The 288,358-nt window shown below is 27.7% G+C and overlaps 20 protein-coding genes across 40 annotated transcripts; 11 read left to right on the top strand and 9 right to left on the bottom strand.

Annotated features, from left to right (window-relative positions):
• The first annotated feature begins 5,254 nt into the window (after positions 1-5,254).
• On the top strand, positions 5,255-11,673 carry Hiscl1 (Histamine-gated chloride channel subunit 1). 2 transcript variants are annotated; one of them, XM_074239033.1, is made up of 8 exons: positions 5,255-5,325; positions 5,621-5,752; positions 7,611-7,788; positions 8,246-8,472; positions 8,732-8,814; positions 9,487-9,798; positions 11,020-11,225; positions 11,500-11,673. In XM_074239033.1, the coding sequence occupies exons 1-8, from the start codon at positions 5,255-5,257 to the stop codon at positions 11,671-11,673; spliced, it is 1,383 nt and encodes a 460-aa protein (XP_074095134.1). The 2 variants fall into 2 exon arrangements, with proteins under 2 accessions (XP_074095134.1, XP_074095136.1); XM_074239035.1 differs by lacking the exon at positions 5,621-5,752.
• An 8,373-nt stretch (positions 11,674-20,046) lies between these two features.
• Positions 20,047-117,831, bottom strand: Shal (potassium voltage-gated channel protein Shal). Of its 2 annotated transcripts, XM_074239031.1 has the most exons (7): positions 115,148-117,831; positions 75,109-75,271; positions 46,572-46,760; positions 41,568-41,720; positions 29,954-30,037; positions 26,786-27,084; positions 20,047-21,760 (listed from the first exon to the last, which is right to left on the bottom strand). In XM_074239031.1, the coding sequence occupies exons 1-6, from the start codon at positions 116,260-116,262 to the stop codon at positions 26,902-26,904; spliced, it is 1,887 nt and encodes a 628-aa protein (XP_074095132.1). In that variant the 5' UTR covers positions 116,263-117,831; the 3' UTR covers positions 20,047-21,760; positions 26,786-26,901. The 2 variants fall into 2 exon arrangements, with proteins under 2 accessions (XP_074095132.1, XP_074095131.1); XM_074239030.1 differs by lacking the exon at positions 20,047-21,760 and having other exon boundaries at positions 26,956-27,084; positions 29,954-31,010.
• LOC141524878 (E3 SUMO-protein ligase PIAS2-like) lies at positions 54,974-57,559 on the bottom strand. Of its 2 annotated transcripts, none has more exons than XM_074239023.1 (2): positions 57,379-57,559; positions 54,974-56,983 (listed from the first exon to the last, which is right to left on the bottom strand). In XM_074239023.1, exon 2 carries the CDS (start codon positions 56,935-56,937, stop codon positions 55,129-55,131), a length of 1,809 nt encoding a protein of 602 aa, XP_074095124.1. In that variant the 5' UTR covers positions 56,938-56,983; positions 57,379-57,559; the 3' UTR covers positions 54,974-55,128. The 2 variants fall into 2 exon arrangements, with proteins under 2 accessions (XP_074095124.1, XP_074095125.1); XM_074239024.1 differs by having other exon boundaries at positions 54,974-56,858; positions 57,379-57,558.
• An 11,287-nt stretch (positions 117,832-129,118) lies between the features above and the next one.
• Positions 129,119-148,450, bottom strand: Rhogapp190 (Rho GTPase-activating protein 190). 5 transcript variants are annotated; one of them, XM_074238845.1, is made up of 22 exons: positions 147,885-148,447; positions 145,663-145,904; positions 145,102-145,580; positions 140,508-141,418; positions 140,115-140,324; positions 139,594-139,780; positions 139,403-139,518; positions 139,134-139,286; positions 138,402-138,640; positions 137,829-138,201; positions 137,480-137,731; positions 137,129-137,307; positions 136,838-137,021; positions 136,117-136,325; positions 135,601-136,008; positions 134,717-134,950; positions 134,241-134,423; positions 133,973-134,025; positions 133,493-133,889; positions 132,327-132,458; positions 131,940-132,087; positions 129,119-131,856 (listed from the first exon to the last, which is right to left on the bottom strand). In XM_074238845.1, the coding sequence occupies exons 3-22, from the start codon at positions 145,282-145,284 to the stop codon at positions 131,658-131,660; spliced, it is 4,950 nt and encodes a 1,649-aa protein (XP_074094946.1). In that variant the 5' UTR covers positions 145,285-145,580; positions 145,663-145,904; positions 147,885-148,447; the 3' UTR covers positions 129,119-131,657. The 5 variants fall into 5 exon arrangements, with proteins under 5 accessions (XP_074094946.1, XP_074094950.1, XP_074094948.1 ...); XM_074238849.1 differs by having other exon boundaries at positions 135,868-136,008; positions 145,102-145,904; positions 147,885-148,450; XM_074238847.1 differs by having other exon boundaries at positions 136,117-136,307; positions 145,102-145,904; positions 147,885-148,446.
• A 532-nt stretch (positions 148,451-148,982) lies between these two features.
• Taf12 (TATA-box binding protein associated factor 12) lies at positions 148,983-154,048 on the top strand. Of its 2 annotated transcripts, XM_074238868.1 has the most exons (5): positions 148,983-149,374; positions 149,460-149,582; positions 149,691-149,883; positions 150,015-150,142; positions 154,030-154,048. In XM_074238868.1, exons 2-4 carry the CDS (start codon positions 149,499-149,501, stop codon positions 150,140-150,142), a joined length of 405 nt encoding a protein of 134 aa, XP_074094969.1. In that variant the 5' UTR covers positions 148,983-149,374; positions 149,460-149,498; the 3' UTR covers positions 154,030-154,048. The 2 variants fall into 2 exon arrangements, with proteins under 2 accessions (XP_074094969.1, XP_074094968.1); XM_074238867.1 differs by lacking the exon at positions 154,030-154,048 and having other exon boundaries at positions 148,984-149,374; positions 150,015-150,266.
• On the bottom strand, positions 153,031-157,927 carry LOC141524789 (DNA damage-regulated autophagy modulator protein 2). 4 transcript variants are annotated; one of them, XM_074238864.1, is made up of 8 exons: positions 157,794-157,927; positions 156,654-157,029; positions 156,382-156,542; positions 155,594-155,715; positions 155,063-155,289; positions 154,372-154,510; positions 154,025-154,176; positions 153,031-153,170 (listed from the first exon to the last, which is right to left on the bottom strand). In XM_074238864.1, exons 3-8 carry the CDS (start codon positions 156,462-156,464, stop codon positions 153,084-153,086), a joined length of 810 nt encoding a protein of 269 aa, XP_074094965.1. In that variant the 5' UTR covers positions 156,465-156,542; positions 156,654-157,029; positions 157,794-157,927; the 3' UTR covers positions 153,031-153,083. The 4 variants fall into 4 exon arrangements, with proteins under 4 accessions (XP_074094965.1, XP_074094963.1, XP_074094964.1 ...); XM_074238862.1 differs by having other exon boundaries at positions 156,382-157,029; XM_074238863.1 differs by having other exon boundaries at positions 156,382-157,029; positions 157,813-157,865.
• A 14-nt stretch (positions 157,928-157,941) lies between these two features.
• Positions 157,942-161,362, top strand: Mrps29 (mitochondrial ribosomal protein S29). The gene is made up of 7 exons (XM_074238861.1): positions 157,942-158,080; positions 158,777-158,960; positions 159,126-159,455; positions 159,579-159,671; positions 160,265-160,401; positions 160,515-160,862; positions 160,962-161,362. The coding sequence occupies exons 2-7, from the start codon at positions 158,948-158,950 to the stop codon at positions 161,202-161,204; spliced, it is 1,164 nt and encodes a 387-aa protein (XP_074094962.1). The 5' UTR covers positions 157,942-158,080; positions 158,777-158,947; the 3' UTR covers positions 161,205-161,362.
• Positions 161,363-161,391: 29 nt separating this feature from the next.
• Positions 161,392-163,674, bottom strand: Ref(2)p (refractory to sigma P). The gene is made up of 3 exons (XM_074238860.1): positions 163,378-163,674; positions 161,835-162,919; positions 161,392-161,755 (listed from the first exon to the last, which is right to left on the bottom strand). Exons 1-3 carry the CDS (start codon positions 163,550-163,552, stop codon positions 161,498-161,500), a joined length of 1,518 nt encoding a protein of 505 aa, XP_074094961.1. The 5' UTR covers positions 163,553-163,674; the 3' UTR covers positions 161,392-161,497.
• A 138-nt stretch (positions 163,675-163,812) lies between these two features.
• Positions 163,813-173,115, top strand: LOC141524784 (putative glutamate receptor). Of its 3 annotated transcripts, none has more exons than XM_074238853.1 (9): positions 163,813-164,020; positions 164,837-166,798; positions 169,849-170,348; positions 170,549-170,851; positions 171,177-171,339; positions 171,434-171,642; positions 171,978-172,067; positions 172,344-172,504; positions 172,601-173,115. In XM_074238853.1, the coding sequence occupies exons 2-9, from the start codon at positions 166,621-166,623 to the stop codon at positions 172,959-172,961; spliced, it is 1,965 nt and encodes a 654-aa protein (XP_074094954.1). In that variant the 5' UTR covers positions 163,813-164,020; positions 164,837-166,620; the 3' UTR covers positions 172,962-173,115. The 3 variants fall into 3 exon arrangements, with proteins under 3 accessions (XP_074094954.1, XP_074094952.1, XP_074094955.1); XM_074238851.1 differs by having other exon boundaries at positions 170,531-170,851; XM_074238854.1 differs by having other exon boundaries at positions 170,531-170,851; positions 172,438-172,504; positions 172,601-172,820.
• Positions 173,116-179,271: 6,156 nt separating this feature from the next.
• Positions 179,272-198,860, top strand: LOC141524783 (uncharacterized). The gene is made up of 5 exons (XM_074238850.1): positions 179,272-179,531; positions 180,824-181,852; positions 192,808-193,044; positions 195,008-196,318; positions 197,065-198,860. Exons 2-5 carry the CDS (start codon positions 180,862-180,864, stop codon positions 197,280-197,282), a joined length of 2,757 nt encoding a protein of 918 aa, XP_074094951.1. The 5' UTR covers positions 179,272-179,531; positions 180,824-180,861; the 3' UTR covers positions 197,283-198,860.
• Positions 195,274-208,738, top strand: LOC141524785 (uncharacterized). 5 transcript variants are annotated; one of them, XM_074238857.1, is made up of 6 exons: positions 195,274-195,293; positions 205,238-205,332; positions 205,435-205,629; positions 206,372-206,461; positions 206,547-206,715; positions 207,192-208,738. In XM_074238857.1, exons 2-6 carry the CDS (start codon positions 205,257-205,259, stop codon positions 208,480-208,482), a joined length of 1,821 nt encoding a protein of 606 aa, XP_074094958.1. In that variant the 5' UTR covers positions 195,274-195,293; positions 205,238-205,256; the 3' UTR covers positions 208,483-208,738. The 5 variants fall into 5 exon arrangements, with proteins under 5 accessions (XP_074094958.1, XP_074094959.1, XP_074094960.1 ...); XM_074238858.1 differs by lacking the exon at positions 195,274-195,293 and adding an exon at positions 202,981-203,678; XM_074238859.1 differs by lacking the exon at positions 195,274-195,293 and adding an exon at positions 203,891-204,360.
• On the bottom strand, positions 197,858-202,605 carry LOC141524791 (uncharacterized). Its single transcript, XM_074238869.1, has 4 exons — positions 201,498-202,605; positions 201,135-201,362; positions 200,817-201,030; positions 197,858-200,516 (listed from the first exon to the last, which is right to left on the bottom strand). The coding sequence occupies exons 1-4, from the start codon at positions 201,562-201,564 to the stop codon at positions 199,982-199,984; spliced, it is 1,044 nt and encodes a 347-aa protein (XP_074094970.1). The 5' UTR covers positions 201,565-202,605; the 3' UTR covers positions 197,858-199,981.
• Positions 208,739-209,303: 565 nt separating the features above from the next.
• LOC141524961 (uncharacterized) lies at positions 209,304-211,001 on the top strand. The gene is made up of 3 exons (XM_074239153.1): positions 209,304-209,788; positions 209,860-210,150; positions 210,622-211,001. Exons 1-3 carry the CDS (start codon positions 209,656-209,658, stop codon positions 210,999-211,001), a joined length of 804 nt encoding a protein of 267 aa, XP_074095254.1. The 5' UTR covers positions 209,304-209,655.
• Positions 211,002-211,299: 298 nt separating this feature from the next.
• On the top strand, positions 211,300-213,172 carry LOC141524871 (uncharacterized). Its single transcript, XM_074239007.1, has 3 exons — positions 211,300-211,937; positions 212,497-212,718; positions 212,892-213,172. The coding sequence occupies exons 1-2, from the start codon at positions 211,395-211,397 to the stop codon at positions 212,716-212,718; spliced, it is 765 nt and encodes a 254-aa protein (XP_074095108.1). The 5' UTR covers positions 211,300-211,394; the 3' UTR covers positions 212,892-213,172.
• A 550-nt stretch (positions 213,173-213,722) lies between these two features.
• On the top strand, positions 213,723-214,981 carry LOC141524959 (uncharacterized). The gene is made up of 3 exons (XM_074239152.1): positions 213,723-213,735; positions 213,790-213,876; positions 214,231-214,981. The coding sequence occupies exons 1-3, from the start codon at positions 213,723-213,725 to the stop codon at positions 214,836-214,838; spliced, it is 708 nt and encodes a 235-aa protein (XP_074095253.1). The 3' UTR covers positions 214,839-214,981.
• Positions 214,982-215,289: 308 nt separating this feature from the next.
• LOC141525063 (putative U3 small nucleolar RNA-associated protein 11) lies at positions 215,290-216,793 on the bottom strand. Of its 2 annotated transcripts, none has more exons than XM_074239362.1 (2): positions 216,542-216,793; positions 215,290-216,117 (listed from the first exon to the last, which is right to left on the bottom strand). In XM_074239362.1, exon 2 carries the CDS (start codon positions 216,101-216,103, stop codon positions 215,342-215,344), a length of 762 nt encoding a protein of 253 aa, XP_074095463.1. In that variant the 5' UTR covers positions 216,104-216,117; positions 216,542-216,793; the 3' UTR covers positions 215,290-215,341. The 2 variants fall into 2 exon arrangements, with proteins under 2 accessions (XP_074095463.1, XP_074095464.1); XM_074239363.1 differs by lacking the exon at positions 216,542-216,793 and adding an exon at positions 216,376-216,514.
• A 249-nt stretch (positions 216,794-217,042) lies between these two features.
• Positions 217,043-243,536, bottom strand: Zip (myosin heavy chain 10). Of its 2 annotated transcripts, XM_074239360.1 has the most exons (9): positions 243,007-243,536; positions 242,232-242,909; positions 228,130-228,286; positions 226,758-226,876; positions 225,380-225,403; positions 225,142-225,171; positions 224,618-224,710; positions 219,476-224,511; positions 217,043-219,290 (listed from the first exon to the last, which is right to left on the bottom strand). In XM_074239360.1, exons 2-9 carry the CDS (start codon positions 242,586-242,588, stop codon positions 219,158-219,160), a joined length of 5,949 nt encoding a protein of 1,982 aa, XP_074095461.1. In that variant the 5' UTR covers positions 242,589-242,909; positions 243,007-243,536; the 3' UTR covers positions 217,043-219,157. The 2 variants fall into 2 exon arrangements, with proteins under 2 accessions (XP_074095461.1, XP_074095462.1); XM_074239361.1 differs by lacking the exon at positions 225,142-225,171 and having other exon boundaries at positions 243,007-243,535.
• A 1,484-nt stretch (positions 243,537-245,020) lies between these two features.
• Positions 245,021-246,974, top strand: LOC141524768 (uncharacterized). The gene is made up of 5 exons (XM_074238833.1): positions 245,021-245,264; positions 245,404-245,442; positions 245,651-245,768; positions 245,848-245,931; positions 246,006-246,974. Exons 2-5 carry the CDS (start codon positions 245,410-245,412, stop codon positions 246,890-246,892), a joined length of 1,122 nt encoding a protein of 373 aa, XP_074094934.1. The 5' UTR covers positions 245,021-245,264; positions 245,404-245,409; the 3' UTR covers positions 246,893-246,974.
• A 676-nt stretch (positions 246,975-247,650) lies between these two features.
• LOC141524734 (uncharacterized) lies at positions 247,651-251,437 on the top strand. The gene is made up of 3 exons (XM_074238750.1): positions 247,651-247,810; positions 248,159-250,105; positions 250,480-251,437. The coding sequence occupies exons 1-3, from the start codon at positions 247,719-247,721 to the stop codon at positions 250,550-250,552; spliced, it is 2,112 nt and encodes a 703-aa protein (XP_074094851.1). The 5' UTR covers positions 247,651-247,718; the 3' UTR covers positions 250,553-251,437.
• Positions 251,438-253,707: 2,270 nt separating this feature from the next.
• Positions 253,708-285,153, bottom strand: LOC141524868 (uncharacterized). Of its 2 annotated transcripts, none has more exons than XM_074239004.1 (2): positions 284,893-285,153; positions 253,708-255,596 (listed from the first exon to the last, which is right to left on the bottom strand). In XM_074239004.1, exon 2 carries the CDS (start codon positions 255,549-255,551, stop codon positions 253,842-253,844), a length of 1,710 nt encoding a protein of 569 aa, XP_074095105.1. In that variant the 5' UTR covers positions 255,552-255,596; positions 284,893-285,153; the 3' UTR covers positions 253,708-253,841. The 2 variants fall into 2 exon arrangements, with proteins under 2 accessions (XP_074095105.1, XP_074095104.1); XM_074239003.1 differs by lacking the exon at positions 284,893-285,153 and adding an exon at positions 271,164-271,429.
• Between the last annotated feature and the right edge of the window lie 3,205 nt (positions 285,154-288,358).

Below are 288,358 nucleotides of genomic sequence, written 5' to 3'. Positions count from 1 at the left end.
CAATACTTCTTTTTATTTTTTCCACGAATTTTTTTCACTGAAAAAAAAAAAAAAAATAAATAAATAAATAAATTGAATTGCTCCAAAAAAAAAAATTCTTGAACTAAATTAATAAATTTTGTCTCGATTCAAGAAGATGAAACTCGTCAAGATAATTTTCTATCTCAAAATAATTTTTCTTAAATCAAGTAGATTTTTTTCTCACAATAAAAAAATTTTGCAGCTCAATTTTTTCCACGTACTCTCTAGCAATTACGAATTTTTTGTACTGTTGAAAATTAATTAACTTAGTAAATTTTTCGAAAAATATTTGTTGAAAATTTTTGAAATTAATTATTGTTGGAATATTTAAAAATAATAAAAAACAATTTTATGAAGTTGAGGTTAAAATTTTTAATAACAATACACACGCTAGTTTTTCGAACGAATAAAATTCAATTTTTTAATCAAACGAGCATAGATCGATGAACTCAACATTTAATTAATAAAAAATGCACCCTTTAAATTTTTCATTAGAAAAAATCTATTAAAGTTTAATTAAATATGATTAAATAAGTTATCTCTATTTTTATACAATATTAAAAAATAATTTAGAGCAAAATTTTTAAATAAATCACAGCTCAAAGTTCCCAGAAAAATTTGAAATTAATTACCTTATCTCAAAATAATCTCGTTTATCAAACAATCTCCGTAATTTCGTACTTCTACTCTAGTAAAATAATAACTGAAGGATATGATACTAGAGGTGTGCAGTGAATATCACGAATCATGACTATGTGTAGAGAAATAAATAATTAAAGACCTCTGTTACAATTTTATCAACTGTATCAAACAATTCACACGCAAATGGAAAATCGAGTTGAATAAAAAAAAAAAAAAAAAAGCAAACTGAATAAATAAATAACTACAATGTATGCATGTACACAGAAAATTGTTTTGATCCAATTATGACTTCAAAATCTCTCAACTCTCAGCTAAAACATGGCCTATTTTTAAAATTGATTGTATTTGCACATCTCGGTGTAAATAAAATGCTTGCTACGAATACACATACGCTAAAATAACCAACTAAATAAAATTTCACAAGCTGACATAGAAACAAAAAATATTACTACGTTGAAACATATGTCAACCGTCCGATACCGCGTGAGTCAACAAAGGAGCCCATAAGCAAACTAAAAAAAAAATAAAAATGAAAATATCGAGGAAAAATAACTGGACGTATTGGCTAGCTGTATATTTAGTTATCGTAAGAATAGTTAATTTTCATGTCCCCGATTATTATCGTAGAAAGAAAAAATAAACGGCTCAGCAAATAAAATAAAACAAATACTACGGTACAACAACAATTGGGGACTGGTGGTACATGGTGATAAATGAAAAATTACTCACATGCACAAATATGCTGCTGAAAGAAATAATGATATAACCGCACGGTTGTTACAATTTAACATATCAAGACTCTCTCTAACGAGAAGTCAGCCAATTACACTTGTTTATACATATATTATATCGTATTATTATGTATTATATTATATTATATATACATTGTTTAAGGTAGATTCAGTTTTTTCTATGTGTTATTGTACTAATATAAAAATTGAATATTGAATTTTAAAAATAAAAAATACAATCGTAATGCCACGTTCGGAAGAAATAAAATAGTTAAGTTCGTTGTAATTGTTTGGTTTAAATTTTGATATTTTATTTTGAACGAACGTGTTGTTTACCAACAATGTGGCAGAGGTCTGAGATTTATAAGTATTATTGTAGCGCTGAGGAATGTTGTAATTATTTATATTTTTTATTTATTATTTGTGATTGTTAATTGTAATAATGATACAGAAAGTAGAAGATCCAGAAAATTATTGTGTTGATACAAATATTTTTTTTAAGAAATATTTTTCTTAAAAATATTTTTTTATGTAAATATTTTAAGCAACAATTCTCAAAGTTTAATTTTATGCAAAAATAATTTACTGTTAGGTAATTATTATATTTATTTTATTAAATACTACAATTATATATTTTTCATTATAATCTTTATCAAAATTTTTTTTATTGCCTGAATTTTGGTCGTAAAAAATTCCATAAAATTAAATTAAATTTTTTTTTGTATTCATAAATTTTTGTAGAGAAAATTTTCTTCATAAATTAATTGTAAAATTATATTTGTTTCAAATTATGAATTTAAAAATCATAAAATTTTTTTTTGCACAAAGTTGGATATAATTTGAATAAAATTATTAGATATTTAAATTTAAAAACCATCAAATTTTTTATTTTTTATCAAAATGAATTTTTAAAAATAGGCATAATTTTTTTTTTTTTTTGTAAATTTAAAAACATAACAATGTAAAAAAATATGTAAAACGTCTACTACTTTCTGTATCAATATTTCCTTTACTGTATTTAATAATTATAAATTTTTTATGATAATTGTAAATAATTGTATTGAAATATCTGTTACTAGTAAGAGAGAAAAAAAAAAATAAATGCTAGTATACCAAATCTCTACCTTACTGACAAAAGCTCCGAGCTTTTTTCGCCAGTTGTCTTCTAACTTACCGTCACTGGGTATTACCTAAAAGAAACAATAAAATTCTGTAATTTATACATTACTAATTGAAAAGAAAGTCGGTACTAAAATCATGGAGCTCAAATTAATAAATAAAAAAATTTCATAAACGCTCTATATATACTCATTAATCGCGCATTCGTCATTTGAGGTAATTATGTGTAAAGATATACATAAATATATTTTTTATTGCATATCGATCTGACCTCTGCCATATGAGTTTTAACTGTAAGACAATTATCAATTAATAATAACAATTATAATTATTATAATTGTAATTATTGAAAAAAAAAAAAATGTAGAGTGATGCTAAAAATGCTTTCCTCGAGTAGTATTTTCAAAGAAATTATAGTACGAGGTTGTAATATAATGAACATAGTTCCAAAAATTTTCTGATTATGAATTGATGTTTAAATTTTTGGAATTAATGATTTAAATAAATATCCAAGCTCAGGGTGTTTTTGGGTTATAGATTTGACGTAACTCGAATCGTTGACTTAAGACATCGACTCCATTCCTAACTATTAAATGTAACTTGTATGTAAATAAATAAATGAATGAATAATAAACAGAGGAATAAAGTTATCGAATATAAAATAAGTAGCAAATGTCATGATGACGGTATAGAAATATTATTGCAGCCTTTGGAGGCTGTAGCTAAAAATTATATCTAATGCTGACTATTGTGGGTTTTTTAAAACTCAAAGATCACGTCTGGTGATTATGTATATTATATTATATATGTAAGGGAAAGAGTGAGGTGGTGAATAAATAAATTGTTATAAGTTATTATAAAGACTATTTGCCGGAATGTTGGTAAATAAATTGAGATTAACATACTGTCTCTTAATTATTGTCGTCTTTTTTACTTAATAACCTATATGAAAATCCTTACACTTCCTTGGGATTGTAGTTTGGGTGGTTTTTTGCGGAATTAATTTTTAAATGTCAATATTTGATCAAATTTACAAGAAATCATCACTTATGGGGCTTTTTGTTTTTTTATATAGGGTAGATTGATTAATTAAGAGTCTGAAAATCTTCTGTAAAGTGTAACCTATTATTTCCATGAGTTTTTAGCAGATTTAACTATTGCATCGGTCCTCATGACGGAATAAACCAGATGGACCTACCCTAAACATGGTCGAAAGATAGCCGAAATATTTAACGTTGCAAAAGTCAATAATTAATTTTTTTTTTGCATCGCTACAGGTTGCTAAAGCTTCAGAGTAAGCTAATGAGTAATCACTGAATATCTATCAGTCATAAAATCAGTCATTTTGACCCCCAGCCGGACGGATCTGCCCCAAAAATGGTCAAAATATTTTTTCTCGTAAAATATTTGGACTATTTTTCGACCATTGCAATAATAAATGATAAAGAAAAGACCAGAGAGGTCAGTCGGTTTTCTTGGTGCCGAAATCTCATTAAAAACCAGTGCTTTAGTAGGTGTTAGGTAAACACTACTAGCCTACATACTAATAACTATGTATGCAGTAAATAACGTGGCTTGACATGTAGAACTCTTGTACAATATTTTTTATCCTTTTTCGCTCTTCATTTAAAGTTAAACCACAATATTTTTTAGCTGTGGGGTTGCGTCTGTCTCTGTTGTCACTGCTGGCGTAATAGACGAGGGAGGTCGTGAGGGAAGTAAGCGCACCAGCACAACCACCAGGAGAAGCATAACTAGTAAGCAATAGGCACAAGCACCACGATGAGTATAATAGAAATAGCAAGAGCTTAATCAGTTAGTCGATAGACAAATTGGGTTAGCGTTTGCGACCATGGGTGGCAGCTTTAGTGAAACCTCGAGGAAGAAGAGTCAAGTGGCGACTGTCGTGATTTAAATAACTTTAGATTATTATATTTAATATCGTAGAAAGAATAAATCATCTGAATAGACGAAGATAATAGATAGAGACAGACAGACATACTAAGAAACAAATAAATAACAATAACAGTTTACTGCCGGCATTTATATTCAACGTTTAACTCTATTTTCTTCGTTTTAATTTTATTTATATTATTCACTGTACTTTTATTTCTTAAATATTTATAAGTATCAGTCTGGCGCGATCCAGCTATTTTTTTATCACGTCTGGATACTTTAAGCAATTGAAGTTTTTCAAGTGGAGAATGAAAATTAAACGACCCAGATGAAACGGACGTGTCATTATTATTATTATTATCGTTATTGTCATTTTCCAAAAACTTTTTTTTCCTGTTACAAAGTTTACAGTTTTTCTATCTTATATTGTTTTGCTATTGTTGGCTGATTTATTGAGGCGACCTTCTCGCTGTGGTTACATTATTTATTCGTATGTGTCAACGAAGCCGGGACCCTGTGGTCGACGATTTGGAAAGTCTATTGGGGTAAGGGGTTCTTTTCAAAAGTACTCTTTTTATAGAGGTTGTTTATCTAGTCAAGTTATATAAATAGTTTTTAATTATTAATTGTTTACAATTTTATATTTGATATATTTAAAATATTTTTTTTTATTTTCACTTTTCAAAATTAGTTACAAAAAAAATTAGTTAGAAAATTATTTTTAGATTTGATTAAAATTATTTTTTAACAAGTGTTTAATGGAAAAATATTTTGACGAAAGATTACTTTGTGTTTAAATTAAAAAAATATTAATAAACTAAAAAAATAAAATATTTATTAAAGGTATGACGAGGTACTACCTGATGATAATATGCTGTCTCTACACCCTCGTCGATATGGGATCTCTACATTTTTCGTGAGTACACAAATCCCGTAAAAATAAAAATCGATTATCGCCGATAATACAACCCGATTTTTCTTATTAATTTAAATAGAAATTGCTAAATATCTTTTTTTCACAATTACATTATTTATTTGCGAAAAATCAACAGATACAAAAGTCATATTCATATTGTACGTTATAATTTATACCAGTAAAAATTGGTAGAGGAAAACCGCGATAAAAGATAAAATCGTCGATTATCGATCTTAGAATTTACAAAAAAAAAACTCCGTAGTCCCGTCATACTCCTCAACTGTTGGAGTTTCAGCGAGAAAATATGCGAACCGGTACTTTCAACGGAGGTAGAGGGCTGGCATATTAAAGTCAATAGTCTAACGTCTCGCACGATTCGACTGTCCGCAAGAAAACGCGGGTATAGATTTTTTCCCAAGAGCCAAAGGTAATAATCACTCACACACTGACAAACAACAAACGACTCTCTTGTATTACCTGTACTCTTTTATTTTATTGATTCTATTAATAATTACAATTACAATTTCAACTAAACTTTACACTTGTTGCTACACGGAGAAAAATGAGACATAATCAGACTTATTTATATATTAATCACTGTTATTAATTGTACCACTAGCTTTGAAGTAATTATCAATTAAATTAGAAGTAAATATCGACAAAATTGGTTTTTTTAATTATTCTATTTTCGATGTGTAACATGAAAAAAAATATTACAAGATTTAGAAATTATCTCAAATCTGAAAATTTTTATAAAATTGAACTTCTTAAAAATTAAATTCATATTTAACAGTAATACAAAATTTTATCTAATTTAATTGAACTTTTATTACTGTCGAGAGTAATGATCAATCCATCGAGCTGTTAATTTTCCCCTTCAACACTGGGATGCAATCTGTCGACTAATTTAAAAATTTATCAGTATTTTAATCTAATACTTTTCTGACTCGTACCATAACCAATTATAATTATCCAGAAAATTCAATTTAGAATTTAAAATTATCGCTCCACCCCACAAAAATTATTATTTATCTAAAAATACAATTTTTGAAAAATGTAATGATTTATCATCAATTGTATTGACAGATTAGTCTATTTTCGGTGAGATTTACATCATCATTAATTTAATGACTGCTTTTCTCCGTGTACATCAAACCAAAACCATAAACATTCACAATACTTACTACCTTACATCTCCTACTAACTCACAATAATATAATAATTAATGAATGATGTTTTGTTGAATAAAAAACCGACTTATAAATCCCATTAATAAAAATCTCAAAATGATATTTCATTGTCTGATATCTCAATTAACTATCACCTATCACTATGACTTTATTTTACATCACGTGTCAATATATATTTACTAGCTGCAAGCTCCATCGTGGAACTTACTCAGGGGTATTTAAAATTTTTACGGCTTCAATGATACTGCATGAATTGATCGAGAATCTCAAATTATTATAACAATATTAATAAATAGGCTGACCTAATAGGCTAAGTAATAGAATTTATCATTGAGGTTTTCCCTTTTTTCTCTTTCTTTTCTTAAGCTTACTTCTACTTAGAATCTCAATTGAACGTCAATTTATTATTAACATCATTATAAGTCCAAAATCAAAAAACTTCCCAGTTAGCACAAGTTGACAATCAACTAATTGATGTTCAATGGTTTAGGTCAACTTTACGTCAACTTTTGAATTTGCAAAAGTTTCCCAGAACTTGACTTTAACTTACGCATCAAGTTAGCGTAAAGTTTACGTCAAATTCTGGCAGCAGGTTTACGTGAACTTCGTTTCATTTGTGCTAACTGGGTAAAATTTTCAATAAAAAATCATCATGTTGATGTTTTCGACGACAGATAAATTAATAATGAAATGAATGACCTTCGAAGGTCTACAAAGACTGTCAACATTACCATCAGCTGATTATACGGGCAGTGATATCGTGAAAGCTCGAGCTTCAGATCTGATTCGGGTTACCAGGAAAAAAACTCTAACGTCTTACCATTCGTTGAATTTTACACCGACTCATGTATCGTGTATCATACCATGATTATTTATGCATATATATATGGAAGAAAATATATATATATATATATATATATATATATATATATATATATATATATATATATATATATATGTATAGATAAATATGGACGCACAATACTCCCTATTTTCTTATCTCCAACACGATAACTTTGTAATACATAATAAGGGAAAGAGAGAGGGAGAATATTCCTGGGTTTTGTTGTTGGTTATTCGATTGTGGCGTCGCAGGGGAGTGGAAGTAGAAGACTACGGCAGAAAAGAGGCCTCCCTATCGCTCAGAGACATTCTTCCTTTGAATCCAAAGCAATATGACAAGCACAGGGCGCCAAAGTTCTATGGGCAACCCACCATGGTCTACTTTCACGTCACTGTTCTCAGTCTCGATTCAATAAATGAAGAATCGATGGTATGTATTGTTTCTCTCATGACAATGCTCACTTTTTATTTATATTTTTCATCCCCGTATCTTCTGCTAGCAGCAAATGTCTGGAGCTTGTGCCCAATGATATTCATTTTAATTTTTTTACTATTTTTACTATTTTTAATGGTTCAAAAATTATTTCATTTAAATAACAATTTTTACTTACATTTATAAAAAATTTATCTTGACTTAAGAGAAAAAAATCTCAAGACAAATATACCTTTTTGAAGAAAATAATTTTTTTGAGTCAGACAGAAGTTATTATTGGTTAAAAATTTTACCTCTGGAGTTAATTTTTTCATCAGTGTCGAAATAAAATTGACTGTCATCTTTTTTTAAATATAGCATATGGACAAAAGTATCGATTCTAGAAATTTTAAATTGAAGAAAAGACATGACAAGTGAAACGTATGGTAATAATAGTGATACTTTTTTTTCTCAGACATATGTAGCAGACATATTCCTAGCTCAAAGCTGGCGCGATTCAAGGCTAAGGTTACCGGAGAATATGTCCGAAGAATACAGGATACTGGACGTCGATTGGCTCCACAACATATGGCGTCCTGACTGCTTCTTCAAAAACGCAAAAAAAGTTACTTTTCACGAGATGTCGATTCCAAATCACTATCTCTGGCTTTATCATGACAAGACTTTGCTCTACATGTCCAAGTAATTTTTTTCTCTTTGTTCGTTTAAGCTTCAGCTTCTCTGGAAGTTGTGACTTTTGAAGAAGAGTAAATGAAAAAAGCAGTAGCTTGCTGAAAATTTTTCATATTACGTATAAATTCTTATTTCAACTGTCAAGAGTAAATTTAATTTATAACATAAGTTAGAATATGAAGACATTTTCTTGTGTACTTTTGTCACAGTTGCAAATTTAAGTGGATTTTCAGCTTGGATACTTGGATTTAATAAACATTTTTTTCAGGCTAACACTGGTTCTCTCATGCGCAATGAAATTTGAATCTTATCCTCATGACACTCAGATTTGTTCGATGATGATAGAGAGCCGTATGTACTTTTTATTATATTTTTATTTTACAAACAAAAAATTATTTTTTCATAATTAATGATGAAGATATTAATCATATAAAAGTACTTAGAATTAATTTTACAAATTTTATCGACTTAATAAATTTAAAATCATATAAATAAAAGATATCTGACAATTTTTAGATTTTTTTCTTTTAAATTTTTTTAATTTTCTTAATAAATTCAATTTTTTCAATTTTTTACTACAATATTAGTATTTAAATCTTTTATTCCGTAGAAGATCTCAACGAAGCTTATAATTATTGCAAAGAGATAAAATTTGAAAGATATTTAGGACAGTAAGAATTTAATAAAGCAATATACATAAAAACGCGGTATTTTAGGGTCCGGAGAACAAACCTTTATTCAAAGTGTAACTGAATGTGTCGTGAGTCATTAATAACCGGGAATTTTAATTAAAGGATCCATTAGTATCTCTCAATGTCTTATCTTTTCATTAATATTCCGAACCACACAAGTCACATCCAATAGCGTCGCATCAATTAATCTTACTCCGGTCCATACAATTGTTGTTAGCGTTGCTCGTTAAGGCCTCTATTAATTAACCCTTAAAAAGGCAATAATAATGACAAAGATTTATAATTTTCGACAAAAATGCAAATTAATAATAGAATTTTTAATTTTGTTCAGTATCGCACACGACGCAGGATTTAGTTTTCATCTGGAACATGACAGATCCACTGGTTGTGAATCCTGACATAGAACTGCCGCAATTGGACATTTCAAATAATTATACAACCGACTGCACAATCGAATATTCAACCGGCAATTTTACTTGCATTCAAATAGTATTCAATCTGCGACGTAGACTTGGTTATCATCTATTCCACACGTACATACCCTCTGCGCTAATTGTGGTCATGTCCTGGATCGCCTTCTGGATAAAGCCTGAAGCCATTCCTGCGAGGGTTACTCTAGGAGTTACCTCCCTTCTCACTTTAGGTAACATTACATTTACATATTCTCCAGAGCTCTATGTTTATCGATACCATCGATCTGCTTATAATCAGGCATGGATATCTTACAATTGACAGGAGTACGTGCCGTTAATTTTACATGCTAATTTTATCCAAGCCCGAGTGATAAATAGATACTTACATTTTTTTTTTTTTTCAATTTTTTATTCTTAACTTCTTTAATAATAATAATTCAACAGTGACTTTTTTCAAAATTGTGTCGAATATCTAGGCCAGTGTCAATAACTAAGTCTTTTAACTTATATGATTTTTTTTAATTGAAATTTAGATTTTTTTTTTTTTCAAATTTTCAAAATTTAAAATTTTGATCAAAAATTAGTTTTTTTTAACAACTTTTAAGCTTAGTCTGATTGTAGTGTGTATTTAACAATATTGTGAGTTGTTTTCCCATAATTATATCAAACATACACCCAGGAGTATCAAATTTATGTGACGTAATGACGGACAATATTTTACAATGAAAAATTCTGATCAAAAGTCATAAAACTCAAAAGAATATTTTTCTTCGTAAGTAAAAAAATGTCACAGCAAAGTGACAGAAAAATCCATAAATGCTGATACGCAGTATTTTTCTACCATTATATTTTCCGCTGACCTGAAAGAATCGTATAATAATAAAAAATCAAAATGACCGTAAGCTGTCACAACTTTAACCTCAGATGTATTTATATACACACTTCTATAAATTTTATACGCATATGAATTGCCAGTAGAGCCGTTTCATCCCAATGAATTCTTGTTATATTACACCTGGTCTTCAATTCATTGCAATGTTGACACTTTTATATATTTTTATTCATAGAATACTTTTGATCAACTCTTTTGTTGTTAAAAATCAAGTGCGTAGTCAATGTGACACTTATATATTTTTTTTCTGTTGTGAAATTATGCATTATATTATCAATTCTAATAATTTAGCGAGAAAACTTTTAATTAACTTTGAAATAATTATCCGACAGACTATTCTCAAATTAAAACTACAAGTTACTTAACTTGATTCTCGGTAAATTTAATTACATTTAATTTTAACCGTTCAAGGAACTAAATCGCGAATGATCCTTCAAGACAAAATAATGAAAAGTTTAAACTTTAAAACTTGTTAATCCTTTTATTATAATAAAAATATTAATATTTAATTTTATTAAAAAAAATTATAAAAAAAAATATTTTTGTCTGTTGTTAAAAGCAACTCAAAATACGCAGTCCCAACAATCATTGCCACCAGTCTCATACGTAAAAGCCATCGATATATGGATGTCATCATGCAGCGTCTTCGTATTTCTCTCTTTGATGGAATTCGCTGTCGTAAATAATTACATGGGTCCCGTTGCTACCAAAGCAATGAAAGGATACTCTGATGAAGACCTTAGAGAATCAATAGATGAATTTAAGGTAACCTAGTTAACTACACACCTAGTTACATACATTACTCAGGGCTCTTTAGTCCTTAACCGAGCATTTATTTCATTTAAATATTATATTATTCTCTTTAAAATTAAATTCTACCCAAAAATAATTTTTTTTAAATTTACAATTAAAAAAAAAAATTTTTTTTCACTCTAAAATTTAATAAAATTAATTTTGGAAAAATCACTGAAAAAAAAAAAGATATTTTATCCCAAAATTTATTACATAATATAAATTACTGTTATAAAAAATATTGCAGACTCCAATGAGGCCAGAATCGAGAAATCGGAGTCCAGTGAGGCCACTTAGCGTCCAGTACGACACTTGCTGTCACGGAAGAGCAACAGCCATCCTAATAGATAAATTTTCCCGATTTTTTTTCCCCTTTTCCTTCGCCATTCTCAACATTGTCTACTGGAGTACTTTCCTCTAACTGTTTTTCTTTATTAATTCCTCATTATTCATAATAAAAAAACATCTCTCCGTACAGGTGTTTTATAAGTACAATAAATTACTCTCATGAGTTTTATAGATCATCACATTAAAAATAATAATTTATTTGAATAATAAATAATAATAAATAAATTGTATTACTGACATTTAACACGTAGAAAAATAAATGTTGTTTTAAACAGCATATTTAATTATCTAATTATTAATTAATTAAAATTTCTTACCTTTGTCAAGCTCAAAAATGACACCTTAAAAAAAAAAAATGGGTAGGTAATTTTTGAATAAATATAAAACAACAATAACGTGAATAAAGACAGCACTTTATTTATTTTGTCCATATATTTTCTTTGTTTTATCGGTTCACATATCTTAATAAATATATTTATATTTTCATTGTTATTATTATTATTATTATTATTATTATTATTATTATTAATAATTAAAGTGGTTCTTTGCGTGCGCCCGTAGCTTCAGAGCTCCCAATAAATGATCGATCTACGACCGATTTCAGGTTTCGTGCTACGCACTAAAAATTATGAAATCAATTAAAAATAATATTTATTACATTTTATTATTTATCATTTATTATTAATAATAATAATTGTTCTGTCGATTATCTTTGATCTTTACATATTTATTTAGTCTAATCTCGTCGCTTTATTTTTGAGACCATTTTTATTATCTTTCTAGTCGATTTTTAATTATTTTAACTCGTTAATTAAAATTAAATCCAATTCAACAAGAAGGAGTTACTCCCACGGCAAAACAAGTGGGAGTAAGTCGCATGCCGAAGGCTAACAAAATTCGAAACGTCTTATACATTATAAATAAATAATATATGTATGTATTTTTTTATTTATTTATTTTATTCTAGCCCCGAGAGCTTTACCATAAACTTCAGTCAATTTACTATTCTATATTTATTATTGTTTTTATTATTATAATTATTTTTTTTTAAATATACATTGAATACAAAAAGAAAAATTTCATATATAGTTATTTTCATTTTTAAAGAATTTTTAATACGAAATTTATTTAAAGTTTTTTATTAATTTTCGTAGGGAAGAATCGAGATTGTTCGTCTGCTTCAATCACGGTATTAATTATCAATTGTGTTTAGATATTAATTTGAATTAACATTTAAATAAATGTCGCTTACACGGGTCGTTTGTGTTTAAAATTTAAATGCGGACGTAATTTAATTTAATATGTAATGTATGTACAATTTTTTATTATTCCATTTACGCTCACTGTTTTTTGTTATCATTATTCCTGGGGATGGAGATGCTCTGATAATATTCTCCGCTGGACAATTAACGTTAAATAAACTTGAGTTTATTAGTGAAGACTGGTTTTAATAAAAGAGAAAAAATTATTTTCTTATGGTTAGTTTTTTACTGCTCGAAAGTGTGGAAAGGGTAGAAGAATTTTCCTTAATTGGATACCAAAAACAATCCAATGTTCTTAATTGTCATTCAATAATACAATGTTTTGTCGATATTATTCTGAAGTTATTAAGTATTTTTTTAACAAAAAACAAACATGAATTAATATAATTTGTAATTAATCTAAATACAAATACATTAAGACTATGTATTTCTTGTATTCAAGGTATTTCAAAGTAATTTTAACTTGTAATTTATGATGACTTTTATACATCACCGTTCTAATTACCAAATTGTTTAACACTACATTTGTTAGGAGGTCATTCTTTGACATTTTTAGACAGAAAAATTTCAAATTTATATTATTTGGGTTACCTAAACAAAAATTTTATACATATAGTAAATTTTGAGTTGATTTTTAGATAAAAAAAATCTTTTTTTTTGTCACAAAAATACTTGATGATTTCAGAAAATTAGTCGTAACATTGTATCATTAAATAATAAGTAAAAATATATTTTTTTCTGGTCTTAAAACCCTGAATTTTATTAGAAAATTCAATCAGTCGGCCGTTTTTCTGTTTATTAATTCCTCATTGTCTTTCATTTAATTAAAATAAAAATTAAAATTAAACAAACGGATTTAATGGTTGAATAATTGCTTAATTCTCTTTCTTAAAAAATAGAAACACATTAACTAATTTTTTTTTTTTAATAGAAAATTTGTTAAAATTGATTTTTGTCAATTAAATTCGATTAAAAAATATTGACATCTAGAAAATTGATTTATGTTGTTTCTTAATTTAACTGAATAAACTAGAGTGCTAAATTTACCCTTAAGGGATGATAGATCTATTGAAAAATTCAGATTAAATTATAAAAAAAAAAATAAGTCAATGATTAAAATAAATAAAAATTGAATTAACCCAAAATAATATCTGATAAACAGATAATAATTAAAAGAAGTTGTGCTTGAGCGTTAATTAATTATCTACGGTCTATTGGCCGGGTCTTGTGTGCCTCTATATAGATATTACACATCTCGTTTTATTTTGGTACAGAACCTTTGCATTTAATATTAAAGAGCTTTCAACCATGTCAAGACGAAGGACAGCGTAAAGGTATATCTTTATTTATCAGCGATTACTTATTTATAATCCAATAACTAGTTAACTAGTAACTATATAAATATATATTTAATATCGAATGATTTTTGAAAATTTTCTAATCAGTAATAAAAAAATTAGATAGTGTAATAAAAAATTTCTGGCATTTTTGGCAAATATTCAAGTGGCAAAAAACTCTTGTTTTAGACTCTTGCCAACATTTCTTTATTTAAGTACCATCAAATTTTAAACTATTCCATTAACCTTTTTTATTACTTTCTTCATTCAGTTACTGTTCATAAAAATGTCAATGACATTAAAATAATAAGCCAGATCTAGCCTCAGATGACTTTATCTTGACTAATTTGAATTAATAATCAAAGGTATTTAATATTAAATTAAAAAAGCATTTATTTTATTTTCGTGAGTTTTTTAAGTCCATTTTACCCACCCATTACCGTACCATTCTCTTAAAAGTTGACAATAGTCGCAATATAAATAAAAACGACAATAAAATGGTTGATTGCGACGGAGAAAAATGCCGAGCGTGGATTGGCTCGCAAGTCGTTAGAGCAGTGCTGCCAACTTACGAGTATCGAACTCAGTGCATACAATAGATTCGACATCTAATGGAAAGAAAGCACATTACATCTTTTGTCGAAGAAAAAGGGCTAACGTAACGTATATAGATGTATATACACTGGACTTGAAAGTAACATTGTCGTTGCTGGAAACAATTGATCATTTGTCTTTTTGTCGGGTCGTAAACAATAAATAATAGTATATTACACACCGAGGGAAGTAAAGTAAGAAATGTCTCAGATCACATGTAATTGTTGGCCGAGGCGAAGCTGAGGTTAACAAACATGTGATCTGAGGCTTTCTTATTTACTTCCCGAGGAGTGTATGCTATTTTTTTTGCTCGACAAAGGCAGAAAGTGGCAACTTCGTTTAGCGCAGCGGGCCGAAAGTTGACGCTTTCTGCCCGTCGAGCAAAAAAAGCTATACGTGTAAATCAATCTTAATAACTTTAAAGTAAATGTTTATTTTTTATTCTGTGGGTCAATGACTGAATAAAATATATTTCCGACAGTATTTTTTATTTTTATTCATTATTAAAGGGTCTTTTTACCAAAAGATTGTTAATATAGTAAATTTTGTTATTTTAGATTGCAATTTTTTTTTCTATTATGATTTTGAGGAAAAAAGATCTTAAGTCACGAAAATTTGAAATATACTGACAATAATCCTGGATATCGTCAGATTATGAGCTTAACTCCTTGTCATTCGTTCAATCATCAAGGTAGAGCTTTTTTTTATAGTTTTTTTTCTCATATTTCTGGTCATAAATAGGGTTTAAAAAATTTCAATGCTTCAATTAGACATTTCAAAAAATTTTCATGTACCGCGAATTAAAAAAAAAATTTGTTTAATTGAAAATAAGCTCAACAATTCTTCTAATTGACTATAAAATAATATTTACTCAACCAAAAAACGCGTTAAAATATATAAATGCTTGTAGACTGAAAGAATTATTAGATTATTATTTTTATACTGTTACTTGTGGATAAAAGAGTTGATTTAATTAGATTCAAAATTTCAATTTACTTTCAAGTGCAAAATATAAAGTTTTTTAATCCCGTTAAAACTGAATGCAGTTTCACTTCAATACAAGCTAAATATTAATTTTCGTACTTCAGTATGAACATGCGGTTAACTATACAGAAAATTTAAGATCGCCAAGGGTTCTTAACGAGAAATAGCGGTTTCCAGTTTTCATTAATTTAATGTCAAGTTTATAGTAACTTAAGCCTTCTCAACTTTTGACTAGAATATAAATCCAACAACAAACTTTCGTTGATGGAAATTTATTGGCGACACTTGATAGAAAGGGTTGCTTTAAATTAACCCCAAAGTTCCTGAGCTCAAAAGTTTCGGGCATTAGAGGAAAATGCTTAAGCTGAATTTGGACCTTGAATCAAACTGTTTAAGTTCGCTAATTACGTTCAAATTGATTTAAAACTTAAACTTAAGCTGAAGTTTCGATGTCAATTTTTAAGTCTGTCCAGATTTTTTAATTAATATACGTACAGTGATTCACAATAGAACAAAAATAAAATACATATAATAAACATAATAAGTGTTCTTATCTCCAGCAGACGAGAATCAAAATAGCATGAGATCGAGTACGGTTCAGTGAATAAGTTATTCAGAGAGTAGCCTCTAGAAATGATTCTATATAAATATTTAAAGGCTAAAATCAATATTTTTAACCGTACCGTAGATAAGAATAATAAAAATGTATAATGTATAATAAAAGACTTGAATAGTGAAACAAAAAGTACTTGGCAATAATTAATCATTTTAATAATAGAATAATTGAATATGAGTATCTTGAACAAGCCAATTGACTTTTTATTTAAATAATGCTACCTAGTGGAGAAAATATCCAACACAAATAGACGAAGCCATGTCGACTCCTTTTTTTCACTTCAATTTATTTAATCATAGCTTTTCTTGAGAGTAAAACATCGGATCTCGAATAAAATAAAAAAAAATATATATTTCTGCCCGTAGAAATGATAAAATAAAATTGACATTAAAAATATTTTTTTTTAGTTTATTTATAAATTTTCGTGTAAAAAAGCGAATAAAATTTTTTTACAATGTTGAAAAAAATTTTTTTTCGATATCGATCAATGGATATTGAAAATATTCTTTTGGTGATAAATTTAATCCAAAGTCCTCGAATTTACGGCAGTTCGCACTTGATCCATAGCAGAAAATATCTCGAAGAACGTTTTTTAGCAATAATTCTTTATTCGTTTCTTTTGTTGAATCGGTCGTTATTGATTTGGGTTTGGGTGAGTCAGTAGGTACGTATACGGGTGAGCGACGCGGCCTGATAATTTCCTGTAGTGTGGAAGAAAGGAGCCAAAAAGGACAGCGATATAAATCTAAAATAACGAATGCAATTTTCACGTGTTTCATAGATTTTAAATTGGTGTAAGCTACAGTAGCGCTTTACTTTACTTGTGTGGGATTTAATTCTCTATACTTTCCTCTCCTGTACTGAGATTTTATTATTAAACAGGTTACTATTTGCGGTGCACAGTATTTACGGGTCAACTGGTCACCTTTTACACCCTATATAGAAAAACGATAATAACTATTGTTTATTTATAATTTTTATATTAACATTATAGATTTTTATTTTTTTTACTTGTTTGTATTTTTTATCGTTTTTATCTTTAGAAATATTATTTTCTTTTTATTTAATTTCAAAATTCATTATTATTATTATTTATTGAAACAATAATAAGATTTAAAAAAAGTAAAATAAATATTTGTGACTGTAAAAAAAAAAAAATCAGAATAATGTGAAAAGAAAAAAAATTGTAAAAATATTTTTAATTATTATTCGACAGTCTCAAATAGTTTGCGATTAAATTCTTAATTAAAAAAATTTTTTTACTCACAATTACAATTACAAATAATTATTTCGTCTGATTGAGAAGTTTGAATCGAAGAAAATAATTAAAGGAGCGCATGCGTATGCGCGACTTTGCTTAACATCTTAAAGGCCGCGAGTTCAATCTCAACATACATTGAAATTTATTTATAGTAATTATTTTCTGTAAAAATTGATGCCCAAAATTCAACAATAAATTACAGTCGCTCCGGAAATTAATTAATAAACTAATGCCTTGATGACATTTATAAATAATTGATAAAAAAATAGTTAAGCTGTCTCTTTATTAAGTAAATAATGAAGCGCATATATGGCTGACCAATGTAAATGAATAATTCTGTGAACTATTGATTGAACTGATAGTTGGAAATAAACTCTGTCGTAGAGTTAAATTATTTACATATTTAAAAAGACAAAATATCCAGCATTAAAATGTAACTTTTTTAGTTCAATTAAAATTAATCTACAAAAAGACTGGGTCACGACCGATCAATACAAGACAACTGAGATGTTTTGGGGTTAATTCGGTTTAATTTCACGATCAGAAACAATTTTTGAAAATTCAAAACATTACAAAAAAAATTATCCTAGTTTGTTTACAGAAATTATAAGAAAATTGTATTTCATAATTTATTTTTATACTTTAATCGCGGATTGCAGATTATATGGAAGTTTTCTACAAATGAAACCAATGAGGCGAATAAAATTTTGCGGTAAAAATAGACGATTATGAAACATTGATATGTGAGAAGTTTTAAATGAGCACAGATAAATGGTATTCGTGAACCCAGTTTTTGACTATGAAATATTTAAAAATGGCTGGATAAAACTTTAATAGAACCTGAATCCGCATTTGTCTTCTAAAAAATATTTCTAAAATTCGGCTTATTTTTTTCTGCATTTTTATACGAAAATTAGGATGATATTATGTTAAATTTATTATAAAAATTTATTTGTTTTATAATCTGAAAATTTTTTGGCTGAAAAAATTAATATTATAGACAATTTTATCGGTAATAAATACCATAAGAATCAATATTTGTTTAAGAATTTAAATTTATAATCCCGATTCAACCCTCGTATGCATTACAACACTTAAAGTCCTATTTAAATGTGCTGTAAATTTAAGAGAGCAAAAAATACGATTCAGTAAATTAGTTATTTATTTCTCATTTTTTAATTTACATTTTCAATGAACAAGAGTAACAGGTTTAGTTTAAACGGTTCTGACAATTTGCGAAAAATTCAAATCAATTATATATTTATCGGCGAGTCAACGTCGTAGATTTTTTTTTTTTTAATCTAATAAATTTAATAATTAATCAATAAAATGATTATTTAAATTCAAAATACAAGTTAAGTGTCAGAAAAAATTGGCAGTACGGTAGTAAATTGAAAGACTTGTTATGTAATTTATTTCTGATGCACCAAAGACCGACTTTGTCTGTCTCAGCTTTTATTTAATTATATTTAAATTTAAATTTTAATAATTTAGAGATTTATCATTTATTTTATTTTGTACAGACAGTCATTCACAAATTTATTCGTGTTATTATTTTATTTATAATAATTAATAATTAATCTAGTATTTATTTATAATTTGTAATTTGTAATTTATAATTTATAATTTTTCTAATTATTATTTTACAGACGACTAGTCACAACACTGAAGAAATTTAGCTAACTTACTTTGTAAAGTATTTTATTTGTTGTTTTACTCTTTCGTTACTTATTAATTAATATTTAATATTCTTTACTGTAATTATAATTTATAATTATCTTTTTTAATTACTATAATTATACGAAATCTGCCAGCAGCTCGATAGCATTAATTACAAAACCCTCATCTTCCTCATTCTCATTTTCTCATTACGTGGAATGTAGCGAAGCATTTAATTGCCCTATTATTTATTTGTAATTTTTATTTCAGGAAAAATAATAATTGGTTACTTTTTTTTTTTTTTTTTTTTTTTTTAATTATCACAATTATTTAGATTCACTAATTTTATGACAGTTTTTATTTGGTAATTATGCTAGTCGGTCATAAAAATGTAATTGTTGATTTTTTTATAATTTAATTTTTCTGCTGGAAAATTGAAATAAATAGAAAATTTTTTTATTTTTTAAATGTATTTTTTTTATGAATATGTAGAATAAAAATTATTTTAATTTGATTTGAAAAAATAAAAATTTCAGTAGTTAAAATTTTTTTTATTAGCTTGCAAAAATAAAAATTTTCTAAGAAATTAAATTTCAAAAAATTAAATATTTACTGATAATTGCAGCTTTGAAAAAGTATTTTTTAAAAATGTACAATTTTGTGCAAATTGAGATAAAAAATTGAATTTTATCAAATTTGAAATTTAATACGATTATATTATTATTAGGTGCACTTTAATTAGTTTTATCTTTCGATAATTGAATTTTAGGTAATTCAAGCGTAAGAAATTAATCATCAACAGATATTAATATAAAAATTTTAATATCAGGTAAAATGACACAAATCTTAATTGAATTTTACAAAATTGAAATAATATTGATTTAAATTTTTCAAAAAAAAATTTTAATCACAAAAATCTAGTAACAACCCAAAAAATCAAAAATTACATTTTTATCCAAGATTTAAAGTCCATAAGTATTACCATTTAAAAAATCTTTTGTCAAAAATTAGATTATTTGCGTAAATTCAAAAACGTCCAATAAATCGTGAAAAAAGAATCTGCAACCAAAAATTAAAGTAATAAATAATAACATCTTTGTACATAAATAATTACATCTATCACCCTCCAATTGTCATCACTTCACTTCCAATCATCAAAATCAAAATTACAAACATAAAAACATCAAAAACCTGCAATAGTTTCAAAATATTTCTAATTAAAAAAAAAAAAAAAAAAAAAAGAAAGAAAAAAAAACCTGTGACAATATACATCTCCGAACAGTATTAAAGAAACTAAAAATGAATAATTGAAAATGTATTTATAATAGAAATATTGGAATAAGCAACAGGTTGTTGATAAAGAGGGTGATTATGAGTGCAAAAGCTTGCTTGTCCCTCGCCGATCTTACGCTCGCATATCGGCTTTGTCTCGATTTTATCGCAAGGTACTATCAGCACTTGTATATAATACATAATATATATCAATATTATGCATATATATATTTATAATATATAATATGTATTTAATATTTATAATTTATACTTAAACAACTACAACATTTATAATAATAAATCTTCTATTAACATAGACAATTCTGATTTTTACACTCAATACACACGGACTCAAGCACTTAATTAATTAACAATGTCATAAAGTCCAAATTTTAATCACGCTACTTTTGAATTCCAACGTCTATAATTTTATTCTTACTTTTACTTTTATATATTTAAATATAATATATTTATCTCATCATTTCAATCAATATCGTCAAACATTTATACACTTTCAAAATCTAGACATGTCTTAGGTTTTTTTATTTTAATTACTTTGCCCACTTTACTCTATAATTTTCTACTTAATTATTGGAATTTTTTAGAATTTTTGTTATTGCAAGATTTGGACTACAATAAATTCTCAATACTTCCAATTAATTATATTATTTTAATATTAATAATTATTAAATTATTTATTCATTAAAAAGAAACAACAGAGTAACTTTATTTATATATTAATTCTCTTAATAAATTCGAGATAAATATTTACAATAAATTATTTCTTAATATGATTATTATTATTAATATTAATCATTAAATCATTATTGAGTTTGTAGTCCCGGTAAATTACACCCGGAAGCAACAATTGATCGCGTGAAAGAACGAGGGCGTAGTAATTTTTTGTTTTCTGACCGACTTGAGTACAAAGATACAAAGGGAGTGTCGGTCTAACAAATTCTACCTTTTATTATATATATAAAAAAAAAGAAAATTTTTTATTATTATCAATTATTATTATTAATATTATTATTGTTATTTTGTTTTTATTATTAATATTAAATATTATTGTAACTTTTTTTTTTTATTATTGTTGTTGCAGTAATTATTAAAAATCGTGCAATATTTTATTGTAAGCATCCCTCCGTTGGACCCTCCAGTGACCGTAAATTTTACTGTAAATAAAAATCTCATTTACTTTAATAATAATAAAAACAAATAGACAGGCTGTTTAGTTTCAATGTTGACTGATGAGACTGCTATTTATTTTTTATCTTATCTTTGCTGGGAATATTTAACCAAGCATTGTTGAGTGTGGATCGTACCAAAGTAATGCTATATAATATAATATAATAGTTGCTGGTACGTTATTGAGTTTAGATACAAGTTATAAGTTGTTGTCGTTGTGAGAAAATTTATCAGTTTGATGTCCTAGAGTAATAGTTATAATAGTTATAATAATATTGCTATTGTTATTGTTATAAAAGCGGCAAAATGGAGACCGTTAAATAAAGAAGCATTCGAGAAAAGCGATCTGAGATAAAGAACAATGCGTACTTTGTTGGCGAACATCATATTGTGATAGCGTGGCAAATGTTGTTGATGCTGTGTTACTTTGTATATGTTTTAGATCTTTTAGCGTAAATGCTTTGTGGCAATATCATTATTTATAAAATGAATATTGTGATTTTATTTTCTTGGTTTAGAAATTTTTAGATTTAAATTTTCGTATCTTTAGTCGATAAAATCAAATTCTTCGATCGGGAAAATTGTTTCTCTACCATTCAATGTCTAAATATGTAATTTTTTCTCTGATTGCTTTAAAATAAAAAAAAAAAAAAAAAAAAAAAAAAAAAAAAAGAACATTTTCTGAATTCTAATATAAAAAATGGTATAGAGCTTATTTGAAAAAATTGCTACACTACATGAAAAATAAAAAAAAGTGTAAAGTAGTACAGTAATATGTACTCTAGATTTTCTCCTCCGTCCAACTAGACTTATGCGATTTTTATTTAACTTTTTCTTGTAGAGAGTGAAGGAAAAAATATGTAAATGGAGTTTCAAGAACTAGAGGATTTAAAATAAGTGCTTTCAAAGTAATCCTTTCGTTGGCTAGTTACATAAATGATTTTATGCATGCCGATTTATGAAATACATTCGCTTAGTTTTTATATTTTACATAAAAAACAATTTTTTTTTTTTGACCTATGCTAATTTTTACAACGCTCAATTGAAATTCTAGTTCCTTCGACAACAAACTTTTGAAAGCAAAAAATCAAAGCAATCAATTTCTTAGCTCCTGCTAAAAGGCGATTGAAAAAAAAAGACAATGCCTTTAGGTATTAGAGACTTGACTCGGCTGAGGAGTTGAGTAAGTTATCCGTAAGTTAAGATCTTAGGCTTGATTTTCCGCGGGAGTTGTAAAAGTTTAAAGGGCTGGTGAATGTGAGAATGACAATGCCAAAGAGGTAATAGAGACAACACCCAATTCTCTCGACAGTTACTTCACTAGCGTAGTAACTATAGGCTGTACAGCTTCTGTTCCAAGGAGGCGGACGACGAGGAGGAGGAGGAGGAAAGAAAACGATGTAGACTAACGTCAGCGTTGTCTTTCTCTTCCTCTGGTTCCTCATCCCTCAGCGATTGTTACGGGCATCCTTCCTGCTCTCTCTTGTTTTAACTTGCAGATCGATATCTCAACCACATTGTTCTACAATGACTATATATACGTCCCAAGGGAGTCAGTACTCTCGCTCAATTCCACTTTTATTCCACCTTTATCTTTCTCTCTTTCTCTTTTTCATTTTCTCCGTAGTACACATCCGCTGTACCTGAAATCTCGCTTGATAATGGTGGCACTTCCTCTTTGATGCTGTCCTACACTTTTTACAGCTGAAAAGTCTCACCAGATATTTTTATTTTATTCCTTCAAAAAAATTTACTGTCAATAGAAAAAAAAAAAAAAAAAAGCTTGAGCTTGAATTTTCACCAAGGCGGAGGCTTGATTTTAATTTAAAATTTATTACGGTAATCTAAGTCAGCAACTTCATTTTCAATAGCGACTTCTCCATGTAATGCTTTTGGGTACACACATCAATTTATTCAATCCACGGAATAGGAAGAGAGAAGACGGAGTTGGGGTTTATTTTCATTCATTCCTTTATAGTCTTTGGATATAAGGCCTGATCGACTTTTAATATGCAGTATACTTTTATTACTTTTTGTAGAGTCTGTGAACCGCAGAAAATGTAATATTACCGTGAGATGATTAAAAAGTGAATGATTAAATTACTTCAAGTTGATTGAATTTTTTTATCCAAAGTTCAATGTTTTGACTTTAGTTTTTTTTTAGTTTGCTGCGTTTTAGCGAGATTATTAGAGGAAACTTTCATTTCCATGGTAATTTATTCAATAGAATTTTTTTATTTTTTAATATAGAAAAATAACAATTTTTTAACGTGCGGAGAAAGCTACTTGTTGCAATATTTAGTGATAGAAAAGATTTTAAAAACAAAATAATGTAATCCAATCGTCTTATTTTCCAAGGGTGTCCTTTGTGGCATGTTTAGATCACTTTTCATTTTTTTTTTTTTATTTAAAACTTCTAATGCTATATTTAAGCTTTAAAAAATTTTAATGAATTTTACAATAGACTTTTTTCATCGTTAACGTTAAAAAAATCTTAAAAATTTTACGCTTTTAAATTTAAAAAAAAAAAAAAAATGAATAACTTCAATTAACTTGTGAACCGTGAGTGATCGTGAAAAATTCCACCAGTAAAATCTTCGAACAATAAAATGTGAAACCGAACCACAATTTACAACCTCTCAAACTTTACAACCTGCTAAACACCGAAATTTATCGACATATTAACGTTGACGTCTGACCATTAAATTCTTTACTACTAGAACGGTCTTTTTACAACTTTGTAACACTCAGCATTCAAAGTAACAAACTTGCCTTTACTTCGCAATATGTAACAAATCTTCTTATGCAGCCGACACTTTAGAAACTATAGCTATAGCTATAACCTGACGTAAGTCTGTACCTGCTGTCTAAACTTTATTGATCAGCTTCGAAAATTAGAATTTGCATTGATACATTTGATGATGCAGCAACGCGAACTTGATCTTTCATTAAATAACTTGTAGGATGTTTGAGGAAGTTCTCTTGAATAGAAACTCTATCACACTCAAACCGAGAACACCGGCAACATGCACTTCGGTATAGATGCACCAACTAATTCTCATTTGACCTAAATTTTCATTCAACATCCCACCGTTTCGATGGAAAACACATTTAGTTTACTTTTCATTTTCACCCTTCAAGAAAACTCATTCATTTATTTTATTCTACCTTCTTATTCAATTCTTTATTCTTCTTTTTGTTTTTTTTTCTTTCCTTACTTAATTATCTTCGGATTTCTATTTTTAGTTTTCGAGTAAGTGCATATTAAATGTCTACGGGGATAACTCGGTTTAATATCGGAAATTGTACTGTTATAAATTTTTTTATAAAAATTTAACACAAAAATTTTTAACACAAAATTTTTTGACGCATTGACACAAAATTTTTAAAAAAATCATACACGACTAATTTTTCCCGGCAATTTTCAGCACAACAAGACTTCAAAATTAATGAAACATTTTAAAAAAAAAACCGCAAATTTTCATCCGTTGGTTATCTTAAATAATTACAGCTTCACGTTAACAATAAGATTCCTCATTAAAAAATGTTTGGTTTATTTTTCGGACACAAAGACCTTATCCTTTATAAACGACATTCTTATAAAAAATTTTCGAGAGTCTGAGTCTTGTTATCCAAAATATTAATTATTATTTTTTATTAAAAATGTACCTTTCAACTAAAGCTCCATTTTTTTTAAAACTTTAAGCTTCTATTGTTAAAAAACTTTCATTAACACTTAACATCACTTTTATAAGAATCGGAACTATTACTGTCGAGATTTAGCAAGAAATGTCCAAGTAAAGGAATAAAAAATGTCTCTACTTAATGAATGTAATTTTTATTGTCTCGCTTGTAATTAAATTCATTTATCGTTGGTGTCATGAGTAATTAATCTATCAATTTATTAAATTATGTAAGACGGAAAAGGACATTTTATAATTAAAGCTGTTAAAAATTAATTAAGTTAAAATATGATATTTACGTACGTTACATGCAATAAAGCAATATAGAGTTTTTGACAGTTTATCGATATATACCGAGTTACTAGCAACTTGTATCATCTTAAATTTCAATCACCTAGAGCTGAAAAACCACAAGAGACATGCTCAGAAACATGATCATTATTATAAGCCAGTAATGATTAAAGATCACCAAGGTGCCGCGGATATTTAATATAATATCGGTTTCAAAAATTTAAATAATAATTTGAGCCTGTTATTGTCAATTAATAAAATCATTCAAGTCATCGAATTAAAAATAGTAAATAATATATTCAAAATTATACAGTGTAGTAGCATTGCAAGCATCCAACATATCCAAAAGAATCTCTAGTTCCAAGAAAATAAAATCATATCAAATATTAAATACCAAATACCATGCATAGAAAAATTAATGCAAGTCTTAGTGATAAACTGAATTATTTTATTAATTCGAGATCTAGATGTTCAAGCGTTTCCGTTCCTCAAAATTGATCCTCTATTTAATTCAACTCTTTCTTCCTTCATCTATTATATTCTGGCGGATATTTTTTGCTGGTCTGTCGGCTGCCAATGCACATAGAAATGGCAGTACTTCCATCCGTCTTGATTCAATTCGGCTCATAGGCAGCAAAAAATATATTAAAAACTAACAAAAGAGAAGAGAAGCGACTAAAAATTTAATCAAGGACCCGGACTCGAACCCGGGAAAAACCAAGTGAACAGAAAGTCTATACCGGTGCAGTGTAATGTCGGAAACAGATCGCTTGTCCGAGAATCAGAAGCTCTCATTGATTTACATCTCTCTGATTAAAGTTTGTACTGAAAATTTATGTCATTTTCATTATTATTACAACTATTATAATTACTGATAAATATCGACAACAGACAACAACAACAACAACAACCACAACAAAAATAATAATAATGATTAAAAAAATAGCAAAGTCTCGACAGTAATTTGAATAAAGACAAACGGAGGACAATAATGTGTTATGTTGTTTATTTTATGCTGAGAAATTAATAGAGGCTCACCGTTAAATTCGGGCAGACAGGGACACGGCCATGTGATCACTGACATACTGATCGAGCAGATACTTTCTTGATCATCGGCGAGATGTAGATCAACAACGCGTACTCGATCATCGGACTCAAGCGGTCTCCGATACCCGAAGCGGTGGCTGCCTTAAGGTAGAAGAAGTCATGGCAGACGTAGTAGTAGTAGAAGTAGTATTGGTGGTGGTGGTGGTGGTGTTGGTGATGGTGATGGGGACCGGAAGTGACTGTAGGGCCTGCATGTCGCAGGTGTGGTGGGAACCGCGCTTCTTAAGGTCCTGGAACAATTTTTTTCATTTCGGACATAGTTCAACAATTTTTTTCTTTTTCGCCCCCAATCGGCTACTTTTTTTTTTTTTTATCATTTCCTCTCTCCTTTGGGGTGGTTTTTTGTATGTTAGCTTTTTTTTGACATACTTGCCCCGGAATTTTAGATATATAACAGATGTTGACAATTTTTTAGGATTTTTTCTTTTATTTAAAAAAAATAATTTTTTGCGTGAGTGCTTTTTTTTTTTAATTATTTCTTTAACACGATATAATTGCAAAAAAAATAGATAGAATAGAAAATTTTTCAAGCTGTAAGTGCAAATTTAAAAAAAATTTTTTTTACGCCAATGAGCAATTTTTTTTTTTATTTTATTTATTAAAAAAATCTTCTTATTATTTATTTAAAAATTTATTTGCTTATAAAATTTAAATTTGTATGCTTTTTTTGAGAATAAAAATTATTTGAAAAATTACACTTAGTAATTTATTTTCTTGAAATGGTTAAAAAAAAAGAAGACCAAAAAAATTGTCAAATATCCGCTATTTCATGACAGATAATTTCAATGATAAAAAAATTAATTACTTAATTGTAAAGCAAATTAAAGACAGGAGAGAGAAAAGACAAGATGCCGAATATAAAAATATATGATTGCGTTATAGAAAATATGTAATTAACTTTAAATATAAATAATAACGTTTAAAATAAAGTGAAAGAAACAAAAAGTTTGGATCTAATTGACCTAATTATTTTAAAATAAAAGGCAGTCTAAAGAGTTACGGTAAATAAAAAAAAATACTAAAGATAAGAAAAACAGTGAAGTTAATATTAAAATGGCAACTACATAACTAAAGCTAATACAATATACAATATACAATTATATAGTTTAAGTACAAATGCATGTTTAAGTATAAGTGGAAGTTGTGGTTGTGGGTATGCCAATCATGGAAACTACGACATTGCTAATTAAATATTTACAATAGTGCTGTGCAATGCAAATATGGTTCGTGCAAGTGAAACTGTAGTCTGACGCTACGACAACATACTGACAATATATACATTTATATTTTAGTATATGTATTTACTAAGGTATATAATTTAAGGGTTTGTTTAATTATTCAAGTTTTTGTATAACCTTCATAAGTTTTTTCCTTATTATTTTAGATTAATTCATCAGTCATGGAAGTTATAAAATAGGAAACTATTTTTTTTATTTAAAAAAAAAAAATGAATTAAGCTTGAGCCGAACTGTCAGAGGCTTTGAGTTTAGTCGATTAATTGCAGTCAATGCTAATTAACAAGAAATAACTATTTCAATATTAATTAAGACAAAGAGCTGTGGGTTTACGAGTCATTTGGCTTTTAATACGCATCACTATGTAATCAGAGGTAACATTATGGGCGTGCTTCAAACTTAGGCTAAACGAGTAAGTTGTTTGTCGGTATATATTATTAACTGAATGTGGAATTGACTCGTTCAAAATTTAATGTCCGTTTACAAGTAGACTGTCGGGTATTTAAATTTATTTTTTTTATTTTTAGGAGACCCTTTATTTTGTTTCAATGATTTTTTGTCGCTCACTAATTTTTTAATCACGACTAATAATTATTAAAAATTAAAAAATTTACAATTATGGTGAAAATTAAAAAATTTTATGAAATTATTAATTTATTAAAATTTTCAAACGTAAAATTCAACGAAAATTTGGAGAAAAAAATTTTTAATTTTCTTTCTTAATTTTTACTTATAAATTTACTTTAATTTTTACTTATAAATGTTTATAAAAATTAAAAAAAAAATTTTTTTAATGTCTTATAAATTGAAGTTATTGAAGTAATTAAAATGTCTGTATCGAGAAGCCGTCAATTACGTCAAGTTTTAGCTTCTCAAGTCTGAAGACGACTAAAATAACTTAATTATAAGTTATATTATCCTAACACATTTAAAGGATCTCCAATAAAGATTAAACGGCAATAAAATAAGTGTATTAAAGTGCTTAAAGAAGACGAGGGTAAAGATAAATATAAATATATAAATCTAAAGACAAAAATCGTGCAGATTTATAAAGTTTTTAAACATTGGCTATTGCAAACATAATTACAATAATTATAATAATAATAATCATAGTCACATTCAAAGATATAAAATGTGCAGTAAGTGCGATGCATTTGCGTAAAAATGTGTTACCTTATTACGTACGAACATACACTGACATCACACACAGAAGCCTTATGCTTATGGGTAACAATAAATAAAATTGTAGCAAGTTGAAGAAAATGAAAAAAAAATGCAGTCTCGACTCGCTAAATGGAGCCGTCCTCAATTTTAAGTTTGCCCTCATATTGGTATCAGTCACTTAAATATTCTCATGCGTTATAGTTATGATTAATATAAGACATAAGACATAAGATCCTGGCAGCGGCAGCCGTTCCATTCTACACAGCAATAAATATTTTTAATATGGTGTACTGACGGCTTAACTGACACCGAAACAAACAAAACAAAGCTTTGTATTTAGTGGAACAATAAAAGTGGTATTGCAATCGGCAGTCATTCGGCTAAGGCAAGCCAAAACGTTGAACGAAGCACAAAGCCAAAGCTCAACACATAATGTGAAAGAATATAATATATCATAATCATTGCATCTTTTTTTTTTTTTATGTTATTATTATCATCGTTAAACATACACGTCGAATCTAACAATGAAGAGTCGTAAGATTCTTCATTGTTTGCCGGATAATTACAGATCCTTAGAGATCGATAAATAATTGAGAAAAACTAAATTAGCCCTCAAATTTCTGTTTTTTTTTTTTTTTTTTGTTATAAATTTTACATTTAATAAAATCCGGGCATTATTGGCTTAGCTGAGGTTCTTTACCTTTTTGCGTACTTGAATACGGTCGCTGTAAACCAACACCACTCTATCCTTGTTCTCGTTGGAGGTTAGCTGATACGATAAGCTCTACAGTGGTTTAACACGTGTTTCAAACAATCCATCGTTCATTATAATTTTTTTCGTTACAATTTTTCATTTATAAATTTCCGTTCAATCGTTCATTTCATCAGAAAATCATAAATCATTAATCGTTATTGATTATCAACAGTAAGATCATTGGCATGAGCATTGAGATGCGCGCCGTAATGTTTTACAGTAGGTAAAGTAGAATGATATTTTTTTTTTTTTGGATACATAATTTGTTTCGTTTTATAAATATTTATAGGATAAGTCGTTGATAGAAACACATCAGCACACGTTAATATTGCATGTGTGCGGGTATATAACACGTGAAAGAGAGAGAGAGCGAGTACGAGAGACAAATAGTCCGTAGATATGTGTAGAATCCCAGAGTTGAGAGTTTTAGTTTAGAGTTGAGATTAGTTTTGTGAAGAGCAGATCAGTAGAGTTAAGTAGGGTTGGATCCGGTTGATGGATGTTGATAGTAGATAGACGTCGACAGTCAGTAATCATACCAGTGATATAACCACAACCCAGTCGGTGATGAAGGCGGTGATGATGATGATGATGATGATGTTCGGTCGCCAATATTGTCGGCATGCCACGAAAATAGGGAAACAATTTCATTGGTTTATATTTTTTTCAAATTTTTTTTTTTTTTAAGTCATTGTAGAACATTTTACACAACTCGCATCTCTTTTAATTAAACCATTTAATTACTCTCTGTCAAATCAAAATAATTCATTTCTTCATAGTCATGCAGTATAATATAGTATCAATATTTAATATATATTTATCTATTTTTATATTTATTGCGTCTCTCAAATTTGTTAAACAAAGGGGCAGTTTTTTGTTAATGAAAATTTGCTGTTCAAAACGACTCTTCAACGAGATAAGTGTTATCCACGGTGCCCGTCTGTCCGGCTGTACTCCCCGAGGTTTGGGCTCTCGTTGCTGGGATGTACTGACTGTACGCCTGCTGAAATTTACACGACAAACACACACTACATTGTTGCACCCCAGTCACGCCTAACTCTAACGATCTCCTTTTTTATTTATTTATTTTCACCTAATTATTTCGATTCATTTTTATTTTTTATTTCAGAGGTCAGTAAATAAATAAATAAATAAAAGTTAGTTTTGCTAGGTATTCGTTATTTATAACTAGTTAGGTTTGTTTATATTAAGAAATAATTAATGAGGTTAATGTATGGAACGAATTTTGCTGAGAAAGTTTCGTTTACTTTTTCAGCTTAAGTTGTATTACAGACGAAGTTCGGTTAATTAATGCGTTTGTTACTTTGTAAACTTTATTTTAATTATTGATCTACTTTATTTATTACTGCGCATATCGCCGAAAAAATAAGGAGGCAAAATATTCTGTTTTCTTTTTATGTGAACTAAAGAGAATTTATTTTTCAATATTAACATTATTTTTTACTAGAAAGAAGTACATTGTTAATATTTTCCATTTATTTGATCATGAAAATCAAAATAAAATTTTTTTTTAATAATGGGAAATTAAGTTTTACATTTATTATGATATTTTTTTATAAATGTGTAAAAAAAATGATTTTTACTTTAAAATTTAACTCTCTTGTGAGAAGATTCAGCGATCATACGACACCTGTCGGATTTTCTCAACACTACTTTAGTCAAAAAATTATATATGGACATATATGACTTTATCAAGACATTTAAGGGCATATAAAAGTGTCTGAACATATCAGTTCACATCAAAAAATTTTTTAACAGGTAAATACTTGATTTATAATTTACTAATTAAAAAAAAATATTTATGTTTTGCCTCCTCTTTTTTCTGAATGATAACAATTTACATTATTTTACGGCGTTACGGGTATTACGTGTTGTCCCTAAACACGAGCATAGATTTACGTGGAATGATAATAACGTATTGGTAAGACAATAATGTACGCAACGTGAATTTAAAATGCTAAATGGAGATATATGATATTGTGGCGTGTAGTGTTGTTATTTTTGTGATTATTATTATCATTATTATTAGTATTATTTTTGCGATTATTATACATAAGTCGGAGATACCAGACACGTAAATTGAACATGAAAAGAATGTAGCTATATTTAGAAGCTAATGTCGTTTCAAATAATTCATGTACTATATAATTGCGTTTTATACTCCATGTTGTTTTTATTCATTGATTTTAACGATCATGCAAGTAGACATTTAACAAATGAAGTCAAAAAAATATTCCTGGATATTTAAGTATCGATTAATTTAAGGACAGTCGTGAAAATCCCGAAAGACAGAAATATACTATAACAAAATTTTCAAAAAAAAAAAAAAGATCGGAATTTTTTTTTTATTGTACTTGTGAATACATATATAGAACTTGAGTGCGATTTGCATAAAGTCAACTTTTTCCGGTTATTTAAAAAGCTCTTTTTCTCTCGATGTTTGCATAGGATTTGTTATACCTCTCTAGACGTAGACGTGAATGAAAAACAGGAAATGACGTTAAATGTCCGTATTTTAGTGAAGATTTTTAAACGTTTTTGTATTCAAAACTTTTTTATCGCACCCAAATGTCTGTCATGCTGGGTTCTGCTGTCACATTTATTGTTATCGTGTTTTGAAGATCGGAAAAAGTAAAATAAAAACAATGAAACAGGGAATAATTTCATTCCTTTTTATAACACGAATTTATTGAATAATATTTATGGTAATGGTAATGGTAAATATAAAATTTTTTTTCTACTGTATTTACACTACTATACTGTTAAAGTAAATCCGAAGTGACACCAATTACTGAATTGACTAACAATTAATAAAATAAACAATTTATTTTATTTAAACAATTATCTAATGATTTATATATTTATATCGAAACATTTAGAGATAAGTCCAATTAAAATATCTACAGGAATTTAAGTAATTGTAAGAGTAACAATTATTTTATAAATTTAGTGACATTAATTAGTGTAATATACAAAAGGAAGAAGGCATAAATTGGCAGCAAATATATAATATATAATAAAGAGATTGATAGTGACGGGAAGTAATATAACAAGAAAAAAAATTAAAATAAAAGTAAAAAATTTTAAAAAAGAGTAAAGTGTAAGGAGGCATTAAGTAGCATCTGCTCGTTAGCAAAAGAGTAATGATGATAAAGGGGTTGACGGAGCATTTTAGGCTGATACTCAAGATTCAATTTCATCTTGCCTGGCTCATCTGAAGTGGATGCTGCTCCACCAATACGGTCTCTCGCTCTTCCTTCCTCTATGCATTATTCATAAAAGCAACTCGTGTTACATTAATGTACTGTATGTTGATTGGTTTGTGTAACGCGGTATTATATATTGGTACGTATTGAACTATTTTTTTCATTTTTTACTACTCAACTGTATGCAAATTATGACCCTTTTATTGGTCAATTCTTGATAAAGAAAAAATTATGTTAAATCGCTTTTGAGGTGATAAGATGAATATTGTAACTATTGTGAAAAATATACGGCCAGTTTATTTTATTATATGAAAAAAAATGACTATATACACGGAAAAAAAAAAATTTCAGTATGTAATGTCACGTGGCACATCGTATTACATTGTAGAATGTAATATTTATATTGAAAGCTCTGAAAATTAACATTTAAAATTTGAATTTAAAAAAATGTTATTTCGAATTGTAATTTTTTGAGTTTTCTTTTTTTCATGTACTAATTTTTGAGCATATTTCGACATATATGATCATATAAACAATAAAAAATTATTAAGTACATAAATCTTTTAAATAAATTAATTATTGTGATAATTAAGAGGATCATCATTGAGTAAGTTATTAGTTTTGTGTATGAATTAGAAATTACGAGTTCTGTTAACCATACATGTCAAAATATAACTACCATATGCTGTGTACAGCTTCATATGTCACCTCTAAACATACATAGCCATGTATGACTAGTTTTTTCCGGAAAGTAATAAATTGATTTTCGATAAATAACGTATCCTAAATCATCTCCAACACATTTTCAACTCGGAATAATAAATCAAGAGATAAAAATAAATTCTCTATACGAATTTTCCTCGCAATTCCTTTTAATCTTTCACCGAAAATCATATATTTAAAAACTTTTCAACCCTAGCCATTAAATTTGAGAATTCAGTCACGACTTTATAGAACCGAAATATATTTCAATGCGGGTTTTCATCCTCCTATTTTCTACATATGTTAGCAACTCGATAAAATGAACACTCTGCTTCCGACTTACGAGCGTGTAATGCTTGTATACCAAGTACTAGTGATTGATTGCGCGGTGAAAAATATATATATTCAAACTTTTACCACACAACTAACTACATATCTAACTACTTATAGCCGTGCAGCTATATTTTATACCTTCAACGTGCAAATCGACTAATTTCCTTTAAGTTTCCTAGCAACAACCGGAAATAGTCGCCTTTTCCTAAAGTTATTTCTTGTATACCTATATATCATTTCTTTTTTTACGTTTACCGATACACTTTTCAATCCTACGAGCGTACTCTCAAAAAAAAAAATAATAAAAAAAAAAAATAAAATAAAATAAAATACTCAACCCAAGAAATTTTCTAGGTCTCAGTGTCTGACACTTTTAAATCTAGGATCTATTTCACAGATAATTCTCTTTATTTTTCAACCCCACCTTCACTTTAAAATCACCTATTGTCTCTTTTTATATTTATTTTTATCTTTTTCGACCAGTATTGTTTAAGTTCATTGCTTTAGAAAAATTTCATTTATCAAATTCACAATTTTTTTTATTCCTATATTTACAATTAAATTGCATTCTTGTTTAACGTGAGAATTTATTCGCTTCCAATCAATTTGCTCTTAAATCTTTCCTGCGACATTGAAATAAATAAAATCAATCAAAAATTCTAGCCAATTCTTTGCCAAAATAAAAAATCCAATAATTTTAGTACAACTCCGCTGTCCCCACTACTGCACCTCTCTAGATAGACGCAAGTTAAAAGTCTTCATCCTTTAGAACTTTCGAAAGTTAAACGAGTTAAAATAAATTAAAAACTGCAAAGCTTTTCAAATGAAAACTTTTTTCACACGATAATAATGTTCCGGTTAATAAAGTGAGAAGATTGCAGCGACATGCTCCTAATTCCGATATAATTAATGCAGCTCCAACGAAGGGGGAGGGTCTGTACAGAATGTGACCCTTTAAGAAATCAGGATTTTAATTTAAGTTTCAACGGGCACAACTAAAGCCTCTAATTTGCTATATACTATCGCCGGAAAAACGCGAGAACAATAAGATTGAGAAAAGTCGACAATACATCTGCCCCTAAAGAATTCTTTATTATTATTATTATTATTATTATTATTATTATTATTATTATTGTTAATAGCAGTATTATTATTATATAATTATAAATATTTATTCCACTTAATAAGGCGATAGCCGTTTTGATAGTTAGTAAAATAATAAGTTTGTAAAAGAGCCATTGCTCGTATTTTTGAGCGCTTATTATTATTACGTCCGCATTTAAAAATTCGTCGACTTACTTTTTTATACGTTAGGCCTTCGATCATAAATATATTGTTTTTATTTTGTTATTAATATTATTATTATTATATAAGACGTTTCGTTTATTGTTGGAATGTTTCAAGTATAATTCACTAATTTTTGTTAATTTTTTAGCAGAATTAGATTGAAAAATATCGCGATTTATTTTATTTTCTCAAAAGATTTTTAAAATTTTAATTTGGAACAGTTCTCTTATAAAGTCGAGAATTTACGAAATGAGATAATATTTAAAAGGTTTAAAGGGATCGATAACTTATGTAACATAAATATTTAAATGGATCAAAAATTACTAGAATAAAATTTTAAAATTTAAATAAATACAAATTTGAACAATTAAGGAAGACAAAAAAAGTGAAAGAAAATTTTTTTTTCTTTAAAATTTTCTTTAAAATCGAAAAAAAAAAAAAAAAGTCAATTAATCATATAGTTAACGACCCCTTTAAGAAAATTTGAAGATTATAACCGTAGAGTAAAATACAATAAAAAAGTATATTCAAGGAAGAGTTGAATGAATATAATAAAGATATAGACTAAGGGCGACATTATAATTATCACGATCGCTGTGTATTACGTATACCGAAGTCGAGACTTATCTGTATCTGTGTCACGATACCTTCAGGACAAAATTAAATGTAATTCTACTTGGCTCATGTCACATGTATCGTCGTCACTGTCCGTCATTTAAAATAGTTACACATAAACCGTCTAGTCCGCCAAAAAAACACTTTATATTTGAATTCACTTTACATATACATAAATTCATTATTCATTACTCTACAATAATCCTTTTCTTACTCCCTTAATCCTTTAATTAAATATATATTTATATAATTTATAAACACTAACCCGCAAAGTCTCCTTACAGGATTTATTATTTTAAAATAATAATCAATTATTTTATCAATAACTATAATTGCAATAATAATTTTATAATAATCAATATTTTTATAACGATCGAATCGTTAACACGCGACTCGTAGGCCTGACTATCGATTTAAAGTATTTTTTTTATTATTATTTAACCTACTTATGATTGTTTAGTTTTTTATTACTGTATTTTTTTCTAGGCGCGAGACAAGTCCTTTGACTTAACATTTTTATTCATTTATTTATTTATTTATTAATCAGTAGTATTTTTTCTGAGTTAATTCTTTAATTGATAAACTTACAACTAATTTTTAGTCTTGTTTCCATCGTTCATATTATCATCTATTATTTATTTATTTATATATATTTATATATTTAAACGAGACGATCTCAACGCGACTCAATAGTCAATAGTAATAAATATTTTATTTATACAATAACAATTTTTTGTTAAACTGATACTATTCGACGTGCAATTTTCTTCACTGATGTTCGTTTCAAAAGTTATGTACACATACAATTTTTTATGTACAACAATTTAACAGTTTCTTATTTCAAATTTCAGAGATCTAGTTAATGAATAATTTTATGTATTCTATTTTTTTTTACAACACAATTAAATTACGAAGAGCGGTTATAAATTTTTATGAAGAGTAAAATGAACCAGAATTTTTTAAAAATTATCGAGGAATAAAATAATCTTCAGTAATTATTTTTTTATTGAAGAAAAAAATATCAATTCTTTTTTTTTTTTTATATTGAGATACATTTCGACATTATTTCGGTGTCGGACTGGATTTTTTTTAATTCTTTAATCAAATTTAAAAGTTTAAATACTATTTCAAAGATCATAGTTCTTGATATTGATGAAAAATAGGCCAGAAATTTAATAAAATTTTTTTTATTAACAATTTTTTGGATAAAAGTGTATTGACGCAACTTTTTTATTCTAAATAAATATTTAGAAGAGTTGACGAATAATTCATAAATCATTATGAAAATAAAAATAAATAAAATCACAGTTAACTTTTTGCAGCCGGATTATTTTACCCTTTTTTTAGAACATAATAGTGTTAATAAAAATAAAAGTCACGGATAACGAGTTAAAAATAATTTCCTTTTCTCAACAAACGTTGTGCACGAAAATGAAGAATAAAAATAATTTTATTATGGAAATAAGGGCGCAATAATTAAATTTATGGTTACGAGTGTGCGGGGTGGAAACGAGTGAGAGTAAAAATGAGAAAAATGAGAATAAGTAGATGTATTTGTACAAAATATAATAAATACGGAGTCAGAATATTATAAAGGAACTTATCAAAGGAGAAAAATGAAGATATAATAAATATTTTGAAGTCATTACATTTTATTGAATAGAATATTTAAGAATAGTTCTTTCAATATTATGGAAAAATAGAAAAAATAGTAAGTGAATAAATAGAATAAGTTGAATAACAAAATGATTATTGTGATGCGCTTAAACTTGTAAGGTTGGCACAAGCTCAGGCTTTCAATAGATGTTTAGATTATTATGGAAGACGTGGGAAAAGGTTCACACTGACTTTAAGTGCAAATATCACGAATACTTTCGAGGAAGAGATAGAGATGTAGAAAATTCTAATGCTGAGAAGGATCGTGGTAAAGGTGGAGGTGGAAATGGAGATGATGGTCCTTGTTGAAAGTATTTAGAATAAGAGAGTGAGATATTAAGTGCAATGGCGAAATAGTTCTTCAGGAGGTGAAGGGACAAGGGCGAGTAAGAAGGCTTCGGAATTCCCATGGAAGACATCGCAACGCCATTTACCAGCGGAGATTCTTAATCGGATACTATGCTATTATATATGCTAACTGTACTATTTTTTCAAGAATAAGACTAAGTTTTTTTTTTATTTATTTGTACTACTATTTTATTCATTTTTAATTTTTTGATTGTTTGTTCTTTTTTTTTACTCCAGAATTATACACTGATTTTAGTTTTTTATTTATTTCTAAGAGGATATACTTTCGATATCTACTTTTGTTCCCTACAGTTGAAAATGAGAGTTTTATCATTTTTTAATTTTAATTTAGAAGAATATTTTATTTAAGGACTGAATTATATTAATTTATATATTTTATTTTTTTTTTTTAATAATTTTTGTTATGAAATTTTTAAGGATAGTTTTGTAAAAAATGAAGAACGTCTAATACGAATACTAACTTGATTAAAGAGAAGAATAATAGCGATATTTTTTAAAGTGAAAAAAATTTATTAATCGTTAATAAATGTACTTTTTAAAAAAAAATATTTATTAAGACTCAAAAAAAAATGTTCATACTTGTATAAATAAATAAAATAAATAAATAAATGAATTTATCAAGAATTAATAATAAAATCTTCCGTCAGTGAATCAACAAAATTTTTTTAGTGTACGAAATGTAACGACTAGAATATAATTCGGGCGAAAATGAAATAAAAAACTAAATCGCTTAATAAAACCTTATTAATTAAAAAAGAAAAAGAGGATAGTAAATTATGAGGGACAATATCAAGTTAAATAACAGCGAGTTAACTAGATATAGGAGCCCGTATTATTTGAATTTTCTTCTCGGACTACGCCGTATACCTTTATATGCAATGTCCATCTACATATGAGAACACATATATGTCAAATACATATATGTAGTAACACCTATTCTCATCCCGAGTATCATTATAACGATGACCATGATATCGTCCCATAGTAATTACACTAGAGGGTAAAGATAAATTTATACGAACACTTTCAGTGAAATTGCACGCCAGATATAGTTTCAGACTTGCCGATTATACACATTTGATATGTTTTTAATGAAAGTAAAAACGATCCATAACTATCCGAAACAGCTGTCACATTCGAAATTATTTTTATCTTCGACCCTAGATTAATTACACTGAAAAAAATAATTTTATTTATTATTTTTAACATTATTTTTCACAGCGTAACAGTATAAACATTAACCAACATTAACCAAGCGCATTTATTTTTTATATTTTTATAAATAGAGATAAGAACGTTGATTTAAAATTTATGATATGTCGCGCGTTAATCGTCTATTGGCACACTTAGTGATTGATAATCACTTGAACCTTTACAGTTTGTATCAAATTATTCACGCAAATCGCTTTTATCATTAATCATTACTAATTATAAAAGGGCGATAATTATTTATATTATATGCAGTACAATTTTATACGCCATTTTAATACTAGTAATGAAAAATTTACTTCCATTTAATACTGAATTTATTTTACTTTGAGTATTAAGTAATGTTATTACTGTACTGATTATAAGAGCTATTGGCGCACATTTTAAATAATTATGTGCTTACGCAAGATAAATTTTATTTATCCCATTTTTTTTTATCTACATCCTAAATACTTTTTTACAAGTTTAAAATCGTCATATTAAAATTTTAAAAAATTTACTATTTTACAAATTAAAAAAAAATTTTTTTTATCAAGTCGATGTAAAATAACATCAGTCCATTATTTTCAAAAATTCTGCAATTAAATTTTTTATTTTTATTGCAATATCAATATTTGATATTTCAAGGATTAATACTTGTTCTGCAAAAGTAACATAATATTATACTATTTACTCAAAAATTGCTGAAATTTTTTTAAAGAAAATTGAGACGATTCATATAAAAATTTTGAAATAATGAAAGTTAATATATCAGCGATATATGGAATTTTCAAATAAAAATGTCGAATATTCACCGTAAAATTACTAACGCAAACTTTTATGATACTGACCATAATATCCGTGACGCAAATTTTTTACAGTCTGGTTTTATATTTTTTTAACAATTTATGGAACCGTAATATTTTTACTAATACTATTTTTTTTATAATACACTTTTTTCCATAATAATAAAAACTGTAAATTTTTATTTTTTCATTATATGATCATTGTGAGTAATGAAAAATATCCATGATTAAACCACTCTTCCAAATTTGTCATAAATATTAATATACAAAAATATGGATCTAAATATTCGAATATTTGTAATTAAATTTTAATATTGGGAAGAACAAAATTAAACAGCAAATTTAAAAATAATATTCCAATGAAGCGACATGATCATTCAAATAAACTAACAAATTAATTTTTCTTATAATTTTTAGTATAGAAAGCTCATAATATAATTAAGATTATTAAAATTTACTGTGATTAAAAATGGACTGATGTAAAAATTTACACCGACTTTACCTTAAAATTCAGTTATTTTGATCATAATTTTTATGACGATATTATAAATTAACTAAAGAGAAAACATTATTTATTTTCAATGATATAAATAAATTAAAAACTCAAGAATATTTAATTAAAACACGTCAGTTCAGTCGTTGACGTTAAAAATATGAAACCGTTCAATTATTATTATGCATGATAATAATAATTGAAAATAACAATAATATTAATATTTAATATAATAACAAACAATTATATATAAAATTTATAATACATAATATATAAAACAATATCGTCAACAACCGTCACATCAAAAAAAAAAAAAAAAAAAAAATTAGTGCCGGCTGGCGGACACTTGATGAAGCGACCTATATCAAATCGAATCGTATTTATTATATGCAATTTATCGAATACCCTGTCATGTGTGCACGTAAAATTATCATTATTAATTTATTTTTAATATTTATCATTATTTAAGTAATAATAATAGTTATTATTATTATTATTTTTATAGTTTGATATTTAACAGTAGTATATTGATATTCACGTAATCGACTTAAATTATACTCGACGGCATACTCGAGTGTGTAAATATTAGTAATGATGGTAAATATTAATTACAGTAGCGATTGTAAGTAAAAGTATGAAAAAATTTAGACCCGGGTCTCGTTGTAAGGACTGTCGGGAGCGCCAGTGTTAAAGCGACGGCGATCGGCGTCACCGGGAATGTTAAATGCGACGCTGGGGACCACGGTAGGATCCGCGTAACGCGTAGAATGAGATGGATGTGAGTGCGATTGCGATTGCGATTGAGGTTGCGATTGCGATGATAAGGACGGCGGACCCTGATCGCTGATTGATGTCCTGGAGACGAGGATGCCCCGACCGCGTACCTGATAACGCTGAGGATAGCAACGCCCGCAGCATGACTGCAGCAGTCCACCACGCGACGCTGTGCTGTGGGCCGGCGATGTCAAAGGCGATGGCGAACCTGGCCTCTTTGGCGCTCCATTGAATGGTACGTCCATCTCCACGAATTCCCGATCCTTTAAAACAAAATTTTATTTTTTAATTATTATTCAGGCACTGAAAAAAAAAATTCTTGACTGGAGTGTAAATTTTCTTGGCTCAAGAAAATATCAAGGAAGATTAAAAATTTCTTGAATTAAGTCAAAGTCTCTTGAGACAAAATAAATTTTTTAAGCCAAAAAAATTTCTTCTTTAGTTTTATTTTTATTTTTTAGAAAATTTTGATTAAAAATATGAAAATTTTTATTTTTCTCACTTTTACAATTATTATGAGAATTATTAGTTGTTAAAATAAAAAAATTTTTTTAAATCTGTTAGAAAACACATTTAGAGAAATAGAACCATGATAAATTGTTTTAAGAGCAAAACCCCGCCGGAAGATCAATGATCGATGAAGCAAAATGAAAGATAATATTTTCACAGCAGAATTTTTTTTACGTACAAGCTTACTATTTATGTCTGACCCATTCTATTAGATCATAATCAATCAATGATAATTTAATCATGTGCAATACTTGAAATTTTATATAACTAATCGACTCCGACATTATTTGCTCATCTCTATATCAAATATTGGAGGAAAATTTAGAAGCATCTGAAATATCTAGCAAAAACATCGTATGACATGATATGAGCTATAAGTCAACGTTATGAGGAACATCAATCTTAATCATACCACCCTTTATGGGCAAGGAAAGAAAATTATTCTCAATATTGTCAATAATTTTGGACTAATACACTTTTATTCATAAAATAAAGTTATTAAAATATAATATTTAAAAATGCTATTTTTTCTTGATTTAAAATAATAAAATTATAAAATACACCATGATTTTGTCAGACAATTTTTTTATCGTTTGTCAAAAGTTAGTACATATTAAATTTTTTCCAACCTCAATTTATCCATTGCAAATTACGAATTAACCTTTCATTCTCTAAATGTAAGTTAAAGTCAAGCGAACATTTTAAATTACAAAATAAAAAATCTCAAACCAAATTCTATTGTTCAATTATATCTTTAAGGACCTCTCGAGCACGCTCCTAATACCAAGTTCCCTTAACAGTCCATTGTGCAGTTAAAATAATCCCAGACAATTATTTCGACCAGTAAATGTGATTTTACGCAATTCGTGCAATAATAAAGACACGGATTGAGGTAATTTTTAAGCAAGTAAAATAAAATCCTTTTATAGTCTTTCCTAAAAATTTTTATTCTTCCAGCAACTAGTTAATTTTTTCAGAAACATACTCGGAACAATCAACCGGAATTCATGGGCGCTCGTAGAAAATAAAGTACTAAGCTAAGTATAGGAGAAAAGTATATCGTTGTATCTTATAGCCATTACCTGACCTGGGTTACGAATACAGAAAAAAAACTAGAGAACATCCAATATCATCAGAGGTTTATTGGAGCAACAAAACTACGCTGACCGTCGCTAACTTTTCCTATAGCCGTCAATCACTTTGCCGTGTAGCGTACAATGATCCAATACAACTACGATATTTTTTTTTTTAATTTATTTTAGACAGACTTTTTGCTAACGGCTCGCTGAAATGTTCCAGTTGAAGAATCCAGAATTTTTATTACATGAAACGAAATTTACCCTCGAGCTGAGAAGCATTTCAGTGTACGATACACCAATGGGAAAAATCCTCCAAACTAAGAAAAGAAAATTTTAAATCACCTACCAAATGCTTTGTGCTGGAAGTTTTCTTTTTTTTGCCTCAAGTAAGAAACAGGAAGACTTGCTTTATATACTTATTCGTTTCTTTTATTTTTTTTTTTTTTGGATTAAAGGCCTCGAAATGTGAATCAGAATTTATGTAAACTTGACTAAATGCAACAGAGTGTGCTCCTAGACGGTGATAAGTTAAAGTTGCGGAATATAAAATAAAATAGAAGCATCGGAATAGACAGAGAAAGCAACTAGATGCTCAAAGCATAACTTGAACTCATACTTCATACTTAATCTTATCTTTCACGTTCATGCTCATACGTTTTCCTGTTTTCCATTCCCATGAGGGATTCGGAAGAATCGATATCATCCTATCACGTCTCATCTGGATGCTACCGGGAACGCAACGAACCACCAACTTCCAATGAGAATTTACTTTCTACAAGTATGTAACGAACTAAAACGGCTGCAGGCGTCGACTATATATCTATAGATTGGCAAATATAAGTCAGTAATTTTTGTTACAACCCTCGTGTTTTAGATCTACAGCTTCAAGTCTCTACTTTTGGGTTTAATCATTTGATTTGTGATTGAAAGTTTAAGTTCCTTGGAAAATAACAATTCAAGCATGGAGAATTTGTAAAGTTTTTTTAATCTAAAGTCTGGGAAGCTTTTAAAGGATTCTGAGCTGTCCTAGTGGACGTTAAGAAAAAGTATGAGATTAAAAGAAAATTTTCTTCAAGTTTTTTGGAGAAAAATAATTTTCGGTATCATATTTTCTGATGAAAAAAAAAAAGTTTATGACGGAGATGGATATTGAGTGAAGATTTTTCTAGTTAAACATGAAAAGAGTCTCTGGGAGGCAGCGGAAAAAATCTGTGGAAATATTCAATACAGCAATCCATCATTTTGCCATTAGAGGAAAGTTAAATATTATCTGTTACTGACGTGTACGCTTTTAACTTTATTTGGTTAACCCAGAAATCAGAAAAATGTATATTTTTCGGATTTTAAATTTATACATTTTATTATATGTTTTTAAAAGTTATTTTAAAGAGTAAAAAAATGAAACAAAGCTTTAAATCCAATAGAACATGGAATTTCGAATTGATATTGGAGGAAATCGATAGGGCTTTTCCACTCAAAGAAAATTCCATCCAGGCTCATACACTCGTATTGGAAAAAATATCCTGTTCTTATTATATTGTCCTGCGAGCAAGGGGAAGATGCAGATAACGATCTAAAAGGATTTTTGTAACAAGTCACGTCTTGCACTTTTATCGGCAAAATGAGAATAGAAATTCTGGTATTGAGGATTTTAAAAGTAATAACAACGATAACAATATCGAACTGAAAATTTTCACGTCGACACTATTGCTGTTTAATCCATATGTATTATGGTTATTGTAATGGCCGAAGAGGTGCTTAAATTGTAAACCGAGTAATTATTGGTATTATGTGATTTAATTTTTTGAAAATCTACTTATCGCTTCCCATGAAAAAATTTTCTGATATTAATAAAAAATCTTTAAAGTTTTTTACAGTGTTGTAAATAAAACTGAATGAATTGCCAGACTGTATAATACGAGAGAGCAATAATTACGTGACATTAAACTGGAATCCTTACATTTATTCTATTTACGGCGTTGAATATTCAAATGATGCCATAACTACAGATGATTTAATCTTAATTGCATTGTTCGTAAATGTCACCTGAGGCATGGTAAACATTGCAATAAGAGTAGTTCTCGTAACATGTACACAGCAATATACCGAGTGCTCTAATACCAGCATTTACTTAATACAACTATTATATGTACAGTTCGCTGACTCATCTTCACCGGTACGATTCATACTCAGTACACACGCGGGCATTATTGCTTTTCTTCACTCACTTCATTTAGATATTTATACACGACAGGACAAGAAGAACAAAAGAGGATGACAACCAAGCGACTTGTAGTGAATGAACTCTACGACTAAAGTGCTTCCGGGGAATTCGGATGTTAAGCGAAATATATAATATATGCATTGCTTCCTTGTGTTACAAGGAAAAAAAGATAACAAACAGCACTTCACTATTTATTTACACCAAAGAATATTTTTTTTTTTTTTCATTTTTTATTAGTTGAAAATTATTTATTTTTTTTTTCTTTTTATTGTCATGTTAGAATATTTGTTTTGGCTAGGAGTTTTTGTTGGAAAACAATACAGAGTAACAAAAACATCCTACTTTATATATAATTATTAATTTTTGCTAAAATACGTCGTTTGGATTTTTTTTTGATTGAAAAACATTTTCATTTATCAATATAATTTTTAATAGGAAAAGTTTTATCAATTCACAAGCTATTAAATGAGATTTTTATTTTTGGATTTTCACTGAGGCATTAAAAAGTTTTATTAGATTTTTTTGCAATTTGTTACCGAAAGGAAAAAAAATAATGATCCACACTTATGAGGAAAAATGTGTCAATAATTGAAACTTTAAATTTTTTGTGGCGTAAAAAATAATTATATTTTATGATGATATAAAAATATTGTGTCAATTTTGATGTTCGGTTAAGTTATGATAAAAATTAAATTAAACGTATTACAAAAAATTGTGCAAGATTATAAAACCTTTTTTGGGTACTCCAAGTTAAGTGGGAAATAAAAAAAAAATTAATGGTATAAATTGTGACATTATTTTGGAAATTGATAGGCCATAAAAACGAATTAAATAGGACTTGATATGGTCAGCCTAGGTGTATCAGAAGATCAAAAGTCTTTAAATATTTTACGAGCATTTTATGAGCCCTCAGCTTAGCCACAAAAGTCAGATGTGGCGAAGAAAGATAGTTAAGCTGGCGAAAAATCATCTTAGGGCTCACTGACCGATGAAATTGGGGAGCGAAATACACTTATATCACTCGGTAAAAAGTCTTGCTGGATATCAACAGGAAATTGACGGCTTGAAAAAATAACTATATTTGATCCTTTAATTTTTGTGATTTATGAGATGGAATTTAAGAAAAAAAAAATTTTTTTTACTGTTTATATTTATTTGATGAAAATGAAGGAAGTTAAATGATGGAAATGCTAAAATTAAATTTCAAGTTCATGTCAGTCCCGGGAGAGGCAGAGCGTTGAACGAATAAACAAAGTGAGCTCGTATACCGTGAGAAAAAAGTAATGTAACTATTTACTCACCGTGGTCTTCTCTAAACATCGAAGAAGATGATGATGCTGAAGCTCAAATATATCCTCCTCTCTCCAAGTTTCATCCGTCTGTAATCCACTTTCCAGGGCAGCGATTCTCGCCTCAGCAGCTTTCTTTTTGCTGACAAATGCCGCCCCACTTGACGCCTTTGCGATTCTGATACGTGCCAGCCTCGCTTTCTGAAATGTCAAACAAAACAAAAATTAGTCGGGTTTTATCAACCAAAATTAACCAATTAACGGTTCCCAGAAAATTATAATAATTTACGAATTTTCGTTCTTGAAGGCTCATAAGTTTAATTGTTGCAGCTTGAGTAGCAACACGGTTAGTACGTGGCTGCAATTGAAATTCTACAAGTTTTATTGCTCGTAATTTTCGGTCACAGAGCAATTTAAGTCCGCTAGTTTCAATAGTTATACAGTTAAACTTTAGAAAGCTTTTTGTTCTCTGCTCATTCTCTCAATTCAACCTCTGTCCTTATACGCAGTCGCTTTTGCGGTTAATTAACCTATTAAATAGTTATTCTATTGTACTAAGGACAATATTATCGATATAAATACTCTATTAGCGTTCCTATTATCTTTGTACACTCTGATTCATTAGTTTATCAATATTCATGATAACAATAATGATAATAATAATAGTATTGTATGGATTTAGATGCCTTAAAGAAATTAAAAAATTATTTAATTATTTAATTAAAAATAATAATGAAAGTTTTTATTTGTTGCCAAAAAAATACTTTTGTTTTTTTTTTAACAAAATACTTCGAAACTGTAGGTTACATCGATACCAAAACATTATTTTTCGACGAACTATGAATTTAAAAAAAAAAAAAAAAAAAACTATTATTTTTCAGAATAAAAAGTTACCAATTTAAAAAAAATTCCATTAAGCTTTTTGAACGATAGGGCTGAAAACAATTTTCATTCAAATAAAGTAAAAAGCTACCGTTATTGAAGGATGTGAAATTATAAAAGGGTTTTATTAAAAAAATTTTTATGTGTTGACATCGCATAAAAACACACTGCTCGAAATGTGTATGGTAAATGGTCTATTGAAGGTATACTTTGGGTTTTATGCTTAAAATTAGTTACTTTTCATTTCAGTTGATTAATTGATGACCGCAGGAAAATGTTTTTGAAATAGTTAGTTTTTATTAATTAAAATAATTGTAATGTTCCGTGAAAGTTTAGCTGTAGAACAATGCAGACACTCGTACAGCCAATTAGTTGCTGATAACTAGACACTTTAAACGATTTTATTGGTTGCAAGTATTGATTTTAGTCCAAAAAAAGTATTGGATTTAATTAGTGGCGTAGTAACGTAAAGAAATTGGGTTAGTAGATAAGGGATGAAGGTTATTTGGAGACTAAAATATTCTGCTGTCGGGGATTCAGTGAAATACTGTCCACTTTTTGGGGTAATGTTTAAGGACATTCTCTTAATGAATAAGTTAAATTAGACTTTGCATTTAAATAACTTTTCTTTAAACAAAAAGTTAAAAAAAAATTCTACTTGATCAATAATTCATTTTGTTAAGCAGTATATGTTAAATTTATACATTAAAAAAATGTCATGTTTACGAAAAATAAACTATTAAATTTACGGGAATAAATTATTTTTTAAATAAGAATTTTGGCCGTATATTATGTTATAGAATTTAAAAAAAATGCATTTTTTTAATGCTAAATTTACAAATTTGTTAATACTAAATTTAAATTTTCTTTAATGTAAATTTTACATTTATTTCCATGTAAAATTTATATCAAGAAAATGTAAATCTAATATTTTTAAATTGATAGTTTTATAATGAAAAAGTTGCATTTCTGAAAATTTGTCCAATTTTTATTTAGTTTTAGGTATGGAGGGTAGAGGTAAGTTGTTGAAATTTTAAATAATTGACTACTCTAGTCGACAATGATTTTACATTTTTCAACTCGGCATACTTCAAATTCATCTACAATTGCTACATTCATACCATAGCCTTTGTGTAAACCAGCGCGATTGTGGAAGAATTTTGAACTGTTATTTATAGCATACAGCTGGACACTTTTTGAACTTTTCTCCCATATGAGATGATTCTCCTTACCTCTACCCTCCATAGTTTTAGGAAAACCTGTTTTTCGTACTTCCTGTTTCTACCGCAGCGCTGCTAAAAACAAATTTCTAGATTTGGATCATGACGTCACTGCAGCTCAATACCGCCAAAATATGTCATAAGCTTACAGAAGTAATTCACTAACTACGAAAATAAATGAATAATTCTCCACGAGTCAATATTATGCATATAGTAGGCATATTCCTTTATTGACGTACAAATATTCATAAAGCAAACATAGAAATTCGGCATACATGCCAAGATAGGTAAATTTACTAGTTGCCCTGTCGGAATAAACTGATGAAAATTAGTGAACATCTATGTCTATGACCACGTAGTGAATGATGTTCACTAATTTGTAATGCAAAGTACAAATACACATCCTGTAGCTACAGAGTATAGAGAATATTTTCGGTTTTCGAGAGCGTAAGCTTGTTCAATTCAAGAAATAAAAATCATCATGGCAACTACAGCAGATGGAGCTGTAGAATTCACTAAAATTCTCAATTTAACTCAAGGAAACACAACAACTTGTAGTAACCTTAATAGCAATTTATAGTTATACTAACTGCAGTCGATTTGTACTACAGGTTTACCAACATTGTTCATGGTGTACAAATAACTTGATAATTTCGTTTGGTTATGTTTTAAATTTCAGTATTGCTTTTTTTTTTAATTTGGTAAATTAAAAAAATTTTTAATTTCTGAAAAAATAATAAACTAATCAACTATTTGGCCTCAAAACCTTATAGGGAATGCAAAAACGAATCGATTCTTATATAACAATCATTGGAAATAAATTTATTGGCACTTAATTTGGATATATTGAAATTAATTCCTATTTTAGTTACGGAATGATGTATTTTCTTTGCTGAAAGCGTATTTTGTTTCTTTCAGAATGAAAATTAATATCATTGAGGTTCTAACACATAACTTCTCTGAGCAATTAGTAAATAGACCTGTACATTTTAATAAATTTCTTTTCTTGTTTCAAAGTAATTAACAATCGCCTCTGACGTATTTTAAATGCGACATTAAAATTGCAGAATTAGAAAAAAAAAAGAAGTTGTGGGAATAAAATTACACTTGAAGCAAAGTGCATTAATCATCGTTATGAAAAAATATGAAATAATGCCAAGTATATTTTTAAATTTCACGAACTAACTTTTCTCGACGATACGTCACAATAAATTAAAATTTCATCAACTAATTATTCATCTCTAATTTCTAAAATGTGACAAGATTTCTTTTTTTTTTCCTTTTTATTAAAAACTGTTAAAAAATACACAAAATTTCAAAAAACAAAAAACCCAAAAAAAGCACTCTAATATTTTGATAGCGAACTATAAAAAAAAGTCGGACACAAAATTAAATCATTCATAGAATCGGCAAGTTCAGTGAAACAGCGTATCGGTGTATAACGTTGCACAAACAAAATAAATAAGTAACAAGAGGGCGAAACATGATCCCGGTTCTGTTCTGTATATATTTCCAGCGACTGGCTCTAGGGTAGAAATTTCTATTTCCAGCGAACTCGTTGATTATTCTTTCACTATCATATAAAATATAAAAAGAGCAGAAACAAAATGTAAACACGTTTTAGCTGCAACGAGAACTGGAATAATATACCTGAAGTTCAAGGCGAGAAACAGCTTTATATTTTTCATATTTTCTCAAGACATTGTTTCCATATTTTTATCTTTATACTTATTTCTATTATTTATTTCTTTTGTGTCTACTTCTTTTCTCGGTATGTGTCTTTATTCTTATTCTATCTCGATCCCCGTATAGCGTATTTTTCAAAACCCCGTTTTTCAGTCAGCCGTAAAAAAATTTTCAAACCCAAGTCATTCTTTTTATTTCTGTCTTTTATTGTTGTTTATTTATTTTCATTGCGATTATCTAAGTAATAATCGTCCGCAGTATTTTAAATTAAAGCGAAACAAACTTTTCACGATAAAAGACAACGTCTTTTATTTTCTTTGGTTTTATTCGCGTGAAGAAATAAATAAAATGTAATTTATATTTGAGGTTTGCGGGGCAAACCTCAAGATAAAATTTATCTAAATACTTTGTAGGTTCACTTCTTTTTTTTTTTTTTCCGACTGTAGAGTGAAAATTTTTAGTAAAATTGTTTTATAAGTACTTTTCGGATTTATTTAAATAAGTGTAGCTCCAAAATCTCAATAAAAATTCTGTGAACAAAAAAATTAATTTAAATAGACAACCTTTAAACGAGTTGGTATTTTTTTAATTAATGCTAATGCCTGAACAGTTTGCAAAATTTAAATTAATTTCCTCCAAACAAATCACTTATTTTTAAATTTAAATAAACATAATTATCTTTTCAAATTTATTACACTTTAAATTAAATAAAATAAAATTCAATTTTTTATTTTAAAAATCCGAATGACACTTGCATCAAAAATATTTAGCCATCGTTGGTCTTTTCAGTTCTCTATAAAATAATACTGATAAGCCAACACTAAAAAAAATGTGTATATATTAAAAATGATTGTTATCTTTTCTACAAACAAAAATTGACTGCGAAATAAAGTAAAAAAAAAAAAAACGAGTTATAATTTAATCTTAAAAATTATTGCAGCAAAAAATTTTATCAGATTTTAATCCCTTGACTGAGAATATAGATTTATTTATATGTTTAGTGTACGTCAGAATCGCCCTTGCAATAGCCAGAATTGTTTGTTTATTTATTTAACTAATCAAAGCGGCAGAGTTTGATATATCGGTACGATACGGAATTCCATGGTATATGTGTATATTAAATGTCTACAAGAATCAATAAAGAACGCAATGCTCTGCGTTAGTTTATACGTTAAATATTTCGGTATCTTGGTTTGGTGCATCTGCAAATTGTCTGCATGACTTTGATTGTTGAGCCTGCATAAACTCGCTTTTTATTCAACCGCAGTTATTAAAATATTTTTTTAACTTCTGAGTTATGAAAATATTCGAGGCTGCTTTCAATTCAAAGGTTATCTAAATATTTTATTTTTTAACAGTTGCGACACTGGAACTAAAACATAAATTGCTAAAAGCACACAGTTATTTTATAATACTATTTCGTTATTATTTAAAAAGGCAGAACTCTTTTTATATAAAAAATGTGACAGCTTGTCAGTGATACTGCAATATCAGGGCATCTCGTTTTGTATTATACTGTAATGTCATATTGCAATACCGCGAATTGTTGAAAAATTTTACGAGAATAATAAAAAAAATTTAATATTTTTAAAACTGGTGAAATTCGGACATTGAATTTTTTTTATTTTTATTTTAATTAAGTAGAACAATTTGTAGATTGCAAAAATAAAAATTCATTTTTTATAAGAATGGTTTTAATTAACTTTTTGTCTTCATTAATTTTTTAAGCAAAATTTAAGGAATTAAAATTATTGACAAATTGTTTGATCGTTGAAGGATGTTAGTCCATACATGTTTGTAAATTAAAATAAAATTAATTTAATAAAAAAATTAATTTAAAAAAAATAGTATATTACACACCGAGGGAAGTAAAGTAAGAAATGTCTCAGATCACATGTAATTGTTGGCCGAGGCGAAGCCGAGGTCAACAAACATGTGATCTGAGACATTTCTTACTTTACTTCCCGAGGAGTGTATACTATTTTTTTCCCTGACGAAGGTGTAAAGCGGAAACTTTGTTTAGCGCAGCGGGGCTAAAGTTGACGCTTTACACCCGGAGGGGAAAAAAATTGATTTAATAAAAAAATTTTTTAAACAAGTATAATCATATAAAAAAAAAAAAAAAAAAAAACAACTGTTTGCAAAAGTTTCAATAAAAATTCTGAGTTAAATATTAGATAAAAATACGAAAAAATTGTACTTAACACTTTTTGAAAGAAATTCAATTTTTTATGAGCAAGATTCTTATTAAATTTGACATTTTGAAAGAATTTTAAATTAAAACTCGCTTTAAAAAATTCTAAAACGACACACTTAAAATATTTTTGAATATTTTTTCATCAAAAAATTTTTAAGCATGTTCAAAAAATTATTTTTGAGAAAAATGCATTTAACTTTAAACTGTTTAAATCTAAAAATGTCAAAAAAAAATTTTTTTATCAACTCAAAAAAAAAATGCACAATATTCCGTCAATAAGCGCAAAATATATATCGTGCTTATTATTAATAACTCGATAAAATAATAAATAATTCGAGACATATCATTAAATGAAATTGATAGAAATAAACAGTGAGATCATAACGGCAATAAATTACAAAAAAGATAAACAATAAATTACCAGTATATTATAAAATCTATAATAGACTATGTAAATAGTATGTAGGATTAAATTAAATGTCGATTGTGTATTTCTTTGGTCAATATAATTGGACAAACGATCCGGAAGACTAAACAAAATGTACAATTAAAATTTATTGTATGTATATCGCATATATAATCCTCCATATACTCTTATAGGCGTGCAAGTATGAGTTTGTGAGTTTTGCATGTTTGTACATGCATGTGTATTACTTGTGGAATATATTCGGGCATATAGAGACATAACATTCTATAAAGAGAAGAGAAACAGAGCTGACGGACATATATATTGGCCGATTATTTGGATTCGCGAGAGAACGAACACATGGCATAATTACCTCGCCGATTAATTAGAGGTAGCCGCGGTATAGAATAGCAGTCACTCGCGCGAGTAGAGGAAGGCTTGGTGCATAATAATTTACCGAAAATAATGAGTCACGTAGAGTTTGTCGTGTACCGGATTTCTCGTTGCCATGTGCTGCAATGCTGAAATCGTGCATAACAACCTGTGTTCTCTTCTATTCTACCTACTGCAACTCTACACCTGAGTAGAGTATCGATCTTGTCTCTTTTCCTACGCTCTACTCTTTATTGTCCAAATTCATATAAAAATAATTGAGTTAAATGCGCCTTTATTTTCTGAGCTGTTCACGGAATTTTTATGTTACCCGAGATTTTTTGGTAATCAAACCTCTTTAATTATCTTACCTGAGGGCTTATTTTAATAAAATTTTTATTTAATTAAAAATGGTTTATTTTCAATAATTTTAGTTCATTAAAAAAATTGTTTAGTATTGATTTATTTATTCATTAAATTTTTTTGGATAAAAAAAATTTTTTTTAACTATTTTTTTTTATTGGCGTATTTTTCTACATTCAAAAAATTTTACAACTAAAATCTGATTTTTTATGACTAATTTTCAAATATAAATTCACATTTAAAAAAGTAAATAAAATAAAGAATTACAGCAAAAATTTTAATATTTAAATCAAGACTTAATAATATAAATTAATATTTATTAATTAACAGTAAGTTTTTGCATAAAAAAAAAACTAATTCGCTTTGTATCACGAATTATAGTGATAAATTACTGTTACGGATTGTTGGAATGTAATCCAGCAGGACAAAAGATGAAATAAACAATTGCTGGGGGAAATTAACAATAGATTCATTTCGAGTTTTGAGATACAATGCACTTAGTATGATATCATATTTTACTCTTGTTGAAATTTTAAGCAGTCGTTTTTGTTCTAGGTATTGTAATTACTAATTACATATGAAATTGTATTTTACTTACCTTAGTGTAATTATAACAGTAGATTAATTAGCGGTTCCGAATGTGGTTAATGGTGTTCCTGACCTGGCGTTATTACTTCAGGTTTATGAGTTATATGGATCCATTTACGGACGTACTTGATTTTATTTGCGTAGATTACACACGCGTTTTCTTATCGTAAATTAAAATTTTGCAAATAGATTGTAAAATCTTTAAAGCCTTGTTTGAATTTTTTTTTTTTATATTTTGGAAGCAAAATTATTTTCACAAAAATAAAATTTGGAGTAAAAAATTTTTTTGTTAAAAATAAATGGAAGAAATTTTCAGTAAAAAATTTATAATAAATTTTTATTTTTAACTTGTGATTAATTGAATAAAATTATTTTATTTTTGAGAAATTTTTTACTCCAAAAAACTTTTAAACTTTTTCTGGAAAAATTGTTATAAAAAAAATTTTTTTTTAAATTTTTTGAGTAAATTTAAACTACATAAATTTGTAAGATAGAATTTATAAGTTAAATTTTTAAATATTTGTTGAATTTTATCATTTTTATAATTTTAATGCTTCAAAAAATTGACAGTGACAATTGGAATACTCTTAAATACTTTATAAAATAAATATAATTTTTGTCTTACCTTAAATTAAAATAAAATAAAAATACATAATAAATTAGAAATTTCAATTCTTAAGTAATTAATAAAAATAAGGAGTAATTTTTTACTTAAATATTTATTTACACAAAATTAAATCCACTGAATGAAAAATACAAATTTTATCATCACAATAAATTTCTTATAAATTAACCTTAATACTTAAACAATATTAAATATAAAAATATTAAAGCCTAAAAAAGTTTATAAATTTCTTAAAAATAATAATTGCTACCATTAGGCACAGTCTTATCAATAGTACAAATATGATTGGCCATGTATTTATCATATGGACTATAAGGTTCCAGTTTAAAAATACTCTTTTGACGGATTCCTTCATCTTCTTCATCAGAAACCAAATCAATCACCGGAACATCGTCAGAACAATCATCTGATACCACATTAATAACTTCCTCTCCAGCCTTATCCTCCTTCTTGACCAACTTTTCCCGCGAGACAAAATTATCCCAGGATCCATCTCTGCGGAGCTTAACCTCATTGGTTTCCGGCTTGAGCTTACTGGACCTCAAAATGTCATAAAAGTACCCGTCGATGACAATATCCTCATAGAAAGTAGGTTTGTTACAAATCGGGCAGTTCCAAACCGGTTTGTGTTCGTTCATTTGCAAAAAATTCGACAAGTCAAAGCACTGCAAATGCATGCACTGAGAACCACGACAAGGCGTGCTCATCCTTATCATTCCTAGAGGACAAGTCAGCGACACACACAAATCAGTCATCGCAATTTCTGCCCCATTTTCGCTGAGCTTATTCATGACAACATTCTTCGCAAAATCGTAATCCTTGCGATCCAAAACCTTGAGCCGGTTCAACAGATCAGAGCAGGTATTTTTCTGCGCTAAATAAATTCCTACGACATACTCGCGGTTCCTTCTTCGTTCTTCAGTCCAACCGATCACTATCTTGTTCGTTCTGTAAGGCTTGAGCTTTACCGAAAAGCTGATGTCAATAGGTCCCTGTTTTTGGGCTTTGGAGTCCTCATCAACATACTCGTTCAGAACCACCGCGTCTCCGTTCACTGTAACGGATAAACCCGGCGGCAATTTGTCTTCCAGCACAGTATTTTTATCCAGCGCAAACCTGATCAGCACCTTGTTCTTGTACTCCCACTTTCCGTTGACCAGATGCTCAGTTCCCCTGAGGGTGTTTAATTCCCTGTCATTCAGCTTGAAATAGAACTCTTTTTGTTGGTAGAACCCCTCAAAAGCTTCCAATTTCTTCGGACTCATCAGCTCGCTTATAAAATCGTAGAACGGTAGCTTTTTGAACTCTTTTGGAGGCGGCTTGTCAACTTTTGGTGAAACACACAAGTTCAGAGGCTCATCGCACGGAAAAGGTTCGTACTTTCTGTTTCCATGCGAAAGACCGGATACTTCTTCGCTTTCGCTTGATGAAGAATACTGGATGTAATTTTCCGGATATCTGGGGACCGGTCTCTTCGGATACCGATTGTAACTTTTGGATTTGTAAGCCGAGAATGCTGAATTAACACCTGGCGTTTCGTATTTTACTAACGAGTCACGTCTAGTGGGATAATCTCTGTACCTTACGTATGAAGAGTCATAACTATATCTGTCATATGTAGGAGCACAAGATGAACTTGAACATGGAAATCCGTTTCCTGGTGTGGTAATTGGATTTCGGTCAGACGGCACTTCATTCTCCGGTCTATGGCGGCCTGATCTTTCACGATATGATGAAGATGAGGAACGATGATCTGAAGCTCGTGATAAATCACGAAGATGTGACAAAATTGTCGAAGAATCTGCACTACCAGTCGTTCTGATATCTGAAGGCGGATAATAGATAACCTGACTTGAACTCATGCCTGGATATCGATATATTGATATTTTGGCTGGTTGTAATTCAGTAGTTTCTGTCGCGGATGATTGATTACTTGCGGGATATTCTTGTTGCACATTTCCTGTAATGTAAATGGAGATACAGCTGGAGATTGCTGATTTTGAGGGCTCATAAAATACAGTTTCTAGTGGGCTATTCATTTTTGAGTGGCAATTTATTTGCTGGGCTTCTATTTCAACGGGTAGTCTGTGGAGAAAATAGAAAACTTTAAAAAAATGTTCTTTGGGGATTCCGGGGGGTAATTTGTCTATTTTGTAGAAATTTCTTCATTTATAACAAAGAAGACTATTAATGATTTTATTATTTAAGCTATTTTAATTAAAATCAATTAGTTATTTATTATATATCAATTTTAACACAAGACAATATTCAAAATCTCAAAAACTCAATGATCAAAAATTAAAAATTGACTTTTAGATAACAAAAATTTGAATACTGAAGTAAGCTATCAATAATTGTAACAAAAAAAATTTTTTACATGCAAAAAACAGTTTAAAAAACTCTAAATATTAAGAATTAATTTCCGGATCTCTAAAAATCAACGTCCATTTTTTTTTTTAATTAAAATTTGTTGAATTTACCTATTTATAATCCTGTTGTCCAAAATCTACTATGTTCACTTATTAACTCACGTATTAATTCACACTACGTTCATCGTAATGTATTTAATTTAATAAATAATATTAATAAATTAATTAAATTTATTCAAACACAGTTAAAGAATTTTGATGTCGTACTGAGTTAAGTTTAGGTTAAAATGACTACACATTGTGCAGTGTGGCCAGATGGTGCGATTTTTTTACCCCCACTTTGTACCGCTTTCAGATGAGAGTGTCCTACAAAGTGGGGGTAAGAAAAGAGCACAATCTGGCCGCACTGCTACACATTAAATATTAATTAGCAGGTTATCAGATAAGTTTCTGCTTTACCGATCCTCAAAATTGATGATGCCGTAAATATCGACTGTCGCGTCATATTATTTATAACTTTTGGCGGGTAATAGGTACTTTTTTAAAAAAAATTTATACTTTCTTAGATTTTTCACGGTCGACTGAGCAATAGGTACGGGTATTTCTGAGATTTAACGAATTGGCATTAAGATATCGCATATAAATCTTTAGCTCTCGGGCAATCGAGTTTCCACGCGAGCAACCATGTACCAGATGCTCGGGTTTAGATTTTAGATGAGAAAAAGATAAATATAAGTCGTAAATAAAAAAACTTCTGGCGCTTTAAAGGGATTTTTTTAGCGATGTAAATTTTTTTGGATTTATTTTAATCAGTCATTTATTTATTTGTTTAGATAATGTCAAATTTGGTAAAAATTTGAAAACAATATCAAAAATTGAAGATTTTATTGTAATTATATGTATTTATTTTTTTATTTTGAAAAAAATTTGAAAATTAAATAAAAATGAAGAATATTTTTAATAAGATAGTTTTAAAAACTTTCAGTTGACTACAGTTGTAGGAGACAATAGAGAAGTTGATTTATCAGGTAGTATAAAATGTTACGTCTTACAAAGCGGAAATTTAAAACACTGAGTTGTGTAATAAAAAATAATAATAACAATAAAGAGAATGTAAAACCAGCGGACTTTTATAGTATCTATTTTTTTATTTTTTCAGAAGCCTTGAAGCCTCCAAGCGACTTTTCACCCCCGACAAAGTAGAGTGTGAGAAATAAAAACGCTTGTAGTAATGCTGAGAGTTTCGTTTGCGAAAATAGAACATAGATAAAACAAAGGGAACCAAGTTGAGAGAACCCGTGTTCGTGTATATGTACCAAAGTACCGGCTATGAGCCATATGAAAAATTTCAAATTATTATTATTAACTTCTGACACTTTTATGCCTTTTACTGGCTTTCTATTTAGCGCGTCATTAAACTAATTATTTTTTACTCTGCAAATACTTTGAAAAAAATATATATCTGCGGTCTTCCTTTACTATCTGAATCTAGAACATCAATGTTTATTCAATAAATTAGAATTTTTCTTTAATACAATTTTTTAAATTTTAATTAAAAATTTTTTTAATTGATTTAAAAATATAAAATTTTCCAATTTATGAAAATAAATAAATTAGAAAAAAATTTTATGTTAAAAATTTTTCATACTCAAATTAAATCAATAAAGTTCTTGAAAATTATTTTCTTGATTCTAGTTCATATTTTATTTTTGTTCACACTACTAAGTTTACAAAATAAGCGACCAGCAATTGACTGAAAATCACATGATGCGGATTTCCATCTGAAATTTATGTGTTAAATATGAAAGGCTAAACCCGGGTGAGAAATAACCCGCGAAAGTTGTTAACATCAATCATCAGTAGATGACTACTGAATCCGGCATTAATATAAATCATACATATAAACTTTAAATAAACATATATAGATCTAAACTGAAATATACATACATCGTATTTCATACTCTGTACTTCATACTGTTCGTAACGAGAGTACCGACTAAATATAACAGCGATAACTTAATAATTCAAACAAACAGTCGAACAAAAAGCGAATAATATAAAGCATTCTTAACGCGCTTGTCTAATAAACGCCGGCGAAATAACGCATCAAAAATTTATAAATAACATTGCAACACTTGATAACATTTCCGACACAACACTAGAATTTAATTCCATCCATCCATCCACAAACACACACAAACACACACACACACACATACTCACACAAAAAAAATTAAATAACTGCGACCTAAATAGAATTAATCGTCATTTATCGCTCATCTGCCCTCAGAAATGTTAATTACGGACTTATCAAAAAAGCACAACTAATTATAAAATAGTATGTATGTGTATTTATTATTTTAATCTTCTATTTTTATTTTACCTGCCCGGCATTAACGTAGTGACAAATATTTGAACTGGTTAAATTAATTGAAATGGCGGTGCAGTGGAACAACTTGCGGAACTGAAACTGGAACTGGGAACGAGAATGAGAATGCGAATGGAAATGAATATTGACGAACGACTGAAATATATGTACATAGTTTTCAGCCTATAATGGCGACTAGAGAGAGGTTAGCTGATATGGGAGGAAACCTCCACTCCGCATATCCCATCAATGAGTATTCAAATGGAAGCTGGTAAGCTGCTTACTCATTCGTTGAACCTCCAGACGAGAGATATCAAATGCAAATTCACAAGTCAACAGAGTCGAGATTCATAGTTACGTTTTGCGTGGACTATACTACTACACGTTAGGGCACAATTCAAGAATAGCCGAGCGTTAAATTATCATTTTCGCCTCGTCGAATTATTTATTTATGCTTCGAAGCAACTCAGGATTTTTGTCACCTCGTTTGACGCATCCATATTTTTTTTATTTCTATGGAAATTTATGAGGGAGTTTTTTTATGTATGGTTATATTGAGCCAAAAGTTGGTTAAACGAAAATTGAAATTGTATGGGAAAAAATGATATGAACATTTGTTGAAATTTGATAATTAAAATTAAATTTTAATTATTATTTTCTGAAGAATAAAATTAATTTTTTTTTATAGATAACTTCAATCCTGTTCATCGAAGTAAGCTTTTTGTAACAGAGTAGTTTTTACACTGTTTTAGTACCCTATAAAAATGTAAATACTATTTCAAGAGGATTGTGCTTGGAGTCTGCAAATAAATCGATGCTTTTTTATTGTATTTGTAATGGAATATATTTGCAATAAAATTCAAATCTCTTTCAATTATTTAACGATTATAATAATATTTCTCTTAATGATTAAATCTAATTCTTTTATATAACCAAAAAATACTTGTATTAAATTTGACAATTTTCTCTAAATATTAAAAACAAAATTAAATTGATATTTTAAAAAATTTATCTTTTACTTACATTCATTTTTTTTTATTTCGATTTTTTAACAACTTCTGCATTTAATAAAAAAAAAAAAAATGAAATAGAACATTTGAATATAAGGACATTTCTATATTAGCGTACTTAGTACATCAAATCTGTAAAAGCTGTGAGATGTATCAAGAAAATGTACCCTGTTAAATTTACTCAGCTATAATAGTGCACCGATCGCTTCACGCTTGAGTATGCAAATGTAAAGAAAAGAAATATATTAGAGTACAGAAATAGGTAGATCCTTTAAAAAGTAGCACGTCGTCGTCGTCATAGTGATGGCTGCTCTCGAGATCTCTTTTCCATCTCAGTCTGTTTTTCATTCTCTTTACTATACCGTTTACACGGGAATTTCGTTAACCCTGTTTCTCAACGCAAAGTCGAAAATGTCCATGCTTTTCATTCTTGGGAAATAGTTACTTTAGTATGTATAGTTTAAGCAATTGAGAAATAAATAAAAAAAATTTAATAAAACCCGAGATACTATTTCAGATATAAATGCGTTCATATTAAATATTTTTTGCTGTATATTTTTTATTTTGGATCAAAAATATTTTGAAGTGATAAAAATTGTTTGCTTCAATTAAAACAATTGCTTTTGAACAGGAGATCAAACTCATGTATGTTGAGACATAATTATTTATCTACTTAGATGTACTTAAGTCTGCTTACACCAGAAGTTATAATTCATCTAAAGAGGTTCAGAAAAATAAGTCTTCTTAGTTAAAGTTCAACGGGGGAAAAATTGAGCCTGTTTATTTTGTTCTTTATCAAAATAAATATCATGAAAGTTGTTTCAAGTATTTTTTAGTAATTTTGTGCTAATGAATTATTATTTTTTGATCATTTTTATCTTTATTAAATTTTTAGAAAACATAAATTTTTGGAATTCAAGTAAATCATTCGTTTTACTATTGTAAAAATATAATTAGGAAATATTTCTTCAAAAATATGTTCAAAATCTTTCAAGAACAGAAATATTATAAAATTTATTCAAAACACCGTAAAGTAAATGTATATTTAAATTCTAAACTAACAAATTTATACTTGTTCACAATTTAAAAATCGCATTTAAATAAGTACTGATAAATAGATTGTAATTTATGCAGACAAATTTCCGATGGCAGAAATTTATTTAGGTTTTTTCGAGTAAACCACATACATATGGATTACCGTTTTTTTTTTTGTTCAAGTGTAGTCTACGTTGTTTGTTAGTTTGAGGTGAACATTTGTTACGTGGTAAAGTACTTTAATTCAATTGAATTTCCAGCAAAGTACTTTGTTTGATTTTCTTGCCCACGTTAATTTCCATCTCTCGATTCAAGTTATTTTTGCATATGAGTTCCCAATTAATGTTTGTAAAAAATTTACAATTTCTTCATCTATATTCTATTTAATTCGTGCTTGAATTTAATCAATAGCTTTGAATATTTTAAAAGTAACAAAACTTTCATGTCCGTATAAATTACGAATTATTGTAAAAAAATTCTTTTGATTAAATAACTTTTTTAAGTGCTTTTAAGTTTCTCTTTACTTCCTATCTTTAGAAAATAAATTACGAGGTCTCGATTGTTGGCTAACAATCTTTCCCTTCCATTAATAATTAAAAGCTTTAAAAAATTCATTTAAATTAAATTAATTTTTTACTCAAACCAAATAACAAAATTTAATAGAAATATTTTTCATTTTTCTTATCGGAATAAAAATTTAATATACAATGCATCACTATTTGAAAAATGATACTCTCCAGAAATGCATATTGTGAAGTATATGAATTTTATTATTTTGTCAAGAGAGATGAGAATAAACGCAAGATAAATCAAAAATATACAGAGTAACTATAAGAAAAAATATTGAAAGAATAGCGAGTTATTAAAAAATATTTCAATACTTTAATAATACTTCTTCAGACTTTCATAACACCGTCGAATTGACAGCTAGTAAATAAAACGCTGTAAAAAAAAGTCATGAAACAAACGTAGAAATTTTTAATGTCAAAAACATCCATTTGCTGCTTTTAATCTCCATTACAAATGCCAACGATACACATGTTATTTTTTTATACTATAAATATCTGTAAGCTCTATTTATAAGTCAAGCAATCAATTTTCAATGGATCGATACCAAGCCGAATTTATTTAACCGCTTAAGGAGTTAATTAAAAATCACTAATAATAAATAAAGTTCGTCAGCGTTTCATCGAAATAAAAGGAGTAAAATTTAAAAAAAAAAAAAAATTCAATTTGCATAAATGAAAGATGAACATTTTTAATTGAATAGCCGTCCGACATAAGTATTAATGAATCATAATTTCCTAAATTAATTCAGAACGTTAAATTATTCCATTGACTTAATTATTATTTGAAAAGTTCTTCCACATGATTTTAGTTTTAAAATTCAGATCTTCGGGTCTATTAGCACACATGATTATTCCATAAATTAACGTGAAAACAATATTATGTGATAAATAATTTGTTTTTGTTTTTTTGTAAAAATAAAACGATACAACATTGGTGACGTAAAGAAATTATTAATAATCTTAAGTTTGTAAGAGTAAATATTAACTCACGCGATCAAAGTCACGCGATAAAATAAATTTATGTGCTACTAAGTTTTCTTAATGGGCATATGTTTACGTTAAGTACCTCGACGATTTGCTGGTGGCCAAATTAATTTTTGAACGTCGCTTTACTATTATAATAATATTATTAATAATGAAAGCCGTTTGTGTCTAATCGATACCCGAATTTAGAGTACGGTTAGGATAGGTCAGATATAGATATTGGCCCATGAATAAATATTTAAGAGACACTCGGTGATAGATTCCATCGATAAACGGTAAATGATTGTGATTATCGATCATGAAAAGGTGGGTAAGGAATAGTGTTTAAAGTAATATCACGTGAGGTTTAGGTATCAGCTGTTTATCGGATAGCAATTTACAATAGCACTTTACAAGCCGTAAATTTTAAAAGGTTAAACCGATTTAGTTGATGCAAAAAGGTCACGCGATAACGGTATCTCACTTTTGTCTACTGTTTTATCTTAACTTAACCCTGAAATGTTATGGTAATTTTTGGTTATATTTACACATATACATACGAATATTTCATTTTATTTCATTAACCCTTCAGTGCCCCAGGGTATGAGAATTTTACTCATGTCTTCTTTGATCTCAATTATTTTTAAAATTCAAATGGAAAGGCTACTTTCCACAATTTTATATTCTTTCTGACAGTAAAATAAAAAATTATCTCTTCCATTTCTAAAAATTCTAAAAATTCGACACTTTAACAATATTAAAAAAAGTTATTTAATTTTGTGCACGATATGACATTATTACAAAAATTACCGAGTAGGAAGTCTATATAAAATCTCATAAGTCACGAATAGCTTGGTAATCATGGGCAAACTCGTTCATGTCTAATTTCCTTGACTATTAATGCATCAACTAAACACACATTTCTGAATCGCGATACTGTTTAATTATTATAATTTGTAATTACCGAGTGCCCGATAATTATGAGCAGATAATCTACTTATCGTCAAAGTATACTTGATAAATTGTCTAGTTAATTAATTATGATCATTAAATGACTAATAATTTTTATTCAAGTGCTTTATTAAGTAAATCCATTAAAGATGATTTTAATTTAAAACAATTTCGGAAGGGTTTAATTACTATCGTAAATTATTCTGATAATTGTGCGTTGGAAGAGGAAATTAATTTAGTAATGTGATAACAGACGGTCAGTTTTGTTATAATTTTAACTTACAGAGACAAGTGTTGTTCAAATTAAATTTATTTTGTAATTAATAGAGCATTATCCCGTGAAAATGATAAATATTATGGATCATGAACGCAATGTAATTTTGTGTTGATGGAAATTTTTTAATATTCCTATTTGAAGGAACACCAAAATTTATGTTGACAATCGCGGATAAATTATTTAACAATTAATTAATATTAATTGTGATTCAAAATTATAACATTTATTTATTTCATTGAATCTATAATTGTTTTTCTATCAATATATTTACTTTTGTTGATATACGGAGTAGGGGGAGGCAAATTATACCGTACAACGAAACTATATCTCATCTCTCTCAGCGACCATAATTTTCTACACGTGATTACGGCGCACATGCAAAGTATTTTTATATTATTAGCAGGCGGAAATTCCGCTCGTATTTCATTTCATTAATCCCAGCAATTCTCTTAAATTAAACTGTACAATAATTTTCATGTTGATTTTTTTATTTCTTTTTCTGATTACTAATTCGATTATTGAGATTGTGCAAATTTATTCAAATGTGAAGTAAATGAATTGAATTGTGAAAAAGGAAATGAAAAATTTTCATTTTGAGAACATTCGAGCCGTGAAGTAATATACTTCGCAGCTGTTGCAAATGAAGTAAAATTGTCGTCATTTGGCAAAGATTAGGTCACACGTGTGAAGGTTAAATGATATTTAAATATTTTCAAATTAAATTATTATTATTACTAATAAAAAATACGGGTGAAAAATCAAAGAATCACAAAAAAGTCAATTTTAAATTAGCAAATATTCCTATTTTAAACTGAAAAAATAAATTATCTAAAACTGTATAAAACTATATATATCCAAAACTTTTATTATATAATAGTATAATATTTCCGTGCTTTTTATGGAACATAATGATGCGCAATAATTCGAATAAATTGGATCATTGAATGAAAAATACTTGATTTTAGAATACTTATTCAAGTTAAAAAATTGTTTTAATAACCGAATGATTAATGTTCAGTTAAAAAATAATAAATTGAACGTGTAAATGGTTAGCAAGTTGCGCTACTGTATCAAAATGTCAAATAAACTTCTCACTGTCGATTTGATCGAACACCGCAGTATAACACTTGAATAAAACAGAAATCGATATAGGACGACATAAAAAATGTAAAACTAGGCAACCGGCAATTGAAAATAGTGGTTCCTCGTGTGATTGGCATAGATGGTATTTTTGCGTGGAAAACAAAATCTGATTGAGTGTTTTGGGACGTGGATAGCTACGAAATAAAATTAAAAGCTAACTAGAAAAAAAAAATAGTTTTAAATTAAACCTGGTGAATTTTTGCAAACGATCAGTAAATTTACAATTCGTGAATTTTTTATGGCTACTGTTGTAGAATTGATCCAGAAATTGTATATTCCAAAAATTTTACCGATTTAACTATTGCTCTTGAGTCGTTACAGAGTGATTTATGTATATATGTATACATAAAATTTTTTTTGGTGTCGAGGTATAGTGTAGAAGTCTATTATAAGCGAGCTTAACGAACCTGCTGCACCATTGTCGATCGAGTATTCACGTGAGACTCAAAGTGTCGAGTTATAGTTTTATAGCAACATTCACCAAATTATCTGGACGCTAGAGAAAACTCTCGTTGATTTTTTTTATCTCTCCGTAGTTATTGTGATTATTATTATTATCATTATCAATATTTATTTTTGTTTGTTCACATTTTTTGGACTATCTTCACTTCGTTAACGTCAAGTTCATTCCAATTGACATTATACCCAAATAAACGCAACAAAACTCCGTCTACACCGATGCGGAAAAAAAATTCATTAATTGAAATTGAAATTTTTTTCACTATTGGCAAATAAAAAAGATTCGAAAATTCCACCAGTGCGCACCTGAAATACTCATGTTAAAATTAAATTCTCTATTTATAGATTTCACTAAATTAGAGATATATTTTCATCAACACAGATTCTATTGTTCACTATTTCAAATCACAACTGGTGTTTTATTGATACTTTATTAAACCCTTAACTATGGCCAGAAATTTTTTTTCATTTTGAAATCATTTAAATTTAATCTTTGAAGTCAGAATAATTTTTGGGGAAATTCAGACAATGTTTAATTATTTGTTTTAAGTTTAATTATTAAAAGAATAAACTGAAGATAAATGGAAGCTAATTATTTTGATTATAGGTCTACGGTGTATAAAAAAAAAAACAATACCAGTCTTGGTCACGCATCCGTACCCACTTAGACCTTATAATGCCGTCATAGAAACAATGTACAATAATAAGGAAGTAATATCAGTCTTGGTTACGAGATTGTACCCATTTGGACCTGACCCATCATCGTAGAAATAATGTATGGTTATAAAATAATACCATAAAAAAAAATTCGAACCAAAAAAAATTTTTCTCTAAAATATTTTTTAAGCTAAAAATTTTTTTTTTTTAATACAAAAACTTTTTAATCGAAAACTTGATTGCCGTTTGATTTATCTAATGTCAAAGATTTTAACCATTATAAAAATAATTATAAATAAAATGAATTGGGTTGAAAAAAAAAATAATGTTTAGCAATTTACGTGAGGTTGGTATCTATTTAAAATTTTCTGAGATTTAGTGAGTTAATAAGAAACTAAAAATAAGGGTATAAAAAGAAAATGCGAACAACATGAAAGTAAAGAAAGAAATTAATCGTACTACAAAATGAAACAGAGACTTCCATTAGTTGGCACGGCGAGAAGAAAAAAAAAAGGAGAAAACTCTATTAACCCTATAGTTTAACAGAGTTTATTCTGAGAATAGAAGTGTGGGTATATAGCTTGTGGACCTCACAACCATACTCGGGAGAATTTCCACGGGCGAGTGCTCTTCAGACTCGAGAGTTCAACCCAGTCGATTTGTTCGAGTAACTCGAGTAGTAACTCTCCAACTCTTGAAATAAGGCCTGAGCTTACTATATTCTCATGTATACCCTGCCCTAGTGTAGTTGAGGGTAGTTATAGATTGACAATGAGCATAGGTATACTCTACAGGATTAAACACTCCCAATGATAGCGAGATACCGATTTATGGGAGCCACTATATTCAAATCCACTTGTAAAGACACTCTGATCACTGATCAAAAAGTTATTTAAATGGTAATTTTCTCAGTGCAAACATCCTAAATCTGAGTACCACTGATTTCGAGTGCTCATATATGGAACAGATCGCTTGTATTGTATTTAGTTTGGTTGTAAAGATTATTAACAATTTTTTTTATTATTTTTGAATCACGGGTTGAAATTGTAAGCTTCAACAATATGTAGGTCATTTCACAAATTAAAATTATTTGTGAAAGTGTTATTTATATTGAAAGATACATTCCCTTAAAATAATAACCCTCGATATCAAGTAAGTCCAAAATATAGTTTTGCACACCTCAAAACGCAAACGACAAAATTTAATCAAATATTTATTGAGCGTTATAAAATTTTCATAAAAATACCAAAACTTTTTCTAAGTAAAAAATTCTCAATTTTTTTTATGAAGCTATCTACGTTTAATAATAAATTATTCAAAACCTTCAAAAACAGTAGAGTATAGATAAAAAAAATTGGTCCAAAGTTTTAATTAAAATTTTGAACATTTCTCAGAACTGTCCACCATAAATTTCTAAAAAAAAATTACATTTAGTAGAATTTTTTACCACCTAGAAATATTTTTGTCGACTTTTATCTGTGGTGCAATTGTCGCTGATACTGCAATATTGAACTTTACGATACCGCATAAATTCAATAATAGAAAGGAAGATTTAACGCTTATACTATTTCTAATTCATTTCTTTTTTTATTTTATGGTGATGCAGTTTTCACTGTTTGCACGAAAAAAAAAAAAAAAGTACTTGATTAAAAATAATGATCAATAAATTTATTAGTATTGATTCTTAAAAAAATTTTTTTATAAAATTTAGAGCAATAATAACAAATAAAATTATTTATACCGTGTATTATTTATGCAAGTGCTGAAGTTTGCAGACACCCAAGCAGCATAAAGAGCCCTTGTGTGTGATACAAAATGATGCGTGCATGTTACCGATAAACTAACTGGAGTAAGCCATCAGTTGATCGTGATTTGAAACGGAACACCTTCCGAAACAATGATGCTTTCAGGTCATGTAGACGAGTATTTATTATATCTATTCTGCATGGTATGTACTACGATTGTTTGTACATCTGTAGTAGGTAAATCAATTTGCGACAACTTGCGTCATTGTCAGGGAATGAGATGCTTTTTTTATCTCCACGCTTTCGCTGAACTTTCATTAAACGCTCACTAATCACATGCCACTTGATATATCTGCTAGCGCATCGCTATTTTTTGACAAAACGATCGAAGCTTTGATTTTAAATAAAAAAAAAAAAAAAAAATACCATTTCAAAATTTCAGCACGAGCTAATTTTAATTTTTTTAAGCTGTAGCTTCAATCTAATTCAAGAGTTGTATTTTGTCACAAGTATAAAAAAAAGTGTAAAAGAGCTTTTGTTTTCGTTTGTCTACTAGATTTTAATTCTATTAGATTTTATAATAATGACATTATTTATTTGCGGAGAATAATGATAATTAAGTAAAGATATAGCCAGACAGTGTTTCTGGCAGTTGTCCAAAATAAACAGCTCGCTGTCTGAATCCTCAGATGTGAACTGACTAATATACTAGACTAGTCTGCTGCACTGTGTACAAATTCGTACACAATACTTCTATTCTAAATGCTTAAACCTCGAATATTTATGATATTTATACATATATGTATACATTTGAAAGTTCTGGATCAAATCAGGCAGAATTGTAAGCCTTTCTTTTTTAGAGTTAAAAAAATTTTGGTATCAAAAAATGTTTTGATTTTTTTTAAACATTTTTTTTTATCAAAAAATTTGCATTTTTCATTTAAATCATCCAATTCTTTTTCATATCAATTATCATTCAATTTTCACCACAAAAATGTTTGTTGAAAATGTAATATCGTTATTTGATTGAAAATTTTTCCATGCTTAATAAAAAAAAACAAATTTCCAATTACTAAAATTTTGTAAACAATTTTTATCAACATTGAAAAATTGGAATTATTATTTGTAAATTATTTTTCATTTTACCAAATTGAAACATAAAATATCACTGTATGATATATCAGAAATAAGTACGATTTTGATTTCCTATAGCGGTGATTCAATCGACCCCAGTTTTTTTTCCTGACATAAATTTGAATAGGATATGATTATGAATATATATGTATACATCAATGATAACAGAATAAATACCAAATAGCTTTTTATAATAATTTTATTTTCCCCGAGGAAATTAATCTATACTTCTGTTGAGTAGGGTCCTTCATTTATGCATATATATTTTTACATAATCCAGTCCATCATATCACTTTCGGGTTATTATATAATAAGGTTATTTGGCAAAAAAGGTCAATTACACGATCGCTATGCAGCCAATCGATAGTACATAAGAGATAAAAATAACGAACTATAAAAATACTAGATAATAATGCGATACAAGGTAATTCCATGGGAAGTGCCAAAAATACTTGAGACGATAGTAAACATTGAATTTTACGAGTTTATTTATTGACTTGTCGATACGATCAATGTATCTGCACTGCTTGATCGTTTGTACTGATACCTAGTGTAATATAGTGTGTGTAACTCCTAGAAAAGATAACAAAATTATTGAAGCAAAAATGTATCACAGATTTTACGCTCCCTCTTGAATACAAATTTTTTTCCCTCTAAGCCTTTTGACGGCATTAAGAATATTTATTGTGGTATGAATTGATACTACTTTTTCTGTAGATTTTACATCTGTACTTTTATTTATTGTAGTTGCAGAGACTAAAAAAAGTCAATCTAATATTTTTTCTACTGTCATTTTCTAATAAAAACTTTTTTTCTCATTTTTATTCTATTTTATTTATTTAAGTTATTAAAAAAAAGTTTTAAATCCTCAAGACGGTTCATCATTAAAATTCAATGCCTCCCTACTTTATATTTTTCGGATTAAAGTTTAAAATAAACCATAAAACTACGACAATAACGTTTCTACTTAGATTTAACTGATCCTTATTCAAATTTTCATGCAAATAAAAATTAAATTAAACAAAACTTCTTCTTTTCGACAAAATAAGAATTCACATCTAATCTTTTAACTTCTTAAATATTTAAAAAGCTTACTCAATTTATAAAAAATGAATTTTAATATCCAGAAGCTTCTGGGTCTTCATAAAAATTCCAAAATAGTCTAAAAGTATTGAATAAAAAACAAGCGACTCAATTAACTTATTCAATCATCCTTTGAAAATAGTTGACTAACAAGTAATTCAAACTTTCTCATAAAACGTCAGAAGCTTTTTTCGCTACCCAGCCCACCCGATCGATCATCGTGAAAGCCAATATGATTACCCTGTCATCATTCTCTTAAAGAATCCCAAACTCAAGAGTCGAGAAATTGTCAATCGTCAGTCTTGCATCACCTAATATCTATATAACTCCAATTCTACTTCCTTACGTTTTTTTTGCATAGCTGTGTTAAAGTCCAACCAGTAATTCAAGTTTGATTAAATTATTCAATAAAAAATAATTATTGGGGAACTGGCTATTATATTATGTAACGCTATTATCATAAATCGATATAAAAAGACTGTAACTCACTTATTATATAAAATAAAATTATATTATATTATATGGTGGAGTATATACTTTATATTATATGGACTATGAACTATGGACAATAAAATATCCCACAAAATAGTAGACTACGAATGTGTATAGATATAAGTGCATACCAATATAAGGCTTATTGCCCATTAACTTTATCGTTAACCATTTAAAACGGTTTATCAACGATCCCCACACATGAATTGTATAATAATATAATTTTAATTATCGATTTATTTCTTGTAAAAAATAAATCGGAAAATTAATTTTGTTTAGTTGATAATTTTTTATTTTAAATAGGATAAATTTAATTTCTTTTTAATTAGACGAAAAAAAAAACTTTACGAGTGATTGATAAACGTCGACAGGGAGTAAACCTTCTTAATAAATAAATAAATAGCAATGTCAATAAATTTTCAGCGTTGACCTTTTGTAAATGGCTTTAAAGCTCCTTCGGTTTAACAGTTAGATATTGTTGAAACGTCAGTTCAGCGAACCGTACGTAAACTACTGCTGGACATTACTGGATAGAACGGATATAAATTCAAGTGGTCGACCTACAACAACTCTATACTACTATATACTGGTGTACTTCACTGTTACGGTGGATGTTAGAACGTCTATGTGTTGCGTTACGTATTACTTCTATTCGTGAAAACACCAGAGGGAGGTCACGCTATCAAAGAAATTACTTGCCCGTTGAATGTTTAAAAATAAATTGAGAAGCTTTAAATATACTTGCCTTTTTATTTTTATAGACTTTGCTCACTTTAATGTTATTATTGTTATTAATATAAGAGTTTACTTTTACTTAAGACATTAGAGCTTCTTTTGGTTTATACTTAACTTATTTTTACTAAGTTTAAAATTTCTTTAAAAGATTTCAACAATACTTGATATGCATTGTCCATCTAAAAAAGAACTCTAGCCAGGATAGCATAAGGAAAAAAAAACTAATGACGAAAAGATAAGTAAAAAGGTGTGTAAGACCTTGATTAAACATACACTTTTAAATTGAACTCGTGGTTTCTTCGTTATTTTTTTTTTTTTTTTTTTTTTTTTAAGCTAGCCATTACTCGTCTGACCTTTTGCTTGTAATATTACTATCGCAAGTATTCATCGCGTTGTAAAATATGCCCTATCCTCTTTGCATGCTTTTTTTTAATACCTACACTTATTTTTAACTCTAGACTAAATGTTAATACACACGTACCAGGTATCTTTTTCGTTTATTTTCAGTTTCAGTTTGACTGTGAACTTGTATTTTCAGTAACCCGTACTTGTACCGTCACTTTTTCTCCCTCCAGTTCACCTTGCAGCATCTCCGGGGAAAACTTCCCTGCCCCAGGGTTACTCAGTGTACGGCAATTAAACGGAAAGATGTTCCCATTTCCTACCCTCTATATTTTACAGTCACCTCATTTAACTTTAAAGTTTAAACCATTTTCTGTTCTTCATATTCAAATTTATTAATCCCCACTTTTTACTTTTTATTTAACCTTCACGGAGTCCTGCTTAATTATTGTTTTAATAATTCCTACAATTATTATTTCCAAAAGTTCGAAACTTTATTATGACAATTGCTGCTTTAATATTGAGGGTACATTTAAAATATTTTGGCTCAAACTTTAATTAGTTGTAACGAAGTACAAATTTACTGGATGAATAAGTTTCAACCTGTTTCATTAAATTTTCCAATTTTTTATTTTTTTTTTTCATAATAATTCATTGGGTTAACTTAAAAAAAAAAAATTCAAGAAATAGGTCATTTTACTATCGTAAAATTATGAAAAAAAAAAAATTTAGGGAAATAGCATAGTCTAGTAATAAATTAAAAATACATTTAAGAAATATAAGATGAAAAATATGTTAAACATACTCAAAGGTCCTTTCACATACACCAGTGATATAGAACCGTCTCTTGAGTTTACAGAGCGTGACCACGTTTATCTCTCTGTGGAATAATGGCAATAAGGTGTGGGAAGGATATTGCGGGTGCCTTGTGGCTATATAACTTTATATATATATATATATATATATATATATATATATATATATATATATATATATAACATTACATAGATGTACCGTATATGTATAGACAGATATAGTAAAACGCGTGAGACCCGTGAGTTCAAGTAATTTCCAAGTGTTGGCTTGTGCTTTAGCATTTCTCTAGAGACTCACAGATGCTAGATGCTGGATGCTATAGCGCTCGGTGTGTAAAACATTTCGAGAATAGCTGGTAATGGATGTGCCACCGTTGCACTTTGCTAAGCAAAATCGTTTTCTCCTGGTCTTTATTTAAAATTATGCTAAACAGATGTTGCCTTCTTTTACATCCGACGGTTCTATTTATTTAATTGTTGACGCTATTTTTTTTTTTTACAATTATTTTCTTTAAAAGCAATGAATTAAAATTTTATTTCTTGGAAGTTTGTGACTCAATTTGTTTTATTGTAACATTTCCGAAATGTTGATACGTATGTCTTGTTTAATAATCACTTTTTCACGCCTCTGATAACACAAAGACCCTCAAATCCGTTCGAAGATTTATGGACAAAGATCTCATGGGTGATAGCATAGATAGAGATAACTTTTTTTTTTCTCTGAACCGAAATAATTTAATAACTACCGGACATATTGACCTAGACCTTTGACCATCCATATCATCTGTATCATCGCTAGTAAAAGGTTTCAGGCTATTTGATGTAAAAAATTTCTACTTGTTAGCATGTGTGTCATGTTTTTTTTTTTCCTTTTTTTAATAAAGTGATGAATATTGATTTATACTCGTCAAGTTAAGTCATTAAATATTCATAACATTTGGTATTTTTTCTATGAATAGTTTTATTTACGTGTAAAAATTTTTATAATAAAATATTTGTTGATATGATAGAAATTTAATTTTCAAAAAAAAAAGTTTTTTATGCTACTAAAATAATTTTAATTAAAAAAAAAAAAAACAATTTTGAAAAGTTTTATCGCTTGGAAAAAGATGTAAAATTCTTGACTCAAATGAAATTTACTAAAACTAAAAAAATTTTTAAATTATTAATATTTTTATTTATAAATTCATTTTTTTTTCTTAGCATAAAACACTTATTATTAAGAGCTAAATGTGAGCATTTGAAATATAAGAAGTGAAACAAGTATTAGGATAGTCAGACATTAAGTGTAAGTAGAGATTGAAGGTAGTTATAGGCGATCTTATTACTTATTGGATTACTATTGAAACGGAAATGACGCTTTAGACAGTGGAGCCGAGGACATGGGTTGGCTGAGGAGAGCAAGAGAGAAGAGCTAAAATCGGTCTCCCATCTCCCATCACAAGCCAATTGTCGTTGGTCGAGGCGTAGAACGACAGAATAGATTACGGAAGGAATTGAGGTTAAAACGGTTTATCGGATTGCTGAAGAATGGAACTAGGAACGGAGACAATGTATGCACTATTGACGTATCCGATCAGAGATTTTTATAATTATACTCTCTTATTATTATGTACTCAAGTGTATATTTACTTGATGCAGTCGAGCTTTCATTTTATTGAACTGTATCTCCTTCTGCGGAGATAATTATAAACTCTACTCAATCCTTCTATCACTTTCTGTTTTATTTGATATTCCATTCTTTTTTCTCTTTCATTCAAGTCTCTCATTATTTTATTCTATCAAATATTTTTGAATGTGATAACACTTTGAATGGTAATTAATCAAAGATCGGGCTTAATAAATACAATTGTCGATAAAAAATTTTTTTTAATATAAATTTGATATTTTAATTATAAATTATCTTTGATAAGCTTTTATGCAATAATTTTTTTAAATTCTAGTAGCAATAATTTAAGTCATGAGAGACCAACAAGTTTATTGTTATTTATAAACAATAATAAAATTTTCCGAAAATTTTTACCTCCTACAAAAGTTAATAATAATATGAAGAGCAAACTTACCTTCTGAGCTTTCCTCTTATCTGCCCGTTGGTTCTGGTGATAAATTCTACTGAAGTTACTGACGATTACAGGCACTGGCAAAGCTATGACAAGCACTCCGCTCAACGAGCACACTCCACCCACTATTTTTCCCAACGGTTCTTGAGGCACCATGTCGCCGTAACTGTAACAGAAAATTACATTTTATGTTTTAATTAGTCAAGTAGTTTTATAAAATTCCAAGAATACCAACTCTTTAAAAATTAATTCATTGTACCTTGTGGTACCAACGGTTCTTTCAATTCTAAGAAATTTTGATTACTCTTGTTCTTAAAGAACAAAATTACTAGTGAAAAAATTTTATTTGACTATGTATGGCTTCGTACAGTCATTTATGGCCATATCAAATTATATAAGTGAGTAATATAAGGTTTAATGCAGACATTTCAAGTGATATCCAGCTAAATACAAGTCCATATGTGATCTAAGACGGCCTATTTCTTTTTTAGATCTTATATGTTCATATTAGGACATTAAAAAAAAAATTATTTATGATCGTAATTCATTATATCAAGCCATACTCGGATTTTTTAAATTAAAATTTCCGTCAAAGTTGTAAAAATCGCTATTTAAAATTTAATTTATTAAAATATTATTTTCAATTTTTAAATAATCATTTAACATCCTAAAAATAAACCAAGAGTATAAACATAAAAAGCTTCTAGTAATTGGACCTTGATTTTCAGCCTCCTTTCATCCAGAATCAACCTTTATAAAAAGTAAAACCAGGCAATCATAAATCCTCAATTCATCCACAATAATGCAAGGAAGGAATTAAAAGCACTCACATTAGCGTAAAAAGTTCGCTAACTAATATGCATATTTAATAATATTGGTAAGTGTACATGACCATAGTGGATCAATAAAAATTCGCACATGCTGTGGTATGTCTACCATCGTAGTCACGTATTACCAAAACTGCCTTTTCGACAACGTAAACGGTGACCGATGCGACAGCACGTTCCAGGGAGTTCCTGAATATTTAATTTAATTACATTAATAATTTTTCCTCTTTCTTTAGTTTCTTTGACGTTAATGACACTCCTCCTTTTCCTCTTTCCTTCTCCTAATTCACATATTATATGCCTATGGAAAGCAATGTTAACTGCAGGAGATAACTAGACGGCTAATTCTCTTTTCTGACCCCGGTCCCATTCAGGATAAGGAATAGAAGCATCTTTTTATTCGTTCTTTTTTATACCAAGAGGACGGATCCAGTGTACGAGTTCCATAGGGTTAAACCCGGGATAAAATGACCCGGTTGCAATATTCATCTGGCGTGACACACTCCAAGGACGAGTTGTTGGAAAAATACGTTTCCTGAAAGCGTAATCGACGTGTGAATTTTTATTTCATATCTATTTTTATTTTTTTTTTTTTATATTTATAATTCTGCTTAGCGCATTACTTGGCAACTTTATAATATCTTGATACGAGTTCTATTTAGTGTATATATTTTTTTATTTATTTATATTTTAATCATTCCACCACTGGCCCAGTGAAGTCTCTTCCGGCAAATTTAATGTTTCGAACGTGTGAGGTCGCGGGGGCGAAATATATTTCAGAGACCAGATGAGAGTGAAAACCATCAGTGACGTCGACTTCTCGTGCGGAAATATACACACGCTTCATTTTCTCTATATCTATACCTGCTATACAATTCGTGTGAGTGTGTGTGTATGTGTTACCGCTTGAAATTATTTTTTTTATCGCCAACCATATTTTTACTTTCTATTTTTTGCTACTACTCGCTCGATGTTATTCAACATACGGTGAATACAAAAAAATATAATTTTTTTATTAGCTTTATTATTATATCCACTAAATTCATCGTAGCGTTAAAAATTTATTTCCACTGAAAAATTATTCCTTTTTGAATAACTAAAACTCAATTTAAAAGAATAATAATATTTCATTTAGAATACTACGGAGGCTAAATTATGATTTTAGTAAATAGAACATTTTTTTTAATATCATAAAGCAAAAGTTTTGTGTTATACGTGAAAAATAGAGTTTTGTTGAAAGTGAAATAAAAAAAAATATTCATAAAATATTATTTAAACCAATCCGAGTCAAAATATTAAACTAAGAAGTCAATTTATTAGAATTAAATTTGCAATTACTCAAAACTAAAATTATTTGATTATTTTTTTTTGTTTAAATTTTTTAATTTTACAAAAGAAAGTCGTTGAAAAAAATTGAAATTTTTATTTTAATATTAGAGAAGATTTTAATAATTAAATATTTAAATTTTTAATTGAAAAAATTACAGTGAATTGAACTAATAAATTTAGACTTAATCAATATGGAAATATTGCAATTGAAATTAAAAACATATTATTATGATTTCTTAATTCCATAAAAGTTTTTAATCAGAACTTTGAACTATCTCGTAAGCTCGTTTTCAAAGTGGGTCAGAAGTTTTGCATCTAATGAAATTATTTTCAGCAGTTGAGGTTTAAATCTTCAATTATAGATAATTAAAAGGCGTCACCGGGTATAATTTTATCGAATTACTCGCGTTAATTACAGATGGCTTTAATATCAATACTCTGAGCCCGGACTTAATATAATATATAAACTCTTCATTTGCATCCGATATTTATTTCCTCAACTTACAATCGTCCTCATAATTTAATACTTCGACTTTTAATCACTTAATTCAATGTCGCTGGAGCCACTCGATAAATAAGTGAAAAGTACTTCAATTTAAAAAAGTTTTATTGAGTGCTACGAAGTATGAAGTTAAAAATTTTTGCATTTTACATTTAAAAAAAATATTTGCAAAATTAAGTATAAAAAATTTTCGTCGCTATTTGCAAACTACTCATCCTGCAATTTAAATATTTACTCAGTGCTTGAGATGAATAAAAAATTATTTACATGCATATACATTACATAATTAACTTTTAAATATGATTATTTTATTATTTATAATTCATTGTAATGTCATCACAGTTAATTAAAACGCTTTAATATTACTAATTAGTTCAACTTTTATAAATTATATAAATGTGTAGGTAGAACTTTAAACTTAATTGAAAATTTTTTCTCTACCTACTCACTGTATTTGCATAAAAAAAGAATAAAAATTTTTTATAATTTAGATTTTTAACGCAAACTTACTTTACACCCTTTCAGAAAAAGAATCGTAAAGGCGTATTATTTGTACGCCCTAAAAGCATTTGTAATGAAATTTGTCACGGACAAAAGTGACAAAAACATAAAATTTTTTTTCTTTTCTATTATTAATGTCTTTTAATTAATCTTTTCTCTTCAGTAATAAAGTTTGGTGCTTGTCTAAGATTAATGATTTCTTTAACATTTTTTAAGAAAAAAATTAATGTTTCTGGACCTAAATTATTTTTGGCGGGTATAAATAATTATAAAAAAAATTAGTAAAAAAAAAAAAACTGATCACTTGTTTTTTGTAACAAGCTGGAATTCTTTATAGAGATGTGATCAAGTTATCAATATTATAAAACAATTTGCAATTAAATTGTCCTTTCACTTGTCTGTTTATTAAATTTCAAAAAAATACAATTTGATACTCTTTAAAAATAAAAAAATAAAATTGTAAATAATTTCTAGTTCGGAAATGAACTTGAAATTGAACGGAGCGTGAAATTAACTGTATTACTATCCATTAACTTGTCGACTCCAAGTTAAAGTTTAGAGTCAAATGTATACACAACAATAATAATGCATAGAATATATCTGTACAATATACTACATAAGTTAACTATCAATCTCAAATTCAAATTTGTGTAAGAGCCTCCGTAGCGTAATAATACATAGCACGTATAGTAGATAGACTCTTGTACCTGTACGAATACATTATATACGTGTCTGAGAGATAGAGACGATTTTATAGTCAGTTGACTTTACCCTGACCAAAGTAAGGTCCCGGAAATAGTGCAACGATACCTTGAAATTTCACGAGACGCATCGATCCACTCATGACGCGGTTCTGCGATCTATAAAACTCACACACACTACAGACAAGACTACACTGTGTACTGTATACATACTCGCACTTAATTAGTACACAAAACAAAGTAAAAGATAGAGGAGCAAAAGGCTCGGGGTGCTTTGATAACAGGTACGATGACTAAAAAACATACACCGGCTGAGGTAGAGAAAATGGATAAACTACGGATCGTTTTAACTGAATCTCGAAAGCGCTGCCATCACTTTTAAACACACACTCTCATTTTCCCTTTGGAACTTGAATGAAAAATCTCTGGATAGCTATAAGAGTAAAAAAAGTTCTTTTGGAAAATTTAAATCTTTGTGATAATAAATCTTCAAACACTCGTTGTAATTTATAGTCCTAAGCTGAATAAATTTACTTGAAAAATTTACTGACAGAGAAATTTTTTAGATCATCTATCAGAGGGTAAAATTTTTTAGGGTGAATTTTTTAATTAATTTCTAATGGAGAATTTTTAAATTTAAATTTTGGCGAAAAAACAAGAGATAGGATGAAAATTATAACGATTTTTTACAAAAAAGGTTTTGACTAAACTTTTACCCATTATTGTTGCAAGAAAAAAATTTTAATGACTCCTAAATTAATTTATGAAAAATTTTTTTTTAAATTTAATTTTTTTTTTTGACATTATAATTTATTTGTGGGACACAAAATTGTGGCTCATTTGTGTTTACGCGAATATTTATATAAATTTGACGTAAATATTTTAACCTGCGTTATTTCTCAAGTGTACAAGCCAAATCAAACATAATTTTGTAAAACTTTTTTAATTTTACTGATTATATAGTAATCGGATAAATATGACGGGAAATTAATGGGACGGACAATAAATAACTTCATAAAGTCTATACTCAAAGAATAAATAATTCAAGCAGGGGAGTAGACAATCATTTAATCACGAATGCACCCGCGATACCTAGAATTAGTGTGCGGGATGGTAAATTCCCCAGAGACGTGAGATGCTCGTGGTTCCATTCCCCGGTGGGGTCGTAGTATAGCGTCGCGACTTAATTCGATAAGCGGGGTGGTTTCCAGACGAGAATTACAAGCGCGACGGAGATGGAAATCGAGATCCAGGGCAGAAGGGACTGAGGAAGGGCTATAGGAACTAAGAGAGAGGATGACGAGATAGGAGGTCGGTATTTGGAGGTCGCGCAGGTTATGCAGAATGAGCTTTTGGACCGTGATTGCTCCCCATTCCTATCCATGTGAATATTCGTCAATTCTCCATACATGTGCGGGATACGATAAGTAAATCTAATGATAGGATATCATAAAGCTGACGGCTTATCCTCGTTCAATGCGATGACGTTGGTTAGTCACGATGTAAATCACTCCGCTCCCATCCTTAGATTTTAATCTCAACTATTTTTCATCTTTCGTAAGTTCTAATTATCATTATCACTAATTTTTGGAGTGAGAAAATTATTTTTTGATTTATAGATTAAACCTCTAGGTTTCATTACAATTGGTAATTTTACAGGAGTATTTTAAAATAGAATCGAAAAGTCAAACGTGAATAGACAGACAGATAATCAAACATCGACTATTTTTCAGTCATAAATGATTCAGTTAATTCACTTTTTTTTTCTATAATAAGAAATCTCAAAACATTTATTTTTAGCCCCTATTCTTGAAAAAGTTGAGATAAAAATAATTTTTTTTATACTATTGTTCCAGTTGACGTGAATTGACGTTTTTTTTGTGAGGGTTCACCTTAAAAAAATACTTCCGACATTTATAGACGACCTCTTCGACGTATATTTTACAGCTGGTTTATATCTTTTACTGATCAATATTTTTTAAAAAATAAAAATACACACAAATACGTAGTAAGAGGATATAAAATAAACAACACTTTAATGCGCTTAATTTAAATATTTCTAATATAGATAATTGTAAAAAAATTGTGAAGTGCAGAGTTTTAATTACATTAATTTTTTTAAATTGAAAATTTTAAAAGAAATAACAATTTATAATTTTTATTTAGATTTTTAAATTTAGATTTTTTTTTAAAGCATTCCAATTTAAAAAAATTATAAAAATGTACAGTTCTTCAGACAATTATAAAAATTCTCACTTGCTACAAATATAAATCACCATCGAAAAAAAAAAAATAAATTTCTATTGTGCCAAACTACACAAAAATTTATAACTCTAATACTTTAATACGATTTATAGGATAAATACCGAATAAAATATTCGCTTATCAAAACAATGATAAAAATATAAATAGAGTAAAATAAATGTATGTGCTTTTGTTTTGTTAAAACTCAGTGACTAAATACTACTGCGCATTTATGACTGAATACACAAAGAACCACACATAAAAGCACTCTAATATATATTTATATTTATAATATATGAAAAGCTTAGCAATGCAGCGTGGTAAGAAGAAATAAACGAACCCGCAAGACATAAATTTTTCCTCATTACCACTTTTTCCGCGCGCCTCAAGTTATTAATTACTGGCGTACTCATTAAGCATCGCATTGGATTTATGTTTTACTGCTACTTCCTCTTTACTTTTTCCTCTACTGTATGTATTCACGCATATATAATGTACAATATATTACAGAACATGTGTATATGAACCAAAAGATTCATAGCAGAGAAATCCTCGGAGGAGTGTGCAGCAGAAAGAGATAAATTTTCATCGTTTTAGTTGAAAGAGTTTCGTAAAAGCCAGCTTTGAAAACTTCCTTTCAATAAAATCCGTTTCCGCTCTCATCAACTGTGAATCTCATTATGTTAGATTCATATTAAGTTAACATTTATATTATTATGCACTTATTTAGTCCAGTTATATTAATATAGCAATAATAATGACATCATTGAGAACGTGCCAGGTAAATTATCCACGCAAGACCTCGTAAAGATACTGTTCCTTTGTTTCTTTACGCTGTCTATGTATTTTAAACACGCGAGAACTTGACTACTGAGAGACAAGGGCACCACATTTTATTTACCATCTAACACTTTTCAAGGCCATTTTTGTGGTACTTATTTTTATACTCTATAGTCTCCATAGTCATGGTCTTAGACTCATGTCGGTAAATCTAGTCTGTACTGAGCGAAAAAAAAAGGAATGATTACAGGATAAAATTTTAGTATATGCATATGAAATTGAAAATCAGAAAAGTTAAAATACATTTTGTAATTTTGATATCTTACACAAAAATTGTTCCAATTTAAGCTGCAAATTTCTAAATTTGAAAATGTAAATTTTCTTTCTTTAAAAATTATTTATTTTTTTTAGAAACTGTATTATCAATAACCCGCAATTTGTAAGTTAAAATACTGAATAATAATTTGTTAAATTGTTCAGTGAAAATTACAGAGTCGGCTATTAATTGTGAATTATATAGTAAAAACTTTAGCAACAACTTACACAATTTAAAATGTAAATTAAAGCTCGATTCAGTAATATATTTGACATGCGTGGTGATCTTTCGTATAAATTAAACTTGGCCAGTTTTATGATTTTTTAATAATTATTATAAATGAATTGCTATAAAAAAATTTTTTTAAAAATCGATTTGTAAAAATAATACAGAAGTGTATTTTTTTTTTAACTGTAATTTATTTTTTAAACCCCAAAATTGGCCAGATGTCAGTTGATTTCTGTATTTATAATATAATAATTAATAATTATTAACTTACTCTCGAAATATTTAGTTTAAAAACCCGAAATCTTGACCGTCTGTCAAGTCACAAACGATGGTAAAATTTTTTTCGTAAATTAAAAATATACAATCGGTTAAAACCATTTTAATTAAACGCTCGTGTTGAATTAAACGGATGAATTTCACGGTGTTACTGATGAGTTTTGCAGGAAGCAAGATAAACAGAGCTTTATGTTTACTAAAATTAGTGTCACCCTGAGCTTATAGAGTAGCATAATATTACTTTTAATAAGATTACATGATACTTTTATTTCAATGTTCTGTTGACATTTTCTTCAGCTTTTTTTTTTTTTCTTACACAAGACAAGAAGTAAGTACGATAAATAAATTAAATTTGAACTTATAAGTAGAGAATAATAATCTTGTTTATTTTAAAAATAAATAAACATATGAAAAAAATTATTACTTGCTTTAAAAATAATAATAACTATAGAATAATTAACAATCATGATGATTATAATCAATTGAAGAACTTTGTGATAAAAATTGACGAGTCAGATTAAATATCGACGTATTTCGGCGAAAGAATTGTGAAGTGACCTCGTCTATTTTTATCGAAAAAAAATACACATATATTTTTTTTCTACAGAGCTTTTTCGCATCTCTCTCTCTAACCATGTGGCAAAACTGATATAAAAAAAGTGTTTTAGCTTTCTAACTTTTGTTGTTTCTGCGTCAAACAACTGGAAACTATATAAACGAAATTTATTTTTATGATTGTGTATTTCATGCCGTTTCTATGGAGGTCTTATGAGCTTTTTATTGTATTGATTTAGTGTGAGGTGGAAAAAATTATTTCAGTTTGATAAAAGGGAGCAAGCCTGAGAAAATCATACACTTTTTTAGTGCGAAAAGTTTCACTTTTTACTTGTTTTTGTGTCAGTAATATATATATATCAATAAAAAAAAGTTTCTGTTAATATTGAAAAAAATAACACAATAAAGAAAGTGAGACGAAAAATCAATTACGTTTATTATTTTTTGTGACTTTTCATCTTATATTTCTTCTGTCTGAGATATCAGAAAAAATTAATAGTAAATATTTCACTTTAAACTCAGTGTTTTGGAGTTTTAATAAGATTAAATAAAACTTTGTAAAAAATAGAGACAATTATGTGTAAAAAAAAATTATTAAAATTTTTTAAAATAAAAAAATTGAAATTTTGAAACAAAATAAAATTTTTTATTAATCCGATTTTGTTTTTTATGCAAAAGTTTATTTTTATCTATCTATTTTATAAAAAATAAACAATACTCAATTTTCATCAAATTTAAAATTTCCTATTAAATATTTTCACAAACATTTAATTTATTTTTTTTAAATTGTATTTTTAGCATTGCGCAATTGCACAGTATGCAATTTTTAGTTACACAGTATTGCAATAATATCGATATATTATTTTACCTCTATACCGAATCGCATTTAAAAATAAATTAACATTTTGTTTTTATTTCCAGTTAAAAAAATACAGTATGATAAAAATAATCTAATATCATACGAGCAAAGTAATCATAAATGTCCGGCAAAAAAAACACGAATAAGGTGCAATGAATAGTCCATAAAAATCTTTACCTTTTTCAAGCAACGAATGTTCAAAATAGGCAATTATAATATAATATTATACTCAAATATTATACTCAATAAAAGTCGTGCAATTACTTAAAAAATAGTTAAATTTCTAATTCAGCAATTAAGCACAATAAAAACCTGAAAAATTTGTGTGCAATTGTGTGCCTTATACACAAGCTGGTTATCAATTGAACGCAAAATAAAGTAAACATCTGTACGGTAAATTAACGTGAACCTCAACAACCTCGAGAGATAAAAAACAAAAAGTTCTTTGTAGTACATCTGGGCTACCTTGATCGCATCGCTGAGCACAATAAAAACTAGGTGCACTAATGTGCGAGGAAAGCCGAGAGATAAAAGATTGTGAAAGGCGCGAAAAAAACAGTGAAAAATTAGAAGCACACGAGAGAACAGTAATCCCGAGACCCAGGCCCACGCCAAAAGCCGCTTACTGTCGATTATTAAAGCTCAGTTAAACTTTTAGTGTTTTTATTAAATATTTATCTCTGTTTCCTTGAATCACATATCATTGTTATTTAATATGTGTGACTATTGCGAATGTTTGTTTACTTTATACTCGACGTTGATACTGTTGTTTATCATTATGCTAATTTCTCACAACCTTGCTCATCAATAGAGCTATTGTGAGCCTGGAAAAGTTCCGGGAAAATTTTACTGATATGATCAGAGGTACCCATCTGGGTTACAAGGTATTTAATTAAAAAACTTTGAACTTTTTATTTAAATTAAAATTAATTGTTATAATTCATTCAATCATCCCCTTCTTTTAGAATAATAATTTAATTTATTATCATTATCAATTTTTGAAAATGGATCGATAAAAATTTTTTAGAAAATGCCTAAAAAAAAATTTTTTTTTAATTATTAATTATTTGAAAAATTGATTATGTAAAAAATTTAATAAATACATTTTTTATAAAATTAATAATTGAATTAAAAATAAAAATATTCAATTATTTTATTCATAAAATTTTTTAATTGAAAAAGTTCAATAAAATAAAAAAAAATATGTAAAATAATTTTTTGAACAGTTAAGCCAGAGCAAGAAATTATAAAATAACATATTTATAATAAATTATTGTTTTATCATCATACATGGCCTAATATGGTCATATTAAATAAGTTTTCTGCAGGGTATCTAATTCTAGAAAAATTAAATTTTGAAGAAAAGAGGTAGAAATTAAAAATCAGGAAAAAAAGAGTAGTGGCTCGAAGATGAATGGAGGTTTGTAAAATATATCAAGAAAGTATATAAAATTTAAAAGAAACCCTATGGCTTCCCTACGCGGTGCAAGTGATGCAAGCGATGTAGAAGTATTATACAATCGAGATAAAATTTTTCCACGGTTTACTCCGACTCCAAGAAAGCTTGCAGCGAAGTGAGAGCTCAAAAGGTACGTCGTATTAGGCGGGTATATTTAGAAAAGCATTGCTTCGTGTACTCTACAAACTCTTATTTACAAATATAACTACACCTATGCTTACGCTGTACGGCAGTATATTATATATTATATATAGAGCGTGTGTTATGTACAGTGATGGAGTGCGGGTACATGACTAGTTCTCTAATAGGATTGTGCTTGTGTTGTAGATGTATTGTGTGTAGACATGTCCCGGCTTTTTGTGCTTTACTTAGTCGTCGAATATGTTGTGTGTCATGTGTAGACATTACGTACATGCGTGTCAGTCACAGTCGAGAGAAATACCTCACCCGCAGAATGCTATTGTTTTTATCGTCTTCCTTATGTCTATCGTAAATTTCAATATTATTGTTAACGCTAAATTGTTTGATCGTGTTGTTTACTTTGCTTTGTGCTCTGATTTTAACTTCTGAGGAAAGCTCCGAAATTCTTGGTTGAATTTTTTTTACATAAAAATTTTAATTATTATTTTAATCAATTATTTTAAGGGTAAATATTTTGATTTTTTCAACAATAAATTTTTTTTTTTTTTTTTAAATTCAATTTGCATATATTAATAATCAAATAATGTAAACATGTACTTTAAATTTATAAAATAAATTGTGTTAGTAAAAAAAATTAATTATCTTCCAAAGTATCTCTGAGTAAATTCAATTAAATTCAACCAATTTCATTCTGAAGAAAATGTAAAAGAAAGAGGAAAAAATATTCAAAAGTACAACGTTATCTAGACTGTATAATTTACATGTCGAGTACATATCATAATGTAAAGACAAGACTATTATAATTTTTTTTTCTATTCAAACGAAACAGACAGATTTTCATTAAATTATTTTAATTTCTGAAACTTACCCTTCAGAGCAAGGAAAGATTTTTATTATAAAAAAAAAAAAAAAAAAATTGTTTTTATTCAATCTATTGTGAATGCAAGATGCAAGTTCGAGCGAGTTAAAATTACCTCGGAAAGTTTAGCGGGAAACACAAAAAGGTTCAGTAAGGAGCTTAAAGTCTTGTAGAATTCACAATAGAAAATTCTGTGTAATCGTAATAATATAAAGTAACTGTAGTACTGAGTAAATACTAGCTATAAAGTATAATGTTGTTATGGTTATATATATATATATATATATATATATATATATATATATATATATATATATATATATATATATATATATATATATATATATACGAGAGTATAAAAGACTATTCTCTTCATACATTGACATAATATCATGTAGAGTGTACAACAGAGTATTCATGTACATGTATAAAATAATATAGTCGTATAAATATATGGATCACAGAGTACACATATCTTTTAGATATTCCTAAAATTTATTTTATTCCTTTTTTTTTTTTTGCAGTGTTCAAAAACCTAATTAAAATTATTGTGATTCAATTTTAGAATGTAAAAATACTGATAAAAAAATTCGCTTGATTAAAAAGAAAAAATTGTTTTCAATTATGTTCTTAAATCAAAGAATTTTATTTTTTTGATGAATTTTTTGAACAAAGCTGGTTAATTTCAGCCAAGCAATGGAAGATCAATCGAGCTACTAAAATCATTACAATCAATCAACTAACGCGAAAATATAATGAAAATAACTGGCACATAATTTTTCCCAAAAATAATAAAATTACAGAATTATTGGAATGAAGTGTACTGATGAAATTGTTTTTGGTTGAAACAATAGTTTCGATTGAGTATGTAATATTCATTGTTATTGATATTGCATTGTAATTGCCATTGATAACTGAATCAACATCAACATTATTACTGACAACAATGAAAATCGAACATATTTGCGTACAAGTAAATTACAACTTTTAATACGAGTTGTAATTGTTAAATTATATTATCAATGATTTAAAAATCTACATAAGAATCAAAATATAATTAATTTGAGGGTAAATTGGTACTTATTTTATAAGAAATTATTTAAAAGAGTTAATGATAGTAAACGATAAAAATTACGGAACTAAAAAACAAAATAATTGAGGAAAAAAATTTATATCATTAAAGAAATGAAATTATGAAAAGTTAATAAAAGTGTAAATAAAAAAAAATATGATAAATAGGCGGAAAAGTTTGATAAGTTAAAAAGATACAAATATATATAGGAAGGATTATCAAATGTCTAGCATTTATCACAGGTAAAAATTACAAATCTAAGATTAAAAGTGGTAAAAAATTGAGAGAAAGAGAGAGGAAGAAACGAGTTGCATTACGAGCTATTAAAAGCTCGCCATGTCTTTAGCGTTTCTTCTCTTATTTTATCTCACTCTATTACTGCTTAAGTTTGTGGATATATAATATACCAAGTAAAGACCAGGTCGACGGTGTGCCACTTGTCTGTGTATGTAACTGTCTACATATCAACAAATTTACTCAGTAATATACTCTACTATTATTCTATTTATATTTCATGTATTTTATTGCGTGGGAGGCCCGAGATTTGTGAATAAGAATTAGTATTCATTACCATCGATTCAGCTCGATCTATTTTAGTTTTTCAATAAATTTACCAAAGCCTTGAGCCTTTGACTGGAGCATCTACTAATTGATTTAATCTGAATAAATGTAAATTACTTTTCTGAATTTATCTCAATTTTATAACTACTATTTACATTTTTGTGTGATAGTATGTGTGGAAAATTTTTAGATACGAATGAATAAATTAAATAGGTATTTATATTCGTTAAAATAGTTTTTTGAACTTTTAGAGTCTGTCTGTAGCGTATTTACAGTCTGTTAATTCAAGTGGAGCATCGGAAGAATGTCAAATGAAGAGTCATTAAATTTCACTGTCTTTCAGAGGTTAAATTATTTGTTATTAGTTTAAAATATATGTAACTTCTTTTTCTTAAATGTGTATTTTATTATAGTATCAATATTAAACATTGAAGTTGTATTTTTGAAATTTATGCAGTAGAACAATAACTACTTAATTTAAAAAAAATTTTACTCTTGCTTCGAGATATTCAAGAATTTTATGAATTCAACAAAGTACTTTACTATTTTTAAGCAAGATAACATATATTTCACTCAACAATTTCTTTCTTAAGGATTAAAACACGCGGAAAATTTGTTTTTTCTTTCTTCAAATTTTTTTTGTATGTATATTTAATGAAGAAACTTATTTTTAAACTAAAAATCTAAAATTCTTAAAAGACAATTAATTATTTTTAGTTTAAATCAAAAATATTTCTCTTTTAAGTTATTTTTTTTTTTTTAATTCTTTGGTTAAATAATAATGACATTCTTTCCAAAAATCATTTGGATTATTAATTATCTTCATAAAAAAATTAACTTGATTTAAAAAAAAAAGAATCTTTAACCAAAAACATCATTTTAAAAAATTTTATTTCCTTGAATCGAGCAATTTATGAATTAAGAGATTTTTTATGTTTTAATAAAAAATTAAAAAATACAATTCTTCTTAATTTTGGATAAACAATTTTTTAAAATCTCTAAAATTAATTTAGCGTAATTTTAAATAAATATTTTCTTTACTAAATATAAATTAGTCATATCTCCTTGAAAAGTGCATAATGTTATTCATAAAAATTACTTTTAATTGTTACAAAAATTTCGATGATATGAGCAGTGTAAGATTAGCAAGTAAATTACTTAATTACATGAATGAACAACTCCATTATCATGTAAAATATAATAGACATAAAGGAAAAAGAGAGAGGGAGGAAAAGTAGTGTTTCCCGGGAGCGAGTGAGAAAAAGTTTGCTCGGAAGGTAGAGACTGAGCAAAGTGCGGTGTATAGTAACGAAGAAGAAGATGATATAAGCGAAGAGACAAGCGACTTTCGGTGCGCTTTCAAAGTTTACTGAATGAACTATATGAGCGAGAGAGAAAAGTATCGAGAGTGAAGAACCCGCACATTGACGTCGGTAGTAAATGCGCAGCCTTGTTGAGAAGTGACCCAATTTCCCAGGCCATTCTCTATATCATCCCCCATTTCAGCATTACCGCCACCATCCAATAGCAGCGACTCCCCTCAACAAGGAAGACGTTGATTATAAAATGTTGCTATCGACATTAAAACACCGACCTAACCTGCTCAATAATGTCAATCAATCATTTTATATTTTATAAATCTAAATTCCAGAATTTCGAATAAATTTATTATCACCCATCTGCGTTTTATTAAAACTTTCAACCATTTTCATTTTCATTCATTACTTATCTCGATTTTGGACATCATTTCATTTGATAGATGTGTTTACTTCGTAAATTTAAAATAAAATTATTCTAAAATAATATACGTCTGACCGGATGTAAATTTCATCTAAAATGTTTGATATTATTTTGCGTTCAAGACAGGTGGGCATTATATTTTAGAACCACCTAGACATAAAAGATTTGTAAGTAGCAAAAATAGTTTACTTGAACGAATATAAGTGCCCGTGCCAAATTAAAATGTGCTGAATTAATCCTCAACATCGTATATCGTGTTTTTACAATTGCGCTGAATTAATGAACTAATTTTTTTTTTACTTTCAAATTTTCATCATCAATATTAATTTATGCTAATTAGAAATTTGATTAGTGATTTAACATGTCAATTTTGTTTGATATATTTAAGAATCATGCTGACGATCATAATTTTCATATGATTTAACGGAGCTCTTTGAATGTTAAATTTTCGGAGGTATATGCGAACTATAAAACGGTTATGCTAATTTAGCGTTTGACGCTCCGTCAATTTGCTTTGACGTTTTATGGTATATTAACATTACTGTTTTATGGTCCACGTACTTGGGAACATTACATACATCATTATTAGTGTTATCGACACGCACTCAAAATTTTTATGTTTTACAAACTTTCTTCTAAACCTTTTCAATTTAATACATTCCAAAATTTATACTATCTAATCTATTTTTGGGTGAAAATTTTTTTAGAGTCAATTTAGCCGTAGAAAAAAATTTTAACGTCAAAATTTTTTTGAAATGTTCAAATTTTACGCCTATAAATGATTTCTCAAAATTTAATAAAGTAACAATATTTTAATTAAAGCAATTGGAGTTTTACAAAAAATTTATCATCATAAATAAATTTTTTACAAGTAGATTTTACTCAAAAAATGTACTGTCAAAATTTAACAGTTCATATTTTGAAGAAAAAAATTATTGAAAGTCAAAATAAAATATTAATCAATTTTCAACGTTCAAAACTGATTTAAAAAAAAAAATAAAAGCCATTTAAAAATAAAATAATAATGCATTTAATTAAAAAAAGCATATAATTATACAATAATTAGTCGGGTGAGCAATTATTCATAGAATAAATTGGTAAATTATCCTTAGAATATGATAATTTATGAGACTATTATCTTTTCCTTACATAAATTTTCCATTCTCACTATTATTACCATCGTTAATTAATAAACATTGTTCTAATTGTAAATATTAAGACTATTATGATCATTATTTAAATAAATTTTTACAAAAAAAAAAGGAACACTCAAAACTTTTTTTTCTTCAGTAAAATAATCGGTGGTGAGAAAAGCATTTTAAAATAGCAAGTAATTGTCCGGATTAAAATGTGAAAAACGTTGGTAATGTAATTTAAATATGGATTTAAAATAATTCAGTACTTGATGCAAAATAGTGGGTGATGGTTCAGCAAATTTAATGACTTCCGCAGCTTTTAGAGCGTCGAGAGTAAGTGCGGAGCGGAGAGATGAGTATAAGAATGGACGTAAGCACAGCGTGTGCATAAAAGGGCTTAAAACGGATGCGAACAAGGCTCAGGCCATGTTCCTATTGCTCAGTATACTAGAGAATATATTATACTGTGGATGCTGCTGTGCTGTACTATAGTTAGCGACTCGAGACTAGAAGCCAGAGACTGGAGACTGGAGAAAATAATTCAGAGATTCAGTCAGGGAGTTGATGAAGGCGTGGCTTTAAATTGCTCTTCTGTGACACAGTAACGACTTATCGACTAATCGTCAACTGTATATATATAGCTTGCTCCTTATTTTGAATTTTAATGCCTACGCTTGCTGGATAAATTACAAATCTGGAGGATAGTCCCCGAGGATTTAAGATTGTTATTACAAACCTTTGAGAATTAATTCGTAAGTTATGTTTTCTATGCAGCTTTATTCATATTTTTTCCGATATTTTTTTCATCTTGGATAAAGATAAATTGTTGACTTGAGATAGTAGTAACCTATTCAAAGTTTGTCGCTAAAGCCAATAAATTTAATTTTTGTTGTATTCTATACTTGAAAAAAAAAAAAAAAAAACAAAAAACATTATAAAAAATAACAATTTATAAAAAAATAATAAATTAATCAAAATTAAAATTTTAAATCATTAAAAAATTATTGATGTACTTTAAAACTATCTTTAAGACCCCAATAAATTTTTTTATTAAAACTTAGTATTCATTTGACTCTAGCGTAGCGCATAAACGTCCTTAAAATATCTTTTTTATCAACTTATAATTTTTTTCTAACAGTGTAACTATTTTCGCTCAAAAAATGTTGAACGAAGAATATTTAACCTTTCATTACATGTACATGCATATAAAAAATTTCTTTCCAAGTTTTCATTTTAAACTTTTCACACTAAACGCAGTGTGTAATGTAAAACTTAAAAGAACACTACCAAAAATTTCAACATCATAAATCCTTATATATTTACTTGCGTTTGAAGCTATCACAACTATAACTCTATCTTAGTCTTTATCTTGCTAACAATATTTCTCGACACGTATAAAATTACATCGACCGGCAATAGAGGTATCATTTAATTCGCATCGTTAAACTTCACTGTAATAACTTACGAAAGAACGAACTAAGTGCTGAGGCTTAAGCTCGAGAAAAAAAAGTGTAAAAAAAAAATAGCAAAGTCAAACGGGAGCAAAAAAATGTCTATTATTAACCTTCGATAAGATAAAAAAGTTTTAATTGATATTTTTTTATTAATAAAGACAGAGGAGGAAATAATTAATAGTATATTAGGTATCGGCATTTTTGTGTAAATAAAAATTTCCTTTTATTCTTTTACAGTCATCCTTATTATTCTATTCGGCATCTGTTAATATACCGACCAGAGGAGAGAAACGAGCTCTAATCTCAGGATAAATTAAATAGATGAAAAGGGTCGGAAATAAAATAAGCATTGATAAAAAGTGATAAAAGATGAGAAACTATGGTAGCTTTTTTCTGTAAATATAAAGATGAAAAAAAAAAGAAACAAAAGTATTGAATTAATCTCGATAAAAGTGTAATTAATTAAACAGGCATGTTCACGGTAGGACAATCAAAGTAAATGCTTTCTCGTGCGGATAAATGCTGCAATATTTCTCACCTCAGTTAGTTCCCCTCGCACGTGCTAAAGTACTATTCTATTACATTGAAACGTAACCGCTGGAAAAAAGCTAAAAATTAAGGGATTTGTGTGCGATATAAGTCGTTGATGTCAGTGTGTGAGCTGATATCATTCAGCTGGAGGCGCTCTCGAGTGTGTGTATGTGCTTGAGTCATTAAGCTCCTTGTCGTGACGCTGAAACTTGTGCCGTGCAAATAATAATGCGGGTCGTGGATGTATGTTAAGAAGATTCCGTCGAAAATACTACAGGAAATCGGATATCCTTTAGTGCTGATGGGCTTTTTGTTTTGTTATTAATTATTACAGTAATATACAATTTTCTCGCCATTATTTAAATATAACATAATTTATTTAAAGCTTTAAGCCTGACAACGGAGTATGAAGGTTTACGTTGCCTGAGTTTATAAGCATATGTTCATGCTCGTAACTTGCTCATGTGAAGTTGGTTACAACCTTTTGTGGGTAACTAGTTACATACTTGGCAACTAATTACAACTAGTTGGTAACATATGGTGGTCACTAATTTAATAAATTCCATTTTAATAAAAATAATATCCCCGTGTAATTTTTTTATGTGTCCTTATGTATCCTAATATGCCCTGGCATGAAAATTATTCAGATTAGAATCTATTATTTAAATCAAGATATATGTGGTCATATTAAAAAATCATATAGACGCCTTTCGTGACATATAAATTATCTATGGAAATATCCGTGAAAAAATTGATGAATATGGCCTTTTATGTGGCATGATATGCTCATATATCATTTCTCAACCTAAGGTAGTAGAGTATTAAGAATATTAAGAATCTCCGACATAAAGCGCATGATCGCTCTGTCGCTTTATTAGAAAGATATGATTGAAGTATTAATTTCTAAAATAACAATCATTTTTTTAACTCCCTGAAAAATATATTTGTCTAAAATGATACTTTTGCACTACTAGATATTATATTTTATCTTACTCATAATACTTGATCCAAAAATGAATAGTAAAATTATTACAACAATAAAAACTGAATTTGAGCATTGAAATCAAAAATTTGATTTGACAAGTAAATTAATCACAACGAATCAGATGTATGACCGAGGATGAGTAACATAGGATCCACTACACTCTCAGTATATATACATATTAAATGGTAATATGTATAGTATTGGAAGAATGCCAGAGAAACATCACCCGTCGGTCGTAATTGACGGACGTGCTTACTAACCCTACAACTACAAATCAGGGTTACAGTTATTTATCAAAAAGACATTAGGCATCAATAACCATTTCTATGCTCGTAAATGGCAACGAAACAAACCACTCTGCTTCCACGTTCTTTTAGGCCGTCATTAATTTTATATAATGTTACTAACAATCGCACTGATTGTGTGTGGACTTAAATTAACATAGTAAAAAAAAAACAATCTGTAAAAAATTTTTTTTTAATTTTATATTACTTAAAAAAAAAATTCAAAATTTTTTTTAATTTATTTTCGTCAGTATAAAAAAATTCAAATTAAAAAAAAAATGCTTGATAATTTTTTTTGGTATGAAAAAATCCGAATTTTAATAAAATTTTTTTTTTTGCAATATTATATGAAGATTGACCATGTCTAGCCATTTTTCCTGGAAAATTATCTCTGCCAGAATATAATGTTTCTGGACATTAACTTTAAATCATCAATTATTTTTCCTCATATTATTTTTGGTCAAGCAGAGAGCTTCCTATGAAGATTATAAGTCATTGTCGCGATAAAAATATATAATACTTAGAGACAGAAAAGAATAAGGGCAGCCGGTGCAATTCCAGTAACGAGCTTCCGCTTCAATCCACCTACCAGGAAGAACGATTGAATCCTCAGATATAGATGAAAGGAATAAAAAGTTTTAAAATGGAGGAAGAGATGAGATAAAGGAGACTGTCGACCATCAATTGGCAAACTTTAACCAAGCACTTGGCGCGACGGACTGGAGAAAAATTCTTTGTTCGGTTCGTTTAGGTAAGATAGTTCTGTATATCAGTATCCAGAAAAATACACGGCTGTCTGAAAATTGTTCGATAAATTTAAGAAGAAACCGACTGGGCTTTTACTTTACACTCTAAATTGCTGGTAAATTTTTTAAAGTTCTGTCCTAGGATTTCGAGCTTAGTATGAATTTTTAATGAGAATAAGAGTTGAGAAATAAGTTCCCACAGAAGGTAAAACAGTTGTAATTGTTGTTATTATATAAGAAAGAACCTACTTTGAATTTTCTTTACAACTTTCATATTTTCTCAAGATTTATAAATTTTCTTCTCTAAAAAATATAAATTGTATAAAAGTATATAATTTATTTGTTTAAAAAAATTTTGAAAATTGTGAATTCCATTAATATTAATATTATTAGTACTTTCCAACGATAACATAAATGATTTAGGATGAGCGTGCTCTGTTTCTTATTTTTCAAAAATAAAATAAAATGTAGAGTTGTAAAATTAGACTGTAATTTATTTTTTTTAGTTTTATGATCAGTGTAGAGTTTTCACTTTTGTAACCAAGGGTTTAGGGTATCGTAAATTATAAGATTTAAGTAAGTACGTCGAACATGCTGTTTGCAGATGTTTTGACAGATAGGTAAGATTGTTGTAAGTAAAAGTGTGAGAGTGAATTTTAAAAGTATTTTGGAAATGCGTGGGAACTTATTGTTATAAGTTTAAGTTAGTTTGCGCATTGTAAAAGTATGACATTGTAAAAGTATGAGTGGGATGAGAGGCCCAAGTAGTAGGTAGAGTAATTAAGAAAAAGGACTTGAGAAGACAGTCCTGAAGAACTATTCATTGTAGACAGACCTTTGTATTATTTCTTAATAAACACAACACTTAAATTATCTGACCTGTGATATCCTTTTTAGATATTAAAAACATCAATATCCTATCCAGTATTTCTGATACTACAAAAATATAGCCTCTTTGAAACGCGTAATTTGCAGTATAATAAACTTCACAAGGTACGTAATAAATTTCAGCAAATAGGAAAGTAAATTTTAGTAAATTTTACAATATTTCAATGGAATCAAACAAAATTAAAATATTTTCATAATAATTTATATTCTATGTTAAAGTTTCATGTTAAAGTTTCATATAAATTTTAATTGTTCACAACAAAGAAATTTTCCATACAAAAGCATTAGCTGAATCTTTTGATCTTTTTGTGCAAAAACATATTTTTTACTTATTTAATTTAACATACGGATTATTTCGAGTAGTCAGCAGCGATGTTATTTTTATACCGCTTACTCTTTTTACTTGTGATAAAAAAGTAATGTAATTAGTAGTAGTATTAAAACAGAAATATAAAATAAATATGGATGTGCGTAATGAAAGCTTATTTATATAATAAAAATAATTAACAATTATATCTATAAATATAATCATTACTTATTTTTGATTAATTAAAATGTCAATACACTGTAAAATGAAATTTAAATTAGAATAAATTAAAAGATTACAATATTCCTTAAATCTTTTTTTGGTTTTGTAAATTCTAAAAGTAATTAAATTTTAGAAAATACTTTAACAACAATCCAAGATTTTAAAAATTTCTGCTGCGTGGTAAAAAATGTTTAAACTACTTTAAATCTTAGCGCTGGTAAAAAATAATAATAATAATTGCTCAAATTCTTTATAAATTTTTGAACAATTTGAAAATTCTAAAATTCACAAGAACATTCTTCAAAATTTCTAAATTATTAAAGAAAAAATAATTTTTTTTATCCGACTCGCAATTTTGATTTTTCAATCAAATTTTTAAATAAAAAATCTTTTTATCTTTTGCTCTTTTTTAAGTTCAAAACCCATCAAAAAAATTCAATGCCGACGAAAACTAAAGAAAATTAAACAAATATAACATATTGATTTTCTTAAAATAATTTTCCGGAAGGTAATAAATTACAACAATCTAAATTTTCTCAAAAGGAGCGCAGATTTTTAGAGAAACTTAATCATAAATTTTGTTATTATATAATACATAACATATATTTCGTTATCGCAAACGTGGAATGACGCATAATATTTTATAAAACCATTTATTTAGGTTATTATAAAAGTTTGGGGTTGAATAAAGAGTAGTTGTTATCAAGGCATCACCTGTAGCATCCCTGAGGCCTTCTCTAATCTTATTTCAACATCTTATAGACGTATGAAATTTATATTTATCATCCAGTTATAACTTATAACTTATAACTAACAATAGACGGCTCTATCGAAGTTAGAGCTAGAAATCTTGTTTGTCTTTGTTTTAAATACATTTATTCATCATAACTCTGTTATTAATTGCGTCTGCCAGACCGTATGTATACATTTGCCCTCACCACTGGCCTTGCTAGTAAAACTTGTTCGAGTAAATGTGTACGTAGTAATACAACAACAATAATAAGAATAGTAATAGTATTTATATTGAGGCGAGGGAGAAAAATCGATGAAAATAAAGGTTAGTAAAGCTCATGAATATTCCGGGCATTGCGTTGCTAGTATAGCACAGGAGTAAAGCGTTATCAATGTAGAATGTAGAATGTGTTATATCGAACAGCATAGAAACGTTATGGAGAAACTAAACTCAAGGGACGCCTCCATAACCCTATAGCAACCCTCCAGAAATTATATTATAAATGTATGCTTCTCGAAATTTCAATACCAACACATGTTTTCATGTCCTATTTTTACCTAATCGAAAACATGCTTGCATCATACTACTGTTTCGTTTACAACTTACTTTTATGAATATTTCAAATTGTTTAATACTCACAATACAATGAAATAACAGTTGGTACAAACAATGTTCGTGATATGGAATATTTTGAGGAAGCATGACTAAAGTTCCCTCAATCCCGACAGTTCGTAATACAATAAAAACACACTAACTATTTTGATTTCTGTTTACTTATCGTAGTTGTCTAATTTTTTATGAATAACTTTTTATTTATTTATAGACTATTTTTAGTTATCGACCAACAAGTTGTTCATTAGTGTTAAGAATGTGGACCTTGAGGATGGTAAGCCCCGAAACTTTTCACTGTCATCGAGTTTAGCCGTCGATTTTTCAAGTAATAGCCGACAACAATTTTTACAGATTATTGTAATAAATTTAGCTTCGAAAATTTTTAATAGAATTGATATTTTGCAAAAATAAAAATTATTTTATTTTCAAAAATTTTAAGTTGACATTAATGATATAATCGGTACGCAAAAAATTAATCAAAATTAATTAAATTATAAATTTTAAACAATTGCTAAATTAATAAATTGTAATCATTAATTTTATTTTAAATTAAAAATGCAATTAATTGAGATGAACAAATATAGTAAAAACTATTGTTTCTATATTTGGCCGTACGTTCATGGTTTTACAGTAACAAATTGTCGTAAAACTAGCAAAGTTCTCACATAAATAATTCTGTTCTTTTTCAATCAATAAAACTTATAATTTATACCCCTATAGGACAAGGTAAACTTGTTTCAAGTTTGAGGTCAATTAAAATCAATATGTTTTGTTTTGTATCGAAAAAATTGAAACAAGTTTAAAAAAAAAAATAAGAGATACTTTGAATTAAAATTAAGAGCTCGAATTTTCAGGGAATTTTTTTTTAATATACAGAATACCATTTCGCTGTGGAAGTAAAAAAAAATATTCGGCCAAAACGAGTCACCCTGATGCATCACATATGGAAATCATATTTGTTTTTTTATATATACGTAGGATATATTTGTTCATTTACGACAAACAAAAAACATAAAAAACTGCTGTCAAAAGCCAAGTGAAACTAACAAGTTAACAGTTTGAATAAGCCATTTACCTCTTCTCAATTTTTAAAAATTTCAGTTTTTTTCATGTAAAAAAAAATTATTTCCATGAATGATGCAAATAAAAAATTATTCATATATAAAATAAATATATATGGAGATGCTAATTTTTTAATGTTGCCTATATTTTCACATTTATCTTACAAGTAATATAAAATAAATTTTTTTGAATAATTTTGTTTTTACCTTGTAAAATACTAAATGTAAAAAATTATACAAATAAAACTAAATCATTTTTTTTTGTGGAGCTGATGCAAGTATTGATTTTTTTATCTTCCAAATTTTTGGATTAAGATCTCAGTACACGATCGGTAATTATCGTGACGATGCAAAAGTATAATCTCCAATCAAACAATTTTTCTTTCAGCGCATTAAAGTATCAATATTTACTATCAAAGCTTATAATACCACCGACATCATAAAATACAGAATCTTATAAAAGTGAACCGTAAAGAGAATAATAAATTAAAAGCAATGCCGGGTGTTATAGTTATTAATAAAATAGTTATCGTCTACTTAAAATAATTATATAGTCTCCTCGACAGTTATAAAATCATTATTAAATAATTAATTTATTCCAACTAGTGATAACAAATGAAGTTTATGTAATTTATGCAAAAGACTTGCCAATAAAATCGATCCAAGGCTGGCGAGTTTTTTCCCAAGACACATCGCCCTCAGTAGCTATACTATTATTATATACATATATACTACATCTATATATAATAAAACTTTCTGCTCGGGTGAATTAATGAGCTTCGTAAGTTAAAATAACTCAGGACAGCTAATACAACTTGGCTAACACAAAGGCTGAGTAAAGGTAAATACCAAAACACAGAAAAAGGGTAAAGGTAAGATGGAGAAAAAACAAATGTCTGAAACAACGCAAGCTGAAGCGTAAAATCCTGAAAAAAATTCGTATTAGTAGATTTTATAGAAATTTAACTATTGTATTGGTCCTTATGACGGAAATTTTGAAAAATTTTGCTCAATTCTATATAGATCTCAATAAAACGTGACATATTTATTTTTAAGACAATTTCTGAGCTTAAATTCTAAGATGAGACAAATCTGCTGATTAGTTGAGAAATAAGAGCAATTTAAAAATTTTCAATAATCGCAAAAAATTTTTACTTTTATTGTATTTTCGTACAATAATAATTTAACGCGATGTCCTATCGGATTTCTGTAAATTGGATCTGAAAGATTATTTAATAAGCTTTAATTTGCATACTTATTTATTTTTCCAAATTAAATAGTTTAGGAATAACAGCAATTCAAAAATTTTCACTTTCACCGTATTTTCGTGCAACAATAATTGAACTTCCATTTCGGCAGCCGAATCACCTTTTTAATAATAATAATGACAATGATGATGATGATGATGATAATTATGATAGTAATATATAACGAAGAAAATAAGCATGAACCGTGGAAGCCACATGTTAAATACAAATACTTTTATAACATATCCAATAAAAGTTTTCTTAAGATGCACGATATCATGTCACGGCAGGTTTACTATTATATCAATTGACCTATTTGATGAAAAACGATACGTGCTTATAGCTCTTTTTCAACAGGTTGCTACGGTCTCCTCCATAACTATAGGCACACATACATCACGCATGACATAATATATTCATTATCAAATATTAAGAGCATTATTGCTAATTCAATCGAGTAATTAAGCTATAGTCGGTGTAGTTTTAAATAATTTCCTGCACGTATGCTGCGAAAACTGAGACTTAATAATATGATTATGATGTTAGAAATGAACTGTGAATTTGAATTCTATTAGCGATGACATGAATCTGTCATAGGTACTCGGCCTGGTACATAACGGATTGCTGGTATGATAATCCAAACTACTCCTCTCTAGTAGACCATAAATTAATCCCGGTATAATATTATAACCAATGCTGGAACAATATCGGTTCGATATAAACCGCTTACTGTTGTGTATTGACTATATTATTATTGTCAATATTAGGAGCTGGATTTTGAAACCGATGGGATAACAGCGAATGTCGCGTTTGTATTGGAAAAAAATTAGAGTTCAAAAAAGTAAAAAATTTTTTTCACAAAAATTTTTTTTATTAGAATCTTGACGTATTTTTGGTAGGTAACACAGTAATCCGATTGTCAAAATTCATTGGAAGAGGGAGGGGGCTTCCATTGGCCAATAGGCTTGTTTGTATTTAAATGTTGTTCTTGGTATTAGTGTTGGCGTATCAAAAATATAAATCTAAAATCTTTTACCTTGTACCGGAAATCGATTTGTGCCGGATGCAATAAATTTTAAAGTCAATTCATCCGGTAATGCCGCGATAGTAGAATCTGCGTACGTTTGCAAAAGATCATTCGTTTTCTGGTTCACACAGATTCGTTTATTGATTGGCCTATTCAATGTAATCCGAGTGTTTCTCCGTTGTGTGTTTATTTTCAGAGAGGAAAAGTTTTAAGATTTTATCTTCCAGTGGCTATCGCTGCGAATTTTAATGATTCATTTTTCGAGCTATTTATGTTTCATTCGAAAAATTTTCCTGATAGTCTTATCAAAAATGAGATCATTTTTTTATCGAAAAAATATTTTCATTAAAAATTTATTTTTCATCACTTTAGACCAAAATAAAAAATATTATTATTGAATGAAACTTTTGGTGACATAACAGAAAATGTGTGGAAACACGCTTTAGTAACTAATTAAATTTTAACGAAAAAATGACACTTTCAAGTCCGTCTGTTTATTTCGTAATTCCCAGCTAGAAAACTAAAAATACTTTTAGTTAATTGATCTTTGGGTTAAAAAAAAGCATTCATAGCAGCATTGAAAAAGTTCAAGGTCTTCAATGTGGTGTAAATGATAAGGTGTGAAAATTTTAACATCATCGATGAAAGTAACACTGCGCAGAGTTTTATTTTTGTAAGTATAAATAACAATTTACTTCATTTGTTATTTTAAATTGCCGCGATTACAAACCAGCATCGAATATCTTCCTAAATCTTTTAATACTGCAGATTAATTGGATAATTAATAACAAAAAAAAAGTTTTTCTATTTCTTTATTGAATGTGTAAATTTTTAAATTTATTTTAAGAACAGAAAATCGAAAAATATTGCGCCATTGAACTACTTTAGTTTGAAACAAATTTTAGGTGATGATTTCATTTAATTTATCAAGCTTTTAAAGTTAAAAATCAAAAGTTGATAAAGACTTTTTTTGCAAAAAATTGAAATTTTTTTGTAACTCTTATATTTTATTCAAAATTTGATTACAAAGTTTTATAAATATTTTTAAATCATCAAACTTTTGAAGTGTTACAATTAATTAACTGACTTTTAAAAAAAAAAAAAATATTTTTCAATATAGAAATTTAAATTAGTGTATGTTAAGTTTGAAATTTAGAACTTTTAATGAAATTGTTTTAATAATTTATTAAAAATAAAATTTCAAACTTGTTTACGAATTAATTTTCAAAGTAAAAAGAAAAATTGTAAAATATGTGTTTTCAAAATAAGTTATGTATATTATACATGCTAATATATTTATTGTAAACAAAAAGATATATTCATAGATGTAAGTCGAGAACATTTCTCTATCGACTCTGAAGCTTTAACTTCTATCCCAGATCTTTTCTCTATTTTTCCCTTCGAACTAAATAGAGTTTACCAGTTACCGGTTTCTTTATACTTATAACTTTCTTCGGTGGTATGTTTGATACTTTTTGTGAATTTATTTCAATCCTCCTACGAGCAGTAACTTTGTCACACATTGCTTAGCCCCAGACTCAGATATAAACACCGAGAAAAACAAACAAATTTTTGAGTTTTCAAGAAAATAAACTATTAATAACACAAATCAAAGTTTCTTTTTACGAGCCACAAAATACTGAGATACAAAAGACATATATCTTTACTTGGAAAATCCTAGGGGTGAAAGAATTGTACGTCAAAAGTCGGGGATAACTCGTACACAATCCACATAAAAAAAATTTTATTCTTCGTTGGTTTATATATATATATATATATATATATATATATATATATATATATATATATATATATATATATGGATATTTACAGAATAAGGAGCTTGGGTTTTATAGATATGGATTTGCCGGCCCGTATTATCAGCCTGAGAAATTGGATTTTGATAAAAAAATTTTATACTTTTAAATAATTTTATTTTTTCTAAAAATAAATTTTGTAAATAAGAAAATTTATAAAAATTATTTTTTACTTTAAATTTCTAGAATTTTAATAATTTTTACTAATTAATTAATCCAACAATAAAAAAATAAAAAATCCTGCAAACATTTTATTCATCTTTTTGGACGCAATAAAACCAGATTTTTTTTTATCCTAAACACTTTAATAATTTAAATTTTGTGCGACGGGAATCAATGAAATGAACGCACCCATAGGTGATTAATTCAATATAATAAATGACCGGAATTTGTTGTAGAATAAAATTATAAATAAAACCTTGACAATATTTAATATAAAATCACCTGACCATAAAACAAACTTCAACAGATTACATTTTAATTGTAAAAATAATAGTCTATTGAAAACAATGTCACCGCGGAAATATATACTCCCAGAAATATATAAAACAAACGAAGTTAATAAATAAAATAAATCAGACAATAATTCACATCAGGAACGGGTATTAATTATCACTGTTAAAAAAATTAAAAAAAAAAAAATTCCATGTTAAATAAAAGTTTGAGCTAATTTTGGTATTATTTTTGTAAAATATTAAGACAGATTGAAAAATTACGAGACAACAGTGAGTCTTTTATTCTTCGCTAACCAAGTAAAGTTTTAGGTGAAGTAAGAAGGATGCTGAGGGAGTAGAGGCCGGATTGAGAAAAAATGTAGCCCGAGTAGTCCCGAGTCTTGGGGATGTTTTATCGGTTTTTGTAAAAGACAAGCTTATACTCTCTTCCAGTAGTCCCTATACTACTTCTCTTCTTTCTACACTCATTCTCATCCGCCTCATCCTCCAATCTCCAACTCCTCTTTCTTCTCGACCCGGTTGTCCCTGTCGAGTTGACGGAAAATCGATAGTTAACGAGAACGGTAAATACTAAAATGTTTCGTTTTTCTATCAAACACCCGACACACCTCATTTAATATTAATTGACAGGATATTTTTTATATTTTCCGACCACTATTATTAGACTCATTTACTTTTAAATTACTCGTTCGATTCATTGCACGTATACCGCAGTCCGTCCACACATTAATTAATTTTTTTTTTTTTTAATCAATTTAAATATTTCATTGCTTCGGTAAATTATAGATTTAATTTAAGCCACGTTAATTAATCGTTACTCGTTACTGATTATAATAGAAATCTAATTACGCAAGGAATAGAATAATTAAATTTCGTATCGATTTATTTACTCTGACGCCGGATGAATAAATATTTAACAATTGTTTAACGGGAGAAAAAAGTTTTTGTCTATTTTGTTGAGAACTTTGCTTTTTTTGGAGGAAAAAAAAAAATAAAGAAAAATAAAAGTAAATCCATTAAAAGTAAGTGTAAACTTTTTAAACAAAATGTGAAAAAAATTTTCTTATGCAAAAGATCATTAAAAACTTAATAACTACATTCACGCGCTATCACCCGGAGCTTGTAATGAATGGAAAACTTTTTAAAATATCACAATAAGAAAAATCAAAAAAAAATTTTTTTTTAATTAATAATAATAATAATAATAATAATAATAATAATAATAATAATAATAATAATAAAAAGGCTGTAATTATAATTGAGGTCAATACACAAATTAAACATGCTAACGATTAGACGATATTGCAGCGCACATATACAGTTTGTCCTCATGAGCTATCAATTATCTTCGATGCGAGTGCACAGAGAAGCTTTTGTGATGATCCTATCGGTTTTATCCAAACTGTTAGATCGACAATACGAGGAGCTAATCGATAACTAGAGAATCGATTTGCCAGATTATCACAACGACACAATAATTAGAAATTTCTTTCCAGATAGTGTGTCATCGTTGTTCAGATATACCGTGACAAATTACGTTTTACAATTTCACACTAACACTCATCGAAAATAAATCAATGGTGGTATATACTAATACACTATTACAACAAACTAGTAGCTGTGGGTTGTTGTATAATAAATAGTGGTAATTTATAATGGAGATAATGGAGAAGATGGAGATAAAGATAATAACGAGAAAGGAGGAAAAATATAACCCAGATTAAAGGGCTTCCAAGTGAAATCAGAGCATCAGATTATGTTGCCTAATTGAAGGGACAAGATAATTTGAGGGATGCGTAAATTGTCTAAAGAGTAGCAAGAGGTCATCCAAAAGATATATTTTTAGGCAAAGCTGGCTGCCAGCCAATCCCTAAAGGATTTGTTGCGCCTCTAAGCGTCTCTCTTTCCAACTGGATTACACTTGTTGGGGATGAGGAAGAATATTAAGATATTTAAGTCATAAAAAAATGAACGAATTTGTTATCTATTTATGTCTTTGGTTTTCACTGAATTTGATGCTATAAAATCTTGACCTACAAAAATAAGGAACACGCGCATCCACCATTTTATAAAGCAGACTCCATTTTAGTGCTTGGAATATTTATTTTTTATTCATTTCTTCAATGAATTATCGATAAATAATTTTTTTTTTGTAAAATTGAACTTTTTTGATTTCTAAATTAGAAAAAAAAATAGTTGTAATTTTTATTGATAAAAAATTTTTACTTAATTTATGTTATTTATCTTAAGACTTTATCGTAATAAGTGATCAAAACACCGCAAAAATATGAATAAAATAATCGGAAAATGTAAGTATCGCTGTATCATGTAATCGAAAGTCTGATCTTCCATAATATCACTCTCACTATCAAGGTATGATTAATCGACGAGGCTTGTCATTATTAGTTTGCTTATTTGACTAATCTCCAATGGCTTTGTCGTTTTAGTAAACCCTTGACACGAGAATACATCGATAACGATATATACCATTACCGATCAGTTAAATACCAAATTAAACCGCTCGAAATTCCCTCTGCTTTGATGACTGAAATATCTCGTTCAAGGACATGATACCGAGTGATTAAATAATGACCTGAGAAACGAAATTGTAGATAGGAAATTTGGGAACGTACAACTGAATAAGGACGAGTATTTTCGACTTTATATAAATTCATATCAACATACAGCCGGATAAATGACGTTTTTTAAATAGAACACTGTTGTTATTAATTATTTCGCGCAAACATTTCCGTCTTCTATATAGAAAATGGTTTTTTCCTTTTTACTCTGTTTTACCTGAAGCTATTTTCAAAATCCTTGACCACGTCACTTCATTTATAGTCCACAAATTTAAACTTTAATAAAACTTAAAATTGGATGCAATATGGTTTAACTTTATGTGTGCATGATGTGTGAATACTGAGAAACACATTCGCTATTAATCGCTAGCTGGAATTATTATTTAAGTACTTTGATCAAACATTCAAAAGTTACCATATGATACTAACTCTGCATAATATATGACATAATACACCCCAGTAAATACGGCATATATATTTTAGATATAACAACTGTAGGTGTAGCTTATTATTATACGAAATATTTCATGATGCATATGAACATAATTCTATAGAAAGAGACAAAAATACAAGGGGAGTTGTGTGTCAGTTGTGTTAAGATACAACGCATATCTGTGATATAAATGTGAATTTTCATTGTTCAACTTCTTGATTTTGATATAATTTTTTTTAATATTCGATAATTTATGTAATTATGCTTATATATAATTAAAAAAATAATCAAAATTTTATCTCCAGCGTGTTCATATGATCTGATGCATTTTTTAAGATATTTACTTAATTTAATATGATTGAAGAAATTTTGACTTGAATTTGCGCCTTTTTAAAATATTTTAGCGATAGTTAATTTATTATTTATTTATTTTTTTTGATTTTATTATTTATTATTTATTTTAGAATTTATTATTTATTTGGATTTTTTTGACCTATAAAAATTTTATATGAAATTTATCAACAAATATATATTGCAAAAACGGCACACAAGGCTACTTAAATTAAAACAAAAATAAAATCGGTTTAAATGAGAGTGCCTCAATTTAAAATCGTCTTAAATGTGAAAGTTCACAACGAGCAGTTTCTTGGCGCATTTTTATAATGAATATATTTTGCTCACAAAAAAAAAAAATACGGAGATAAATCCGCTGGGTCTTTACGGAAGAAAAATATAAATAGTATAAAGCATAAAAAAATGAATTATTATTATTATTATGATTCAAGTGGTGAAGTTGAAAAATGGTGGTTTTATGAGTAGAATAAATTTGCTACACGTGTGGTGGAATATTGATAAAATTATTTATTTACTCATGTGACTTGAGTATAAGTTCAAGTGAATACGTAACTACACTCGTAAAGTGTTACTTATTTCGCACATATGTCACTGACTACACTTGTAGAATAAGTTTGAAATTTTAATATTTAAGACTTAGTAGTCATAATTATAAGCAAAAGTTTCTTCTGATTAATTATTTAGGGAAAAATTGTAAAAATTTTATTTTATGAATATATAGAAAATAATTATCAAACTTAAAACCATTTCATAAAATTTTTTTAGTGGATTCATTTTTATAAATCCAAATCTCTTGAGATTGCATAATTTATTTTTTAATTAAAAATATTATTATCTTTCCTTTGAAACTTTAATTAATCTGACTATACCTAGATAATTGGAATTTTCCCAAGATCTTACCGAGCGTTTGGAACAATAAACTCAGAAGCTTGTTCACTTGTTGCAATAATAGGATTATCCTTACACTATTGAATTATATAGAAAAATAATGTAAAAGATTATTTTATCATTGATAAGTTATAAGAAATAGATTATTTTTAGAGGGTAAATAAAAATGTTCGGAATATAATGGTTGACGTAAATTTAATTATATTTGATCGATTATAGTTTTTCGAAGTGCGTAATGTAAAAGTGTAGCTGCAATAACATTGTGTGTAAAATTAAGTATAAAAAAAATTTTATTTTTCATTTAAAAATTAATAAAAAAATTTAATGTAAATGATTAAGCTTTTTAACGCAATGTTCTATAAAAATAATGTATAAATAATTTTTCTATAGAAAAATAATTCAAGCATTAAACTTACTGCGTGTTTTTGAATACTTTTATAGGTATGAAAATGAAGTTAGCCGACATTTCAAAATTCTTAGAAATTTTTTATTGAAAAAATTTCAATTAAACAATTTAAAAAAAAATTTCACTTGTAAAAAAATATAAGTACAATTTTTTAAAAATATCTTTTTAGTTGTAATTTAATTAATAAAAAAAATCAAAAATTTTTAGCCGAATTTTAAATAAAATATTCCATTAAAATAATTAAAATTGTCCAAATTTTAATGAATTCGTATTTTATTGATAAAATATTTGGCAAAGCGCGATATCACACGAACTTCTCTGTAGCATTAAAATTAAAATCAAATTATTAATAATGAATAACAAAGTGATACACATTAATGCAGAGAGATAATTAATGACGACATTCGATATTTTACTGCACACTGGTGGTTTAGTGGAAAAAATCGAACAAACAAAAAAAAGGAATACTGTTTCGTTTGCTATTTGACTAAAAAAAAATTTAATCATAGAAATTAAAAGTGACAAAAAAATGAAATGAAATTGTTGGTGAAAAATTGAAGCTTAAATGGATCGTTAATCTTACTTAAAGAGTAAGCAAGCTGGAGAGTAAAAAATGCCATAATCTTTTTAGAGTGTACCTTATTTTTTTTTTTTTTTATTTATTTTAGTTTTTTGTGGAGTCATCTTGTATAAATACATAAAAAAATAAAAGGGGGAAAATAGAGTTGTTTTTAAAAGAAACGGAGGGATGACAAATAAAAATGAAAGCATAAAAAGTTTGAAAAATAGAGTGTGAAACGGGAAAACAGTAGAACACGTCCAGAGTAGACAGAAAGATTTCGGAATTCCAAGAGCAGACAATGAAAAATAGTTGTAATAATTTATATCTTGAAGCAGTCTACTGTATACATATTGTGTATACCAAGAGACTAAACCTTATATTTCACGTCTTAAATATCCGTCTTATTCATTTCTCAGTCGCTGTAATAACCAATGCAATTGCAACCATGAATATCATAAATAAAACCGCTATAAACAAGCATTAAACCTTTTTAAATCTCTGACTTTCCGGTTAGACTAGAATTTTTTTCTTTTTTTTTGTATTTCATAAAAAGCGCGATCGAAAAGGTCACAATGATAAATTTCTGGAATCGGCACTGTCGGATTAAGGCAGTTACAAATTTACATGTCGCTGAATTCAGGTGGCAATGCATATTCTATCATTATAAAGAAATATGAAAGAGCTTACTTGCATGGATTTTCGTTAAATCATCGGAAAAATGCAATTTTTTCAAATTTATATTATTTGCATTCATAGCTTCCTTAAAAGTACAAAATTTACGACCAATGTATCAAAAAAAATTTCAGATTAGAACATTCCTAGCGGTAGTATCAAAAAATTTTCTATCCCGCAGTTTGTTTTAATTTAAAAGCCGCACTTATACTATTTATATTTTTTTCTATCGCAATTTCATAACACTGCAGAAAGTAAACACTAACTGCGTTATATATATATTTATAAATATTTAAACCGATAAATTTAACCAGTGAAAATAAATAAATAACTTAGAAAGCAAAAAAAATTATTTTTTTTTTTTATTATTATTCAAAAGCTCTTAGATAAAAAAAAAATTTTTATTAGAGTTTTTTAACGACGTTAAAATAAATATTTAAATAACCTTTCTATTGAATTTTTAATTCTTAACTCTGCGGAAAAATAAAAGCGTAATTTTTAATTGAATTTATACGTGTAAGTGTGTAAATATAGTTATATCAAAGATGTGATATAAATATTGCCGTTCAAATATTTACTTATATTATATTTCGTAGTTAATTTATTTTTTTTTTTATTACAACTACAGTAATTTTATGTTATTGCGATATTTAAAAATACGAATAAAAAATACCGATAAATTTTTATACTCCATTACGTTTGTTTTAAAAATAAACTGTTAATTAATTTAATAAATATTAAACAAAATAGAATAAAAAAAAATATATATATTTTGATAAAACATAAATTATTACCTTGAGCTGCTTTAAAAAACAGTCAAAGTATTTTTTAAATAATAGTAAATAGAAGTGAGTAATTAACAAAAATACTTTTACGAAAATAACTAGACAAAAAATATCTCAATGATATGAATGTGACGATATAAAAATAAAAAATAGACATTTTAAATGACACGGGTATAAAAGTATAATATAATAGTCGTGGTAATATAAAATGTGTAATCTGCATATACATAGTTTTAAAAAATAAAATAAAATAAAAAATAAAATAAAAAATAAAAAATAAAAGTTTAGTTTAAAAAAAAAAGGCGTTTCTTAGCTAAGAGGATGGCGAGCCAAATGGGCAGAGTGGATGAGTAAAGCTGCGAGTAAACCGAGTAAAGACTTACTTATACTACGTTTAAAGAGAGAAGATATAAAAGAGAAGAGAGAAGAGTAGAAGGTTTAGTTATTACGAGCTGGGGTATGTGACTAACCCAGTGACCGCAATGCCGTAGCCTTCCTTATAGGTCACCAGTATAAGCATTACCAGCGTGTACACCTGTCGAGTAAGCACGTCAGCACACCCCGGCAGATAAGTTTATACCTCTCATTTCGACATGACACAAGTGTATACAACATAAACATATATATAGACAGTTGGACAGACATTGAATTAACACGTAAGGTGTGATGAACCAAACAACCAATACACACATCGACCACTAACATCATATTGTATAGGTTTATGTAATTTACTCGATACTTAATAGTCAATTACTATCTACTATGTGCCGTCATTGATGTTTTTTTTGTCACAATTTTTTTTTTCTATGAAATCAATGAAAAATCCCCGGAAAAAATTTTTTGATACAGCCAATTTTTATACATTTGAGCCGATAGAAGTTGTTAAAATCGATGCAGACACTCTTCATTTATTGAATGAAAGTAAGGATATATAAGGACAAGAATTATTAATGGTTGTTGATACACTGTGAATAAATAGTGAGCCTTATGCGCACCGACACACTGAAAAAGTCGATATCGAGCGTATACTACTGCAGACGTGCAAATGAAAACACTCTGGAAGGCATAATGTTAAGCGATGAATAAATAATTTTTTTTTTGGAAGCTTCTATGGAAATCTACACATTTGTTATCATGGAATAATTTTAAAAGAATATATTTTCAACATAATGTCTACAATTTTTATCGGATCTTTATCTTAAATTATATTCATTAAATAAAATTATTTCAAAGATATTATCAGGATATTATTCGTAAATAAAGGCTAGTCATAACGGAATTAATTGCAATTTAGTAATTATTTAAAATTTGGATACAAATTTTAGTTACGAAAATATTCAATCATAATTAATTACAGATTGTACTAATTTTTTTTCTATTTGGCTATCTTACAGGAATTTTCTGTCTCGGTAATTTTTTCTGAAACTATGTAAAAGTATAAAGTAAGTTTTTTCTATTCAGCGAGAATATAAACCTTTAATGTCAAAAAACTTGGAGCTCTGAGACTTAGACGCATTTTAAAATTCTTATCAGAGGCTGGGACGCAAAAATAGTGTTTCTCTTTACTGAGTTACTTTGAATAGCAAAATCGTAAGTATGGAAAAAAAATCCCGGAAAATGACAGTCTAATGTTTATATATCCATACATTTTAATAAATGCATAACATAATGTATGCAAAAAGGGTTGTGCTGCTTAGGTAAAACATAATAATACAAGAGCTGGTTATAAAGTATGTATTATGCGCCAGTAGACACCGGAAATGCCTGTTGGGCTTATAATATTTATATTCCAGTCGGGAGGTATTATATTATCATTATTATTGTTTATGTTTATATTATTATTATTATAAAAATATGATTAGCATAAACATGAATAAAAATTGATAATTGTATTGCGATAATACTGGAAATAAATATAAATAAATGTTGAAATAAAAGGAGATTAGAGGTCGAACACGCAGATTTATAAATTTCCCAAAGTGGATGTTCACCGGAATTTAGTAGAGTGCTTTCTACTTTGTGTAAGAAGATCTAGTAAGCAGAATGTTGATGTAAAGCGGGGATGGTTGTTGGAGCTTCGGTCGGAGTTGGGTCTGGCAAATCGATGCTTAAATTTATGTCTCTGTTGTTGTGTGAATAATAGGAATTACGTGAATGTTTTGCAAAACTTTATTTTAGGTTTATTTTTACGATTTGCCGGGTAAATTTTATACACGGGGATTTTTAAAATATTTTAGTGGATTTTGGCGTCGAGAGAGAAAAGGGAAAGGGGGTGAAGAGATTGAAAAGACACGACTAGACAACCACTAGAGGGAACACACCCTAGCACCTGTTGATCCTGCGATTAAAGTTTGAAGGAAGAGTGACCGTCCCTCGCTAATTTTAACAGTCGAGGAGTGATTATTTCCTGTATTAATTATTTGCTATTGTTATTTTTATTAATTTGGATGTGACATACTAAAAAAAAATTAGCTTGATTAAAGTGAAAAATTATTCAACCAAAATAATTATTTTAAAAAATTTTATTTTATAAATTATAATTTATTTTAATTGATGGTAAGTCCACAGATTTTTGCGAAATATCTTTGAAAATAATAATCATCTAATTAGAACCTTTTACTTGCAGTTATGATCCAACTTTACAAAATATCAAGCTCAAAAAGGCATTAATATAAGATTTTATTTGTTTTTTGATCATTTGTCAGTGCAGTAAAGCTCAAAATAATGTTTTTGTTGTGCAAAATATGTTACAAGCTCACAGAAAATAGAGAAAAGCACGTGACTGCTTCCGACTATCATTAAGATTTATATTATTTTAATCTTTGCTTTGCCAGTGATGGCCACTGAGGAGAATTATATTTGAATATTCATAATTATAAATTCTAAGTCCGTTATTAAGGTGAGAAATTAACAGACATGTCTACTGAGTTACTCCTGGTCTTTTGCTACAAGCCCAAAACAAAAATATATTGACAAGAAAACATTTTTATATCACAACTGTTTGTAATAAATGTAGCCATTTGAAAGTTGAATTAATTAAAATTCCGAGTAAGATAAAATCGATGATAAATAAAATTTGAAAAGTAATTAAAAACTGTTTCACATTGTAGAGAGATTGAAGAGCAATCTGTCAGCGGCTGATGCAAAAATAGTTTCAAATACCGATGACAGTCAAAAGCTTTAAAAATAGCCCGCAAATTTATAAATATCCGACATATTGAAACATTTTTCATTAATTTATACCTGTTATAAAATCCGATTGACCTGAAATCAGGTCCAGAGATTTTGACCCTTACAACAAAATTAAATGAATATTTTTTTTACACTGACTTGGCGATCCATGTAATGATTGTTGAATTTTTTTTACATAAACCTCGAAGGACGACATAAAATTGCTGTAAAACGAGCTTTTAGAAAGCATTTCAAAACGGTAAAGTGCTCCAGTCGTACTCTAAAGAAAACTAACGTTAGTATTATACGATTCGAGCGTCATCCTGAACATCAAGTACTTATTTATTTTATGTGACACATTAAATTACTCGATGCATCGAATATATACAATGTAATGAAAGAATAAAAGCACATGGAAAAATTTTATTCATATTTTAACAAAAACAATAATAAAAGATTTTAAATTTCATTTTTTCTTCAAATAATATTTTGTAAATTAAAATTAAAATTATTCATCAGTTTACTTTTATAAATGCGTATAATTCAAATCATAAAAAGCTAAGCTTGATTGTTTTTTTTACAAATATTTACTAATTAAAATTTTTATTTTCCCTTAATGTAAAAGTAAAATTTAATACGTGAAAAAAATTCCCATCTTGAATAGTAATTTCTTGTTTTATGTTTACTAGGATGGTGGTCCCTATCTAGGGTCTTTCTTAATTTGTTCCTGGCTTCTGGATCGATTCCGAGTCCAGAAAAAAAATTCTATTAATATTAACGCGTTTTTAACGACCATTCAATTTTTTTTATGAGCTTTCTTCTATTTTCGTTTATAAAAATGTTTCGATAGAGATATCAGATTTTTTTTTATTTTATATAACTAATGAAGAGAATGTATAACGATAATCTGAAAAAATTTTTTATGAAAATGATGAATTTTTTATTTTTTATTAAAATTGACCTAATTATTTTTTATTTCAACTGAAATGTATAAAATAAAGTATTCATGTTCATTTTAATGAGAAAAAAAAATTTGGCAATCATTATAAGTTTGAAGCCAAAAAAAAAAAAAAACTTTTTATAATGTGAGTTTTCGATTACAATTTTATTTTATTTGCATCAATCAAATAGAAAAATGAATCAATTGAGTATTCAGGCTGGAATGTTTTTATTATATATAGAAAAATTTCAATACAAATTTGGCATTATTTTGGTAAAAATTTCTATCAAAGTTATTATGAATTACTTTTCTTGTTGCATTAATGTCTGTTTACTGAATTCAGTTAACTGTTTTTTTTCTATACATTTCTGAAAGAATTAAAAGATTTTTGTGATGAACTCATTTCAAAGTCACATTTGTTTCGAAATATCGAGACCCCCGTTCTTAGATGTCGTAATCTACAAAACTTGACAATTTTTTTTGTCATTCAACTCAAGTTAAAATTTTTCAGATTAAATCGTTGAGTAACTTTTTTAAAATAAATTTTATAATCTGTAAAATCCCATTTAGAAACATTATCAATATTTAATAATATTTTATAATAATAATATTATATTACGAAATTTTAAGACATTATCAAAATGACTTTAAGGGACAATTTTAAGATGAAATAAAATTTATTTGAAATGAGGTAGCTATGAATTTTTTCTCCAATTTAATATTTTTCTTTAATTTTCTCGAATTAAAACTTTTAACCGATAAAAAATGTAGAGTTGTAAAAAACAACTGTAACTTACCCAAGCGTGGTCATAGTGACAATAGTGTACCAGAAAGCAGCAGGTATTGAGGTGAAATTAGTGCCCTCGACATTCTTCTCGGCATAAAACATAACGGTGGCAAAAATAATGATGGCCATGGCAAGAGAGAATACGAGGAACCCAAGTTCGGAGGCGCACGACTTAAGCGTGTATCCAAGAATCCTCAGCCCTTGGGAGTGCCGAGAGAACTTGAAGATCCGAAAAACTCGGAAGACTCGCAAAGTAACAAATGCACCGGATACGTCATCGTTGTCGGTGATACCAAGGCCAATGTAGTACGGCAGAATGGCCACCACGTCGATAATCGACATCACTGACCTCGCAAACTTGCACCTGCTGGGTGCCGCGAACAACCTCAGAAGGTACTCCGCGGTGAAGATCATGACACAGGCCGTGTCCAGGCAGAAGAATACAATCTTGTACCTCTCTCCACAAGAAAGAGTCCCGGCTCTTCCAGGCCTCGACCCGCAGGGGACCGTTTCCACGACGTTCGCGAGGACACTCACCGCGATAAAGAATCCAGTGACGTAGTAAAATACCAGAGCTGCGGTGGAGATGTGGGGGTTCTCGAACGCCCGCCACATTTTCTGTCTGATGTCCGTCAGCTGCTGGAGGTTCTGCTCCCCGTTTTCGCTGAGTTTGTCGTCCATCAGTCTCTCGGCATTTTCGCGCTTGCGGTCGCGGTAGTCCTCGTAACAACAGTCCCCAATAACGTCAGGGAGGATGCCGAAAAACGCGAGCTCCTCGTCATAGCTAGTCAGACACTCGTGCTTCGGGTAGTGGAGCTTTCCCGTTCTGTAATAATTTAATATATGTCGAAATATATCCGGGTCCCTGTCGAAGAAGTACTCTTTGCTGTCCTCGTCATAGAAGAACTCTCGTTCATTCGAACCGAGGAGAGTGTCGGGATACTTCTCGAGGGTGTTGCGCCACGTCTCGAAACGACGACCACTGACATTTATAAGGAGCTTCTCGTCATCAGCTTTTCGTCTGTCTTTGGGGATCGGCGGTGGTGGTAGTGGGTGGGTGGCTATCGGCACCCATCCTATCGCCGCCGCGCGAGCAAACGGCAGCCAGGCTGCCACCGAGGCCATGTTTGACGGTGGAATTATTTATTCTACGTTTTTGTTTTTAATTTTTTCGTCCACTCTTTGTTTGAGTGGTTAATTTGTTTCTTTCTCTCTTTCTTTTTTTTTTTTTTTTTTTTTAATATTAACAATTATTATTATTATTATTATTTGTGACTAACAGTTAAGCAAGTTGAGGTTAGTCATGGTTTTTAATTTTTTAAAAATAATTATTAATGAATTACTTAAATTTTATTTGTAAAATAATTTAATTAAAAAAAAATTTTTTTATAACTTTTTATAAATAATGAAATGTTATATTTCCATTGTTATATTCTTCCGCGCTTGATAAAATCTAAATAAATATAGACAAAACCTCGCGAATTCAACAAGAGTTTAATTGTCTTGACTACAATATTTCAAAGTACCCGTGATCTGAATTATATTGTATTATATCTGAAGACGATCTCATTATTATTATCATCATTAAAATGGAGTCACTAACACCACGTCACAGTCACTCTTGATCACTTTATTTTAACACACCGAGCACTGATCTTAACAATAACTTTTGGCAAAATATCTTCAACTACTTGTTCAATTAATTGTAAAACATCGGATGGATATTATTGTAATAATTAATTTTAGTCGAGTGATAGTATGATGCCGACGCCGACGAGGGCGGGCAGAAATCCTTGAGCCGCGGCCCGGCATCCTCCGAAGAAATGATTCTTCCCTTTTCTTCTTCAGTGAAAACCCGACTGCACTCACGAGGCTGTCGACAACCTCGAGTAGAAACGTGACAGGAACAGCCGCACACGCGGCATTTTCACCGCCGGGCGATCACGCCTTGGCAACGTGCCCTCCATCGTCATCATCGGCATCCTCTTCCTCTTGGGTGACCTCGTCATCGCGCTACCACCGATCACTATCGTACAAAAAATCCAGTCGAATTCAGATCTGATTCAGTACACCAACAAAGTTCACAAATATTTGACAGTAAAACCTATCGCTTATCAGTTCCTTCTTTGCTTATTAATTATAAATATCTGGCTTTAGATTCTTTGCTGTACATTTTTACTTATTATATAAAAAAAATTTTTATCTGGACACATGAGCTTGGCACACGGTTTCATTCTCGGTCAGCATGTCTGCCCATTTGCCACTTGCCACTTGTTTTTCTCTAGGCCTGCCAAAATTAGCTGGTACACAAACCCACCTGATATATATTTATTTATATCTATATATACGATATACGACCAGTCATAAGAAGACTTTACTTAAAATTCACTAAATTTATATCAATTTAATTTAAATTAATTATTTAAACTAATTAAAATAAAAGGACTGAAGTTTTACAAATCACAAATGACGAAGCTGTCGCCCGGATCTAGCCTTGACCGAGGCATGATTAACCTGGAGTCCACCTTCGTCCTGGCAAATCAGCCTCTCGAATCAACAATCAACTCCCGTGTCTCGTAAACCAGGACAATAAATTGTCTATGATTTGATAAAATAAAAAAAAATTAAGAGTATAAATAAAGCGGCTTCGTACTCTCGAGACAGAGCTTTCGACTCACGGTGCTTTCGCCAGCCCGTGGGAGATCTTACTGACGCAGAGCCGGGTAGGAAAGACGAGCGCGCGCGTAAAAGACCCGAGCTTCTCACTTTTCTGCGCCTCCTCCTCCGCGGGTCTTCTTCACCACCACCACCGAGCTACACTACTTCCACTACGGTCTACGCTGCTTGCGCTGGTGCTGGTACCGCTGCCACCTCTACTGCAAGCTCTAGCTCCGGCTCTTATCTGACTTCATCCTGGTCGCTCCTCCAGCTTTTTCACAACCAAATTCTACTTCGGTTCATGGACTCGTAAATAAATTATTTGCATATGAATAATTTAAATCACGTGATTAAATTTTTAAAATTTATTGTCTTTTTTTTAAAAAGTTTTTTTCTAATTATATTATTCTTAAAATAGAAATTTATTAAAATTTTTTTTTTTAATAATTAAAAGCTGATGATTATAAATAGAAGCCCAGGCTTATTGTATCGGTAATAAAGCAGTGGCAGTACGGAGTGAAAAAGTACGCTGGCAACCTCATAGAACACGTTCCCGTGGCGAACCAAAGCGCCGCTGAACACAACTTTCAGCTGTACCTAGCCAAACTCCAAATTGATTTTTACGAGCCGGGGGCGCAGTGGCGACGCACCGCGTCTCGACGCCGCAACGATTCCGTTACCTGGGCAACACGAGGCACTGAGTGACGTCATGCGCCGCCACCCGGTTTTACACATCATCCGGTACTCTACTCATCCTATCCTCTGTGCTTTGTCTCTCTCCTTTTGCTTCTGCTTTATCCTCCTACTCGATGGTATGGTACACATATTCGGATCCGTTTAAGATGAAAGCTTTTGCCTGATTCTGATATGAGCTTTATTACATCCCATTGCATTATATTCCAGGACTAAAGATCAGCCTGATCTACTCTGATCTTTATGTTCCATCGAAAATCTTTACCGAGCCAATATGGTAATTCATTAGCACACGGAAAAAATTAAATGATTTCTGTTATTGCTTGGAATTTTATTTAAAAAAATTTTACTATGGTAATTGTTGCTATCACGATAGTAATAGTTACTATTACAATAGTAATAGCTACTATCTCGATAATAGTCCTGGCCATCATCCTTAGAATTTTAGAATTAAAAATTCATTTGTATTGTTTGATCGATTCGTTTTTTAACACACAAAAATTTTATTCGATTTTTAAGAACATTGTTAAAAATTTTCGTAGATTTTATAATTTTTTAGTACATAAAAATATTTTTAAAATAAATATCAAGTCTATGAAAAAAAAATTAATCATTTATGCATGATAATATTAAGATCGGTGCGCAGTAGCCTATTGGATCCATCAAAGCCTTGGACCACGTTCGAGCCCGGCGTACATCAATAAATATTTTCAATATTTAAATGTATTATTTTGCTCAGCACAAAAAAAAATTTTTTCTTTGATAAAATTTTTGTAATTTTAATACATTCGCGCAATTTTATGAGATATAATGAGATTTTATTACTTCTAACACAGATCAGTATTATTTTACATTTACACACGAATTGTGTTGAATTATTAACTAAGTTAAAGTAAAAAAAGTCGAAACAAAATTTTTTTTACTGTGTTTGATAATTGTAACTTTTACTATAATAACATATCAGCCAATATTATTCTAAAGCTAGTAACTCACAAAAGTACGATAATTACAATAATTTAATTTTCTCCGAGCATGATTACAGTTAGTTTGGTCTCATAATTATTGCATAAGACCCCATTGAAGCTCTGTTCATCTTCAATGCTTAACTTTTGTGATCTCGGTCTCCTTTGAATTCCTCTACGCTGTTATAATTAACGATGGTATTACAAAGTGGATAACATATTTGACTGGTTTAACATAAATGTAATGCAAACATTGATCTTTGTAGTATTATATTTATAATATAAATTTTATATACTTTTTTTTTGTTCCAGCATACTTGGCTGCTCTATTTAATAACAAAGTAACTGAAATATATCTAAGATTTTTTCAAATTTGACTTATAACAAAAATATTTACATTTTAAATTGATGAATAATTTAAATTAGAGATACCTATACTACGAAAATATTTAAAAAAGAAAAAACATCAGATTATTTACTTGAAATAAAAAAAAATTATACTAGTAACAATATTAGAAAAAAAACGGGTCTAAGAATTTTGCAGAGTTAAGCAAAACTCAACAGATACGAAGAGATCTGAGGAACTTAAGTGAAAGATTAATAGATATGCTCATGTCTACTTAAATCTGCATGCCCCGATGTCGAGATATAATTACTTTTCAACGATTCTTAGTAAAAAAGTTTGTCGACATAATTGTATCTAAGCAGATGAGAAATGGAACACTAATAATAGGAAAAGAACACCAGGAAAATAAACACTGACAACAGAAAAAGGAACAGGAAAAAGAAAATTGAATAGCAATAGAAGAATAAAAGGAAAAGCAAAAGTAAAAATAATAAAAGGAACACTAATTATAGGAAAACTGACACTTACAAAAGGAAAAAGAACACTAACAATAAAAAATTGGAACAAAAAGATTGACCTGGAGGCCATCCCGGGAACTTGCCGCTTTTTTCGAACTTGAACCGCTTGAAAATCTTTCAATCAGTTTATTTTTAGGCTCTTTGAGTTAAAAAATCTGAGGGTTATTTCAGATCAACATTTTTTGGAGATTTTCAAGTAGCAATGTTTTTTAACGCCCAGTTAATTTATTCTGAAGATATCGTAAGTCAAAATTTTATTTACTTATACATACTCTATTATTTTAGCGAATTATTAATTTCGGTTTGATTTTGAAATAATAATCTTTGGAGAAAAAAATATGACTTCTTCTCAGGTCTGACGTTTTCTAGCTAGCAATAATTTGATGATATTTGAACAACTATTATCCACATTCTACAGAAGTTATTGGTAATATGACGGTCGATCATTTTCCTTTCACGTTCACGGGGGTGCACGTAGCGGGAATAGTATAAAAAAAAAAGAAAAAAAGGAAACTATGATAAAAGAATAAAAAAAGAAACGTCATCGTAAAAAGAATAAGACCCTTCAGAATATTCTCAGTTACTCTTCGGTTCAAATCCCTAATGACTTGCCTCTTTTTCATCAGCATCTCCCTCTCTGTTTATGCTTCCCTCGCTTTCTTTTACCGAGTTCAACTCTAGGTATTTTTTATATCGGTTGTTATATATCTCTGACATTCAGTGAACCCTGACAGAAATTTTTTTACTGGTTAAATTATATATATATATATATATATATATATATATATATATATATATATATATATATTTTTTTTTTTGTCGAGTTATTGATGAGTCATTTTTTGTGCTGGTATCATTTACATTGTAATAGGTATCAATTGAAAGAGATTAATTCGTCGGGTTGTGCTTATATCAGCTACTGGGCTTTTGTGGTGGATCCCAGATATTTCGGAATTGGAATCGCGGTGATGATGCGCTTCTTTGAGGAAAATAAGTGAGTAAATAATAAAAATAAAAGATACTTAGACCGCTAATGAACACCGCTGGTACAAACTCCCCGACTACGAGTGGGTTTTCATCCTGGCTGCAATACCTGCTAGAGGGTCACGAGGCACTGGCTCAAACACCACTTTAAGCTCCACCACTTGCAAAGCTCCGAATTATACGAGGACTTTTTTCTTTGTTATTTACTTTTTAATACAGGGTGTATTTTACTGCTTGTGCTAAAGGTCTTTGCTGTTTTTGGGTGTTTTTAGAGATGAACCACATTTTTTTTAATAATTATTTTATTAGATAATTAAAAATTCATCTTTTAGATTGAAAATTATAATATTAAAATTTTTAAAAACAGATAAAAAAATTTTAGTTTTAAAAAATTAAAGAACACATTTCAATTAATCAAACAAAAATGAAAAATAATAATGAGCGATTTTCAATGAGTTTAAAATAAAAATAGAATGGTTAAAAAAAATAAATTAATATTCAGGAATTTTTTATTTAGGGAAAAAGAAAAAAAAAGTCCTATGTAATGTTTCTAACTAGAAAAAAATATCAACGACACATATATTCCCATAAATTGCGTTTCTGAGTGCGAAAAACCTGCGCGCTCTAGCGGCGACAATCAAACTAATATCTCTTTTTTAATAATTTTTATTTTTCTCTGTCTTTAAAATGTTTTTTAATCTCCTTTTCAGTCATTTTAACAACAATAAAATTTTAATAAGCCCTTCCAGAGAAACTAAATGAAAACGCATTGTAATTACAAGAGAGTAATTAATTAAATTTTCAAAGACATTTATTCACCCATGAATTAAATGAAATATACAGTAAACATTAGCTTGTAATTATTTGAGCTTACACTTATATATTAATTAATTATTCGGTGCAGCAACTAACTATTTATTAAGAAATTGTTCTGGTAAATAAAGTTTATTATCATAAAGTTTATGGCGTGTATTTATAATATCAGTAAAGGGAGAAAATCTATTCAGCCGAGTCTTTTGAATTTACGCGACAGAGTGTAAGGGGGAATTTCCGTAGCTGTGTACTGATATGAAATAAAGAAGAAAGTAGAGAAGAGAATGAAGAAAATAAAACAAACAGTTGTACCAATGACGAGACGAGCGGTTGTGCGAACTGGGTTAACAACTTGAAGATTTAAGAGCACGGCATTGTCCCCTGTCTTGTCATCGAGACGCTAAAAAAATATGGGAACACAAGGAGAATACCCAGTTGAAGTGGTTGTGAGTGAAATGTTGTGTTGGACTGTCATTAATTTTGCGAGAATAACATTTCGATGTACAGTTCTTCGTTGTACTGCTTACATGTTCTTCTTACATGTTCGTACCTTCCAATTTTATTCTTACGTGCTCCGTATCATCAAAACGCTCAGTAAGCAGTAGAAAAACTCAAAACAGTGACGACAATCCGCAAAAATAATATAAAATGATAAATACCAAGCAGATTTTTTTCTTCAGCAGTAATTTCGTATTCTTCCACGAGGAAAAACACAGGCTGGTGTTTTAATTTCCGGACGAACAGGCGCTGAAAATGTTGTTGTAAAATTTTCCATCGTAAAACTTATACTTTAATCCACTGGATTTATAACAAAGGCACAAAATAATACCTTATATTATATTATATAATATATACTTTAGCTTAGTTTACTAGAGGTTTTTTTTTTTTTAATATTTTTACAGGGAAATCTCATTAATCCGAGTAATAAAAAAGTTAATAAAGTAGTTAAACGATTGAATACGGCTCACGGCATATTTTTTTTATCGTTTTAATTTTAAATGCTAAATTGTAAGCTGTGAAATCGGTTATTTAAAATAAAAATATCAATTTTATTAACCATTTTTGATAACGAGCTATTGTTGAATTATTAGTTTTATTTAAATTTATAATTCTTAACTTTCTGGTGTATAATTCAAGTTCATTTTACCGAATAACGGGTAACTTGTACTATTTGACTTTTATTTTTTTAAGTATATATACTATAAAGTGATGGTAAAGTTAACTTTCCAGTTGACAACTTTTCAAAAAATTTACCGCTCATTATTTTCAACCATGAAACTTTTTTTAAACAACTTTCTTCTTTAATTAATTCTATTTAATTAAAGTGCATTTAATCTTTAAAATGTCTTCTCGTACTTCAAATGGGAGGGAACGGTCTTCAAAATTTTTTTTATTTATATCCAGAAAATTTATCGATTTAAAATTAATTTTATCATGAAAAATTATTCAATTAATTTTTTCGGTAAAATTAACTGCAGGAAAAAATTCATTTAATAATTATTTTCTCTGAAAATTAATTAAAAAAAAAAAAAATAGAGTAAATTAATGATTTTTAATTGATTCATAAACATTTCGAAGTGTATTAATTTAATGCAATTATGATAATAACTTTTATTACATTAAAAATTTTATAATCAAATTTTTTAATAAAAATTTTATAAAAATTTTATTAAAAAATTTTATAAAAAGCGCAAAAGTTATAATGAAGTGAAAATAAATACTTTAAGTATTTTTCCATCAGCTCTAATGATTTTTCCGCAGCAATGAAAACTGGATTTTTTTTCAATTCAAAAAGTATAAAAAAAAATTCCTCATTAATATGATGAAATCGAAAAACGTACAAGCACATTTTTAATAATTTGTGTTAGTGTATTACTCCGCGGATCAATATTTAATAATTGTCTGTTCAAAAGGAGATTATAACTTCAAACATTTGTACCGTATCACTTTTGGCACGCTTCACGGTATGAATTGATAGTCATTGCCTGCCTGAATGACATGTACCAATCCTTCCAGTTAATGAACTGTCATTGTACTCACTCGAAACTTTCTTTTTGAAATTAATGTTGTTATCATTTCATTCAATTTTTTTTTGTGTCTAATGCTAAATAATTGACGAGATTACGTGTTCATTTTACCGTTGAGCTTCAAGTGGATTCTTGGTTGCTAATTTATAAATTTAATAAATTTATAAATGTGTTTATTTTATTTATTTTTAAAACAGGGAAAGACTGAAAATAATTATTTTTAACTCAGAATTAGATTAAGAGAGTGATTTTTTAACATTTTGGTGTAGCAATATTCTAATTATAAATTATTTGAATGATCCAAACCAAAATTTAATACCTCTATTAAATATTAAATAATTTTTTTAAGTGATAATAAATTTTGAACCAATTTTTTTTTTTCGTAAAAATGTAAAATTCTCTAAAATAGAGTTAGAAAATTTGCTAATTAGATTTTATTTGCGTCGACTTGTAGATGATCCCTTAAAATAAAAAAATTTTACTTCAATAATACTCAGAGTAATTGCTGACCTTTAAGAAGGACAGTATCAATATAAAATATGAAAAATTATTAAACTTTTAATATTGAGATCAATCTTCCGAAACGGCAAATACAACCATCAATCTAACTTTTTTAAGCCTTCAATTTTTAACAGCAAACATCCGAGCGATATAAAAGTAATGATTCGGTTAAATCTAGTGTAAACATTTTTAGTTCTTAATAATACTAATAATAAATTTAAGAAGGATGGTTTTCTTGGGTACTTTTTATCTGGCAAAATATCAACTAAAAGTGTACTAGATTTCGATCATAGCTCCGAGCTTTTGTCGATGTCTTCCAAGCTGCACTTTCTTCTTTCTACATTTCTCTTCTTATTATATATCTACGATATTACTCCAAGACCAGAGAGCTGAGAATAAAAGAGAGATAATAAAAAGAGGTCTACTGAGCGCTAATAAAAAGAGAAATAAAATGACAGCTCTGTAGTGTACTATTATATACACCGCAAGTCTTGTCTGTCTCAACATACTTTTATCTACTGGAATAACTAATGTTTTACGGAGTTTGCTATAACAATCACACTATAATTACAAAAAATTTTTAGAAATTTAATTTAATTTAATGGCTTTCATTAAAACTCTAAAATATTTTCGGAAAATTCAATTAATTTTTTTTTACAATTATACATTTTTTTCTAAATAACTTTTTAATTGATAAATTTATTTTAGTATTATTGATTTGGAAAAAAATTTTTTTAATGTCAATTTTTCAATTTTTTAATTTTTTTTTTTCAAGACAAAAGCTTACCAATTTTCAAATTAAATAAATAAATAAAATTTTCAATTACAAAGTAGAATAAATTTTTTATGACCCGACATATTTTTCATTCTTGTGGCTGAGTATTAGTTCTGTTTATTTATTTATTTATATTTCAAGTTGGAAAGCTTCGGTTAAATTTACGTGAAAACTGTAAAGTGTTGATCGGAAATGAAGGCTGCTTCGGAATAGTTTAACTATATAGATATCTTTTGATGTGTCCCAGTATGTTTGATAGTTTGGATGTGTGTATGAAAGTATACAAGTCACCACTTGTCAATTCATTGCTCAAGGGCCACCCGATTTACTCAGCCACTTGACTCAACTTGTTCATTGAAGCTTCAAAGAGACCTGGAATCTTTTGGAAGAGAGGAGTAAAGGAGGTCTTCGGTCTGGCTTTATCGCTCCTGTAAATATACCAAGGACTGGAAGGACGAGAGTATCCAGACCGAAGAACAACTTTTTTTTTTTTATTTTTCAATCTAGTTTTTCAAAAAAATTAAGAAAAATACTTGAAGCTCCTTTTTATTTTTTATCTTAATTTTTGGAAAAAAAAAAAAATTAATTTTTTCGAAGATTTTTTTTTTTTAATTTAGAAATTTTCTTCGGGCTCATAAAAATTTTCAAAAATGGTGTTATGAAAAAAAAAAGCCAAAAATTTTTTTCAATTGAAAAAAAAAAATAAAAATCGAAAAAACATCACTTCAAAAAAAATTTGAGGATTTGCAAAAAATGTCAAAGTTTCACATGATAAAAAAAAATTTTTAAATGGTAAAAATTATATAAATAAATAAATAAGTACTCGAATAAATTTGAAATTGTACATAAAGACGATTTTTATTTACTTTTCTTTTAAATACTTCTTGGACATCGATACTTTAGTGTGTTTTTAGTTACTTGTTTTGTATTAAAGTATTAATTTAAATTATACATAATTAAAATCCATCATTCATATCAGTTTATTTATCAACTTATTTAATATTAAACTTTACTCTCGATTGTAAGCATTTATTATAAATCAATAAAATTCAATAAATGCACACAATAGGCCCTATATTTCTTTTCATTATCTTCATCATCATATTTATTATTAATATTAATAATTAATACTAATATTATAATTATTATTTTCACTTTGATTTAAATTACTTAAGAGAGTTGATTAAAATGTATTAATAAACTCTTAACTTAAGAGCTCAAATAGCCTTGCTCGACTATTAATAATTTGATTAATAAAACACATACCCCAAGCGATAATAAATTATTTAATTCAGTAGTAATAGTAATCACTAAATAATTATAATTATAGATTATTAATTATCAATTATATTTATAAAAATTAATTTCCTCTCATATATTTTTTTAAATTTATTATTGTTATTAAAACTTGGCATATCCAGTGGACATTTTAACGACGAAAATAACGTTTATGACGTTTGATCAATTGATAATTTATTGTTAAACATTTATTAATTTACCAAATATAAATTGAAAAAAAAAAAATTTACTCTGTTATTCATTAAATGTAAAATATCATTCCGAGGGAAAATAACTAAAGTGTAATTTAGTTAAATTGCGATTAAATAACTGTCACGGAAATAGACTTTACTCAGCACTCCATCATCAATAATAATAAATAAATTGCATTACTATTTATAATAAATATACTTATACTCATATTTATTTATAAATATCTCTCATTAAATTCCTTTGTTATTTTTTTTATTAATAATAATAGAAGGAATAATGAAAAAAAAAATTTTTAATTTTAAATTTTAAAACTCGCTAAATATTTTACTATAAACTTTTGACAAGACTCAACTTTTTATCTTTATTAGAAGATGTTAATTATTTGCGCTATTGAATTACTCGTACTCTATTTGTATCCAAATAAATTATTTTAAAATTCACGCAATTTAAAAAAAAAAATTATAAAATAAAAAAATAATAATAATAAATTGATTAAATTTAATGATTTTTATGAAATTAAAATTAATTAAAAAAAAATACAAATACATATAAAAACATTTTTAAAAACAAAAAAAAAATTATAAATTAAAATAATTTTTAAATAAAATTAACGATGGAGTTTAAAGTATTTTTTACCTTTTCTTCACTCCAAATACTTTCGTCTTTAATTACTTGCCTGTATTATACCCTTAACGTTAAATACAAACTTATATATAATTATAATTATAATTATATAATAATATCAATGACAATAAAATATTGGCTTTAGCTACAGTATATACATTTTTATAAAGTATTAATTAATGAATAAAAATGGCCAATTTTTTTTTTTTTTTTTTCATAAATTGATAGTAAATTTTGTGCATTTGAATTGACAAATAATAATTATAATTAAAATTCATATAATGCTAAATAATAAATATAAAATTATAAAAAGCCATTAATACTTTGTACAATAATTATTATTTACTGTAGCATAATTATTTGTACAATTGAAAAAAATATATTTGTTAAAATCTGAGATCAAGCGTCAGTAAACGTTGAGTTAAGCAATCAAATAAATTGCTGATTTATATAAATATAAATAATTTATTAATAAACTAATTAAATTTATTATTAAATAAATTATATATATATATTCAAGTAAATACTGTATTTATTTTTAACTTAAATTATTAAAAAACTTTCATTCGTGCAATATTTAATAATAATCATTCATATATCAATACAATTAAATATCTTCTGTTAATAAATATCAATTAATAATTAATCTTTCATCAACATTCCATCCAATTTTCAATTAATTCTATTTATAATAAGTCATTTATTTCGTTAATAATTAATCAGTTAATCAGGATAATTTGTTTTGCTTTTTTTTTTCATTATTTTAGCATTTGTTTTTATTATTTTTTTTTTTATTTATCGAGTAGGCTCATTATCGATCACTTGAATAAATTCATGGTAAAAAAAACCGGTTCATTTTGTTTTAATTATTATTTTAGTATTATTAAGTAATGATTCAATTAATAATTATAGTTATTGTGGTAATTATTTATTATTTACTGTAGGTCCCTGGTAATTAATAATTTATTGGGGTTTTATATGTAAAAAGAAGAGGCCAATGATGTGATAAAACTGCCAGAACATTGTTAGGCATTGATATTTAGAGTTATTATAATTATAAAAATCCACTTGCGCAAAAAATAAATTCCTTTCATCATTAATTTAAATTTTAATTTTATTGTGAAATTTTATTTTTTATACGAATATATTTATCACAAATTTGTCTTAGAAGATATTATTTTTCAACATTAATTAGCAAAATTTAATGTTTTTTTTACACAAACTAGATTTTAATTTTTAAAATTTAATTAATAAGATATGAGTTTATTTTTATTTCAACTTTGTCATTTTTTCTTTTGTAAAGATAAAAAAAATTCGCAACCTTCAAGACCAATTTACGATTAAATTATAATCGGAATCAAAAATAGAATTTCCGGATAAAATTCAACTTCAAATTTATAACGAAAGAAATTTTTTTGCTCGGGAATTAATAACGAAGATAGAAATTTGTTTTTTTTTTTTTCTTTTTATAAGATTCATGAGAATTACAACGAGACAATAGTCAATAAACTTAGACAATAGATGCTTCAAGTACACAGTGAGGAAAAAATAAGTCAACGATCGCTCATCATTTTTTCATTTGCATCGGATTTGTTTAATTATAAAACTTCAAACGCGACACACATTTATCACTTAATATTTTTTTTTTCATTTTTTCAAGTTTTTTTTTCTATTACACTGTTACATGTTATATTATGTATGTACGAATGTATAAAACCTCGATACTACTAAATTGGAACAATTACAAATCACTGAGTATTCATCAAGTACTCAATGGTATTCTTAGAAATATTACATTACAATTTTTTTATTAATTTTTTTTTTTTTTTTTTTCCCGTATTTTAGTATAAATTTAACACTGATCAAGCTTCCAAGCGTCTATGCAAATCCTCGAAGACGTAATATTTAACTTTTGCATTTGATTATTCATATAACTATCAGATGTTAATTTTTTGTGAGTCTTTAACTTAAAATTAAAATTTTTTCAACCAAAAATTTAATATCAATATAAATTACTAAAATTAAAATTAAAAAAAAAAATTAACTAAATATATATATACAGATTCACAGAAAAAAAAATATGTATGTGTACCAGAGTACACAGGTAAGAAGTGAAACTTCTCTATGACGTATCATTTTCCTACTAGTTACTACTTCAAAGAAATTAGGTAAATACGGCTTAAAAAAAATTTTTTTCTATTTTCAATTTTTAAAATTATATTACAAACTTTAATATTTTATTTTATTTTTAAATTATTATTTAATTTATTTTTTTAATTGTTTTTAGAATTAATAATGTTTTCTAGATTTATTCTTTACGTCGCTATACTGAATTTTGATAAAAAAAAAAAAAAAATAATAACATTGCTAGAAAATTTCTCTTATACGTCAGTAAAAAAATTTCACTTAAAAAATATAAACAAATGTATATTAATTACAATTAAAATTTGCAACAAATTTTTTTCCTAAAAAAAAAAATATAAATGTTTAACATCTGATAATTGAAACAAAAAAATTAGATAAAAAAAATAATCTTACACAAAAAGCATGACATAACATTAAACATCCGTCTTCAAAGCAACAAAAAAAATTTCTCGAGCATCACGCGATAAATATTCCCACAAAAACTTAAAAAAAAAAATATTTTTAAATTCTAGTCAAAAATTTAACTCTAGCTCCAAAATTCGTTAAAAAATTTCTTCACTCATTAAATTCTTCATCTTGGGTTTAATCCTTTTTAATATTTTTATTCTCATCATTGTCTTCATAACAATAATAATAATAATAATAATAATAATAATAATAATAATAATAATAATAATAATAATCATCATCATCATCATTATTATTAATCTTTATTTTATTTAAAGGACAATAAATTGCCTAAACACATTTGCATTGTTACGATACTTGGAGGCAGTTATTATGCGTCATTATTTAAAGACCAGCATTACTATAAAAAATTTTTTTTAATCTCAAATGTGGTCAGACATCAAATCACCAAAAAGGGCAATTGACTATTCATTTTCACAATACCAATTTGTATAAATGGCACATATAATGATAACTATTGTCCACATTTGCTTGACCGAAGCATTTCGTCAGACTAAGTACTCGAATTATTATTATTATTGTTATCATTTATTATTTTGTTTAATAATAACCTTGACGACTTTCAATATCAAACCATCGACAGCTAATCACTTTAGTCTACTTTATTATTTTATTTTTTAATTTATTATTTCGGGACAAACGTTCTATGCCTGAGTCTGCTTTTTTTTTTTCTTTATTTACAAGAATTTCAGATGCACTGACATGTTTCTTTTTTGCTATGGATTGTCCATAAAATTGGTTTATGAGTAAAAAGTACTCTTGGTTTGGTTTACTTAATCACTCAATCATTATAATTATTAATATCATTATTAAAATTATAAAACGATTTACATTAATATTAAAATCGTTTTATTTACTTAATCGTCATTTATAATTATCATTTTTCTTAATTAGACGGAATGGTATAAGCAAATAGATTATATATCACCGCCGTGCATCGATATCTACTTCTATTAAAAAACCAGATACGATTGGCATGGCACAACCTAAAACATGTCTTTTTATTATTTTTATCAAATAACTTTACTATTGATTTAATATAGTTAATTTACAAATTTTACCTTTTGTTTTTATTTCTATTACTTATCAACTTTAATGCTGATGTATGCATTTTTTTTTTAATTTTTTTAGTGTAAATAAATTGCAAAAAAAAAATTTTAGACGCTAAAAAATTATTCGCAACTTACATACTAAAAATTAGTATTTTAAATAAATTAATAAAACCGTCAATAATATTTTAGTATTTTATATGACACCATGATTGACTCGTTGTTATAACTCGACCGTTGATAATTAATTTAAAAAATTTTTGACGCTTCAAATTATGACCGATTTTTTAACCCAGTACAATTGGACTAGTGCAAATTTATTTGCTTTGTATATTTTAATGATTATTATTAGTATTAGTATTAGTATTATTATTAAAAGAGGATTAAGACCTCTCTGATTTAAAAATGTACTTTTTTCATTAATATAGATCCTAATTTGTTGTATATTGATAGTGATAGTCCATTACTAAACCATGACGATAGCTTCTTTGTCACAGAAAAGAAAGGGATACTGATCGATCATCGTTTGAACAACGTCCTCCAAATAAGGTCTCATGGCTTCAAATCTACCCAAGTCGTTAAATTCTATTGGCAATAACGTCGGCCACCAACAAATTGCCAAATTTTTACTATCCATGCTATTTAACTTACAGTTCTCAGCCACCCTGTAAACATTTTTTTTTAATTAATTTCATTAAATATAACAATTAAAAATAACAATAAAAAAAAAAAAATAAAGAATAATTACTTTACGAAATGTTGAAATATAAATTTCAAAACATCAAAATTAACTGGATTTAATTGATTAAGCATTGATCGTAAGGCGAGTAATCTACAGCTAGGATCTTCCATATTCATACCCGTTGCAGACATTGGCTTACTTGTACCCCTTGCACCTAATTAAAAAAAAAAAAAAAAAAAAAAGAAATTATTTTTATTATTTGATTCTTCAGAAATTTGTTAATTTTTTTTATAACTAAAATATTACATATTATATTTTTGATTTCATTTTATTTCTAATGATGTCAGAATAAAACTGACCAAACGTCACTTGTTAAAATAAATTAAATAAAAAACATAACATTATTTTGGTCTACAACATCCTGATTTAGATTAATTATAAAATAATACATACCAGAGATATTTTCTAATTCAATCATACGTTCCTTGTCAATAAGTGGTGGTAATCGCTTTGAAAAGAAGTCCTTGAGTGCTGTTGCAACTGCGTTTACCGGAATGTCCAATAGATGTATGTCAACATTACCATCTGAAACAATAGAATTGGGATCATATGAATTAATTTATTTATTTTAGAATGTTCAACTTCAGCTTTGTAACAACATTATACATAATCTTTAATGACATTGAGGGATTTACTAGACCAAATACTTTGAAACTAAACATCTAAAGGTTTATTATTCGACTTCCTATTGTACAATTCATGAATTTAATCTTTGGAATTAATTGTGTCGAAAAATACTAAAATTTGTTTCTCCAAAGCCCTTTTACTCTATTCAATTATTGTTTCAGGTAAAACTTACAAAAGAAAAAATAGCATAAAGGTTTTAACATTTAATTATAATAATTAAAACTATATACATAAAGATCGTGGTTAATTATTCCTACTTTCCGTAAAACGCTATATAAACATCAAAGGTCTCAGTTCATTTAATAATAAAAAGTAAATTATAATTATTAATTAAATACTTTTACTGTAAATTGTAAAGAAAAGTCTTTTGTAATTTTTTATATCGAGTAATAATTTAGTTTGATTTAAAATTCTAAATATATTATGCCATAAAATAAGTAAAAATCAATACTGAGAAATTTTTAAACAGTTAAAAAACAATAAATCATTTGAAAATAAGTGTTATATCTTGCAAATTATTCTATGTATTATTTTTAGATTGTTTGCTGTCATTATTGCACTTCGCGGTTATAAACAAAAACAGTTGTAATTTATTTAATCGTAAAACGTTGCCAAACTTTATTTCAAAACAGAATACGGAAGTGAATTTAATAAAACACCACAGGGTTCTACCTACAAACTTTAATATCTTTTTTATCTGTCCAGTAACCTACTTTTTTTATAGTATCATCAAATGAATTTTCCATTAGTTTAGATATGAATTATTCGATTGAAATTTTATTTACATTCTTTTTAGAATTTTCTATATAATTTTTCAGTTCTTATTGTTTACGCAGATTTCGTAAAAATGTAGATGAAATTTCCTTTAATTTTACCAATAAAAAATTTACTCCACAAGTTATTGGAAAAAAAAATAAAAATAAAAAAATTACCTTCTTCGAATTTCTGGAAAAGTAACTCAACATGAGCCCGATTTCCAGGAACCCTGTAAATTCCCTCAGAATCCAACCCCTCTTCTTCAATAAACCGCACGCATTTTTCCAAAAATAAAGGTATCCGGTTAGTTTCACTCTGTGCGAAATCTTCAATGAGTGACAATTGACTTTGGCCCGTTAAAGAGACACCAGCGCCTCCAGTACCACCAGGTCCTTTGGTTTGTTTAATTTTCTCCTGCTTCTTCTTCTCGCGCTCTCGTTCTTTTTCAGCATGTTTTTTGAGCTTCTCCTCTTTCTGCCTTCGCTTTTCCAACTTCTCGTCCTCTTTAGCCTTTTGCTTGTCCTTCTTGCGCGTCAGCTTGTCACAGTCCTTACCCTTCGTTAATATTCCAAACTGTAATTTTAACACTCTCATTTTACGCTCTAACTTTACGCATTAATTATCCAACAAAGATACCAAAATAATAAAATACTTACACTGGGTGAATTAATTTCCCGAGGTGAAGAGACGTCCAGACTGGATTCATCATCTGCAATAAAATTTACAATTATTAGGATAAATTTATAAATAATTAATTCATGCAGAGATGCAATTTACAAGGGAACAAAAATAATAATAATATTAATAGTAATTAATAACAATAAAATATTAATATTAAAATAATAAAAATTGAATTTTTTTTTTTTTGTCACTAATGATTACAATTCAATTGAATTTTTATTTTAATTTTATTTTGGGACTCACAGGACACACTGAACATATCCTGAGTCACATGTTTTAGGTTGAAGGGATGCTGCAGCGTAGCCGCTGAATTTCCAAATCTCTTTCTCACACTAACCGCACCGGCGTGTTTATTTGGTTTTAATCTTGATCTTGTACCGTGCTCTGGTTCACTTGACTCAGAACTATCTGGTGTTTCACTTGATACTATTGAATATATAATAATAATAATAGATTGACTATACTATCTTGGGTAACTTTATGTCATTCAAGCAACACATAGATAGTCATAGATATTTACATTAATACATAACATTTATACTCTGTTATATACACAGTAATAGCATTCATTTACAATAACTATTTATATATTATTATATATATATATATATATATATATATATATATATATATATATATATATATATCGTATATTATGTATGCATAATGTTATTTAATATAATGTATACTATAATACAAGAGGTAGCTAATTATCTTACCGCGTTCAGTTGGATCGATGCGCCAATTCTTGTCGTCCTTGGTGAAATTGATACCAATGCTACCATCACCACTGACCATACTAGCTAGAGAAGGTACTTTTGGAGTTGCCACCGGTATTGCGGTACGTTTCTTACGTGTCCGCTTGTAACTCGAGGGTTTTTTATTCGTCTTGCTGAGAGCGTCTGCCCGCTGACGCTCTAGTGAACTCCACTCCGAGTCGGAATCGCTGTATGCTGTTGACAAACAAATAAAAATTTACCATATTTGCATAATAAAATTATATCGCATCTAGATTTATAAAAAATTGCTGGATAATTCATCTTTAAAGAATTAATATCAGAAATAATGAGCTTTCAGATAAAATTACTACATAAAGATAAAAAAAAATTTTCATTTTTTTTTTTTTTTTTGTTAATAATTTATTTAAATCAGTCAGTTTTATTCTGACATCATCAGAAATTAAATGAAATAAAAAATATATCATTTTGCCTGCAACATCCTGATTTAAATTAATTATTATAGAATTTAGACCTGATTAGAGCAATAATAATTGTTTTTTTTTTAATGCTTAAAGCTCGTTATTTCAGTTTCAATTTTTTACGTCATCTATTGGGAAAAGGATAAAAAAAATGTCAGCTGTGAAAATTCATACAAAGGTCGTGGAATGCCTAAATTATTTAAAATCTATAGTTGAAAACTTTGAAATATAACTTATTGAATAGTGATATTGGAAAATAGACTGAAGCAATATTGAAAAATTTTTATATGACGATTAAAAATAAAATGAGATAACAGCCTTTTTAGTAACTGCAAAACTAAAATCGATGGACGAATTATCAACAATTTTATCTATTGATTAACTTTTCAAATAAAAGAAACTTACAAGGTTGACCTTTTTCACGTCTATGCCGTAATTTAGATTTATTATTCGAAATAGAATCCTGTACAAGAGCGTACGCATACTCTCCCTCGTAAGCCGGATAAAGATTAGTCACAACGTCTTTGGGATGAGCGTACTCAAGATCTACTAGTTCCGGAGTAGCTAGCGGCGCATGGCCCATCATTTTCGAACCATGCTCCATTTTTTCTCCAACACTCATACGTGCTATCGCATCCGTCACGTTAGAAAAGTCTTTTAAATTTATTTTACCCGGTTGTTTTAACGTTTGGCTGTTGCCTTTCGGTCGTGACTTTGTCTGCGAGATGTTTCTACGGCCTGTAGTAAATGCTCGGTGCGAGTACGTGTTTGATACTCCATCGTGATGCATATTGAATGTATCTTTCACCCATCCTATTCAAAAATAAATAAATTACGATTTAAATAAATAAAAAGCCCAAGTTTACATTAAATATAACTATTTCTTTTTATATTATTAAACAAATAAATAAACAAACAAACCTGTTAACTTATTAGCAAAGTCCCCGCCTTTGAGTAACTCACGTTCTCTTTCTTCCCGATGAAAATCAACTTGACTGTAAATATCACTGTCATCGCTAGGTGTGGCCCGATGATCATTAAATTGTTCATTCAATACTGTATCACCGAGTTCACCATCAGGCGTCAATTGCTCGTACGACTCCGATCCACTTCTGAAAGTTACAGACATACTGCTTTTCATTAGATTTTTAGATTACAATAAATCAGTTATTTTTAATAATTAATAACTAGCACCCTTGCAGTCACTATAAAAATTAAAATTGTGCTTTATTAAATAATGACTTTTGTTAAATTGCACTGTACTTTCTTAAATGTTGACATTTTTAAAGATATAAGCTCATTCCGATGTTACACTCATCAAGAGCTTTCATTTGAGTACCCACATGCATTTTTTATATATTTTTCATATATACATTTATATAATATATATAAATATATAAAATATATGAAAAATTGATATGGGTACTTAAATGAAAAGTCTCAATGAGTATAATGTCAGGATGAGCTTCTAAATCTAAGCTCATATTTTTTTTTTAATAAATTTAACCCACAAAAGTTCAAAATTGGAACAAACTGTATCTTTCAAGGGTTAAAAAAAAGCAATAAAAAATTAATTTCAACAAACTTAAATAAATTATAACTACCTTCAATAAATAAATAAAATTATTTGTAGATGCCTTACCCATCGTCTGGAGTCTGAAGATGATAACTCTCATGCCTTGGTGGCGGCATCGGATGTAATGCTGAGTATTCCAAAGTACCTTCACCACTGTCATTTAAATTACCGGGTTCTTCCATATTAAACGCTTGCTCGATTTCGGGTTTTTTTTCCCAAACTTCCTTGAAGAATGGCGTATAAAATGCCGCTGTAAATAATTGATTAATTTATTTATTTATAATTTATAATAAATATATTTTTGATAAAAAAAATTTTTTATTTCAACAGAAGCAATAGAATGTAATTAGTTATTACTTTTTTGTTGACAACTAGAAGCTGAAGTCATGAAATGCGCTTGAAGTCGGTCTGCGGTTGCGTTTCCTTCAGTGATAAGCATGTGAGATAGATCATTACTGAAGAAAGCATTTGCACCGCCGGTGTCCGTTACTGCCATTATTTGAATTGGTAGATTTGGGATGTTCATTGAAAATGCGCTGTTATAGACATACAACAAGAATTGTTAATTTTTTTCGGTTTAATTAATTAATAAAATTTAATTTTTAGTATCATCAATTGTAAGCTTGACAAAAAAAAATTGGTGAAACATTGTGATTAATTTTGATATTAAAAATTAAATAAAAAAAAAATAAATAAAATAAAATATACTTGAGAGTTGCTAAAGAAGCTTTTCTTTTAGTTGAGTAAACTAAAATAAAGCCATGAACCAATTCATCACGAAATGCATTAGCACCGTGAAAGCTCGATATAATAACTTCAACACGTCGCTTAGAGTCTCCGAGAAATGTTTCGAGAACAATTGACTTTTCACCGCTTAAAAAACAACACTGATGGCTTAATAGAGGACCCAGAACATTTTCCACAGAGTAAGGATCACCGCAAAACATACACATTATTATTCTGTGTAACAGAGAGACAAAAAAATTACAATCAATATATTAATCTATGAATATTAATTACTAATTAGCCACATTGATAATTATAGTTGATAATTGACCTGATATCGGGTTCCAGGCATTCAATAACACTTTGGTAAATATTTAAAAAACCAGCACGATGATTAATCGACTGTATGAGCTGCTGAAGGGCCTCTTTGACTAATGAGTGAGGAAAGCGCTTATCTGGCTCCAAATCTTCGACACAGACATCGATGAACGGACACTGTAAACTGTCAGCTAAATTTTGCCCCTCCTCCCGTAGTCTCATCGCCTCCATTTCGTCAATAGTTATGTCAGGTACGAACATTATTACTATTGGTAATCCCTGAAATGGCAATCGATCTTCCTGCTCCAAATTTGAAAGCAATGTTTTTTCCAACGACAACCGAATGTATTCAAATGAGTCTTCATTTGCGTAGATACAGAATGAACCTACAATGAATAATTGTTTCGTTATTGTAACATTTATAAATAAATCTACCAAAAAAAAAAAATGTATATATATATATACATATATATCGTTATGAAATAAAACACCCTAATGTAACGTTGATGTTATTGTTTTTGTTTCTATAAAATTACATAATGACATTGCTCTTCAATCAGTATACAAGCATAAATTAATGACTCACCATGTGGCATAAAATCCGACGTTGTAAATGAATTGTGCGGTAATCCAACGTCACCGTCAATAACTCGATAACCGAGTGTATATAACTGACAATCAATTTCCACTTCATCGTCATCTGTTTGCATTTTTATTTCCTGAGCGAATTCACTTCCAAGTCCATTGCTACCTAGTATTACTAAATTTAATTGATTATTTTCGGATGTTAATTGCCATTGACTGCTGTGATTCCATGATGACGGTCTATAAATAAATAATTCATTAGATTAATAACTAATAGTTTCCTCTAAGACGCTATTTATTATTATTAAACATCCAATTAATATAAACTAGTTTAATTTCACTTAAATCCTATTTTAAATGAAAATTTAATTGATTTAAAAGTTTAATACGTCTTTAATAGAATTTTAATAAAGTTTAATCTCTAGATAATCTTTCACTAAAAAAAATATTTCAACTATTTAATAATTCAATCGATTACTTTTAAATATTTTATTTTTATGATTAAAATTTCCGTTGATTCATAGAAAAATATATAATTAATATTATTTATTTATTTCTGATGATTGAATTAAATAAATAAAAAAATAAAAAATAAAAAAATTGTTCAATCTTCAGCCACACATGAGTAGTTTTTTTTTTTTTTTTTTTTTTTTTTTATTGTACTATGTATTATTAATTATTGAAAAAATTAGTTAACATTTTTCAATAGAAATAAAAAAAAAAAATAATATACCTGTGAGCCTTAGTGCCGAGTATTCTTTCAATAAGAGCATCCATGCAGTTAGGAAATGCTGGACAATGTTCTCTAATTGGACAATGAACGAAGCCAAGATGTTGGAAAAGCATCAATTTTCTATCCTGATCAAGTCTATCCAATGTCTTGTACCTTTTGAAATAATAATGAAAACATAATTAGTAGTTTATAAAATAACAATGATTAAATACTACAAGGTGCAATTAAATAATTATCAAAAAATTACTAGAATTATATTATGGAATTACCTAAAGTCGTCTATTAAAGCGTCTGTTATTTCCTTAATATCATCTTGCGTAATAGTGCCAGACGGAGCTATGCTTTTAAAGTGATAAAACAAATCCGCGTGCTCGAGTAAGAGTTCCTGGTAAATATAAAATATTTAATAAATATAAATATAAACAATAAACAATAAAAAAATATATAAATATTTTTATACTTGAAAATTATGTTTAGCTCTTTCAATTATTTCCTTCTGATGTTGCTCGTAAATTTCTTGACAATCATGATGAGAAAGTGCTTCAAAACATTCGCGACCCATGAACAGTACTCGTACTTCTGACAAATGTTTTCCAGGCGTTACGTACCCAGTTTCCTCTAGCAATTGTTTAAATTGCTTTTTCCATCTGATAAAAAAATATTATGTATAAAAATATAAATATATACATAAATACCAGATATTAAAACTTTCAAATCATTTTTTACTTCAATGCTTTACAATTTATTTTTTCGTTATAATATCAAGTTAGTTTCCTAAGCATGCTATTAGTGAGACAAATAATTAATTAAATTAAAGCAATTATTTAACTAACAAATTACCTCTTTGGAAGTCTGCTCAAAGAAACGCCACCCAAAATAAAGCAAAAGCATTATTATATATTTTTTTATTACTATAATTATAATTAATAATAAATATTCATTTGATAAAATAATAAGTAATTAAAAAAAAAACATAATTACTCTAATCGTCTTTGTTCCTGTTGCAGAGCGTTGATGTGATTTTTAAAGACTGTCTCAGCTTCCGGTGTCTCAAGAACTTCATATGGAATTTTTGAGGTATTATTTTCACCAAAGTCATAATCGATCCACGATATGTCTTCAGGACATTCGTAGAAGTGTTGATGAAAATCTGGATGTTCTTTTATAAATTGTTGTACTGTTGACCATTCTCTATTAAATTTAAAAATTATTTACTTCAATAAAATATATTAATAAATATTATGCTTCATATTTATTTTTATTGCTAAATAAATTTAGGAGGTGAAATTTTATCGCTTGAAGTCTTTATAATAAACGATTAATTTTAAATGAATTTTTTTATTGCTACTAAAAAAATTAAATAATAAAACTTACTCATTAATAAGACTGGAAATGTCAGGACAAATTTCATGAAGAATATCTGGCAACATATCTAAATACCCTTGTATTTTTTTGGCTATTTGTTCATCCTTCAACTTTTTAATATGTCGCCTGAATAGCCTCTGCGTAGCGTCGATACCAAACAATTCAACAAAGTTATTAAACTCTTTGTGCTGAGCAAGTTTTTTCGAAGCTTGTGACCATAGCGCGCGGTAATCCGTAACATGTATACGTATTAATCTTTGCAAAGATTCTGTCGAAGCATCTAACAGCTCTTTTCTTAATCTAGCGGCTTCACTAAAAGGTATTATCTTACTCCTAACTTTAGTTTTATCAATAATTTGTGCCAAGACTAGAAATGCAGCATCAATATTTATATTCTCGTGAGATGATGTTTCGACAACAGAAATAGAACTCTTGTACTCTTTGCGTGATATTAATTTTTCAGCCTCCTTTACGTACTGCTCATTAGCGTCATCGTTTTTGGTAGTCACTAATAAAATTGGTTTTTTAGTTTTTATCAAATTATTCAGAATGTTCGATACTATTTCTATTTGTTTCTCTATTGAACGATTCGGTACCACGCTAACGTCAAATACACATAAAAAACCATCGATATTTAATTTACCATCAGGCAATACTTTTTGTTCGTACTCTTTCTCTATTCCTAATTGATTCTTACAAATGTACATTAATTTTTCAGCGCTGGTTATTTTAGTAGCAGCGCATCGCTTGGCATACGGCTCCATTTTCCCGCCTTTGAATGGTTGAAATGATGCATCGTCTATGAATTCTGATTGTTCTATTACTTGAAATTGATACTCTGTTCCATCTTCAGCAACTTTTGTCACTTCTCCCCAGTATAAAAAGTGATCATTATTTACAACACGACCACTGAAATCCGACTGGAAAAAAAAAATAATCATTTATTTAATAAATACATGCATTATTCAAACTCTTAAGATACCATTTATATAACTACAAAAACTGTACTAGAAATATAATTCCGGCTAAAAAAATTAATCGATTTTTTTTTTTTTAGTACTATGGTCTGTTTTTGATGGGCAATTCCGATTTATAGCACTTTACGCAGAGCCTTTTTATAGGCGGATTCAGAAAGTTAAATATAATAGTGGTGAAAAAATCGAGGGATATAGTAGGGTGGGTCAAAAAAATCGAATAATTTATGTTTGACTTTATACTCTGAAAAATAGGTTCGTAGACACCTAAAAAGAATTCTCTCCAAGTATAAGCTCTTAATTATAACGGGAAGGTCCTCCGCTTTGCGGGTTTCTATTTTTTTCGAATAATCAGATAAAAAAATTTATATCTCGCTTCCAACTGCTTGGAAAAATATTCCGTGGCATAGATTTTGTGAGAAATTGAATGCTTTACAAAAAAGGTCTCTTATGACTTTTTCAAAAACTCAACCGATTAAAAGATAATCATAGTTGAAGTTTGGCTATTTTAAGGAAAATATTCGTTTTTATTATGAATTTTATAAGTCGATGAAAAAAATTATTTCGGATTGCGGAACTCATGATTTTGTAGGAAATTTACTGCTCTACAAAAATGGTCTCTTATGATTTTTGATTAAGTGAAGCCGTTACGAGATATTCATCGTCAAACATTAACGAATATCAATATTTCCAGTTTTTGATCAATAATTCGATAAATTTTAATTTAAACTATGAGTTTCAGGAAAATTTACATAAATTTGAGTTTCGATCGATAAAGAAATGTTATAATAAGTTAGATAAAGAATTATTGGAATTATCATTGATTTTCCTTGGAGAAATGCCTCAAGAAAAGATTTCTTTCAAACGTCCTGGTGCTGTTCATCATGCTAGATGGATGGCTAAGGCCATTTATAGTTTGAAAATGTATCTATTCAGAGATGAATTCAAACTCTCTCAGAAAGAATTGCATGGTCTTCGTCATTTCTGTATTTTTATAGTCACATTGTATTTAAAAGCTTGGTTTTCATCAACTTCTGCAACAACTGCTGCTTATCATGACTTGCAGTTTATGAAAAATTTATTGGAGTACAAACATATCAATCCTTTGATTTCTTCAGCTACGTGTGAAAAAATGATTTCGCACTTATGGTATTTGAGCGATGAACTTGCCATTTTATCACTGTTTGACGATGGCGTTCCATTAGAAGTAAAAAAAAGTATTGTTGAAGCTGTTAATACTCGTGAAGGTACAGATTCTAAAGCTAAAAGATTTGTAATTGCTAAAAAAGATTTGAATTCATTGGCGCAGAGAACTCTGAGTGACTTTGTGTCTAAAAAGTCATTAAATCTTTTCAAAATCTTCGATCTACCGTATGACTTTCTTGATGTCGATGTTGAATTATGGCCTACTAATGAGAGTTATCTCGAAAATAAAGAATACTTTCAACAACTAAAAGTTGTCAATGATTCAGCAGAGCGAGCTGTTGCATTAGTTAGTGAATATAATCAATGCTTGACAAAAATGAAGAACAATTCCAGTACTTATTGCAAGTTGTCAAAGAACATCAAAAACATTCCCAAATTGTAATAAAAGAAATTATTTATAGTAATAGCGTACTGTTATGTTAAAAATATAGACAATTATATTGCAATTGATAATTCAATAAAAAATTTATCTATAAAAAAGTTAAATACTGGTTGTTTCTCACTTGATTCAATACTTTTCATATTAAATTTGACAAAGAAATATGTCATTCACTTCAAATTAAACTAATCATTGGCTATATGTCGAAAAAAATGCTCTAATTTCTTGTTTTAATGCAATCAAACAAGCTCAAGACTGAAAACAATATTAAAAAAATTGTTTATAACATTTCTTTATCGATCGAAACTCAAATTTATGAAAATTTTCCTGAAACTCATAGTTTAAATTAAAATTTATCGAATTATTGATCAAAAACTGGAAATATTGATATTCGTTAATGTTTGACGATGAATATCTCGTAACGGCTTCACTTAATCAAAAAATCATAAGAGACCATTTTTGTAGAGCAGTAAATTTCCTACAAAATCATGAGTTCCGCAATCCGAAATAATTTTTTTTCATCGACTTATAAAATTCATAATAAAAACGAATATTTTCCTTAAAATAGCCAAACTTCAACTATGAATATCTTTTAATCGGTTGAGTTTTTGAAAAAGTCATAAAAGACCTTTTTGTAAAGCATTCAATTTCTCACAAAATCTATGCCACGGAATATTTTTCCAAGCAGTTGGAAGCGAGATATAAATTTTTTTATCTGATTATTCGAAAAAATAGAAACCCGCAAAGCGGAGGACCTTCCCGTTATAATTAAGAGCTTATACTTGGAGAGAATTCTTTTTAGGTGTCTACGAACCTATTTTTCAGAGTATAAAATCAAAAATAAATTATTCGATTTTTTTGACCCACCCTAGGATATAGTTTTTGTTTCATTTTTCATCGTTAGTATCAACCATAAACACTAAAGCACATTAAAAATAATCGAAATAGCTTCTAAGGATCTCAAAATGTCGATATTACAGAAAATTGAATTTTCAAATGTTTAAATGAAATTAACAATATTGAATTTTAATTTAAAAAATAACTATAGAATATAAAAAATTATTTTATTTTTATTTCCAGTAAAAATATTTTTAAATTAATGATTGCAAAGTATTTTTAGATTGTTTCCTCTATTTGGAAAGAAAATAAAGTCATTTGCACTAGTATTAGAAAAAAAAAAATAATAAAGATTAAAAAATAACATTTAGAGAGAATTCAAAGCCAATGCTGCGTATGATTGCAGCTAGAAATTAATTGTTTTTTTTTTTTTTTTTTTTTTTTGAAAAATGTGCAGAGGTTCATTTTAAATTACGGAAAAATTTAGAAAACTTAGGAGTCATTTCAAAATTAATTCCAAAATATATAATTAAACATTTATTTTAATTGAGTTTTAAGTCATGATAAAATATTGACACAAGTGTATAATACTCTAGTAGACTTAATCATAATTAACAATCAAATATCATAAAACATAAAAATATTAACGTTAAAAATAAATAAAGAGTTTAAATGTAAATTGAAACGTCAATAAAACAATGACTGGACATTTTAAATTAATTTGTCCATCAATTACCTTTTGTTGAAATACCTTTTTCTATAAAATATCGATGTCGCTAATTACAGTTTGGTGATATTGAATGAATCGTGAAATTGACAAAGAAGTAATGAATTATTTCAATAAGTTATTGTTATACCGTGATAAAACATAACTACACTACTGATTTCAAATATTAATACTATTAAGTGTAACCAAGTACATTACATTGTTTGATAATACAATGCATGAGCCGTGCTATGTCACACGATTAATCAAGTAATTCATCAGAATTTTGAATTAAAATTTATATTGATTAAAGATTTATTTATTTTTCACTTCAATCAGCCAAGAAATTTACATGATGGATATTGAATTAATTCATCATCATTATATTTAAAAAAAAAATTCAGTCAATATTTTACCGACTTAAAAAATGAAAAATAAATAATTCTACTCCAAAAATTATACTAAAAAAAAAATTAATAAATTAATGTGATTATTAATTACCTGTGATAAAACAGAAATATGATCAACACTATAGTCATCGCTAAGTGATCTCATAAATCGATTGCAAAGACATGACTTCCCAACTCCAACTTGTCCTTTGTCTTTTTCAGTACCAGACAAACCAACGACCGCAATGTTAATACACTTAACATTATCACTTTTACGTGCCATGTTAAAACTCATTTGTTGTTATAACAATAATAATTATTATAATAATTTTTTTCAGCTTAATTTAATTAGCTAGCTGTTTATAATTAGCAAAATTACTATCACTCGCCACTGGATTTCAATGTTAACTCTCTTAGACACAATATGGCCTTCAATCTTCTGGATTCCTGCACATCCCAACAATTATTGTTAACTCTCAAGTCTTTGCAGCTTTAACTATCTTTGGTCGTTGTGTTACAATCTTTATATAAAATTTAAAAAAGTCCCTTTTGGCAACATTTTTGCCATTTTATTTTTCTAAAATCACTACTCTAATAGTAATATTATTATTATTAATTTTATTATTTAATATTATTATTATTATTATTAATTTTATGATTAATATTATTGTACCTCATTTTAATTAAATGCCATCACTTAATCCACTCATTAATTCTTGTTCGTAACATCACGTTGATATATTTTAAGAAAATTCGTTGCATTTGTAATTATTATCAATTTTTTATTATATTATTTCTATTATTTAGGTAAATAATTAATTAATCACTATTAAAGAGCACGATTACACGCTTAATAATTATTTAATTTCAAATAATGAGCAATGTGATTTTGAGAATGGCACTGTGTTAATTTACCTGAAATAAAATAATTCAATGTTGTAGTAAAAAAATTCTCATGTATGTTCATTCGTACACAACATATGTTTAATGGAAAATTTTAATTAAAACATTCCATGCATTTATATTCTACAGCTATTACCATTATACTTTAATATTAAATTATGTTAATATTGATTTTGTGGTCGTTATAGCACCTTTTTCTTCTTTTATTGTCGAGGAAAAATAATTTAGATCTAAAGAAATGAATTACATGTTCTACTTAGACTTTTATAGAGAATATAATGCTTTTAAATTAGATCAGATGACTAACAATCGCGCTCCAAAACTCATAGTTTTCATTTATATGGATCAATAATTTTTTTAACGTTCAAGTAGTACTTGTGAGTCAAATAAATAAAAAAAAATAATAATTTTAAATAAAATAAGTACATATTTTATTTAAAATTTAAATTTAGAAAAAAAATTAATTTTTTAACTTATTTAAAATATTTAATTTATTTTTTATTCAACCATAAGCTTCACGCACGGACATACTGAAATTTTCTCTCCAATTTCATCAAATCTAATTTATATTTTCAGACTAAGAAAGTTAGAGTATATAATTAATTTAATACATGCGTTATTTTAATAATAAAGTAATTAATTAAGATAATTTAAACTGTAGAGGTAAATAATTTATTCAATTAGTTTAATGTTTTTGTATTATAATTAGTAATTACACTATAGTAATAGATAAAAAAGTAATATAAAAATTAAAATATTGGTTTTTATTATTAATTAAAAATATTTTTATTAACAATGGTTAATTAATGAAAGAGTTTCAAGTGTAAATTTATAATGGAATATTTTAATTCCAAACTAATTTAAATAATTTTGATTCAATGCATAAATATAATGGAGCGATAGTTAATTTTTTTTTATTAAATTTAAACTGAGGGATAAATAAATTAATTTATCAAAAATTGTTATTTTTAATTATAAAATTAAAAGCGTAGGTTTTGATGAAAGAAAAATAAATAAATTAGTTGTTTGCGTGATTCATAGAAATTTGAATAAAATGAAACGCAATAAAAATTTTCAATCCAAATAAAACTCTATTTTTAAAATAACACGGATGAATTTTTTTTTTTTTTTTTTTTTTTTTTTAGTCGTTTTATGTAATAAATGAATGTAACTGATGGATCGGAAATAATTTATTTTAAAAAAAAAATTGAGCGTCTACAATAATAAAAAAAAAAGAAATAAGTTAAATTTTATAATTAAAACTCAAACAATAAAATTCATTGAAACGTGAATTAATAACAATAGAGTGTAAAAGTCTAATAAAACCGTATTTGACATTTAAAAACCAATATTTCAATAAAGATTTCACGGTCACAATAAAATACCATCGATATTCAATGGCAAATAAAATGAAAATAACTAAAAATAAAGCAACTTGTCAAGCTATAATTACTGATCATAATTACAATGACATTTTTTTATTGTAAAATTTAAATATCGCATGTATTAAAAATCTATCGATTGCTCGGTACACCCAATTTTAAAAAAAATAAATTGGGCAATATTTTCAGAATTAATTCTTGTTAATATAAATGAAAACAATAAAAAATTAATCGAGAAAACCGCTCTTTACTTATTCAATTATTTAAGCCGAATAAAAGGAAGCGTAATTATAATTTACAATTTACTGATAGCGTTTGCATACTCAAATGTGGCTCTAAAAAATATCCTGAAAAAAAAAAAAAACTATTAAAATGACAGGCATGGATAGATCAATATGCTTTTGTACACAACCGTGAAATGTTTCAGTAAAGATACTAATTAATAAATTTTTTTTTTTTTTTTGATAAAAAATAATTCTAAATTTCAACCAAGTGCTCTGAAGTGTCGAGGATTTTTAACGGGTGGTTATTGTTAATAAACAATTGATTAAAATCTGAAAATAAAATAATAAAGTTCTAAAAGAAAAGTTCGATATTGCAATACACTGACCTGTCTGGCACGCCAACCGGCCGTTTTCTTGTTAATTTTTATTTAAAATCCACAATTACTTTATTATTACACTTATTTACCAAAAATAATATTTGTTTAATAAGTCTATAAAACAACAGAACTTCTACTGATGATAGTGCGTTACTGTTTAAGTAATTAATATTTGGATTTATTGTAAATAATATCACGTCAAATGTGTAGATTATTAGTGGTACTGAGCGGAGCCATCTTGCTCTGCTGGGTGGGCTCTCACCATCAGAGCACACCACACTGTGAACTGGGATTTATGTTTTCCTCTCGGTTAGTATAGTACTTCTAGCATTTACTCCATTAATGCCTCCAGTGGAAGTGGGACAGATTTATTCAAAAAACCGAAACAGAATAATATTAAAAATAATTATATATCTCACTCTTCTTCTCGCTCATACTTATCAACGCTCCGAACATTTTGTTATTATTTTATTATTCAATTTAAATTTCGTCTATTTTATTATTCATGCCGTTATTATTTGCTTTTTTAATAATCAAATGTATGTAAATCATTTTATTTACATGACTGGTTAATAATGATAAAAAAAACTCCGGATTTTATGAATGAACCTAATGACCGTGAATTCATTCATGTTAATTTTATTTTTAGGTTATGAAAATTATTTTTTCACAAAATTTATTTATTCATTATTTTTTAATTAATTATTTATTGATTATTGTTATTATTATTATTCTGATAAAATAAAAAATTTTTTTAATATATCCTAATTTTAAAATTACTATTTTTCACGATTAAAAATTGTTATTTTTAAATAATATATGTTAAACATATAAATGGATTAAACTTTTAATATTTTTGTAAAATGTAATTACGAAAAATTTTGTTTTTGAAAATGAAAAGCTGCGCGCGTTTGACGCGCGCTCTCGCGAGAAATTTTAAAACTAAATTTCACGCGCATGCGCAGTTATAACACTGAAGTTAGCCGTCAGCTGTTGATTTTAAAAATTTTTTTAACAAATTAATTACAATAAAAAAATGCTTCCAAAAATTTTTACTTGTGATTTTTATTAATTTTTACATGTGAAACTTTTTGATAATGTTTTTTTTATAATAATTAAATTGCTATAAAACTCTAAAAAAATTTTTTAAATCTGTGAACTTCATGAAAATTAATGTAGCACATATTTAATAATTTTAAAAATAAATTATAGGCAAAAGAAGTGACAACATAACTTTTTGTTAAATAAAATTAAAAAATTGTCAAGTGACAGCTAACTTGAATATCATCTCAATTTCAGTGTCATGCGCAGTTTTGTTTGAATGTGTTATGCTTGATTTCTAAATTTCTAACCTAAAACTAAAATATTTGTATGAAAGTACATAATACACATTAAACCTATTTAATAATAATAATAATAAAAATAAATATTTAATTCAATTACTAACAGAAAAAGTTGTAAAAATTTTTAGCGGTGTAAATATTAAGCATTTATACAAGGTAAGATTTATAATTAATTTTTACGTCATATACATGAGTTTAATTGTTGATTTATGAAATAATTAATACTTTATAATAATTACAGGTAGCTTTATAAATTATATAAATTCAATACTATTATACTATGGCTGATAATCATTTTGACCACTCTCAACCACAAAATCAAGATCAAGGGACGAAGTCAAGTCAATCAGCTGAAATTCCCCAAGTAAGTTTATGACAACAGTACTTGGAATATCTCCGGAACATTCAAATAGTTAATATAATTATTTACTGAATTAATAAATAAATTATTTAATAATATAATTGTTTCCAGTTTTTAAGCAAGTCGAAATTACAAGATCTAGTGAGGGAAGTTGATCCTACAGAGCAGTTGGAAGAAGAAGTGGAGGAAATGCTGCTCCAATTAGCCGATGACTTTGTGGAAACTACTGTCAATGCGGCTTGTCTTTTAGCAAAACATAGACATGCCAACACCGTAGAGGTCAAAGACGTTCAACTTCACCTGGGTAAATTATTTATTTTATTTATTAATTTGAAAAGAAACGTCCTCGGAAATTTACAACAATACTTCTGAATGTATATTAATCAACTGTTGAAAAAAAAAAAATAAAAATGAAAATTTATCATTGAATTTCAGAACGAAGTTGGAACATGTGGATCCCCGGATTTGGTACCGATGAGGTGCGACCTTTCAAACGTGCTACGGTGACAGAAGCTCACAAGCAACGGTTGGCTCTCATCAGAAAAAATATTAAAAAATATTAAGTAAATAACATTAAATTTTTTTTATTAATAAATTAGTTATAGATATAAAAAATAATTGTTTCTCAATTTTTTTAATATTTATTAATAAGAAATAATTAAAAGAATACATTGATTATAACATAGATTTGAGTGGTTTTTTTTTTTTTTTTCATTTTATTTTTTTCTAAAATAATTCTAATTACATAAGCGTTTATAGAAAAATTTTAGCACCTATTTTATAAATTTAAAATATATCAGTTATTATTTATTTTTTTTTATTTATTTACGATTAGACTAGGTTGATAGATAAATAGAGTGATTGTAAAATATAATTTATTTGCAATCAGGCCTTTGGAATAATTCACGGCACTTGTTCAATTTTTCATTTTTATAATTGTGTAGGCTCTATAAAATTTTAAAAACAAAAAAATAAGTGTTCTTTTTTTTTTTCTTCATTCTATCCACACTTGCAGACTTATTTTTAAAGTTATTGATATCTACATACATCTTTCTTTTATTACAAAATTGAACAAAGATTTTTCTACAGCCATTGAATTTATTAATACAATATGTAAATTTTTTTAGTGAAAAATATTTTTATCTTCAAATTTTGGTAAATATTAAAATATAAATAATTTTTACTAATTAATCTTAAAAAGATTAATTACTGAAATAGTTCTACATTTTTATATTTAATTTTTAAAAAATTTACTGGAAATAGCTAACTTTAATTAGTGAGTTTAAAAGAAAAAGTAAAAAATTTCGGACATTTTTTTTCGAATGTTTTAATATTTAGTTTTTTTTTTTTAAATAGTGTAAACTATCGCTATTTTTACTTATAAAATATAAAAAATAATCAAACAAAATATTTATAATTTACAAAATAAAGTTTTAAAATTTCAAAGTTATCTTCCATTCACAGTATCAAAAATTCTCACAAAATCACAGTTTCTTCAAACAAAAATTTATCATAAAAACTCAACCTTAAAATTAATTAACAAATTAATTAAATCTTCACAATCAATCGCTCAAAGCCAGAATCACATAAAAATTATTCGCGTAAAACATACTTATCAAAAGTAACCGATCGAAAAGTGTCTTCAACGATATCAGCAAGACACCGCACCGCTTGAAGTAAAGCCGCTAACAACAGTGAAAAAGACAACGACAATAATTTACTCGGCACCAGAGCATTATTATCATTCGCCTGCAATTGATTTTTCGTGGAATTCTTCAATGGTTTATCAATCATCTTCTTCTTATCATCTTCACTCTTGGTCTCACAATCACAATCCTGGATAATTAAATTTCTTCCCTTGCTATTATTACAGTCTTGCAATTGTTTGAACAACATGACAATATCCTTAGTCGCCGCGATAGTTTTAAATTTCTTCCTCAATAAGTCACTTTTGCAATTTATTTTATTCAACAATCCATCACTGGAAGTATTATTAATACTTCTTCTGCAAATATCGCGTCTCTTCTTTCTAACTTTAAATCCATTTTCCCGCGTATATTTTTCAATCGCACCCTGCGATGAAGTTTTTCTACTATTTATCAAAGAAGAAAAAGTAGAAATACTATTACTCTTACAAAAATAATTACTCAACGAATTAACACGTTTCTTCTTCCCCGAAATTTCTTTAACCCTCTTAATATCATAGTCTTCATTTTCATAATCATAGTCATTATCATTATCATTATCATTAAAACTATTACAACCATTATTATCAAATGAATTGCAAAAATTTTTACTATTAATCAACTTAACAGATCTACCTAAATTATTACTACAATTCAAATTAATAAAGTCACTTTTTATTTCACTGAGCAGTTGAATTTTTTTAAAATTATTCTCAATCAAAGTCTGAGATTTTTTCAGTAAAGAAGAATATTTATTATAGCTAAATAAATCATCGTTATCCAGACGACAATCGTGCCGAGGTGAATTTAAATAAATATTCTTCTCAATGTCGATATCGCTGTCCGAGTGTGAAAGCCTCAAGCAACTTCTAACCAACGAGCTGGTACTATTATTATCAAAATAATTGCTGTAATTATATTTTGAATTTTCACTTGAAGGCCGTTTATAAGTACTCAGAGGATTTATCTGGTATTTATCTACGCAATCATTATTACGATTGTAATTGTTGATAATAAATCGGTTGTTCAGTAAATTATTGAGCTGTGGTATTTCAAGATTTTGAACGTGAAGTAAATTTTGTTCGATATTTAATAGGCTTTCTTCAATTTGAATTAGGCACTGCTCTATATCACAGCAACTCAATTCGGTATCGATGTCCTCGTCGCTTTTTATGGAAGCCGCTATTGAATTATCGGTGCTATTGCTGTTACTTGTCCTTTTAATTTCAATATTATTGTTGCTTAATAACATTTTATCCTCATCTAGGTCATTATTCAGATCCGATGAGTAAATTTGATTATAATCTTGATTATTTGACTCAATTAAACCGAGACAATTTATTATTTTACCACAATTATCGCTACGGGGTAACTCGGATTCATAATTTATGGAAGATTTTTCAAATTTATCTCTAGCACCGTTATTATAATTTAATTTATCACTTTTTTCCGGAATCAAAGTTCCGTAAATTGTCTGGCAAGCTGCTGAAGTCGAAGATGCTTGATGTGATTCTGTTGTGATTGATGAAGATGAATAATTGTGATTACAGCTATTATCATTACAATTGTAACGTCGGCTTCTTGTTTTCAATCTACTGACCGCTGGATTAATTTGCAAAGTCCCGGAGTCGAATGTTTTGTAAACTTGCGGACGATAATTGGCCTCCCTTTGGAAACCGTAATTCATTTGGACGTTGAGCAGTCGCGAAGACTCCGAATCCCGTAGTGGAGTATCCTGGCTGTGAATTTCGACGTACGGAGTATTTATCGGGGAATCAGACAGCAGGTTCACGTAACCACGGGAACTTTGAATGAGAGATCACATACTTGTTGTTGGACTGATTGATTCTGGTGATGCGTTGAATAGGCCGTATATTTTTTTTGCGTAGTCTTCTTTGTAAATTATCTGAAATTTTTTTTTTATTTAGATTTTGTCATGTTGTTGTAAATTGCCAAGAGCGTTTCTTTGCAAATAAAATAAATAAATAAATATTTATCATTAACGATTATTTGGTGATAAGTTTATGTAACATCTTCACCTAGAAATAAAATTTGAATGTACGTCATGAATTATGATTTATGAATTAAAATTTCGTAAATAATAACTTATACTTTATATTTCACGGTCATAAACTATTTCGAAAGATGAATTTAAAGTTGACCGTCAAATTATTAAGTAATTATATGCTAGGTAATTATAAATTATTTTTCTAACTCTGAATAATCTTTACTTAAAAAATTTTTATAAATCAATTTTAATTAAAAAATATAAACATTTTTTTATCAATTAAAATGACCTAACTTCTCATGAAAAATAACTGATAATTGATAGGCCGTATTTTTATCTAAATAGGTCGTTTAAATCTAAATATACAGTTAAAAAATAATAATTATCGTTGACAATAATGATAAATTGAAAAAAGAGATGTATGAAAGAAAAATTAAGTAGTACATGGTCATGATTAAAACGTTTACATTCTATTAAACAATGATACACGAATTCCTTTCATATAAATTTCTATCAAGTTTAAAAAAAAAAATAATTATTAAACTCGACCTTCAAAAAAAAAAAAAAAAAAAAAAAAAAAAGGAGAATAAAAATGAATTTATTAAATATTTCAACGACCAGAGCTGGATCACTTTTATTTATTATTTATTCAGATAACTGATGGCTTGTTGAGTGGAAAATTAAAATATCAATTTAAATCAAAGTCTCGCTGTATAAAAATTGAGTTATTAATTTAAAAAAAATTTAATTACCTTAGGATAAGTCATTTCTACTTCGCGAAATTCGTGGGTGAAACTTAGAAGAAATATACAAATCGCAATAGCGAGAAGCCACTCGGAGATTGTACTCATAAGATGCATTTCCCAACCACCGTCCTCCGGAGACCATGTCCTCGGATTGTTTCCTGTTTGAATATATAAAAAGGTATTATATTTCTTTATTAACATACCAAAAAATATTTAAATTACACCCATTATAATTTATGACTTTTCGTTAACGATTTAATCTGGAGTTTTTATAGAAAGTGTAATAAAATATTATAAGTAGACCTTGAGTTAGTTTAATGTGATATTTTTTCGATAATTATTTGAAAATTCACCTTTGTAATCTTTTAATGCAAGCCCAGCTCCGATAATAACGACGAAGAAACTAATAGTACAAAAAATCGATAGTCCAAGTCTTAAAATTGTTATTTTCGGTGAACAGCCTAAAGGTTGAAGTCGATATGAATAGATTGCCTGTAAATAAAATATTATTATTATTATTATTGGAAGTATTCAAATGGAATTTAATTATAAAGTTAAATTATCATATTCTTCATGAGAAATCTTAACTTAATTTTGTTTGTTTTCATTATTATTCATTTATGAAACTTAATAATAATTTTCTCTTAAAAGTTTCTTGATTATGTTGAATATATTTTATAATTGACTAATGAGAGAATATATTATTGTATTTAAACATTGCATATTAAATTAAAATAAGCTATTTGCTTGTAAAAAACTTTTAATTATCAAGCGATTAAAATTAATCCTTGAAATTAATCAATAAAAAATTTATTTTGGATAATTATAAATTTTTTCTTCTTAAAAATAATAAATTTGTCTTTGAATATTTTTTATAGTATAGATAATAAAATTTTATATTCAATTTCAGCAAATTGATTTCATCATTATTTTAATTTTAAAAAGATTGATTCATTTTTGCTAAATCAAACAGCGTTATCTTAATTTTTTTAAATCAAATTTAAAATCAGATAAAATAATGATAATTTTAATAAAAATATTTACTTGTAATGAAATGTAAGCAGTCCCACAGCCAAAACATGTAAAAGCACCACATAAATGTATAATTAAATTGGAAGTTTCTTGAAAATTTCCAGCTATAGACATTCCAATTGGCGTAATCATGCCAAGGATCAATGTAATTTTATTTATTTTTTGCCAGTACGCTGACAATTGATAGGTTGAAGAAATTTCTTTCAATTGACCGTATCTAATGTAGACAGAAATAGCCACTGAAAATAAAAAAGTTTTTATTATTATTTTTATAGCAAAAAATATGATAACAAATTAATCGAACTTTTTTTTTAAACGGGAGTTTAATTTAAAAAATAAATTTTTACTTTCGCGAATTGAATAAATATTTATTCAGTAAAGTTAATAATTCTGTATTACTTGATTATCGATAAAAAAATTGTACTTAATTTTAAATTTTACTTTTAATATTTAAATATTAAGGAATTAATTGCTTTTAAATTGAGTTGTGAAGAAATGTTTAACTTCAGCTTATTTTAGTAAAGAAATTTAATATATACTCACTTATAACAGCAATAATATTTAAAAATTGCGCAAACAAACAACTTTCTGGTGGAAAAGCGCCCGTATCCGAAATATAAGGAAATCCTGGGACAACATGGCCTTTTACAACCGCAATAGTGTATCTATAAATAGTTTAAAAAATTATAATCAATTTTAGAAAAATATTTTTAGAATACACTAAGATTAATTTTAAAAAATCAAATTTATAATCTATTTAAAAAGTTTTTAATAATATTAAGTTCTTAAAATGAAGAATATGTAAAACAATGTACAGAAAATTTTTTTCACTACTTCCTATTTCAATTTATAAATAGGCAAATATTAAATTTTCCTTTATCGTTTTACATACTTAAAAAATTATGAATTAACACCTTATTTAAATAAATAAACAAAAAATGTCTTCCTTTACTGAGAAAAATATGATTTCAATAGAAAAATCTTGAATGAAAATTTTTGAGCCAAGTAAAATTTACTTAAAAAAAAATTTCTTCGCTCAAAAATTTTTCTTCTACAAAATAATTTTTTTTATGTCAAGATTTTTGTCTCTTAGGTCATCTCAATTTTTTTATCAGTGTTTAAAGATGGTTTTTCAACCAAAAATATTTTTTTTTAACACTTCATTCATCAAAAAAATTTTTCAGATATCTTCTACTGTAAATACAAATAAAAATTTAATTAAATAAAAAAAACTAAACCTTATAAAATTAATCTCAGTGCAAGTACACAATTAAAAATTTGAACACAAAAAAGTGTTAAATTTTAAAATAAAAAATTTAAATAGTACTTACGTGATAATAAAACTCGCAGGTAACGAAACAAACATAAAAATCGGCAAGTAGTGTAAATTGGTAAATATTTCTTGCTTCTCCATGATAACAACAAAATAATGACTTAAAAATGTACAATGAAGAAAGAAGAAGATTATAATGATAAGAAGAGTGCAGATTGGCTGCAAGAAGACAACTAAGTATCAACAAACAACAAACCGATGTTTGTCCTTGAAGAATATGTCAGGGGTATCGGTCTCTACGGAAAACCGATTGTACTTCTAACCACTTACACTCGTATCAGTACTGAGTCTGATTAAGTAAAGTCCGTCGATTCTCTACTCAGTCTGCATCAGACTGAGTCAAGTACTGCGTTTGGTTGTGAGATACCATACGACGTGCCGAGGACAATGCCCAGTCAATATTAAATAATAATCATTTGCTCTCGGCTCTTGTTAGCTTCAAAATGTCATGTCTCTGATTTATGTATTGCTGCGATGACTTCCATTTACAATATAAATAATAATAATACGATCCAAAATAATTATTCCGACTGGCCATTGGTTTTTAATTATAAATATTCATTAATTTATCATTTGTTATTCTCTCTATGTCTTATTATTATTATTATTAATCTTATCATTCATTCGTCGCGACGATATCCTGCAACTTAATAGATTAGATTCTTTTATTATATATTTGTCATGTTTTTTACATAGTTGTTTATAGAAATTCTAACTGATAATATTTAATAACAATTGTTATCTACGAACGTGACATGACAATTAAATTATACACAGAAAATATATTAAATTGAATTAAATAAATAATTTTAACTTCTTGATTGGAGCAGAAAAATTCTTAGACTGATAAATTTTTATTGGCTTAAGTAAATTTTAATTAAAATTAAATTAACAGACGTCTGAAAATTTTTAGGATTTTTTTTAGTAAAAAAATTATTAAAAAAAAATTAAAATAAAAATTTCAAATGCAGAAAATTTGAAGAAATAAATTGAATTGAAGCAAAAATTAAATTGAATCGAGTAAAAAATTAAATTAGCAGACATCTGAAAATTTTTAGGATTTTTCTTCTTAAAGAAAAAATTATTACAAAAAAATTAAAATTAAAATTTCAGAAAATTTGAAAAACTAAAAGTACAATTTTTTAAAAATATTTTTTTAGTTATAATTTAATTAATAATTAAAATTTTAAACGTCTGCTGATTTCAGTATCGTAAATTTTACTTAATTCAAGTTAATTTTTTTTTTCTACGTAAGCTTTATTTTCTGTTGTAAAAAAATAAAAAAAAGTATTTGCTGAAATTAAAAGACGATTTTTTTTTATTTCTTCATTTCACGTTCATTATTTGTGACTAAATGATTAGATAAATAAGCTTCAAATTATTATTATTATAAATAAAAAAATTATGTACTTGTAATGTGTTGTCTGACCTCAATTTATCTTATCGCAAATATTGTCCGCAACTAGTATAAGAGTAATCCATTTATTTAAAACCTTTTGACTAAATAATACAACATAATTACGTTATAAGTAACGAAGTATGATTGTTTAGTGGTGAACTTTTGTACTGTCGATTTTTATTGACACTTTCTTTTTATTTATTTATAATGATAATGGTATTAAGAAACGAAGAAAAACAACCCCTTAACCTCGAGCAAATTCTGACTGAGCTACGAGAGTGCGCAAACATACACCCACGTAAACGCCCATGCTGCTTTTTTTATTATTCAAATAATTATTTAAATTATCTTATAAAAGTATTTTTTTTTTCCGGAGTGAAGAAATACACTTGAGTTTTTTTTTATTAATTATACAAATAAATATTTCTTCTTATTATTTAGCTAAAAAATTTTAAGATAATTTTAAACTCTTAATTATTTTTGTAAGAATTTTAAAGTTTAGTTACCAAAGCGTGTCATTGATTTTTTAGTAATTATTATAATTATCTTAACAAATTACTACATTAAGAATCTGCATTATTGATTTAAAAGTAATAATTTTATTGCAGATATTTTAATTATCAGATAAAAATAATTTATGTGTTTTTTGAACTTTTCCCGGTTACAATGCACTTTACAACATTGTTGGATTGTCTTTTACCGCTTAATTTTTTTTATTAAGTTATATTTAATCACAAAACATTTAATTAAAAAAAAAAAAATTTAGAAACTAAAATTAGCCGACAGTGAAAAATTTTTATTAATTGAATTAGCAGTAAAAAAATATTTTTAAAAAATTGCGCGTATAGTTTTTCAAATTTTTTATATGTGGAATTTTTTAAAAATTTTTTTGTACTAATTTTATTAATAAAAAAAATTTTTTTTAAGTTTAAATGTCGGCTAACTTAATTTTCATTAACCAGTATTTTTTTTTCTATAAAAAAAAATGTACCAGAAAATATAATTCAAATTTCGCGGGTAAATAAGACCGATGACGTCATTTAAATCTTAAATCCCTCTACACATGTGATCAAAACAGTGAGCAGGACTAATGTATTGAAGTATAACCTATTTGTTGTTTATAAATTTTTAAATTTACACTAAATTATAAATAAATATATCAACAATGATTCCTGCAAGTAAGTAAACTAAATAATATTTTATTAACAATAAATTACAGCTTTATTTAGTAATTTTAATTTTGAAATAATTAATTGTAATGAAAAAAAAAAATATATTGATTGAAAAGTAATGATAATTATTAATCAATATAATTATTATTATCAATTAATTATTATTTTTAGGGATTTTACTGAGACGTATGTCGAATAGTGTGAAACATCAATCAACATTATCTCAGAGAGCCGAAGTACAACAAGAAGAGCCGATCCGAATAATTCGCACCACTGAAGACAATCCCCAGAAACATAATCGCGACCATTTAAATCGCTTTTACACAGTACCCGAAAATGCTGTGAATGAGATAATGCCTCGGACCTCAATGCCAAGACGTCTTCATACTCAAATACAAACATTTATGGAGGCAAGTATTATGGTACGTGAGCCGGCTGTCGAGTTGATATCATACCTTGAGCAGACGGATTACTCCAAGCCTCCAAACAAATATGTGCTGTGTATCCTTTAAATAATTTATCACTTGTTTTATTTTTATTAATTTATTTATCTATTTAGAGTTTAAAAATTATTTTACAATTGAAATTATTTTTCCTTACTTATAAATTATTCGTGATAATTAGACGGACCGGTGGGAAGCGGTAAAACATTGACGTTGATGCATGTATTGCACTACGGATATGCTACTCAGAAAATTTTGGTCCACATACCCTGGAGTAATTGTTTATATTTATTATTATTTATTGAAAATTAACATTGCTGAATTCAGAAAATATTATGATACTGAAATTAGCAGACACTTGACAGTTTATTTATTTTTCTTGCAAAATTAACTAGGTACAGAAAATTATTTTTAATTATTTTATTTATAATTTTTTAGAGCCTTTAAAGATAGAATTTTTCTTGCTATAATTTATTTGTTAAAAAAATTCTAAAAATTATCAGTAATATTTATGAGAATTAATTTAGCGAATATTTATTAATTTTTTAACAAATAAATTATGGCAAAAATAAATAAGAAAAAAAAAATTGACATGTAAAAATTTTTAAAAATTATAAATGCAATATTTTAAAAATAGTTTTTCAGAAAAGATTTATTTGTTAAAAAAAATAAAAAAATTATCAAGTGACTGCTAACTTTAATGTCATGCTTCTTAATTTCAATATCATCAAATATTTGGTAATTCATCGATATTCTTAATGTTTGCGAATGCAGTAGACAGTTATTATATTTTAGGCTAAACTATTAATCTAAAAAGAGTGCAATTATAGAGAAATGTAAATGTAAACATATTTTATTATTTAACAGTCCCAGATTGGTTTAGAATACGAGGACCGTCAAGTCCGTCACAACGAGTTGAAGGGTTGTTTGATTTACCTGTCGCTGGAGCTAAATGGCTAATACGTTTCAAGTCTCAAAACAACCAATTGCTGAATAAACTTGATGTAAGTATTTTAATTTTTTGTTGCTATAAAATTTAACTCACATTAAGAATTTTTTTTAAATGTTTAAAAATAAAAAAAATGTGATAAATATATTAATTAAATGTTAAAAACAGATCCGACTATCCAAAAATTACGTCTGGAACCCGCGAGAACAAAATGCAGCAGGAACGCCACTCCAAGACATGATAGATTTCGGAATAGGACGTGGTAAATACACATGCGATGTAATTGACGCGTTGCTCCAAGAGCTTAAAATAGCAAGTACCGCCAGAAATTGTAATACTCTAGTTCTTCTTGACGGCATCAATGCATTTTTTGGTGAAGACACTCGCGTAAAAGACTCCGTCTTCAAACCTCTGTACGCACAGCGCGTGTCGTTGACTCAATCATTCTTGGATTTTATAAAATACGATTGGTGCAATGGTGCGGTTATTGCAACAGTTGATTCACTGGCAGTTAAGGTACTTCAATTTTTTTTTTTTTTTTTAATTTATAATATGCCAAAATAATTATTCTATTTTATTATCATAAATAATTATTTTATTTTGTTCTAATTTTAGGGCCAGAATGAGTTGGATTCAACATATCCTCGGGTTCTTCTCGGCAAGCTAGGTTTCGAGCATCTGGACCCATTTTTACCAATCGAAGTCCCTAATTACTCAGATGACGAGTTCGATGCTGCTATCGAGTATTTTAAAGACAGAATGTGGATTAGAAACTTAACAGAAGCTGGCAAACGTGAATTGGAACTATTGTCCAATAGAAATCCTTACAAACTTATGAGACTTACAGCGTCTATATAAATTGTAATTATTAATTTTATTTAGTTTTTAAACTTACTGTTTTATAATCAATTTATTATTCATAATACTAAATTGCTGAAAAATAAATTTGTCTATAGCAACAAAAAAATTATTATACAAAGAATGATGCAAATAAATTAAAAACTGGGTTAAAAATACTTAATTATTAGAAGGAAATAATTATAAATTTTTTCATTTACTACATGTTTTATTGCAGTACCAAGTACAAATAAATGAATAATTAGAGGAATGCAATAAAGTGTTTACCAGTGGTACTAACACAAATAACATAATTAGCGGCGTTGCAAAGCATCAAGAGCACGTACAATGTCACCGTCCTTAGTAACCAAAAGATTAGTAAGCCATCCGCTCTCGTTTGAAAATCCCATCTGGATCATTGCTTCAACAGCTTTCTGAATTTTAGGATCAGAGTGATAGAAAACGGGAGTAGGGTTTGCCGTCGGTAGCTCTGGATAAATAGACTTTGAAGATGACGGTGAAGACTCTTGGGGAGCTGACGGTGCTGATTTTTCTTTTGGCTCTGGAGTAACCTGAAAAATGATTTTATATTAATTATTAATTTATATTATTAAGAGAATAAGCGAAAATCATGATGAGTTTATATTATACCTCTTTAATTACAGTCCAGTCCAGATCATTTTCATTATCGCTAGATGAGCTCGAGGGTCCTTTGCTGGCACTGCTTTTTTCAGCACTGACTTGCTCAGGAGTTTTAGGCCGTGATGGAGTTGCTGAATTAGTAGGAGTAGCTGGAGTTGGTGACGAATTTTTAGATTTGTCGGAATTCTTAGCAGAAAGCCCAGCTTGAGGCTGCTCACTGCTTTTAGCAGCTCCAGACGTAGAAGCAGGAGCGTCGTTAGTTTTTATTTGAAAGTTAACGTCAATTCCAAGCGGGTCCAAAAATTGAGACAAATTTTGTCCCACTAATTTAAAAAGCTCAATGTGTGGATCTTTCCTAGCATCCTGAGATTTCGATTGCTGTTGTTGCTCTTGTTGTTTCTCCTTAGGATGCTCTTTAGCTTCTTTAGCTTCTTTAGCTTCTTGAGCTTCAGCAGGCTTGTCATTGCCCGGTTTCTTCATGGGACATTCTGCGGGAATATTTGCCCAATCATTGAGATAAGCTGCGAGCGAATCAATCCAACCACCGGCATCAGTGACCGCAGCAGCAGCAGCTGCAGAGGCGGCAGCAGATGCTGCGGCAGATGCTGCGGCAGATGCTGCGTCCGAAACCGGGCAATGACGACGTCGTTGAGACCGCGGGCATTTCTTTGATGAATCGCCAGTATTTCCATAAATTCCTGCGGGTTCTTCGCACTCGTCAACCGGAATGAAGTTTTTGCGAACGAATTTATTCATGTGACGCGACAAACGTCTTCCGTGGTGCGCCTTCCAGTCAACTGGAGTGACGATGCGCAGCATGCAGTGATCGGAATGGATTCCATGGCCATGACACTTTGAACAGAGATCGTAGTCCGGGCATTGGACGCACTTGAATCGGTAGCCCCGTACAACTCCGTTACACCCGTCACAGGATATTCTTGGATGCAGGATGCTCGATGACTCGGATTCTGGCTCCGGTGAATAGTCGGAGCGCAATTTTACGTACAGCTTACGAACTGACTCCAAACCTGTCTCGTTCAAGGCGATCTGCAATTCTTCATCGCTTGATATCACTACGTCATCACCGTCTGAATCTAGAAAGTCATAGTTATATAAAACATATGTTCATAATCATACGGAAAAAATAATACTGATAATCATGCTATTTTTTTTTTTTTTTTTTTTTTTTTTTAAATAAATTATATAAAAAAAAATTATCTTCACTGTCATAATAAATATATTTAAAAAATGACACTGGAATCAGCTAACACTTCAATTTTTGGTTAAAAAAAAAAAAATTACTGTTAAAAGAAAAAATTTTTTATAATAATTAAAAAAATATTTCAAAAAATTCACTTGTAAAAAAATTGAAAAACTGTAAGTGCAATTTTGAAAAATTATTTTTTTGTTCTACTTTAATTTTTTGATTATTCTTAATTTATTAAATTAGAACTAAAAAATATTTTTAAAGTTTTAAAAATATTTAAATGTCAGCTACTTTCAGTATTACAAAAAAAAAAATCGTAATTTAAAATAGAATAAGTGTAATTACCTTTCCAAAATATCTCGAAACGTTTACCACGGATGTTGGGAAATATATTTTTTAATTTTTCACGCAAATAAATGTAATTTGTCACTACGTCAGAATCAATACCAAAGCGACGTATTTCTTGATATGAAGCATCTGCTTCATGATGCAGATAAACTTTGAAGCTGACAGTAGCCATTATTTTGATGCAATCTTTCAAAATGTCAAAATCAATCGCTGATTTATCGCAACGTTAGTAAATAGGCGAGTGTTAAATAACAATTACGCAGTAGAGTAATGGACGTCTAAATAGTTAACTGTGAACTGATAGCCGTGAATAGACATCAGCTGTTTTTATACACAGACTAAGATCGATAGAGAAGGGGCAAAATAACAACAATATCTGACGCTGACTTGTATATTTATGAACGGCGCCATCTTTGTAAACATTTGAGACCGGTTATTTAATTATTTTCAGTGCAGTCGTCATCGTAAATGACAGTTCACAATTCGCCGTTTACTTATTGATAACGTGTTAATGAAATCATTTATTAGTCATTAAAGGAGTTTGTTTAATTTAATATGTTAATTTTTTGTTCAAGATAAGGCGCCATCTTTGTGGCTGTGAAGATTATGCGCAGAGAAGTTCAATTGATTTTTATTTACAGTATGTTTTTTATTATTAATTATTAAATCCAAATTTTAATTGGTTAAGAATTATTATTTTAACAATAACAAGTACTAAAAATTATTTTATTTAATTTAATTTGACTTAAATAAAATAAATATCAAAAACAAAAATAAAAAATGCTCCTAAAAAAATGAATTAAAATTATGACATTAAAGTTAACTGTCACTTGACAATTTTTTAATTTTTTTTAACAAAAAATTTGTTCTAAAAAATTATTTTAAAAAAATTACATTTTTAATTTATTAAAATTTCTATAAGTTCATTTTTTGAATAATTTTTTTTTTTGCTATAATTTATTTGTTAAAAGAAATTAAAATATTTGTGAAATGACAGCTAAATTTAATGGCATGAAAATTAATTTAGCAAATTATGTCAAAGAAAATCAGAAAAAAAAATTGACATTTAGAAAATTAAAAAAATAAATTTTGATTTTTTTTTATTGATTCAATTATAATAAAAAAATATTTTTAAAAAATTGCATGTGTAATTTTTAAAATTTTCTACATGTAAAATTTGTTCTTTAATAATTTTTTAATGTAACAAATTATTAAAATTTTTAAATTTCGGCTAACTTAATTTTCATTTTTTTTAAATATTTTTTTGGAACAAATTTTTTTTTTTAAATAAAATTAAAAAATTATGAAGGAACTGCTAACTTTAATTTCATAAAAGAATCTGCAGTGTTTTTTGTTTAAATAATTTAATTTAACAATATTTAATATTTAAAAATTAACTAATGCATGAAAGTTATTAAATTTGGTAAATTTTTAATTATTAAATGATATTTTTAAGGAAAAAAAATTGAATTAAAGAAGATGATGAAATATTGAGATGTCTGAGGAAAATGACCGCCATGTTTGAATGAAACGTTGAATTTGAAGAATTTATCACGTGTACCACTACCAATCGTCCACGACTTTCACGATGTGATGTCACGATCAGCCAATTGAATGTACGCTGATGTTCTACAGTTACTTAGTTTTTTTTTTTTTTTTTTTTTAATTATTACGCCAATCTTGGTGAATCATGACCAAGAGAGTTGATGATTATGAGCGATACAAATAAAATAGAGAAAAAGTAGTTGACATGCTCGAATTAGTTCTAGAGAGTACGCTCGTTATGTCTATTAACTAACATTGCGTCATAGAATTAAATTTTATTTACAATTTAATTTCTTTTTTCTGTAAACGTAAATAAAAGTATTTAATTTTCCGTTAAGATGCTTCGAACGTTTTATAGCTTGTAATTAAGAAAAAATAAATGATTGCAATCACTTAGTAGAGTTAATTATCAGAGTGCAATAAATTGTAAATGAATATTTATTAAGAAAATTGGGTGTTTAAGACGTTATGTCAGGCGGATGAAATAGAAAGTCTCGAGAAACTTGCTGAATTTTCTCGATTATTCTCAACAATGACGATGCGTTTAATGATAAACTCTATCGTCAGGGTATGAGTAATGTATCAACATACGTAGCCCGCATCGCCGAACATGGGTTTCATTTTTTTTTTTTTTAAGTTATCGTATTGACATTTAAAAGCCATTGTTATTGTTAAGAGACTGGTAATTTTAGAGTTGCAAAAACAAGCAAGGCTGAAATTTATGCAAAAATTAAAAAATTTGTACAGAACAGAATACGGAAAAGATTTAAGAATGAAAATTTTTATATAACACGTGTTACTTCTATTGTATCAATAAACATTAGACTTTTATTTATTAGATAATCCGACTAATACTTTTATTAATATCATAAAATTAAACAAAATTCACGTAATTAAGGCTAACGTACGAACGTAAATATTTATTATTTACATCTTACTGTTCACTATTTACTGTTAAAAAACTAATTACTAACGAGATAACAATGTGAATAAAAGTCAAAGAATAATAAAAAGAAAATAATAATTTAAAATGGTGAGACTGAAATAATTATAAGTCAAAACGGCAAACAATTATTGCCGGTGGGAAGCTAAATAATATTAAAAAAAATCTTATTACGTTTCAAGTGCTGTATTCTATCATCATTATTATTATTATTATTATTATTATTATATTATCTGTGAGATAATTGGAGCGTTACTGCATTAGGCGTTAACGTTAACGATGGAAACAGGGCTGACAGGATGTTTATAAATTAACGATAGACTTTATGTCTTTCTATTTTATTTATGAATTATCGATGTGTTGAGAAATGTCTCACGTCATTTTGTGCTGACGTTAAATTAACGCAAACTTTTATTTTTATTTACCAGATAAACAGTAATACACATGTAATTGATTTATCTTCAATAATAGCGTGAAAGGCTTTTATTTTACTTCGTAAAATATTTGACCTAGAGAATGTTTTTATCGGTAACCATCGCTTGTCAACTTCATTATTAATTTATCGAAATAAATGTAATAGAAGCATGCAAACCGTTAAAACATGCGCGAACTATGTAACGAGGTGTGAATATAAATTTATCTCAGGTAAAGTTTCGTCCTGGATAAAAGCTTCGATTTTCATTCACTATTTTTTACGGAATTTCAGATTAATAAATAGAAAAAAAATTCATTTTTTATTTTACGGCTAAATTATGATTTTTTTATGCCCGGAGTATCGGGAAATAATTATTGTCGTAATTATAAAGGTAATTTTGTCAAGCTCATCACAATTGCAATCCTGCTCGCTGGATTACCGACCACTTCTATTAAGCCTTAATAACGAGTATCGAACATCCGGTATTTTGTTTACATCATCGGAAAATTATTTATGTAAGTATTGTTTTTTAATATTCAAATAATTTTAGCTTAGAAGATTTGTTAATATTTATAATTAGTTGTTGCGGTTATTAATTATTTTTAGCGAAGATAGTTCGGCGGATTTTTAATTTTATTTGATGTTAGATTCTATAGAAAAAATTACGTTAATTAGAGATAAAAATTTTTATCGGTTTATGGGTCGTAAAATGTTTTGGATATTTTTTTTTTTTTTTTTTTTTTTTTTTCATTGAAATTGTTAGGAAATTTTTAACGACTATTAAAGAATTTATTGTCTCGTAAATAGATATTTTTTTGGGGTGAAGAATATTTATAAAATCAGGTTTTTGAGAAGATTACTTGTTTTTTTTTTTAAATAAATTATTTTTAAAAAATAATTTTAATTTTGACATGTAATTTTTTTATCAATTTTTGATCAATTATTGTTTTTTTTTTTTTTTTTAATAAATTAAAGAAAATCATAGTAAAAATTTCAGTTTAATTTTAATTGAAAGAAAAATAAAATTTTCTTACATTTTTAAATTTAGTAAATTGACAAAAAAATTAATTCATTTTAAAAATTAAAAATGCTCGATATTCATTAGGGTGGGTCAAAAAAATCGAATAATTTATTTTTGACTTTATACTCTGAAAAATAGGTTCGTAGACACCTAAAAAGAATTCTCTCCAAGTATAAGCTCTTAATTATAACGGGAAGGTCCTCCGCTTTGCGGGTTTCTATTTTTTTCGAATAATCAGATAAAAAAATTTATATCTCGCTTCCAACTGCTTGGAAAAATATTCCGTGGCATAGATTTTGTGAGAAATTGAATGCTTTACAAAAAGGTCTCTTATGACTTTTTCAAAAACTCAACCGATTAAAAGATAATCATAGTTGAAGTTTGGCTATTTTAAGGAAAATATTCGTTTTTATTATGAATTTTATAAGTCGATGAAAAAAATTATTTCGGATTGCGGAACTCATGATTTTGTAGGAAATTTACTGCTCTACAAAAATGGTCTCTTATGATTTTTGATTAAGTGAAGCCGTTACGAGATATTCATCGTCAAACATTAACGAATATCAATATTTCCAGTTTTTGATCAATAATTCGATAAATTTTAATTTAAACTATGAGTTTCAGGAAAATTTACATAAATTTGAGTTTCGATCGATAAAGAAATGTTATAATAAGTTAGATAAAGAATTATTGGAATTATCATTGATTTTCCTTGGAGAAATGCCTCAAGAAAAGATTTCTTTCAAACGTCCTGGTGCTGTTCATCATGCTAGATGGATGGCTAAGGCCATTTATAGTTTGAAAATGTATCTATTCAGAGATGAATTCAAACTCTCTCAGAAAGAATTGCATGGTCTTCGTCATTTCTGTATTTTTATAGTCACATTGTATTTAAAAGCTTGGTTTTCATCAACTTCTGCAACAACTGCTGCTTATCATGACTTGCAGTTTATGAAAAATTTATTGAGTACAAACATATCAATCCTTTGATTTCTTCAGCTACGTGTGAAAAAATGATTTCGCACTTATGGTATTTGAGCGATGAACTTGCCATTTTATCACTGTTTGACGATGGCGTTCCATTAGAAGTAAAAAAAGTATTGTTGAAGCTGTTAATACTCGTGAAGGTACAGATTCTAAAGCTAAAAGATTTGTAATTGCTAAAAAGATTTGAATTCATTGGCGCAGAGAACTCTGAGTGACTTTGTGTCTAAAAAGTCATTAAATCTTTTCAAAATCTTCGATCTACCGTATGACTTTCTTGATATCGATGTTGAATTATGGCCTACTAATGAGAGTTATCTCGAAAATAAAGAATACTTTCAACAACTAAAAGTTGTCAATGATTCAGCAGAGCGAGCTGTTGCATTAGTCAGTGAATATAATCAATGCTTGACAAAAATGAAGAACAATTCCAGTACTTATTGCAAGTTGTCAAAGAACATCAAAAACATTCCCAAATTGTAATAAAAGAAATTATTTATAGTAATAGCGTACTGTTATGTTAAAAATATAGACAATGATATTGCAATTGATAATTCAATAAAAAATTTATCTATAAAAAAGTTAAATACTGGTTGTTTCTCACTTGATTCAATACTTTTCATATTAAATTTGACAAAGAAATATGTCATTCACTTCAAATTAAACTAATTATTGGCTATATGTCGAAAAAATGCTCTAATTTCTTGTTTTAATGCAATCAAACAAGCTCAAGACTGAAAACAATATTAAAAAAATTGTTTATAACATTTCTTTATCGATCGAAACTCAAATTTATGTAAATTTTCCTGAAACTCATAGTTTAAATTAAAATTTATCGAATTATTGATCAAAAACTGGAAATATTGATATTCGTTAATGTTTGACGATGAATATCTCGTAACGGCTTCACTTAATCAAAAAATCATAAGAGACCATTTTTGTAGAGCAGTAAATTTCCTACAAAATCATGAGTTCCGCAATCCGAAATAATTTTTTTCATCGACTTATAAAATTCATAATAAAAACGAATATTTTCCTTAAAATAGCCAAACTTCAACTATGAATATCTTTTAATCGGTTGAGTTTTTGAAAAAGTCATAAAAGACCTTTTTGTAAAAGCATTCAATTTCTCACAAAATCTATGCCACGGAATATTTTTCCAAGCAGTTGGAAGCGAGATATAAATTTTTTTATCTGATTATTCGAAAAAATAGAAACCCGCAAAGCGGAGGACCTTCCCGTTATAATTAAGAGCTTATACTTGGAGAGAATTCTTTTAGGTGTCTACGAACCTATTTTTCAGAGTGTAAAGTCAAAAATAAATTATTCGATTTTTTTGACCCACCCTAATATTCATATTAATAATTTTATTTTTATATTTTTGAAACTTAAATTTATTAAATTAATATTCATTTAAATATTTAATAATAATAATTAAGAGTTGATTTCTTCGATTAAAAAAATGTCACTTAATTAATTTTATAAATCCTAAAATTAATTATGAAAAATTTATTACCTGTTAATTTCATCAATAATTAATTGAATCATTAAAATAAACAGCAGATGAATTGTCAACATTCGTCAGTAATATGATAAAAAACATATCAAACGACGGAGTACTATCAGCCGTAATAGACTACAATGAATTAACAACCGAGATTAAATATTATGAATCAAAAATACCACGTCCGCTGTTAGTAATTGTCATCAATGAAGAACGAGATTTAATAGCATTAGAGACACTATCAAAAACAATAGACATGAATTACCCAGTCTGGCTGATTATATTTACCGGGTCATCGAAAAATAATTCAATGTGTGATTACTGTCTCAACACGAGCGTCAATGAACTATCATTGAGCTTCCGAACGGAGATGATCGTGTGGTGTTGCTGTGATCCAAACTATCTTCACGAATGGTGGTCGATTGACGGAAAAAATTTTCGAAGAGGTTACTTTGGTAATTGGTCATACGAAACAGGAGTACAGGGCGTCAATAAAAATTCGCTGTTTGCGATCCGTAGTGCTATTAATGCGCCTCTTCGAATCGCATACGTTAAAGTAATTATATCAATTATTAAATTTATTTGTTTAAAAAATTGCAAGGATATTGAGCGACTTATAAAAAATTTTTTTAGGTTTTTAAAAATTTTAAATATTAAAAAAAAATGTAATATTTTCTTAGGAGACCCAAAAAATAAAAAAATCATTTTTTTTTGTTTTCTTAATAATTAATTTTTTAGAATTCAGTATTTTTCAAGTACAGAAATGGAAAAATGGGTGCATTTATGGGTGACATACTCAGCGAATTGACAAAGACATTAAACATTACTCCGCTGATGAAGAGTGAAAGTATTTTTGGGATCTATAATGAAGACGAAAAAACATGGACAGGTATGGTGGGAAGTGTTTGGCGTCGTGATGTTGATATGGGTGTTGGTGAAGTAACAATGACAGTTGAAAGACGTGAAATATTAGACTTTACATTACCATTGATTTTATCACCCTGTCGTTTATACTTCAGAGAGCCAAATAGCACATTACAGTGGTCTGCTTATTTTGAGGTTCATATTTTTATTATTATTACCATAATAATTTATTCTAAATTAAGTGGGGTCCTTCTTCTTACATTAGAAGGTCTCTCTATCACGATATTTTAATTCATGATCTAATCTTTCATAATAGATTTTTTTCTTTCTCTGGTCTCTTTTAAAACACAAGTCGTTATCGACAGCCATCTAATTTATTTTTTGATGCGTTTTAATTGCCCGTCATTGGAGAATGCCCCATGCCCATAATAATAATAATAATAATTATTATTATTTTTATTTTAATATATCAATCATGTCTGCATTAGCTCGCCTTTTATCTAATTCAAATACTTTCAAGGCATTTAGCAGCGATATTTGGATGATAATGATTTCGATGATTGTCCTGATTCCCGCTCTAATAACTTTGATCAAAATACATCAAAGTAAAAAAATGATTTCTCATATCATTGCCGAGAATTATCTCAACGTTTGGGGTATCTTTTGTCAACAAGGATTGTCTGGTAAAAATAAAAAATATCTTTATAGATTGAAGGTTACTTTTTTATCATGTTGACTGTCTATTTGTATGTCTGAATTACTCGATTGTATTTACAGAATTTCCGGCGAGAACATCGCTGAGGATAGTCTATTTTGCGATGCTTGTATCGGCGTTTATACTATCAGCTGCCTATTCAGCCGCACTTATAAGCTTTTTAGCGGTGTCTGAAGATAAACTGCCTTTTTCTTCTTTGGATGAATTTGTTGAGGACGGAACTTATAAGTTTCTTGTTCTCAAAGACAGCGCTGATTACGATTTAATTACTGTAAGTTTAAAATATGATTATTTATTCACATTTTAGCTATCAATTAGTTTTTCAATTAATAATTACTAGAAACCTGCAGGCCGAGATTTACGAATTATAAATAAAAAAAATTTTGCTTAATAAATTTTTGACATTTCTAATCACACTGTAGATAGTTTGGGTACTTTTTAAATAAAATTTAAAAATACTTGTGCTTTAATAAGGTCAATTATAAATAATTTTATTCTAATTAAAAAAATGGAATTTTCTCAAAAAAACAATTATCTTGAAATTTATAATTAAAAAATTATATTTTTATTTATTCTCTTAATTATATAGATTTATTTTTAATTTAGTATTCAAAAGATCCGATATGGATGGATTTGAAAAAATTAATGAAAGCTGAGCCACTGTTACCACCATCTGTTTACGAAGGATTCTATCAGGTTTAATTTTTCTTTTGTATTATTAATTGTTAGTTTAGAAAAAAAATTTTGAGTTATAAAAATGAACAAATAATTTTTTTTTTTAAAGAAGAAAATTATTACTGGAGTAATTTTATAAAAATTAAAGTTATTTATTATTTCTTCAGTAACTTGAAAAAAAAAAAAAAAAAAAAAAAAAAAAAAAATGAATAATTATTATTACTTTTTGAAAACGAGTCTTTTTCCCGTAAATTTATTTATAAAAACTGCTTTTAATGATATTTATTTATAAAATAGGTATGTATAGAAAAGGCAGCATTCTATGCAAGTGATGCTATGAGAATGTCAATGAATAATACTTTTCCATGTGATATAACGTACATTGAAACAGGGAGATACGATAGTCTTGCCATGGTACTGCCTCGTAAAAGTCCTTACACCGGAATACTTAATCATCAGTTAACTATATTTATACTAATGCTTAAAATGAAAAATATTTTCATTTATAAATGCATTATATTTAATTATTAATGACAAAATAATTATCGTTTTAGGATTCATAAATTCCGAGATAGAGGAATACTCAATAAATTCATTCAGAAACATTTCAACAAAAAGGAGACTAAAATAAACACGTATACCGCAGTTACGATACGAGGTGTTGCGCCAATACTTGTTGTTTTTACAGGTGGAATAACTTTTGCAATAATTTTACTTGTTATTGAAAAAGTTATTTTTTTTTACGCTCGTTACACGGCGACAACGCGATCTGGTAGTGTAACGCCGATTAATGTTCAACACTTTCAACATTCTTTCTCTTTCAAGGTAAAAGGACATCATTTTATCAATGGTGCTACTAAGGTCAATAATGATAATGATAAATTTTTATTTCCTCGAAAAAATTATTATCCGTAAACAATTATATATTTTATGCTGTGTAAATATTATAATTATATTTTATAATAAAATGTGTTGTTATTAAATGGAAAAGAAGAAAATGTATAAATAGAAAAAATAAACCGAGTTATTATTTTTATTTTAAGTAAATTTTTAGACGATTGTAAGTCGTAGGTCGGAAGTAGCAGCCTCAATGTTCTATGCAAATGTTCAATTTACGGCTGATAAACTGAAATAAAATTGTGAAGAATAAAAAAATATTTTTCAAATTAATTTTAAAAAAAATTGAAATTTTGATCGTTATTTTTGATAAAATAAATAATCTAATGTATTAATTCAATACATTAAAAGTAATAGTGTTTTAAATGAAAGTCATTATTTATTATACATTATTTTATCTGTATAAAATGTTAGAACAGTAATTGCCGGTTTTCTCATCATAAAAAAAAAATTTTTTAAAGTTAAATTTATAATCAATGTAAAAATTTTTTAATTGAATTTTTTAATGAAGAAAGTGTTTAATTCTTTATTAATCTCAGTATAAATTATACAGAAAAATTAATCATTGAATTAAAAAAAAATTAAACATTAAAAAAAAACTAAATAAATTTTTTAATTAAAGAGTTTGATTGTTTTAAATTAAATAAAGAAGAAATAAAATTTTTAAATGAAGTAAAATTTACTTGAATTAAAAGAACAATTTCTTCAGAATTTTTCTCTTTAAAAAAGTTAATTTATTTTTTTTTTTTTTTTAATGTAAATAAAAATAAATACAAAATAAATTGTGAAAAATTTTTACGCAATTTTTTTTTTTTTTTTTTTTTTAAATTTAATGTTATATTTTTCAATTTATAATAAAGTTATTAAAGTTAATATTTTTAAATATTAATCATACATTTCTAACTAAATGTCAGAGAAAATAGGCATTATTAATTTCAGTATAATAAATTGAAAATTTAATAACAATGATTATATTGTCATCGGAAATATTGAGTAGTTAATATATGGTTTGAAAAAATAATAATTGAAACATTAACAACAATGATTGACAATTGTTGTTTATAAAATTATAACTATTACTTACTGCCTAGAAGCCACTATCAAAATTTGAATAATTATTGACATCAGTCGGCGTAATTGTAATCCTAGCTAGATAATCATTCTATCAATAGTAATAGTAGTAGTAACAGCGACTTATGATGATTTTAACTTGGACAAAGATATGTTATCCCATAAACTTTTTAATAAACGTAACAAATCATTCATCTCCGTCATTTTTCATCGAGGAATTTCAACGTGTAAGAGATAAATAATAAATCATAAAGAAAATAATAATGAAAATTAGGTAAGGATACTTTTAGTGCCGCAAGATAATTATTTTGATCGTAAACAATAGTATTTGCCACATAAATTTAAAAGTTACAATCTCAAAAGAGGATTTATACTATGGAGATATTGTAAACAATATTCATCTTAATAATATTTACTGCAAAATAATTGTTATGTAATTTGTTGGGTGATAGTCATTAAAATTATTTATCGATATTTTAAATTGAAAAATCAGAAGTTATTTTACTGGCTCCTATCGTTAAAATAATTAAAATTTTTATTACTGTCTAATCACGGCTGTAATAACTGTAAATTTAACGTTAAAATTTTTTGAAAAATTATTTTTATTATTATTAATTTGGGCAAAAAAAATTCTTTGTCTCCAAAAATTAAAAAATTGATTATTTGTCTTTAAATTTAAAATTAAAAATATTTTTTAATTAAAGTAGTAATTAAAAAAAATTAGTTTTTAATTTTTATAAAAATATTTCAAAGTGTCAAAATAAAATTTTATCAATTTTAAAAATCTCAGATTTTATAAAATTTCAGAAACTTCCTGATTATATAAAATTCTTTGAAAATTTTATGATAATCCTTGTTTTCACGGCTTGTAGTCACCCTGTTCTCTGAATTAATTAAACAATAAAGTAATTTAATAAAATTTAAAATACTTTTACTTATTTTTAAAACTTAAGTACTTGAATATTTTTAGAGGAAGGATAAAGGCTTTAATAGAATCATAATAAAACCAAAAGTGACTGATAATTAAAATATACAAGCATCTGAAAATACTAGCTCACCCAATACGAGCAGCTGGATCTTTTAAGCACATAAATAACTTTCGCAGCCGCTGGTTTACGCACTGAATTAATTTAACGTAATTCAGGGACAAAGACCCTTTGGTTAAAGATTTAACGATAGGCGCAGAGGCATAAAACGAGAGATTCCAAAAGTTATTAACATAAAAATCTCATCTGCGCTTCAAATACCGATCAAGGGTTAAAATATTTTATATTAATTCAAAGTGATGTACATATGGGTCGTAAAATAAAATAATTTTTTTTTTTGCGAGGGCTATTTTGTAGGAAAATATGAATTAATTAAAATTTCATAAATATCAGAGAGTTGAACCGAAAAATTTACAAACTCAGTGACCAGCGTATTGTCTGGAAAGTAAATTACAAGACTAATTGTAAGATAAGTGTATAAGGTAACAATAAAAGGTACAGATTGTTCATGATCCCGGATATGGTTAAGCACGCGTTCCGCTTCCGTTTTTTGCCATAACATATCCATGCAACGGAAATGTCCCCATCAAGCTTAAAACCCTGCACAGCCTTATTAAAAATTCTACTCGCATGCTTCCTTTCAAGCCTACGACCAAAACTGCCTAACAATAAATATATGTGTACATATTTATTATTGCTATATCTATATTCACTTACACTCGAGTATAATTCACCCGACTCGCTAAATTGAGTACCAAAATAATACACGGTAAAAAATTTCGCGTCAAAAAATTATGAAAATAAAAGCCGACATTTAAAAATTTTTTTTGAAAAAATTTCACTTAAAAAATACAAAAAAAAATTGTCACATATAAAAAACTTGAAAAAATATAAGTGCAATTTTTTATAAATTTTTTTTTTAGTTGTAATTTAATTAATAAAAAAAATCAAAAATTTTTAAACGCCTGCTAACTTTATTTTCTTAAAAAATTTTGTGTTAAAAATTTTTGTGTCAAATATTTAACACTTTTTGATGTTAATTTAACACAATAAATTTTAAATTTACACATAAAAGTGTTAAATATTGAACACAAAATTTTTTGACGCAAAATTTTTTACTGTGTAGCAAATCTTATGGTCAGTGAACCCTTTAGCGCCGAAATTCTGATGCGTATCATCCTTCATCCTCTCCCTGAAGAATAAAATAAAATAAAATAAAAATTAAAACCTAAAACGTGGGTTACAGTCAAAGTTTTACTCAACACCGTGGATATCACCCACAGTTTATAAAGACACCAGTAGAAAACTCAACAATTTATAGAGGCGCTCAATGAATTTACATGCAACCGCACAATAGATCGTGTGTAATAACGTAACATAGCTAATCAACGCACCGCCATAAATGGTAACGTTTTGATCCCGAGAATGTTTGTATATATTAACATACTGAGGTTTTAAAGCTGCAACTCTTTTACAAGAGTAAACGGCCTTGGGGGTGTGCCGTTTGAACACCGTCTAAACAAGTTAATATAAAACTTATTCTTAACTTCCCACTCGTCTACTTCTCAATACAAATATACTTGTAATAAATTTATCGCTTAATAAAATTCCAGAGTTGCCAATTTTTATTTTAAAATTTTACCCTGTTTGGTTTAATTCTTTAAATTGTTTAAAAATAGAAAATCAAATTTTTTTTTATACATAAAATGTGTGTTACACTTAATTGAAATAAAATAAAGATTATTTTATCTATATTTTTTTTTAAAAACTAGTTGAACCGTTTATTCTATAAATTTAATATATTTCTTTGGTGCGTAGGAAGTTTTTTAGATAAAAATATATACAAGGAAAAAATAAAACAAGCTATTTACCGTTTCACGCAATAACGCAGCATATCGAACGCAAAATTGTAAACATTACAGTTTCAAATGCGAAATAATTTTATTGGTTGCAAATTTTAGCGCAGAAGCAATTTTTAAATTATATTATAGTTGGAGTAATTTTTTCTTTCATTAATTCACATCCAATTAATATTTTAAAATCAGCAAAAAATTAATTAGAAATTTTGTAACGCACTTAGATTGATAAAAAATTAATTTTATTTAAAAGAAAAATTTTTGATCATCTTAAATCAAACAAATAAAATTTTTTCTACTTGATTAAAAATTATGCAATTTTTCAAAATAATTTTTTTTGGTTCAAAAAATTTTTTTTTTTAATTAAATTAATTTTTTTATCAGGGTACCATTTAATTCCAGTGATGATTATCGGAATCTATCGATTATTAATTATTTTCACAATCTACCACCATTGATGTTTAAATCTCCAGCTCTAAGAAAGTCAATGACCCTTTCGTAGGTATATTTGAATTCTTTATTCCCCATTTGTACAAACAATTGACCAACACAAGGAGTGTCAAGTGTCCTCCCGTCTGTCAGAGTAACACTATTGTATTATTGTACATAAATATTAGAAAGGTATATAATAGTATCGGCGATAAAAACTAGCTCAAACATTCTTATTCTCCGACCTACGACTTTTTAACCGTCTCTTTCTTCACTATCTATGTTCTGTATATACATAATACCTACTGCACCGTTCAGTTACCGATTATTACTAATATTTAATGTAACCTATAGCTAATACAGTGGAACAGTGCAGTGGGAAAAATTTTTTATGGAAAAAATATACATAAAATAAAAATTTCTCCATGCGTATTTCCGTTGAAAACATTTTTTTTTTATATATGTCGCTTATTATATATATTATGTGTAAAGATAATATTTATATTAAAAAAAATTTACAAAAATTTCAATTTTACAGATAAAATAATTTATTTACTAAAAAAAAATTAATTCATTCATTTAAAAAAAATTTTGAATAAAAAATTTTATTTTGAAAATTTAAATTATTTTTAATTAATAAGAAAAATTTTTTAACTAGAAAATCATTTTGAAGAGTTTCATTGGCTTGGATCAAAATGAAAAATTCTTGACTTAAGTAAAATTTATTTAAATCAAGAAAAATTTCTTAGTTTAAAAATTTTTCTACTCAAATAAAAAAAAAAAAATTCTTCAAAATTATTTATTTGATTCAAGTAAATTTTTTTTTATAGATATAATTATTTAAAAAATTTTTTCTCTTTAATTTTTTTATCAAAGTAAAAAATTCTTTACATATAAAAAAAAATCTAAATTATTTTTAACCAAGAAGAAATACTCTTTAAACAATAAAATAATACTTCAACAAAAGCAATTATCGTTTTCCTAAATACTTTCTTGTCTGAAGAAAATTATTTCTTGAACAAGAAATGAATCTATATCTGTGTATATATATTTTTTCCATGAATTTTCAACACAAGTACAGGTAAAAGCGGTTCTGATAATTTCATTAGTTTAATATCTTGTTCTCTCGTAATGTTAAAATTACAGAGTCAATGTAATTTCCAGTGGAGCACAGTAGCGACTGTTAACCAGGAGCAAATGAAAACCTGTAAACAAATATTCATTACTTTAAACAGAAGTAATTTATAAAAATTCCAAGAATAGTCTCGTGGCTAATAAGAACTTGGATAATTTATTACAAAAAAAAAAAAATTTTTTTTTATTGAAAACAAAAAATAATTGTTTTATTGTATGATATAAAAATAATTTAAGGTGAACTTGATGTGTTAAAAGATTAAGATGAGCTGATTCAGTGTAGTTGTCGTATTATGTGTACTTGCTCGGTGCAAACGGTTAAATCATACTATAACCGGGGATCGGGGATAGTAAACCTTGGGGGCCAGTGGGGGACAAATAACGAGGCGTTGCGCATCGTGCCCCACCGTTTGGTGTGGTTCGCCAGCTGGCTCGCTCCTTCGCTTTCAGGTAATAATTCTCCAGCTCAGTCGCTCTTAACTTCTTACAGCACTTACAGCTACAGCTACAGCCAACCTGTCTATACCCATAGAGGAACATTACACGGTTTACTGCTAACTGCTTGCAGCAGGCACCAGGCACCAGCCACCAGCCACAGCACCACCAGGAGTAGAAGTAGAGAGATGCCGATGGAAAGGAAGAGGTGTATAACCAACACAACACACACACACACACAAGACAACGCACAGCACAACACTACACTAGTAAAACTTGGCACCGCGCCATTGCGTTTCCTTTTCCCCGAGCTAAGTAAAGCTAGTGTAGTGTAGGCCACATCATCATCATCATCATCCAGTAGACTTTAAGCTACCAAACCAACAACTTATTCCATCCTTTATATTTTCATTTAATCCTTAACTCTTAATCTACAATATACTCATCTCATCTCAACTCAACTCCTTGCTCCTTACTCCTTTCTGCTTGCTGTTTACTCTATACTTGTTACTTGTTGCGAGGATTATTTAACACTCGACACTACAATTAGTAACGTCATAGATTGTGTTAATATACACTCCACTCATTATCCTTGGCTCGTTAGTCGCGATGAGACAAGTGGATGATATACACGTGGGACGTGTCATTTATTTATTAATCCTTTGAATCATTTATCGGTAAGTTTTTTTTTTTTTTTATTATTTTTTTTGTGATACTTAAATTAACACAGTTGACAATTTTTTAATTTTTTTTAACAAAAAAATTATTAATAAAAAATTGCATTTTTAATTTATTTAAATTTTTACAAGTCTATTTTTTTAATAATTTTTTTTTTGCTATCATTTATTTGTTAAAAAATTAAAAAAATTGTGAAGTGACAGATAAATTTAATTTCATGACAATTTTTAAGATTTTTTTTTTTTTTAATTATCATAAAAAAATTCCAATGCAATTTTTTAGAATTAATCTATTAGTTTGAAAAAAATAAAACAAACTTTATTTGTTTATTTATAACATTATTGACATATTAAAATTTTTTTGGAATTTTATAGCAATTAAATTATTAAAAAAAAATTTAATTAAAAAGTTTCACATGTGAAAATTAATAAAAAAATTTTTTATTGTAATTAATTTGTCAAAAAAATTTTTAAAATTGACAGCTGACCGCTAACTTCAGTATGGTATTTATTAGTGATTATTTATCGAGTTTTTTTATTTCGGAGTTTATAAAAAAATTTATTTTTTTTTTAACAAAAATTCAATATTTATAAATTGAAAATTAAAAAAAAAATTTTAAGAAAGTGACAATTGAAAATATTTGATATAAAATGCAATTTTTTTAATACTAATAATATTTTTCTGATAATAAAATAAAAAAAAAAAAAAAAAATTCTTACGTTAACTATTTTTAGTATCATAATTGAATATTTACTTTAAAACATATATAATATACTACATAATAATATTTTATATAACTAACAAAGTATTACATTATCAATAAATAAATAAGAATTTTATACCCGGATTTAATATAACAAATTTGTTAATGTGAGTGATAAAACTAATAGCGGATGATTAGAGCCGATATAATAAATAGTGAACATCTTAACTAGTGTCGTAACATATCTTAGGCATCTGGACGACCCACGCGAAAAGTCACAAGCAGCCCACGTTATTTAAACAGTAATATGTACTAATGTAAGCATGTAATGTAATACATATAATCACAACCTACGACCTTTGCCAATATACCTAGCAGTGAAAAATGTGTGTACGTGTATAATGTAGAGATACTTTTGAATTGGTATATCAGTAGAGTGGTGAAAGCTAATATAAAACCCTTATCACTGCAGCTAGATCGAATTTCTCGGCAGTATGCATGCTTGCTTTCATATTTCGAGTATTTAAATTAAAATGGATTTATTGTGCAATGTGTTCATTAAAGAATGTTATGTGTTTTTGATTGCAGCTGTAATTATAGAGGTTTATAAGGCAACAGCGGCAAAAATGGTGTACCGAGGGCTTCTGCAAACAGACGATCCGAGAGACGCGCCTAAATTGGTCCGAATAACTCCTTTGCGTTCAAGCCGACATGATGCATCAAAAACATCAACGCGCACGCAATATTCATCAGCAATTAATCATAATAGCTGTAAAAAAAGTGATGGATCACGCGGAGTGTCTGCCGTAAAGATGGACGCTAAGATATCGGCTCCTAAATTGAGGAATATCAGTGAAATACGTGAAAGTGTTAATAGTAACAATAAAAAAGTTAATGTTAATAGTAATAACAATAAAAATTTATCGCAATCGAGCAGACTGTCCCAGAGCTCAATGCTGGCTAATCTGAAGGACCTCGAGCGTCTTCGCAGCTTGTCATTGAATGAAAGTGAGCGTGGTAGTAATAATACGACAACAAAATCATCGTTATCGCCTTTAACAGGTACTATTAATCAGAGTGAGGTGAGCAAGACCACGCGATTGCTAGCACAAAAAATATTAGAAGCAAGCCGTCTTGACTCTTCGGCTACTATTAATCGCACAGCTCGTAATAACACGATACTAGGGAAGAATAATTGTAAGATCGAGAAAATAATAGCTCAGGCACCAGCTGGTTTATTGACACCCAAGTCTTCTGAGGAGCTCGAGAAAGAAAGAGAAGTAAGAACAAATTATACAGTGGTGCCAATCCAACAATTTCAACATCACCATCAGAATCTCACTAAGAGTTTTAGTCTTAATCAGAATCAATGTCAAGATCACTTGCAGGAGCTCGTGGATCAAGATCAACCTAAAGCACCCGTAAGAAGACGACGGGAACAACGACAAGCATCTATCGATCGCAAAGAATATCGTACAAGTATACATACTGCAAGACCGGATATATTAGATGGTTTAATAAAAGAGTCTGATCGGCAACTCGAGCTATTGAAAACCGATCTTCGTACTGAGAGTTCGACGACACTTAATAGTGACTCTGAAACTGAAGAGAAAAAAGGTATGTTCAATTTTTTTTTTACTTAGTGGTTAGATTATTATTATTACTATCATTATTATTGAAGTTATTGAATAAAAAAATTTCTTGACATAAGATACTGAGGTTTTAGATAAAAATCAGTATATTTTTTAACCGAAATTTAAATATTTTAATTGATAAAAAAATTAAAAAGAAAAAAATTTGAACTTGGAAAATTATGTAAAAAAAATTTAATTGTTTTAAATCAAGTGAAATTTACTTGAATCAAAACAAATTTATTGAAGAAAATTATCAAAATGGCTTTTTACACGGAAAGAACAAGATGAGATTGGATATCATCCCAGATTATACTCAGTGATATCTGGATTTATACTCATTGTAATCTGGATTATACTAGCTACTATCTAAAAATTTTTTTCACTCAGTATAATCTAGGATGATATCCAGTGTCATCTTGTTTTTTCCGTGTAGGTTCAAGATTTTTTTTTTTAAATCAAGTTAATTTTTTTGAAATAAGTAGTCAAAAAAATTTTTTTTCACCAGTAAAAAATTAAAATTTTTATCTCATCATTTCTTAATTTTTTATTAAAATTTCCCTTATCATATCAAAAAAAATTTTTTTATTTTTCACTCCAAAAAAAAATCGATATTTTGAACAAAGAGTAGAATTATTAATTTATTTCTAACTCCAATAATTTATTTTGATTTATAAAAGTAATTTTCCCATCAACGTCCAAATCAATTATTACTTTGTTGATGTAATTGGTATTAAATCAAGTATCTAAGAAGCTGATTTTTTTTTTATCGAATAGAAACGTGATTTTCATGTGGAAAAAGCAATGTTGGGGTGTAAGTATGTATTTTTGGCTGTAACAGAGGACACGAACCCCTGGGCAGGAATCAACGCCCCAATATTGATCCAAAGTTCTTCCTGTCGTCCCCACTCTGGTGCCTTTGGGTGAACAGAGTTAGCGCGAGCTTGAATACTACTAACATTACATTACAATGAATCGTCCCCTCTCCTAAACTAATACCATCCCGATGTCGCCCATATGCCGGTTGCTGGCGCAGTGCTATCTTAGCTGTCAAACTGTTTAGTTAAAGTTTAATATTTAAATTTTATAAATTCTCAACATATTTTATACAATATATATATATATATATTTATATATATATATATATATATATATATATATATATATATATATATATATATATATATATATATATATAATCCATCCGAAGAAAGGAGTTTCAATGACTCAATACTCAGTTATTCCGTCGAATAATCATTGTCCTACCGTTTAAAAGTTTACGTCATGATGATACGATTAAATGTTTACAATAAATCGTTTTTTTTAATTTTCTTTTTGTTTGAAATAAACTTTGCTTAAATGCCGGTTTGTGGTTCTTGAAAAATGGTACTGTGCGATGTCTGCGAGAGTAAAGGTAAGATACTTTCTAAAATAAATAGTTTTTAAATGTTAATAAGTCGCTTTCTCGTTCAGATATGTAAATTTATTAATTGCCACAATGATTATCGTTATCTTAAAGGGTAATTATTTATGTCAAAAATAAAAATACAGAATTTTTTTTTTTATTTGGTATCTACGCCAAAATTGTGTTACACTGATAAGGATTAGCAATAGTAGATCTATTGTTCTTATTTGGAGTAAAATACAAGTTATTTTCTTGAAAGCAGATAATTTGTTGTAATGAATAGGCGCCTCTGGTTATCATCAGTCCCGTTCTCGTAAAAACATAGGCTATCGAGAAAAAAGTGCACGATACGATGCAGTTGTCTGCTATCTTTCAAATGCTATATATACACACACATACACTTACCCTCTAGTCAGTATATTTATATATATTTAATAACATGTAACCTCGATAGACATCGTGTCGGTTTAAGTTCTCATGCCGGTTAAGATGAGAACGGAATATGTATAATATTATAGTACATATTATAGAATTTAATTTTAATTCCACACATTATGCGGGCGGTTCTATTGTCAAATCATCCTCTTTTTGTTAAATCAATTTAAATTACCTATCTTTTAGTTATTTTTTTTTTTAACGCGATAATTATTTATGCCGGTAATAATTATTGTATTTTTAGAAAATTTTATATAATTAATACCATTTATGGAAGCTCAAAGCCATTTTTTTTCCATCGGTTAGGTACTAATTATGGTGATAATTAAGCTAGCTGTCTGACGGAAAAATATTATGAAAAGAAAAAATTAGTATATGACTAAGCAAACTAATGATACTTTTTTTCTTGTTATATGAGTCAAAAATTAACTGATAGTGGATATATGTGTTACTCATGCTCATAACCATAGTGTACCAGTTTCATAATTTTTTTTAAAGATAACTTTTTATTCTGAACAATTCGTATGTGTGGGATATTTGATTAGTAGACAAAGACGCTAAAAATGATTTATATGTTTTTATTTTATGGTAAAATCGGCCTTGAAATTTATAGATCTATTATGAATCTCAATTTTCCATTAAAGGAATTTAAAAAAAAAAAAAAATTAATATTTAATATTTAAAAAAATTTATTTTTGAAACATTCAGTTTTATTTTTTATTTTAATAGTCTGGATACAATTAAAAAAAAAATTATGGCTTAGAAATTTTTTTAAATTAAAATTTCTATTAAATTATTGAAGATACAAAAAAATTATCAAAATATTATTTATAGGAAATTTAATTATCAAAAAATATTCAGTCAAAGTCAAAATTTTAATATTTAAAATTTAAAATATACTGTAAAATTTTTCGTTAAATATTTAAGACTTTTTTTGTGTAAATTTAACATTTATTGTGTTAAATGAAGACAAAAAAGGGTTAAATATTTAACATAAAAATTTTTTGACGCATTGACGCAAAATTTTTTACTGTAGCTAAGAAAATTTCCCACCGAGATCATGTTAAATTTTTCAGTGTACTATTTCATTAAGTTCGCAGTTTTATAAATAAAAATACAAAATAAATATTTTGCTCCAATGTACGAAACAAGCCTACTGTAATTATCGAGTTACATAATTGTAAAAATAGTACAATCTAAACTGGTGAAATTAAAAGTTTAAAATTTACTTTCAACTGCATAAACTCTCGAAATTCCAGAGATATTATTAAGAATTCTAAAACTGGCAGAGCTACATGAAAAAAGTACTTTCTACAGTCACAGGCTCAAAGTGCCGTATCGCAAGTGAAACTTTAATTTTGGAATTTCCTTTTGAAATAAAGTAAAAATAGGCATATGCAGATGCTCAACAAAGTTTTAAACTTGAGGCAGCCGGCGACAATTAGTAGCATTAAATCCTACTGGATTGTTATCTCACAAAGTCAGTTTTACTGCAATATTGTAACCTTTAATTAAACTCTTATAATTATTCTAATTAGTATGATAACGCGCGGAAAATACTTTGATAATTATTTATTACTTAGTCTTTCAATAGAATAATTACGTCACTACAGAGCTGAAATTAACCATATTATTATTAATAGAAAAATTGTTATACATACATTAAGGCAATAATTATTTTCAGTGTAATTTATACTCATTATTAAATTGAAGGTACCAATGATAGGCAATTTCAGTTTTATTTTTATACTACTCAATTAAAAATTTTTTGTGTAAATAATAATTATTTTATTAATTGCTCATTATTATAAAAATTTTAAATAATATCTTTTTTAATTTACTGTCATTAGTTTTATATTTTTATTTTTATCATTCGCGCCATTAAAATTTTTTTAATTAATTATTTTTAACTATTAAATTTTATTTAACAAATTTTTATTATTTTTTAAATTAAATAATAAATTTTTAGTTTAAAAAAAATTAAAAGTATAAAATGTCAATATGAATTTTTATAAAAAATTTTAGCTAAATTTAATTTCGGAGTAATTAAAAAAAAATTGATGACTAATTTTATATTAAATTTTTTACAATAATTTTATTAATTTAAAATGTAAATAAATTTCAATTTTACTCCATAAATAATAAATTTCAACAGCTTCCATAATTAATTTTATTTTCATGAATTAGATAACAACCGTTAGATATATCTACTTAAAAAGTCATAAAACTACCATGAAAAAAAAAAAAAAAATGATTGCAATATTATGTTTCATTAGAAGCATACAAAAATAGTCGTGTTAATAAACTTGTAAATTTTTTAAAATGAATTAATTACTATAATTCAAAAGAAATAAACATGTAAAAATGGTATCAGTAAATGTATATGCATGTATATTGTGGATATATGCAAACCGGTAATATTAAAAACCATAAAAGAATTTAACAAAATCGTGTAGGTAATAAACGGTTTAAAAAACCTTGAGTAAAGTAAAAATTGCAAATGCTACATATTAAAGCTTAATAATCAAGGGCTGTTATTTTTATTATTTTTGATTTCGCTCTCCTTGACAGTAGATTCACAAGGCCAGTGACGCGTCACTCTTGCAGAGCATTGCACCACGTTCCGTCGTTAAGAATCTTCTCTCAACACACTTTATTTATGCACATACAAACATACACCCATACATTCACATCCATACATCCTCTTCATGTCAACAACTATCTATATATAATACATACACAAATCCATTTTAATATTTAGCCATAAACATATACATATTCAATTTGAAACCCATACACACAAAATAATACGGAATACAGTAGATTCGTTGTAGCTTGTAACTCGCTCACTCGTGTCTTCACAAGAATAATCGGGTAACTGTATACAGACAATGGCTGAGGCCAGTCGGTACGCATCGTTGACTCTAATTATGCAAGCAGTTCTCAACTTACCGCTTATATTACTAATCTAATGTACACCTCTTACTCTGCTTACTTATCAATACTTTTAACTTACTTAACATTAACATTTAGTTATTTATGTATGCATCGAATTTTGACGCAAACTTTCTATTGTGTGGTAGAAAAATCCAATTCTCAAGCCAACTTTGTTTAAATTTTGTTCCGTAGATTAACTTGACTTGATTTACAACAAACTGATCGAGTCACATGCGTTTTGAATAATTAATAAAAATTCTTTGGAAAAATTCCACCACCGGTATTAGATTAGAAGCTTAACTATTCCACATAATAGATTAGTATAGCGGTATTAATGTGTTACTTGATAACAGCGAAGTTTTCTATTTTTCATTTTTTTTTTTTTTTGGAAAAAAAATTAACTTAACCGGCGACGGTAGTTACAGAGTATACAGATATAGGTACAGAGTATTGTAACTTTACACGAGACATGGGACATGGCACACCCGACAATCGCTTACGCATTCCATTCACACATGCAACAGCCACGTACTTTTGTCCTATTGTCAATAATATTTTTATTTATTTTATTATTTATAAATAACTGATTTTCTCACTCGTCAATACAAGCGATGATTTTTCAGAGCTCTTTTTATTCAGATAAAACAATTACGTTTTTACGCAATGACGCTGCACTGGTAATTGTAATTATACACAGTAAAAAATTTTGCGTCAAAAAATTTTATGTTAAATATTTAACACTTTTCTGTGTTAATTTAACACAATAAATTTTAAATTAAAAAAAAAAAATTTTTTTTAATTTTAATTTAAAAATATTTAACACTTTTATGTGTAAATTTAAAATTTATTGTGTTAAATTAACACAAAAAAGTGTGAAATATTTATCAAAAAATTTTTTACTGTGTATATTTATTAAAATTTATATCATTTATGGTTATTTTGATTTTATAAAAAATAGAGCTCATATTTTTATGGAAAATTTTTATTTTCCATAATCGCTGTCCCGTTATTATTGTTGCATCTATTTATAAAAAAATAATCAATACAACCTCTCAAGCTTTGAGTTTAAAATATAGATTATCAAGAATAGCTAAGAAATTTAAAAAATTTTTCTGGTCATAACTTTGGTGACACATCGATAAAAAATACCGTAACGAAATAAAATCGCTGCGCGTCAAAATAAGTATTATTCTTTTGAAAAAAATAAAAGAAAAAAATCTTGAGGTATTTTTCAGTAACCGATTAATCAAAAGCGATTATCAAACACCCTATGAGTAATTTCAATAAAAAAAAAAAAAAAAAAAATTAAATAGAAATTTGAATTCCAGCTGGGACAAATTAATTTTATCTATTTAATAGACAGAAAATATAATTGAATTATCTTATTGACTTTTTGATCCCCATTAAATAAAATTATATTTATTCTTGACACAAGAAAGTATAAGATTAATGGTAGTTTAAAAAATTTTACGATAAATAAATATTTATATTATAATTTCGAGTGTTTTAATTATAATAATTAACTCTAAATGTTTTTTTTAAGTGAAAGAGATTTTTATTAAAAATAATTTAAATCGTTAATTAAAACCATATTATCTTAAATAAATAAAAAGTAATTTGTTCTCTCTGATCCTTAAAATGTTTTTGATTAATATAATTTAATAACTTTTCGAAGGAGGCTGTGTTTTAAAAATTTTTTTCTTAAATTACTGTAAAATAGCGTCTGTTGAAGATGAAAAAAATGAATATCCGGTGCTCAAAGCCGCAAGAAAAAATGACTTGTTTGAAAGAGCCGTTATGGCCAGATCTCCCCTATATCAAAAAATATTAAACATTAAGTATATTATTGACTAGAGGAAATGAAAAGTCGAGTATTACATTTATTACAGGCTCTAAAAAAATTTCTTGTTTTTATTCTAGTGAATTATTTATAAATACTAAATTAATAAAAAAAAAAAAAAAAAAAAAAAAAAATAACGGGTAGGTGTTTTTTAGTCCTTCATAAAACCTTAAATTGAACACGAAGTACTTTTAGCGTTTAAAATAAATAAATTTAAAATTACGAGGGTTGAAAAAGGTTTATCTTCATGTAATATCAGTATTCTTCTATACGGAGTAATATATTTATATATAATGTAGGTATATAGTGCTGTAACTAGGGGGATTATGAATAATGAATTTAAAAATGTTATTTTATTTGGACAGAGTTCTGCATCAATTAACCATATAAAGAATGGGGATAGAGAACGGTATTAAACGCACGTGGAGAGAAATTATATTGTTATTAGTTATTATGTGACGGGTGATGGTATATAGAGCTTTAAAAAGACAAAGGAACCGCTATGTGACGCTTAATTGGATTACTTAAGGTTATGGGGTGATGTGAGAATTCTCTGTTTATTTTTATTCTTACTTACATTGTTGCAAAGTAAGTATTATGACGTAGTTTTTTTTTCTTGGTATGGAGTAATAAAATGGTAATGATAATGATGAACTTAAATAAATGCATGGTGGTTGTAAGCCGTAAGTTGTAAGGCTAACTTTTTCTCAACCATGTCCTCCACAGCGTGAATCGTGACATTCTGGCTGAGTATTTCTATGACCTCTACTTATACTTTCTATTTTCTGAAAATTTACTATGTACAATGTACAATATATACAATATACCAGACACATGCCATTAGTGTAAGTACTGCTTAGTGGATTTCTGTCGATGTACGAGTTATGGAGTTTTTCTGTCGGATAAATACCTCTGTTAAATGTTTACTGATATGATAAATTCGGGGGATTAATTGCCGGGTTGTGGGTAGGACTTTTAGGTCGGGACTTTAGATTGCGCACTGATTAGATTATTTTGGAATTTCCTTAAGTGACGGGAGAAATTGATAAAACCAAATTCTACGATTAGGTACAAGGATGTTTTTTTACGGATTTTAAGATTGGAAATCTTCAAGTATTATCTCACTTTTTTTTTTTTTTTTTTTTTTTTAGGCAGTTTTAGTTTGGGATTTTGTTATTTTTTTGGATTTGTCTTCAATTTTTTTTTATTTAAAATTTGGTTATTGTAAATTTTAAATTTATTTATCATACTTTCTATAAAAAAAAATTTTTTTTAATTTATTAATTTTTTTTTTTTTTTTCTAAACCTAAAAGATAGTTTTTACGACGCATTTATCATAAAAAATCTCGTGAAAGAAAAAAAATAAAAATTTTGCCTTCAAAAAATGGGAAAAAATTTTGGCTCTCATGTTTTTGGATGAAATTTCTATTTTTTCTTTTTTTGATATAATTTTTTTTAATTGTTCAGTTTTTTATTGATTAAAAAAAAATATATCAATAAAATCATATAGAAATTTCTTTTGAAAAATTAATAATTTTAAATCAATATATTGATATAAAATTATATGCATTTATTTGGAAACAAAAAATATTTTTCTTCGGCTTAAAAAAATTTTTTTTAGCGTTAAAAATGTATTGAGCTTCCTAAAAAATTAATTTCTCTATGAAGATTGAAATAAACAAAAAAATTCATTGTTTTTTTTTATTGATTATGAATGTAAGAATAATAATAACGTCTCAAATGATTTAATAAATTGAAAATCATAATATCGTAAATAATTCATTATTATTTTCGTAATGAAAAACCTATTCTTTGAATAATTAACGGTAAATAAACAAGTAATGACTTGCAAATATTAGTCAATGTCGCATAAAAAAATTAGCTTAATTAAAAAAATTTTTTCTATAAATTTTCAATGTTTGTTTTTTTTTGGAAATGAATAAATTATCATTTAAACAATGACTTGCTCAAAATTTTCTCAATAATAAAATAACACTTAAAAAAGAGCAACAATGATTCAATTTTTTTGCCGAATTTTTTTCCTTATACAATTTAAATAATGATTTGCAAAAAATAATTTATAATAAATTGGAGTAATAATTACAAAGAATTTTTTTTATAAGTGAATAATAAATAATTTTTTAATTATAAATTGGAAACACTGTAAATAAAAACTTTCAATCTAATTAAGTCAATAATAAAGCGTAGAAAAAATGCAGAAATAATCGCAAAACTTTTTTCCAGACAAAACTATTTAAATAACTTGCAGTTTTATATCGTAATTTAAACGAGAAAACTTTCCACTAAAACAAGTGGTATTTGTTAGAGTTTAAAACAAGTCTAGAATAAATAATTAATTCTGATGCTACACGTAAAAAATTTAAATTTAAAATAAATCCTCTTGTATTTAATTACCAGCAGTCATTAATTCCATTAAATCATTAAGCGAATAAAAACTGTAGCAAAAAGAAATTAGCAATGGAGTTTTTTTTATAAAATTAGCATTAAAAAAATGTTTTAAAATCCGGAAGTGCAACTAATTATACAAGGGTAAGGATTTTAAATAAATAAACAGTAAGGTGTGCCTGCGATTGTTTGGAGCAATAATGCATGCCGGTCTGTGTTACTCATAGATGCACGTGCATCGTGCACAACCACTGCACACACAATAACACAAACACTGACAACTATAAACCATCAAGAAAAAGATAAAGATACTCGATGTACTACTGCCGATAAAGACCCACTGAATAACTTTAAAGCTGCGCGCGGCTGCTATGCTGCCTCTCTATACCACTTATACATACCTACTACTCAAAACACATATATATATATATATATATATATATATATATATATATATATATATATATATATATATATATACATACAAAAATATATATATATAAATATATCCCCACATAAAGCCATGTGTATGTCTGTATGTCGCACGGCGTCGTTTTTCTTTAGTCCAGTCTTGAGCGCGAGTGCGTACAGTGTAGTTGAGTTTTTTAAATTTCAAAAAACGCCGTACTTTTTTCAACCCCTTCGTTTTATTTTTATAAAATTAATTCGCGAGAAAATAAATTGTCAAAGGATCGAGGACTTATATTTTAGATCTTGACCTTTTATATAAATATAGAATATCAAAATTTTTTTTTTTAAATAATATTATTAAAATTATTTTGAAATAATGGTGGCAATTGTAGTTGGATTTTTTTATTTTTATTTTCAAATTATTCGATTTGAAATTCAAATGGTTGTTGAACCAAATCAATATAAACTTTCAAAATTTGTTTTATAAATTAAAAATAATAATAATAATAATGTCGAAAAAAATTATCAGTTTAATTTGATAAAAATTTTAAAACATAATTTTTACGTCAATGGAGTAAAAATAATTTAAAAAAAAAAAAAAAAACCGGAAATAATATGCTGATGGCATACGAAGAATCGAGATCGTTTGATAGGAATCAGTGGTACTTAGAGAATAAAACAACAACTGTTTTATAAACCCCGGTCTTTATTTGTTGGTGAAGCTGAGTAACAGCGTGTATAAATTTGCCGTTGTATAAAAGTGAAAGTATTCTTATAAAGATATATATATATATATATATATATATATATATATATATATATATATATATATATATATATATATATATATAGATACTTAAATGTATTATTGAACAAAACTTATATGTATTTATTCGGTGGCTGGTAATAATGTCCGAAAGATCGTCAACAATAAACTCATTTAAAGATAGCAATTCTAAAGCCAAGAACAATGACACGATGAGAGATAATAATTTACGACGGAAGAAAAAAAAGAGTTAAAAACTAATTATTTAAAACCTTTTATTATCTTTCTTCTTATTATCATCGTCATAAATCGTAATATTACATAATTATTGCTTTTGTGTCGATAATAATAAACACGAGGTAAAAATGATACTGTCATGTTGGAGCACTTAATTTTGAAATTATTAGCATAATTAATGAATTTAAAAAGAATAAGCTGGCTGGTTGGTTTAATTTAAAATCGTTCGAGTGGCTGTGATGTATTTCGACTGGCATTTAATATTTATTAAATTAAAAGCGACTTTATTCGGTGACCCCCGACGATTTTTTTAAATTTCGACGTCAACGGCGTAGTTAATCGGCATCAATTATTTATCAAGGCGTTTGTTGAGGCCAAAAGATGGAAACTATTATCAATTGTATATATTATTTATTTTGTTTTTCTAATTATTTTTTTTTTCTGTATTGTATGCTGATTAAGAGAGACTTTGATTTATGACGATCGCTTTTTTTTGCTATGTAGACCTCAGTCTGTGGAACAAGAGTATCAGTCAGAGATGGAGGAAGCTAAGACGCAGATGTTCTGTTCAAGAGATATCCGAGCATCAGGATGAATCATTGATACAAGGTGCTTCCAGGGTTGGTGTTATTCATGGCGTCAGGTCTACGCCGACGAGTAGAGAAGCCTCGCCGGCACCTAAGTCCAGAGATAGATGTTCACCAAAGAAATTATTGCAAACAAGTTCATTGAGATTGCCTGGTAATTTTTTTTGCTCTTTATTTTTTTTTTATCAAGTTCACTGAAATTTCCAATTTTTTTTTTTAACAAAATAAAAAAATTTTTTTTTAATTTACTATTAAATTTTTTATTTTTTTTGACAATTTAAATAATATTTTGCAAGCCTAGAGTTTCTTTTTACAAATTATTAAAAAAAAAAATTTTCCAGGAATTCGATTGTTTAGAATAAGTTTAAAAAAAAATTTAAACAGTCTTATTTTGACTTCATTTCACAGTCTTGGACCAATTTTAGAACTTTTATTTTAAGACACATTATTAAAACCATTTTATAGAGTAATACTCAGCAGTAGAGAATTCTCCAAGGATGAACTCGGTAAAAATAAAAGTATTTTTACAAATATTGCAGTAAAAAATTTAACTATCATACTGAATAAAAGTACGAAGAATTTTGAATTTATTTAAATATTCTAACAGAAGCATGAGAAGTAAGAAACTTGATTGCACTATAAAAATTAAAGTAAAAAAAGGTTCATAGTAAAACCTTTAAGTATTATAATAAAAGTGAGCACACTAAAACTTTAAATGGTCAGTAAAAATTTTAACCTGTTCAATTTTCAATACAAAAATAAATTTTTACTTAAAAATTCGTGTTAATTGAAATTTTATTGATTTTTTTTATTTATTACTCCGTAATTTATTTTCGTCTGAAAATTTTTTCTCACAGTGTCTAACTTATATTTTTATCTACTTTTAAGTCAAATAAAAGACGAAAATATTTATCATGTGATAGTGAGAAGTATAAAAAAAAAAAAAGACTAAAAGCGTTTGATTCTAATTGTATTAAAATCTATAAATTCAGTATTTTATTTTAATTTAACCCTATAAATTAATTTAAATAGATAATTAATTATCTATGTTTATTATTACAACTAATCTCGCTGATAAAAATAGTAATAATTAAATAAAGACTCGAGTATTTTCTAAAAAAAAAATATTCTTTGAGATTATTATTGTGATCGAGAGAACTAATAGACCAGTCTTTCATCACTCAAAAAAAAAAAAAAAAAAAAACACATAATATAATAAGTCTTATAAATGGGCTCTCATTTTAAATAATTTTATGATTAATGTGTTTTGTTATTATTAGTAACTAATTTTTTATTTGTTAATAAATAAAAATATCAAACGTTATTTATCAAAGTTAGGGCTAAGAAAAATAGTATTTTTAAAATAAGTTTGTATAACGTCTACAGAATCAACACTTTAAAGTATATAGAATGTAAAAAAAAAGTCAAGATCGTTGGAACTACAAAAATTCTCATGAAAGTAATTAAATGTTTCATTAAAGCTGTTTATTTTTTAGTAAAGCGAAACCATGGAATTTTTTTGTTTATGAAAATAGAAATTAGTTACTCCAAAAATTGATAAAAAAAAATTTTTTTTTAATTTCAATTTTTTATTTTTTTAATTGCAAAATATTTTTTGATTTTTATTGTAGACAATTTCTTAACAAATTTTTGGAAAAAAATTTTTTTTCTCTGCACAGTAAAAAATTTTGCGTCAAAAATTTTTAACACAAAATAAAAACAAATTTTTTACTTGTTCAATTGAAGCTTCTTTCATATAAAATAAAAAATTGTATATAGTATCAAATTTCTTCTTAAAAATATAAAAATAATCATCGTAGCAAGTAGAATAATTATCCAATCAATCGCAACAGATTTCAAAACTGACGTCAATTCTAAAACACAATCTATTGTCAAAAATTTTTCTACAAAAAGTATTTAAATATAAATTTAAAAGTACCTATTGTTATTTTGAACAGCTCATGTAAAATAAAAACTCAAGCCCGATTTTTTCCGTGTAGTTCATTCTTAAAAGTTTATTAAAATTCAAAGAAAAAAAGGGAACAAAAAGCATAACATAAACCAGTAGATGAGTAATATGAATAATTTAGTTATTTATACATATGTATTTATTGCAGGTACTAGTAAAGGGATCGCAGACATCCAGAACGTGCTGAGGAGTAAATTAAGCAAGATAAATGCCGGCATAAGGAAACGCAAGGCACTGAGCGTGACTGAGGTGTTTCCGCCCAAGGACAACGTCTCCAATTTCTATGTTCCAAGTCCCCTGTCGAGTTCAACCAGTGAAAAATTCGATACACGAGTCTCCACGGATCACCAGCTTCACCAGGCCTCGCTGTCGGCGTACACGCTCAATGAGAAATTGACGACCCTCGCGGAAGCCAGCGCGCCCAATTCTCCGAGGTATCCAGCCGAGGACGACAAGAGGACCTTTTTTTACTCAATTACTGCTAATAATAATAATAATAATAATAATAATAATAATAATAATAATAATAATAATAATAATAATAATAATAATAATAATAACAATAATAGCAGCAATAGTAATCATAATCATAATCATAGTCTTAATAAAAGCGGCAATAATCATGACCATGAAGATTCTCTCCTAAATGACAGCAATGATTCGCGGATTTACGAGACCGGTGTTTTCGTGGATACTCTGCGCAGAAGCAACTCGGAACACCGCGGAACCGATCATCACGCGTATGAAAACGTTCCGTTCCAAAGGTGCCGCCGCTCGGCGATTTACTCGCCCACGGACAGCGGACCAACTGCAACGAATTTGCAGCGAGAAAATACGCCCGCGAGTAATCGGCGACCTGCTGATAATTCTTACGAAAATGTCAGGTTTGAAAAATCCCTGTCGAGCTCTACGCGCTCGAGAAGGCTGTCCAGGGACGACGATCTTGATGAAATTCACATCCCAAGGATCAGTCCTAGGAAGAGAAGCACTGACTTCGTTATCGGCGGGTCTGTGGCCAACTACTCGCTGATAAATGGAAGCAGTATTTATGGGAACGTCGAGCACGGACCTTCTAGTTTGGGAACTGATAAGAGCCCTGGGAAGAAATCCGGCAGACGACTCAGCAGCAGAAGTGTCGCGAATATTGCTGGTTCCTCGGTACCTGGGCTGAAAACCTGGCAAGGACAGGAGACTGACGAGGGCCTGAACTCTGACAGCGAGCTGGAAGACATCCAAGAGGTCGACGGTGAAGAATCTCGGTTTTGTACGCTCCCGAGGCCGGGAAAAGGCACTGCTTCTTTCACTATTCTCACGGCGAGGTTTTCTAAAGGTCCGGGACACAAAGGACTTGGGTTTAGTATTGTGGGGGGCACTGACAGCCCCAGGGGCAATATGGGAATTTATGTTAAAACTGTCTTTCCTAACGGACAGGCCGCTGATTTGGGAACTGTCAAAGAAGGTAATCTTTTAAATGATTTTATTTCTTTAAATAACATGAGAGATTTTACAGAAAATATATATATATATATATATATATATATATATATATATATATATATATATATATATATATATATATGTGACATCCAGGCTGTTAAATTGCCTGGCATGTGTGTGATTTTTTGTTTTGTATTTTTAGTCACATGTAGCTTTTTCAGTCTGGGGATTGGAATGTTACTTTTGTAGTATGTAGTATGGATAGTGTTTTTTTTAAACATGTGGGAAATTTATTCGATGATTGATTTCTGGTTTTTAGGAGGCATTTAATTATTGATGAGATGAATGACATGGAAACTAACATGTGTGTTATGATACATCATAGTATAACTGTAAAAAAGTTTTTAAATATTAATTCTGGTGGATTGTATAAGAGATGATATTGGTTTTCATTTGAATAATGTGCTTTGAAAATTTATGGATAGAGTTAGGCTTTTAAAGTTTGAATTTTAATAACGTTGTTGAATTTAAAACTAGTTGTAAAATTTGAATATAGACTATAGCTGTTGTAATATATTCTTCCTAATTTTTTTTTGGTTTTTTAAAAGATAGAAATTTTTAAATTTTAACAAAAAATTTAAATATTTTAAACAAAAAATTGAGTTAATCTTAGAAAAATAATCTTAAAAAGTATGATGTCACTAAAATTATAGCAATTAGTTTTAATAACAGTATGATTGTATTGACACTTGTGTTTTTGTATTACAGGCGACGAAATACTGTCGATAAATTCAAAGCCACTCCACGGCATGACGCATGCAGAAGCAATTGCTGAATTCAAAGCGATAAAAACCGGCGATGTAATATTACACGTGGGCCGCCGGGTGTCCAGAAGAAAAAAAGAAAATACAACAGGAACAGTAACGGCAGTAGCAGCAGCAACGGTCGCCGGGAGTTCGAATGTGGTACGACAAGCTGTCGAGTGAGCAATCAACCGAGGAAGCGATAGAATCGCTTTTAACGTTATACTCTTAACGCTATCATTACACTACTGAAATTATTATTCATTTATATATATTTTTTACTTGTACGATAATCAATTTCCGTTGACGTTAATGATAGTTAAATTATCGAAGCTTTTGCTATCAGCCAACAAATTTATCCAACGCAGTTATTATTTAACTCGAATTGGCCGTTGCTTATGATCAAGCCATCCGATATTAAATCAACGATCAAATTTATTACATTAATAATTTATATTTCAATAGGAGCCTAAGAAAAAATCGTACGATCCAAATAAAAAGGTTTTTTTATAAAATCTTTTTCAAATTTTTATATTATTATTAAATTAAATATTAATTATTAATTATTAATTATTATATACATATATATATATATATATATATATATATATATATATATATATATATATATATATATATATATATATATATATATATAGATAGATATTTATATTTATATAATAATAACAATAATCACCCAAAGATTAAATCCAAAAATATTTTTTATTATCACGCAGATCCGATATTTTTTTCTCTTAAAAAAAAAAGTAAATTTTTTTTTTCATTATTATTATTAATTAATTTTTTAAAAATGACAAACGATATTGTTTAATATTAGTTATCTAGTCGACTAGTAATATTTTGCTCTGGAAGCCGTTAAAAAAATTTTAAATCGAATGTACACGGAAAAAACAAGATGACACTGGATATCATCCCAGATTATATACTCAGTGATATCTGTGGTGAAAAAAATATTTTCAGATAGTAGTTAGTATAATCCAGATTATACTGAGTGATATCTAGATTATACTGAGTGATATCTAGATTATACTGGCTAATATCTAAAAAAATTTTTTCACTCAGTATAATCTGGGATGATATACAGTGTCATCTTGTTTTTTTCCGTGTATATCATTAATTTTTATCATTATTATTATTAATTATAATAATCAATTATAATTAAATAGATAGATTTATAAGACGATGAAAAAATGACAATTTTATATATTTCTTATATAATTTTAACTGAGATAAGATAGTATATTAATTATATTAAATTAAATAATTTTTTATAATCAAAAAATAAAATATCAAATTATATAGAGTTAAAAAAAAATTAATAGACGTCCGGTAGAAAAAAAAAATATAATTACTGACAATAGATTTTGTCTTCCAAAAATCGAAAATAATAAAAACATTCCACTTAAAGATCTTAAATTTAAAAATTAATAGTTTTTAAAAAAAATAAAGGACGTAATAATAATTAAAATCATGAAACATGACTGTCTGTAATCCAATAATGCAATAAGAGAAACGGGTGCTTTATTCTAAAGGAAATAAATCATATCTAAAAATTGTTTTAATTAAGCATCGTAATTGATATAATTAATAGACGAGTAATTTTTGCAGTAGATTAAAATGTATGTTAAAAATGTGCAACGACGCCGATAAGTAGAATAGTTTTATAATATTTAATTAACTGACGAACAAATATGTTAATGATTATTTAAAATAAAAATTAATAAAACTTTAAATGTTAAATTTTGAGTGTAATTAAAATGCTACTTTCTACAGTAATATTTTTATTGATTAATACATAACGATATATCTATCATAACAACGCTAATTATTAATTAATTATTTTAGAAAGATAATAAAATACAATGCGCAAAGAAATATATTTGTAAGAGTTATTCATTTGCGGTTCTGGCGTCTTACAAATTTTTGGTAAATACTGTAAAAGTTTAATTTTTTTACTGTCAAAAATGTTCTTAAATAATTTAAATGATTTTTTTTTAATTTTATTATTAAACAATTTGAAAATAAATAAATTAAAATGGTTAAATAATTTTTAACATTTAAAAATAAATTTTTTACCAATGAATGAATAAATACAATAACTAAAGAACATTTTAAACAATAAAAAAAAAATCGTAAAATTACCAAATTTCCCGTAACAAAATTTAGTTTATCAACAGAGCGTAAAAAAAAAAATTTCACGGACAATTAACAATGAAAGTTTTCTCGAGTCGCAGTTAACTAGTCAGACCGATAATATTCCGAATTAATAAATTACTAGAACTTGGAAAGTTAGTATAAAATGTAATTTAAAATAATTAATTTTAGCGGAATTAAAAATTTTCTAGAGTTTTGATAATTTGAAATATTGTCGATCTGACTCATTGACCGCAACCCGTTTTCTCCATTGTATCATTCGTAAAAAAAGAACAATAACAATGATGATAATAACGAACCTTAGAATAACAGAAATGAAAATTTGAAACCAATCGATTTATCATCCTGAATAAAGTATAGCTTTCTAACATGACGATTGACTGGAATTCTAATTCCACTTTCTATCGCTTATCATACATATTATTATTATTATTATTATTATTATTATTATTATTATTATTATTATTATTATTATTATTATTATTATTATTATTATTATTATTATTATTATTATTATTATTATTATTATTATTATTATTATTATTATTATTATTATTATTATTATTATTATTATTATTATTATTATTATTAATATTATTACAACTATCCTATTCGTTATTTTAAATTCCGTTGTCTTGAGGTTTTTTATTTAAATTAAACATTAAGTATATGAATTTTTAATAACTGGGATATAAATCTGTCAAGCGTCACACTTCGTTAACATGCTGATGAATATTGTAAGCACGTCCACCGCGACGTGACTCCCTTGGTACAATCGGTAGATTTATTTTATGTGGGCTGTCAACTGGCTGTTGTTTCTGTTGTTTTTGTTGGTGAGCGTAAACAAAAGTTGTCCTGCCTTCGTCAGCGTGCCCGATTCTCGCTGATTCTTTAACAATATTGTCCTGGGCACTCAGTAATTGTTTGAATCTCTCATCACTTTTTTCTTCCAGGGTAAGATAGTGATCAAACATACGGCCATTGCGTTCTGTTTTATTATTATTATCATTATCGTTCGAATTAATTGTTACTTCTTGTTTCGAAGCAGCAGTTTCTTGTGTGTCTTTATTGTTGCTGGTGAGATTTAATCGAGGATTGAGATTGAGGCCGAGCCAATGTGAAAAAAGTACAATGCCTTGTTCAGCGCTTGCTGATACCGCGGCTAATATCGCGTCGGTATTAATTTCTTCATCATCATCTTCTTCTTCCGGCGTATCGGGAGCTTCTGTTGTGCTTTCGATGCTGCGTTAAAATAAACCGACGATCAAATAAAAAATAGCCAAAAATTTAACAGATACACAGAAAGAACAAGATGACATTAGATATTATCCCAGATTATACTAAATGAAAAAAAAAAAAAAAAAAAAATCAGATAGTAGCTAGTATAATCCAGATTACAATGGATATAATCTAGATATCACTGAGTATAATCCAGATATCACTGATTATAATCCAGATATCACTGAGTATAATCTGGGATGATATTCAGTGTCATCTTGTTTTTTTCCGTGTATATTTAAATAAAAGATAATTTAGAGTTACCTTTCTGGAGGAGTCTGAATTTGCTTAACATTGTGGTTAAAATTAAAGCAACCGACGTGATAAGTAGCCTGTGGGGATCGCATCAATGCTGGTTCAATAACCAAACAGCCATCGTAATCTGATTGGTCGTGTCGCTTGATTGACGTAAACTTGGCGCACAACTGGGCCAAATCCGAAAGTAGATTCATGCAGGTCGGTTTGTTAGCCGCGTCCGCTGTTCAAATAATACAACAAATTACATTAGTCTACATTGTGTCACGTACAAAATAACAATAACAATAATTATTAATTATTTAACTATAAATTTGTGATACTGACCTATCTTTATGGTTGCATTGTGTACTGGATTGTCACCGTAATTTAAATTCAACGATACGTTGTCTTCTTTTTGTCTAATATTTACACAAGCCGGGCCACCGAGATCGATCGTTGACGTTAAATTAAGATCGACGCAACACAAACAACCGGATGTTTGGCAAAGACACTTTGATTGAGGCATCGATGATCTTCCTTCTGTTTCGTGTAGGTCCCATGACAGAAGTGTTTCTGTGTGTTAAAAAATAAAAAAAAAAAATTAAAAAAAAAAAATTTAGGTATTAAGAAATTTATTAAAAATCATCTTCAAAAATTTTCAGATAATTTGTGGGGGTGAGTAGTCTAATTTTAATAAGTTTTTCTTACCGAGTATTCCAGCAGACGATACAGCGACGATAGCACAAGAAATAATTATCAATAATTTGATGGCCATATTTTGGTGATCTTAATAGTTAGGAAAAGTTGGGACACACGCGATTAGATGCTAAGAGTTAAGAGTCTTATAATTCACAACACTGTCAGGCAGTCAGTCAGTCAGCCAGCCAGCCAGCAACACGGCCCAGAACTCAGACAGACTTCTCTTGAGTCTCTCGAGAGAATCAAGAGTAGAGAAGAGAAGGTAGCCAGGTATGAGGTATAAGGTAGAAGGTAGAAGGTAGAAAGAGGTACAAATAACCGTCAAGGATCGGCGCCACTCCTGGTGAGCGCCCACCAACCAAACAGACCCAGAACCAGAGACAACTGTCAGAATAAGTGTTTAATGACAAGGAAATGGTGAAAATACATTAACATTTAACTGGCCCAGCGTTAAACACCCATCCGGAGAAGAGTTTCTGGGTCTGGGAGAGAAGAAAAGAGAAGAAACGTTTATTATTATTTTATTTACCAAGAGGCGCTCCGGGACTGTAATTAATAATTGTAATTGAGTTATATTTAATAAGTTACGGGTTTTACTTTAAATAATAGTGGGGAGGATTTGGATTATTTTAATTTTTAATGTCAGTGTCTATAAGGAATCTTCTACTGAATTGACACTGTATGTTGTCATGTCTGGTGTGCATGTGTGGTGTGCACCTGTGTGCGTGTATGTGTGTGTTAGCTACGAGCTGGCGACTCCACACTCTACACCAGAAGATATCCAGGTGTTGGATGTCTGTACACACGAGATGCCTTATTTTTATTGGTGGACAACTGCTGGAGAGAGTACGTCATTGGATGAGGATTATTTTCAAGTTTAAGCAGAGGGATTGGAGGCTACGGGCAAGGAACCTCATGTAGGTTACCGGGTGACCCTCTTCTGGTGAACCCGGTACCAGTTGTCTCAACCCAACACACTCCTACGTTTATATAAAAATTTATTTTTACTATAATTTTTATCTTTTCTTTAAATTGTCATTAAGAAATTTATAAATAAAATTTTTTCAATATTTAACCACTGTAATTTTCAATTATAAACAAATTATACTTTATGTGTTTACAGAAGCTGCGAATAACTTGTTTGGAGTGCAAATAAATACATTACTGGGGAAAAATACTTGATGCATTAACCTGGTTGTCCGTCAAACAAAAATTGTTGACCTTTGATGTTTAAAATAATAAAAAATATTAAATAAATTTGTTCTTTATTTTACGGAGTAGATGCTTGATTGAGACTAAACTTTTTAATTTACAATTATTAAATTAAAACTCATTATTTTTTCATTAATTCTAAAAGAAGAAATTCAAAAAATTATTACTATTTAAAAAAAAATTATTTTACGAATTTTTATAAATATTTTTTATTGTAAAAAAATTACTATTGAAAAAATTAATAGTTTTGTTATAATTATTATATCTAATTAAATTATTTAAATAAAAAACATCAACCCCTATCGTTAATTACTCGAGACAACTAGCAGACAGTTATTTCCAATTAACACTCACTATTATTATTATTTTAATGGTCAAGTTTTCTTAATAGAGTATTCTAGAATGCCGGTAAAAAATAAATGCCCAAGGTTTTGTCTTGATTAAAATTTTTTATTAGCCAGTAAACCAAGAAATCAATTAACGTCTGTTTGTTTTGTTTTTTTTTATTCTTCTAGTAATTTAATTACTTAATTTTGTTAAAAAAAAAAAAAATTTCCCCGAGTTCTTAAAGTTTAATGAACTTCATATTTAAATATTTTCTTTTACGTCAGTGCTCACATTCGAATTTTTAATAAAAAAAAAAACTCATTTAAATTTATAAACATTTCATTTTTTAAAAGTAATTTTATTCGACAAGTGAGTAGAGGTAAAAGTGATTTATATTGATATTTATAAATAACAAAACCTGATTCAATTAAGAAATCGTAATACCAAAAATATGCATCGCGATCATCATCTTGATTTTCATTGCTATCATAACAACAGCAAGTCGATATATACATACATAAATAATTACAAAGTTAAAAACGGAAGGACAATACTTTTCCTTATACTGGATTCCGGCGTACGATAAAAGATTATTAGCCAAGGTAAACCGCTTCGGGCCACTACTTTCTTCGACCCACTGACCAGAGAAAGGTAGTAGACGATGTGTGCCTCTCCAAATAAAATACTAAATCCATTCTACTATAACTATTTTCAAATATCAGCTCATATTCATCCCATTATACGATACCTGTCCATAAATTTTTTTTTTTTTTTTTTTTTTTTTTTAAATATAATCTTCACTCTAGCGGACTCGAACCCGAATCAGTACACTGTAAAAAATTTTTCGTCAAACAATTTTGTGTTAAATTAACACAAAAAAGTGTTAAATATTTAACACAAAAATTTTTAACACAGAAAAGTGTTAATTATTTAACACAAAAAAGTGTTAAATATTTAACACAAAAATTTGTAACAAAAAAAAAGTGTTAAATATTTAACACAAAATTTTTTTTCGCAAAATTTTTTACTGAGCAATTTCAAAAAAATTTGGTACAAAAATAACAGTGAATGTATTACTAATGCAACTATAAAAGTTTTATTAGCATACCATTGCATCAAACTCAACCTTTATGTCCATCATTGTCCAGCATAAAGACAAATTAATCAGTTCAGGCTCCAGTCAATACTTCGACTTCTAAATAATTAAATATACAAGTCAGTAATCGACAGCCTGCAGTCCTTTCTCGCTTCCGCGCTTCGAACTCTAAGGCCTCAAGTCTTATTTATATTACTTAGAAGCACATAACATTAGAATGCTTAATAATTAAATACGGTAAGTAATGGTATTTGTCCAGTGGAGGTGGCTTGACCGACTTTTAGAGCAACCTTACCAGGGGGAGGGGAGCCGGGTGGCATCTTCAGTTGGGTATTCGACTTCGTAAGATTAACAGTTTTAAAAGAGTTTTAACCGAGAGGATACACGACCAAGTGTTAATATTTTTTTCTTCCAAGCTTGATCAATTAAAGTTCAATAATTACATGTAAGTTTTGTTATAATTTTTTTTTTTAACTTGTTCTTCTTCGGATGTAATGTTAGTTTCTTTCTTTGAAAATTTGAAGATAGCGTTTAAATTTGATTGGTTTTTAGAGCAAAGTGCCCGGAAATTAAAGAAGAAATAGATAACTGTTTGTGCAATAAATAACAACTGACCATTTTTAGTTAGATAATAATAATAATGGCAATTAAATTGGACAAGTAGCACCATAAGCGTGATATATGAGGACAGAATGTTTTAAAGTCGTAACTGAGCTAGTGGCTTTGACCGTGACCGTGATGTAGGCCAACCTGTTGAGTTTTGTACTCAAGAAATTTATATATATACAGAGTAGAGTAAAATCTAATGAAGAAATAGAGATTTAGTTTTGGTGCTGTGACACTGTGTCATTTATTCAGACATAAAAGCTTTTAAAAAAACAGTTAAAATATAATAATAATAAATTTAAATTTTCTTGAAATAATCTTCATTGTTATTCGCTCCATAACTATCAGGATCTTTTTATCTTTCTGCTATTCAAATTCAAACTAATTAACTCGCTAGACCGTGAATTTTCTATGCTAACTATTCTTCTTGTTCTCATTTTGCATTCTTGTTTGTCAGAAGTTAGAATACCGGGTGTTATTAGTTTTTATATTTATTTTGTTATTTCAGAAGATAAAAGAAGATAACAATGCGGTTGTCCACGGTGTTTGAGTTGCTGCTAATTTTTTTATTAATAGCCTTCGCGGCTTACGGAAGAGTTATCAGTAAGTTTTTATGCTTAGATTTTTAGTTTCAATTATTTATTGCAAGTACTGAAAGAGAAGAATGAAGCAAAGAGTCATTTTTATTGAGGAGATTGATTTTAGATCGAGATGAAGCTACGAGTCTCAGAAGAGTCGCCAGAGCTGCTGAAGAAAGGGTGAAACAAGGAAATTTGGGCGTGTCGATTATGTCACTCAAACAAGCCACTGAAAGTCTTAATAAATATTGTAAATGTAATAATGATGTTTGTCAATGTTGTCGCGATTTTCATATTCCTGTTGTAGCGCTCAAAGGACCAGGTATGATTTTTTTTTTTTATTTTCAATCAAGAAGTTTTTGATAGAAAATTTATTATTTATGTCTTAAAGAAGAAATTGCATCTATTGCTTATTTTTTATTTAAAAAATTAATAGATTTACAATTTATTAAATTATTTATTTAATTTTACTTTGGATTTAATTATTAAAAATTTTTAATTTAGCCAAATTAGGCTTTAAAATTTTTTTTCATATTTTTTGTGGGCAGTAATTAAAATTTTTAATTTTTTAAAAAATTTGTTGGTCATTAAAAAATTAATTTTATTCTTGAAAATTTAAAAATTATTTCAAGCTGAATATTTATTGTAAAATAAAAATTTACGAGTTTGAATAGACATCCTACTTTCTCACTCAGTATGATTTTCTGTTTAAATAGAAAATTGAAAAAATAAAAAGAATAAATGCTTTGTATTGATAAAATAAATATTTTTAGTAAAACTTTCTAATATCTTAAAAAATTTTAACGGTAAAAGCATTGTATAAAATTCTAAATCCTATTAAAGAATTGAAATTATTTTTATACAAATGAAAATAATTATTATGATGAGTAGAGCCGCAATTTCTTTATTTGAGAGTCGTATTAAAAAACAGTTAGCTAATGGGCTAATAGGAAACGGAATTATTTTTACCGTTAGGAGTTAAATAAAAAAGTTGAGCCATCAACTTAGACACTCTAAGATTATATCTATATTTTAGAAATATTTTTTTTTTTTTTATATTTCAGGCTGCGCCTCTATAAGGTACTTTGAGAAAGATAATTTGGAACTTCAGTTGAGTTTCGGTGATAATCTTTTGTCAAGCACCGTTGTTAATGGTAATTATTCTAATTCTTTGATATACTTTTAAAAAATAAATTATATTATTCATCAAAAATAATTATTATTATTATTACATTATAGGTAAAAAACCTCAAACAATTTGCGTACCGATGCCTGGTGGTTTCTCTAAATTTTGCGGAAGAATATACTCAATTCAACGAGAGTCAGACAATAATTTTAAAGCATGTCTCGGTTTAGAATTACAATCTAGTTATGAAGTTGAAGCATCACTTCGTGTTAGCTGTTTCAGGTATTTATTATTAATTAATTTATAAAAAAAAAATACTTCATAATTTTTTATTTTTTTGAATAAATAATTATTGATTATTTTTTATTAAAGTCAATTTTTTTTAATATTATAATAATTATTTAAAAAAAATAAAAATTAAAATTATTTTAATAAATCATACTCAAAAAATTACATACCTATTTTACAAAAATTAATTCTAATTTTATTTATTTTTTTTTAATTTAAAAAAAAAAATTTTTTTTTTTTAATTAATTAATATTATTTTATAAAAAAATTATTAAAATTGACTAATCAAGAAAAAATAATTTATTTTTTCAATTTCACTTAAAAAAAATAAATTACATAATTATTAATTTTCATTCAGTACAACTTCCTTACAAATCCTATTTTTGATTAAACAGCCAATAATAATTACACTAATAAAATAAAATCCCCTCGTTTTAATTAACAAATAAAAAATACCAAACTTCTTTCAGTTTCAGTCCCGAGGGTTTAAAATTACGTCCTGCAGAAGCTTTCCCTCCAGCAGCACTAACGGAGACAGAAGAAGAAGATGACGACGATGACATCGATTGGTTATTTTCCGACGACGATGACGAAACCGACAACAAAAAAGACATAAACCAACTGCCGTCTAAAAACACCGCAGTAGCAGGTTCCATTCAACCAGCTGAGGAAGAAGAAGAAGAAGAAGAAGATGATGATGATGATGACGATGATTATTCATTAGGCCTGGATGCTTTTCTTGACATAATAACCGGAGATGATGAGACTGAGAAGAAGAAACCCGCGACTGCAGCTCCGTCGCCTCTTACTGTTCCGATTATCAACAAACCAACTCCTAGACCGATTGTAGCTCATCCGACGACTAAAGGTCCTAAAGTCCAAGCCGAAACTTCGACCACTGAAGCACCGGTGGTTGAAATTGTCGGTCCAGTTGGTTTCAGCGCCGAAAGTTCGACGGAGGTTTCTTTGAAAAATGGAACTGAAGTCGCGGAGGAAGAAACTACTGAAAATTTGGCTGTCACCGAATCTTCAGTAGCTTTGGAGGTAGAGTCCAGCACAGACGCATCTGAAATGAGTGAGTCTAACAAAACAGCAGCAGTAATTGAAGCTGCTGCGTCTGATGACAACAAACAAGTTGTCAAAGTCCAAAAAATGCCGGTGATTAAAAAAATAATTGTCGGAGTTACTGACAAGAAGACTAGTATCACTTCAAGCAGCGTTAATGCGATAAAAAACGACGTGAAGAAACCTTTAGCCAAGCCTGCGAAGCCCGATCCTGTTCCCAGCGCTGATTCTCACACTGCAGACAGTGAAAACGATGACGACGCCGAAGATATTGAGGATGATGATGAAGACGACGAAGATTTGCTCACTGAAGCTATAACTGGCGACGATGACGAGGAAGAAGAAACGGAAGCTAATGAAGATGAAGAAGAAGATGATAATGACAAGCCTGACGCTTCTTCAACCGAAGGCGACATCAAACGACCGACTGATGACGACCACGAAGAAGTCAGCGATGAAGATTTACTCGATGACGATGATGACGATGATGATGATGAGGAAGAGGCCAGCCTGATGTCCGAAATTATTGGAGATGATGATGACGATGAAGCTGATAAGAAGAAGAAGAAGAAGAAGAAGAAAAACAAAAATACTTCGACTACTGAAGCTTCTAAAAATGACCAATACAGCATTACTGATATTTTGAACAGAAAAATTAGCAGGCGTGGAAGACAAAGCAAAGTTATGAGGCTGTAAATTTATTGAAGTTTTTTTTGTGTTATAGATTGAAATTATTTTACCACCGGACTTTAGTAGAAAAATTAATTGGGGGTTTTTGGTACCGAAGGTATCAAGGAAATTTATTATTTGGGTAGTTTTTAATTATTTAAAGTGCAACGAGTTATAGGTCAGCCATATTTTAATTACTAAACTCTTGTAAAATAATACATGTATTTATTTATTTAATTATTTATATTATTTAATGTATTTAAGTAATAAAATAAAAGCAATGAATTAATTTTTGTATGGATTTTTTTTTACTAAAAATTAAAATTAAAAAATCAAAAAGCATTATCATTAAATTTTTTAATTCAATAGAAATACTATTTAAAATAGAATTTTTGATGGTAAATTAATTTATCAGAAGTTTATAAATTTTTGCAATTGAAAAAAAATTTTTTAAATTAATTTTATTAAAAAAATCAGATTTATAAAATATTTACAAAAATTGTGCTCTTAAAATTTTTTTTATCTAAAAATAATTTATTTTATAAAAAAAAAAAAAAAAAAAAAAAAGTGTTGTTTTCTTATCCAAAATTAATAAAAAGGAAAATGCATTTAAAAGATAATCAAAATAAAATAAATTTACATTAGAGACAATAAAGATTATAATAAATTTCTGACAAAGATAATAAATGTAATTTACTACGCTAGACAATAAAACTCAAGCAATAAAGTTGAACTTGCATTAGACAAATAATAAATTACTGAAGAAAAAAGAAGAAAAGAATTGCAAATATAATTAACTAACAATTTAAAGTCACCTTTGCTATTATGATTTGATTACTGTCTAAAAAACTAATATTATATATAAATACGAGCATTGTTATGTATGTGTGTCATCAAGAGGATAAATCAGCAAGACTATACAAGCATTCGGAGTTAAAAGAGCGGTTTGCAAAACTTTCTCTGGAAAGTTATTCATTTTTTTTAATTATTTTTATTATTTTGCATAGGGAGTGTGTATATTAATGTGTGAGTACCATCCTCCCTATAAAATTACCTCTCGAACGGTACATAACAGGGTAAGCGGCAGTACTTTTCAAGCACTCGTAAGCTTATCATACACTTGACTGAACTTCCACTGATCTGTTGTTTTAAAATAAACGCTTTTAGCTTTACTTTTTTATTTATTTTTATTCTTTCATAATGTTTACCTCAAAATTGTTTCATTTTTATTTGAGTGGTTTATCTTTTTTATTGATAACAGTGTTTTTATTTCCCAACTCCGTTCAATCACAATCTAACGCAACAATTACGCCGTTAACTAAAAAGTTTCCGTGTAAGTATTTATTGTAATAATCATTTATAATTAATTTTCTTCTCGTAAATATTTTAATTATTTTTTTTCAGTATTAATGCCAAAGAAATCAATTTATTATGATTTGGGAAGTCGTAAGCCCTATGAATTAGAACTCGACGATTCAGAGAGATTTCCAGATTCACCTTTAAGATATGTATCACGCAGCACTAATGGATGCAGCTGCAGTAATTTGACATGTGGGTGCTGCGCTGGTATTAATTTAGAATTTTTTAATTTTGACCAAAAAGCTTGCTCGAATATCACAATGGTTCCCGAAGAATTTGCTATGGATTTCCGGCTGATTATTAATGACAATGAAGTTATGAAACAACGTGTCACTGGTAAGATCATTTTAAATGTTAATAATAATTTTATATTTTATTTTTAGTCTGAAATTAATAATTTATTGCATAAATATTATTTAATAAATAATTTTAAATAAGAAGAAATATAATTTAATTAATAATAATAAATAAATTAATTAATTAAAAATATGTTATGTCGAAAATTTATATTTCTTCTTTATTAAAATTAAAAATTATTCGTAAAATAATTATTTCATGAAGAAATAAAATAAAATTACAGTTTAAAATAAAATTTTTAAAAATTAATTTTCACTATTTAATTTTAAATTTTAAAGAATGTAGTCCTTACAAAATTTGTAAAAATTATAATTTGAAACTGTAATTTTTTTTTTAAAGCAATATAAAGTGTAAATTTTTTTTTTTTTTTTAATTATTTATTGCCTTAAAAAATTTGATATAAAAAAAATAAATAAAAATAATTAATTTAAAAAATAAAAATATTTTTAGGAAGAAATCCTCCGCCGTTGTGCATGCCATTGAGTTTCTTACCGATTGTAAGTTTCTGCGTTCGCGTCTACGATATCGGCATAATTGATAGAAAAGTTCGTGCATGCGTTGATTTCGAGACTCGCATAACATCCTGGCCAATTTTTGTTCTTCATTTTAATTGTGTCAAAGTGGGGACCGACGGTGTCACCTGGGTGCCAACAACGACTCACAATAAGCCAACCGCAGCTCTTGAAACGAGTTTCAATCCTACGAAGCCGGGATTTTTGGTTCCTGAAGTCTACGATGAAGTTAATTTCGAGCAGTCTGACGAGATAATCGCGTCAAATGTTTCAGAAATCGTCACCGATGATCAACCAATTGGTTCTCTTAAAGTCTAGTTAATTAAAAAAAATAATATTTATTTATTTATTTATTTTAAAAATACAAAGTACTTTTTTTTTTTTTTTTTTTTTTTTTTTTTCGAGTTTTTTTCTCATCTTTTATATTTTATTTACATTTGTATTAATTATAATCAAACAATTGAAGTGAAAAGTATTAACTATCTGTATATACACAAGGTGAGCAAATAATGAGTTGTTTTATTTTATTTTATTTAATATATGATGAACCTAAATTTCTCCTTTTGTAAAATGAGGCCATCATCTCTTGGAGAACAGTCGTGAGCCGTTCGTCGATGAAACCACTTGACTCTTCACCGATTAGTAATTTAATAAAATTACTAATTCGCGCTTTTGTTTATTAATTTATTATAAATTAAATCTGTAATTCCAATGGCTCGATACTTTTACTATTTACTTTCGACAATAATTATTAATTTATCGTTAATTAAAAATTCAGATAATTCTGTGGTAATAAAAAAATCACTGGATGGCTCGCAGAATTTAATTGCAATAACTAATTATTCAAAGCAAGCCAGCGCGGTTAATTTTAACAATACTTCTGGAGTTTCTACGACCAATAATAATATTGTTAATAACAATACCACAGAAAATAAAGAAAGAGCGTGTAAATGCGGCGGCGGTGTGTGCTCTTGTTGCTCAAAATTATTGTACGACAGATGGAAACAAAAAGCCTGTGTTGAAGTTATTTATGAACCGGACGAATTCAGTTTTACGGCAAAAGTAATGCTCAATGACCGGGTGCTCTACACGAGGAGTGTATCCGGCAAAAATCCGCGGCCTATTTGTGTTCCGTTTCCTAGAATTCCTCTCGTCAGGGCTTGCGTTAGGTTTTATAATATTTACTTTCAAGGACGAAATGTACATATGTGCGTCAGCATGGAGGGAAGGTTCGATGACACTACGCTCGTTAAGGTAAACTTCCGTCATTACTTTTATTAATTATGAAGCTTAATTTGCTTCCCCTTCAATATTAAATATTAAAAAAAAAAAAAAAAATGTAATTATTTATATTTTTATAAAAAATTTAAATAATTATTTTTTAAAAAATAATTTTCCCGCCCAAAAATTTTAAAAAAGAATTTTTATTTTTTATTACAAAATCTGAATTTAAAATAATTTTTTTCCTTCAATAAATATTTTAATAAATGAATAAATTTTTTTTTAAATGCCTAACTGAAAAAAAAAAAAAAAAAATAGAATCGATCTCTATAAAACTTAAAAAAATAAAAAATAAACTGATAAATATTATTTTTAAATAACTATTTAATTTTTTATATGGTAAAATATTTTGCGTCATTGCGTAAAAAAATTTTGTGTTAAATATTTAACACTTTTATGTATAAATTTAACATTTATTGTGTTAAATAATTAACACAAAAAAGTGTTAAATATTTAACACAAAATTTTTTACTGTGTAATATGATGTTTAAATTTTATTTCAACTGCTCATAAATTCAAATAAAAATTGCAGGCTGGACTAGATTGCATAAGAATGGGCGCTAATGGTGTAGCTATAGTAAGACCTGAAGACGGTACTGGATTAGGACAACTGGAGTTTTTACCTGATTCACCAGAAGACAACCAAGGTGACGATTATAGCGACGATAGCGGGAATAATAACACCAATGCTGACAATGATAGTGATGACGACGATGAAGAAGACGATGGAGATGATGATGATGAATATTTTTGAGTAATACAGCAATTTATATTATAAATTAATATAAATAATTATTTATTAAAAATTTTGTTAACAAAAATAAAAATTAATATTTTACAAAATTTTTTCATTATTAAAAACTACACAAGACCATTTTCACAAATCCATGAAGAAATAACGTCTCTCATTACTAAAAATTCCCACAGTTTTGTTGCAGTATCCCAGAGAGCGTCGACAAACGAAGCGATGTGAAGAAAACAATAATCGGATTTGTAATTTTGGATTTTGTAAAAAATCATTTCGCTTAATGCGAATGAAATATGTTAAATTTTGTCAATTTATGTTCAATAAAGTGATCACAAATTTCACTCGCTTTTATATCAAGCCAAAGAAGCTGATAAAAAAATTTGTCAATAAAAAAATAAAAAATAATTTTATTTATTGATTTTTTAGCATGTGTATAATTGGCCTGATGAACTTTACTCGATAATTCGTGATCTCTTGAGTCATATGCACGATCAAACAAATTAATATTACAATATTTAAAGTGATTGAATTGTAATAATAATTATTATACTGAAATGAATGTGTGTAATGACCGTAGCTGCTTTCACTACCTGTTTCCCAAATAGAACAATTATTTTCCCGGTACTCGAGGTGTCGCATCAATTATTACTTCCTAGCGACAATCAGCGAGCTGGCAAAAATTTAGTTTTTGAATTGCTATTTCCGATGAAACACCTCTGTCAATATAACATTTATTTAATTTCTTCTCTTGATTTTTTAACAGTAAAAAGTGTGATAGAATGATTTCCAATATTCTTCTTACAGTGTTTCTAATTAACGTTTATTTAATAACAAATGGAGGTACTAATCAGGTCGGGATTTCAAGTTCGAGGCAGAAATTTGTAAATCGCAGAAATATTAGTAGGAATTTATTTTTTACAAGATCTAGAGTATTTAATGAAAGAGCCTGTTCGTGTATGACTGAAGTATCATGCAGTTGTTGTGAAACGGCTTTCATACTTTTTCATATGATGAATCGTAAAGGTGAGTTGTATGGTAATATTGTAACAACGAGAAATTAACGATTTCTTCTTTAAGTGTGTGCCAATATTATGTATCAACGAAATGGCCTGAACATCGATCTTACTATTGACGGAAATATTCTCAGCTCAATGACAGTTACAAGTAAGTGAAATAAAAATTATATTATTGGAAATTTACAAAAATTTACTTTTTTGTATAAAGTATAAGTATTTTTTTCTGAGTGTATAATAAATTTTTTTATTTAAATAAAATAAATAATAAATGATTTTATAAAGTATTGATTTAATAATCCAATTTTATGTATTAAGTATAGATATTTTTTTTTGATAATTATTTACAATTTAATTTTCATTTTTTGGAACAAAATTTTTTTTTGAAAATTTTGATATATTTTTTTTTAAATTCATAAAAAAATGAAAAATTAAAAAAAAAAATTGTGACTAATTTTCAATTGAGTTAACGAATATTTTTTGAGCTAATAATTTTTTTTTCTAGATTACATACCATTTAAAATGTGTTCATTAATTCCTGGAAGCTTATCTTCAAAAGTTTGCTTGAATATTTTGGAGCTAAACATTTTTTCTCGATCAATAACTGTCTGTCCGAGACTGGATTTTATGACACAAAATCACCGATGGATTTTAACTTACACCTGTATTAGTATCTCAACTCTTCTGCCTGACATGAACATGGAAATGCCGATGAATTCGGCAATAATAGTCAAGCCTACAACATATCGCCCCCAAAGTTCCACAAGTCGTTCACCAAGTCAGCAAATACAGACCGCGCCAGGGTCGAATCAAATGACATCATCATTGAGCGTAAATTCACCAAGTCCTGTGGCTTCAAAACCACAATCAACTGTTGGTTCATCAAAACCAACTTCTGCTGAAACTAAATCAACGAGTCCAATTGTCACAACATTGACATCCAAAACGAAGCCAAATATAATTAGACCGGCTACTTCGACGGTCACAATGATGACAACTAAATCAATCCCAAGTGAAACCAAGCCAACGACTGCACCAATGAGTACTGCGAAACCTTCTGAAGCAAGTTATTGCAAAATTACTTCTGAAAATCCTCCGCAAAGTAATAGATAATTTAACACTCGGTTACAGATGCCATAAGGGCGTATAAAATTATTATATACGTTCTTATGGCACCCAGGAACCACAAGGGCGTACAATAAAAATTATATTATTTTTTTTTAAGTTAAAAAAAATTTTTTTTTGCTTGTCTCAGTTTTTTTTTTGCGTTCCAGATGTCATAAAGGCATATAATAAAAATTCTATTAATTTTTCTAAGTCCAAAAAAATTTTTAGTTTGAAAAAAAAATTTTTTTTTTGCATTTTTGCACGTTACATTTTTTTTTTAATTTTTAAATTAAAAAAATTTTTTTTAATTTTTAAGAATCTACTAAGACTTGATGTCTGACTCTTGTGGTATCTGTGATAATACTACCTTAATTTAAAAAAAAGTATGACAATTATTTACTATTAGAAAAAAAAAAAAAAAAAAAAGAATTACCTTGAATTAAAAAAATGATAAGTATATATTTAATGAATATACTTTATTTACAAAAATATAAATCAGCTAAAATAAATTATCGTTTACGCTGCAATGCCCATTTGTAAACAGGAGCCGATGTTTTGGAGCCTTGTTTAATAACTTTAGGTTTGGGTAAAGTTTTATCTTTCAAAGCTCTTCGCATTTCCAGTTTTTGCTGGACAATTGCCAATTGAGATTCGCGCTCGATCCGCTTCTGAAGCTCGGTATAAGCCATGTGTTTCTGCTGTTCGATTTTGGCAGCAGTCGCTTCATCAATTTCGGGTAATTTGACTTTTTTCAAGACACTGAGTTTCGGTCTGTTAGTCTTGCGGGCCAGAAGAGCCGGGTGAGTCTGCAGACGCTCAGCGACGTCAAAAGATTTAACCTCCTTGTCGTCGTCGACGAAAAAAATGTGCTTGTTTGGCGTTTGATCGGCCACGTCGATCATATGCAACTGGCTCTGAAGTTTTTCAATTTGCCGCGCTTCCAAATGTCTTTTGTATGCGATGTACTTCCTATCCTGAGTTTCCATCAACTTAATCTGCTCCAATGTGTGATCTTCTTTTTTTTGCTTCTCTCTGTGGACACCTTGGTCCATTTTTGAATTTATCATGTGAAAGTAAAACTCATCTGGGTTTTTATTCAATGCTCGTTTACGTAAAAGCTTCAGAGTCGCTTGCTTTTCATTGTAATCATCAGCACGCAATTTGTAATCTTTCTTCTTTTCCAAAAGACCCAGTCTTTTACGTTCTTCAGGCTGATGACGCTCAAGATGGGTCCTTTGACCAGTTTTGGCAGTTTTTTTCCACGACGACATTTTTTATTTATTATCTAAAATAAATAAAAATATTTTAATAAATTAAAATGAGTTGCGTCAAACCATTTTTTAATTTTTTCATTCCTTAAAATAAATAAAATAAATATACTGAAATTAAATTAATAGTAAAATAAAAATAAAAAATTTGTCATTGATACTTTTAAAAATAAAAGATACTTTTGTTGTTAATTCTTTTTTATATTATTATAATGATTGTAAAATATTGTACTCTGAAATAATACTTAATACTCGTAATAGGCAGTTAATTTTACCTGCATAATTTTTTTTATTGAAAATATTGATGATACCGAACTTTTAACATACATCTGATAATTTTTTGTTTTTAAACATAAAATAAAATTATTTTTTCAAAGATCACACGTGCATTAAAAATGTATTAATATATATATATATATATATATATATATTATTACTTACTTAATGTAATTAAATTCCTTAATAATTTATTTTTTTACAGTTTATTAAACTTAATTGTTTTTAAACAAATCCAATAACACCCAAATCAATCAGATGTGTTTCTGCGTATTGAGAAATCGAGCTTGGAGGTTATGTTAAAGTATTTTTTTTTTCTAGTCACCTCAGCTGGATAACTTGCAAACTACACAATCAGCTGTAGATAAAATTTAAACGTCAGATTTACTCATATATATAATATATTATATATAAATACTAGAATTTGAATTTGCGCGCGCAAGCGCGCGCCTGAGTTTAGGGTTTACATATATTTTCATGCTTATGATATATTTGACCAATCACGTTACGAATAGTTTGCTTACATGATATATTTTCATATTTTTCATCTAAATTATAAGAGTGGATATTTTTAAGGAAGCTTATTACTCAAGTCTAACTTTTATTCAAATGAAGTATACTAATTCTCTATATAATTAAATTAAATTAATAAAAAATCTCAACATATATTTTTTTATTTATTTATTTATTTATTTATTGTTTCCTCCTCGTGTATTCTAGATGCAATCAACCCTTACATATTCATAATCATTAATCAATAGTACCATATATAAAATGTATCAAAATTTTACTTCAATTTTTTTCATGATATTTTTTTGTAAATGTGCCTTTATTTATTCAAATGTCGAGACAATTTTCGTTAATTATAAATCATATTTGAAATATTACATGCATTTTTTATATAAAAAAAAAATTATATATACGTCAAAGATAATTATTGAAGCCGTTCAATTCAATAACTAATAATAATTATAAATTAATAATGACATTTGAATTTTTATTTAAACGAAAGTCTTATATATACACAATTGACAATTATTCGGATATATATATATATATATATATATATATATATATATATATATATATATATATATATATATATATATATATATATATATATATATATATATTTATATCGCATTTGAAATCTATTTTTTTTAATTTTATTGCGTATTTTAATATTTAACTCCAAAATTTTTAATTAAATTGTTTCTATTGTATTAAAGGCTATTTTTAATAAATGCATTTCGTCTGTAAAAAATTACTCCACTATAAAAAGGTGCATTCAAAAATATACTATCGATGTACATTGGTTTGTACACGAAAAAAACAAGATTACACTGGATATCATTCCAGATTATACTGGGTATAATCCAGATATCACTCAGTATAATCTGGATTATACTAGCTACTATCTGAAAATTTTTTTCACCACAGATATCACTGAGTATAATCTAGGATGATATCCAGTGTCATTTTTTTTTTTCGTGTAAAGTTCAGTTTTTTTCTTTTTTTTTTTTTTTTTTTTTTTTGAAAAAGTTATATCAAGACAAAATTTTTGTATAAAAAGATTTGATTTTTTTTTTTTTAATTTAATCAATTAAGTTGCGCTTAATTTCATTTCAAAAGGTTACGATAAAATCGTAAAAAAAAATTAAGTACAATTAAAAAATATCTATTTTTTAATACAAGTCCTTATCTCATATAATTAAATGCATTGGTACATTATTAGATTGTTTAAGAAAAACAATACGTTGAAAAAAATGTTTGAAGAAAAAAAAAAGTAATTTACGTACGTAAGACCTTTTAAAATGAAAGTAATTTTCAAATAAATTTGTAGTTTTTAATAATTTGATAATATTAATTATTTTTGAATACGGTTGATGCTTTCATACATACGCGTAATAAAATAATATAAACATTAATGTCTTAATCACTACTTAAGATGGTTATTTTCATTCTTTAGATAATAATAATAAAAATAAAAATAATTATAATTATAATAAAAATAATAATAATATAATATAATATAATAATTATGGGGGAATCAGCTCCCTCGAATTTATCAAATTGTCTTTTTCCATTAATCACTCCCTACAATTATTTTATCCTCAAATCATTTTAACTTTTAATTAATTATTCAATTAATTCTTATATCAACTTATAAATCAATTAAACAATTTTAATATTTTGTTACTTTGAGTTAAATTTGATATAATTAAACTGAATAAATCAATCACGTATTTGCATTAAAACCGCTCGGCAGTTTGTTAGAAAGCAATAAGTAGAGTAGTTATGTACACGTTCTTTTTTTTTTTTAATTCTTTTAACATATCTTTTCTCGTCTCGATGGCATCTTATACGAAGTATAATATAAATACAACTATATTTATATTTATATTATATATATATTTACTTCTTATTGTAAGTTGAAATAAAAAAAATTAATTATATAATAAAGAAATAAATTGTTTTTTTCTTTTCTTTTTTACTATTACCAATTTACAAAACTTGTAAATTATATATATATATATATATATTTCTTTTTTTTTTTTTTCATTCAGCATTTTTGTCATGAATATCTTCATGAATTGCATTTAAAAATAATCACTGACGTAATTAAGAAAAAAAGATTAATGTCTACGTTTTTTTTTTTTTGTTTGTTTTTTAACTTTTTTGCGGTCGAGCGTTAGTTTAAACATTCTATTATGCGTTATCAAAATTTTAATTAATTAATTATTTTTATTGCATTAAAAAAAAAATCTGTTACTACACGCTTCAGTTGATACTTTCTTCACCATCGATGCTTTCATCCTGAGTTGTTGAGTCATCACCAGAACCACCTGTTTGTACAGATCCACGTTTGGTTAATCTTGATGAGCTTAAACCAATAGTTGCTCCACCACCTCGTCTAAAATTTAATAAATAAAAAATATTAGATTATTCATAAAATTAATTTTAGAAATTTTTATGGGTTTTTTTTTTTAATTTTAATTTATCGAATATTGACAACTACAGTTGTTGTGACTCAACTGGTGCGAAAGGACTCCCTTAAAAAAAAAAAAAAAAAAAAAAAAAAAAAAAAAAAAAAATTACCTGAGTTTGTTTTTAAGATTAGCAACTTCACGAGACAAATTTTCATGTGACTCAATCATTTCGTCCATTTCCCTTTGGGCCTTGCGTTTGAGAACCTTGTGCCTGCTGAGCTCTTCCTCAGTTTCATCCAACTGTCTCTTGAGAGTCTTAACACGAGCATTAGCCTTTTCGACTTGCTCCTTATACTGATCAGCGTTTCTTCTCTCGTCCTCGAGCTGCAAGCTCAACTCCTTGAGCTTCTTGTCCAGCTTCCTATTAATCTTCTGCTGAGCGAACCGTTCCTTAGCCTCAGTCTCCAGCTGCTCATCCAAATTACTGATCTTCGACTCAAGAGCCTGAATAGTAGCCTTGGTTTTCGCACGCTGAGCCGTCTCGAGTTCCGCGAGTTTCGCCTTCAACTCCTTGTTCTGTCTTTCAAGCAACATCCTTGAAGATTCAAGCTTCTGAGTGCTCGAGCGCTCGGTCGCCAAGTCAGTAGTCAGCTGCTCTATCGTGATCTGTCCTTTTCTCGCGCGGTCAACAAATATTTCGCTGTTAGATTGCTCCTCCTCGAGTTCCTCTTCCAGCGTGGCGATTCTCGCCTCAAGCCGCCGTTTTTCGTCGAGCATCAGCGTGCCCTTATTCGCGTTATTATTGACCTCTTCCTGGAGCTCATCGCGTTCATTTTCAGCCGTACGCCTTGCACGTTCGCTGCTAGCCAGATCTTCAGTAAGCTGGAGTAAATCAGCCTCAAGGCTCTTGACCTTCTTCTCAGTTTCTTTAGCACTGGCCGCTAGCTCATCACGAGCAGCACGCGCCTCCTCTGTTTCTCTAGTGCAATCCTTAATCTGCACCTGCAATTTCTTCAGCTGCTTCAGAGCGTCTTCCTTGACCTTATTATGCATCTCCAGCTGCTGTTCAACGTCTTTGTAATCAGCATCCAGCTTCTTGCGAGCAGCAATAGCAACTGCGCGTTGTTTCCTCTCATCTTCGAGCTCTGCCTCAATATCACGCAACTGCTTAACAAGTCCTCTGCGTTTTTCTTCAGCCTGCTCCTCTTTGGCCTGGAGATCCCGCTCGAATTGGGTTCTCAGCGCCTGCATGTTGACTTCCAGACGCAACTTAGCGTCTTCAGTGAACTGAAGCTCGTCCTCTAGCTCCTCGACTTGCGAGCGCTGTTCTGCCAATTGGGATTCAAGTGCTCGCTTGGCTTTCTCCAACTCATGAACATTTTTATCAGCAGTACCCTGATTATTAACCAGCTCATCAAGCTCAGCCTGAAGACCGCGACGTCCGCGTTCAAGCTCTTCAACTTTCTCATTGAGCTCATCCAATTCGCGAGTCAGCGACAGCACTTTAGTTTCCTTCTCACGCGCTTCTCGTTCAGCAGCATCACGTTGCTCGGCATATTGCTCAGAAACAGCCTTTTCTTCAGCCAAAACTTTGTCAAAGTTTTTCTGTTTCTTCTCCAGCTCAATAACTTTTGATCTCTGGACTTCCAATTCGATAGTCGAGTCTTCTAATTCCGCCTGAATTTTCTTCTTTGATTTATCCAATTTATCATTGGCAGCTTGAAGCTCTTCTACTTGTCTCTGCAGAGCTTCAATATCCTTCATGCAGCGTTTCCTAGCCTCTTCAAGCACTATCGCAGCTTCAGCCTCTTCATCTCCACGCTTCTTAGCCTCCGCCAACTGAAGATTCAACGCAACCAATTGTTTATCAAGCGCGCGCTTAGCTTCTTCCTCTTCCTCCAACTGATCATGCAAGCTCTCCTTTTCACTCTCAAGAGCACGGAGTTTTGAGCTCAGCGCCAATTTCTGTCTCGTCTCTTCCTCCAACTGCTGTTGCAATTCAGTAAACTGGGATTCACAAGTAGCAGAAGCTTTAACCGCTGCAGAAGCTTTCAATTCAGAGGCCTCCAACTGCTGGGAAATAGTCTCAGCTTCCGTCTGAAGTTTGATAACCCGTTCGGCCAGCTCTTGCTTAGCACGGTCAACTTCTGCAAGCTTAGCGTTGAGTTCAACGAGCTGCTGCTCGGCCTGTTTGCGTCGTCGATCTGATTCCTGTCTACTCGCACTAACAGATCTTAATTCGGTAGCCAAGTCAGCATTCTCGGCCTCTAAAGCGCCTTTAGCCTTCTCAAGCCCGGCTTTGGCTTTTTTCAGAGCGTCCATCTGTTCATTGATAGCTGTCAGTTCTTGCGTATGTTTGTGACGCATGTCAGAGAGAGTACCCTCGTGGACTGAAGTCTCTTCCTCCAAGTTCTTCTTCAGCGTAGCTAATTCCTGCTCGCGTTTGCTTCTCAACTCCTGTTGGGCCGCAGTAGTGTCCAACGAATCCAACAGTTCATTTTTCAGAGCCTCCAGTTCCTCGTTCAAATCACGTTTAAGCTTCTCGGCTTTACTTCTTGCACCTTTCTCCGCCTCGAGGTCCTCTTGAAGCTCTGCTAACTGTGACTCCAATTCTCTGAGAGCCTTTTGGGCCTGAGCTTTAGCAGCAGCTTCCTCGTCAACTTTCAGCATCATCTGATTAAGTTCTTCTTCACGTTTTCCCAACTGAAGTTGAAGTTCTTCTACCTGGACTTTTCTCTCGCCCAACTGATCTTTGAGGTCAGAAACTTCAGTCTCGACTTTTCGCTTCGAGCGGTCGACTTCTTGTCTCTGCTGATGATCTTTCAACAATCTTTCCTCTAAATCAGCAATTGTGGCTTCGTGCTTGGCCTTGAGTTTAGCTAAATGCTTGGCTTTTTCTTCCTCCTCAGCCAAAGTCTGCGACAAGTCATTAGCTCTTTCTTCCAGCAATTTTTTCTCCTTCAACAACTTTTGATTCGTATCATCCGATAAAGCCAAATCTTCTTCCAACTTTTTAATCTTAGCATCACACTGAACTTTTTCCAATTGCAATTTTTGACGCGCCGCTTCTTCCTCTTCCAATTGTTCCTCCAAATCACTGATATTCAGCTGTAATTTTTTCTTTTCCTGATTCAAAGCATTGCTGCGCTCTTCTTCCTCTTCAATACGAACTTCCAAGTCATGTAAAATTTCCTCGAGCTCTTGTTTGCGTGTAGCCAATCGCAAGCGCATTTCTTCAGCCTCTGCACATAATTCAACTTCAGCTTGCAATTGCTCGGCAAGCATAGTTTTTTCTTCCAATGCTTGCTGGTATTTACGTTCATACTCCTGCGCTGAGTTAAGCTGCATCTCCAATTTGTCCCGAACTTGCTTCAATTCATCCTCCTTTTGCGTTAATTTTTCTTCCTGCTTGGTAACCTCCAACAGTGGCTTAACTTTGGTGTAGAGTCGCCACCACTGCCAGTTACGTAGTTTCAAGTAAGCCGCACAGTTACGCTGTATAATACGAATAGCATTTAACTGCTGAAGACGCTTCTGGTAATTCCGTCTAGCAAGGAAACCACGACAGAACGCCTGGAAGTTAACAATTAAATCTGTTATCTTGTAATCACGTTCTTCTTCAAGATGCGCTAAAACACCAGCGCGGAAGAAAATTTTAGATTGTCCCACACGGTACAAGTTCGGGTCAAGTTCCAAGGCTTGGATCATTTTCTCACATGCTTTTTTACCATCCATGAAACCTTTTGGAATAACATTGGGCGTGAGTAATTCGTACCGCTGACGGAATTCTTGGAACGGAATACGATTAGGGAATCCTTGCCGGCAAATACGTATTCCCTCGAGGACACCATTGCATCTCAATTGATCTAGCACCAACGGAGCGTCTATTTTGCCCGCCCGTTTTTCGTGATTTGGAATAATACAACGCACAAAGTTAGGATTTGTATTGCGCAAAGTGACCATAAGTTTAGCCAACTGTTCTTTGTACAACTGCGACACTGTACGGAACATTCCTTTACGCGTTCTTGCACCGAATTGCGTGTCAGTTAATGCTTGCTGAGCCATACCGACAATTTCCGCGTCTTTCCATATGTGACAGACGAATGGATCCTGCGCGGCCTGTAATAAACTTACAATATTTTCATTAAGCGGGTCCATGTTTTTCATCAACCATTTAGCTGCTGAGTAATCGACTTTTCCGGCGTAATGAATAATTGCAAAATCAGCGACTCCACGGAAGTCTGTCTTCATGAATTTCGGGTGAACGCTGTGAGCGCTAACGAGCTTTTCAACAAAAGTTTTGTCAGTAGCTTTCGGGAACCAACATTCTTCGTCCAGCAGGGCCATAACTCCCATTGGTTTGTCAATCAAGTCTATTGTCGGCTGCAAATCCAGACCAAAGTCAATGAATTTCCACTCAATGCCTTCGCGCTGGTACTCTTCTTGCTCTAAAATGAACATCGTGTGGTTGAAAAGCTGCTGAAGTTTTTCATTAGTGTAATTGATACACAGTTGCTCGAAAGAATTTAATTCAAATATTTCAAATCCAGCCATATCGAGAATTCCGATGAAACTGGCACCCTGACGTTTGGTGCGGTCTAGCGAACGATTTATCCGATTGACCAGCCAGCGGAACATACGCTCGTAACAGGCCTTTGATATTGCTTCGACGGCGAACTCGACTTGTTCCTTTGTCTGGGCTTTGGTCACAAAATCACGGCCTACTTTGATGCGTGGCTTGAGGAAGGCTTTTGTCATTTCAGTTACACTCAGTCCCAAAAGATGGGAGATCTTTTGAGCGACTGTGTTGTCTGGGAGAGTTGCCTGGTCGGAGTTACGCTCCTGGCGGAATTGCATCGACCCGAAGAGCATTACAGCCGATACAATACGGAATATTGATGAGAAATCTTCATTAGTCATACCCATTATGTGCATTGATTTAACGGTCGATGAAAATTCAGATGCGTCATCAACGCCGGGCACTGGCAGCGCGCCATTCGACAGGAATGGATACAGTTTTGGATCTTCCAATATAAATTCTTTCTTTTGTTCTGGTGACGTGCCAGCAAGTAACTGATAAAATATATGAAACGTTCTTTCTTCCTTTGCTTGACGTATCGCTCGTGATTTTTCCAGTAGATATGTCTCGATATTTGCTCCGGCTATGTAACCACTCGCGTCGAAATTTATTCTGATAAATTTACCCTGAAATATAAATTAAATAATTATTTAATAAAATATTTTGATTTTAACTTTAAAAAAAAAAAAAAAAAAATAATAATAATAATAATAATAATTATAAAATACTCACGAATCTTGAAGAATTGTCATTTTTAACTGTCTTAGCATTACCAAATGCCTCCAAAATAGGATTCGCCTGCAGAAGTTGTTGTTCCAATTCACCCTAAATAAATTAAAAAAAAATTAGTATAAAATTAAAAAAAAAAAAATCTTATAAAAAAAGTCACAGATAATCGCAAGTTATAAAATATTTATCACTTTTCTAAAAAAAAAAGTGACACCATCAAGCAAAGAAAATTATCAGACACACCTTCGTATTACGATAATGTAAAAATAAAAATTTTTAGTATTTCAATATCAATATCAGAACTTATTATTATCGTGACTCATTTTTTAAAAATAATAATATGCAAACAATGCGTAGATGAAAAAATAAATGAAACAAAATTGATCCAAATGACTCAACGAATGCAAAGGTCATTAATTTATCGAATTAAAAAATTTTTTTTCGACAATCATGCAATTAAAAACAATTATTTATAAAAAAAAAAAAAAATTTGAAAATGCGAGTACACCAAAAAATGTAATATTTACCGCAAATTTCTCCATAGTATTTCCAGTCCCCTGGAGCCGCAGGTAAAAAAATATTGAAGCAATTTGTTAGTCAATCATTCAATTAGCTTATTATTATAAATTAATTAAGTGAGGCTTATTAATAATTATAATTAATGTTTAATTTATAAATGTAGCATTTTAAATGAGCAAGCAATTTGAAAGCAATTTAAACTAACAACCAAAAAAAACACAAGCATATTTTAAAAGTTTAACTTACTATTATTAATGCTGGACTTGGGGTCTATTGATGTAGCAGCAAAATCAGCACCGAAAATGAAAGATTACAATCTTATTAATTACATTTTTTTTTTATCTAGCAGCAGTATAATTTTTTTGCTAATTAAAATGGTTGATTATTAATTTTTCAAAAAAATAATAATTGTTTTTATTAAAATAAAAATTTTTTAAATTACTAAGCTTAAAATTTTCTAAATTAAATTTTTTTAACAATATTTATAATAAGCACAATAATCTGTTGAAAAATTAACTACTGAGTACACTTAAAAAAATCCTCAGCTAATTGATTGAATACAATATTAATAATTGTATGAAATAAAAAAAATTCCGAGTAAATGACAGTAATTGAATGTAAAAGTTTTAATAAATTTGTCAGCGGTAATTACAGTGTAGTGAACATATGAAAATAAATAGTTTGCAAGGAAGGGAGAGAGAAATGAAATGGAACGAATGGGACGTATCGAGATTCTTGACCTGGATCAATCACGATGAATAGCGAGAGCGATCGGATGACGCGACTGTCGATCGATTGCGAAATATATACGGGTGGGTTCATGATCCGATTGATCATGTTATGGCCATAAACTGTTTGATATACTAAAGTTAATGTGCTAAGTTACAGAGAATCGATTCCTTATAAAGGTTTTTATTTAATTTGTTTTGTTTAAAATTATTTAAACTTTATTTTCATTGCGACAAATTAAATACCATTGAGTTTATAGGACGAGTTGGAAGCAATCAAGGCTAGCGCCAAATACGGTAATTTCAGCTTGGATCATTAAATAGTTAATTTCACAATTTAAATTAGTCCTTAAATGTTGGCGTTATGAATCACGGTTGTACTTTCGTCGCTCCACGTCATTATATTATGGAAATTGTGGGTTAATAATAAAAATAATATAATATGGGAGGGAAAAGAGAAAGAAAAAAAAAAAAAAAAAGAGTAATTTATATTTAGGATATGGTTAACGAGATTTCCGATGATAAATTTATTATTCTTAAAATATGTCTGCTGTTTTATTTACGATTAAATTTTTTTTTTTTATTATTTATAATCACTGTGTCAATCTCAATAAATGCTTCTTTTTTTTCTTATTAAGTGAATTATAAGATAAAGATAAAGATTTGAGAATAAATAACTGTAATTTTTTCTTTAATAAAATATAACTTTATTTTTAATGTCAAGATTAATTTTTATTTTTTATTTGATAAGCTCGCGGCTGTAGAAAATTTTATGATTATATTTATGAGTAATGTTTTTTTATTTCTTTTTTACTTAATTCATTGTTGTGATTGTAATTGTAATTGTGATTGTGATTATTATTGAGCAACTTTGTAAAATGTATGTTATAACTTACGGCGTTTGATTTAGGTTTTGAAGCAGCTACGTAAGCTAGATACTGAATAACTTTCTTTGTATTTTCTGTTTTGCCAGCTCCAGATTCACCCGTACATAATATGGATTGATCTTCACGATCTGTTGAATAAAATAAATATTATTAGTACAAAAAAAATTATAAACATCAATAATCTATTGAATAAAAATATAAAAGGAAAAAATATTCCGTAATAAAAATTTTTTGTTAAAATTAATAAAATATTACTCACATTGAAATAATATTTTTTGTTAATTTATTTATTTATTTATTTATTTATTCAGTGGTCGAATAATTATTTTCGATTTAATCGTAATTGAATCAGCCTGGTTTAAAAACAACCGTTTGTGCATTATATGTACACACACATATGGGTTACTTTTTATTAAAGACAACGAAGAGAGGAAATTGTAGATGATAATTCGAGCAAGGCTGAACTACACAGCTGCAAGTGAGCAATCCTACGCGAAATAATGTTTATTCTTACAATTACGAAATTTAAGACCAATAAATCAGCAAATATTGCTAGCTATATATTTATTTATTCAATCTATTTTTATTCCAGTTCAAAATTTTAAATTTTAGCCAACTGAATTTTACCGAAAATATTTTCATAAAATTTTTTTTATGGTTTTTTTTTACTGAGTAATCAGTTATGTTGGTGTTGCCATTTCAAATGTATTGAGTTTCTCTGTTTAATTGCCGGAGGAAAGTAAATTTACGCTATTTAATTGCATACAAAAATACTCTAATACCGTTCAATTGCTGCTAGCATTAAATCTTGCTTTCAAATTGTATACTTACAGAATCAAATTACCGACTAGATAACAAAATTTACAATCTTTTTTTAAATCAATGAAAATTCACATAATTCTTGTAATTTTCTGACAGAAAATTTTTTTCTTAAAAATTTCTTCCCTTAAAATTTTTTGCAACAATTTATAAAACCTTAATTAATATAAATTGTTTTTCTATTTCGTAAATCTTGTTTAAAAACAAGATTTTTTTATTTTTATTTACAAAAGTTGAGTAAAGTATAAAATATTTCTAAAAAATTTCAAGGAAATCTTTATAATATTAAAAATAGCAGATTTGAGTATTTTTAAACAATAAAAATTAAATCCTACACGGAAAAAAAATTAACTTAAATCAAGAAAAAAATTTTTAAACCAAGAAAATTATTTATTTGATTTAATTAAATTTTTTTTTCTGATTAAACCAGCGAAATTCAATCAGCAATAAAACCATAATAAGAAACAAATACTTGTAATTTAATAGAAAATGAATGTTATTAAAAAATTAATAAAATAAATTATATTTGTGAAGAAATAAAGGATGGATAAGTTAAATTTACCTTGTAACATAGAACGGTAGGCAGTGTCGGTGATGGCAAAAACGTGAGGAGGTACTTCGTGCCTTTTTATACCCTTATACCGTTCCATAATTTTTTCTGTATAAATCGGTAACCTTTTGTAAGGATTAACGACTACACAAAACAGCCCAGAGTATGTCTGGAAAAAAAAAAAAAAAAAAATATATATATATATATATATATATATATATATTAATTAATATTTTATAAATAACTATGTATAATATTATATTGAAATAACTTTCAATTTCATTTTTTGATGTGCTAATTCAGAGTTTAATCTATTTGCCTCTTCATAATTATATTCAAGGAAATGAGTTAATAAAATACCAATAATAATAATTATAATTAAGTGGACTCATTATTTATAAGACTAATGGTTTAATTAAAGCGTCAGATTATAAGCATAATTAATCGCATGAATTTTTTTCGACATTATCGCGATGCTGTTGTATAGAACGGACTTACTAATAATGACGTTTAACCAGATAATTTATTATATCTATGCAAAAAAGTGAAACAGGATTTTGATGCCGTAAATTAAAAAAAAAATTTTTCTGAAGTAAATTATAAATTTTTGGTAATATTTAATTTTACTTTTCCACAATTTTTTGGGAGAATTCATTTTTTTTTATCCTTAAACTGACTGGCTTGGCTCGTCAGTGTGATGTGAGATGGTCAAAAAAATGAAAACAAGACAAGAATTACACACACGAGTTTCATTTTGTCTGAAATATTTGTACATGATGTTTTGAAGTTTAAAAAAAATCAAAGAGGATAGAAAATAAGGGAAAGTTTTAGAGCGCAGTCGTTTCATTGATATTTATATTTACAGTGCTTCTTTCATTTTTTCAGCAGTGCACACATATTTTTGCTTTTTTCTCATCTTTCTTTTATTACCAAGCGCGTCAATTTTCCAGATTGGCTTGATGCAACCAGACTGCGTTATGTTATGTTATACATTGCTCGAATCCGTGCAAAGTCATGAACGCACAGCAAGGGCGTGAAAAAATCCTGCTAAATTTTTCAACATATATTTGTATTGTACTTGTTGTATGTACCAGTAGTGTGTAGTATGTCGGGAGTAGAGCATAAAGAAAAGAAAAAGAGAACTAGCATGTACGAAAGTAAGTACTCAGTCTGGCCTGAGAAATTTTATGGACGTATGATTCGTCAGGAGGTGGAGCGTACACGCAACTTGCCAATGGGAAAGTAGTGGAATGTCAGATCAATGACGACGTCATGTGAGCATACATGCATATTAATTTTTTATATATAGATTAAATATTCTTTTAAATTCAATTTCTCGGTTTAACTTCCTAATTTTTGCTTTTTATCGCCCGGTTTTATTTATTTTATTTGCTGTGTTGGAAGTTTTTTAGCTTTTGGCTTTTATACTTTTGCCGCCCAAGACCATAAATCTGCATAGCGCATCAAGACGCTTACCTTGACGAGCGTACACACATGGCCGAGCTTTGAAATACTTATGAATGCATTTTCAGAATTATTTTTGAATTTATTAATTATTTATAATTGATATTAATTAAGGTTTATTTAATTTAACGATGTGTTTATTTGATTCTTAAATTATTTTAATTTAACAAAAATATTTAATGTGTGCAGTCAAAATTTTTTTAACCTTAGTGTTAATTTTTTTAGTTGTCAAAATATTTTTAAAGATAAAAAAAAATTTTATTCAAATAATTAATAAAAAAAATCAATTAAAATTTAACGTTGAGAAAAATTTACTTTCTTTTATTTATAAGATCAGAATCAGAATCAGAATCAGAAAATAAATATCCTATTAAATAAATAAAAAAAAAAAAATGAACATAAATGCTTAATCATCAGAAATAAAAAGTTTTATAATTTATTACATTATTCATTAAAGCAAACATTCTTGAAATAGCTGGCAGCTCTTTAACTGAACTAATAATTTATTTTATCAACTATCACACAGCCTAGATAAAGGAGGATATAAAAGTAACTGGAATCGATGACATTTTGAATTCCTCACAAATGAATCAGTTGATTCAAGGGGAATTTAATCCATCAGATATAAATAAAATAAAAGGATATAAATATAAATATAAATATAAATAAATATAAGTATTGAGAAGTGTAAATTTTTATTTAAACTTTTTATACTTCTTGTATCCGCATTTTTGTTCTATGCTACTTGAAAGAATTATAAGTCTTGAGCCATCAAAGATCATCAGAGACCATAAAGTGTTACATGTTTCACAGAAGAAATCGTTAAATCTTTGCGTAATATATAATACTAATACGTTCACATGTGTTATATATTATATACATATTAACACTAATACTTGTATTACTGTATAATACCTCCAAATAATATAAAAGAACTGGGTTCTTTTGCATCGTCATTATGATCGCTTCCTCACATCCATATCATGATTCATCCGATTGCTTTCCCCATATGTCAGTGTTATAAAGAAGTTAAATACTCTGGGCATTCGTCATATCAGACAATATCGCTTTCAACACAAATAAACTAAATCCCTTTTAAAACTTTAAATATTTATTAAATATTCTTAACTTCCCGCAATAAAAAGTCGATGATTTTCATAAAAATTCATAAAAAATCAGGAAGTTTCACAGATGGCCTGCAGGGTCAACCATTTTCCAGATTTTTTTAATTAAACAAAAATTAATACACTGATAAAAATGTTAATTTGATTAAAGTGAAAAAATTTTTGAACCAAAAAAAATTTACTCAAATCAAAAATAATTTTTTGGTATTTTTAGTCCAAGACTTTTTCTCTTGAGTCAAGTTAACTTTTTTATCAGTGTATTATAATAATAAAAATTTTTTTTCCATTTATTCCTCAATACAGTACAGACTGAATTTATTTTTACTGATGGCGATAAACAGAACTTGATTAAAGTTAAAAGGTTCAGAGAATGGGCTGTAAATTTGCATGCAAGTGTTCCGTTGTCCAGCTTCAGCTTGAGGTTCAAAAAGAGCTGACCAAAAACCTGAGACCAAGACGGTAAGGTTCAACATTGTCTCAGTTCGTTATTATTATATTAACTATAGTTGTATATGTACGAGTGTCCGAAGGTCCCCAAAACCGGTCCCTCGGGGTCCTGTGTCGTCGACCTATTCGACATTCTTCGTTGGCTTACGTACATTTAACTGAGCAAAGCTGATAGTCCCCCCAGCGTTAATAAAAAAGCTGAGAAAAAATAATAATAAAAACTTATGGGCCCTCTTCTTGTGAAATCGTTTTTTATTTATTTTTGTAGCTGGGGTTTTCTTATTTTTTTCTTTACGAGGATTATATCCTATCGGTTGTACTTTTCTTTTAATTCTGGGTGGGTACAAACAGATCCAGCACGCACTGTATAAATTTTTTTTTTTGTTGTAATTATAATTATAATTATTATTTACTAGCAAACCTGACATTTAAAAGTATATGTAGTAATTTGTGTGTTGAAAAGTTTACAATGTTCTTACTGGGAATCAGAAAAACAGATAAAGATTTCTCATTTGTTTATCTTATAGACAAAATTTAATTTGAAATTAATTATAATGTTATCGTCAAGATAAACGACTCAATTAAGTAGAAAATTAATTGGATAAATTATAGAATTTTTATGGCATAATTTCTTACTCATCTAATTTGAGAAGATCTATCTTTAATCGAACGAAGTAATTAATTCCTGATAAAAATTAATATCCTTCGCTGTAAAATCTGCTAATTTTGCATCATTAAAAATGTTACAATTTTTAAACACACTAATAAAAAATTAACTCGATTCAAAAAGATGAATTTTGAATCAAGAATATTATTTTCAAGAGTTGTATCATTTCGAAGCAAGCAGAAAAATTTTAGAACCAAGAAATTGTTCTAAATTGTACTTTAATTTTTTTTATCAGTGTATTTATAATTTTAAATATCTTATTTATTCAAACATTTAAACTAGTTTTGTTATAATTAATTGTAAAAATTTTACAATATTTTTTTTTTGTATCTACCAAGTGAAAAAAAATTTTTTTTAAACCTAATAATTGATCTTTCGACTAACTAACTAACTAAAGGACGAATATATTTTTAGAGCAATTAAAAGAATCAATTTTAAATACCTAAAAATATTTAAATTGCGAATTAAAAAAAAATAATCAACTTAAAATAAATTTTGGAGTACAGTCAACTGATAAAAACGCGAAAGGAAAAAATAATGATATGTATATGTTGTAACTGGTCGTATTATTTCATTACTCCAATACGGGAATATGGGTTAACCATAAAAGGAAGTAGTGGCCCATGGCGCTACGAGACAACATATCACATCACAATTGTGTACACACTAAAAATACATGGATAACAACAATACTCGTTTGTATTAGCCTTAATATCTTAGTCGTTGAAGATCTTGTTTCCTCTTTGCTTGTTACTCTTTCCATACTCCATACCACATTTACGTTTCTTATTCTGGCTAACAGTTCTCCAGTACGTATACCTAACACAAGCACTACTATGATATCCAGGTTAAGGACACCTCATATTCTTATAAGGACTCGACTTTAGCCATAGTCATTCTACTTACTCATCAAATATCCTTTTTTTTAATTTTATTTTTTTTTTTGTCCATGTTCTCTAGTAGTATACACGAGTATCGACATCTCCTGATTTATTATGTATTGCCTATACTATTTATTTACGCGGCTTCATTTCAAACAAAAGTATTGCTCATACATACATATATGTATTATTTGTCTCTCAGTACAAAAGTCAGAATTTTTTTTACCCTATTTTTTAGTGTCAACTTATTTATTATTAATTAATTCGTCTGCTATTTTTATCACAAATTACAATCATTGAATTAAGTAATTGGATTATTATTTTTTTTTTTTTTTTTTTTTTTCAACATAAATTTAATTATGTGAATAGAACAAATTAATTTGGAAGTTTATAGCTGGTCTTATCAGTGAGATAGAAAAAACATATTATTGTTGACGTCATTTCTTTTTAAAGGTTCACATAATTCTTTGAAATTTAAACTATTACTATTTTTTTTAAGCTGAAATTGAAAGTTGAATCGTTGAGTTTTGTTTTAATTTTAATTTAAACCTCAGATTTTTATAGTTTCATTTGATCAATAAATATTTGTATTGGAAGTAAATTCTGAATTTTTAACTTTCTACAAAATTTTATTTTTTTTTAAATTAAATTCTTTCAAAAAAAAAAAAAAATTGTTTCCATTTAAAGTTACCAGCAAAAAGATTTTTTTAATAAATTAATCAAATTCATAACTCCAAAATAAATCTTATTAGCGCACATAAAAAAACAGTACCTTTTTTTTTTTAATATAAGTCCTAGCAAAGAAAAAACGAAAAAACGCTTAAATTAAAAACGACAAACACGGTTGAATCTAAAAGAAAAAGTGAAATTAGTAAATAAATTATTTATTCCATTAGCCAAGAACTGTTAAGTCGAGATAAGAATACCCGAATAATAAAAAATAGCAATAAAATCTAGTGACGTCTTTGACCAAAATATATTCAAGTGTACGTGAGTATTATTATACATATATTACACATTTATATATATATATACAAGGAAGTAAAATAGGTTAAGCGACAGCTTGTGGGCGAGTTTGGAAGCGATTTCATGGCAAACACCTGCCGGTTTTACAACACGCTGCTCTTCACTTCTGCCACACTCGCAGCTGAAATATTTTCTGAATTTATTATTTTAAAAATAAATTTTTTGCATTGTAATTACAGTGAAGCGATAAACGATATTAATAATAACAATAAAAATAATAATAATAATGATAATTATCGTTGAACGTTAATGTCTATATTTATTAATTTAGATTTTTTGCAATATGTTGTAAAAAATAATGAAGTTTAAGACTGAAATGATGAAGAAGCGTGGCAATGGAGTGGGTAATGGAAAATGAAATTATTATTGCATTGCAAGCTGTATTATGCAAAAAGAGTAATTGTGTAGAATAAGAGTAGAGTAGAGGGAAAATAAGACATCTCTTGAATCGTTTTTGGTTTTTTCACCAATTGAACGCCCGTACTAGTACCTAACAGGTATGACATCAGCTTTGGGCTTCGAGCATTGAGTAGAGCGTCTCCGGACAAGGCTTGCCGGTTGACACACATGGCTGGTCCTTACTTGTTATTGTTTCGTGGTAAACGGCCTTCCTCACACAAATGTACACACCACACTAATATAATTTAATGTGTGTACAAATGTGTGAGCGTGTGAGTAATGTGTGAGCTCTTACTCACACAAGTGATCACTTTTTAACGGTTCGCTCTACTCATACGATTATTTAAGAAAGAGAAAAGAAATGAATCATAGATATTTACCATTCTCCGTATTTATCAGTAGACAAATGTTTTGAATATATTTATTATCAAAACATAATACGTCTGTGATGAAGGGAAACTTATGCTTTTTTGCTATTTCTAAGTCAGATGATATCACTGAAACAATTTTTTAATTTAATTTTTTGTTCAACATTAAAAATTATTTTATCAAAATTTTTTAATTATTTGAGAGTGAACTTGAATTTTTCAAAATTTATTGTCATATTTAACATATGAAGTTTTTTAGACTGATGGATAATTAAAAAAAAAAAAAAAAAAATTAAAATTTTTAAAAATTATTAAAAAATATTTTAAAGTTTAAAGCTACAGCAAAGTTAAAAAATTTTTTTAAATTGATAAATTTTCTAAAGCTTGAGTTTAAATATTTCAAGTAATATGCATTAAAAATAAGTCAGCATTTATTTACTTTGGATATTTAATGATTATTAAAGTGTTTTTAAAATTATTTCAAGTGTATGATGTGGTAACAAGTAAATATTGATAAATAAATATTACTAATGTATTGAATATATACACTTAAATGTATTGTATATATTGAATATACACACTTAAAAAATTTTTATTGGTTAATTTAAGTAAAAAATAATTTTAAAGACACTTAATTCCGTGACATAGTTTATAAAAAATGCTTATAACAGTATATTAATGGTGTGTCAATGATAATAGAATAAATATTTAAAATATGTTTGGCAAACAAACATATTAAAGCAATATGCAATACAAAAGAGAATAATAATAATAAATAAAATTTCTTTGATTCACAAAGTCATTTATTAGCCTCTGAATTAGTCGGTGAAGTACAAAGTTATGGAAAGAGCCAAGATGGCGTGTAAGATGAAAGGACACCGATCTGATTGTTGATTATATTATTATATATTGAGGACAGAGTCGCGTATTGTCGTCCAATATAAAAAAAAAAAAGGCAACTTCTGATAGTATAGAGATTAGAGCGGTAAATTCTGAAACTAAGGGTGATTAAATAGAATAGCTCATTGTAATTCACTACACGCCGGGCAGACTGCCAAAAGATACTCTGGACTATTGAAGATATCTTCACTTTGTATACACAAATTTATACGCCCGCAAATTCATTCCAAACAGCCGGATAATTGTTTTCACTCAAGATTACCTTTTATTTAAATGTTCTTTATCATTAAATTAGTCCTTGATTCAATTATTGGGAGAGAAGTAATATTTACTGCAAATATGTCGATTAAATTCAAAAGGTAATTTTGATAAGTAAAAATCAACAGCCATCAGTTGAAAAAACAAAAATTTTTGGTTTAAAAAAATTAATCAAGCTGTAAAATACTTGATTAGTAAATTTGAACGGCGCAGGGAATTGAACCCAATCTTTTTATGCTTCAAAGATGTCCATCAATTTTTTTCTGCATCTTTTGAAATTTTTAAAATGATTAAAATGTCAAAGTTGAAAAATAATTATCAAAAGTGATAAAAAAAAAATTAAATATTTAATTTAAATATAAAAAAGTTCTAAGTTTTACTTTTTTTTGAATTTTTAATAAATTTAATTTGTAATGATGAAAATGTTCTATTAAATCTAACATAGAGATTAAGAGAACTTCTCAAAAAATAGAAAATATAATTAATCATAAATCACAATGATTCCATTTTGCATTTTGCGTAGATTGGACGATTTAAAACGGAGCAAAAATTTATTTGATAGTATGAAGATATATTGCAAACGAACTTGAATGCAGACATTTCCCCCGAGACGCCAGCATAAATTCTAATTTTATCCAAGTCGTCTATTTTGGCGCCACATTCAAAAAGTTGGCGTAGACTTCGCGGAATAGAAGGTGGCACGGACTATTTTTGACCCGACCACATATCGAACTAACCTTATCCTTAACCTCTTCTCGGCCATTACATCCGGACAAGTGCATTCACCCGCAATTATGATGAAAATTAAGTTCACATTCATTTTAAATTCAAAACTCTAGTGAAATTTTTTTCACGCGTAATCAGAAGGCCGAGGGTTTAATTCCGGGTCGTGTAAAAAATCTTTTGAATGTAAAGTATGATCAACTAGAATATCTAAATAATGTCTGATTAGTGATCAGTTTTCTACCGCCGTCTCATCTTCAGAAAGGTATGCAGTAGATGCATGATACACACTGATACACACCTAGTCAGAGAGTTAGTTCCTGGCTGTGGTGTATGGTGTGAAATTCCCGGCGATGAGACATGGAATATCGATTAGTTACTGTCTTTCAAAGCACATTACGTTACATTAAATCCTACAATCAGCTGTACTTGTGTTATGGATAATATTATAATGTTGATATCTATCAGCGTATTATGGTATTAGTTAACTGCTAGTATAACTTATATGCCCCTCGCGTATAAATTCTTGCTAGAGAAATGAATACTATTCGAACTAATATGATAATATGCATCTCAATTTTCATTTATTGTACCAAGAATTTCCTCCGGGGAATTTAGATTATTTTATACTTTATAATTGATTATTATCTTTTTGGGCCTTTGATTGTAAGTGATAAATGATAAATTTTTAAGTACTTTACTTATTTACTCGGAAAAGATATAGATAATAAAAAACTTGGCTCTGTTTTTTATTCAATTAATGATTTCGGTATTTTTAATTGAGCTTAAAATATTTATTTTATTTTGGAACTATAATTTTGCTTAATGAAAAAAATTATGCAAAAATAAAAATTATGCTAAGAAATTATTTTGAAAAGTTTTTTAATATTGAAGCTCCAAAAAAATACTTTAACTTTTTAACAGAAATTAGTTCCTTATTAAAAATTTTTAATTAATTTTATCTCTTATATTTTTGGGGATTAGCTTCAATTTTTGATTGATATTTACATAAAAAATATGTGAGTAAAATGTATAATATTAAGCCAAGGAAATTTTTTTAGAATAAACCATTTTTTTTTTTTCCCAATAAATAAATGTCTGATAATGATAATAAATAAGAGTTTATTAAGAAATAAAAACTGATTAGATGATCTCATATTAATAAAGTGTCGCAAATATATACTTGATATATTTACATGTTTGAACAGGTGTATGAACCTGATGGTTAACCTCCTACGGCAAAAGAGTACGGAGGAGAAAAATCAACCGACAATATTATCATTATTATTATTATTATTTATTTATTCCTCCTACATATTTAGCGATAAGAGAAAACCATTTGAATTTAATAACTACGCACTTACTCATAATGTCAACAATTAATTCCTCTAATAAGTATAATCACAAATTTATTATTAAATTCATATATAAAATATTCATATTTTAGAAGAGTATCATCAATTAATCATCTATTTTTATTTAAATAATAATCAATGAATTCCTTTCGACAAGCGTTCATTTCATTATATTTTTATTTAAAATTCTTCAAGCAAGTCGTCAAAGTTTGACTTGCATAAATATAAAACGTTAATACGTGCATTTCATTATTCGTATTCATTTTAATCTGCTGATACTGCGAAAGTTTAAACAGAGTAATGAAAAAAAAAAAAAAAAATATAATTAGCTGACGTGGTGTAATTTAATCAGACCGACAAATCTAACAACAAATTATTATACGTGGACAATAAACTTTTAAATATGCTTATTTTGTGACCTTTTTCATCTGATTTATAATTATAATTATAACAATAAAAAATGCGTCAAACATCAATTTTATTTTTTTTTTGTAAATTTAAACTCCATATTGAAAAATTTTAATTATAAAACAAAAAATTCAACTTGTCTATCACCGACATTAATTTAAAATATTTATTTACTTATTAAAGCAATTTCTAAATTTTATTTATTTAATCTCACAAAGTAACCACATCTAATCATCTTGTCTACTCTTTTCTCGTCTCCCCAGCTAACATATCAGTCATGCATGAGTCACTTTGAAAAAAGATCTATAAGGAACATGAAAACAACCTTTGTGCCTTATATATTACATATTACTTTTTACCACGCATACTGTACAACATAAATTCAAATAAAACTATCAGTATTACTAATTAGTATTTTAAATATATTTTTTTTGTTTTTGCAATCATTAATAATAACAATAATGAGAAAAATTTTTCAGTTGACTAATAACTGATAAGAGGAGATAATAATCGATAATTGGCGAACAATAAACAAGATATATCGCCGTCTAATAGTCTGGTCATATTATGTCTGCATTGGTAATTTATCCGCAGCATATAATAATAATTATAATGCTAATAAATAGCGATGATAATTTACTGCTCAATAAGGTTTTCCGAAGAGACATAGCCATCAAATTAAATCCATGAGTGGTCGTATCACATCCATTTAATCTACTGCGAATCTATTTAGTCTCGATATTGATAAAAATATTTTTTTTCTTCGATTTAAAATTAAAAATTTTAAATTTTAAATCAAAATGAAAAACAAAGGGTAAATTTATTTATAATGTGTAATAAATTAAATCCGAGAGTATTTAATTCTAAAAATAATAGAGTTATAGTTTAAAAGCGAAACGAGACGTAACGAAATGACAACATGACAAGTAGTTACCGGGCACAGAGAGATGAAATATGTAATGAAATAAAGAGGAAAAAAATTTTTAAAAATAGAATAGACAAACTAAACTACAATATATGATGATAGCGATACTGTTACTAATACTTAGTGTGTGTTTATGAATGTATGTATTAGTTAATATATATATATATATATATATATATATATATATATATATATATATATATATATATATATATATATGTACATATATTAGACACAGCTGCATAGTTATCTTATCGTGCTCGTATCGGTTATTATCAAGCGGACAAACTTCTGTAACTACTTTACCCGCTGAAAAATTGTATGGGTGTGGACTATGCAGATAATAGTAGCGAAAGTCTCGAGAAGGAAGCTTACTTTGTCAGTCATATGCATGATAAATGTATACGTATATAAATAAAAAATTATGTTTATGTTTATGAGATTGGAGACAAAGATCATTGGCCTTAGATTAAGTTACTATCGAAACAATTATGCGAACTTTGACATCAAATGAGTCTAGTGTAATTGATTTTAATTAAATAGTCGTTGTTGTAAACATAAGTTGTATTGTTGCTGATTATTTGTTGTTAAAAATGTTTATTTATGAATATCAAATAATAAATATTTTTTTTTTAGCGTATTAAAAATTTTTTTCCTTATTGAGATTGCAATTAGCTGAAAAAATATTATTGATCATAATAATTGGAGTAATTTTTTGCGAATGGAAGAAAAAATTGCCGGTTTTTTAATTAAAGTGTTTTGGAGTATTTTAATGGTTGTTAAGTTGCTGAGTAAAATTTTGTCAAGTTTTAATTAATTAAAATTTTTTAATAAAATGTGGAAAATTTTACCACTTGCTGTTTTTGGATAGTTTGTAATTTTTTTTCAAAGATGAAAAATAAAATACAATATTTTTGTATTAATGATATTAAATTAAAAAACTTTAATCGTAAAAAAAAAATATATAAACAAATGGTAGATCTGACTTTCATATTTAAATTTCTTTGTTATAAATATTTATGATAATTTAAAAGCAAGTTTTTATTTTTTCAAGATTAGCTAAGTTCATAGTAAGCGCCATATCAAAAATGAGTCAGAGCTGAGAGCTGACGTAAAAGGTGAAATTGACGACAAAAATATTAGCAATAATTTAGAAAAAAAATGTAACAATTTCTTGTAATTTAAAGAGATAAAAAAACATAATGACGTGTAAAAAATGTACTACAGGAGAGTTCTCGCTTAAATTACACCACATTTAAAATTTTTACATGTGAATTACAGCTTTAAACTCATATTCGCTTTTAAAACTACGCATTCTCACGTGGTATCACATAGACAACAACCAAATGATTACCACAACGAGTCGGTATTCAAGCTCTCCCGCGTTGTAAATGACGGCCGGCTGTCATTTTATTATCTCATTGAATAATTAAAACTTCTACTCGTTATTTACCCAACTCTTTAATCCAACGAGTAATTAGCATAAAACCGCGTCAACTTTGCTAAGAGCTTTATTTGAATGTCGCTCCAAAAACTTTGAATCCAGCCTTACTCTAATGATAGAAAAAATATGGACATCCAGGATTGAATATAATGTAGCCGGTGGTATAATGTCTCTGAAGAATATATGTAGAAGAAAAAATCTATAGTATCGTAAACCAGTGCTCCTTATTTGTCCAAGAAATGACGTAAGCCCTTTCATATCCGCAGACCACCTAATACAATAATTCTCTACAAAATATATAATACTTATCTCGAAAAAAATTGTCTGGGTATTAATAATATAAATCTTCGGCTAAATCTAAAATATGTACGCATGTACACACATATTTGTAAATACATTATGAAGGACAAGGTCATTATTAACTTGTCTGTGCAACGTCAGAGCTTCAATTGGAATTTAAATCTAAAGTGAGGCCTGTTCTCACGAATTAGCACATCGTCTACCATCATCCATAAAAATAAATCTCCAAAAAAAGAATAATGTTAATATTAATACTAGTATATAAAATTTTTTTATAAAAGACGTTCATGTGAAATTGTGAATCAAATTAAAGCTTACTGTTTACAAATTTCAATTGCAGTTCATAAAATTATTAAATCCTACAATTTTACCAACTCCAAATTTTAATTAAATAGAATACACCTGCTAATATTAAAAAAAAATTTTTTTCTACATCTCAGCCGTTATAAATTTAATAAAATTAATTTTATAAACCGGGTATTGAATTTTCATGAATGTTTTTTCTTGTAAAATTTGTTCAGTTCTTCAAATATTTTGACAGCTACAAAATAGCCTATGTTTTAACATTTTTTTTATTCCGTGCGCTGTTGCCTATTTTTAACACGGCTACAAACAAACGTGTCATCGTGATTTAAATTTTTTCCATTGAAATCCTCAATAAATAATCCAGAAATTTTAAAGTACTTTTTTTTTAAAAAATAATTTTATTATTTTTCTAAATCGAAAATATACTTTAAATATTCTCATTTTTTTTTTTTTAAATAATCCAAGGAGCAGATGTCTAACAATTTAATTTTTTGAAAATACATTTTTTTACAATAATTTATTTGTTAAAAAAATTAGAAAATTTACTCCTCTGCTCTTCAATATCATATAAAATTAAAAAAAAAAAAAAAAGTAACGGATACTTGATCCAAAAATAAATTTTTAATCGCTTTCAACTTTGTTCAAACGAACGATAACCCAATGCTAAATGATGATCGATTAAGAAGCAATAATTAGTCTCGAAATATAATTTATGAACATCCTTAAAAATGTAAAAACTTACTTGAAAATTAATAATTAATTATTATTATTATTATTAATTTCTGAAGAGAAGAGCATCAATATTTATTTTCGGATAATAGCAAAAATTATTTCAATTAATTTAAAAAATTTTTAAGCTAAGAATATATATTCTTGAAAATTTATGAACTGAAGTAGGCAGACATTAAAAATTATTTAAAAATTTTATAATAATGCAATTATTATAAAAAAATTCCAAGTGGAAAAATTAATGAAAATTTTTCGAAGCATTTTTTTATTGTAATTAATTGTTTATTAAAATTTTTAGAATTAACAGCTGATGGCTAACTTCAGCATTATGAAAATTTTCAAGTACATAAATTGTTGTATCAAGAAAAATTTTTTAATAAAAGTACTTACATATATGAGTCCAGAGTAGTACCGGTCCTTGAGATTGTGAAGTACCGACGCCTCATTGAGACAGGTTAACTCGGCCATATCCTCGACCTTATCAAATTTGGGAGGATTCATCTTTTGTATATCATCCTTGGCGACTTGTATCCGCTTGCCGGTCTCGGCAATTTCAACCTCGACCTCATCACCGCGCTCTCCTTTGATACCAGCGGCGACAAATCCCTGTGTCTCGTGCGGGACCCAAACCAATTTTTTCTGGGTCCATTCTGCCTGTGTAGCCGGATCATTAAAATTATTCCTGTCGACAGATAGGTAACGTAGTTCCGGATCCGACCGGTCTACCCTCGAATCGCCGTCCGCCATTTTTGTTTAGCGTACTCTACACTCACACACACGGATAACACAAAGTATACATGCACACACCAATTCACACACTAAATATTCTGCTGCTGCTGTTGCTGTTACGGTTACTACTACAACTACAGTGCTGATGTAGAAGAGAGTACACCGCCTTTCTTGTCTTGGCAAAAAAAATTAAACTCACGCGCACGTATATCTTTTTCTTATACCCAACAATTCAACTGTCTATTTATTTTATTTTTAATTTTAAACCGAGATGAAAATTATATTTTTTAAAAACCACCTCTTCATTTACCACGAGCTTGCAGTTGCTGTGACGCCAAACTAAAAAATCAAACCGTTTTTTTATTTTATTTTAGTTTAGGTTATTTTATTTTATTTTATTTTATTAATAAAAATATTATTTATTTAATTTATTTACCTGAATTGTTGTTTTATTTGTCGCAGTACTTGCGATGTGTTGATACGAGTAGTATGAATAAAACCGCACATGTAAAAAAACACAATGCCGTGATTCTTAATCGTTTAATTTTCAGACTCGACTGTCGACTGACGACCGCTGCCGTAGTGTACTACTACTAACTCCAGTCCAGTCCCAGTCCTCTCCAACTCCAACGTCCACGAAACAGACTAACAGAGCCACACTTTCTCTATCTCTCTCAGTCTCAGTACCGTTCACCAATCCAAATCGTTAACGCCGATTTCTCTACCCGCATGGCACAGACGTAGACGTACAAAGCGATAACTTCTCCCTCTTTACTGTAGTTTTTATTAAACAAAGATAAAATACACATGCATAGACCAGCCCAGCTTTCGTGTTTAGTAATGCTACGTAAACGTATACTTTCTTTCACTGTCGATTGTATACTCTTTAAATCCCACAGTCACGCTCCCTAAACTGCTGTCTCCGTCTAGCGACACCACAGACGCTAATTCAAATTTTAACGGACTTACATAGAAACTTGCCGTAATTTTTATTTATTATTTATACTTTTATTAAATATATATTAAAAATAATTAAATATAAAATATTAGTGAAAATATTACAGTTAAATATAAATTACTTTTTAATTAAATATTAATAATATGGTTATAGAAAAAAAAATTATTTTTTGTTTACAATTAACGACTTTTAAATGCCGGCTTAATTTTTTATTGGTTTAAATTTTTAGCGCGTTTTACCTTGAAATTTAAATTTATAAATTTCTAATTAAATTAAGAACGCACTGAATTATCGACTGTGGTTTATTTTCTGGCTTAATTAAATTTAAAAAATTGCATTTTTAATTTTTTAATATTCCTAAATCTCAATTTTTTTTTGCTATAATTTATTTGTTAAAAAAAAAAATCTAAAAATTATTAAAAATCTACTAAATTTATTTTCATAAAAATTAAATTAATTTTCAATGTTTAACATATTTTTGATTGGATAAAAAATAAATAGAGCAATAAATCAAAATAAATCCCAAGTTCGCAAAACCGGTTGGCCTACAATGCAAGGTGATTTTAAAAAATATACAAACATATGAGTCATTCAATTAGTTACATATTTGGTACTGTATAAGATTACCATTTCAGATAAAATTTTTACATTATATTTCATGTTATTATTATTAAATAATTAATTCATAAAATATGTACAACATTAAATCAATAAATTTTTTTTATCTCAAATATTGAGCATTGATGTTTGAATAAATTAATAATTAATAATATTAAAAATTATAATAGATGGCGCTAAATTTAATTTAAATTTAATACGATTTATCACTTATTTGGATGTGATTCATTTTCCATATGATGCAATTAAAATAAGTAAGTAGGTTAATTCCACGTAAGGTAATTCACTTAAGTACAATACAATATCTTTTTGCAGTACTTCTTTATAAGAAAATTCAGCGATTAAAAATTAATATTTAGAATTTCACATCCGCGAGCTGCAGAAATTTCTCTTTAAAAATTATTTCTACATAATTAGTCAATTATATAATTTAAATAAATAATTAATTAATATATTTAAGTATTGAAATTATCATTAATTGCTGGTAAATTAATTTGACCTAAACCTAATCCAAATATAGACTAAATAAAATTGAACACGTCGATGACTAAATTGAAAGATGAACGATTTAGATTTAATGGTGTCTGAGTGCTTGAAAACAAATATACAAAAAGTATGTCCATATATAAGTAATGCAGTATTAAATGCAAGTACTTTAAAGGCGGGAAATTACTTGCTGTTAAGGTAACTTTTCATGAATGCTTTATGTACTATTATGGTTGATATCACGAAGCTTAGATAGAGAGATGCCTTGGATAACTTCTACCTATGCTACGTGGTTGAGATCAACTGTATCAACATGCTCATTTTTTTTTCTTTTCAGTGTTATTTATATCAATAATAAACTGATTCATCTCAATTGCTTCATCTTTTTATATAATCCATCATTATCATTAATTTAATCATTATTATAATTGATAAATTGCTGCGTATTATAAGATTAGTTCTTGCAGAGTTCACCTAGTATTCTGTAAAATTTGTTAGTTTAGAGTCTGCTGCTTTGCTATTTTAAATTCTACTTCTTAAACTAGTACCGTTAAAATAAAAAAATTTTAAACAAATACAATTTGTCTGTTCTGTAATTTGAATTTAAATTAACGCCTACTTGCCAACATATTGTAAGCTTAAAACACTTTGTTTTATTTATTACTTTCAATTTTTTTCATCCTTAATATTTTTACTTCTTACTCCAGAATTACTTTTATTCGTTTAAATTCAAAATTTATTTTTTTTTCAATTTAATTATTTTTTTTTTAGTGAAAAATGTACTCTATAGAGAAAAATATTTCCGACGAGGTAAGAATTTGTTAAATTTATATAATATTTAAGTTAGCTGTCACTTGAAAATTTTTTTATTTTATTTAACAAAAACATTTGTTCTGAAAATTATTTTTAAAAAATTGCATTTTTAATTTATTAAAATTTTTAAATGTTCATTTTTTTTTTAAATGAAATTTTTTTAATTAAAATTATTAAATATCTGCTAACTATTAATTTTATTTAGGTGATGGTTGTAAACTTACGTAGTGATACTTTTACGAAGCCAAGTAAAGAAATGAGACAAGCGATGTTTGATGCTGAAGTTGGTGATGATGTCTGTGAAGAAGATCCAACTGTTATAAGCAAGTATTTTTTATTAAAAATTAATTATTAAATTATTAAATAAACCGGATGATTAATTCGTCTTAATAATCATTTTAGAGCTACAAAAAGTTGCTGCAGAATTATTAGGAAAAGAAGAAGGACTATTTGTCCCCAGTGGATCTATGGGAAATTTAATTGCCAGTAAGTTTTTTTAATAAAGCATGAATATCAATTAAATTTCCCGGTTAAATAATTTTTTTTTTTTTTTTGCTTAGTAATGGTTCACTGTGACCAACGTGGCTGCGAAATTTACCTAGGCGAAGACTGTCATATAGTTCAGCATGAGCAAGGATCAACGGCCCAGATAGCCGGTGTGACAATTTCAACAATTCCCAACAATGCCAACGGCACGTTCAACATAAACACAATAAAAAGTAGACTGCGCGATTTAAAAAACGTCCATCACCCAATATCAAGAATGATTGCTGTTGAGAATACTCTAAATGGTAAAATCTTGCCGCTAGAATGGCTAAAAGAAGTTGTGGAATTTGGAAAGAACAACAATTTAAAAGTACATATGGACGGCGCTCGTTTGTGGAACGCCGCGATTGGTAGCAATACTTGTGTCAAAGACATCGTTCGAGGCTTAGACTCGGTGACATTTTGCCTCAGCAAAGGCCTGGGTGCTCCAGTTGGCTCAATACTATGTGGGAGCAGCGAATTTATCATCAAGGCACATCGGTGTCGGAAGCTACTGGGTGGTGGAATGCGCCAAGTTGGAGTTCTAGCTGCTGCTGGTTTGGTTGCCCTGGATGGTCGCTTCAGATTGCACAAGGACCACGAGAAGGCGACTGCTATGATGAAGGCAATCAATCAAATGAATTCCAAGATTATCAACGTTAACGCTGCTAGCGTGCAGACTAACATGGTTTTTGTTGATGTCAAGAATTCTGAGGCTATTGATGCTGAGAAAGTGGTCCACAGACTTGGGACTGTTATTGATGATCATCCAGATGATCAAGCTATTGTCAAAGCTTGGGCTGAGTGGAAAGGTTGCCTGAGATTAGTTTTTCATATTGATATTTCTGATGAAATGCTTGATGCTGCCGTTAAAAAATTCAAGTATGTCATTTCTCAGCTTGATCCTGCAATTAATAATTAGATAGATTATACAAATGTATTTAATTAAATATTATAAGTTAGAATTTTTTAATATAATAATCAATATATTTGTTAAAAACTCATTTTGACTTTTAATCACATTAAAGTTACCAGTTATTTAACCATTTTTTAATTTTTTTTAACAAATAGATTTTTTCCAAAATAAAAAAATGGATTTTTTATTTTTTTTAATTTCTACAAATCAATTTTTTTTTTCTACGTTTTTTTTTGTCATAATTTATTTGTTAAAAAAATTGTTAAGATTATCAAATGTCTCATAAATTAATTTATGATATTAAAGTTAGCTGTCACTTGACAATTTTTTAATTTTCTTTAAAAAAATTTGTTCTAGAAAATTATTTATAAAAAATTGCATTATTAACGTTATTAAAATTTTATGAGTGAATAATACCATTACTGTCATCTGTAGTTTTATTTAAATTGTTATTGTTTGCTTTCCTAACCTATCAGCTCCTTATTTGCGCTCTCTTTTATCAATTGTTAGTAAAAAAAAACTCACTTACAAATTTTTTATTAATTCAAAAAATTATTTTAAATACTTACATCAATAAAAAAAAATTCAAGCAATTTTTGTATAAATAAAAGATTTAATTTAAAAGAATTAATATTAATAAAACTAAAAAATTTTAATATTTAAATATTGACAGCTATTTTTCTGTCTACCAACTGCACGAAATATTAAACAGAAATACCAACATGACTGACACTTAGTTTTCAAAACAAAAATAAAAGCGTCTTTATTGTTTACATTTATAAAAACTTATTTATTAAACCATACTATTAATAATTGTAATAAGTATTTAAGAATGCTGAGTGACTATGAATTATTTACACAATTGTGTGTCAAACGTGGAGTTTTTTCACCGCCAGAAATTTCAGATGCCATGAAAATAGCCAGGTAAATTATTTATTAATTTATGATAATACTTAAGTTAGTGATCAGCTGTCAATTTTAAAAATTTTAATAACAAATAAAATTTGACTATTTTATTATTTTTACTGAAAAATATAGAAAATTATTTTTAAAAAATTATAAAATTGAAGTTGACAAACATTAAAAATTTTTTTAGAATTTTACAGCAATTATATTATTATAAAAAACAATTTAATTAAAAAATTCCACGTGTGAAAATTAATAAAAATTTATTTTTGATAAGAATTAAAAAAATTGACAGCTGTGATGTAAATTTAGTATGATAATTTAAAATTAAAATGAATAAAATAAACTAATTTAAAAATTTTAAAGTTCAACAGGTGAGTTACGTTTGCCATGTCAGTCAATAGTAATCCCAGTCTGCGAAATAATAAGTCGCGTGTTGATATCAAGCTCTACCATAAAGTCAGTGGACCTGAGTGACTGCATGCTGATCACCAAAGACCTGAGTAAGCTTCTGGAGTCACTTCGGGAAGGTACAAATATCACAACGCTGAATTTAAAAGGCAACAACATCAGCGAATTGATAACCAGCCAGCTGGGGGAAATTTTCCAGCACAATAACACGCTGAAACGTCTTTACTTACAATGGAACAGCATCGGTTCCAATGTAGAAGCATTTGACAAATTTTGTCAGGGCCTCGCCATGAATTACAATATTGAGGAACTGGATTTAAGGTACAATCGAATAACGCCTCATTGTGCTGACGCTTTAATGAATTTGGTGAAAAAAAACAAAGCGCTTAAAGTTTTAAATCTCGAGTGGAATACGCTGGGTCTCCATGGCGGACAGTCTTTGCTGAATGCTATAAAAGATAATAACAGTATTACTAAGTTAAACTTACGTGGTAATTGCGTACCTGATAGTATTATTGATTCAATTGATAACATAACTCTGAAGAATCAGAGTAAAAAATCTATTTCTTCTTCGAATTTTACTTCTGAGTCCGCAGATAAATTAACTGGAAATTGTTTCAGTAAAAATGATAATTGCATAATGGTTTTGTATGAACGCGCTCAGAAATTAAGCCTTCAAGATAGGGACAATAAATTAAATGATTCAGGGTCAGCTGATGAGTTTGAGTTGAAGGAATTGGGCTCGAATTTCAGTAAGAAACGTTTGAGACGTAAAAAAAATTCTAAGTCTGATAAATTATTAAATTCTAATTCTGAAAGTTCTTTTAAAATTAATGATGATAGTGATAGAGGAGGGAAGACTGAATTTAACAAAATAATGGAGTTGAATAAAATTTTACATGACAGAAGTGAGACGATTAATGTTCTGACAAAGCAGATAAATACCAAGGATGAAGAAATAAAATTTAGTAATGAGTTAGTGGAGAAACTTAGGCATGAAATTGATGAATGGAAGAAAAAATTCGATGAAATCGTTGAGGAAAAAAAGCGGGAAGTTCAAGACTTGGAGGAAAAGCATAAAAAAATAGAAGACGATTTAAAGAAAAATTGCAAGACAATTGAGGATAAGTATAATATTTGTTTGTTAAAAAATAAAGAATGGGAAGGAAAAGTTCGTTATTATGAGAAGAATATTCATAAAAGCTCGTTGGAGGTAATTGCGCTGAGAGAAAAGTGGATGAGTAAGTCGAAGGAGTATGAAGATATCATTGAGATTAAGAACACGGAGTTGCATAAAATAAGGCGGGAGTTCAAGGAGAGAGACAATAAGTACAAGATTGAGGTGAATATTTTAAAAAGCACGCTCAAGGAAACCACAACCGCGTTGGAGGATTGTCAAGATCAATTACAGAAATCACGCAATGAGTTGCGTGAAATGGGAAGTAGCTTGGCAACTTTCAGAGCTAAGGTTGATGAGCTGGAGGGCATTGATTGCAAGTATGGAAAATTGGTAGAAGTTTGCCAGAGAATTAAGGATGAGAAGTTTGGAGTCGAAGAAAAATTTAATGATGCTCAGAGAATTAATGCGGGTCTTAAGAAACGGGTGCAGAGCTTAGAAAGCGAGCTGGTTGATCCCCAGAGGAAATACGATTTGCTCAAGAGCCAGCTGGATGAGGAAAGAGATAAATCGGTGAGGTTGAAACAGGAGCTAGAAGATGAAAGAATTAGGATTAGGGATCAGGATTCCCAGCTGCAGAAAATGAGCCAGCAGGTGACGGTCATGTCCGGGCAAATTAATGATATTCAGAAAAATTATGCTGTAGAATTGAGGGAAAGAGATAAAGACATTAAACAACTCAAGGAAATTATTGTGGGGAAAGAAAAGGAATTTGATGATTTAAAGTAAGGATTTTTCTAGGCATAGAAAATTATTTATAATTTTTCAAAGCTTCTAAAGATGAAATTTTTAATTAAAATTTTCTTGCTGTCATTTTTTTGTTAAAAAAATTTTTTAAATTATCAGATGTCTCTCAATTTCAGTATTATTAAGATTATTTTATTTTTTAATTTGTAAAATAAGATTTTTTTAATTTATATAAATTTTATCTATTGTCGATAAGGCAAAAATTGATGTTGATTTTAATTTTCAATCACTATTCTTAATTCAAATTTATTTTCTATTTTTTAGTTTGGTTTTCTGTAAAAAGCGTGTTTTTAATTTTTTTTTTTAAACTATTATTAATTAATATTATTAAGATCTTTATTTTATTTTTTAGGGCTGAAGAAGCGCAACGAGCTGGACATTTACACGCGGCATTTAACAAGTACCTGAGTTCAATAGGACCTTGAATTACAAATTAAAAATTTATTTTTTTATTTAAAATTAATTTTATACGTAAAATTTTGCAGAGGTAATTAACATTCGTTCCAAACGATGCGTAGTATTAATTAAAAAAAAAAAAATTCATGGAATGAATTAGTTTTTTTAATTAAAAAAATAGTAAAAAATTGAATTACGTACTTTGAAAGATAAATGTTAATACTAGAAAGGTGATTCTTAAATAAAAAAAGAAATCGGTGTAAAATTATGTGACGTGACAGTTTCACGGAATTTGCGAGAGTTAGACTGCATGACATAATGCTGTCGCATTAAAATAAATATAGTAGTTATTATAGAATAGGATAGAGCGTAAGCCATCACTTATAAATAATTATCTTTTAAGAATTCTTGTTAAGTGATTTTCATCGCTTTCCTCGTATTATTAGTTACTAATAACTAATTATGTATCATGCGATGTTTATTATGCGATATTTATAGCTATTGATTTATTTGTCAACTTCAACCAGAGTACTCTGTTGATTGATTAATATTATACTCGAGTATTTTTTTAAAGAGTATTAATAACAATATTAATTAACGCTAATTATTATTTTAGTTTACGGATAATTTATTTTGTAGTTTTGTGTTTTATATTTCTTGATCTTACGTCACTATAAATAATTAGGAAAATACTTTCAAGTGTATTGACCTCGTGTTATAATTTTTCTTAGTAAAAAGAAAAAAAACAATTTTTAAACGTCTTTATAATTAAATTGCGTAAATTTATTATAAGCAGATTAAAAATATTTTTCTATCGCGTAATTTATTGTCATGAATAAATTTTTTAGTTAAATTTTATTTTTTATCCTTAATGCAGTATTATTATTTCAAAGCGTATTTTTTTGTTCAAAAAATTTTTTTTAAAATATTAGGGAGGATATTTGTTAATAAAAAAAAAAAAATTTAATATAAATAATAAATAATTTTTTTAATAACGTAACTTGTAACATATTTATTGTTTATAATTATAATTATTATTATAAGTTTAAAAATAAAAGCAGATAATGTTTAAACATTGAAAATAATTAAGATTCGATTTGAATCGTGTTCAATAATTTTAAAAATTCAAATAAAATATTGAAACACTAATTATTTTACAATCTTTTTTAACAGATACTTGTTCAATAATTTATACAATGTTTATATATTTTTTATACAATTTTTAGTGACGAACTTAATAGTACAATTGAAATGGCAGTTATGATAATAAGTCTCATTTTAAAATAAAAAAAAAAGCTATTAGTTGACAAAATAAAAGCAACTGAACGAATTTTAATTACACGTTTCTTTTGTTTGTTAATAAGATTTAATTAAATAATAATGTTACTATTTATTATTATTATTATTTATCAATCTATATATATTTTTATTTTTTTCATCTCTAATGTAGAGACGTCATCAATGCTACATTTTACTAATGCTCAGTAGCATATTTAAATTAAGATTAACATTCATACAATATTTATACACAATTATTAAACATATCAATTTGAATATATATTTATATATATGCACACATTTATGGTGTTAAGTTTGACGCGTGGGTGGCCAACGCCTTAGTTTTAAAGGCACGTGATTTCTTATCTCCCAATGACATAACATTTATTAATATATCTGCGACAAGTAATATGTATATTTTTTTAAGTTAAGACAACGGCACGATCTAGATATCATTTAATCGCAGTCACATGCTTATATTCTACTTCCTTTTCCTTTACATTGTGATAAAAAACAATATTTAAATTACGGCTGTCCAATTTTAAAATACAGTAATTGCAAAATTTTTATTCCTAATTATTTTTAAAATTGCTGCTTTTTTTTTTTATAAATTTTAGAACCTTAATCTCAAGTATTTTTCTTAATATTTATATTCAAATATTTTTTACAAAAAAATTCAAATTTTTTTCAATTTGTCGCGCAAATTTTTTTTTAACAAAAAAAATTTTTTAAATCTCAAAATTGTCATTTATACTGAGAAAAAAAAAATACTTTTAAGAAAATTTTCTTGATACAAGAATTTATGTTGAATATTTTAAAGAATATTTATTCTTAGCTCAAGAACTTGTTAAATTGATTGAAATAATTTTTACTTAATTCAGAAATTAATAATTAATAGAAGAAATTATTAATTAAATAAAAGTATTTTTTTTGCCATAATTATTTATTAAAAATTTTCTTAAAATTTTGGACTATCTGCTGAATTAATTTTCATGTAAATTTTTACTCTGTTTTAAAATTAGGCAGCCGATTATATATAATAATTAAAATCATATCTAGTGTCCTCATACTTTAGCTATTGTCTTTATTTTTAGGTATAAAAGAAAAAGAAAGATTTTACTATTATTTTGATTTATTGTACGTAAAAAGGCACATGTTATGTAATTATTAATTAACTATTTTTATGTATTGAGAACTGAAGACAGAAAATTTAATTTTTCTAAATATGATCCAATTAAAAAAAAAAAAACAATTTTTTCTAATTTTGGGTATGTAAATGGTACCCATTAATATTTAAACTAAAGTTCATGAAATCACACTCTAATTTCGCAACATTAATTTTAATTGAACTAAATAATTCTTCTGACTGATTCAGAAAACTCTAAAGTGTAATTGATTTTTTTTTAGTCAATAAATTTATATTACAAATCGCAATTACACAAATATTATGCTGCTACTGACTAAAATTATTATAAATTTATTTATAATTTTAGTAAGTTATATATACTTAAATATTTTTGAATAAATAAAAAATAGTCCATCGTAATACTAAGTCAGGAGTTGATTAATTTATTTTAAGCTATAAAATCATGAATTTTTTTATTTTTAAGTAAACGCTTATTATAAATTTTCTTTGGTCATAATCGTGACTTTTAATTTATTTTTGTAATAAAAAAACAAAATAAAATTCAAGATAATTTTATATAATAATATTTTTCATCAATTATTTAATATGTAAATAAATAATTACGTTAATTGAATATACCCGACTTAGATTACAGCTCCTTATAATTTAATAACTCAACTAATTTATAATAATTTAGCTTAAAAAACTTTTTACATATTCTGGAAGATATTAATCATTACGATATTTTTTTATAAGCAATTTTATCTATAAATAAATAAATTTAATCTAAAAATTAAATATTTACTAAACATTAAATTGTTTATAAAAAATTCCAATACACAATCGCAAATATTTTCTATTACTCTAACAAATAAAAAACATTGAAAATTATCTACACAATTGAACTAATAAATTTAAAATGTATAAGGATACTCAGCGATATAATTTTTAATAGGAATTGGTAAAGATTTAGTATCTATTTTATGTTTATTAATAACAAGCCTAGCAAGATGTGAAAGCGTACCAACATCTTTAACAACCGGCTTAGTTAAATAAATTTTACTGTAAAGATGTCCAGTCAAGTCGACCCAGACCTGCTTTAAATTCCCATTGCCGTGTTTCGACACATAAATATAATAATCAAGCAATTTTATCGGACAGTCGAATTGCGGCATCGTCATGATCAGCTGAGGTTCCGAATCGAGTCGGAAATTTCTGTTGTAAAAGTGAACTCTGACAGAGGTAGGCCCGCGGTCAGTCTGAACAGAAATAGCAAAGACAAATCTACTGTCGGAGCTGTCTCTGACAAGCCACCTGCCAATTTCCATGTTTTTAAGTAAGTTTTCGCTCTGCTGCCAATTCATGCCCTCGTAATACCACCCAGTACTGCTGAGCAGCTTCTTGATGTCTGTTGTCTTGGGGAGGCCTCTTTTCTGCGAGTACCCTTCGTCGTAGTTGTACGAAACCGGCATTAACCAAGACACTGGTGTCGTTGGAGTTGGAGTTGAAGTATCCTCGCGCCTTTCATTCTCGCAGCTATTTCCCGTTTGCTGGGTGTCCATTTGTACTAATATGCAATTTCCAGCTTCCGATGTTGTTGTAGTTGCTGAATTTATTCCATTTACAGTGGTGATGGTGTCAACATTGTTCCCAGAACTTTTTGTTGCCGTGATATTAAGCGTGCATTGATCGACGTTCGCAGGCAATTGAATTGTCGCACTGACTTTTATTTGTACAGCACCTGGATCGTCGTTCGATAATTTACGCTGACATGTTTCTGACTGTAAATTATTACTACAATTATTACTATTATAATTATAATTACAATTATTATTATTGTTAATGGAATTTGATTGTGATGAACAGCAACAATTTGAATTTTTTCTAGATTGCCTGTCACCAGCCGCAGGATTGCAATTATCGTGAATAGAATTGTCAAGCCTGGGCTGGACGAAGGAATCCCGACGCATTCCCGGCAACTCTTGACAGCCGCTGGGAGGATGAACTGACGGAGTAGTCGCCTCTTCTTTGGGGAAATCACGCTGGTAGCTGAAGTTAGCGAGGGATTGAAGCAAATCATTGTTAGAAAATAACAATTGGGAACTGTTATCTTCGGACAGCCTCTTCTGAACTAGGCAACCACCGCCAGACAACTTGGGCCTGATTTCAATCCTCGGGGAGTGGATCAGCGAGTCTGAGTCTGTCGGCTGCAGCAGATAACCTCCCGACTGGATGTTCGGGGTCGTTATCGTGACAGTGCCGCCAGTGAGATCACAAGTCGTGTTTATCTTGCACTCGGAATTCGATGGCTTGCTGGAGATGTTCCAGTAGTCAGCCAAGAATCCCGGGCCTGGTATCTGAGCCGTGCCCGAGCCTTGGTTGGATTGAATTATTGTCGGCCCGTGGATTATTGTCGGGGCGTTTATTATGCAGTTGCTCCCGTAACTGCGTGGCATCATCAGTCCTCCACCGCAGCTGTAGTAATTGCCGTACGATGATCCCGCTGGGGATGATGATGTTGTGGTTGATGGGTGCATTGCTGTGTCTTCGAGTCGCGAGTCTGGATTACAACATCCCGGGGCTGGAAAACGATGCCGGCAGTTTGGGCACATTACTGTCAGCATCTTTTTAAAGGTGATGGCTTTTGTCCCAGCATTATTTTGTGTAATCTGAAATTTAAAAAAATTTATTAGTTTTTTTTTTTAATGTAAAATTTTTGGTAAAAATATTTTTATTTAAAATTTGAAATTTAAATTGTCGTAAAAAAATTTTTTTCTTAAAATTTCTCATTTAGAAATTAAAAAAAAAAAAAAAAAAAAAAAAAAAAAAAAAACTAAAAATTAATTTTAAAAATAAAATCAGAAAATTTTTAAATAATTAAAAAATGAAAAAGTATTAAATGACTATTGTTTTTTTTTTAAATGTAAAATTTTTGATAAAAATATTTTTATTAAAAATTTGAAATCAAAATTGTCATAAAAAAAATGTTTTTAAATTTTCCCATTTGGAAATTAAAAAAAAATCCGTAAAAATTAATTTTAAAAGTAAAATTAGAAAATTTTTAAATTATTAAATAATTTATGTTAAAGGGTATTTAATATTTTAACCTATGTATAGAATCTATAAATCTATACTATAGATTGTTTACCATAATAATTACAGATAAAATAATAAAAGATTAATTACAACATACAAAATAAGAGACAAAATGACCGTTAGACTATTGTCACAAGATAAAATATGTTATTTTATCCTACTTAGAAACATATATGTATATATTTAAACTTTAAACAGAGAATTTATTAGTTACGCGTAAAAGAGGGGAATGACATTGAAGGCAAACATAAATGATATTTCTATATTTACAATACAATATATACGTATCCTGCTGATGTATTACAAATACGATAACGAGTCTATCAATAACTGTTAACAAAAAATTGGATTAGATACATTTATTATCATTTATATGCGTACAATTTTTTTTTCGTAGAAATATTTACGAGTTAGCAGTATCTAAAGCTGTCGCTTCAGGGAAGAATATCACAATTTTGATTATTATTTATGTGATTCAGTGATAAAAAAAAATTTTATTAGTTTTCTAAAACTTTGACTCTATTCTAAAAACTACACGCAGTCAATTAATCATTCAAATTGAGTCGTTAAAAAAAAGGAATTAATTTGCATAAAAATTATTAGTTTTGCGCATCAATGGAATTATCAGTCAAGTGTCTCGTCCGTACAAGTGAGATGTAAGATGTAAGATGTAAATAAAAATATAAATATTAAACGGGGAAAAAAAAGCATCAGCTACCGGTGGAGGCGGAAACACTACTAAGTTTCTCCGAATTCGTCACGAAAGATCAAGCCACGCTTGCCAGTTCATAACTTCATATATATGTAGAAAAATATCTACGTACCAGTAGCTATATAACATAAGCCGGCATAATTCCAGGAATGACCTATTGATGAAGCGCGACCAAGGACCGCTAAAGGTCTTTTGCACGCCATCATACTAAACCCGCTTCGTTTTGTTGTATTAGATTATTTTATTTGTTTATATATTTTATAATATTAAATATCTTGTTTTGAAAAAATTTCAATAGTGTATTGAAAAAAAAAAAAAATTTCAAAAGGTGTAAATTAGATCATTTTGAAAAATTTTAAACTTTTTTTTAATAAATACTAATTTTTTAATTATCTATCAATCAAAAATTAAGTCCAAAAATATTATGTAAAAAAAAAAATGATTTAAAAATTTAAACACAAAAAAAAAATTAATTTTTAAAGTATTTAAAAAATTTTAATTTTTTAAATTCGCGCCAAATTTTGCAAAGTGCGCCTTAGAGGTCAAACTGAGAGCAAAAATTTCTTTTTAAAAAAATGAGCAGTACTATAATTAAAAATTAATTTGTTGAAAATTTTAAACAATTTTTTTTTCAGCTGAAAAGAATTTTTTTCGAGGCGGGTGTCTTCAGATCACTATAACTTTAATTCTACTGAATGTTTTTAGCTGAAAATTTAACTGTATACTCTTGAAATATGTATAAATAAATTGTTAAAAATTCAAAGTTCTATCTCTTCATTGGTCTTTACAAAAAAATTCTAAAAAAAATACTAAAAAATCAGAGAGCCAGACAATTTTCATCCAAAATTTTTGGAGAAAAATTTGCAAGTTATTTATCTAAAATTGTTCTTTTTTAAATCGAAAAATATTTATTTTAACAAGAAAGTTATTGAGAAAATTTTTTATTTCTTCAGTTAAAAAATAAAATTGTTTAAAATTTTTAACAAATTTATTTCTTGTCACAACAATTGACCAATTTTATTTTCTTGTTAATTATAATCAAATAAAAAGGATTTAGATAGCAATTTTTTATAGAGTTGTTTTTCAAGACAATTTAAACATTACAGAAAAAGAGTGGAGTTAATAAATAATGTTGTTAAAGAGTTATTGTGATTTAATAGTTTCATAAATGAGAGAAGAGACTTAACTTATACCAGAGGACTTTTAATTTTTTTTTTCACATAAATCATAAGTACATATGTATGTAATGAGGTAGGTATATTTATACTATTCTTTTCCATTATTATTACTGTCATTATATTTATATTCAACTGTAGATACATATAAATATAAATGAGTTTGGAGCTACTGTATCATCTACTGTGTTCTCGGAATTAAATAATAATCGTTTAGCTGACATTAGAGCGAGTGGAGTATTGAATGGAAAGAGTAAGATGAATAAATTGGAGGGAGAAGTGGAAAAAAATGAGAAAAATAATCAGGAAATTACGACATGCAATCAAAAACACATTTTCTCAACGGAAATGAAAACATAAATGCTAAATGTTCAACTGAAGTCGGTTAATCTAACAATAAATGGATTCTTGTGAAATTTATGAATGTTATATATTATGTATGTAATCATTTCAGCATAAATTTTATGCAAACAAAGAAGCGAGTGATAAGATTTGGTTGATAGTAGTCATTAATTATTAATATTGATAATAAAGTATTTTTCTTGGTTTTGTTTATTTTTTTTTTAAAAATACATTCATTCGTATTGTTTGATATTATGTATGTATGTATGAGTAATTTTTCTTTGTCCATTATAAAAATAAATCTTGATAATAAAACGCCGATTCTTATTTTACTTTTGGTGCGTTGCAATTATGTGCGGTATTCAAGGAACTCGTGTACTCAGTTTTTATTTTAATTGTGAAAAATTATTGTCATCCTTGACATACTTTTATTTATTTTCTTTTTTTATGACTAAAAAATATTTTTAAAAATATTAAATAGATCGTTTGAATAATTATTTTTTTTTTCTTCACTTGAAAATAAAAATTTTTTTTATTTCTCAATAAAAATTATTGTTATTTTTAATTCAAAAAATTTTTTTATCAAAAATAAAAAATAATTGATTTTAAAAAATATCAAAAATTATTATTTAATAAAAAAAAAGTATTTAAAATCTTTCAAAAATTTTTATAATTTTAAAAAACAAAATTTAAATTTATTAAAAATTTTTGTTTTTTAAAATGACCTAAATATTTATTATAAAAATAATTATTTATTTTAAAATAATAATCATTAAAATGTTAGCACTGTGATTAAATTAAATTTATAATAAATAAGTTTCGGAAACAATTAAAATAAATAAAAGATCTAAATTAATCAACAGTACTACGTAAATCATTGACGTTATTGTCGGCACGTATGTCAGATAGTTGATAGTATTTGTGGAGTAACGCGAAGGCAAGCTTCCGCGAAATCGAGTCCCGAGTCCGCCAAGCGTCGTTCATACATACCTTATGTTACTCTAACATTTGCAATAGTGAGTTTGCGATTTCATACATATAACATATAATACATATTAGGGTGATTCAAAAAAAAAGAATATTTTTTTTTTTGTTTGGTACTCTGAAAAATAGGTTCCTAGACACCTCTAAGAAAGCCTCTCCAAGCATGAGTTCTTAATTGTAACGGGAAGGTCCTCCTTCTTACAGTTTTCTATTTTTTCTTATTATCAGATAGAAAAATTTATATCTCGCTTCCAACTACTTGAAAAAATATCTTGTTCCTTAGATTTTGTAGGAAATTGAATGCTCTACAAAAAAGGTCTCTTACGATTTTTTCGTAAACCCAACCGTTTAAAAGATATTAACGGTTAAAGTTTGATTATTTTTGGGAAAATTTTTTATTTCTTATGAATTTTATAACTCAATGAAAAAAATCATTATGAATGATGAAACTCATAGTTTTGTAGGAAATTTACTGCTCTATAAAAATCGTCTCTTATGATTTTTCGATCAAGTTGAGCGTTTACGAGATATTCATCGTCAAACATCAATGCATATCAATTTTTCTAGTTTTTGATCAATAATTCGAAAAATTTCAATTTATTCTGTGAGTTTCAAGGAAATTTAGACAAATTTGAGTTTTTATTATAAAAGCAACTCCTATAGATGTTTTCTGTTCAAAAATTCATTTGAAAGTTTTTATTCTAATAATATTTTTTTAAATTTTATCTTTAATAATTTAAAATCTTAATCGCGTTGTCATTTATTATTATGAAATTTGTTCAGTGCGTATTTTTAAATTGTTTTTCACAAAATATACATAAAATTTTCGTTCGAGGGGATTTTTGTTTTGAATTCCATTTCTTCTTCTGTTTGTCTTCTGAAACTAACGCCATCTATGTTTTTATTCTCAACTATCTTCAGTATCTACCCATTTAATACCGTATTTTCAGTGTTCCTAAAACTGATCATCTTGAATACGTAATAAAATAATTCATTTTAAATAAGTCTTATAATCATCACATAAATTTATTTATCATCAATTAACCTACAATGAATAAAGAAATACGTTTTATCGGAATACCTCTACAAAGAATTTCGGAACGTAAGTTACCAAAAGTGAAAGAGGTTATGCGTGTGTTTTTCTACCAACTTAAAATTTTAAAGTATTCAATCAAACAAAGTGCTAAAAATTCAGTTGACCAAGTTATTGAACTGTGGAGAAAAAATCAGATTCCAACTAGTGGAGCTCCTAATGCAGTCAAAAATTTCTTCGCTATCACAGTCAATGGTTAAAATTACAAAAAAATTTCGATAAAAAGAATTCAGCGCAAAACCAAAAGGAAATGAAATTTCAGACTGATCTTGAACAATTATTCGACATTGTGAGCGAAAAATCCTTAAAAGTGCTTGATGATAATATTAGAAAGTTGTATTTGGATCAAAAATTCGGTACCCATAAAGAGATTCTTTCTAATAATGTACCTGTATCAAACTTAACCACAACTATGATGGGAATAGATGAGAGTAGTAAGTATCTGAGATATTTAATTATTATAAAGTCAGGTAGTAGTGTAACTTTTCATAGATGACTAGATGACATTTGACTAGACAATTTTTGGAGTCCTTTCTTAATTATTTGTCATCAAAATGAATAAATTCTATACATTTTCTTCGTTTAATTTATAAAACAGATCTTATTCCAGACTTAGATCAACCGTCTACCAGTCATGCGATTGTTCCAAGTGAAAAATCAGAGTCGTTCTCTACGTATACATTAAGTGGAGTTACAAATTTTGGATCTGATTCAGAGTACGAACGTCCAATTCCGACAAAACGAGCAAAACTTGATGTCTTAACTCCTGAAGTCATTTTTGGACTCGACCGAGCTAATGTCAGCAGTAGAAATGCGATGTTTATTATTGCTCCGGTTTTACTAGCAGTAGGTATTAAAATTGAAGATACAACGCTCAGTTATAGTTCAATTCAACGAGCTCGTATGCTTCAAAGAGAAGACATTGCTAAAGGACTTAATGACAACTTTAAGACACACGATAAATACGTTGTGCATTGGGACGGAAAAATGCTGAATGACCTTGTTGGATCAAAATCTGTGGAACGGCTACCAGTTATTTTAACTGCATTTGGTACCGAACAATTACTTGGGGTTCCAAAAATGAATTCTGGGACGGCAGACAATCAAACATCAGCCATTTTATCGACATTGAGTGAATGGGGTATTACTAATTATGTTAAGGCGATGTGTTTTGACACGACGGCAGTTAATACAGGTAACTTATCAATGATAATTTAATCTAAAAATATTTAATTATTAACGTTCTAGTTTAATTTTTATTGCTTACTGAATTTCACTTTTGAAATTATTGAGAATTATTTACTCATTTGGATTTTAAATATAATCTACAATTTGTTGAAAATATTAAATTTAACGATAGTTATCTATTTTCTTTATACATGAATTCATAACGGTACATGTAAGGCAATTGAAAAGACTTTGGGAAGAGAGTTAATCTGGTTACCATGTCGTCACCACCACATTTTTGAGATCATATTGAGAAGTGCATTTGAAGTATATTGGCCTGTGTCATCTGGGCCAAACGTACCAATGTTCGGAAGATTTAAAAAATCATGGGATGAAATAAATAAAACTAATTATAAATCTGGAATTGAAGATACTGTTGTTGCTGATATCATTTTGGATAAAAAAATGAAATATCTAATTTAATTGCACAATCCTTACAGGTATGATTTAACTGCGATTTTAAGAAAAAAATTTTCTTGTTTCTGACAAATTTTTAATTGTTTTTGATAGTTACTACAACCCCGAGATGACTATAAAGAATTGTTGGAATTATCGTTGATTTTCCTTGGAGAAATGCCTCAAGAAGAAATTTTTTCAAACGTCCTGGTGCAATTCATCATGCTAGGTGGATGGCGAAGGCAATTTACAGTTTAAAAATGTTTCTATTCAGAAATGAATTTAAACTTTCTAATAAAGAATTGGACGGTCTTCGGCAAATTTGTATATTTATAGTTACACTGTATTTAAAAGCTTGGTTTTCATCAACTTCTGCAACAACTGCTGCTAATCATGACTTGCAGTTTTTGAAAAATTTATTCGAGTACAAAAATATCAATTCATTGATTTCTTCAGCAACTTGTGAAAAAATGATTTTGCATTTATGGTATTTAAGTGATGAACTTGCCATTTTATCATTATTTGACGATACCGTTTCATTGGAAGTAAAAAAATATTGTTGGAGCTGTTAATACTCGTAACGGTACAGATTCTAAAGCTAAAAAATTTATAATTGATAAAAACGATTTGAATTCATTAACGCAAAAAGTCTGAGTGACTTTGTTTCTAAAAAGTCTTTAAATCTCTTTAAAATCTTTGATTTACCATATGACTTCCTTGATAAAGATATTGAATCGTGGCCTACTAATGACAGTTACATTGAAAATAAAGAATACTTTAACCAATTGAAAGTTGTTAATGATTCAGCAGAACGAGCTGTTGCATTAGTTAGTGAGTATAATCAATGCTTGACAAAAATGAAGAGCAATTCCAATACTTATTGCAAATTATCAAAGAACATCGAAAAAACTACCCAAACTGCAATAGAGGAAATTATTTACAGTAAAAGAGTACCCTTTCGTTGAAAATATTGAAAATTATATGGCAGTAGATAATTAAATAAATAAATTCTTCGATAAAAAAGTGAAACACATGTGAAACACACTAAATTGAATTATATATTTAAAAAATGCACTAATTTTTTGTTTTAATGTAATCAAACATGTCCAAGACTAAAAAAACTAATTAAAAAAATAGTTCATAACATATTTCTATTCATAGAAACTCAAATTTGTCTAAATTTCCTTGAAACTCACAGAATAAATTGAAATTTTTCGAATTATTGATCAAAAACTAGAAAAATTGATATGCATTGATGTTTGATGATGAATATCTCGTAAACGCTCAACTTGATCGAAAAATCATAAGAGACGATTTTTATAGAGCAGTAAATTTCCTACAAAACTATGAGTTTCATCATTCATAATGATTTTTTTCATTGAGTTATAAAATTCATAAGAAATAAAAAATTTTTCCCAAAAATAATCAAACTTTAACCGTTAATATCTTTTAAACGGTTGGGTTTACGAAAAAATCGTAAGAGACCTTTTTTGTAGAGCATTCAATTTCCTACAAAATCTAAGGAACAAGATATTTTTTCAAGTAGTTGGAAGCGAGATATAAATTTTTCTATCTGATAATAAGAAAAAATAGAAAACTGTAAGAAGGAGGACCTTCCCGTTACAATTAAGAACTCATGCTTGGAGAGGCTTTCTTAGAGGTGTCTAGGAACCTATTTTTCAGAGTACCAAACAAAAAAAAAAATATTCTTTTTTTTTGAATCACCCTAATACATATATACTTCACTTTAGCGTCTCGTGTGTTATGTTGCAATGTCAGAAGGCCAAGCCCCCATTTAAAAGTCTATCGTGGCCATATCGTAATGTATATGAGTACATGTGTGTACTCACACTTTAGCATTACGTACTTATATATTTATTTTTTAAAAGTAGTTACATCTCGACATCATAAACACTGACGTCTCTTTAACTCTTCAAATTCATACTAAAAGTTCAAATTATTGCCTCTATTTAACATTTTTTTATAATTCTTCATTTTTATTAAACAATAATAGCAATTTTTTTTGTCTTGGTCATTTTTTTTTTTTTTTTTAAGAGCAGTTGATAGTTTATTTTCAAACGTGTTTTGCTTGTGTATAAAATAAAATTTCGAAAAAAAAATGCTTCGCTCTTCGATAGATAATTAAATCATTATTTTAAACGTTTTTTTGGAAATTTTCATTCATTTATGCAAAAAATGGATTTTAAAATTTCATTTTTTGTAAAATTATGACAAAGATACTTTCTTTTGACCAATAAAAAGCGAGAAAAAAAAAGTGTAAACCCTTCTTAAGAAAATAATTTATAAGAACATTGTAAAAAATTTTTATTAAGTATGCCTAGTGTTCGACGAATTCGTAAATCGTTAAAAGTAAAATGTTGCAATTTTATAGTCTCTAAAATAAAACTAAAAAATACATCAGTCATAATTTAACGACACTAAATCAACGTTGACATTGTATAGTTTATGGTTTTACATATCCGTAACTTTTTAAGAAACTAAAACTAAAACTAACTCTAAAAAGTCTATCTGAATAAATTTCTTTGGTTAGTAAAGTCTGGAGTAAGCTCGTACATAAATATGTACAAATAATATTTATACATCAGTACAGTACGGGATTTATTTAATTTTTGAGTAAAGACTATCAGGCAGACGTAGACAGGAATGTAATAAAAATTTCCGGAAACTAATTTCGATAATTCAGAGTAGCCATAAAATTCCGGTTTGGTTTCTTTCCTCTTTCTCTTTATCTTATTTTGTGTTAATACTGTGCAGCCCAACTAACGTACAGTAAGTAATTCTAAAAAATTTTCTTGTAGTTATTTTTCTAAGCAGACTGTAAATATTTATTATTATTACTTTTCTTCTTTGGTGTAGTGTATTTATACAAGGCTACTTCTTGTTAAATGTTTTCTTCACTGATTCTTTGCACTTAAAACTTTAAGCCGAATGGTTTTAGTTAAAAACGTTTTATTCCAAGTATTACGCGGTCTCATTTCTATTCAAAGTAACGGTCACATTACAAATGACAAAATTACTTACTGGCTTTCACTTTGATTTTTTATTGTAATTTGACTTTTTTATTGTTGGAAATATATTAAATTATTTTTTTATTATTAAAAATTGATAATAGTAGTGAAAATTTGACATTAGTTTTCATTTTAAAAAGTCTTTCTAATTTTTTTTTTAATCTGACGTTATTTTTACTGAAAATTTTAGAATTGATCCAAGTCAGGAATCGAACTTGGATCTTTACCATTACTTAGTATGTAATTGCAAAAATCCAAATTCAACTCTTGGCATTTTCTGACCCCAATATTTTATTCAAAGTTTTTTTTCTACTTGTCAGTAAATTTATTTTTTAAAAATGGCAAAAATTTTCAATAAAAATAATTTCAAACTAAAAAATTGGAAGGCTCTAATATTATTAATTAAAAATTTACCAATTTTAAGTATAATAATCAAACTGACTAATAATTTCTACTATATTTAAAATAGAACTCAAAATTACAAACACTGATATTAAATTAAAAAAAAAAAAATTCTAAGAATGCAAAACACAGAACAAAACTAATCTATTTTCTAAATATTAAATTCCAATATTTTCCGCTACTATAATATATTCGGTGAAAATATTTATGAACGCATCCTCTTCCAATTCCCTGGTAAATATTTACGCGTAACAGTGTAACAGTATTAAACATTATTATTACTATTATTACATACATCCTATCCATGTGCTCAGTACATATATACAACAAATTTTTAACGCTAGAGTTTGAAATGTTGTTAATGACTCTATTCATTTGTTAAAGAGTACTCGGATACAGCAACGCGTGTGTATTATAACAGACATACATTAAATTGACATGTATGAACGCACATTGCACGTGCAACTTGGCGTGTAATACTTGCATTAGGCGGAAATAACTGTTTTGCAAAACCGTCTCAAATTCCCGGAATAGCTGGGCAATTGTTTATAGTAAAATCCAATTATTATTTTATTACTTCATAATCATGTACTGTAGGTTGTATTGCGTCTAATTTCATCGGGTAATCGGGTAATTACTATTCGATATTCACTCAACAATTAGATATTTTAATTCTATGGAGAGTAAAAGCTTATTACGTCAGAAACTAATCAATTTTTTTTAATTAATTTATAAAATTATCATCGAGAAAAAAATGTATGTTAATTTAATGTATTATAAATAAAAAAATGGTCAATTAATATGCATTGAAAAACAAAATTAATTGTGATGAAATTTTTAAAACACAAAGACCGATTCTGGAGTTAGGTAATTTATTTAAATTATTTCTTCAACTGCACCAGTCAAGTTAATGTCAGCAATGTCTATTGAACTTGACACATAACAATCATTGCAAGTACAATGTTATTATAATAGTTTACTATTCTTGGAAGGAAATTTTCTCGAGAAAACTAGAATAGGTCACTCCTATTTTTTCTCAGCTACCTGAATATTTTTCTATTGTACTATTTCAAGGTACTAAACACCTGCTACTATTAATACGTTACTTCAAATTGTTATTTTACTACCATGACAATTGGAATTGTTTTTAACTTTTTAGTCTTTAGCTTTTATTTTTTATTAGACTCTAATCCAAATGATAAATTTTTTTTTTCACCGCGAAATCTTTAACTACCTCTTTCACAGTGAATTTACGGTCAAGCTAATAATTTTAAGATGAAAATACTTTTAAATGACAATTTCTTCTCGTCAATCTTTAATCAATTTTGTCTTGTCATTTCAAGTAATTTCTAAGTGAAAGTTAACCACAAGATATTTTATGCTTCAATAAAAAATCAAATAAATCATGATAAAATATTTAAAAAGTTTGCATTTATGTAAAAAAAATAAATTAAAATTTTTTTTTAAATAAATATTTTTTTTTCTGATTAAATATTTTCTATAAATTTTTTTATAAAGTTAAAAATACCTCAATCTTGGCTAAAAAAAAATACAAAAAGAGATTGGATGTAATATAAACGAAGAATGGACCGAAACTGTGACATTTTTAAGGTAGGAATGCATTTAAGGTACTTAAAAGCAGATGATAAAAGGATATTTACTTAAAAATTCTCTCCGTGTAACACGGTAAGAAAAAAAGAAACTAAAATATCGCAATTTCCAGTAACACCAAATGCTAAGTAAAATAAAGAAAAAGGGAATACGCGGAAAAGTAACAAAAGCCCGTTCTAGGTTTGTGTTATGTTATATTTTTTCGGGAAAGGTTCAAAAATTTATACCTGCTACAAAAAAAAAAAAAAAAAAAAAAAAAAAAATATTCTAGGGAATTCTATTCAGTTGATTTTACGTATATTTGTACATACTGCATGTATGGTAACTGAGTGTAACTAAAGGTCGATCCTTCCGAGAGAATTTTTCACCGGCAAAGTATATAGGTGTGTACTAGGAAAAAAAATAAGTAAAGGAGAATCGAAGACAAGAAAGAAAACAAAAAGAACGAAATATAATGTATGTATCTTTGGCATTACCATAACTAACCTCGCCCAATCTTCGGTAACATACACACTTTTAATGTATGATATACAGACATTTACGAGTAATCATATACACGTACATAAATGAGTCATAGTAAGTACGTAGAATAAGATTAGTATAAATAAAGCGTATAAAGTTAAGAAGAGTTAAAGTAAGTTCTTCCCTTCTTTTCTCTTTTCTACTTAGCTCTAAACATTAAAAGTCCTCGCGAGTAGAGAGAGGCTCGACGGTTACAGCCAAAGAGAAGATTCACGACTCTGCTAGTATTATAAAATATAAAATAAAAATAAAATGAAGAATAGACAAGAGCTATTGGTTGTGTATGGTAGTTGGTAATAGTCAGACCGATACACCTGGACACAGACAATATTTATCGTCCAGTTTCATACCCGTATTATGGATATGGGAAAATACTTTTAAAATAACAACCACCAGTACACATTACTCCTATTGCATTAACGTATGGAATGCTGTAATGATTTCACATATATACAGCTTCGAAGATAAAATAAGATTTTTTTTTAAATTACTCGCTTTCACGCGCGAATTTTTATTTATCTTCTTATCACTTAAATTCGAGAAAATCTGAAGAGATTATGATTAAAAAAAATTTATTTTGGGTCTATAAAATATTTATATTTTATTGGAAATTCTGGTGTATTTTATTTCAAGGTTCCCATGACTTCTTCTTTTGAGATTTTTCATTTCTTCGAACAAGAATAAAAATTTAGAATTGTCTTTTTTCAAGAAAATTATTCTAACTGGTTTTTTTTCGGTGCTTTCATTCTCAGAATTTGGAAACTCAAAATTTTAATATGTTTATTATAGTGTTAATTGAATTTTTTTAGAGAATTATTTTTATTAAAATATTTTATAAAATTTATACATTTAATTTAAACTGTAAAAAGTTTTGTAACTTGTACATTATCGAAAATTATCTTGGAAAAATTAATAGCTCGAGGAAGATCATAAATTAAAATATCTATTAAAAATACTAAGGATTATATTTAATCTACTTTTTAATAGAAATCCAAACGTTGAAGTAAAATTTATTTTTAGTAACAATTTTTTATTCAAAAAGAAATAAAATTTCTCTAAATATAAATAAAATTTCTCTAAATATAAATATAAATAAAAACTTTCAGTTTGAAAATTTTTTTTAATTTATTAAAAATTACCGACTCCAAAAATAAAGTTTATTAAATTAAATTAAAGTTCAAAACTAAAAAAAGAGCAGCTGGATGGTAGAAAAATTAAATTTAAAAATTTTTCGAATGAAAGCAATTTATGTTAAAAGTTAAAAGCAATCAAGACCAGGAGGATAAAAAAAGGGAACGTTAGAATGAGATTTTTTTATTTGAGCCGGAGATCTTTACAGCATTCGCTTGAATGCAGGGTCGTTGGGCTTATGGGTAAAAATCAGCGGGCCCCAGACACCAGAGTGCACATACGGATCATGTGTGAGTGTGTTATGTTGTGTGTATCACGAGTGTAGAGTAAGAGAGCCAGTATAGTATTGGCTACTCTGAAAAAGGACCGTTTGTTGCTGGCTACCTGCGTCCGACTTCTCGGCAACAATTATCAGAACAAACGTTGCAAAAAAAAAAAATAAAATAATAATAATAATAACAATAAGACAAGACAACAAGACACGGGTAAACTCACTACCTTTCTTTTTGTTATTATTTTACTCTTATTTTTTTACCGTTGATTGCAAGTTAAGTTGCAGGAGTGTAAGATTCGCAATTTTTTGATCCAGAATTAATCGCTAACTTTCGTACTCAACTTCTTTGTGTACTTGTATATTGCCTTGCTTGCAATATACAAGCAGTAGTCTTTACTTCGTTATGTACGTACACATGCTCGTAAATATGTGTTTGTCTGTATGTACTGTTAAAGGAATGCGGAGAGAACCTCTTAGCCGTTGCTTTATTCAAACGACATCGTTTTAAAACCAAACAGCACAGTATGTACTTTTAATACAATATTGCATGTATATTTTGTGTCTCTTAAGATGTATAAAAGACTAAGAGATAATATAATAATATTTTTAATAAATTTTTAGTGGGAGAGTTCGAGAAATATTACACTGTCGTTTCATTTTCCAAGAGAGAAAGTTCATTCTTGGGATCATCATGATTTCAAATAAAACTGGGTAAATATATATACATTTTTTTTTTATACTTGTGTGGAAGTATATAAAAATTTTGTCCTTTAAATTAATTTCCAATAATCCAACATTTAATTACCAATTTTTTGTCAAAATTACAAATATTTGTTGATTAAAAAAAAAATTATTTTTACATAAAAAATGTTTGGAAAAAATTGAAATTTTTTAAATTATAAATAATTTAAAAAATTATTGAGATAATTTAATTATAAGCTTTATAAAAAATTAAATATTTAAAAAATAATTGTATAAAAAAAAAAATAGAAATTTTTTACAGTCAGTTTTTAATAATTTCTTGATATAAAATTTATACAGAGCATAAATTTATTGAATTTTTATACTTTTGACAAAAAATTTCTACTATTTATGCCAGTAAATTCATTAAACTTGTTTTATTATTAAATATATCATGATAACTCAATACAAAGTTGAAAAAAACAATTAATTGCATATTGTCTAAACTTTTCTACAAATAAAGTAATTTATTAAAAAAGTCTAACTAATGCCAGATGTTTAGTATATTTTCAGAATCATCTGTTTTTTTTTTTTTTTCAATATGTTTATACATATTATACATATCATATGTCTATGTATATATGTATAAATAGGAATCATCGGATATGAATGTTAAAGGGCACAAAATTTTCACTCCTAAACACTTCCACGCACATTTATATAAAAAAAAATGTACATGACTTTCAAGCCAAGTGATTTAAATTTTAAATTGATGCATGGTAAGTTTTTAATTATACATTGTCATTATTATTATTGTTATTTGTATCGTATTAAATACATATACATGTATATACGATTAATAATTGATACTTGATAACAATTTAATTTAAAATTTCAACAACGTGTCGCTTCAATTGACATTTTAAAATACAAAATGCGAACGTGATGAGAAATAATAAGTTCAACATTCCAGAGGAGTTATTAATTAAAATATCGATGAAAATTAAGTAAGCCGACATTTTAAAATTTTTAGAAATTTTTTTATTGTAAAAATTTCAATTAAACAATTTAAAAAAAAATTTCACATGTAAAAATATTTTTTTAATTGTAATTTAATTAATAAAAAAAATCAAAAATTTTTAAACGTCTGCTAATTTAAGTCATTAAAGATTTTTTTTTAATAATTAAATTAAAACAGAAAAATATTTTTAAAAAATTGCACTTACAGTTTCTAAAGTTTTTTACACGTGTAAATTTTTTTTTCATTTTTTTGTAACAATTTTTTATGACACTGAAGTTGACAGATATTAGAAATTTTTTTTAGAATTTTATAACAATTTAATTATTATAAAAAAAATATTATTAAACAGTTTCACATGTGAAAATTAATAAAAATTACAAGTGAAAACTTTTGGAGGCATTTTTTTATTGTAATTGAATTGTTAAAAAAATTTTTTTAATTAACAGCTGACGGCTAACTTCAGTGTTATCATTTTTTAAATAAAAAAAAAAAAAAAATAGTGTCACAAACATCGAGTAAATATTTTTATCCAATGCTCACCTAATAATATTTTTTAATTAATCCTTTTGATTAAGACACTGCACTATTATCAACACTTAATTGTGAAAAATTTTTAATTGTTTGTGTAAAGTTTGTTCACAGAAATATTCACGATTCTAATTTGTTTTTTCTTATAATAATAATTATTATTATTTTTATTTATGTTTTTGTTATTATTAAAACTGGAGTTTAATAATAATCCATATAATTGAAAGTAAAAATAAAAATATGTTTATCGCCCGAAGGTTGGCGGGCAACTGACGATTGCGATGTGACTTGCAGTGAATGAATTTGAAATTTCTCGAGTGAGCGCGCAGCTTTGGCTTGTGGCGGGAGTGGGGAAAATTATTTGAAATCAAGAGAGGGAGTAGAATGAGAAACACTACGTGTAGTACGGAGAATGTATAATAAAAGAAAAAAAAAAAGATCAAGATAATAATAATAATGATAAAATGAGTAAATAAATAAATAAAAAAGTTGAATTGATTTAATTTTCATTATGCGATAAATTATACATAAATTAACCAGGTGTGTGTTTACTTTTTTAATTAATTTTTTGTTAGAATCTTTTAATTCTGATAAATGTGTTTAATTATGATTAATGGTATTTTTTTTTAATAATTAATTACTACCGAATTTTAGTTTCAGATAATCGTAATAAAAAATTGTAATATTTAATTAAAGCTTTAAGATAATCATTGCGCATTGTTGATGCCGAGTTTTATGGAGGTAAAATATGCAATTAGAAAGTAAATTACTTGGATTTTTTTTTCTAGTAGCTAGGTATGTTGTCATTAATGACATTTAAATTGTTTTGCATGCTGCTGTATGTAATTTAAAATTGTTTTTATTTTTTTGTTTTTTTAATATTAATGGCATTTTTAATTGATTTTATTTATTTATTTATTGTGAATTTTAATTTTAAAAAATAAATAATAAAAATTAATGAGAAGAATTTTTTTTTTGAAAATTATTTCGTTGTAAAATTATCAAGTCAATTTTTAAGAATTTAATTTATCAAATTTATTACACATGTACTTCGAAGAAATTTCATTTCTTAGAACTCGATTCATTATCAATAATGACAACTATCAAGCTACCAATAATGTTTTGATTGTTGATCAATTAAATAACTTCAAAATGCCCTAGATAATTAATAAAGTTTAGGTAATTATACGTCGTAAAAAAAATAATTAATAACTTTTTATTATACCAGGAATTTCCCGAAGCAACTAATAAAATAAAAAATAATTATTTGTTTTTTTTTTATCTTTAATTATAATTTATACTTGTAATTTTTTAAACATTTTTAATTGAAATTTTGTAAATTTTTAAATTGTAGTAAATTTTTATTGATTCTTTGAAAAGTATTTTATGAATAATTAATAAATTCAAATACTAAAGTTTGTGATTCATGGAAGATGGCAAGAATAATTTAAATTTTTCAGGAAAATACTAAACCATTACTCTATTCTAGTAACACATTTTGTCAAATTTAAATCTAAGCATTAATTATTGACAGGGTAGAATATGGATTAAGTTAATCTCATTTTAAAGTGTTTAAATTCTTCTAAGCTGTCACTGTAAGAAAGGTTTAATGACCGAGAAAATCTTGCAAGGATGAAATGCTCTTCCAAGAAGTCAAAATTATCTTGTGGCAAGAATATTCAAGTTTCTTTAAGATAACTTTGCATAAACAGTATTGAGAAATACTAATTAACAAATTAATTAATTTTCTAGTTAAAAATTAATTTTTACTAAATTAATTTGAAAAATATCAAGCGGGAAATTTTAATAGTCTTTAATTGAATTTTTTTGAACAAATTAAATAGTAAAAAAAATGTAAAAATAAAAATAAATAAATATTGGTAAAAATTATTTTTATTAAAAATTTCTAAGATTATTTTTTAATATATATTTAATTGATTTTCTTGAAAAGTAAGTCTTTGAAAAATGTTTATGACTTTAATTGTGGATAATCGATAAAAAGCTAATAAAATTATTAATTTTCAACAAAATAAACACAAAAGAAAAAAATAAAACAACGACCCTAAAAATTGATACTATAACTGAATATATTTAAAGATAAGAAGTATAATGACCGTATAAAAGTATATGTCCTATTATGGTCACGCTAAAAATCAATTGCTACTATTAGTAACTAGTATTATGATGGTTCAATGTAAATGTACAATATTAAGACTAGATAATAAACATAAAAGGTTTTATTGATTGAAGTAGTGGGAAAAGTATTTTAAAGTCTGAGAAGTTGAATAATATGTATATATGTAATTTAATTGAAGCGTGGAAAAACCGTAATGTGAGTGTGCGATGGCAAAAGGTAGAAAATAATAGGAATAAAAATAAAAGAACAGACGAATTAAGAAATAAAGTATTAAATGTATATGATAACAGAAAAAGAAAAGTGATAAGTATAAAAGGATGGTGTTTTAAAAGAACGCAATCGAGTTCCATGTGACTAACCCCACGTAGCATTCTTGTCTGTCTCTAAATATAGATCTACTCATGATTGGTATATACAGTATACATACTGAGAGATAGATAGATAGATGTTGAGAGCGCTCGTAAGAAGTTTGCTGATGTGTAAGTAATATAAAGAGAACAAGATACTTATATGTAGGTATATAGATCTTTATTAAGATACGAAAAAATATTTTTTGTTCATCAACGTCACGTCTTGTAATCGAGGATTGATAACGATTAATTAAATGATTCTTATTACCAGATAACCAGTTTGTTTTGTCTAATCAGCGCTTATTTAAATCTCAAGTATTTTTTTTTTAGTTTATCGATTGGAATTTTTAAATCGATCAATGAATTTTCAGAGAATTCCTATCACATATTGATGTTGTAAATTATTTTTATTGATTTTATTTTATTATTAAAAAATTTATTGCGAGCTTCGGAAATTTTAATTAATACTTTTTAATGACCAGAAAAATTGGGAATTTTGCTGATGAATAATTTTTTTTTTCTAAGAGAGCAATAATTAAATAATTGGAAAAAATTTTATGAGTGTAATTAAAAAATTTTATTGCAGTTTAATTATCAAAGTACTTAAGAAATAATTTTTTAATTAATACGGAGTAAAAAATTATTTTTTCGACAATAATTAATAATTAGTAAATAAATAAAAAATTGCGTGGGAAAAATATGTCATCAAAAATAAAATCCAAGAATTGCAAATTAAATAAAATAACTCTAATTTCAATTACTGGAATCTGCGAAAAAAAAAGCATAAGTGTACTTGGTAAGTAAAACAAAGGGTTAATGCTTTCAGAGAAACGCATCGGGTACATCTAAAAATTCGATCAATAAAAATAAATTAAAGTGGTTAGCTCAATCTACTTATTGCTTAAAATAGTTTTAATGAGAAAACATAAAAATCAAATGATTAAGTGAAATAAAATAAAATAGAATTTAATTAATTCTTTCTCAGTAGCTATTAAAAAGGAATTTATATTTAATTTCTTCACTAAAACACATAAAAAAAAAAAAACGGTGACCTATATAACTAATGGGTAGTTTTGTCAAGGTCGAACGGACATTTCCGTGTCCGATCGTGGACGAGATATTCTCGAGTTAGTGTCAGAAACCTAATCGTTTTTACGCTTCCAGGAAGTATTTTACAACTTTTATTTATGCTCACTATTTCACTACTGGGTATACTTTCAACTCATACTGCTATTTGACTTAGATGAACAAATAGATTCATAAATTATCCATAATATTGATAAGGGAATTCTTTTTTTGTGAACTTAATCAAATTTATTAAAATTTGTAAAGTAAGAAACATTTTATCAACGGAAGTACGTTAGATATTTTTTAATAGATAATAAATTATTGGTGAGTATCAAATATGTCTTGTCTCATATTATTTGTTTGACAAAATTCAAGGTATTTTAATACATTTAATGTATGAAACATTTTTATAATGAAAGGCTAAAAAATAGATCAATAAATTATACAGATATAGGGTTTTATTCGGTTTGGAATTGATTAATTTCAATATCAAAATTAATATTTGTGAAATAATTAATTAAACCAAAAACAATTTATCAATTTAAGAATTTTTGAATTAAATTAATTTTTTGACAGTGTAATAAATAATTGAAGTTAAATGAAAATGATTTTTGACAATAATCATATTAATTAAAAAAATATTTGTCATTTAAATTTAATAATTAAAAAAAAAAAAAAAAAAACAAAAATTTTTCCAATTTAATTTTTTAAATTAATTCACTTTTAATAAAGTAAAAAAAAAATATGAGCTTGTTAAAAAAAATTTTTATTAAATAAATTTCGAGTTAGAAAAGTTAAAAATAAGTATTTTGATTTGATTTATCAATTTTTTTAAAAAGAAGTTTTTTAAAAAAAAATTAAATAAAATTTGGTTCATAAGAGACCCCAAATAAATTGTCGTATCATATTGTAGTTATTTAAGTAGCCATATAAAAATAATAAAACGTAAATTACGATTACAATGGCTATATTATTAGTAATACTTCCAAAAAAAACAATCTATTTGTTTTGTACAATCATCTTTTTCCAGGAAGGTTGCATTCCAGTAACGGAAATGCCGGTAGGGGGATTTTCGGTTAAATAAAGAGGAAATTAAGCGAAGATAAGGCGTTTGTAAGTTTGTAAATGTGAAATATAATATGTATCGACTAAAGTTCCCCCTTACACCGTAATACACCATCTGCCGAGTTTAATAATTTTCCTCTATTATATATTATATTGTATAGAAATATTTTCTCACTTTTCATTATTATCCAAACGCGCGGACTTGTTTGCCTTTTAATTAATTGTCAATACAAGATAAAGTCGTTATAAATAACTCTTGAGTACCGATGATTTGACGATGCATTGAGGAGTGATGTAAAAAGTGTTATTATGTATACATATGTATATGTATATGCAATGTGTAAATAAAAGGTCCGCTGATATATCGCATGATGTGATTGGAGATTTGCGGTGGGAAGTTTCTTGGACAATGGAATGCTGCTTAAGTCTCTCTTGGATTCCAGGTGGTGATCGCGGTATATTTCAACAGACTGAAAATAAGAAACTCAAGAGAATGGAAGTTAATGTATATATATATATATATATATATATATATGTATATATATATATGTACATATATACATATATTTTAATAATAAAAAAAAGAGAAAAGATAAAATACTGAAAAAAGAAAAATAAATAACGAAAGGAGTATATAAAATAAGGTTTACGTTGTTTTAAAATATGTGTAAATATTTTATGCTATATATATATTCCGATTTGCAGGCGGGATACCTTATACTTTCGTTTTTTAATTTTTAAGTTCGGTGGTAGGTAGTTGATGTTTTTTTTTTTTGTAAATTACATCTTTTTTTACAAGCTCGTAAATGAGGAGTTTATTTTTGTCCGGACCACTAAAATTTATAGATCATTTTTGCGTTTAAAGTATATGGTGAGACTTGGGTTCAACAAAAATTTTTATATTGCGTGCCTTAGAGAGACTTTATTGCTCTAAATTATTTTTATCGTTTATATAATCTATGTAATTGAGAGAATAAGAAAAAATTTTGTTTTCGGTGAATTTATACGATCAAATGGAATTGTATTTTTTATTAAATTTCGTATTATTAAAAAGTTGTTCTGTGTCTTTTCAGGTTTCACGTGCTTTTCTAAGATAGTATATTCACAATGATAAGTTATCAGAATAGTTTTACATAGATTCGAATTCTAGAATAGATAAAATTCATTTAATTTGTTTTGTACATGTCAAATATCAATCCATATAATTAAGATAATAAACACAATTTTTTGACAGGCGTATTTTTATTTTAAAAAAGATTTTTCTGATTAAATTTGGTAAAATCAGAAAAATTTGTACTCGAATTTGTGACTTCACGATTTTATATTTTTTTACATTAAATTTTTGGAGCAATTTTAAATAGTTCTACTGAAAAAAACCTCATATCTAAACAAACATACTTAAAAAAAATGTATTAATTGAACAAAAAATTTTATTTTCAATTAATTAACAGAACAAAAATTGAAAATCAATTTTACTACTGTGTAATATAAAGATTTTGTCAAAAAATAAACGACTATTTTTACAGATAATTTTTTCGTGAATTTTTTTTTATATTACACGATTAGAAAAAATTTCCAACTCTACCGAGGTTAAATCTTTCGGTGTCATCATTAGTAGAAACCGGATTAATAATTACCAAAAGGATGGACTTGTTTAAATTTTATAAGAATTTATAAACATCAAAACCCATTTACTTCTAAAAAAATACGAAGCTGTCTTAGGATAAATCTCATTTAATCCTCAAATAACAAATGCTCTGCGCGAGGTGAGCCTGATTTTAAAATTTCAAGTCTGAACAAGTCTCATTTTGTTCGAAACAACCTTTTATACACAATAAGACTGTCAGAAGACAAAAACTTCAGTTGGGTGATTTTATGGCTCGGATTAATAGCTTTCAAAAATATTCTTAGCTTCGTAAGTTTTTCCTCTTAATAAATACTGTTATACATTATAATTATTATAACAGGTATTTTTTTTATCTAAAATCGATCTTAAAGACTTAGAACAATCGATGGTTCGATATGAAAGTTAACAAAATAGTTGACACTCAGAAATTAACTTTAATTACTTTTCCAACAACCCAGCCTGACATGACAGCGGAGAAATTTACCGTACCAAAGTTGGATTGATGGGTAAAGGTAAAGGTGTTGCTGCTTTTGAATATTTAAACAATGTACTCGTATTATTATGGCAAACATGTACTAAAAATTCAGTAGGTTAGGAATTCTCTGAAGTAGCTAAAGTAAACAATGTAAATAAATAAAAAGCACGGTTATATTAGTATACATATAACATATATAATAAAGGTGTAGCAATTTTTAGCTCTTCGTAACGGTTTCAATGTCGTCCAAGTGAATAGAGTGTTAGAAAGTTATAAAAAACTTAAAATCCACGTGAATTGTTACCTGTTACCCGTCAATGGCAGCTTTAATTTTAAGCCGAACTAAACTACAAATGCTTTATTGATTAAGTAAAAATATGGTGCTTTCTTAAATTCGGGTTATCTGGTACACGATTATTTATAGCTCGAAAATTACTTTTCTGAGGAGTATATAAGACTCATTAGAAGTCATTAACCTAGTTTTAAAAATTATTAAAGATACACTAATACGTCTGTACCTATTTTTAACATGTACAAATAAAATATTGACTCATTAGCAACTTGCAGTTTACGGTAGTTACTGTCTAACTGTCGTGAATTTAATAATTAAGAATTATGAGTATTGAAGAAAATTTGGCTCAATGGTTGTTGGTATTTTTGTTCACAAGATATATTATTTCGATAATATAAAAATAAATTTTGGAGATGATATTAATATTCTAAGGTCAATTATCCAAAATTTGACAGGACAAATGTATAGAATATTTTTTTTATTCGTAAATGGTCATAAAAATATTACACAATGAAATTTGAAGAAATTGATGGTAATTTAAACTGCCTATAGTTTTAAAACAAACTTTTTTAAAATTGGTAAATTTTTTCCGAGAAAAAAATTTTTGCAAAACATCTTCATTATACTAATTTATACTTCAGTTCTCTGAAGTAAATTTTATCCAACTTCAAATTTGATGAATAATTCATACCTTTGTTCTTCGTACCGTCTTTAATGCTCTAGACTTTTCATACTCTATACAAAGATACTAAAGCAGTTTAAGTCTGTTATAAAAAAAGTTGAAACACGAATAATAGATAATATACCTTATCAAACTTTGATGCTATACACGCAGTTCTTAGAAGTTATTTTCAATTCCAGCAATGGTTTATTTTTTAAATCAACAGAAAACTTTTCTAGGAGTTTAAAAATAAAACTACTAGTAAGTTTCGAAAACAAATTTGATAACTGTTCCGAAATCTTCGAACAAATAATACGACTGTTTCTCAGAAAAAATAGTATTTTAAAGTATTAAGTATAAATAACAAGCTAAAAACTAAAACTAATCGCTGTATACATAGATTAGTTGTATTCCAGGAACAAAATCAGATTAACGTGTCTTATAAATTTTATTTAACATATCACATATATATACGAGGTGTAGAATGCATAGCCTGAAGAGTATTAGGAGGCATTAATCAAAAGCCAGAGCCAGAGCTAGTATAGCAGATGGGTTAACATGAGCATTCGCTCCGGGAGAGAAGTTCTCTATATAATACTCGATCCGTGGTATTATGTCCGTGGTCCAGGCTCCAGACGAGCGCTCACGTGGTCGCTTTGTCAGCTAACCAACGAACATGATGAAGAAAAAGAGATTCTCGAAGTCGTTTCGGGGGGTAGTTGCGGTGCCCGCGATGCCCGCGATGCCAGCGCAGGGCGGGCGGCCAGGTCTTCTAAGAATCGCGCAGGTCGATCGATCCGGCAAAGTATACCCGCTGCTCCGTCTCTACATTCGACTAATATAACCGTATAGAGAATAAGGGGGTGGGTTACATTATATATGTACATCCATGTAGACGGTATTAAGCCATGTTGGATATTCCTTAGATGTACACGTGTACTCTTCATATCTACTTTATGCCATAGCTTCTATTCACCGAGAAAAATTTTTTCGGGAGCAATAAATCAGAGTTATTTTATGCTACTCATATCTGATAGCAAAAAAAAATTTTTTCCTTCGTTCAATTCAAACGAATTAATTTTTTTCGATATTAAGAACAAAATTTATTTATTTCAGAGTATTTTAATTTTGTATAAAATATTTTAATTTCGACGCAAATTAATTAATATTTCTAAAAAATTGCATTCATAATTTTTTTTTAATTTAACATGTAAATTTAATAAAAAAATTTTTTCTTTATAAAAAAAAGTAGTAAAAATAATCAGATGTCAATTTCAGTATCATAAAAAAAAAATAATTTTACCATGAAAAGTATTTTGAACAAAAAAAAAATTCTTTGGTTCGAATCCACGCCCACGAGCGTCTGGATAAAATCACGACAACCGAATAGTTTATTAAATTATTTCTTTACTATAAAAAAAAAAAAAAAAAAAGAAAACATATAATTTACAATATAAAAAGTTGTTCTACCATTGCACATATAGTAACATCAATAACCTTTATTATCATAGATTGCATTAGCCATTGGACAGGGCCATTAGGTAAGGCGGCGGATGCAAACTATACTGGTGATTATCAGGGTTTAGATTTAGCAATAACAATACACACAAATATACAATATACCAACGAGGAACATATATATATATGAAGTGCATTGGATTTGTGGAGTATTATCACCGTGACTCTTGCACGAGTGCACGAGTTCCAGGAACTACAGCACGACTGCTCTTCGCCGGATCGTGGCGGCTGCATAGGCGTGGCAATAAAGCCTGCTTCTACGGATACAATCCCTACAGTCCGCCACATAATGTACTACACCACATATACACCTCTATATATGTATATGTATGTGCAGTATCGCTAAAGGAGATCCAATCTCCGGTATATAGTATCTCCTCTTCCTTTCCCTCATCCTTACTGCACTTATTATATATGTGCAGAATAAACGCCTCCAAGAGTTTCCTCTCCATATGTTTAGTTATTTTTTATTGCTTCTCTTAAAAATTTTTCTCGGTTACATCGCTTTTTTATTTACGGCAAATTACTATTTTTACCTTTTTTGGGTCTACTCCGTTTGTATTGGTTTGCCTTTTTTACGAGATAGGAACGAGCACGGTTATTTAAAACGATTTTATCTTCGTCTTCTGCTACGATACTGGGAGGATTATGGATCGACCATTTCGGCAGGATACCTTCAAGCTAAAGAACGATAACCCGGACGTTTACATTTGCTACTACATTTTTTATATGATGGGACAAAAAATAGTTTTGGATTTTGAACAGTTATAAAAAAATTCAATTAATTCAATTCTCAAAAAAAAAAAATTGAATTAAAAAAATTATTTTTAGGCATTAGATCTTTAATCAAAAAGGAAATTTATTGAATTGACTAAAAATGATTTAAAATTCAAAAATTCATTTTTTTTTTTTTTAATAAATTTAAGTTGTTTTTAATTTTTTTATAAAAACTGATTTTATCAGCATAAAAATGAATTATCAAATAATTAATAGATAAAAACAAATTTTTTTCTATGTTACGTCCATCGAAAAAAATGTAGATTGGAGTAAAGTTTAGCCATCAGGTAGAATATTTTAGTAAAAAGTGAAATGAATTCCAGAATTGAGAGCGGTAAGTTTTAGTTTTTTATATCCTTCATATACAGTTTTTGTTGATTGTTTTTATTTTTTATTTTGTGTCTAGCGATGAGCATTTCACTCGACGGCGAGAGAGTGAATTAGAAAGAGAAGAAGAAAAGAGAAGAGATGAGAAGAAAGAATTGAAGGGAACTTTAAGAGCTCTCGCAAAGCGCAGCTGATTCTCGGAAGGTTTCATGCCCCGTAATCTTTCGCGAATAGACATTTCGTTTTATTTCTCTCAGTACCCCGTCTGTCCGTCCATCTACTCTCTTTTTTCCTCCATCCTTTCTCTTATGGTTTAGCTACAACAGAATTACTTTACTTCTAGAAATATGATCCCCCACTGCATCTCGATTGAAACTCAATCTCCGGGTTTGCCTTTTTTTCATTCTATTATACTATTTTTTTAGTTTCTTTATCAATTTTTTAATCCCTTGCTCTCTTCCTCGCTATTTATCTTCTCTGGACCATTTTAGTCAGTATTAAAAACTCGTTTTATTTAAATTCTTGGACACACGAGTCGATTGCAATCTCAACTTGCCTGTCAGTGTCCAAAATAATCGACATTGACAACTTATCATGTTTTCTCGTTTTTTTTTTTTATTTCTTTAAAATTATTTTGTTAATTGAATCCATTAAAATTCGAATTTTTTATTTTTTAATTCAACTCATCTTTCGACCGATTGAAAAATTCTTTATATTTTATAAACATAACACAAAAATTTTTTAAAGTTTAGAATTAAACATAAATGCAAATTAAGAAAATTAATTAATTGATTTTTCAATATATATTTATTTTAATTTATTATTATTATCTAACCAGATCAAAATTATATCACTCATAATTATCATTATCTATTTTTTTTGTGAAAAGCAAATTATCATTGCGCTCCGAGCGTAAGAGTACGTTAAGATTGTTATTAATTGTTATTCACAGAATAAAATAATTTTATCATGGATACATAAATGAATTATTTTCATTTTTAATGACTAAATACTTATATGGATTATTCGTTTGGAGTTAAACGGGTGAGGAGAATATTTAAAGTAGTCTCGTACGGTTTAGTTCGTTGACCTTTGTACCTATATATAGATATAAACGACATTATCCCGTACGTAGCATGTGGGTGTCACTATATATATTGTACTATATTTATTTTATTTAAATATATTCTCCTATTCTATCGTCTTATTATCATTATCGTTACCTTGCATTTAATTTAATGGAAAAAAAAAAAAAAAAAAAAAAAAAAAAAATTATAATAACAAAATAAATTAAGCAATGAGTTTAGTAATATTTATAAATAATTATTTATAATATAAATTATTGATTTATTATTTTTTCATCTGGTATAGCGATTAATAATAAATCAAAACTTGAAAGCCATGTATTTGTCTTTAAAGATATATCTGAAGATTGCAGTGTATACGACAATAAAAGCAAATAATTATATATACGTACACGTTGATATCTATGTATATATAGTTTAAAATTACGTACATACGGCGCCGTAATCTTACTCAGAAATTTATTAAGTCAACATTCACGGTATAAATAGTTTATAAAAATGTTTAAAAAATTTATTAATAAAAAACAAATTTCATTATTTTTTATCGATATTGTTATCGCTTGTTTTTAATAAACCTTGATCTTTTTTTCAATTTCATTTTTTGCTATCAAAAGCAATTATGTATAATCGCTGAGATTAGCTTAAAAAAATTCAAACTTGTATTTAAGAAAAATTGTGATGAATAAATAACAGCTATATACGTGACTAGAATAATAATTTTTTAATTCAAATTTTATTTTTTTATAAAAAGAGCAAAAAAAAACGTCAAAAATTCCATCAATAATATTTTTTTTATGTTTTAACACTTGTAAATTTAATAAAATTTCAAAAAAGACTTTACGTAAAATTTTATATCAATAATACAATTTAGCAGATAATTTATTTTTTTTATGGTTTATAAATTATAAAGTCAAAAAAACTTATTATAATAATATAGAAAATTTTTTATTATTGCTCATAGAAAATGTGAGAATTCAAAATAAAAAAGCTATTTATTTTTCCTAAGCCTCCGGAATCGTCCCACATTTAGAAATTTTTTCGTAATGACTCACATCGATTTCAGTCACTTACATTCCCCTGAGAAACTCGAGATTAGTAATGAATTAGAAAAATTTTTGATATTGTATTTTAAACTATAATAAAATTTTTCCCAACAAACGTCAAATTTTTGCATGATTTTTAAGCATCAAAAACTCAAAAATAAAACATATAATTACTCTTCAATTCTTAAGTCACATGAAAGCGTATGATTACAAAAAATATATATATAAGAGTCGAGGTATAATTATTACAATGTGTAATTTGTAATTGAGTTCGAGGAAATTCATAAAAAAATTTAAACCCGCCCACAGGAACTCTCCTCTGTATTTTATTAAATCATTGCTCAATATATTGCATCAATAAAAAAAAGTTATTTCGATGATAATGAGCGGAATATTTAAATAAAAAATAATATTTATTTTTATGAGCGGAAAATATTAAAAACCTACATAAAGTACCGTAATAAATTATCGATCTTTCTATTCAGTATTTGGAGTATTAAAAGCCAAGGTTAGAATATTTGTTGAGCTGAACATAATGTCTGTGCTATTTTCTCACGCACACACGTTTTCGCTTAACATTGTTATCATTATTCTCGTTGACTCAGTGTATTGCGTGTTGACAAAAAAGGTCGAATTAATTTTTTTTGCTGACTAGGTATAGAAAAATTTAAATATTCAATAATTTTAATAAATAAATTAAAATCTCTTGAAAATAATTTGGAGCAAGAAAAACAATACTAAAATTAGCCGATGTTTTTAAATTTAAAAATTTTTTTTTTTTTCATTCATTAAATTGGAACAAAAAACTATTTTTTAAAAATTGCACTTAAAGTTATTTAAATTTATTACAAATGAAATTTTTTTTTAATTTTTTGTAATTATTTTTCAATTTTTAAATAAAAAAATTACAATAAATTTTTAGATGTCGGCTAACTTAATTTTCAAGCAAGAAATAATAATAAAAAAAAATGAATGGCTGTAAATGCAAAAGCAACTCCAGTTCAGTCATAAAAAAAAACGTTTGTAGTAATTCGTAGTAAAAACAGTCAGCTGGACATACTTGAATGACTATCATCAGCTAAATGACTTAAATCATTTGTTTACACGGCAATGTCAATACCGTTTTTTTTTTTTTTTTTTTTTTATTGTTTTCAAACAATTGACTACCTTTTGACTAAATTACATAGCCTTAAGTTTACTGCTTGATAAAATAAAATATAACAATCAATTAGATTTCAATGATAATACCGATTACGATTATAATCATAATTAAATGTACAATGTAATTATTTAATTATTAATACTTTAGTATTTACCTTTAAAACCGGATTGATATTTCCATAAATTTTGAGTTTATTTTAGTGAAGTTTTAATTAATAAAACACTGCATTAGGCGCCTGGCAAAAGCGTCGCAATCCGTGATCGCGTTACCATTTGATTTTTATATTATGTGGAACTTTAAAGACACTATTTATACATTTAGAGCGGTTTTTTAGTATTTGTAAGATCGCGGGAGTTCACTGTAATTATTGTTTATTAAACTGTCTAACGTAACACTGATTATTACGAAAAATTTGTAATTATTGACAAGCTCAAGGTGTTTACGAGCAACACAATCCCATACTGATCATGGCGTTGCTTCTCACCAGGCGGCGGTGTTTGAACTGATTCTAATGCGCGGGAAGTTTGAAAAATTTCAGGTGATCTAATTATTTTTCAAATTTTTTCTATTATAAAAATAGTTTACTATTTTTTATTGTTTTAAATAAATAAATTACTACAAAGAAAGGACTAATAAAATATTCTGTATGCTAAAATTTTGGAAATTTTTATAATTAGTATTATTATTTATTTATTTCTTATAAATTTGATTTAATTTTAATATAAGTACATTTTTATAATCAAGTCAATATTTTTCTTTAAAAAAAATGTTGAATTATTATCATTGTTTTAAGAATTATAATAAATTAAAAATTATGAAATAACTCTAATGAAAAAAAAAGTTGTTAATAATTAAAAGTTTCAAAATTGATAAAAAAAATTTTATTTTTATTAATTAATTTTTGATAAATTATAGTGACAGGATTTTAATGCAAACTAGCAGTCACTAGCCTATTTATGAATAGAAAATACTTTAATATAAATATTTTTAAGAATAATTACTTGAAATTAAGGTCTAAAAGTTCTAAGAAATGCAGCAATACTGAAAAAAATCAGGTATAAAAATTTTGCAGTTACTTTGTTTCAAAATTGGGCAGCTGGACTATCCTAGACACAAAATTCTCCTTATCCTTTAAATAATATATACATGTCTTCATTTAGATTTTTAATCATTAGTTCAAACAATTACTAATCCCAAAAAAAAAAAAAAAAATAAATAAATAAAAATTATAATGATCAAATTTAATCAACAAGTGAAACCTAAAATATTTAAATACAACCAATAAACCCATAAAATAAATTGTATGAAAGTTATTAAAATATAAAAATTGATTGTAGATAGTAATGAAATTAAATAAAACAAATTGAAATTTGTCACATGAGTAACGATGTAATAACAGGGGTAAAAAAAAAACATACGTGTTAATGTGATGATCACTTTCACCATAATTGGCACCGGTCCATTATTAAACATCAAGAGAGGTTACATATACATATATGTATATATAAACGGGTGTATTTATATAAATGTACATACACTATGAATATATATATCCTAGAACTGATTAATTTAATGCAAATTACCCGGTCGAGTCGAGTTTCCGCGTACGGCTTTGTATTAATTCCTCTTTCTATATACTCTTGTTATATCCTGGGCGCTGGGCAGCACACATCGCACATTAGCGTGCATGCTCTGTTACAAACAACATTGACAAATTTCTAGGTAGCAACAGACATTAATGATGTTTGTACTTTTATCATGATTTTCGCATCATGCCAGCTGCTAGGTGTCTCTTAATATATTGTCCTATCGATCGGATGATCATGTGCATTTTACGCGTCTGGTTGTATACATTATATACATGTATCTAAGCATTAAATTAATATAATTGCATGTTTGAAGTATGATACACGCGATAGATTGCTATATATGTAAGAATAGGCGATGTATATCATGATTCATTCGAATCAATTAATAATTTCAATTCTTTGTTTTTTTTATACAAATAAAATTGATTAAATATTTAGCAATTAATCCCTTGATTTTTTTAAATTTTATTTCAATAAATAAAATTGGTAATTTTTATCAAGTGCGATTTTAAAGTACAGAAAAATTTTCCTGTGCAAAATTTTGAATGAAAGTTTTCCGAAATTATTATTGGGAGTAATAATTTTTAAAATATTTCTTTTTCTTAAAATTAATAGCTGAAAAAATAATTAAAAAAATTTTGATAAAAATAAAAAAAAATATTTTTCACAAAAAAAATTTTTTTATGGATAAGATTTTTTTTAAGTTGTTTTAAAATTTTTTCCAAGCATTTAAAATAAATTTTGTTCACAGTAAACTGTTAAAACATCTACAAATTATATAATCACGGAAAATTACAATATAATAAAAACTTTGAGATCGATAAAAAAATAATTTGCCACAAATTAACTGAAAACTGCCAAGTTAACAATAAATTGTATTTTAAAACAACTTCCTTTCAATTAAAAGCTATCAAACATAAACATCATAAATTATATAAGACAAATTGAATTAGAAAAATAAAAAATTTTTAACTTCAAACTGATTTCATTAAAACTTGATATAAATATTAAAAAAAAAAAAAAAAAAAAAAAGATTGCAATTTTTCATTAAAAGCTTTTCCTACTTTTACTTGAATTCATAATTATATAGGTCATTTATCATTAAATGTATGTACACTATATATTAAAGAGATATAAATCGCTAGTGATATAAATGATTCAATGTATGTTAGCATAATCTTGATAAAACAAATAATAATAAGAATAGCCTCGAGCGATAATGCCTGAAAAATAAAATAGCGCGCAGAATATGTAGAACCGATAGGATGATACGTGGGTATATAATGCACGAGTACTAGGAAATAATTTAAGCAACTGTCAGATATAAAGTTTTATTATCGAAATAAAACATTCAATGGATTTGTCACGCTATGTACGGAGTAAATCAATTCATAAGAATGATGTAAACAACTCTTTGCCTGTTAGGGAGAGCTATTTAATTTACACTAATGTGATATGAAGCTAAAGAGGGGATTAAATATTAAAATACGGTATTCAAATTTTATGCATATACATTCATTCATTCGTGTAGGATTCACTACGCACGTGGGCACCATAATTTGCATTTTAATCGAAATTGCTTTTGTTCTTTATTTTTTATTTTATTCATTTTCTATGAAGAGATAATAAAATTTTAATATTTGCAATTACTTGAAATAGTACTTGAAAGTAATATAACTCGTACTCGGAAAGTCAGAATTACGGGATATAGATCACGGCATATGCCCTAGAAGTCTGATGGGTGAGTGAGATTTCATTGAGTGATTTCTTGGTAGCTTCACAGAGCCCAATGACATGACCAACGGTTTAAAGTCTTGTATTTGAGGATTTAATTGTGTGTTAAACTTATTATAAAGTCCACGTGCACTACCAATACACCAGAGCCCACGTATAATGTCATAATATCGACGGACAAGTAGGATGTGGATGGTGGATATATGGAGAGTAAGAGTAGGAGTAGGAACAGGACATAGAACCTTCGGTTTCTGTATTATAAAAAATAAAAATTAAACGGTTGGTATATCTATATAT

The sequence above is a fragment of the Cotesia typhae genome, unplaced genomic scaffold (assembly GCF_013202065.1).
Source record: "Cotesia typhae breed Kobodo isofemale line unplaced genomic scaffold, CoteBio_Ctyphae contig_23, whole genome shotgun sequence".
In the NCBI taxonomy this organism is placed as follows: Eukaryota; Metazoa; Arthropoda; class Insecta; order Hymenoptera; family Braconidae; genus Cotesia; species Cotesia typhae.
The sequence above is the reverse complement of the archived record's forward strand: the minus strand, read 5'-3'. Positions and strand labels throughout refer to the sequence as shown.

Excerpts from the sequence above, each read along its gene's own strand:
- Taf12 (XM_074238868.1), top strand. The coding sequence starts at position 149,499 with ATGGCTGATAATCATTTTGACCACTCTCAACCACAAAATCAAGATCAA. Across the intron at positions 149,583-149,690 it reads AATCAGCTGAAATTCCCCAA|TTTTTAAGCAAGTCGAAATT; the intron begins GTAAGTTTATGA and ends AATTGTTTCCAG. Across the intron at positions 149,884-150,014 it reads AGACGTTCAACTTCACCTGG|AACGAAGTTGGAACATGTGG; the intron begins GTAAATTATTTA and ends ATTGAATTTCAG.
- LOC141524878 (XM_074239023.1), bottom strand. The coding sequence starts at position 56,937 with ATGAATAGCCCACTAGAAACTGTATTTTATGAGCCCTCAAAATCAGCA.
- Zip (XM_074239360.1), bottom strand. The coding sequence starts at position 242,588 with ATGGCGGACGGCGATTCGAGGGTAGACCGGTCGGATCCGGAACTACGT. Across the intron at positions 228,287-242,231 it reads ACTACTCTGGACTCATATAT|ACATACTCTGGGCTGTTTTG; the intron begins GTAAGTACTTTT and ends TTTTTTTTCCAG. Across the intron at positions 225,172-225,379 it reads CAAGTCCAGCATTAATAATA|GGGACTGGAAATACTATGGA; the intron begins GTAAGTTAAACT and ends CTGCGGCTCCAG.
- LOC141524783 (XM_074238850.1), top strand. The coding sequence starts at position 180,862 with ATGGTGTACCGAGGGCTTCTGCAAACAGACGATCCGAGAGACGCGCCT. Across the intron at positions 181,853-192,807 it reads TGAAACTGAAGAGAAAAAAG|ACCTCAGTCTGTGGAACAAG; the intron begins GTATGTTCAATT and ends TTTGCTATGTAG. Across the intron at positions 196,319-197,064 it reads TTTGGGAACTGTCAAAGAAG|GCGACGAAATACTGTCGATA; the intron begins GTAATCTTTTAA and ends TTTGTATTACAG.
- Rhogapp190 (XM_074238845.1), bottom strand. The coding sequence starts at position 145,284 with ATGAGTTTTAACATGGCACGTAAAAGTGATAATGTTAAGTGTATTAAC. Across the intron at positions 141,419-145,101 it reads ATATTTCTGTTTTATCACAG|TCGGATTTCAGTGGTCGTGT; the intron begins GTAATTAATAAT and ends TTTTTTTTCCAG. Across the intron at positions 136,326-136,837 it reads CTTCAGACTCCAGACGATGG|TATGTCTGTAACTTTCAGAA; the intron begins GTAAGGCATCTA and ends AATGAAAAGCAG.
- LOC141524961 (XM_074239153.1), top strand. The coding sequence starts at position 209,656 with ATGTTTACCTCAAAATTGTTTCATTTTTATTTGAGTGGTTTATCTTTT. Across the intron at positions 209,789-209,859 it reads GTTAACTAAAAAGTTTCCGT|TATTAATGCCAAAGAAATCA; the intron begins GTAAGTATTTAT and ends ATTTTTTTTCAG. Across the intron at positions 210,151-210,621 it reads TATGAAACAACGTGTCACTG|GAAGAAATCCTCCGCCGTTG; the intron begins GTAAGATCATTT and ends AAATATTTTTAG.
- Hiscl1 (XM_074239033.1), top strand. The coding sequence starts at position 5,255 with ATGACGAGGTACTACCTGATGATAATATGCTGTCTCTACACCCTCGTC. Across the intron at positions 7,789-8,245 it reads CAATAAATGAAGAATCGATG|ACATATGTAGCAGACATATT; the intron begins GTATGTATTGTT and ends TTTTTTTCTCAG. Across the intron at positions 8,815-9,486 it reads TTCGATGATGATAGAGAGCC|TATCGCACACGACGCAGGAT; the intron begins GTATGTACTTTT and ends AATTTTGTTCAG.
- LOC141524791 (XM_074238869.1), bottom strand. The coding sequence starts at position 201,564 with ATGGCCATCAAATTATTGATAATTATTTCTTGTGCTATCGTCGCTGTA. Across the intron at positions 201,031-201,134 it reads CAATGCAACCATAAAGATAG|CGGACGCGGCTAACAAACCG; the intron begins GTCAGTATCACA and ends TTATTTGAACAG. Across the intron at positions 200,517-200,816 it reads ATTCAGACTCCTCCAGAAAG|CATCGAAAGCACAACAGAAG; the intron begins GTAACTCTAAAT and ends ATTTTAACGCAG.
- LOC141524785 (XM_074238857.1), top strand. The coding sequence starts at position 205,257 with ATGCGGTTGTCCACGGTGTTTGAGTTGCTGCTAATTTTTTTATTAATA. Across the intron at positions 205,333-205,434 it reads GGCTTACGGAAGAGTTATCA|ATCGAGATGAAGCTACGAGT; the intron begins GTAAGTTTTTAT and ends GATTGATTTTAG. Across the intron at positions 206,462-206,546 it reads GTCAAGCACCGTTGTTAATG|GTAAAAAACCTCAAACAATT; the intron begins GTAATTATTCTA and ends ATTACATTATAG.
- Mrps29 (XM_074238861.1), top strand. Across the intron at positions 159,456-159,578 it reads TCCAAACAAATATGTGCTGT|ACGGACCGGTGGGAAGCGGT; the intron begins GTATCCTTTAAA and ends CGTGATAATTAG. Across the intron at positions 160,402-160,514 it reads AATTGCTGAATAAACTTGAT|ATCCGACTATCCAAAAATTA; the intron begins GTAAGTATTTTA and ends TGTTAAAAACAG.
- LOC141524868 (XM_074239004.1), bottom strand. The coding sequence starts at position 255,551 with ATGCTGACAGTAATGTGCCCAAACTGCCGGCATCGTTTTCCAGCCCCG.
- LOC141524734 (XM_074238750.1), top strand. The coding sequence starts at position 247,719 with ATGCTGAGTGACTATGAATTATTTACACAATTGTGTGTCAAACGTGGA. Across the intron at positions 247,811-248,158 it reads GATGCCATGAAAATAGCCAG|TTCAACAGGTGAGTTACGTT; the intron begins GTAAATTATTTA and ends AAAATTTTAAAG. Across the intron at positions 250,106-250,479 it reads AAGGAATTTGATGATTTAAA|GGCTGAAGAAGCGCAACGAG; the intron begins GTAAGGATTTTT and ends TTTATTTTTTAG.
- LOC141525063 (XM_074239362.1), bottom strand. The coding sequence starts at position 216,103 with ATGTCGTCGTGGAAAAAAACTGCCAAAACTGGTCAAAGGACCCATCTT.
- LOC141524959 (XM_074239152.1), top strand. Across the intron at positions 213,877-214,230 it reads CAGCTCAATGACAGTTACAA|ATTACATACCATTTAAAATG; the intron begins GTAAGTGAAATA and ends TTTTTTTTCTAG.
- LOC141524871 (XM_074239007.1), top strand. The coding sequence starts at position 211,395 with ATGGCTCGATACTTTTACTATTTACTTTCGACAATAATTATTAATTTA. Across the intron at positions 211,938-212,496 it reads ATGACACTACGCTCGTTAAG|GCTGGACTAGATTGCATAAG; the intron begins GTAAACTTCCGT and ends TAAAAATTGCAG.
- LOC141524768 (XM_074238833.1), top strand. The coding sequence starts at position 245,410 with ATGTACTCTATAGAGAAAAATATTTCCGACGAG. Across the intron at positions 245,769-245,847 it reads AGAAGATCCAACTGTTATAA|AGCTACAAAAAGTTGCTGCA; the intron begins GCAAGTATTTTT and ends TAATCATTTTAG. Across the intron at positions 245,932-246,005 it reads TATGGGAAATTTAATTGCCA|TAATGGTTCACTGTGACCAA; the intron begins GTAAGTTTTTTT and ends TTTTTTGCTTAG.
- Shal (XM_074239031.1), bottom strand. The coding sequence starts at position 116,262 with ATGGCCTCGGTGGCAGCCTGGCTGCCGTTTGCTCGCGCGGCGGCGATA. Across the intron at positions 75,272-115,147 it reads GTCACTATGACCACGCTTGG|TTACGGCGACATGGTGCCTC; the intron begins GTAAGTTACAGT and ends TTTCTGTTACAG. Across the intron at positions 46,761-75,108 it reads ATAAGAGGAAAGCTCAGAAG|AAAGCGAGGCTGGCACGTAT; the intron begins GTAAGTTTGCTC and ends TTGACATTTCAG.
- LOC141524784 (XM_074238851.1), top strand. The coding sequence starts at position 166,621 with ATGATTTTTTTATGCCCGGAGTATCGGGAAATAATTATTGTCGTAATT. Across the intron at positions 170,349-170,530 it reads TTCGAATCGCATACGTTAAA|AATTCAGTATTTTTCAAGTA; the intron begins GTAATTATATCA and ends TTAATTTTTTAG. Across the intron at positions 170,852-171,176 it reads AGTGGTCTGCTTATTTTGAG|GCATTTAGCAGCGATATTTG; the intron begins GTTCATATTTTT and ends AATACTTTCAAG.
- LOC141524789 (XM_074238862.1), bottom strand. The coding sequence starts at position 156,464 with ATGGAGAAGCAAGAAATATTTACCAATTTACACTACTTGCCGATTTTT. Across the intron at positions 155,290-155,593 it reads AAATATTATTGCTGTTATAA|TGGCTATTTCTGTCTACATT; the intron begins GTGAGTATATAT and ends TTTTATTTTCAG. Across the intron at positions 153,171-154,024 it reads TAGAAATGACTTATCCTAAG|ATAATTTACAAAGAAGACTA; the intron begins GTAATTAAATTT and ends AAAAAATTTCAG.